This window comes from Saccostrea echinata, unplaced genomic scaffold, assembly GCF_033153115.1.
Source record: "Saccostrea echinata isolate AGI-Se365-2 ecotype Australia unplaced genomic scaffold, CSIRO_AGI_Sech_v1 ptg000009l, whole genome shotgun sequence".
Lineage (NCBI taxonomy): Eukaryota > Metazoa > Mollusca > Bivalvia > Ostreida > Ostreidae > Saccostrea > Saccostrea echinata.
The window spans coordinates 29621978-29910335 of NW_026889758.1; the positions used below are offsets into that span (position 1 = coordinate 29621978).

At 33.9% G+C, this 288358-nt stretch overlaps 6 protein-coding genes and 1 long non-coding RNA gene across 10 annotated transcripts; 4 read left to right on the top strand and 3 right to left on the bottom strand.

The window, feature by feature from the left end:
- Positions 1 to 8185: 8185 nt before the first annotated feature.
- Positions 8186 to 161949, top strand: LOC133182190 (adhesion G-protein coupled receptor V1-like). Its single transcript, XM_061316935.1, has 104 exons — positions 8186 to 8341; positions 8574 to 8822; positions 8900 to 9001; positions 9105 to 9224; positions 9356 to 9478; positions 9582 to 10358; positions 10563 to 10671; positions 10761 to 10904; positions 11087 to 11235; positions 11709 to 11847; positions 12003 to 12217; positions 13410 to 13598; positions 13723 to 13873; positions 15139 to 15371; positions 16113 to 16284; positions 16792 to 17052; positions 17278 to 17407; positions 17717 to 17940; positions 18221 to 18441; positions 18646 to 18802; positions 18901 to 19115; positions 19270 to 19394; positions 19479 to 19607; positions 20314 to 20528; positions 20731 to 20963; positions 21125 to 21376; positions 21694 to 21831; positions 23302 to 23574; positions 23855 to 24058; positions 24232 to 24349; positions 24498 to 24785; positions 25035 to 25207; positions 25772 to 26030; positions 26242 to 26370; positions 26751 to 26869; positions 26951 to 27126; positions 27368 to 27527; positions 28191 to 28346; positions 28572 to 28947; positions 29361 to 29486; positions 30120 to 30305; positions 30672 to 30811; positions 32504 to 32603; positions 34313 to 34492; positions 34758 to 35015; positions 35351 to 35435; positions 36779 to 36923; positions 37397 to 37538; positions 47427 to 47671; positions 48604 to 48788; positions 50790 to 51147; positions 51232 to 51378; positions 51477 to 51757; positions 51965 to 52230; positions 52384 to 52615; positions 54330 to 54534; positions 55919 to 56077; positions 59300 to 59447; positions 59651 to 59822; positions 60196 to 60325; positions 60435 to 60611; positions 66693 to 66932; positions 69415 to 69540; positions 69746 to 69913; positions 70316 to 70708; positions 71862 to 72056; positions 72347 to 72582; positions 72865 to 73010; positions 73517 to 73759; positions 75442 to 75617; positions 75824 to 76099; positions 76521 to 76673; positions 80575 to 80798; positions 80991 to 81150; positions 81652 to 81814; positions 82724 to 82837; positions 82990 to 83171; positions 83653 to 83838; positions 92009 to 92170; positions 92330 to 92417; positions 96477 to 96626; positions 98099 to 98292; positions 100204 to 100344; positions 100529 to 100681; positions 103266 to 103412; positions 110143 to 110288; positions 110657 to 110861; positions 110986 to 111089; positions 112013 to 112132; positions 112548 to 112655; positions 117416 to 117583; positions 118891 to 118974; positions 119996 to 120059; positions 128229 to 128309; positions 137522 to 137625; positions 139954 to 140158; positions 141124 to 141231; positions 142841 to 142981; positions 144673 to 144754; positions 148210 to 148324; positions 151847 to 152004; positions 157744 to 157865; positions 160044 to 160241; positions 161418 to 161949. The coding sequence occupies exons 1-104, from the start codon at positions 8186 to 8188 to the stop codon at positions 161682 to 161684; spliced, it is 18822 nt and encodes a 6273-aa protein (XP_061172919.1). The 3' UTR covers positions 161685 to 161949.
- A 9807-nt stretch (positions 161950 to 171756) lies between these two features.
- Positions 171757 to 178440, bottom strand: LOC133182193 (probable gluconokinase). The gene is made up of 5 exons (XM_061316940.1): positions 178321 to 178440; positions 175861 to 175891; positions 173970 to 174056; positions 173592 to 173635; positions 171757 to 173467 (listed from the first exon to the last, which is right to left on the bottom strand). The coding sequence occupies exons 1-5, from the start codon at positions 178356 to 178358 to the stop codon at positions 173143 to 173145; spliced, it is 525 nt and encodes a 174-aa protein (XP_061172924.1). The 5' UTR covers positions 178359 to 178440; the 3' UTR covers positions 171757 to 173142.
- A 71-nt stretch (positions 178441 to 178511) lies between these two features.
- Positions 178512 to 219784, top strand: LOC133182191 (FERM domain-containing protein 5-like). 4 transcript variants are annotated; one of them, XM_061316936.1, is made up of 17 exons: positions 178512 to 178729; positions 195693 to 195794; positions 203408 to 203450; positions 204827 to 204905; positions 205123 to 205220; positions 207245 to 207365; positions 207635 to 207722; positions 208780 to 208868; positions 209050 to 209116; positions 209504 to 209530; positions 209962 to 209997; positions 213758 to 213846; positions 215148 to 215225; positions 215352 to 215420; positions 215627 to 215721; positions 216477 to 216515; positions 218117 to 219784. In XM_061316936.1, exons 1-17 carry the CDS (start codon positions 178631 to 178633, stop codon positions 218830 to 218832), a joined length of 1935 nt encoding a protein of 644 aa, XP_061172920.1. In that variant the 5' UTR covers positions 178512 to 178630; the 3' UTR covers positions 218833 to 219784. The 4 variants fall into 4 exon arrangements, with proteins under 4 accessions (XP_061172920.1, XP_061172922.1, XP_061172921.1 ...); XM_061316938.1 differs by lacking the exon at positions 216477 to 216515; XM_061316937.1 differs by lacking the exon at positions 209962 to 209997.
- An 11444-nt stretch (positions 219785 to 231228) lies between these two features.
- LOC133182633 (RYamide receptor-like) lies at positions 231229 to 232549 on the top strand. The gene is made up of 2 exons (XM_061317479.1): positions 231229 to 231423; positions 232253 to 232549. The coding sequence occupies exons 1-2, from the start codon at positions 231229 to 231231 to the stop codon at positions 232547 to 232549; spliced, it is 492 nt and encodes a 163-aa protein (XP_061173463.1).
- A 1286-nt stretch (positions 232550 to 233835) lies between these two features.
- On the bottom strand, positions 233836 to 237797 carry LOC133182634 (sodium/calcium exchanger regulatory protein 1-like). Its single transcript, XM_061317480.1, has 4 exons — positions 237728 to 237797; positions 237426 to 237604; positions 235796 to 235897; positions 233836 to 233886 (listed from the first exon to the last, which is right to left on the bottom strand). The coding sequence occupies exons 1-4, from the start codon at positions 237795 to 237797 to the stop codon at positions 233836 to 233838; spliced, it is 402 nt and encodes a 133-aa protein (XP_061173464.1).
- A 25891-nt stretch (positions 237798 to 263688) lies between these two features.
- Positions 263689 to 265110, top strand: LOC133182636 (RYamide receptor-like). The gene is made up of 2 exons (XM_061317483.1): positions 263689 to 264459; positions 264678 to 265110. Exons 1-2 carry the CDS (start codon positions 263689 to 263691, stop codon positions 265023 to 265025), a joined length of 1119 nt encoding a protein of 372 aa, XP_061173467.1. The 3' UTR covers positions 265026 to 265110.
- Positions 265111 to 281432: 16322 nt separating this feature from the next.
- Positions 281433 to 284932, bottom strand: LOC133183569 (uncharacterized). Its single transcript, XR_009720676.1, has 3 exons — positions 284880 to 284932; positions 282192 to 282285; positions 281433 to 281944 (listed from the first exon to the last, which is right to left on the bottom strand). It is a non-coding gene; the product is annotated as an uncharacterized LOC133183569 (long non-coding RNA).
- Between the last annotated feature and the right edge of the window lie 3426 nt (positions 284933 to 288358).

The window sequence follows — 288358 nt, forward strand, 5'->3', positions numbered from 1 at the left end:
CAACATAGATTTCTACACCATCTTAAGAACAATGTGGGGATATTAATGATCATTAAAAGGTAGGTCTTTTTAATGAAATTTACAACAACAAAAAAAAAATTAATAACAACTAATTGAAAGAGAAAAATTAATTTGGTAACTTTTTTTTTTTTTTTACAAATACATAATTACAACAGCACAAGTATTTCTTTTCAAAATCTCTTTTTACATTTCATTTTTTTTTTTATATTTTCTTTGTCAAAATGAATTACCTGTAAGTTCAGGATATTTTATACACTAGCAATTTTTGAATTTTGACACAACAGATTAAGAAAATTTATATTTTTGCATTATAAGCTCAGTGTGCAAAAATTAAGAAGAAAGGAAAAAGAAACAGGATTCTAAGATAATTGTCAGTTCCTCCTTTTTTTATGTAATACAGTGAAACCAGTCTAATTTCAACATACACTGTATACCGTATGTCAGAATAGACAGGGTGTTGGATAGCACAATATTAAAAACACAGAAAATAGAAAAGTGGGTGAAAATAAAGAACAGAATTCACAGTGAAACGGATGATTAGACAGTTTTTATACTATATTGTCTGTAATTGCAGAAGCGATTTTTTATGCCCCTGAAGATCTTGGGCATAACGTTTTTGTCTTGTCTACCTTTCTCTATATATTTGGCTTTAACTTTGGAACCAGAGTTGACAAGTCTGGCAAGAATATTCAATTATTAACACCCTTTGAAATGTACTCAGATCACAGACCCTGTGTCGGTTTGTCTTTACAGGATTTAAATTGACACTAACATTAGCCCACTAGCCCAGGACAAAAGAAAATTGAGGCCCGTCTACTAAAAAAGTCATTAAGCTTGCCCTGATAATGATAAATGATGAAAAAGTTTTTCTTAAAATCTTAATTCATGTTAATATTTTAAAATTATCTTAAAAGTGTATTTTTAGTACAATCACATGTATTTCTCAGTAACTAGCTCTCTTGACTATAAGTTATTTGTGTAAAATTTCTTAGATAAGAAAATGACTCCTATTTTCTTTTCTTTGTTTGTGACATGAACTTAATGACTTCTCAAAAACTGTGACAAAAATGTAAAAAAAAAAAAAAAAAAATGAGTTAAGTATCAATTACTGATAAAATGAGGTTGACCGAGATTAATTTCAGTCATTATAGGGTTGCCATACTCCATGAAAGCCTTTACTGCTGTATAGTACTGTAATATACTGTTATTACATAAATTGAGAAATTTTTATCAATTGGTATGAATGAAAATGGGAAATGTATACCAATGTTGTAGAGTGTTCTTTTTTTTTGTACTTAAATTTTTTTCTTAAACAAATATGTATATAATTATATCAAGAATACTACACAAGAATCACATACATGTAGCTAAAAGAGTTTGAAATGCATACACTTATTTCATAGAGGGACTTATCCATTTTTATCATGTGCATGGTTCAATAGCCAGGAAATCTGATGAATAATTAAATCAAAACAGCCAATAAACACAGTGACTCAGGTACTTCACACCCCAGCTTCCTCTGTGTGGTGTGGATATTGGATATTATATTGCATTGATTACTAATTTAATTAAACCTGTTTATTACATGTAAAACACCCATATTACATTTTGCTGCATGAATTGACAAGAGTATACAAATAATATTTTTTCATTCAAGAAAATTATTAATTGTAGTCTACGTATAATAATGAAATTTTAAAGATTTGGTATAGTACAGCCCCTAAAATGTTCAACATACTTCCCAACATATGAAAGCAAATAAGATGGTGAGCAAATGATGAATAAATGCAAACAAATGTGTGAAACTTCCTCACATCTGATATATATATTTAAATTTTTTTTTTTTTTTGGTATTATATATTTCAAATAAATCTATGAGTACCTGGACTTTCAAATATTTAATGAAAATGTGCTGAACAGTAAATATATAGGGAAGGGTTGAATGCAGAACAAAGAATGAGCCAAGTGAGTGGGGAACAGAAAACAGGGTGAATGACAGCAAATGATGAGTGTGAGAGGTCAAAGAATGCTCAGCAATAAAACAGATAATAGAACATTTCAGGGAATGCATAACTGAGTATTTCTTATTCTAAAATGTTTTTATCATTTTTTAATGTTTTATTAGCTCACCTAAGTCAAAGAAAAAAGTGAGCTTTCCTGATCAAATTTTGTCTGGCATCCATCTGTCTGTCTTTCTGTAAACTTTTAACATTTTTGACTTTTTCTCAAGAACCACTAGGCCATTTTCAACCAAACTTGCATCAAAGTATCTTTTGGGTAAAGGGATTCAAATTTGTTTAAATGAAGTGCCAAACTGTCTTCGTAGGGGAGATACCTAATTATGAATTATAAAGACATCTTTAAAAAAAAAAAACTGCTTGTCCAGATGTGAAAGCATTCTCAGGTACTTTCTTCAAAATACGAACCAAGTGGTAGGGTCGGCTATTTGCAAGGATTACCGGGTATAAAAACTCAAATTTGATTCAAAGGGTCACCATAATGAAAGGAACTGTCATGATCTGAACCATAAGGTGCATGAAAAATTCTTGTGAGGTTGCAATTTTGTATACATTCAGATTCTGTATGATTGATTATGACAACTTACCATGAGTAGAAGAGGGTAGGGAGGATAGATTCTAGAATGGTACAGAAAAATTGTGTCTCTTTGTGTAGGACTTTATAGTCTTTCATATGGTGTTTTCAATGTCTCGCCCTGTCACAGATGTCCTATCATTTCACAATAGATGTCTCTACCAACAAGGATCATTATTATGCTCATAGCACTCAAAACACCTACAGATCAATGTGTTTATTTAAGCTAATGATCACTTGAAGATTTGTAAAGAAGGGACTTAACTAAAAGCAGCACGTGTGTTTTTATGTCATTTTTTAAAACTGAAATATTAAAATTAAAAATTTTTATATGCTCAAAATGGTATTATTTTACATGTTACAAAATATTTATAAATAAGGATTGTATCTTATTTTGTTTTATTTTTGTTGTTTAGGTCTTAGAAGTCTAAAATAACCAAGATTTTTTTTTTTCTCAGCTGTCATTTGAATTTGTCTTCAAAGGATGACTGCACTTAACGCCTGTTTTTGGGTCTTTTTCGGTTACTTCTCTTGCTTTTATATCTAAACCTTATCTCACTTTTGTGTGTTTATGAAAGAATACTGTCAATTTGGAACCACATTTAAATCTTAAAATGATTTTAGACTGTGATATAATAAAATGATTCAATGTTTTTTGTCCTTACTGCTTTCCAAATATAGTGAATTTACACTTACCTGCCCTTGATTGAACATTAGATATGCATGAGAGGTGGAGCTAACATTGTAAGAATGGGTCTAAAATTAGACTTGATAAATAACAATGACATGTTTGAAAAAAAAGAACGTGATCACTCTTTCCAGTCTCCCTCTCCATTCTGTATGGCACAAATACACTTCTGACAAAGGTTTCAAAACGAAATTAACAATATGAGCACGTCAATGTAATTAAAGCAGATTTTATATCAATGCCAGATGACTTAACGTGTTCGAACACAGTGTCCTAGTTAACACAAAACATGCTACCTTTACAAGTCACGTGACGGAATTTAGTATTCACAAAGTTACCTGAAGTAAGAAATCACGTGGTGAATTATAATATTCAACATGTCACAATCCTTGGTTACAACACAGAGAGCGAATGTAAGAAGAAGCAGTTTTTTCTCTTTTTAATCATGAGCGCATGTTTGTCTATTAATCTCCTTTTAACACATTATTATTTATGCAAATATACAACTACTGTTAAACGTAGAACAATAGACAAACATGCGCTGACTATGTATAAAGTCAGTAAAAAAGTGGGCGTCCTCATTATCAAACGGAGATTCAAGAAATTGTGATGACCCCTGCCTTTGAAAACAGATTTGAACTTCGTAAATACACACTTTTATTAAACGTAATTACATAAAGTTGTAGATTGGATGTTGACCATTCTTGCAATGAAAAGAAAAATGCTTGTTTTGAAAGTTTACTTTGTCGCAAATTCCGCATGTCCTTAAGTGCAGTCATCCTTTGAAAAAAAAATAACTTCTTAAGGACTAAATCATTTTGAATCAGTTCATATAACCAACAAAGTGTCTACATGCTATGGATTAATAGGGTTGTCCCCAAGACATGAGGGCCAAGGAATTTCCCCGCCTATAACCCCCCCCCCCCCCCCCCCCCCGCTTACTCTGGTATTCCTCCTCATCCCCCTGTTAAGGGAGGAACCCCAGATGCCCTTCTACTTTTTTAATGTCTCCTGTTATTTTAATTCTTAGGGACAACCCTGGGTTAAATTAAGCATTGGTTCAAAATCTAAATTAGTTATTTAATCCTGTAAAACTCAGCTATTTATTTTCACAAGTCTTAATTTACCTGCATAACAAAAGGAGCAAAACATTTACTTAATTTATATCACCTTGGGTCTTTTCTGGTATTTTGGGTGTGACGTCATAAGACATTTTATTAAATTATTTGTAAAACTTACAAGTTTTGTCATACATGTATTTTCAACGCCTGTTAATGAACAGTGTGTAGAAGAAGGTGAGCTGTTGATTAAGGTACTCCACCCCTAATAGCCTCAGATTCAATAAAATTGAATACATAACAGATATGTATTGGTCATTTACTTTGTATATTTGGACAAAATTAGCATTTATTATTATCAGTATGTTAGAGCATAATGTGTCCTAATTATGACCTTGACCTGTATTGAAGTGTTATCTCCCTTTGTTTTAAATCAATAAATTTCAATTATTAAAAAAATTATCCGGTAAAAAAAAGTTTTTAATTGTCATTCTATTCCTAATGATTTAAGAGCCATTCTCTGTAACGACTTGAACTTTTATATAGGAGCTGTGGCACGCATAGTCTCAGAATTTCTCCAAACTCTCTATGATAAAAGTCTTTGATACTGTAAACTCAAATCAGGCAGAAAATGGTTGCTACGTGACATGGTTACCATGGCAACATGTCCTAAAGTTTGAAAAATGGCAGTTAACGTTTGCAGCAAAGCAAACAAGTGGCAATGATTGTTTCTGAAAGTTGAAGGCCTGATGTCTTAAATGCGTGATAAACATGTTTGGTAAATCAACTATTACATTCGTTACAATGGAAACAAAGTATTCAAAAGTAATAATTTTGCCCATTTAATTTTATAAAATCATACACTTAAGAATAAAAAAAATTATAGGTTGAAATGCAAGCAAATAATAGACAAAAGATCCTCGCAACATATACCAAGGAAGAAATATGATATTTCTCATAGGATGGCAATGGTTGCCATGGTTTTAATACCAAGAAGGAATTTTAAATTTACTCTCTTAGTGTTTAAATCTTATCCTGTCTTTTTAAAAAGCATATTTTTGTATAACTAATGATGAATTTTTAAAGACGTTCATGTGACCCTAATTTTCACATTTCAAAAAATTCAAATTCAATTCTTTAAATAGTGCATTGCTATGGAAATAAGCCAAAAAAATATGCATAAAAATCTTAAAGATATTCTGTTTCCTTGGATACGTACCCTTGTATGTAGATTCCCAAAATTTTTATGATTGATAATTATGAACAACTAACCTGACTTTCAATTTTGACTGTCACCCAATCTCTAACTGGATGCAAAAAGCTGGCACATAGGGTTTAATATTGATATAAAATTAACAAAATCGAACATTTTCCCTTCTTGGTTACCATAGCAACAGTGTTGTATTTTTCAACAAATGTTATCAATATATGATATTCAACTTAAGTTCTTCCAGATAAGTACTATTCAAGGTGAGTCAAATAATGTGTTTCTTGAATAAAAAGTAAGTAAATTCCTATGGCAGCAAAAAAAATATCACTTTAAACAACTGGTACATTGTTTCCATGGTTACACTGAAAAGTAACAATTAATCCCAATTTTTCTTATGTTGTCAGTGTTGCAAGGTCCTTAGGATGTATATGTGCCAGTCATGAATTTTATTGTTTTTCAACCATGAAAGTTATTTTAAGAATAATATTGCCAATACCTAATTACTTAAGGTCAAATATTTTTATTGTTTTTTCTTAGGTTTTTGATTGAGTTTGATCATTTAAAACCTATCATTAGTGAATATTGAGCGTTTTTCTGCATTTTTCAGCATCTAAAATGTATTCCAAATGTACCCATGGTTACCACTTACTTAGAGATAAATTCTAAATAGTTTCTTTATAGCATAAGTGGCAACTAGGCGTCAGGTTTTTGTGAGAATGGTTTGTTTGTTTTTCTTAGTCCTTATTAAGGCTTAATAAAGATTCAAAGTACCTGAAAATCTCAATTTTTTCAACTTTTCTGGCTGTTACCATAGCAACCAAGACCCATAGCAACGAAATTTTATTTGATATATGTTTCTGGTGTCAAGTTGTAATAATGAGCAAAGTTTCATCAAAATCGGTGACCATGCGTGGCAAAGAAGTTTAAGTGGTTACAGAGAATCGCTATTAATACATCTTTCCACCGCAGTATTTATTGATTTCCTAGAATTAGAAATTTTATTTTTAAAAATTTGCTTGCATGTTCCCAAGAACCTCAGTGAAATCTTTGTTGATTTTAAATTGGTGATAAGGTAATTACTTTTTTTGAAAATTTCTCCTGTTAATCCTTTTCTATTCTAAAATGCTTTCATTTAATAGAGTATTTTATAAGTGATGGATATTTAAGTATAGAGAATTAGCCCATTATTAGGTGTTATTAGGGTTGGAATACTTTAATTTAAAATAAAGATTTAGATCAAGTCCGAAGTTTTACATACAAGAGTACAGGATGGTACAGGAATGATTTCTCTAATGGACATTATCAAAATAATTTGCAACCATTTCAATGCAGTGTATATGCAAATAGTTTAAGTCATAGCCCTTTGGAGCACAATATGGGTATAAAATTTTACACTCAAATATGTGGATGTACAACCGAAGCTACAGTTTGAAATGTTGATATTAATTAAGCCATGATCATTATAATGAAAATTCTATTTTTGAAATAATGGACCTTTTATAGATGTTTAATTGTGTAGACTGTGTAGATTTTCTCTAAAAATTGAAAACATATTAATAACAGATGTCTTTAATACCTTTAAAATTTGGAAATCTTGACTCTCCTATATTAACATCTAAATCATAGACTCTCTGAGGAATTCAGCATTTCTAGCAACTGATGGTGTATTTTGGCACTTTTCATTCTTCGGATTCTATCTACTCTAAACTCCACAACCCCAATTTTTTTTCTTTTGTGTATGAAGGACCATTACTCCTTATATTTTGAACTATTTTAAAATCTGTCTACCTAAGGGCTGGTACACATGGTAAGGCTTGCTTTATAAGTCTAAAACCTTTGCAGGACGTACGGCTCTCGTGTCCACACATTAAGGCAAGACTTACAAGATAATATACAACATTTCCATAAATCCCACGTGTTTCCAGCCATAAATAAAGCATTTGGTCATTAAAATAGAAGAATAGATTACTAGGCTTTGTAATAATTATACCAACAAGTACATTCACACTTCACTTCTTGAAAAAAGAGGAAGAGGTTGAACAGAAGCATTTGTGGATATTTTCATTGACTTATTCGAGAATACTTTGTGTTCACTTCAATATACCCATGTGTATGGTATGATAAAAATTAGAATGACATTTGGGCGAATGATTTTCATTGGTTGAGAAGAAAATTTCAGCTAAGTCTTGTATTAAGAAATAGAGCAGTGCTCTATTTGTAAGTCAGACTTATAAGGCTCGAAAAACCGTGTATTAAGGGTGTACGAATATACACGGTAAGGCAAGAACTTTTAAAAGTTCTATGACTTATAAATTTTAAAAAGCAAGCTTTATCGTGTGCACCGGCCCTAAGATTGAGCTTTTAATACAGATAGTTCATTGCCACTCTATTTTCAAATCTACATGAAAATCCTACTTTGAAGGCACATGCTGTTTGACATCAGAACAAGAATCTAATAGAAGTTGGGAAATTTAGTTCATCAGTGCACATGCATGCATTGCAGGAAAGCAGATTTTGAAAAATATTTTATTTTATTTTGACAACATGCAAGATGAATATGTTGAACTTGATATGTACATCCAAATATTTTCAACCCAAGCAGTTTTGAATTTACAGATGAATTGGGTGTTTTTGTTGTGGAGTTTACTGCCCCTGGCAGTGGGACAGTTGTTTGTAAGCTTACTTGACACAGCAGTGATGGTGAATGAAGGAGACCAATTTGAATTGAGGGTTCAAAAGTCAGGGCCGATAACTCAAGTCATCATAGTGGCAGTAAGTGTATTGGTTTACATTAGTTATAAACTCAAAGGAGTACAAGTCATGTATTTTACTTTCCTAAAGTATTGAAGTTAAAAATTTTTCCATTTATTTCCAGCCTCATTATGTCCTAGTCAGGGTAGATTGCATGGAATGTAGAAATATCTCCATCTAATCTTAAGTATCTTCTTGGAACTGTTCAAGGAAAACAATTCTTTATAGCTGCACACTTTATTTTCAAACACAGGTGTCCTGTCCAAATGACACTAGCAACGATTTTGTTGGCAGCAGCCAGGTTGGTTCCTTTTACCCAGGTGGTCCTGACATTATATCTGTGACATTTACTGTCAATGATGACAGTGACCCAGAAACTGAGGAAACGTTCATATTTGAGCTCACTGTCATTAGTGTGGGGATCACTGTAGGCACCCAGAGAGTAGCGGCTGTAACCATAGCAGCCAATGATGATGCCTATGGAGTGTTCAGTTTTCTAGATGTAAGTTTTAGAGCTTCTGAAGTAGCAGCACTGACTCGCACTTAATTTTCCTAATAATTTCATTGATCTATTTTTAGACTTCACCTGTACTGGTGACTGAGGATACCATAACTTCAGTAGTTAGTCTTCGTGTGGGCAGAGAAAAAGGCACATTTGGTCAAGTCACTGTCACCTATCTGGTAACTAAACTATCAGTTTCTTATTTTCCCTTCTTTTGTAGTACATGTACATGTATTGCAACATAGTTTTCTTGTTTTCAACTCTGAACATTTTGGATTACAGGTGAACAGTTCAGACTCAGCAGCTGTTCCAGGAGTAGACATTACTCCCCGGACTGGAGTTATACTGTTCCAGGGAGGGGATACACAAACTTATCTCCAGCTTCAGATTCGAGCTGACAGTGTTAGTCTTAAGGAAAAACAAAACAAAAAATTTACATACCTGCATCATAAAGTTTCTTTAAACATTTCATTTAAAATTCTGATGTTTGGTGTAAATATTAAAAGGATATGAAATCTTCTATTTATATACAGATTCCTGAGAATAATGAAGAATTTCGAGTAACAATGACAAGTGCAACACAAGGAGCACGAGTGACAGACACAGAATTGATACTTATCATACAGGCTAATGATGCTCCAATTAGATTTCAGCAGGTAAAATAAACTATAAATCAGTTTTCAGAAAATAATGCTGTAATTTCATTATTTTTCACTAGATAGAGCCATGCAAATTCAAACTAAAAGTCTTTGATTTCAGAGTGAGTACAGATTTGACGAGGGTCCTGGAGATAAGTCTGTTTCAATCCAGGTGCTCCGTGGAATTGATGAGGATGGTCAGTCCAGGATTGGATCTGTCAACAACATTGCCTCTGTTGACTATTTCCTTGTATCAGACACAGCTACGTCTGGATTAGACTTCCGTGGAACTAATGGACAGGTTGTTTTCTTTGCTGGAGAAACAACTGGAAATATCCTGTTAGAAATTCTGGATGATGGTGATCCAGAAATGGAAGAATCATTTGGAATTGTGTTATCTGGACCCAAAGGTGATGCCATAACCACTTATCCCACCAAGATAAACATCCGAATCAATGCAAATGATAATCCAAATGGAGTCCTTAGTTTTGTGTCTACCAATGGGGTCTCTCTCCCAAAAGTGAAAGTAAGTGAAGACATGGGAACTGTGGCAGTATTTCCTATACAGAGGAAGGCTGGGACATTTGGAACAGTTTCAGTCACATGGCAAATCTTCAGAAATGACAGTACACTTGGGGACGTAAAGAGTGACATAACTTTGACTTCAGGAATGATTGTGTTCCAGGCAGGTCAAACAGAGCAGAAGCTGAATATTTCTGTGGTAAATGACAACATTCCTGAGCCCACGGAGCGTTACATCATTAGACTGATGGTGGGGACAGAAACTGGAGGGGCAAGGGTGGAGGGGATCATGGAGGGAGTGCTACTGGTGGAGGACAGTGACAATTATTATGGCTCTGTGTATCTGGGTCCTGATTCAGAGCACAGAATTGTGGTGGTAAGCTAGTTAGCTCAATTAAAACTTGAAGAATGTTGTAATTGAGAAACAAATGGTTTCACAATGAGCTTATTTTCCTTTTCTTATTCACTAAACATTAAATTACTACCAATATATTCCACCTGATGTTTAACTTGTAATTAGTATGTACAATATATTTGCTTTATATATAAGATTACAATGACACTGTCTTGTACTTCTTAGTCCTCTAATCCTCGATATCTACAAGTGAATGTACAGAGGTCCAACAACAACCAAGGGGACTTAACTGTGAACTTGACTGTCTCTTACACAGGAAGTGGAAGTGTTAGCGGTCAGTACTTTGATGTCTGTTAAGGTTTGAGAAATCTAATGATTTAAATGATACATGCATTATATTGAGTCCATATCTCTTTGTGACAGATGTTTTAGAGACAACATCGAAGCAAGCAGACTTGTTTTCTGGACAGAGCAGTCTAATGGTGAAGTTTTATCTACTCTCCTCAGCATTCTTACATGTGGGAGATACTTTCACAGTGATTTTAACTGGATTCAAGTTAAAAACAGGTTGGTATACAAATAGATATGGTTTATCATCTTATATTGTAACTTTATGGCCATTGGGTCAAAGTAGGAAATATAGTATTTACAAGAAAGCTCTTCATTCCGAGGTCAGGGTTTGAAAGTACTGAGGATTTATATTGTATGTTCAAACATTTAAAATACTTTTTCTTAAACTTTACTCAAAGATCCAGATTTTGGAGCCTATAATTCTCCCACTCTTGGAAGTAAAGTCAGTGCTAGTGTACCAGTAACTCTGACTGTAGCCAATGGAGAGATAGGATTCCAAAGTATTCAGCCAATCACAGTTAATGAGCCAGCCATCACTCCATACACTGTGAGATCATTTTAAGTTTTATAAACCTTTGTGTTTTCTTAAATAACTTTTCAAATTCTGTTCATCAAGAAAATGTGAGAGATAAGTTTTTTGTCCCTATCTAATATGTGATTAGTTAATGAGAGTTACTTCCCCTAATTGAACTTTCTTGTTGTGGAAAGAATTATGATTGTTTTAGATCTTGTTTTATCTGTTTGATATTTATTAAAAGTCTACTTTTCTGATACAAAGATAATTTAATACTTAATTAGTAATAGCATTTCTACGACCTGCCAGTTGCCACAAGTTGTCTTGAAAATGATTGGCAGAAAGAATTACTGTAGGTCCTGCTAATGCAAACTTCTTATTGACTTGAACTTAATCTTCATATCCTGGTAGTCTACAAATTTAGATAAGAATTAAGTGAATGTATGTAATTTAGTATTTACAGTACATGTATTACAGTACTAATAAACTTACATTGTTGGTGTAAGGTGGCACTTAAGCTGACAAGGGAGGGAACCAGTGGTAGGGCTTACATTGATTGGTCCCTCAAAGGTTCAGGGGTCAATGCTGCTATGGTAACCACATCTGACACTGGGATTACTTCTGGAACAGCTATCATGGAAGCTGGTACAATTTTTTTCTTTATTATTGAATAGTAACTGAATTGTCTGATTTTAATATTAGTAAGATAGATAATTGTTATAGCTAATCAGTAATTTCACATTTGAAGAGAACTATAAGAAACTCTCAGAATGTATGACTATGTATATATTGATTTGTAGGAAGCTCTGCCACTTTATTGCTTATAACCATCATGCCAGACAATATACCAGAGTTAGAAGAAGAGATTACTGTAACCTTGACATCTGTCTCACCGTCAGACACTCAAAGGTTAAAGGTCGGCTCTACCCAGACAACAATAATCATTCTGGAGAATGATAACCCAGGAGGTATCTTTCAGTTTTCATCAACAATGAAGACATCATACCTTGTTCAGGTAAGTGCCAGAATCATTTTCTTTGTTTCTCACCCTACTGGTTATGCAGTGATTAGTCAACCATATGCTTTGGTCAAGTGCCTGTCTTCCAAATTTTTTTTCTATGCTATTCTTTGTAGTTTTTGTTTGATTTTTTATAAACAAGTGGACAACATCAAGATCTTTTCAAAGTACTATTCCTATCATAGACTCTGTCTGATTTCAGTAAAACTGAGTACAGAAGCAGAATAAATTTAGATACCTATTTTTGATTTCAATGATCACTGTTGCTATGGTTATTCAAATAGAATTATCTATTAGATTCTTTCAAATATGACTTCTGTACTTGAATTTTTTAGTTGGGATTTTGAATGGCGTTGCTTCGGTTGCTAAAAAGAATAATCTATTACATAATATGAATCCTCTGATATATTTCATCTGATTTCAGGAAAACCTATGACAAGTTTTGGCTTCTCTGAGATAAATGATTTCTTTTTTATTACAGAGTGGCATTGCCATCATTACTAAACATATAAAAAAGAAATTTTTCAAAGTGGCTATTTCTCTTACAGTTTTTGTCTAATTTTAAAAAACTTTGATAAGTGTTGAGGATATCAAGATACTTGTTTCATCTTGCAATTATGATTGCAATGAAAATGTTGTAATGATAAATAGAAATGGTGCAAATGTAAACTTCTTCTAAATATGTTTTTCACTGCTTTTAATTTTGATTTCAATTAACAGTGTTTTGTCAATCACATTAAATATCAGTTCACCACATTTGTCACAGTACCTGAAAAAATTGCAATATGTTGTCCATCTCGACCTACATGTATCTGTTTTTGATGAATAGCATTTTTTCTTTTCATTGTCAATGCAAATTTCAGAAGTGAAGCAATATAAGCTCCCATGCATCAAGTCTAAACCAGTAGAGCTACAGTCTTATCAGAGATCTCTGTTTTGATTATAATTATATTATAACTTGATGTCAATTGTTCAAACTCCAGGAAATTTTCTTAAATGAAGGAAGAATGAGGAAATCAAGAAATCTTTATAATGTCTTGTGTATACATGTAGATTAAGATGAAAATATTTCTTGATATTGATCCTTAGCCTAATGCTCACAAATAATAGATTTTGAAATATGCGAATAATACATGTATACATTTAATCCAAAGTCTCTTTTGAATATTGAATGAGAATTTTTTTTTAGGAGGGGCTGTCAGCCATTGAGGTGGTGGTAGAAAGGTCAGGAGGAAACTTAATCACACAGTATGTCCAGTATCAGGTCCTACCAGGGGGAAATTCCGAGTTCTATGGTGCCACAAATGTCCTCAAGTTTGATTCTGGAGTTCAATATAGAAATTCTACATTGTTAGCAATAGCTGATGGTGTCCCTGAGGTGAGAAAAAAAAGAAGAAAGAAATCATTTGAAAATGCATTGATTGATATACATCTATAAATGTAAATACATGTACTATGTAAATATGCTAACTCTGCAACTAAAAAGCACTATTTCTTTGCAGCTAAATGAGAAATTCACCTTGACCTTATTACCTTATGGAAACTCTTCTGGAATCATTGGAAATTTTTCTTCCATAGAAATTGAGGTTGAAGAGAATGATGATCCATATGGTCTTATAAAATTCCAGCTTAATCCAGCTATTTATTACCTAAGTAAGAAATTAGGGCTGGGTTGATAAAATGGATTTTTTCTTTATAGTTAGTTAATATATATAAAATACATGGTTACTATCTTAAGATGTAAGTGATATTTGGGCGAGGGTAAGAAAACATAATAGAGGGCAAGGCTTGTCGAGCCCTCTCTAACGATTTTGTCCTAGCCCAAATATTGTTTCAAGACAGTTATCATGTATTTTGTGTATCCTGCAACTTTTCAACAAATCTAGGCACATTTATGATGCCATGCTTTTAAAGAGGTCAGAATGCACAAGGCTATGTTAGGGCATTGATTGAAAATAGCTTTGGTTTACTGGGTTACCCTTATTCACATTGGTTGCAGGATAAAAAGATATATTCACATTTGCCAGTGTGTTGTCATTGGTCACTAGGCCAGTCAAATTTAGATTATCACACCATAAGCACCAAAAATAGACACTTATTTAATAAAAATTCAAATTTCAGTTATTTTTGAAAAAGTGTTTTACTTTATTTCATTGTTCTGTATTTTTTGTGGTTTTGTAAGTTATGTTCCAAAAATGAAATTGGTGATGAATATCATTACTTATTTAATTGTAATGTGATCCATTTATTTTGAAATCAAGATTATCACTAACATCGAAGTATTACTATTTACATCCAAATGTGTATTAGTTTGATCAACTTTTTAATACAAAAAATACAGTTAAATTGATAAAACTGTGTAAATTTATAAAAATTGTCTATGAGAGAGTTGGCTCTCCTGGTTAGGTCATTGTTAGCTTTTTGACTTTTTACTTTTTTCCGTTTCACAAATGCACATATGTTTAACTATATTTGTAATCTGTCTCTACACTTTACTTAGTGTCAGTTTATGAGAATAAATTCATTGTCATTGGTTGGAGGCATTATTTTGAGTGTCCACATCAAGTTGAGTAATTAAGGAAATTCCCATTATCATTAAAGAGAATTTAATTTTTACCTTAATCCCGTCTTCAAAAATTTTGTTTAAATAAACTTTTCAATAAAAAGAATGTAGTGAAATTCAAGAAATTATGTCTTATAAAACATTGAGATATTTTTTAAGCATGGTATTGAGATTAAAATGCATGTATTAAGATACATTTTGATACAGAAGACAATGATATCAAAGTAACCTTGTGTCATTCTATAGGGAATGCATTTAGTAAATTGCTGCAAATTTTGATTTGTTCATTATAAATGTTTCTTGTATTATAAAGTAAAGTTGTCTATATTCAATACACATTTATTTTTTTCTTTAGATGAATCCAGTAATGGAGAGGTAGTATCTCTGATTATCCCAGTGGAACGTTCCAAGGGTAGGTTTGGTAGCATCATTGTTAAGTGGGACATGACCCCTGGCACTGGTGAGGACCTTACTCCGGTGTCTGGAACGATTACATTTGGATCTCAGCAGGACAAAGGCTTCATCCATCTGGAGTCTGTAGCTGACATTGTAAGTCAGGACCTACAAGTACAAACCATCAATGACAATGTAAGTCTAAATGTGACATACCTGTGTGTTGTCTTGGATACAGTCATGTGATGTATGCCTTGGCCAATTGTAACTTTTCTTGCTTCTTTGCTTTTTTTACTGACACGAGGTTGGTCAAAATTACAGAATTCTTGTGATGGGTACATGTATTGTAAAAATATGACTTGGGTATGAAAAAAAAAAAAAAAAAAAAAAAAAAAAAACTGAAAAGTTACAAGCTTATATTGTTTTCTCCCTGTATAGAGAATGCTTACAATTGCTTGACACTGTTTTGAAATTAATACACCTCAGTCCCATTTTTATACAACATACAAAAGTGTGTCACATGTCAGACAATGCACCTCACTTTATCATGAACTTGCACTTGTTCAGACACTTTTCCTCTGCACACATTTTATGTTGCTATTTTTAATTCTTTTAATTCTTAGCTTTTTTATAGATTATAAATCTGTAACAACTAAATTTATTGTTTTGATTTGCCATATTGGTTTTATTTCTTTGAATTGTATAGTCCTGCAGCCATTCTGCAGTTTAAAAGTAAGTAATTTGAATAGCTTACTATTGCTTTCTACTATAGTTTTTGCAGCTTTATTTTCGATTTGATTTTCTTTCATTTGTAGCTTATCTAGATACATTTATATTTTCTTCATTAAACCTACATAGTATCTGATAATTATTCCTTTGGTTTTAGCAGGTCTGTGTTTACAGAGTTTATTTTAATTAGAATGATGACATTTTCAGATCCCAGAGCCAGATGAGAACTTCACTATTTCCCTCAGTATTTACAGTGGTAAGGCCAGAGTAGGCTCCCCTGACCAGGCCCTGGTGGTGATTAAAGAGAACGACCACCGCCTGTATTTCCGAGGTAGAGTGCGGCGTGCCGCTGTGTTGTCAGGAACACGATTTCTGTTTGGTACATTCATTTTGATAGTAAGCTAAAGGAGCATTATTTATGGCTTGGGACTGCATTCCTACCGCACTGCAAGTTTTTTGGTTTGCATTTTATGAAATGTATTCTCATTACCTTTGATTACTCGGACTTTGGATTACAATTGATACTTCTGTGTTTTAGTGGTGCTGCAATAAGATGCATTTATAGATGCACTATAATAAAACCTTTTTTCAGAAAATCTATTACCGGTATATATGAATTTTTGTTTTCTATATCCAGTATCTTGCTTTAACCTTCAGTCAAATATACCAATGCCTATATTTATGTATGCCATTGAAATATTAATGTACGTATATATGAATGTTAATTTATAGGATATTAATAAGAATTTGGCTAATAATTAATATGAAATGTCAATCTAGGATAATTTCTGAGGCAAGCGTACATACCTTAATTTATTTGCTTGTTTGGAATTTGCTCTTTAATATACTGTAAATACACATAGAATTTATGTGTTCTTTGATTTAGAAGGTAAAATGTACACCAAAGAACCAGGAATTGTTAAGCTGAAAATAAAGCGAGAGGGACCAGGAACAGAGCGAGCTGCAATCAGATATCAAACAGTGGATAGCTCAGCAACTGCAAGCTCGGGAGATTACATCCAAATCACAGCTCATGAGCTAGTGTTTGAAGTTGGGGAAATGGAGAGGGAGATTTCAGTGGAGGTTCTAAATGATGATATACCAGAGGGCAATGAAACATTCTATGTTCAGATATTTGATATTCAAGGTATGATAGCACTGTCAAGGAGAAACAGGTACACTGTAATACTTTGGGATCAATTTCTTTAGTAAAGTCTTACAAAACAAATAAAGTGAGTGGTTTTATTATTTCCTCATATATACATGTATAATATCACTTTCATTTGGTATTTGTTTTTCTAAAGTCATTTAAATCAAATATTAAAGTTGTTGAAGTAGCTGTAACATTTAGATTTACCAATTATTTTTTCAGGGGACCTGGTGCTTGGTGAATCTCCCAATGCCTCCATTACAATCTTGGCCAATGACAATGCTTACGGTGTGTTCAGGTTCAACCCTCCTCTACAGAGGTCAACAGAAGAAGGCAGTGATGTCCAGCTCAAGTATGATGTACCACTTCTTATTAGATACAGTAAAAACTGTCTAATCCAACACCTATACAATCTGTTTCACTGTTAATTCTGATCTTTATTTTCATTCCTAATATACTATTTTCTGTTCTTTATACTGTGCAATCCAACATCTGGTGCTTGTTGGTTTAGGCAGGTTTGACTGTATTAGCCATCTTACTTCTTATCATTTCTTAAAGATTGTGTGTCAAGCAAAAACTTTTCTAAGCAGTTATTTCTTAGTGTGTTTTCAAAACCACACTGGATTATTTTATGACATGTAATGATTTTTTGTTTCCAAAGTATACTAAGAAGTGCAGGACTTTTCGGAGTTGTGGACATAGGCTGGGAAATTCGAGAAGCTCTGACAAACAGGCTTATGTATGATGGAGGGGAGTTCATTAAGGCAAATGGAACAGTGAGATTTAAACAGAATGAAGTGAACCAATTCCTTGTAGTCACTCCGAGAATAGACTACACACCTGAGGAAAACAAGGACTTTAAGGTCTTACTAACTTACACAACAAGTGAGTTGAATTTCTTTTAATCTAAACTTGCAGTATTTTTTTTTTTTACATTATTAGTCATGGAATGAAATTGACATACATTCATATTCTAGAAATATATATCTTTATACATATGTTGTGTGTAAAGAATTTTTTGTGCTACACATAAAACTTAACTGTCTTCTTAAACTCAAAGCTATGGCAGTATAGGTACAATGTATATGTAGATATTCTCATTGTCTTCATGTCAGGATGTAATGAAATAACACATTCGATAAAGTACTCACTATTTTCCTTGCAGTAATTGATGGAATTCCTGATTCCAGTCTAGCCTCTATTGCTAACACTAGCAATGAGGTCAGACTGACGGTAGTAGCCAGTGATGATCCTTACGGGAAGTTTGCCTTTACTACGGAGACAAAGTCACTCACTGTAGCGGAGGATTTTTATCCTGGTCAGGAATCCAGCACAAAAGCCACATTTACTGTGGAAAGAAGACAGGGAATATTTGGCAATGTTGAGGTAAATTGTTTAATTTGGAGGATGAAAGCAGCAAATGAATGTGCTGTCTTTGAGAACAAAGTCTTGCACATTTGCAACTGAAAACAATTGCTCAATACATGTAGTTTGTGAGACATACCGGTATATAAAAAAAAATTCTGCGGATAAAACTTCCGTTAAGCTGGTAGGGATTTTCTTGTAGTAATAATGTGTGTTTTATAACAGGTTCTGTGGGAGGTGTATAGTAGTAACACTGGGAGTAATCTCCCTTTAGTGTATGACTTAATACTGGTTGCTAACATTCCCAGCAAAGTAGACAAACAGCCATCCAAAAGACGTCCCAAAACAGGAACTGATGTGATTCATCTAACAGGGACAGAAGGTAAAGCTTTTCTTAACTGACACAAACTTAAATCTAAAATACATGCCCATTTAAATGTTTTAGTTAACAGTAATTTTGGTGTCACAACTTCTTTGTAGATAATTATTTGACAGTCCTTCCCCAGTATCAACCCAAGCCTTCAGAACTTGAGTCTGGGTTTTCTATTAGTGCCTGGGTTCAGCCAGTTACCACTGGAAGTTACTACATTGTGGCCAAAACCACAAATGATGGCATCAGGCTTTTCTATACACTCAAGCTGGTAGCAGGTGTAGAAAACATCCTGATATTTGGATATTCTCAGCTTGGAGAAAGTGTAAGTTGTTCTACTCAAACTTATACTCTGTATATCGAGTTCAAACATACTGCATGTTGACTTGTAATCTAAGACATATTTGACACATTCTGTTATTTTTGATGTAGATACCCTTTAAGTCCTTTTTTTTTATTTCATGCACTATATACTGTAGACAAACAAGGAAATCTCAATCACAACTAATCAGAAGTTAATGGATAGAAACTGGCACCATATCCTGGTGACAATAGCTTCAGGAGATGTCAGATTTTATCTGGATGGACATCTGCTTGGATTAAAGTAAGCCACAACATTAAAAAGTCAGTGCAATGGTAAAAACATTCTGCGATTTAGTGATTATGTCATGATCTGGTTTCTCTTTAGATCTATTGGATCTCAGCCACTGATTGATACAGATGGAGTTTTGTTGGTGGGGGCCAAAGCACCAAATACAGAACGGTTCATAGGTTATCTCCAGGATGTCAGAATATATACTGCAGCACTTCAGGACAGGTTATACTAATTACTGTAGAATCATCATAACTCATTGTGGCAATTTTTTTTATAAATTGCTCTTAATTTTTAATGCAATGCATATAAAATATTATAAAATTCATATTAATTATAGAATATACAAAAAAAAAAATGAGAAAAGGTGATTAACTACATGTACTATATGATAGTAGTCATTTTTACTTTTATCCTTGAAATTATGACTAGTAAATAATTTTTGGTTAGATTTTAAGCATCATAATCCAATTTGTAATTGCAGTTTTGGGGTATGCTGTCTTTTTACCCCAGACATTGAAATGTTTCATTTAAATAGGATTTATTTAATGTAATTACTCAATATTTTAATAAATCTATTAGTTATTGTTGATTTTATCTATTTATAAAGTTTCATTAATTTATGGCATTGGGTTCCGTACAAACTTCTTGTCTGTGGAATTTTGGGACAACCCTCGTACAGAGCTTTTGGCACAAGAAAAGATCATGCAAAATAAAATTTCTCTTTCAAAAATATTAGCACAATCTTTTCATTATATTAAAGAAAATATGTATATTTGGTCCATCTTTTGGATTTCACATGTTTTGTATGAATTATTATTCATGCACTTATATCTGAGTTTTGAATTTTGAACAGACTTATACATGTAATATGCAGCTCAATTTCAATATAATCTGCTGAAAGGATATTCAGTTGTATTTCTATCTGCAGTCAGAGAAATGAGATATACCAAACACCGGCCCAGTTTGATGTGACACCAATATCAGGATATCTGATATATTTGGAGGGTAACAGGGAGAAGAATTTGACCTTGACCTCATTACAGGACCAGGAAGAGGAGAATGATGAGGTTTTCACTGTTCGTCTGCTTGGAGCAAAAAATGGAGGAACAATATCACAGAAGGATAATATAGCAACGCTAACAAGTGGGTCAAAATCACAGTGATAATAATTAATATGGAGACACTTATTGCACTATCAATGTTAATAACTTTTAAATAAAATTATAACATTTTTATAGAAGCATTGATTTTTTTTTTAAGAAAATTGATTTTTTGATTACTAATACAATGTATTTCAGAAAAAAGTAATTCAGACAGAAAAAAAGTTGACTTTTATTTTTTTCAGTTTTAAAAAGTGACAATGCCAATGGTGTGTTTAGTTTCCATGGTGACTGTGCTCCGACTCACTCCACACAGGAGAACGAAGTAGTGACCTGTACTGTCATACGTAACCGTGGTGATGATGGAGCTGTCAATGTCACCTGGTCTGTTTTCCAGAGTGGGACAGCCATTGAAGCTACCGCTGACTTCATCAACAGCTCTGGTATTGTAAGCTTTGAAGCTGGAGAAAGAACTAAGGTAACAGATTTTGTCATGATCAGCTGGTAAGAGAAGCAAAATTGACATTGTTACGTTGGATTTCTTATTATAAAAAAAATCTGCTGTTCTGAAAGTTATCTAGCTATAATGGTACATGTGTATTACCATAAAAAGGAATGTTTTCATTGTTTTTGTTATAGGTGTTCACTGTAACTGTAAATGATGATGATATCCCAGAAGTTCAGGAGACCTTTGACATTAAGTTGACCTCTGCCCTCACAGGGTCTTCAGGATCCACTAATACCAGTGGAGCAAGTATTGACCTGTCGGCCTCAACATTTCGTTTCACCATTTTAAAAAGTGATCATTCCAATGGTTTGCTTCAATTCACCAACTCTTCCATGCCTCCCCAGGGGACTGGGATAATTCCGCCTGCTACAGAGAAACCTGTTGTAAGAGATTTCAAATATTCTACATGTTAAGCATGCATTTAGATGTTGTAATTCATCCCTCTATACTAATGTAATAATAATGAACAATGTGCATTCTTTTCCCCAAAAATGAAACTGTTCATTTAAAGTTATGAAACATTCTGAATTTCATGTCATTTTTTGCATTTACTGGTTCATGTTAATCATGTATGTAAGTTATAATGTGCACCTTATATAAGAAAAGTTCTTTTAAATCAAGTGAAAGCGCAATGCTTGGCTACATGCCAAAAATTAATCCCTGAAATTTTCTATTACATCCACTTTTCTTCCCTGACTAGGTTTACTTCCCTGAAGAGTCAGGACTCATCACTGTTATAGTGGAGAGAGCCCAGGGGACTAAAGGTCAGGTGGAGGTGGAATGGAGGACATCTGACCTCACCGCCAAAAGTAGCGGCAAAACACCTATAGACTACCAAGTAAGGGTGTTAAAAATAAATTTAATTTTAATAATGTGACAGGATTTCTTAATAAGTATATATTTAACTACCCTACTGTTTGTCTATCCCTGTGCACAAAACTATCCCTCATCTCCTATCTACATATTCTAATATAATACATTTGTGGTATCTCTCCATTATATAAACATGCAGAGAGCAAATATCTTCATACCTGTATGAAGTTTATTGAAGGTCATAGGTCATTACGTGACCTAATCACACAGCGCAGTAATATCTACATAAAAAGACTTACTCCACTTAGCAATGTAGCATGTTTTTCATGCATAAAAATGTACAAAATAAGCAAGTAAAATAATAATCATTTTATTTACAAAGTAAACGAGTATTTAATACAGTTCTTGATCGATTTTATATAAAGAATAGAAAAATACGTGTTATAAGTTTCATGTCTGAGCTGCGTATCTCAATGTTTACCCTTATTTTTCTCACAGACCTCTGAATGCTATAATTTTTATTTTCATCAAACTTTACTCACAATAAATTTGAAAATCTGATGAAAAATATCAATGTAATGCAATCATGCCACAAACAGCTGACAAACACTGCACTTTGGAAGTTCGGTAGGCACACCTCCATCATCGAGATCGTTGTGACGTTGTCTTTTAAACAATGTAAGCTGTCGCCAATGTCTCCATATCAACATCATAAATTAATGAATATGCCTTACTGAAATCATAGATTTTATGTTTTTGATCAAATTTTGTAATTGATTTCAAGTTATCTGGTCCGGACAAGTGTCTCCATCCATCCCTTTCCGACCGAAATTCCTCCAACTTTTTATTATCAAACATCGGACGTGTTTCTTGTGTTTTTTTTTAGCATCGAAGATGGGTTCTCATGAATACAGAAATTCCCAGACACCAATATGCTCACTATAATTGATCACAAGTATCCTTTCACAGAATATCCCCTTCAAAACAGAATCATTTGCAAGACGAATTTGAAGCGTAACCGCTTTTCAAGCCAATTTACACCTAGCGTAATTTGTCAAAATCTACAACGTACAGTTAGTACAATATTTATATTCGATTACATTCAATTGTCCGTCTCAAATGTATATATAAGTAATAAATAACAAGTTTAAAAACTTCAATGGGAATTGAAGTGGGTCGGTACGTGATCAAATCTTCTGAGAAGGCCTTCGGCCTTCACAGGATTTGATCACGTGACCGACCCACTTCAATTCCCATTGAAGTTTTTAAACTTGTTATTTATTTCTTAATTAACAATTACCAAAAAGTATTCAAATTTTGTAAGCTGCTAGAATTATTGACATTGTTTCTTCTTACTGCTGGTGGAAAGGCAATTATTCAGTCTATATCTTATTTTTTTATTTTTTTTTGGAAAGTATGAAACAGATAAAATATAGAATTGAAAACAACTCATGTTGCAGAGGCGTTGTAAAATGATTATTATTTTTTTGTACAGGGTAATGCTGGAAGGCTATCCTTCATTGATGGAGAGCGTTACAAGACTATCAACATTGTCATTGTGGACAACAGCATTCCAGAGGACCAGAAAACCTTTAGAATTGACCTGTTTAATCCACAAGGTGGTGCTGATGTAGGTGTAGGAAGTTCAGTCACAGTGGTGATCACTCATTCAGATGGAGCATATGGAGTGTTTGAGTTTGATGAAGACTCACTGAATGTTCAGGCCTTGGAGAGAGGGGACTCTGGATATACCTCCACTGGGTTCAAGGTTAAATTTTAGCATGTTTTTTTTGTATAAAACTTAATCCTTACTCCTGCTCTAAACCGAGCTCATCCAACCCAAAGAAGAGATGCAGGATATGAACCATAAATTTATTATGAGATAAGGACAATTTCTGTTTTTGATTTAAATAAAAACTTCTTGTGACTAAATTTCATTTAAGACATTATCATCAGTAGATTCTGTGGTGTAAGATCCTGCACACATTTCATCATTGTTGTGCATACTACAAGTACTTTGAATTGACTTATTTTCCCCTTTTAATTAGGTTATACGTAAGCAGGGAAGAATTGGTAATGTGTCTGTCAAATGGCTGCTGACAGGGAACCCTGGGAATGATGTGGTACAGACAGAGGGTACAGTCACCTTTGACAGAGGGGTGGAGGAGGCAGTTTTGTATGTGAATGTGAAGGGGGATCCTGTACCAGAGCTTGACAAAACCTATCAACTTGTTCTCACTGATGCTGCACCAGTAAGTGGACATAAATTCTGTCTATAGCACAGCTACAAAATAGCCACTATAACACAGTTTAAAATGAACTTTCTTGCATTTTTATGATCTAGTCAGTAAATTTGTAATGATTGGTCATGCATTACATGCTTTGATATCAGTTGATATCTTGTAACTTTTTGTGTGATGATCAGGGTAGCACAGGATTGAGATCTACCAGTAACTTTACCATTCTGGCCAATGACAATCCTTATGGAGTCTTTCAGATAAGTGAAAACTTCAGGCCTCTACAGGTGGATGAACAATACAAGAGTAAGTTACATTAGTTATCTTAACTGAGAAATGATGATAGAAAAGATCTTCAGAGAAGCCTCTGGTACAAATACATTATGCCAACTTTGAATTTAAGATATCATAAATTGGTATAAGTAAATTATTAGAATTGCTTACATTTTTTTAGACGTATCTATCACCATCAGTAGAAAGTATGGAACATACGGTGAGGTGGAGGTTTTTTACAGAACCCTCCTCCCTAATGAGACAAATCTCCCCTACCTCCCCTCTGTCTTGGCGAGGGCTGACCGAAGTGATTTCCGTCATGTAGAGGGCAGCCTCATCTTCACTCAGGGTCAGAGTTCAGCCTCTTTCAATGTTCTTGTGATGGATGACAACCTTCCTGAGACTGATGAGTCTGTGTTTGTCACATTGTCCAGGGTTCAACTTCTTAAACAAGCTCAGAGTCGAACATGTTAGTACATTTATTATAATGTTGAGTGTTATAATCCAATAATTTTTTAGGTGACAGAACTATTTTTAGGTTGATATGTATGACTTATACATGGAAAAAAACATTGCAAGTTTTATTTGCGTGCATGTACATGCATGTATTAAAAAACTGTATTTTCTGATCACTCTTGTCTACTGAAAATTAAATGTACTTGATGTGAAGACATTTTCTTAGTGTATTGTTATAATAATGGCTAAATCTGTGTTATAGTAACAGACTCGCCGACACTGGGGACAGCAGCCTGGGTCTTTGGACAGATTATCATCAGGAGTAATGATAATGCACACGGCACCCTGATCCTCAGTCCCCTCTCTGTCTCTGTACCAGAGAATGCCACAGATGTGGGAGTGTCAGTACAAAGGCAGGGTGGGGCTTTTGGGGAGGTAAGAAATGTAAAACATAAAGTTAGGGTAATGTTATTTTTGCTGTAATCATTCAATCAAATGAGAAGTATGAAGGCAGATGTGACAAGCACTGATGAATATAAACTTAAGTCACTGACTGTACTATAAATGTAGAAATTTATGTGTGGAAGTGATTTACACTAAGCATGCAAAAAAGATTTATAGTGCAAAACTGCATACCAGTGCATTTAAAATATCTTACTCTGACAGCATAAACACTGCATTGTACAAATATACTGGTATCATAATAATAAAACATCTGGTTTTTGCTGCTAAATACTCTACCATCGCAGTACATATTGTTAGAGAAAGACTTTGTTGGTACTGTACATTTTAAGATTTAGCATATTTCATTGTATTGAGTTGAATTATTAATACATTGTACTACACTATCTTTGAACATGCAGTTTCAACTATTAAGTGCAATGCAAAAATTTTCATTCAGTGCTTAATGTAAATGTTGTTCTTGATTGTTATACAGGTATTTGTAATGAAATATCCTCTCTGTAATATGCTGCAGCATATAGAGTTTCATTTCTACAGGTATCTGTAAAATTTCGTGTTGCAAACAACACAGCTCTCCAGGGCTTGGACTTTGAAGTTCTGACGGACACTGTCCTACTTCCTGAGGGTGTTGTCTCTAGGCCCCTCCCCATCAGATTGATTGATGACCTGATTCCTGAGCAGCAGGAGGTGTTTTATGTCGAGCTGGAGAACCAGATCACAGGAGGGGCTGTACTGGGATCCGCCTCTTATGCTGTGGTGACAATATTACCTTCAGATGACCCAAATGGACTCTTTGGTTTGTACATATTTAAACATCTGATTCTGCTTTTGAAGCCCTTTCTTCAAGTTTCATTGATCTGATGAAATTAAGTGACAAACAGAGTTAGTGAAACAATTTATATGTATACTTTTTCATTGATAACACTTAGTTGAGGTTTTGATACATGTATTTCACCAGATCTGTAATATAAAGGGTGTATGACCTTTTGATCTCCTTAACTTTTCAGAGTTTGAAGTGAGTGGATTGAGTGTAGAAGAGCCAGAGAATGGCTCTCCTGTCACAGTCACAGTCAATGTGGTTAGAAAGGGAGGCACCATGAATGTGGTCACTGTCCTCTGGTCAGCTTCACTTAATAGTAAGTAGGTCATGGTCACTTTGATCAGAAAATGAGGCACCATGAATGTTTTCACTGTCCTCTGGTCAGTCTTTCTTAATAGTAAGTAGGTCATGGTCACTGTTTGTGATCAGAAAATGAGGCACCATGAATGTGGTCACTGTCTTCTGGTCAGTCTCTTTTAATAGTAAGTAGGTAATTGATACTGTTATAGGGTAAAAAAGGAGGAACCATCAGTGTGAATCCTGTCCTCTGGACAACTTATGTGTAGAACTTGCAAGTATTATATGGTCATGAAAAGAAAGGGAAGAACCATGAATGTGACTTAACCCACAACTACATCTCTGGCAAGTGCACATTTAAAATTACTTATTAGACTTGTTAAACTTGTAATTTTGTAGATGTGTCTCCCTCAGAAGACATTAACCCGACCAGCGGTGCCCTCTACTTTGTAAGTAATGAGGCACAGAGACAGATCCCCATCACTATCCTCCCAGATGATATCCCAGAGGGCAAGGAGGTACGACTAATGGTCATCATCCTGTAGATAAGTTAAAAACTTAATCATAGGTTGAAATTAAAATTATACTTGCTATTGTAGGATATTGTGTTGACATTGGTATCAGCTAACAATGGGAGCATAGGACCCAACAGGAATTTTATTCTTTCCATACAACCTAATGATAATCCTCACGGGACAGTACAGTTCTCCACTAACAGTTACAATGTAACAGAACAAAATACAAATAGTGTACAATATCTGTCACTCTCTAGAAGGTGAGCATTTAAAGTATAACTATATTTATTTTTCATCAAAAACTGATGGAAAAGAACTGTGAGTGTTGTGCAGCTGACTTGTACCTTAAATACCGCTGTGTCTGTAATTCAGAGGCCAAAGTGTGGCTTAATAAGAGTTGTCCATAAAAATGACAAAACTAGCTCTGCATGAACAATCATGTTTTACAGTAGATATGGATACACAGTATTTAACTGTACATTTGTAATGGTTTTTTTTCAGTGGTGGTGTGTATGGACAGTTGCGAGTATTCTATAGTACTCTCCAGTTATTAATAGATTCTGACACTGACCCACTGACCTACTTTGATCCACCAATCAATGGCTCAAGAAGAACTACTGGTCAGATCTTTGACACTGGTGCCACCACCAATCCTCTTAAAGTAAACAATAAATCTTGTAATGACAACAAATTCTGAAAAATAAGTTAAATATTTATATCATAAAAAAGCAAATAAGTGTTTTCTTATGTTAAATTTGACACATTCAAAAATGAATTTATTATGTCTCAGTTTAGTGGGACTTTTGAATATATTACATTTATAACTGTCTTTTTCATTTTAAATACATGTATATAAATGTACTTTTGAAAATATCTGAATTTATGCTACTTAACTGTAGTATTTAATGCTGGTACATGTACAGGGTGTTTCAGAAAACATGCAACCATTTACTTTCCTTACTTTATTTATATGCAAACAGAAACATACAAAAGTTTTATACCAAATTATTCCATAAAGGCATAAGTTTTCATTGATAACCAAAATACCCAGTTAAACTAATTATGACATCACTGAAAAACATGCAATTTCAATCTTCAATATGGAATTTACTAAGGAACAATTAGCAGAAGTTGTGAAACTGTTTCGTCAAAGTATGTCATCATGCAGTTCTTGTACAAGTACCAGGGTTAAATACAATACACTGTATGCTGTGATAAAATTGGGAAAATATGTAGCATATTAAACAAACTTTGGATCCTTAATGCTATTTGTATTTAGTCAACTGCCTCATTATAATACAAGATTTTACACATTAATTTTTAGATATGTGCAGAAAACTGCTTGAAGATGTCCTCGTGTGTTGCGTTTGAGTTTTCCTCCATTGATAACATCTCTCTGTGTATGTGGTTCACCACCACTACCACTCAAACCATCTCCACCATGAACGGCTACCAGTACTACTCTAAAAATATTGTCAAGGTTGAGAAGAAACAACACATTTTTATAATATGCAATAAATTTCTTAGAGAAAAATGTTCACATGAAATCATGAAGGTGATAATCTAGGACATGTTTAAACACTTGTTTACAATAGTTGCTCTTTCTGCAACCATTAAATTATTTTCATGTAAACATTGCAGTTACACAAATTTCATAGTAAAAAAAAAAATTCCTGGTAGCTCAGAACTTCAGTATTATTTTTAGGTGCAGGAATTACAGAATAAAGCGGCTACTGCTGCTCAAGATTTCAGTGTGGTAAGCAATGGATATATAATGATCAATGATGGAGCCACCTCAGGACAACTTCCTGTCAGTATTTTAGCAGATGACATTCCAGAGCTAGATGAAGTATTCCTCGTTAAGCTAACTCAGATAGAGGTGGCCAGCTCGGGGGCATCTGTGAAGTACCCCCCTCAACTGGGGCAGACCAATCAGGCAAGAGTAACCATTAATAAGAACGACAATGCCTATGGAAAGTTCCGCTTGGTTAGTCAGAGTCCGCAGGCGTCAGATGGAGGAACTGCTGTTGGTGTGGAGGAGAAACCACAACTGGCTGTAGACTTGATTGTGGAAAGACTAGGTAACTTATCTAATTTGAATTATTTTGAGAGAGTTGATTGTAAAAATACTAGATAACTGTTTAAATTTTAATTATTTTGTGCACAACCAAATGTGAGATGTGAGCTGGAAAAATGAAATTTTTTCATGTACTTTTAGAATACCCTAAAACAACTTTTTTGCAGAGAACCTTTGCAATTTTGATAAGTTGATAAAGTTAGTTTACCAAAACATGCATTTAAAATTTTTAGATATACACTGTAAATATTTAAAAAAAAAAAAATCATATTCCTTTAAGTTTGCATGTGCAAATCTTAGTTTTTAACTTACATGTATTTGATAAATTTTTGAAAGCCTTGTGGCTAAACATTTTTCTAGCATTTAACTGAGTGTCATTTTCATTAAGTATTCAGTTTGAATCACTAATTTTAAAAGGTGGAAATCTTGGACATGTTAGTGTGGAGTGGTTTGTGAACACAAACCTGAGTACAGCAGAGTACAACAAGGATTTTTTAGCTGATGGGGCCACCTTAAAATTTACACCAGGACAGACACAAAGTCGTAAGTCATGAAAGCATACTTACTTGTTAAAATGTAAATGTATCTCCACTATCATGTTATTTATTTGAAATGAGTTATTAATAAATGTGACAAAGAGCTAGGTTCACTATGCACACAAAATGGCCCTGTCAATACTTTGTACTGTTTACTCATCAACCATGTGTTGTCTTGGATCCATTTTAATGCATTGTTACAAACATGTAGGATACACTTCAATTTAAAAACCTCTCTAAAGTCTCTTCAGGGAGTTCATGTATTGGAGAGCATGGAGGGTTGTAAATTGCAATTTTCTTTCCTAGTAAAAAGACTTCATTGATTTGAGTACATTAAAGTAATAGCAATATTAGCACATGTAACATGTAGAAAAATTATTTATAAACAATGATATATCTTCTCCTCCCCCCCCCCCCCCCCCCCCCCAAACACACACACATATATACGGATTTGCCTGCGTAGCCTAAATGTTTTTTTCCATAATTTTGCAAGCATAGATAATAAAGGTCTAACTTTGCTATACCAGTATTTTCTTAAGATCAGCCTTATGTATTATATAGATATGTTAGAGTTATCTTTCTTTTACTAGGACGGGACTGACACTATCCTTGATCAATTTTATCACTTTATATTTCACAGTAATCACTGTTACTGTATTGGATGATAACTTACCTGAGGAGAATAAAACTGTGATTGTGCAGCTCCGCAATCCACAAGGTGGCGCCGAGATAGAGGTTGGCTCAGGGGTCACAGTGACCATCATGGAGAATGATAATGTGGCAGGGGTGTTGGGCTTTGAGAGAACATCATTCCTGGCAGAAGAAGGTACTTTGGGTGTATTTACAGTGTAAACACACAAGGGGGGGGGGGGGGGGCATGTTGTGTTGACACATATTAAGATTAAAAATATCTTTTTGTGTGTTCCTAGTTCCAAGAAATAAGAATCTTTAAAAATTTCTTCTTTATATTTATATGAATTAAGGATCTTTAAAGCATCTATATGTAGTTTCATATCTTCCTAAAAAAAATTTCTTGTGAAAACTATATTTCACTCTTTAAAAAAAAAACATATGTTTTTTTAAAGAAAACATTCATGAATTCTAATGAATCACTGATTAGCGGTATGATATTAGTTTTCTTCTTGACTAAAACTGTTAACATATTTCTTACTTGTAACTTGCATATTTACAGGAGAAAAAGTGATGATTCAAGTCCTGCGTACAAAGTCAACACGGGGCTCAGTATCTGTGGATTGGGAGATAGTGGGCCTGAGGGGTATTCTGCCCCAGGAGGGCTTCACTAACTATAATGGCACACTCATGTTCCGGCCGGTAATATGATATTTCTTTACATATAATTTGGTACTTTCATTATAATTTATATAGACTGTTACCAACAATATAATATACTAGGCATTTATGACTACTCAACAGTTTTATAAAGGTAGAAGGAGGCAGAATTCTAACTTTACATCTAATTTAATTTAATTGGCAATTTTATTTGGATTAAAAGTAGGATATGTCAACAAATAATCTATGAATTGATTAAGTGTAAATACTATTGACTGTTGATTTCCTAAATTTTTTTTGATTCTTTGACAGAATTATAAATAACCAAGCAATATTACCGGTATTGAAAGTAATAAATAACCAAGCAATATTATTGAAAGTAATAAAAACAATTGCCTTGAATGTAGTTTTGCAATAAGATGATTGAAATATTTGTACAATGAATGACATATGTACACTGGAAAGTAAAAAAATGCATGTCTTGCCAATTTTACCAATACATGTGTACTGATATTTGTATAAGTCACCAGTAAATATACATGTACACGTGTATATGCTTGTGAACACCAAAGATGAGCAATACAGTATAAACTAGGAAGTAAACATGTTATGAAACATTATTAAATTAAAACCAAATATTGTTTGGCAAATATTCAAATGAATAAAAGGCAAACAAACAAGATAATTAATATAATCTTGTGTATGTAAGAAGATTTTTATGCCCCCTTCGAAGAAGGGAGGGCATATTGCTTTGCTGCTGTCTGTCGGTTGGTCGGTCTGTCATTCCACCAACAGCTTCACTTCATTTTCTTTGCAGAGGTTGCACATACTGAAATGAAATTTGATATACAGATTTATCATAAGAATATCTAGGTCAATTTCTGTTTTGGGTACAATTGAGCAATTTTTGACAGATTTATGCCCCTTGGACTTAAAAAAAAATTCCAATTATTTGCAGTTTCCGTTCATTTGCACATACTGAAATGAAATTTGGTATACAGATTTATCATAAAGAATATCTAGGTCAGGCTCTGTTTTGGCCCGGTATGAGCAAACAAACCCTATTAAAGTATGTCTCCAAGGGGAAGGGGGGGGGGGCATAAGTGTTTCACAAACATCTCTTGTTGCTGTATATTTTTTGCACAAATAAAAACAAAATAATTTTGATAGACAACAAAAAAAGATATCCAGCATATACTTATTAACTCACCTTGACAAGGCAGAAATGAGTTTATGCTGTACCCCCTGCATAGGCTTCCTGATGAAGTGTTAGGAACAAGTCTATTCCCAAGTAACTATAAGCCCTCCCTAAGCTAAACTAGTTGTGTGGATGATGCATCTATTGATGCACATTACTAGGCATGCTTCAGTTGCTGGATTTGACCTACATTTTGTGGATGAGTGACCAGGTTAAAGTTTTAGGAGCAAGTCCATTTTAAAGTAACTATAATTCCTTCCCAGTCCAAACTTTCAATGAGTTGCATCTGGGGTTGTTCTTTACTAGAACATTCATTTGATACGAGACTTTGCCTACTTTATAGATAACACTTGTTGAGGTGAGCTTCATAATCTATGATAACCTATGTAATAATTTTAAAATTGATATATTTTGTTATTAATCTCATATATACAAAACTGCATTTATTAAATCTTGTATGGATTTATTTATTTCCTCACTAGAACCTCTGGTACAGTACTGCAATGTTGTACATTTAATGTGAATTTTTATTACAGACAGAAGTTTCAAAGATAATATCACTAGATGTCAAATCTGATGAGAAACCTGAAGTGAATGAGGAATACCAGATAAACTTGGTCAACATAATTACATATGGTATGGATTGCTGAGTTTTTAGGTCACCTGAGTCACTCAGGTGATCTATTGCTATCCGTTTTTGTCTGTGGTTGTTAGTTGTTTATTGTTTGTCGTGAGTTAACATTTGAACATTTGCTGAAACACTGTTGTTTTGTTTATAGTCTGCAAGGTGACAGTGATAAATGGGTGCAAGTAGAACTACTTCATGAGTTATCAATGAATAGATTATTTATGTCATAGATCCTGATATTCCTATTTCTTTTCTTTTGGGCAACAAAGCTTCATGTGTCAGTTTATTTTGTTTTATTTTATACTTCTATATATCCATTTCAATGTTGTATTATACTCAGGTGACCGTTAAGGCCCTTGGGCCTCTTGTTTTCTCCTAGTTCTTCTATATGCATGAAAGGTATTGCCTTCTGCTTACCATTGGATTTCTAATTCAGGACCTAGGTTCTTTGATTTTATATAGATCATGCACTACAACTTTACAAATAATAACCTTTGTATTCTTGCTTTGCTCATTTGAAATATATGTAAATTTTAAACTACAGATGAACTTTATCTTGAGCACAAATATCTCAAATACCAAGGATATGTTGAAGTGATTTGGCAGTCCCAACCACCTTTTCTTATATTTATTTAACCTTGTTATCTCAAATCCTCAGATATCTTGGAATTTTATTTTGGTCCTGTTGAGCTTGACATATCTGGGTTTGACTGTACTTATTAGCTCACCTGAACTGAAAGCTCAAGTGAACTTTTCTGATCAGCCATTGTCTTTGACCATTCGTCTAGCTGTCCATCCGTCTGTAAACTTTTCACATTTTCAACTTCTCAAGACTTGATGGGCCAATTTAACCAAAGTTGGTACAAAGCATCCATGGTTAAGGGAAATTTAAATTGTTAAAATGAAGGGCCAAGCCCCCCTCCAAGAAGAGATAATCAAGAAAAGACAAAAATAGGGTGGGGTCATAAAAAAAACCTTCTTCCTAAGAACCACTGGCCAGAAAAGTTGAAACTTAAGTGGAATCTTCCTGAGGTAGTGTAGATACTAAATTATTCAAATCATGGCACCGGGGGGTAGTGTGGGGCCACGATAGGTAATCAAAGTTTTACATTGAAATATCTTTAAAAATCATCTTCTCAAGAACCACTGGGCCAGAAAAGATGACACTTATGTGGAAACTTTCTTAGGTAGTGTAAATTCTAATTTTTCAAACCATGGTCCCCGGGGGTAGGGTTGGGCCACAATAGGGAAACAAAGTTTAATATTGAAATATATAGGACATGGAATTTATCCAATCGAACAAGTGCCAAGTAGTATTCACTTGTTCGTAATTTTTTTCACCAGTACTGGACAAGCTGAAAAGCCTTAATATCCAGCCCTGCCAGGGATAGGATGAAGCTACAATAGATGGTCAAAGTTTTACATACTTATTAGGAATTTATAGGAAATTTTTTTAAAAACTTTCTTCCCTGAAGAACAGCAAAGCCATGATTATCATATTTATTATTATATTGAAGCATCCTCTTGTAGTATAGATTCAATTTTATTCAAATCATGCCCCCTGTGTATAGGATGGGGCCACAAAAGGTGAATCAACATTTTACATAGGAATGCATGTATAATGGAAAATTTAAATCTGATGATGAACAACAGGGCCAAAGTGACACAGGTGAGTGTTGTGGCCCATGGGCCTCTCACTTTATTTTCTTTTTTAAAGGAATTGGTCCATCTGGGGCAGCTATTGTTAACCCCCTCTTACAGACCGCCAGTATCACTATAAAAGGAAGTAATGATCCTCACGGGGTCATTCAGTTCTCCCAGAATTCCCTCAGTATCAGGACAGAGGAGATAAATGGCAAAGTAGATCTCCAGGTGGATAGAAAGTTTGGAGCTATAGGTAAGATATTTATTTGTGTTTGTGAATTCTGCCTACAAAAGAACTCACATAATTTTTCTAATGCATTATTGTACAATTTCTTGCTACCGGTAAGTGATTTCCTTCATTGCAAAACTGCATTTCTCTAGATTTCAAGAGGGCACATGCACTCAAATCATAGCATAAAGTAAGGGAAATAATGCATGTATTAAAATAAAGATTGTAGAAAAATCCACAACATTTATATGTATTATGGACATTTATTACCATTAAGGATTTTTTATAGGTACTGTCCGTGTGTCTTATTCGATTTCACAAGGGTCTGTGACTCCATTGTCTGAGGAGCTCTCTGCTGCCACGCCCACTGAAGACTTCACTGCAGTACAGGGATATGTTGACATACCAGATCAAAACGTTTCAGTGACCATCAGTGCACAAATTGTGGATGATGCACAGCCAGAGGTGGATGAGGTCTTCATAGTGTCGCTTACAGGGGTGACCTTAATGAATTCTACAGACACCAGTAGTATGCCACCAAGACTAGGTATAGGCTTTTTGTAGTCTTTACCTCGACATTAGTAAAGCATGGGAAGTTTGTAATGATTGTTTCTAATGTAGACTTGAAATTATATATGCTTTTTTGTTTTATTTAGTGTGGATTATTATTTTTTTGGCATCTTACACATGGTAGTTCAATTTTCAATTTAAAGTTTAATGAAGATAAATATAATAGCACCTATCACTTAAGAATGCTGAACATAATTATTATTATTATATAATCTATTTATAAGTGGTGAATAATAAACCATATTCATCACCAAAAGAGTCCATACTTGTATATTGTTTAATACTTGTAACGGTAACCATTCTCTAATTCAGGAAATAAAGGAACAGTTTCTCAAATAATTATCAATGCCAATGATGGAACAAAAGGAGTTGTCAAATTCGGCTCTGACTCCAACAAGTAAGTCTAAATTCATGCTGTCAAATTATGCTAGAGAACTTACAGTAAATCTATCTAGATACAGAATTAAAATTGTAAAAACTGCAAAAGCTCTAACCCTGCTCATAACTTTTGAATGCTAAATACTGAGGCTTATATATTCCTTGTGACAAGACTTTTCTTTGGATACCAACATTTTTGACCTCTTGACCTTGGAGTTTAATATACTTTAAAAAAAAAAAAAACTTTAACCACACTTTAACCTTGGACATAATTTCATAATTTTTGAACAGTTGTGCTAGGGTTTTCATATTTCATATTGTGCATTCCAAGTGACAAGACCTTTCTTTGGGTACTAACATTTTTGACCTCTTGACCTTGATCTTGAAGTTTTTGCCTGCTTTTAAAAGACTTTAACCTTGCCCATAACTTTTGAACTGTGTTTTCTTTGTAACAACACCCTGTGACAACACCCTTATTAAGGTACCAACATTTTTAGCTCACCTCAACACGGGTGGGGGGTGGGGGCTTATGTGATACCCCGGCATTGGCTTCTCAGGTTAAAGTTTTTGGAGCAGTTTTATTTTTATAAGTACTTCTATGCCCTATTTAATCAGATATGCATGGAGGATGCTTCTAGTGTGTTTCATTGTACCAATCAAGGTTTCAGCTGCTGCAATATCAGCTAAGGAATGACCAGGTTAATGTTTTTGGAGCAGGTTAAAGATTTTGGAGCAGGTCTCATTTTGAAGTAACTATAAGCCCGATGTTGACCAAACTTGCATTAATGATACATCTAAGGATGTGCACTACTGGACTTGCTTCGGATGCTGGATCTGACCTAAATTTCCAGATTAGTGATTAGGGTAAAGTTTTTGGAGCAGGTCCATTACCAAGAAACTATAAGGCCTATCTGAACCAAACTTGCATGGACGATTAATCACAGGATGAACACTCTCTTATTTGCTTCAGATGCTGGATTTGACTTACATTTTCTGGATGAGTTACTAGTTTAAAGTTTTCAGGTAAGCCCATTCCCAATTAACTACAAGCCCTGTCAGACCAAAACTGCATAAATGTTGCCTCTAGGGATGCTCACTTCTAGATTATTGTTTAGTGTGGGACTTGCTTTACTTAAAGACAACATTCGTTGAGGTGAGCTCTGTAATCTCTGATTACCTATGTTTTACCTCTTGACCTTGGAGTTTGATCTACATTTGAAAAACTTTAACCTTGGTCATAAGCTGCCACACACGGGAAACAGTGTTTCACAAGCACATCTTATTTTTTTTACTTAGTATGATATTACTGGAATAGGGTGAAGGCTGAATTAATAAAAAGTTATGGATTATCTTGGATTTCAGTGTGAATGTTGATGAAATCAGGAAGAATATCAGTCTATCTGTGATTAGGACACAAGGTACATTTGGGAATGTGTCTGTGTTCTACTATGCTCGAAGCATTGTGGAGGGGACCACTCAAGGTCTGGACTATACTATAACCCCACAGGTATAGAGAAAGTTACTTTTATATGGTACAGATGCAATATATGCAGCATGTATATAGCTAAGTTACAATTACTGATAAATGAGAATTTTTTTTTTTTTGTCATTTTTGTACACAGTATAATTCATTATCACATACACATTGTTTGTAAAATCTTGGAATGTAAACAACTTGCTTTTTCCCAAACTGTTCAGCAGAAATCTTTGGTGATGTGTGTCTGTTTCTATTTTTTGAACTTTTTTCTGCACACTTTTAGTTTATTTAAACACTATACACATTTACATTCTTATTTGTTCACACGACATTTTATTTTAGTTGGTGATGGATTAGATTTTCAAGGTAAATTACATTTACATATATTTTATTTTTTCCTCGGATTAAAGAGAGTACTTAACTGTTCAATGAAATAAAAGATTCATTCTGAATTGATATGAACTTTATGAAATAATAGTTCATTAATTTAAATGTTTTGATAGGAAATCTTCTTTGCAAAGGGAGAAAATCAGAAATACATTATGTTGGAGATTCTGAATGATGATATTCCAGAGCCAGATGAAACATTTCAGGTGATACTATCTCAGCCAAGAGAAGGAGTTGAAATTGGAGAACCATCTAGAGGTACAATGGACATTGTTAGCTTCATGTAGTCCTCTTCACACCTAATGGTTTCCCAGATAAAAAAGTTTATTGTATTGACCTGATAACCTATGATTCACCTTGACCTGATTACCTATGATTCACCTTGACCTGATTATCTATGATTCAACTTGACCTGATTACCTATGATTCACCTTTTTCCTTCTCTCCAAGTCCACGTGTCATCTTCATGTACCTTTCTTTGTGTTTTTCACAAGCCTAACCAATGGTAGTTAAATTGATACCTGATAATGAAAATGCAGATTCTTTGAATTACCTTAATTGTTGTTAGGTAAGTAAAATACCAATACCCAGGAGGCAATTACCTTAAATTAAGCTAATATTATCAACCATAATTCCTGGAGTACTAAATTCTATGAAAGAATGTACCGGTACATATATAGTTTTATAGTCAAAACTATCCTAGCAACCACTAAAAATAAGTGACCTCCCTCATCACAGCCATTTTGAATTCCCCCGTTTGGTTTTCTGTATATACTTAGACACATAAATGACCACTCAGTCTGTCACCAAAAAAATTTCTTGATATATAGAAGAAATCTTTATGGTATGATAGATAGATAGATAGATAGATTTGGTATCAAGTCCTTATACATAAACATGAACATGCACATAATTATAAATGAATAACGGTGCTCAGGAAATTTTTGCCCATTTTATTTTCACCTCTGTTGCAAGTGTGCAGATTTAACGTAGAACCTACGTCGTATGACGTCATACTGAGAAAATGAATTTAGACTGTCTTTTTGGTGCTAGATCCATTATGACGTCATAATTAAATGTTACTTTTTCCCGTACTTTCTTCAAGACTGTCTCATGTAATGAAGTTACACAACTGTGATAATGTGAATGACATGCAACTATTTTGAAGGAAATCAAAAATCCTAAGAAATCTAAATAGTACAATATCTTGATGAAAAGTGTCTGAGTCAAAGATCTGTAAAAAATTGTGTGTAAATTTTGTAATGTCTATGACATGAAATGACATGCATTCCCTTTCATAATTATTTGTTAATTATTCATAATGGTTGGTGTATAATAATAATGTTTCCCTAAAATATTATCTTTTTAAATAAAAAAATACATTTTTTGATAAATATTCACATTGTAAATCTGAACGTAACCCCAAAACAGTAATTTAATAATTAAATCCTGACGTGCAAAAAGGTCAACAAAAGAAGTATGGATAAATAGAGTGTTCTCATTTGTTTGCGGGGAAAGGTATATATTTTAATTACTTTTTGTAGTTATTTGGGTATGTTCTTCATCATATTAAAGATTGAAAACATTCTGACAAAGACTTTTGAAAAATATTTACAAATTTAGGTGGTAAATTGACTCAAAAAATATTGAGCACATTTGCCTATATTCGTTGAAATGTGGACTAAATCTTTTACGTCAATTAAATAAAAAAGAATTCATTCTTGAATAATATTGCTTAATATGGTTCAGTTAATAAAGTATTTAAACGATGATGTTTGAAGAAGTATTTTAGTGATTTATTATATTCTCTTTATGACCAGTACCCCTAAAAATGGCTGAAAATATGTAGTCGCAGTGTAAAATTATCATTCCAAGTTGCACAGACTGCACTACATTTAATAACAAGGAAACATACCATATATTTTTAACTGATTGATAAGCGAGAGCTAATTTATCATTTTGAAAAGTTTGAAAATCTTGTGACAAAGACTTTTCCGACATAGGTTCTACCTTAAAATGTGTTGCATTCAAGGAAGATCTAGAATTCACATTGACAAATCAAGATTTCTGTCTTTGGTTAATAAGGAGTTAACTTCCTTATTCAGTGACTTCAGATGACCTCTGACCCTGATTCTAGTGAACAGTTTAACTTTTGCCTATTTGGTATGATTTGACTTTTTGGCTAGTCAAATTGTTATTGGTTCATCCGAGAATGAATTCAAAACCTTAACATATGTCGGACTTATATAAAAATTGTTCAAAAGTTTGGTGAAGTCTAACAAAATCTGTAGAAGGAGCAGCATTTTTAGAAATTATCCTATTTTAAAATGCTATTTCTTTTTGAATGAAACAAGTTTAATACAAATACAAGTTTGCAATTCTTTATATCTTATTTTAAAGTTAATGCATAGTATGTTGATTGCTACTAAAAATACAATATCCCAATCTGTGTTTATTTAAAAAAATATTTAGTAATCATTTTAGCTTGCTATTTTGTCACAACATGTCTGTTTGGAATGAAAAGTTAAATTGATTTCACTAACAATTCATAATAATTATTCAGGAGTGAACTTTAATTAAGCACACTGCACCAGTCTAAACCAATAGTGCTACAGTCTCATTAGATTCTTTTGGCCATGGTTTATACAATATGTAATTAAAATACTTCTTTTAATATCATAGAAATAACTGTGTCTCACCTTCAACCTGACAAACTACTGACCTTTTTCAACATACACATAATTAAAAAAAATGTGTCTACATGATTTGTTACTTAACATGATTTTTTATTGAATATCACAAGATGTTCATTGTTTTTTTTTTTTCCCATTAGTGCTAAATGTTAGAAAACATGTAGGGAGGATTTCATTGGTTAGCTTTGACCCTGAACTACAGTTTTCCTTCCTTTTGACATTACATGTATTACAAATTAAAGTATATCAACTGGATTAGTGTATGAAGTAAATTTTATAAAGGTTTGTCAGCTGTAGATGGTTGTGACCTATCACAGTAACTACTCTTGGAACATTTATATGATGAATTATATTATTTTATATTATCCAATAAACCCCATGGTGGTTTGCTTGTATCCAGTAAGTTAACTGTAAGTATCTAATAAGATCCGTCTTACTAAACAGCTTAACAGAGATATGAAGAGAACTAGTATTGCACATGCCTAGTACCGGTATATATCTTAAATGTAGCAATGCATATAAATAAGACCAAACAAAATTAATGTTTGTTTTTGTCAATATAAAACAGTGGCTCTATCATTAATGGATTCCTTTTATTAAAAATGCCAGTAAAATCATAAACAAAGGCACTGCAAAGCAGAGCATCCCCTAGCAAAGAGCATATCTATAAATCATCAGCATTCGACATTGATCCTGATGCAAATCATGTCACTTCCATTTCACACAAGGAAAAACTAACACACAAACACACACACACACGTTACTTTATCCCCTCCAACTCCGTTGCGAGGGGATAACAAGTCTTCATTGGCCAAACATACTGGACAGTATGATAACTGCATACAAATTTTAGTTTACCTGTAGCTGTCCAGTATATTAACAATGGGAGTGTTTGACCTTGGAAAAATGTTTTAAGTAATAAGCCTCAAACTGGCCATTTTGTCATATATGTAGACTGGAAGTAAACAAACATTGGCAGTATACTATAAAATGGTGTCATTTGCCGATTAGATGAATGAACATTAAATAACTTTAATCTATTGCTTGAAAAAAGTACATGGACTGGATAAAATGAAATTCAAGGGACATTAAAAATATTTCATTATACCCATCATTTTGTTACCGTAATTTCTCTTTCCATCAAGAAAAACAGTCATGTTTATCACCAGTCAGTGTTATTGGTTAAAACAGGCAGTTAGAGTCAGAAGCAAATAAGAACAGAATTAATAATCACAGAAGTTGGTGAATAAGGATTTTAAATGTTTAATCAGCATTAAAGATATTCCATGTTTCATATTCTGATTCAGATGTTTTTTTAGTTCAGTTTTTAACCACTCAAGAAACTCGGAAGATGCTCTAGAATTGATAATTCAGATTTTCTGCCCATGTCCCAACTTTTGCACTAATATTAAATCAAAGACAGGGATGTTTTTTTTTTCTGGATTTGACAATTTACCTTTGTAGAGCCCTCAGTGTCTTTGAATTTTTCTGACCTATGCTTTTTCCGATTGGAAGTAAAATATTCTGTTCATAAAAAGCCCTATTTAATTTGTGATATACTCAGAATACATTCCAAATTCACATACATTTTCACTTTTATATTTTATCCCCGTTTAACAATTTGGATAATTTCTCTTTTGTATACAAAAGAAACAGATGTACTTTTATTAGTAATCATTACTGCCATAGCTCAGGATGAACACAGTACAATTATAAGTAAGAACAGCTTCACACTAAACAACTCATTAAATTTAATCAGTGTAATTGAAATTGTGTAGCTACTTACTTTGGTTGGACAAGTGCAGTCAGCAATAACAAAAAACTAGCAGTTTTAATTCAGAAATATGAATTAAATAAATCAGGACCTAAACTTTTTTTGTTATATGCAGCATTTTGTTGTAATCAGTTTTATGTATTTGGAGACCACTCTAAATGTATTATTAAAGGACAAACAGATTCCATAACTAGTCTTGAGTTAGTCGTCAGATTTTCTTCAGCCTTTTTGTCCTTGATTGAATAAAAAATTGTCAAACAGCACTTGACTGTGGTTATGGTCTGTGATGTACATTAATGACACTTGACTGTGGTTTTGATCTGTGATGTACTTTAATGACACTTGACTGTGGTTATGATCTGTGATGTACTTAAATGACACTTGACTGTGGTTAGGGTCTGTGATGTACTTTAATGACACTTGACTGTGGTTTTGATCTGTGATGTACTTTAATGACACTTGACTGTGGTTATGATCTGTGATGTACTGAAATGACACTTGACTGTGGTTAGGGCTCTGTGATGTACTTTAATGACACTTGACTATGGTTTTGATCTGTGATGTGCTGAAATGACACTTGACTGTGGTTAGGGTCTGTGATGTACTGAAATGACACTTGACTGTGGTTAGGGTCTGTGATGTACTTTAATGACACTTGACTATGGTTTTGATCTGTGATGTACTTTAATGACACTTGACTGAAGTTATGATCTGTGATGTACTTGAATGACACTTGACTGTGTTTATGGTTTGTGATGTACATTAATGACACTTGACTGTGGTTATCATCTGTGATGTACTTTAATGATACTTGACTGTGGTTATGATCTGTGATGTACTTTAATGACACTTGACTGTGGTTATGATCTGTGATGTACTGAAATGACACTTGACTGTGGTTAGGGCTCTGTGATGTACTTTAATGACACTTGACTGTGGTTTTGATCTGTAATGTACTTTAATGACACTTGACTGTGGTTAATTATGATCTGTGATGTACTTTAATGACACTTGTCTGTGGTTAGGGTCTGTGATGTACTTTAATGACACTTGACTGTGGTTAGGGTCTGTGATGTACTATAATGACACTTGACTGTGGTTAGGGTCTGTGATGTACTTTAATGACACTTGACTGTGGTTATGGTCTGTAATGTACTTTAATGACACTTGACTGTGGTTATGGTCTGTAATGTACTTTAATGACACTTGACTGTGGTTATGATCTGTAATGTACTTTAATGACACTTGACTGTGGTTATGATCTGTAATGTACTTTAATGACACTTGACTGTGGTTAGGGTCTGTGATGAACTTTAATGACACTTGACTGTGGTTATGGTCTGTGATGTACTTTAATGATACTTGACTGTGGTTTTGATCTGTGATGTACTTTAATGACACTTGACTGTGGTTATTATCTGTGTTGTACTGAAATGACACTTGACTGTGGTTAGGGCTCTGTGATGTACTTTAATGACACTTGACTGTGGTTAGTTATGATCTGTGATGTACTTTAATGACACTTGTCTGTGGTTAGGGTCTGTGATGTACTTTAATGACACTTGGCTGTGGTTAGGGTCTGTGATGTACTTTAATGACACTTGATTGTGGTTATCATCTGTGATGTACTTTAATGACACTTGACTGTGGTTATGATCTGTAATGTACTTTAATGACACTTGACTGTGGTTGTGATCTGTGATGTACTTTAATGACACTTGACTGTGGTTATGATCTGTAATGTACTTTAATGACACTTGACTGTGGTTAGGGTCTGTGATGAACTTTAATGACACTTGACTGTGGTTATGATCTGTGATGTACTTTAATGATACTTGACTGTGGTTTTGATCTGTGATGTACTTTAATGACACTTGACTGTGGTTATGATCTGTGTTGTACTGAAATGACACTTGACTGTGGTTAGGGCTCTGTGATGTACTTTAATGACACTTGACTGTGGTTTTGATCTGTAATGTACTTTAATGACACTTGACTGTGGTTAGTTATGATCTGTGATGTACTTTAATGACACTTGTCTGTGGTTAGGGTCTGTGATGTACTTTAATGACACTTGACTGTGGTTAGGGTCTGTGATGTACTTTAATGACACTTGACTGTGGTTATGATCTGTGATGTACTTTAATGACACTTGTCTGTGGTTAGGGTCTGTAATGTACTTTAATGACACTTGACTGTGGTTAGGGTCTGTGATGTACTTTAATGACACTTGACTGTGGTTAGGGTCTGTGATGTACTTTAATGACACTTGACTGTGGTTAGGGTCTGTGATGTACTTGAATGACACTTGACTGTGGTTATGGTCTGTAATGTACTTTAATGACACTTGACTGTGGTTATGATCTGTAATGTACTTTCATGACACTTGACTGTGGTTGTGATCTGTAATGTACTTTAATGACACTTGACTGTGGTTATGATCTTTAATGTACTTTAATGACACTTGACTGTGGTTATGGTCTGTGATGTACTTTAATGACACTTGACTGTGGTTATCATCTGTGATGTACTTTAATGACACTTGACTGTGGTTATGACCTGTAATGTACTTTAATGACACTCGACTATGGTTATGATCTGTAATGTACTTTAACGACACTTGACTGTGGTTAGTTATGATCTGTGATGTACTTTAATGACACTTGTCTGTGGTTAGGGTCTGTGATGTACTTTAATGACACTTGACTGTGGTTAGGGTCTGTGATGTACTTGAATGACACTTGACTGTGTTTATGGTTTGTGATGTACTTTAATGACACTTGACTATGGTTATGATCTGTAATGTACTTCAATGACACTTGACTGTGGTTAGTTATGATCTGTGATGTACTTTAATGACACTTGTCTGTGGTTAGGGTCTGTGATGTACTTTAATGACACTTGACTGTGGTTAGGGTCTGTGATGTACTTTAATGACACTTGACTGTGGTTAGGGTCTGTGATGTACTTTAATGACACTTGACTGTGGTTAGGGTCTATGATGTACTTTAATGACACTTGAATGTGGTTAGGGTCTGTGATGTACTTTAATGACACTTGACTGTGGTTATGGTCTGTAATGTACTTTAATGACACTTGACTGTGGTTATGATCTGTGATGTACTTTAATGACACTTGACTGTGGTTATGATCTGTGATGTACTTGAATGACACTTGACTGTGTTTATGGTTTGTGATGTACTTTAATGACACTTGACTGTGGTTATGATCTGTGATGTACTTTACATTTCCTGATGGAATTTAAAGAAATGATAATTACTCATATAACCTTTGGATGTATTGAAAACAATATTTCATCTTTTTTGAATTTAAAAAAAATCTAAGCTCTTTTTATTAAGTAAGAAAAATATATTAATGCTTGTTTGTCTTTTAAGTTACATAGAATCCCTCAAAACTTTCAGAGTTTAAGCATGTGACTTTGTAATTTCTATTTGTTAATATAGGGGTATTATAGGAAAAAAACTATGTTTTGTTTATCTTTGTTGATGAGATTTTCTGTTATAAACACTATTGAAAGTGCAGTTTTCCAGGAATTCATGTTTCTAAATTACAGGGTTTGAAGATTATACTTAATATGAACATTTATCATAATGATATTTGTGTTAAGGGCTTTCTTGTGAATAGTTTTGAATAATAATTCCTTGCTAAATATCCAAAATCTGTAGGGCTAAAATGGCAACTTTACTTAAAGTCCTTGTCCCTGCAGCAGTGATTGAGCAGCAGTAGGAGGTTGAGGGGTAAAAAAAACATGAATAAAAGTTGTTGAATTTGTTTGTAAGGTGGCTAAAGTAGCTGTAATCAGTCATTCTACAAAAACATGACCAATTAAGAATTTTTTATGTCGCTTGCAAATTTACCGTTGTAATATCTTAATTATAAATTTAAAGGTCGATTTCAACTCTAAGACTTAAAATACACACATGGTTTTGTAAATATTCACCGATATATATGCAGTTAAAGTTTTGATATGAACATAATGTAATGTTGAAAAACGTATTCCACTGCAAATCTTAATGTCGCTTCATTAATATACAAATTTCAAGATGAAATTTTCAGCCGTAAAATCGTTCCGAATAGAGTGCAATGAATGTTAAAAAATGTCTTTTATCCTATATAAAAAGAAATCAAACCACTTCTCGCAAAAATGCATAGATCTCCTTTCATGCGAATTTATATGCATGTCGCTTAAAATCGATTAACTTCCGTAACGATTTTGTTTTAAATTTCACGCATAGAAAGCAGATTTCAAAAAGAACTGAAACTTATCTGAAAGTGACCACGGAACCTTATATCATCGATTCTAGTTGCGAGTCAGCTATTTTACACGATGAATTACACAACATAACACAATGAATTACACAAAAACAGTTGTCTCTCTTAAAAATTTAACTTCCGTAACGGTAATTCAGGAAAGTTTTTGCTATTAAGGTATAAAATTTTTGATTACTTTGGGAGCGAAATGCTTCATACTTTTGTTTAATATCCTAAAACAAACTTTGATTTTAACTTTTGAAGAGAATTTTAACTTTTATTGCTTGGAATTAACTTCCGTAACGATTAACTTCCGTAACGATATTTTCACCGAAAATTTAATTTAAATTCGGATTCATGCGAGACTTCATGAATCATACTTTAGCGTTCTTTACTGAACATCAGAAACGAAAAATTGGTCAAATTCAGCTTTATTTAAAAAATAATAAGGCTTGATCAAGCATTAACTTCCGTAACGTTACCTTAAAATCAATAGTATCTTGAAATTGTTGTAAAAAGTTAACGATACCAGATTTGTGGACAATTCTTTGTTTTCAAGTTCACTGATAGGTCCTTTACAGAATTATGATGTTCATTTTGCTATTTGAAACAATCATTTTTTTCATGTTTTTTACTCTGAATTGGTCCATTTATCGTAGAATGACTGTAATATGGCCACAGGTCATATGTCATTTGTTTTATACTATAATTTAAGACAACAATAATCTTTAAAAAAAAATCCTGTCTCATGAGTGAAATAAATTCTATATCCATGCAACTACAAAACATTGAATTGTCTGTTTATTACATTTTCTTTGATTTTCCCTTTGCCTCTGTCTTTTCTCAACACAGTGTCATAGGCTAGTGTGACATCATAGTTGAGCGGTTGAGACATCATAGCTTAATTAGTAGTTGTGAAATTGAAAACATAGTGTGACATGGATTTTAGCAACATATTTGGGAAGGAATTGACAGTTTTTGTCTCTATCAAGACAGTTTAGTTACTATCTCTATCTTATGATAGCTAGGCCAGAAATTATTTTTACTTACTTTGATATCCTTTCACACTGTGAAAGAATATCATTTTGGTATCCTTTCACACTGTGAGAGAATATCACTTACATTCAATAAATAAATCACAGTATTTCACTGTTGAAAATGTAATAAAAATTGTTGCAAGTCAAACTGCCAAACCTTCTCAAGATGTCCATTGAGATGGTAATAATACCAGCAATCCTCAAATAAGCAGAGAAGCCTGTAGGCCACTGGCTTCACACAGAGCTAAATTTTGTTCTCTATCACTTCAAAATGAACAAGTGTCAAACCATATGTTTTTTTTTTTTTACACAAGCACATGAAAGTTTTTCTGATGATTTTTTTTTAATTTTGAAATTTGTTTACTTTCAGCAAATGTTACAATTTTGGCAAATGATGAATTTAGTGGAACAGTGACATTTAAATCCCATGAAATAGTCAGAATTGAGGAATCTCCTGGGGAGAATATGACCTTGAATGTTGCCCGTCTTGAGGTTATGAGGGGGCCAGGCATCTATGGGTCAGTCAATGTTCCCTTTAGGGTGATCCCTGAAAGAGCAGACAACTCCGCAGACATCACTCCCACAGAAGGTGTCATAACATTTCAGGACAGACAGGTAGAAGGCAAATTTGTTGAAAGTGTAAACATTTAATATATATTTTCTTTATTATAAGTTTTCTTAAAACAGTTTGAAAGTTCATACTCTCAGGAACTGCCACCACTGAGCAGGAATACAACTGTTCCTGCATCATCACACACTTATGACGTCTTAGTGATACCCAAACTCAGACAAACAACAAAGAGCTCTCAATAAGTGGATTACTTAGAAACCAATTGCAACTTTTTGGGCCTTTCCAACAAGTGGAAAAACAACCTTGAATGGGTCATGAAGGCATCTATCCCCCCCCCCCCTTTCATTAAATTTGAAATAAACATAGGGAGATCTCTTATCTGTAGAGTATGGAACTTAACTTTATTGTCATGTGAAGATATTACCTAAACTTTACTATGGAAGAGACTTTCAGCTTCGTCTATCCAATATTTTAATTAAAAGGAAGTGACTCTTTTTTGTATAAATTTTTAACATCTGATGATGTAAATACATTCAAGGTGTTTTTCTGAGCTTGCCGAAAAGATCTGAGAAGATTGCTTAGAAACAACATTCCAAAATATTCCAGGCTAATTTGAGAAAAAAAAATAATCAAAGATTTTTAATTTGTTTGTACAGACTTTCCTTGAATATTAAATATTAAAAGTTCATAGAGATATAAAAATACATATCATAATACTGTCTGTGAGGTGCTAATGTGCACTTTTTGAAATATGTCTTTGCAAGAGGTCTATAATGTTTATTCCTTCATGAACTTTTAAAAAATAAAAGACATTTCCTATTAAGTAAAAGACATTTCCTAAATATCTTGAGGAATCCTTGAATCAACATAATTTTCATAATCTTTTTTTGAAATGTAATTGAGTATTTAGTATCTGTATACTTTTATCATTTTTAAAATGTGTGAAAGAAGGAAAGCATTTGACAATTTTATACAGGGTACGGTGTTTTTGGAACTGACTGCACTTGATGATGATTTACCAGAACATGATGAGATTTTTACAGTACATCTGTTAGCTCCTGATAATTCTGCTAAGCTTGGAGTGCAGATACAGAAAACTGTCATCATTACAGCCAATGATTCTCCTAGTGGACTCTTGCAGATCAATGTTAGACATACAATGTAAGTTAAACATACCCTATGAAAAATTGTTCACGTTGCTTCTGCATCAGCCAAGTAACCAGTCAAAAAAAAAACCCACTTTTTTTAAGCAGAATGAGCTAGATGTTGCATATGTCAAAATCTGAAAAATACCATAAAAGAAGTTATTGTTTTATAAAAATTATGTCATAAAGATAAAGGGAGCTTACTGTTGCAACTTGCAACATTTATCAGTTTGTCTCTCTTTAAGTTATCTTTGTTTTATGTCATTTGTAGATATTATTGATACAATTATTGTTGTTTTTCAGACAATATGATATGATTTAGCTACCGGCGGAGTACGATATTCACCTTGCCCTTCAGACTCAGTGAATATTGTACTACAAGGGTTGCTAAACCATTGTATTGACTGAAAAATAGCAATAATAGATTTATTATTACACAATTAAGTGATACAAACTTGTTAAGCAAACTTTGCCATCTTTCTTCATTGTTTACATTTGTTAAAGTCCTAGCCAAACACAACGAGAGGAGCGGGATTAAAATAAACATAACCTGTTCTATTTATTTGAAATTTCTTGATTATATATTTTTAGTCCGATGTAGAAAATTAAATGATATGTTCACCTGCAACTCGGATGCAGGTGAAATAACTTTTTATTACTAACTGTATCAATTTAGAAGTTTGGTCAAATGCAGAGAAAAAGTAAATGTTATATTCATGTGCAGATGAACATAACTTTTCATAACTATACTGTAAAAATACTAATTGTAGCAGTAATATTTTAGCGCCCTTTCAATCTGCTGATTAAAAATACGATACTCTGCTAATATTTGATTAAAACAAGTACACGTAGAAGCTTTATTGGCTCCAAATGCGCTGTTTGGAAGTTCTCTATTTTTTGGCCCCATGTAGAAAAAATATTGTTATGGAAGGTCTTGTGCAGGTTAGGGCTGCAGGGACAATAAAACTTTTTCATTGATATCAGCTGTCACAATATTTGAGCCACTATATGATATGTATCGCAATATTTATATCCCCACTCTGAAGGAGAGGGGGGTATACTGTTTTATCCTTGTTTGTCTGTCTGTGTGTCTGTGGGTCCGTGTGTCTGTGTGTCTGTCTGTAACAAATTTTTGTCGCAGTTTTCTCAGCAACTACTCATTGCAGATGCTTGAAATTTTAGCACACTCTTTGCGTAGGCATTCCATATGGTAGGATTCATTTTTGTACAAATCTGATGTCAACTTCCTGTTTATCCGTGCGTCTGTCCGTAACAAATTTTCATCGCAGTTTTCATAGCAACTACTCATTGCTTTTTTTTTTTGGAAATTTTAGCACACTCTTTGTCTAGGCATGCCATATGGTGGGATTTATTTTTGTACAAATATGATGTCAACTGCCTGTTTTTCCGTGCGTCTGTCCATTCCAAATTTCTCAGCAACTACTCTTTGCAGGTGCTTGAAACTTTAGCACACTGTTTGTCTAGGCATGCCATATGGTGGAATTTGTGAGAGTGTATATTCACATCAGAGCGGGGGTATTACTAATGAGCATTGGTTCACAGACTTCTTGTTTCAGTTGGTTGTAATAGGGATTGATATCACCAAAAAATTTGTATTACAATAAATCACAATTTTGAGAAAAAAAATTTTTATGGAACAATAGCATTCTTGTATTTAAAGAGACATTATATCTTATATATCTGACTATGAATAATTACAGAGTTACCTCCACTTACTTTTGATCTTTATTTTTTGTCTCCAAACAATCCTTTGAAATATTATGTAAATTAAGTTGTCATAAAGTGTCATTTTCAGAATTACTTTCTGTTTATTTGCCTACTTTTCCACAAATTTAAACTTCTGAACTACATGTTTTTGACTGAGGTAGAAAATCCGTATTTAGTTGAGGTAAAGGACAAAGCTTTGGATCATTTCTAGGTTGTAGTTTGAAGTAAGAATTTGATGCCACATGAGGCCTTGTGTTTAATTCTTCATGTTATATTCTGGTATCTGTAGGAATAACACAATATCAGTGGAGGAGAACATTGGACAGATATTTTTTGATGTCACAAGATCCCAGGGGTCTGATGGTATGGTGACTGTAGATCTGGCCACCCAGCCTGACACCGCGGTCATCAACACTGACCCAAAACATGTGACTCTGTCCCCATTGGAGACAATGATTACATCACAGGTCACAGGGTGGCATAGTTTCTATAGCAATGACACATTATACCTAGTGATGCTGACATCTTACCAAGCTGGAGAACTGACTTCTGGGATTGGAAGTGCAGGAAATGACTCCTTATTCAGTGTAGATCGCTTCCTGTACTCAACCTTGTTTAGATGGCAGGGACAAATGGTCCCCGTGCAAGTAAGCTCATTTTTGGATGACTTTTCCCATTATTTACCTGTTATATTTTGGAAACTAATAGAATTAATTTTATTTCATTAACAGACAATAGAAACAGATGTTGCTATGGCTGCCACAACATTTTCCATTGGGCTATCCACCTTTCTTGTGATTTGTAACTTTGGCAATGTCAGAAGATATGAAACAAAATCAAGACTGTATAGAGTCAACCATGACTCTTCTTTACTTGTGGTAAATTACATAATAGAAGTCTGATAATTCCAGTAATGTTTTCTTGATATAATTCTATTAGTGTGTCATCTTATTATAATAAAAGTTTTTTATGACAGCTGCAAGAATTTCTGACAAAGGGAGCGTCAGATGTAGAGTATTTTAACAGTGGATCTGACCATTTTCTTGTTCTGACTAACTCTCGTGACAACAATGGTGAGACACTGATGAATGTTGATGTCTACAAATGGGACAACACAACCAGACTGTTTACACCATCCCCATGGCAACGTCTGGAGAACCAGGGAGCATCAGCTGTTGCTGTGCTAAAAATAGAGGGCGTGGTCTATATGGCTATTGCTAATAACTACAACTCCAAACTGAAATCTTACACAATACAGTATGAGTTCTTAGAGATCATTATAAAGTAAAAGAAAAAAACAAGATAATGAAATTAAATAATTACCAAAAATAAAGCTCGGAATATTTTTTTAAAGATAGATCTGTTATCCTAATCTTACCATAATTGGGGACAAAAATCACTTTGTAGTACATATTTTCTTTTGCTCATCAAAAGTCTGACCAAACTTTGTTTTCTTTTTCACAGTTCAGTTGTGTATAAGTTTGGAAACAATCAGAAATTCTCAGAGCACCAAAGGATTGAGACACATGGAGCAACAGATGCTAACTTTTTACAGATTCATTCACTGACTCTGCTGGTGTTTGCTAGTAACCGTGGTGATATTGTCAGTAGCCCACAGACATCTAATGTGTATCGCTGGGACTCAACAGCACAGACTTTCTTCAGACACACAGACATACAAACAAGCAGAGTCAATAAAATATCTCCTTTCTTTGGCACAGATCAAACAGGTTAGAGTTGTGGATGCTAAAATAGATTTAAAGAGTTTCTCATCCCACATCTGAATGTTGAATTTCTGCTCAGATCAGATGCTATAAGGCCAGCAAACAGCAGTGAAAACAGTTATCCTTGACTATTGCTAATCATGTATATGTGTATTTTAGGATATCTGGCTGTTGCTAACACAATTGGAAATTCTGCCATCTATGCTTGGGACATTCAGAATCAGAGATTTGACTCTGTGTGGAGTGGTCCTCCAGCCACACAGCTGTACCCTGTTATTGTTACTCAGTCAGCAGGGTCCTTCGTGTTGATGCCTATGGTAGATGTAGATCCCAAGGCCAATTGTACAATATTCCACCTTATCAAAGTCACCAACAGCGATTTCTCACCAAGGCAAGTGTAATGTTTTAGAGAAGTCAATTATCATTCAAGTATCAAATGTACTATTTCTTACACAAGATATGTTAGTACATAGATTGGTTATGATCCTTGGCACTGTCATTGAAATGGTCCATTATCATTATACCCCCCTGCTTGAAAGGTGGGGGTACATAGTGATGGGGGTGTTTGTCCTTTTTGTTACACTTGGGTTTACCTATCTCTTACCCACAACTCCTTTACCAATGAATAAAATTTAATGAGACATTCACAGAATCTTTGTTATATAGTGCAATTGTGCAACTCTTATTTTGATTTTTGATTGGACACATTTCTGAAGTTTCCAATAGCAAAACATGGACACTTCCATTCTCTCAATAAAATTTTGTCTGGGTCATAGCTTAGTGATGGAGAATCATTAGAGGCTCATAATTGTTGATGAGCTAAGGGTGTGTCATGATCTTTACCCAGGTCATTCTGGCAAATTAAAGGTCACTTGTACAAAAAAGTGTTAAATTCATGACAAGTCTATCATTTTTTTAGTGGAAAAACATTGTATGTCAATTTTCACTAAATGATTACTTATGACCAGTGGATGTGTCATTTTTTTTAAACCAAGGTCTTTTTGGCAAGTTCAAGGTCACATTTACTAAATTTGAATGGGCAGTGTAAAATGCAGTTTGGGGTATTATTTTGTGAGTTCACTCACAGTACCTCTAGTTATATGAAAACTGATTAAATTCTTCATGGGTTTAAAGCTTAGTAACTGAGAAATATTAGTTCATTGTGAAATTTGAAGGTGAGTAAAACATGGAATTTGTTTAAATAACATAATGTGGCTTATATCTTATGAAGTGTAAGGAAATATTCCTGAAACTCACATGAGACCCATGAGCCTCTTGTTCCTGAAAGAAAACTTTCAAACAAAATAACTTATCAAATCCTCTAAATTTCTCATTGAAGGATTAAAAGATATCTGAGAAAAAAGTTTTTCTTTTTAAAATAAATTTTTCTCCTTCTTATTTACCAGACATGTCTTTAACTGTTTAAATCTGCTTGACATTGATAAAAGGAGTTTACTGTAAAGTTTGAAAACATGAAAGTGATTTCTATATCTGACAATAGAGTATATTGAGCTTTGCTGATGTCATTAAGGATGGGAAGAAAATTAAAATAATTGTGTGAATGTACCAAGTAGTAACCTTCTAATCAGAAGTTTTGATTTGACGCACTGTCTGTATATTCAACCAAAGTAAATTAACAGTGTTTTACCCCCACTGTGTTCTTGTTAGCTTACATGAGTCTTTTGGGGGCATGTGTTTCTATTCATTTTTGTCTATAATCCTGCATAGTTCGGGATAAGTAGACTTTTACATATATAGCCTTTTCTCTGATACTATTGGAACATTTCTTTCTAAAACTACCGTCTTAGGGGCAGAGGAGTAAGCATTTTGAATTGTAAAATCCCTGATCTATATGGCCTTTGGGATAGGATGAAAACCTTAGATTTGAAGCAAGTTTTGAAAATAATTTTTTTTCCTGTCTGCACATTTAGCATATTGTTTGCCTAACTAAATATGCAATGAAAACTGTACAAAAATTATGGTTATTTTTAACTGAGGTAAATACATGTGGTTGTAGTTCAATGAAGCAAAATGTTTCAGATGATTGTCATGTAATATATTTAAAGATATTTTAAATGTAATAGCACGCATGTTCTGTATTTCAGATTAATAACCTTGACCTTTGAACCAGGTCAAAGATTGATAAGCACCAGTGTGGAAATTCTTGAGGATTATCTGCCAGAAAATACCGAGACATTCTTTGTCACTCTCACCAACCCAACTGGAGGTGCCACCATAGGACCAAAAAATAAGATCACAGTCAATATACTCTCCAATGACAATGCTCACGGAATTATAGAATTTGCAGAGGTAATTTTAGTACCTTTTTTCTCTGTAGATAGAATATTGAAACATCAAAAATCAATCCTAAACTACATGACCAATGACCAAAGGCATTTTTCCTACTTGTATCTATGTAGATTATAAATTCTACAACGTCCATTCCATACTATGATGACACAAATCAGTTATGCATGGAGTAATTTAAAGGAATATTTTACATTACACTCATATGATCACTGTATCATGAGGTGATAAAACCAATCCCTAATATTGCAATACAGTAAATATGATTTCTGCATCATAATGTGATAAAACCATCTCTTATCTGCAACTCCTCCTATAGCACTGAATAAAATTTAATGAGAATTTGACAGAATATTTATCATAAGTGCCACTGTGTACCTCTTATTTTATGGTCTGATTGGATGAATATTTGGGATTTCTCATAGCAAAAAAATGGACTGCCATCATATGGAGTGGGGGTATCATTTTGTGAGCTCAGTGCTCACAGTACATCTAGTTTTGTTATATAATATATTTCTATTGTTCCTTGACAGGATTTATAATACTCAGGTGACCATTAAAGCCATTGGACCTCTTGTTTGCTCTTCTGAGCTGAAGGCCTCAGGATATAACAATTTAAAATTAGCTCATCACTATTGATAGTATCTTTTAAGCTATTAAGCTATTAAGAGATTAAGTATGATCAATCCTTGTCAGTTGATGCATCTTGGGTCCATGGGATATCGTAATCCAAAAGTAGATCACATTGAACTATTTTTTAAAGATTTTAGCAGCTATTTATTTTCAAGTTGTTTGAGGTGCATATCGTAGACACTGTGAACCCCAGGATAATCAAACCTTAAATTAAACATTAATTAAACAAAAAAATTAAACATCCTAGGGCCTTTGAAGTGTTTTACTAAAAAGGTACTTCACAGTGACCTACATGTACTTTCTTGATTTTATGGTCATTCGTTTTCAAAACATTTAAGCTAGGTGTTTCAAATACAAACAGTTAAGAATCATCAAACCTTTTCAGTTGATGCATCTTGGGGCCTTGAAGTATGTCATCTTATAAGCAGATTACAATACTGTGACTTACTTTATGAATTTTACAACTTGTCATTTTAAAATCTTTATATATTTTGAACACTATATCATTACTATATTAATATATTCTAGAAAAAAATACAGAATTTTATAGACCTCGCTACAAGTTGGATATAGAGTTTTGGACCATTTAACTCTCAAATATCTGACTTATAGTCAAGTATATAAGTAATAATATTTGACTTGCCAGTCAGATTTCTGTGACTTTCCAAAATATTACTTGGTAATTTGTATGCACTGAAATCACTTTTATGCTACTTACGACTATAAAAAAATCCATATTGCATTTATTTTGTAGGATTCAAGGGAGTTAACTGTAGAAGAACTAGACCATAAGGACAGTGTTATACAGCTGAATGTAGTCAGACAGCAAGGCTTCTTTGGGCGGGTAGTGGTCTCATGGTCAGCATCAGGTGACCAGAGTGGACTCAGTGATATCACACCACTCTCTGGTCAGGTTAGTCTGGAGTTAGATATATTTCATCATGATATTAGTGTAACTCTTATTCCTGATTGTCATATATACTATATTTACTGTAAATGAGAAAAAGATTTTCTTTGTAGTCAGAGGTTGCTGATGAAAATTCAGCCATCTTCATTTGCTGTCCAATGTTCGAGATTTGACTTTTCTGTAAACCAGTGTCATAGCCAGTCACTGAACTCAGCACAAAATTGTTTTCTTCCTGTTGTCCCCTTCAAAATTACTATGGTATATGTATTTAATGTAGCCACCATCAAAATTACTTCGGTGTATGTATTTAATGTAGCCACCATCAAAATTACTATGGTATATGTATTTAATGTAGCCACCATCAAAATTACTATCATGGTAGATGTATTTAATGTAGCCACCATCAAAATTACTATGGTATATGTATTTAATGTAGCCACCATCCACATATCTGTTTATTATTCAGTTTACTTGGAAGTACCATCAAATATTATTAGGCTTTGATGTAAATTATAAACAGAGACCGAGGTAATGATTATTTTTTAAAATCTACTATATGTTTTATGATCAATTAAATTTATAAATCAGGTCTTAACATCTGATGATTGCAGGTCCAGTAGAAGGACCCTATCTCAATTGAAAATTGACTTTCCCCAAAAAAATTTCGGTAAAAATTCCCAAATGACAAGCAGATTGAATTTTTCAGTGCTTTTATTACCAATCTTAAATTTTAAGATTATATAAAGATGTGCATAAAGAAATATCTACAACCTAATGGACTTCAAAACATAATATGTCATCAATATTTTAAGATTTTGCCACTTTTTTCCAATTCAAAATTTCCAGTTGAAAGGGTGGAGGGTCCTGTCAGTTAATCCCTGTTAAAGATTTTGTTTACTTCACTCTCAGAGTTATAATGTCATTTGCTGTGTTTGGTTCTTATCTTTGTCCAACCAGTTTCTTTGATAGATCTTGTTATGATGTTGACATTAAAAAATTTAGCAGTTGATTACCACTGATTTCTCAGCATTTCTTCCTTATATAACTATATTTTTTCATGTCAATAAATCATTGTTCACTACCAGCATACCATCATACATTTAACATCCCTTTGTTGATCCCATTCATTTTAAGTATTAGGACCCGGCCAGCATTAATATATGAATGCCATATACATGTATTATCTCTGTGTACATCTGTCTATCAACACCTTTATGTGATGCGATAGTTTGTGAACTTATAAATCAACAGACTACTTACTACTTAGTGCAGGATGTTTAGAGATGTTTGGGTTTTGGCCACTGGCTAAAATACCGCTGACTCAGCATACAACAACAGATGTTGATCCAAAGTTTTTGGTATCACTTGAAAAATTTAAGATCAAAGGCTGTGATATCATATGTACAGTTTACCAGTAGATGTAAAAGTGTCATAAAAACATCACCTAGAAATGTGTGGTCATCTTTGTAGAGTTCAAGATCAAATGACAAGATACAACTGGTCATACAACCTTTTATGAAACGGGCCCCAGATAGGGGTGGGGGTGTCATGATTTGAACAAACTTGAATCTACACTATATTTTTTATGTAAATCTTTACCCCCCTTGTGACCCCACCCTACCGCTGGGGGTCATGATTTGAACAAACTTGAATCTACACTACCTGAGGATGCCTCCATATCAATATGACTAATCATGGCTTTGCTGTTCTTGAGAAGAAGATTTTTAAAGATTTTTTTCCTATATTTTTTATGTAAATCTTTGACCCCCCCCCCCTTGTGACCCCACCCTACCGCTGGGGGTCATGATTTGAACAAACTTGAATCTACACTACCTGAGGATGCTTCCATATCAATATGACTAATCATGGCTCCCCACCCAACCTCCAGGGGTCATGGTTTCAACACAGTTGAATTCACACTATGTAAAGAATGTTTCATATAAGTTTCAACTTTTTTGGCCCAGAGGTTTTTGAGAAGAAATTTTAAAAACATGCCACCAAATTTTCACTATTTCTTAATTATCTCCTCTTGAATGAGGATGTGGCCCTTCATTTGAACAAACATGAATTCCCTTCACCCAAGCTTTGTGGCAAGTTTGGTTGAAATTGACCCAGGAAGTGGAAAATGTGAAAAGTTTACAGACAAACAGACAGACAATAGATAAAATATGATCAGAAAATCTCACTTTTTGAGCTAAAAATACATCATCATGACATGTAAATTTGTAATGAGTTATGGCTGATGTCAAGACAATATGGCCTTGTCCTTTTGTTCAAGTAAAAACAAAATTCAGTAGAAATTTTGTTTTTGAATATTTTTACTTATGTAGTAAATTTGAATTGTGTCATGATTATATATAAACAAACAATTTTGCCATGTCCTTTGACTGAAAGACTTCAAAATCTGTCTTTTTCCAATTGTTGTTTATATAGAGAAAATGTACTTTATATATATAAACAACAATCTGAAAAAATGTACATTTAAATTACTGTTATTTTCACACATATATATTGTGTGAGACATTAGTCTGCCCTGTATTTAAAGGGAAAATTATTATGTCATTTTTATGAAATAACTTGACAAATAACTGATGTTATCTGAAAATGGAACATGGAATATACTTAAAAAAATTATCAAAGTACAAAAAAAGTATGACCAAGTAACTGGTTAATTAATATATTCATTGGGCAAGCCACACTGATATTTTCACCATTTCAACTCACTGAATTATGAATAAATGTAATCACTCTCTATAGATATCCTGAATGTATGACATTGTATGCTGTGGTCATATGATTTTCTGACTTCTAGTAAGCTCAGCATGTGCTGCTTTGTGCCACTCTTAAAGCAATGCATGGGCCAAGGGAAAATTTGGATGGTCTGCACATTGAATTTTTTCCACAAAAAAAAAAAATGGACCCTTAGTTCCCCGTAAATTGAATATGCATGGTTGCCAAAATCACATTCTTAGTATAACCATACAAAGTTCACAAATAAAAATATCATTTTGTTTCAATGGAAATTGCATAAGAGTGGATAAAAACTCTATATTCATTTTTTTTTTTTAAAATATGGCATGTTTTGTACACTGCTATGGAAATGCAACTGATGTGGCATCACAGTTTAGACAGTGTGCATTTGCTTTAAAAAATAACTGCATTGACCCCAAATGTTGCACCTTCAAACAAATTAGTGTTTAAATTTTTATCAATACATGGGTCTTTCAGGTGGAGTTTGCAAATGGACAATCAGTGGCCACTATATCCTTGACAATACTAAATGATAACTTGGCGGAACTTCCAGAGGTCACCTTCATCAGGTTAATAAAGGTCACCGAGTCTGGGTCAACACTGGATGGCAAAGGGGCACAACTTGGTAATGCACTCTGCAGATCATCATTTACTGGTTATAAGATAAATGGTATTTTCAACAAAAAAATTCGGAAAAAGATTATGCTAAAGTAACCATAAATATGTGCACTGTAATTTTTTACAGTCTTTGAAACTATGTGAACATATTTTTTCTGTGAAAATGCACAGTACATGTATTTCTTCCATGTTTAATCTACTTTTGCTTAGGATCAAACAATGTGGCTAAAGTGATAGTTCAGGCCAATGACTCACCATACGGAGTGGTGCTATGGGAGAAACAAAGCCTGACTGTGGAAGAACCAGAGGGATCCGACCAATCACAGACTCTGTACATCATTAGAGAGCAGGGCATGATGGGAGATCTTCAAGTCCTCTATCAGTAATGATATTTAAACATCATTATAATAATAAAAGTCTATTTTAAAAAAAATCTTCATTTTTGACAAATTGGTTCATTCAGCAATGTACTGTAGAAATCATTTGAATTCATGGGGGCAAGCAAACTTTTATGTTTCATGCATTCCTCCTTTTTACAGTAGATTCATGGATCAATATGTTTACAAAAGAAACATTCTTGGGGATGTAAATTTGTGGGTAAGGGTGACCCAGGAAATCCAGAAACATTGATCCCCCATGAACAATAATGATTCCAAAGTATATTTAAAACAGTTTGATCTTTTTAAATAAGCCATTTTAAAGTGTCTTTGGTAAAACAAAAGAATGAAAATAGATGTAATCTGTTTTGTTTGTAGAACAGCTCCAGACTTTGGGGTGTCTGTGGACAATCAAGCTATCTCTGGTCTGGACTTTGTCAGCCAGAAAGCCATAGCAGTACTACAAGAGAATGTCACAAAGGTGGCGGTCACTGTTGTTATCAAACAGGTTAGAAATATTTAACCAAACATCAGTACTGGAAATTCCTGGTTAGAACTGTTTACTGTTTACACATCTGTACAAGTTTGTTTATTTGATGTATGTTCTTTTTTATAAGGATGATTTTCCTGAAGCAGAGGAGTCTTTCCTGTTAAACATAACAGAGGTGAAGGTCATGGGGATAATTCCCCCTCCTGGTGCAGAGCCTAGTGTCAAAGTTCCAGGAAACATTCTCAGAGTCAGCATCACTGAAAATGATGGCATCAGAGGAATTGTGCAGTTTAATGTGACCACGGTAGTCTTTTTAGGAAACTTGACAATTTATGAGGTTTTTTAATGATTTTAAAATTTAAAGTTTAAGATCAAGTAAGATTCAAGTAAGGACTAATTCCAACTGGAGTTAGAACGTCTATATATGGTGAAAGCGTGTTTTTGCCCCGATGAAAGCCAAATTTTAAAAATCTATAGAAGTATTATGTTTTGTGTATGAAAAATCTGAATTAACAAAAAAATATTGTAGTATGGAAGTAGATAATTGGAAGTTCTTGTTTCTGTGACATCACAAACTATTTGGATTTTCCATTATTTTTAAAAAAGAGGAAAAAACGGACAAAATTTGTTGAATCAAAGTTTGATTTTGGGGGGCAGGTATTGGTATTGGTCATTACCGAATATAGTCCTTAGAATGTGAATCAATTAGTCAAGAGTTTTATAATATTTCCTTCAAAGATATTATAGATTATTTAGTTAAAGGTTAGTCAGTGCATGCTGCAATCTTTTGTAATGCTTTGGCTAAGATTACTAATTTTTAGGGATGTCAACGAGTACCCGGTTAACCGGGTACTCGATCGAACGTCCGAGTATCGAATACTAAAAATGGTACTCGGTTACTCGAAAGTGTATTTTTTTCTTATTTCAAAGTACATGTTTTTGTCAAAAATTATCAAAAAAAAAAGCTTAAAACTGCATACGGTTATTTGCGTGTCGTCATCTACGTGCACCTGTAAAAAAACCGTTATCGCCTGTGGCTGTGTATATATAGTAATTAGTGACCATTCACCTGGTACACAGCTGTTCTCACCTATTGTGGTCCTTAATTTTTAGATGGCTTCAATGATCGCTTTCAGTGAACATCGATTTGATTAAGTATGGTCTATTATCTTCAAATCATTTTTAAATTATTTAGTTAATATATGGCAGCGAAATCGGACATGCATAGAAACGCCTCTACCCACTTCGAAAGTAAAGAAATATTTAGAAATAATTAAAGATTAAAAAAAAAACCTTGAAAGTCAGTTTGTGTAGTAAGTTTAGACGGGGGAAACAACCAACTTAGATTAGCAAACCAACAACGTCCGTTCTTTCCCTTTCGCTAGTCTAATCATCACAAACCTGCATAACAGATTGTCCTCCTTTTGTGTTGCTGAAATAGATCCTAAACAAGAACTGTAAACCATTTGTAATTTTTGATGTATAAATTGTGTCTTTTGTGTTAATTTGATAAATAAATTTAGTACCAAAAAATCTATTCCATTAGACTTAATGTTTACATACATTTATAAACGTGATAAAAACAGCTTTGGGGTTTAACATACATGTAGCTTAACGTGGCTCAAGAAAATTACATTTTTACATGTACCGAGTACCCGGGTACTCGATCGGAAAAACGTTCGAGTAACCGATTATCAAAAATTGACCAATTTGACATCCCTACTAATTTTGATCCTTTAAAAAAATTATTTTTCAAAGCAAAAAAGAATACACCTAGTACATTTATAAAGCTTTAGTAATGCTGATGTAATTTTTTGTCTTCTATCATTTGTTAAATTTATGCTACTTTCAAAATATGAAAAAATTTCACAGCACAGCTGCAAGAGCTGAAAATGTTTTTGAGTGACGTTAACGTTAGCAAAAGCGATAATTTACCTTAATCATTGGACTTGTTTGGTTATCATAATAAAATTAACAAGCTTTCTAAGAGTATTGCATTAGCAATACTAGTCCCCTACCGGCAAATGTAATCTGGTTCCCATTGAAAATTGAAAATGCCACAACTCTGTCAAAAATCAGTGAAGTGAAATGAAATGTAAACTTGATCTATAACTCATCAAGGTTAAGTCACATACCAAAAATCAGCTCAATATCTGCAAGCATTTAGAAAAAAATTGCAGAAAACCCTGAAATATTGAAAAGGTCGTAATTCCTTCAGAAATCATTGAAGCGGAACGAAACGCAAACTTGATCTGTAACTCATCAAGATACACTAACATACCAAAAATCAGCTCTATTTGCAAGCGTTTAGAAAAAAAGTGTGGAAAACCAAGTGGGACAGACCGACAGAGGGACAGACAGACAGACTGACGGACAGACTCAGAGGAAACCTCTAGTCCGTTCCGGTTTCACCGGTAGGGGACTAATAAGTTTCCTTCAAAAAGGTCTGATGAGGAGCTCAGATAGGATTGCTATTGGGATCATTGAGTCAAAGGACATGGCCTCGGTCTCTCTCTCTCTCTCTCTCTATGCATGTTTATATAAAGGGTGCTAAGAAAGTTTGTTCCACAATGAAATATTTCTGAAACATTTCAAAGTAGAAGAGATTTTATTTCCCAGTGTGATAAAATCACTAGAATATGCTTCCAATTTATAGCAATTAATTTTTGGCAGAAAATTAAAGAATTCTTGTTTTCTTGTGAAAATATATACATCTTCAAAATCACAAATGACAGGTTTGCATTTTGGTGAAGCTGTTGGATTGGTTACTTTTGTTTCTTTACAGCTTATCACTGATTAGTGAAAATAAAGCAATCAGTATTACATTTCAAAAGAATAGGTTTGCCAATGGAATTCTTTATTGATAAGATAAATTAATCAAAGGCTTTATGGTCTGTGGCTTAAGACATCTTCACTGATATGCTGTATCTGATTTTTCTGTACAGAAGATACACCATCTGTATTGATATCTGCCTTCAAACCCAAACCCAAAACCATCTCAGTAACAGGAGTGGACTCTCTGAACATGAAATATCACAGACTTTAAGGAGGAATGCCACACTAAAATTTTATTTCATAGATATTTAAGTCATCCTTTTTAAACAATGGTTTCAGCATAGAAAGACCATCATTAGCTCTTAATTATTTTATATGAATTTTTTTGTATTTTTTCAGAGAAAATGAAAAAAATGTTTTATTTGCAAATAAGGTGCTTTACGGTTTAAAACTTGCTGTAAATAAATACATAATATGAATGTCTAATAAAATATGTAAAGGAAGGCTGGATAGACTTTTTAATTTTTTTAATAAAAAAATATTTATGAAAATAAAACACATTATTTGTGAATATTTTTTAAACCTATGGTTAAAAACTCCACAAAACTAGTCATTTTCATTAGTCATTGTCATTTTTGTCAATCATATTTTAAAAAGAAATTGAAATGAAATTGCGAAATTTGAGGAAAAATGATTTTTTTTAAGTATTTGGACCAATCCCGATCAAAATTTAACTGATCCCGATCATAATAAACACAAAATGAATAAAATAATAAATTGTTGCCTCCTTCTTGTATTTACAATTAAAAATCTATTTGATTATCAAGTTCAAACATTTTTAAACCCCTATTACACCTTATCAAACTAGTATTCTTGGGAAATGTTACTTATTTCCAATAATTATACAATTCTGGTTGGGATCAGTTTAATTTCGATCGGGATTGGCCAAAATTTAAAAAAAAATAATTTCTCTAAAATTTGACAATTTCATTTCAATTTCTTTTTAAAATATTATTAACTAATATGTTCTCCCTATTTGTGACTGGTTTTGTGAAAATATCAACCACAGTTTTAAAAAATATTTACAAATAATGTGTTTTATTTTCGTAAATAATTTTTTTGTAAAAACTTTAAATGTCTATATGGCTTTTCTTTACATATTTTATTATATATTCATATGATGCAATCATTTACAGCAAATTTTTAACTCTAAAACATCTTATTTGAAAATAAATCATTTTTTTCATTTTCTTTGAAAAAATACAAAAAAAACTATATAAAATATTTCAGAGCTAATATCGGTCTTTCAATGCTGAAACCATAATTTAATAGGGATGTCTTAAAGATCTATGAAATAAAATTTTGGTGTGGCATTCCTCCTTAAATATCATGCATTTCTTTTAGGTGTTTCTAATCACATTATGTAAGATTTTGAGCTATCCTTCATTCTTCTATCATTTTCGTTCAATGGGCATCTTCCTGGCTGCTGATTAGTTGAAAATAAACAACATGTACATGACAAGGAGTCATTAGGTATTATGCAGGAGATTTGACAAACCACTGTACACTGAAATTCCAGTAGGTAGAGCTAATAACTACTCTTCTCCACCTAGGCTTTTTATAATCCCTTACCAAGAAATCTAAATACAGGTTTTCAACTCTGTAAAGTGCCAAATATAGACAGGACATGCTCCTACCAAAAAAAAGAAGTACATTTAATCGTTGATGTTAACCTGTAATTTCAGCATGCAGGGACCTATATAGTAATAGTATATGTCCCTGATGTCTGGGACTGTATACCTGGTAGATGTGAAGTTTCTTTTTGAATAAATAGTACACAAATTAAATTCAATTTATAACTATATGTATTTTGTGTATCTGTGCTTCTTTGATTTAACTTTGCCCATCAACCAGTCAGCTTTGAAGAGGTTGGCCAATAATGGAGGGCATTGTTTAATGCTGATCAGAATGAAGGGTGAAAGAATCAGGTTACTGGAATGAGTCTTATCTGTTTTTGAGAAAATGTGGATTGAAATTTCTTAACACCCTTTATATAAATGTATGTATATCTGATTTCCTTGCAGTATCTTTAGAAGGACTGCAGGGGTTTGCACAAGATGAAATTACACCATTCAGTCGACAGAATGGTAACTGAATGCCCACTGAAAGGACACTGAATGCCCACTGAAAGGACACTGAAAGGTCACTGAAAGGAGCCTGTCACTGACTTTTCCGTGAACTTTCAGTCAACTGAATGGCAGATAACATTTCAGTGGCCTTTCAGTTGTATCTTTTTATTGAATAATCTGCTTATTTTTTATTTATTATACTTTTTCCTTTTATAACAATATTAAGTTTATCTATTTTCGAATTAAAAAAATGAATAAATGTGATTCTAAAAAATAATGCATGACAAATCCTGGGGTTGAACCTGGTTCCTCTTACTTGATAAGCTATAACCTTATCCATTATGCCACTGCAACTTACGATCCTTAATGCTGATTAATTTTGATATATGTGTTGACATCAAATTCACCTGTTATCGAGGACTTGACGATGTGTATATTCTATGTTAATTGCCCAGATTTTGGGGGCAGACTAATTATAACATGCCTCTTATTTCGATATTGACAATTTTTGGCAATGGGCTCCTGTTTTTAGGTCACCCAAGTCACTCGGGTGACCTATTGCTATCTGATTTTGTCCGTCATCGTCCATCAGTCATAAACTTTTGAACATTTTCAGCTTCTTCTCTTGAACCGCTAAACCAATTTCAACCAATTTTGGCATATATCATCAGTTGGTAAAGGGGTACAAAAATTGTAAATTTCATGGTCCCTGCCCTCCTGGGGCCTGAGGGGTAAGGCTAAAACCATCAAAATTAGTGTTATCTTTAAAAATCTTCTTTACTCCTGGACATCAAGCAGTGAAACTGTTGGCATGATTGTAATAAGCATTGAGCCCTCTACCAAAATTTTGAAATTCATGGCCTCAGGGTCAGGGGTTCTGGAGTTAGGGTGGGGCTCTAATGATTATGTAATGAAAATGCATAAATACTTTATAAGTCTTCTTCTCTCCTCCTGTATATTAAGAAGGTAAACTAGGTGCATGGATATGATGAGCAAGGGTGCCTCTTCCAAAATTTGAAATTCATGGCCTCGGGGTCAGGGGTTCTGGAGTTAGGGCAGGGCTCTAATGGTTATATAGTGACTGCATGTAACTGCATTACACGGACAAAAAAATGATGCAGAAAATGTAATTAGAGGTAAAAAATAGTTTCTTGTTTAAAAGCAATACCACCAATATCCTTGGTTTTTTCACATTTGATTGATTGTTTCTTCATTTAACAACTACATGTAGATTGAATAAGCTTGTGAAAAATATTCAATCCGAGGGAAAATAAATGTATATAAAATGCTAAAATATTATGTAATGGGTCAATGAAATTTTCACATTTTAAGTGCATCCAGATCCCTGTTGAATCCAAATCAAAAATGCCTTTGTCCTTTGAAAATGTTGCACAAGTTTTTAAAGATTAATGATCAGTATTTCAATTTCAGACAAGATTTGTAAACTAAGTATTAGCTAAATATTTTGGATTTTCATTTAGAACATTGAGGGCAGGATTGATACATATGAAGAATATGGACAAAACACCACTGTAAAGCTGAGGGTCAGTCGCAGTGTTGGTTTTCTTGGAGATGTGACCTTGACTTGGCAGGCAGAGCCAAGGGAGGCAAGCATCCTTGATTTTTGGCCTTCCAGTGGTACAGTTAATTTGAAGAACGAGGAGGCACATACTGATATCATTATGTACATTTTGGATGACACAATAAATGAACCCATGGAGGTGAGTAAGAAGAGACAATATGATAAGTATCAACTATTAATTATTTATTTTTTATGATATTTTGTAAGAAACATCCTACCACCTCCTTTTAACTTTTTAGCCTACCTGAGCTGAAAGCTCAAGTGAGCTTTTCTGATCACCCATTGTCTGGCATCCCTCTGTCAGTCTGTTTGTCTTTCTTTCTGATCATTTGATAGTATGTCTGTCTGTCTGATTTTAACCAAAGTTGGCACACAGCATTGTTGGGTAATGGAGATGCTAAATTGTTCAAGTGAATGGCCAAGCCCCCTTCCAAGGGGAGATAATCAAGAAAATACAAAAATAAGGTGATCATTATTTGTTCAAATAAATGACCAAGGCCCTATCCAAGGGGAGATAATCAAGAAATGCAAAAATAGCATGGGTTCATTTAAAAAATCAAGAAACCACTGAGTCAGACAAAACTAAACTTATGTGAATGCATCCTGAGGTAATGTAGATTTTAAATTGATCAAATCATAGCCCTGAGGGTAGGGTGGGGCCACAACAGGAGATCAAATTTTTACATTGAAATATATAGGAAAATTTTTTAAAATCTTTTTCTCATGAACCACTGGACCAAAAAGATGTAACCAATGTGAAAGCATCCTGAGGTTGTTTACATTCTAAATTGTTCAAATCATGGACCTCACAGTAGGATTTAGCCTCAATCAGTTTTACATTGAAATATATAGAAAAAAATCTTTCAAAATCTTCTTATGATCCACCCAACCAGAATAGACGAAACTTAGGTGAAAGCTTCCTGACATAACGTAGATTCTATATTGTATAAATCTTAGCATCCAGGGGTAGGATGGAGCCAAAATAGGGGATCAAAGTTTCTACATTGGAATAAATAGGAAAAAAGTTTATAGAATTTCAAAAGTTGAAACTATTTTGAAAGCTTTCTATTGAATAATTATAATATTGATTCTAAATTGTTCAAGTCATGGCCCTCAGGATATGACGGAGCCACAATAGGGGAAGTTCTACATTCATTTGGAGTGTATAAGTAGACATTTTTAGCTCACCTCAACGAAGTTGGGGGAGATTATGTAATATCCTTGGCATCAGCATCCCAGGTTAAAGTTTTTAGAGCAGATTTCTTTTCAAGTACTTCTATGCCCTATATTAATCAGATATGCATGGAAGGTGCTTCTAGTATGTTTCATTGTACCAATCAAGGTTTCAGATGCTGCAATTTCAGCTAAAGAATGACCAGGTTAATGTTTTTGGAGCAGGTTAAAGTTTTTGGAGCAGATTAAAGTTTTTGGAGCAGGTCTCATTTACAAGTAACTATAAGTCCTATATTGACCAAACTTGCATTGATGATAGATCTAAGAAACTACTGGACTTGCTTCAAATGCTGGATCTGACCTACATTTTCCAGATGAGTGACCAGGTTAAAGTTTTTGGAGCAGGTTCATTCTAAAGTAACTATTTGTCCTAGCTGGACCAAACTTGCATGGATGATACATCTAAGGATGCAAACTACCAGGGTTGCTTTGGATGCTGAATTTGACCTACATTTTCCAGATGAGCAACCAGGTTAAAGTTTTTGGAGCAGTTTCTTTCTTCTTAAGTGACTATAAGTTCTATACTAACTTTGCACTGAGGATACATTTATTGATAAACACTACTAGAGTTACTTTGGATGCAGGATTTTACAGACATTTCACAGAAAGCAAACAGGTTAAAGCTTTTGGAGCAGGTCTGTGACCAAGAAACTATAAGGCCTACCTGAACCAAACTTTCATGGATGATGCATCAAGGGATGCACACTATCAGAGTTGCTTCAAATGCCAGATTTGATCTACATTTTCCCAAAAGAGTGACCAGAATAAAGTTTTTGGAGTAGGTCCATTACCCAGAAACTATAAGGCCTGTCTGAACCAAACTTGCATGGATGATGCATCAAGGGATGAACATCTCAAACTTGCTTGAGTTGCTGGATTTGACTTACATTTTCTGAATGAATGAATAGTTTAGAGTTTTTAGATAAGTCCATTCCCAAGTAACTGCAAGCCCTATTAGACCAAAATTGCATTAGTGTTGCATCTAGGGATGCACACTACTAAATTATTAGTTTAGTGTAGGACTTTGCCTTACTTTAAGACAACATTCATCGAGGTGAGCTCTGTAATCTCTGATCATCTATTTTTAAAAATTTTCTCATCTGGATAAAATTTTACATAATGCACATATACAGAAAAAGATTTTTCTTTTCCAGAACTGCAAGGCCATGTTAATTATTGATATTGAAGAATCCTCATGCTGTTTGGAATCAGAACCCCTTAGAATTAAGGTGTTGCCATAATATGAGACCATTATTTTTCAGGGGGATATAAAAATCTCTTAAAAATCTTCTGGAAAACAGCAGGGCCCATGGGCCTCTGATTAAAAAATATGACTAGTATTGTTATTTTCTATTGATGTTAACTTATTAATCACTATTTTGTTGTAGACTTTTGATGTGAAGCTGTTAAGCATCAGCAGTGGTTTATCACAATTAGGAACCATGACTGTAGTAAGGATAGCCATTTTAAAAAATGATTCCCCAACTGGACTGTTCCGATTTTCACAGTCTGAGGTAATATGAGCCAGGATTGCATAGAAATTAGACTTGCACATTTTCATAGTATATTTTTAGATTTAAACATTTAACACAGAAAATATAAATACTCTTTGAAAGTTCTTTGAAAGTACATGTACTGGTAAAACATGTATTACACAACTGTATATCACTATCATATTAAAATGTGAGAAAACTGGAGAATTTCAAATTCTGCTTACAGGTAAGAGTGAGGGAGTCATTAAGTCCCTCTGATCCTGGAGGAGAGGCCACGCTTACTGTAGAGCGAATACAGGGAAGTGATGGTGTTGTCAATGTACAATGGAGGCTCAATGCTGAAGCCTTTAATGACTTTCAGGAACCAAGAGCTGGCACATTACAGTTTGCTCAGGTAAATGTTTTATGCCCCCATCATGTATTTGACAAGGACATACAGTGATTGTCATGTTTTCTTCCATCCTTCTGTCATTCCATCTGTCTGTCTGTTCACTTCAGACAAAAAAAAACAAAGTACATTCCTTTTCTTGTTGCAATGTAAGGGTACCATTTATGTCTTTTTGCAATATTTCTAGTTGATACTTGTACTTCTTGGATATCTTCATTAGTTTTAATACATATTGCTCACTTTGTTAAGCTTAGATATATTTTTGATCATCATGTAACAATTGCAAATTGAATCAGTAGAGAAGTATTTAATTATTCAAATGATACTGTGTCCATATTCTTGTAATGATGTAAACAATATCTTGATAGAGATTTAATTGGAATACCTTTTAAATCTGTTTGTTTGTAGGGAGAAAAGACAAAGACTATAACATTAAGAACCAAACAGGACTCTACCCTGGAAGGGGAGGAAAGATTCCGTGTGTCTTTGATCTCAGCTGACAACAGTGCTGACATATCCCCCACACTGGGGGATAGTACCATCATAGTAGAGGCAGACCCAGGGGCCAGGGGCACCATCAGTATCCTCCCAGAATACAGAACTGTTTACATTGGGGAGCCTGGTGAATCCAGTCCATCTTATGATGGTCAGGTCAAGGTCATGATCACCCGTGGCCTTGGTATCTATGGTAGTGTCAGTGTTACTTGGTCTTTAATCCCCAGAGCCACCACAGCTTTCCATCAAGTAGAGGGAATTGTTAACATGGCTGACCTCCAACAAACCACCTTTATCACACTACAGGTTTGGTTATAAAGTCAAGTCAATGTAATTTCAGACCTCCCTACTCTATCAGTTTACTTTTACATAATTTTTAACCCCTGAATATGATCTACAATTCTAAGGAATTAAAGCATTTTTACCATTTTTGGTTCTTAAATTATTAATTATAACACTTGACTAGTCAGATACTTTCAATTGTGAATATACAGTGTACATGTATATTGATAAACAGTTCACACATTTTTATCAAAATGACGAGATGCCCAAATATACACACAAAGACATCAAGATTAAGAATCACATACATAGAAGTTACAAAAATATTTTGGACTTCTACTTGTATAAAGTACGATCATGTTGAAGTTGATATTAAACTAAACATGCCTTGTAAATATAGGCATATGCCATATTAGTTTTCCTTTCTACGATATCAGCACTGGGATATACCCTTCACATTCGTCACACCTGACTGCTTTCTTGTCATAGATACCAGCGTGGAATGGACAGCAGGTGTTCATGTTGGTTATCTTACATTACCTTTGTTTACATTTAATTACAATTTATGTGTATTTGTGTTTGTTTATACTGCACTGACCTGTACAACTGATGTAAGTTTCTTTGGTAACTTTCTCTTCTGTCGTGAAAGAAGCACACAGTTACTCTTCTACCAAGAATTTTACAATAGCTAAGTAGAACTGATTACACTGACCAAGTGAACGGCTTATATAGGGGCCATACAGCTAATGGAAATTGCAGCTGAGTAATATGGCAGGCAAACATAGTTCTCTGCTTTTCAGAATCATGTTCAGCTTTAAGACAGATCTTCTGTGCTTACCTGATTAAATTTGTTTGATGTTTATTTACTTAAATTGTCTACGTTGAATTTACAAAATGTTATGCAAAAGATGTTGAATCTTCTGGACAAATTGATAGAAAACTATGGAATACATTAGTTTTGGGTAGGCAGGTCTGTAATTTACATATACATATGTACAATGTTTTGCGTTATTTCAACAAATCATCTCTTGTTCTGTGCAAGAAGTTATAGATTATAGATTTTTTAGGGATGATGGAAATCAACTCATAAAAAAAATGTGATGCACACAATCTGAATTCAGAAAATTTGATGAAATACACTATTTGTAAACATTATATCGCTGTATTTTCTTTGTAGGCTATAGATGACACCGTTCCTGAGAAGAGGACCACCTACACTCTCCACTTGACGTCTGCTACAGGGGGAGCCACTGTATCTCCTGATCCGTCTGCCATCATGGCCAGTGTTGTCTTTGTTGCCAGTGACTATCCACATGGAAGATTCCAGTTTACACTCCCCCAGCTTACTGCCATCACAGAGGATATAAGCCAGGTAGAATGGATTTCCTGATTCAGAATGATTATGTATCCTAATGATACATCTTATACTAATATTAAATGGTATTGTACACTAAAAAGAAATGGGAATATTTAGAGAAAAGAATTTGGCAAAGGACATACATTTATGCACAAAAGACCTTTAAAATCAGGTGTGAATTCTTGCATGTAATTACATTTATTCAAACCTTTTCCATATTGTGTATGAAATCCCTTGGTTTTGCACAAGGCATATGACTGATTTTAAGTTCATTTGTGAAAGATGAATTATTTATAATTTTTCAGGTGACCATCTCTGTAATTAGGACAGAGGGAACTGACAACCAGGTGTTGGTCAGTTATACCACCACCCAGGGATCTGCCCAGAGCTACACTGATTTTTATCCAGCAACCAACACCTTGACCTTCCAGCAGGGCCAGAGTATACAGACCATTGATATACGGATTATACAGGATGACCTTCCAGAGGGGCCTGAGGAATTCTTTGTGAATCTGACGTCTGCTAGACTGGTGAATCCTGGGTAGGGAGAAAAAGTTGCTTTCATGTGTTTGCATTTCTACATATATTATTTTCAATTTCTGCTTGCCTAATCAGCATGTTCTGTGCTTTTTTTAATCGGTAATGTATGTTTGTTTTTAAATTCTTCAGTGTAGTGGCCAGCTCATTTTGTTTCAGGTTATGGTGATAAAAGCATAAGTTATACTGTGATTAAGGTGAAAGTCCATCTTGCTTTTTTTGTAAACAGATAAACATTTGTAAAAATTTAATGATTAAAGTTGTTTTATTTTTGGCAATTTTATAGCAGAAACAACTATACTGAGGTAAATGGTCTCCAGCGTGACATGAAGCCTGGTCTAGGATTGGTGGATGTGAAAACCATCCTGATAGATAAGAACGACAATGCTGAGGGTACAGTACAGTTTGATGTCAAAGGAGGCAACCTCAGGGGTGAGCAGTTACCAGTACTAAGAATAATGGATTACAATTGCTCTATAGTTTTACTTTGAAGAATGTGCTAGTCAGGCAGGCTTGATCTCTGATGGCCAGATAGATGTGTAGAGTACAGGAGACCTAGGTTCAAATCCTGATACATATATTGTCTGTTGCATTTTCTCTGTTCCTGTTACAAGTGAACTGTAATGTTACCAGAGTATTCATTCTTATTTCTATTAATTTATTATACTCCAAAAAAAAAATGTTTTTCATGAAATGTGCACTTTTCAACAAAAGCTTACCTAAAAGGTAATTTTGACATTAGTTTCCAAGTTAGTATTACTTATATTTTTACATTTCATTTTTTGATAATAATATGGAATGGTTGAAAATATATATATTCTACTGAAGAAAAACTTTTCATAGCAGAATCCTTGAAAACCTGAATAGAATTCAGCAGCATATGGCTACATTGTATGCATGTCTTGAACTAAATCTTCATGTCTTTGTCCTGATTTCAGTATCTGAGGAGTCTGGTGTAGCTCAGATTCGACTTAAAAGAGAAGGAGGGAACTATGGAGACATAGAAATAACTTACTCTGTACACAACATCACAGCACAACAGGAAGTGGACTATGTTGTCAGTGGTAACAAGGTCACCATGTCAAATGGCAGTAGAAACACCACCATTGATATCACCATAAGAGATGATTCAGACATGGAGTTTGAGGAGACATTTGAAGTTCAACTGCTGTCTGTGTCAGGTATCAGTTCTAATCAGCTTCAGATGTTTGTTTTTATTATTTTTTGTCTGCTAAAAAGAATATAAAGGGGAAAAAATGTTTAATTCATGATCTCAGTTCCCCCGGGGGCCTAAGTGTTTGGGCCAAAATCAGCAAAATTCAGTCAAGCTTTAAAAATCTCCTGTACTCAAGGACAACTTCGAGGAAAACTGTTTGCTATGAGTGGAGTATAATGAGATATAAGTCCTCTTCCCTAAGTGTGAAGTTCATGTCCCCTGGATCCAGGGTTTAGGCTTCAGGATAGGTCTAAGTTGGTCATACATTGAAAATACAGTACACCTTTGGAAGCTTCCTTTAATCATGGACATCTAGTAGATAAACTTTCTGCAGATTGTAATGAAAAATTACCCTGTACATGTACTAGAACTGTTAAATTCATGTTCCCAGGGTACAGCATCAAGGTGCAGATAAATTGATCATACACTGAGAGTGGAAAATTTTCCTTTGAAAATTTTCTTTTCTTTAGTGGACATGTAGCAGGCAAACTGTTTCCATGATTAGCTTAAGGTGCTAGCCCTTTACTATAGTTTAAATTTCTTGGCATCAGTGTCCAGGGTTCAGGTCCCAGGGTGGGGTCAGTTGTTCAAAACTGTTCAAAAAAGTTGTTGAAAATAACATGCATCTTTGAAAATCTTCTTTGCTTATGGGCACCAGACAAACAATAGCATAATTATGATAAGCAGCTAACCTACTAGAATTGTGAAACAAGTGCTCTTAGACAAAGATTCAGGCTTCATGATGGTTTTAGTTTTCATACTTTGAAAATACATTGCACCTTGGCAAATCTTATTCTTTACTCGTGGATATCAATTAGGAAACTTTATGAATGATTTTAATAGGCAATAAGCCCTCTGCTAGAATTCTGAAATTCATTTTCCCTGGTCCCAGGATTCAGACCCTAGCATGGTATTAAGTTGATCATACATTGAAAATACAATATACCTTTGAAAATCCTTTTATTCATGGACACCAACCTGTCAATCTATTTGCATGATTTGATGGGCAACTATAATCCCTCTGCCAGAATTGATCTATGTTACTTGGGTTCAAGCATCAAGTTGGTTATAAATGTATATTGAAAATTGTACAATGCACCTTTGGAAATTGTATTATTCGTGGACATTAATGAGCAAACCATAAAGCATGTTGGCATGAAGCTATTATCCTTTACCAGGTTGTAAAATTGTTGTCCCATGAATTGGGCCCCTGGGTGGTGCTAAATGGAAACCTTTATTTATTTCTGGATATTTGAAAGTGAACTGTATGCATGATGGCAGTCAGCTATGGGTTCTTAACTAAATTGTTAAATTTGTTTCCCAGGGCTCAGCCCCCCCCCCCCCCCCCCCCATATGGGCCTATAAATTTGATCATTTGCTGGTATTTAAACAGGTTACACAGCATGTCCATATATGCAACTGCATTGCTTTATAAGGCTGGAACAACACATCAGATAAAAATCTTATTCTATCAAGGAACATGGAAGACCTTTATTTTTCACACACCCCTATTAATGAAATTTTCATCTTGTTCATTAATAAAAATTGATTTCAATAAATGGTCATATTATTGATTATGAGGTATGTCTTCTTGAGAATTCTCAAGCAAATTCTTAGGCAGATATTTTGTTTCTGATTTACAAACAGGGGGAGCCAGGCTAGGAAACCCAAACAAAACATTGGTAACCATTCTCAAGTCAGATTTTCCTAATGGAAACTTTGGATTCAAGAGTCCCCTGAAGTTTAGATTTCCCAATCCAGAGAGGTTGATTCAGCAGACTGTAACCATAGAGAGAAAAGGAGGACTAGAGGGCCAACAAACTGTGAGTATAACCTACATTTAATAGTGGATGTTTTTTAATATCTTAACCTATTTCCTTGGTAATAATGGTGAAGTGAAATTTATTTTTAACAAATTAAAGCATTATAAACAATATGAAATTTGAATTTATTTTTATCAATAGATACATGTATTTAGCTTCTGAAATGGAAAGCAAAATGTATTGCTTTATGAATCTTACCAATCTAGGTTTACTGGAGAATTATGGGTCCAAACAACCCTCTGCAAGTCCTAGAAGCAACCAATGACATCAGTATGGTGTCTGAAAATCATGAGGTCACCTCAGGGTCACTAGTATGGAGTAGTGGAGAAAATGCAGCAAAGTCCTTTGTTTTGGATCTGAAGCCATTCTCCTCCTGGGAGGTGGAAAAAACTTTTGTTGTGGAGATATACAGTGTACAAGGAAGTCCCCCAGGAACAGGAAATGGAGAAATCAGCACCTCTGCTGGAAAAATAACTATTATAGTATGTCCTATGTTTTCTATTCTTAGTAATGATAGTAATAATGGAGTCTGTCCTTCTACATCTGTCTTTCCCTCAACACTTTAATGTATAACTTTAGTACTTTTCAACATACAGACTTCATATTTACTACATAGGTGGAGGATGGTTAGAGGATGACACATACATTTTTGGGGTCATTTGGTCAAAGATCTAGGTCATAAGTAAAAGATAGTTACAATTACCATTAGGCTTCATGTAATCTGATGATTTCTATACTTTTTTTTGTAAAATCTTCATACTTGCTAAATAAGTGGAGTTGTTAGAGAAAAACACCTATAATTTTTAGGGTAATTTGGTTAGAGGTCAAGGTCAAAGTTTGATATTATTGATAAGACTATTATTAGGCAATAATCTATTATAGTACATTGCATTTGTATCATAGATAGATAAATTTGGACATCCTAATGGAATAGTGAGGTTTGAGGGACAGGCTCAGTCTGTCAGGACAGTGGAGGAACCAGAAGGGATTGCTCCTTTAGAACTCATGTTCCCCATCAGTAGGAGGTTTGGTACTGGGACCACAGGGAGTATTCAGGTAATACTTTAGGTAGTACAATGTAATAAACACAAAGTACTTAGGTAGTACAATTTAATAAACACAAAGTACTTAGGTAGTAAACAGGTTACACATGATGAGGTGTTATTTTGGTTTTTATTGCCATTTAGCAATATCACCAATCTGAGAACTCACTAAGTGATATCAACTACATGTATTCTAATTGATGATATCACCTATTCAATATAGAAAGGTGATATTCAAAATAAACTTGCAATGTTTAAAATTAATTATATTGAATATTCAAAATATTAATATTCATCATGAATAGATGAAATCACTTATTAACCCCCACTTGAAAAGGGAGAGGGTATATAGTGATGGGGGTATCTGTCCTTCCATACATTCATAACACTTGAGGTACCCATCTCTTACCTGCAACCACTCAATTAGATTTAATGAGACTTCTAAAACTCTTTATTATATAAAGCCATTGTCACGTCCTATTTAATTTTTTGAACAGATAGATATTTGGGGTTTCTCATAGCAAAATGTGGACACTGCCATTCTTTCTGTAACATTGGGGATACCCATCTCTTATTCATAATTCCTCCTATCTATACCACTGAATAAAATTTAATGAGAATTTTACAATTTTTTTTATAATTAGTGTCATTGTGCACTTCTTATTTTACATTTTGAACACAGATAAGAAAAAAACATGAACACTGTCAATTTTTCGATAATGCTGCATCTCTTATCTGCAACTCCTCCTATACCACTGAATAAAATTCAATCAGACTTTCACAGAATCTTTATTACATAGTACCATTGTGCACAGTGTATTTTCTGTTTTGTTCAGACAGATGTATGGGTTTCCCATAGCCAAAAATGGTCTTTGCCATAAACTCATATGGGACAGGGGGAGGGGTTATAATATTATGAGCTCAGTGCTCACAGAACTTCTAGCTTGAATTGGTGATATAACCAATTCAAATAAGTGATTTCATGTTTTCATATTGAGAAAGTGATATTCTAGTTCAATTTAGTGAAATCACATTGAATTGGTGATATTATTCTTTGAATTGGTGATATTATAATCAATTGATGGTTAACAGGTAATGTCACCTGTTCTAATTTGTGATATAATTTATTCATGTTTTACATCTCAAAATAATGAAGTATCCAGTTGTAATGAAATTGTAATTTCAACCCTCCTTTGAAATTTTGCTCTGGTTCTTTGTTTTAATATCACCTACTATTAACATGATTGACAATTGATGATTGATGATTTTGGTAGAAACTAGACAGTCTACTAGAATTTAAGATTGCTCTGGGGCCTGAGGGGTGGGGCTAAACCATCAAAATTGATGCAATCTTTAAAAATCTTCTTTACTCCTGGGCATCAGCAGTTGAACTGTTGCCATGGTTGTAATAAGCATTGAGCCCTCTACCAAAATTGTGAAACTCATGGCCCCAGGGTCTGGGGTTCTGAAGTTAGGACTGGGCTCTATTGATCATATAGTGAAAATACATAAATTCTTTAAAAACCTTTTTCTCTCCCCATGTATATTCAGCAGATAAACTAAGTGCATGGTTATGATGAGCAATAGTGCCTCTTCCAAAATTCTGAAATTTGTGGCCCCAGGGTCAGGGCTTCGAGGGGGGGGGCTTTATTGATTATACATGTATAGTGAAAATGCATTATTTCTTTAAAAATCTTCATTGCTCCGAGTCATTAAGCAAACAAACTAAGTATATAGTTGTGATGAGCAATGGTGCATCTTCCTAAATTGCAAATTTCATCGCCCCTGGGGAGGGTGTTCTGGTGTTAGGGCGAGGCTCTAATGATTATATAGTGAAAATGCATTAATTCTTTGAAAATCTTTATCTCTGTTCCTGGGTATTAAGGTTAAAAACTAAGTGCATGGTTGTGATGAGCAAGGAATGATTGAATTTCACGTCCCCTGGGTCAGGGGTTCTTGAGTTGGGAGGGGGGGCTCTATGGATTATGTAGTGAAAATGCATTACCTCTTTGAAAATCTTCTTCTTTGCTCCTGGGAAATTAAAAAAAATAAGTGCATGGTTATGATAAGCAAGGGTGTCTCTTCCAAAATTGTGAATTTTATAGCCCCCAGGGTCAGGGGTTCTGGTGTTGGGGCAGTGCTCTATGGATTATATAGTGAAAATGCATTAATTTTTTGAAAATCTGCTTTTTGGGTATTAAGCAGATTAAATAAGTGCATGACTATAATGAGCAAGGGTGCTTCCAAAATTGTGCCAAGCAGGCCCCTGGAAAAGGGGTACTGGAGTTAGGGCAGGCTCTATAGATCAGATTGTGAAATACATAAATTCTTAAAATATCTTCTCTATCCCTTGGTATTTAGCAGACAAACCAGTTGCATGTTAATGATGAGCAAGGATGCCTCTTCCAAATTATGAAATTCATAGCCCCTGGGTTGGGGTTTTTTGTGTTAGATTTGGGTTCTGTTGAATACAGTGGCTTCCATTTTATCGGATAGCGGTTTAACGAATATTTCGGCTATTTCAATATAATATCAGAGCACAAAACCTTATTAATAATTTTACCTGATATTCTGATGAGAAAATATTGGACTTTCGTTTTATCCGATACAAAAATTTGGACTATCATGGTGTTTTTTGATAATCAGCACCTTGTTCACACCTCCAACTTCGTATGTAAAGCCTTTGTTTACACAGTTTGACACCAATTACCTTGACTGGCTTGAGTACGACAATGAAGGGGATTAGTTACGGCTGGACGCACACAGGCACCTTACCTGTGTCAATAGCGGGCATAGTAAATAGATATGTTTTGATTACAGTTGTGGTGATCAGCTTGGGTTCAATGATGCACTTGTTAATTATGACATTTATTTGTAATTTTTTTTTCAGCGTGAAATTTTAATTATTGAACTGATGAGCTTGTGTATGACAATTTGCTTGGATAATGAAATAAGCCTATTCAATCGTTTAACTTGGTCAATTGGCTTAATATTTATTCACTTTTCAGTGCAAAATTTATGGTAAAAATCACAAATGGCCCATTCTATAAAAATACGTCTCAAAATTCATACCATCTTTCTCCACATGGCTCTCAAAATCTCTCTTCAGCAGACAAGAACGAGACTGGTAAACTCACACACAGTATAAAATACGTAACCGTATTAAAGAAACAAATAAAAACGAAACAATTATATATATTTAATATTTTTGTTTATTTTTAATTTACAATCTATCCAGCGAAAAATAGTTTACGGTTATTAGTCAAGCATTTAGTCTACTTCCGTTTCAAAAATGGCGACCACCGAAGAAGGAATGTAAACATGTGCTGAAGAAAGATGGCAATAACTATCAAAGAATATATTCTATACGTCAATTTATTTGAAAAAAAAATTCATATTAAATTCATAAGTAAGTGAAATAAATTATTTTTAGTAAAGTCATTAAGTAAACATGTCAAAAGAAAAACGAAAGTGCAAGCTTGAAATTTGCTACGATGTATTATCAATATATGTAGCTCTATACATCTATCTTTGGACTCGGTATGGAGCAATCGGCTATTCTAATTTTCGGCTATTCGGATAAAACTAGGCTGACAACTTGACTATTTGATAAAACGGGAACCACTGTATATAGTGAAAATGTATTATTTCTTTGAAAATTAGGGTTAACAGGTAATATAGAAGTATTGGGCATAACCATAGAAATATTGAGCATTGTCAGTAGCAGTATCAGTAGTATAGAGGTAATGCACAAGACGTAGACTTACAAAAATCACCTAAGTGTGAAGATTTTCTCATATTTTGGAACAGAAAATTTGGAATATTGGATTGAATGGAAGTGTAATAATCTCTAATATAACCATTCATCTGAGCAATGACACAGAAAGTTAAAGCATGTTTTCATGTTTTTGTAGATTAAATGGACAATAGAAGGTAGTTATGATGAGAAAGCTCCAGATTTTCAGCCACAGAATGGTACACTGCTAATGGCAGATGGACAGAGGGATTCATCAATTGTTATCCAAGTGCTACCTGATACAATCCCAGAACTAACAGAAACTTTCTCATTGGCCCTCCAGTCGACAGTGGGTGGGGCTGAAATTGATACACAGTTCAATTCATCTTTATTCAAGATTTTGTAAGTTTTTTTTATATGCATGACTGTATAACATTGTGTATTTCATTTTTTAATGATTTTCTGAATGTCTGTTAAATGATGCCCAAAGCTGTGAAAGGATTATATAATCTTGAAATTAAAATTAAATTTTGTTTTAATTCATTCTCTGAAAATGTATCATTGAGTTATTTCCAGTTCTATGTGTGTCCATAGGTACAATGACTATCCCCATGGATTGTTTGGAGTCCAGCAGTCCTTGCAGTCTCTGTATGTAAACCCTGTAGACCTGAACCGTTTTGTCAAGCTAAATATTACCAGATACTATGGGACTTTTGGTGCAGTCATAGTCACCTTTATCATTAAATATGATCAGGTACATATGTTTGTTACCTCTATAAAGACATACTGTAAATGTATTATATTTAGCATGTTTGATATATGGTACTAGAAATTGATATTTCAGCAAGTTAGTTTAGATTTGATTTAGCCCATTCTGACTGTGCTAGATTAAATATATAAATTTTGCGATATTCTTGATTAGCGGGGGCTTCTTTCCACCAAAGGCACTGAATAGAATACACAGGAAATTGTAATACATTAACAGTAATTGAGAGTTTGATTCAGTAGATATAAGTTTCAGGTGAATCACTTCTCTTCAGATGAGTGGATTATCTTCTGAGGCAATGACTTTCAATTTGTCTTTCATGACTGAGTTTTAAACTTTCAAGTTAGTGACTCCCAGAATTGACTAAATGATTGACTTAATAATAATGAATCAGATGGTAAAACAATCACTTCCAACAAGTGATTATGATAGCTTCCCTTTTTGCAAAATAAAAGCAGCTTTCATAAATGTAAATTGAACTTTGTTTAGCCACTGACAGGAGTCATACTTAGCAGGAGTTCAGGAACGGTGGAATTTACAGAAGGGACATCCATGATGACACAGGACGTCCTGATAGGTGGAGATGGCTTTCTGGAAATGGATACAACCTTCACAATCACCTTGACCCAAGTCCAGTTTCTGGGAGCTGGGGGTATTTATTAGTAATTCATTAACACACATTTTATTATACCTGAAAGGAAATGCATGTCTTTACTTCAGATTATCTTTTTTTTCTTTTTTTTTTTGAATGACATTTACATCATTATGATATTCTATTTATATTAAAGTAAGTCATTGAGGGGGTGAGTAAGATGGCCTCCCTGAGATAAGATCTATTTCCTGAAGCTTACTTATTCTTTGTTTTATTATACCAATATAAAAGATAAACTTGGATTGAGTTCCATAGGCAACCTCACTGATAAGCTGTTGATAGGTGATGTTTATAGTTGTGCACTGCCAGCTAAGGTGAGGACTTATTCCATTTAGCTCTGCCCACAACATCTCTGACCTGCCAATATCAAAAGTCAATCATAGGCCATGGGGATATGGCATTCCTTTAGGGAACAAAAATATGAATTCAAATAAATATTAGGGATTTAAGTAAATATTATTAATAAATAACTTTTGTATAGTGAAAATTAGTAGAGGAATAATAAGAATAACTGTCAATAATAACCATATTCATGATAAGCACTTTTATGTGTACTCTTGGCCACAGGACCATGAAGCAGTTTTAGACCAAGTCTATTAGAGAAAACACATAAAATTTGAAGTGTTCTTAAAAATTGTTTCCCTTTCATGTTGTTATTTTTTAAATTGCAGTTTATAATAAATATCCATCTCATGAGCATCTAAAATTTTAACTTAAGTGCAAGACTACTTCTTGATCCTGTCACTTGGTTTTTGTCCAAATTAAAGTAGACCTTATATACTCACACTATGTCACTAATGAATAAGAAAACCAGAACCATCTTTTAAAAGAAGTTCTTAAAGATTTAGCCAATTAAGTACCAAGTATAGAACTACCTTTTCACTGACTGACCATGCTTTTAACTTATAGTGACCGACCCTCCCAATTTCAAAGCTGGAGAAACAGAAACAAAGGTTAAGGTCCCTGCATTGGCCGCTAATAGTGAGGTGGGCTTCACAGACAATCTGGGCAGTATTGATGAAGGTAGATTTGTTATTTTATTAGAAATCAGATTTGTTATTTTATTAGAAATCATATGGTCAGAAATTGATTTTCTTTTTTCTCTTAAAGTGTGATTGAGATATTAAGCTAGTCCTAAATGCAAATCAAATTTGTGAATTTTTTTTCTTTGATAGAGTCAGGTACAGCCACTTTGATTCTTACTCGTAGAGGTCTTTATGGAACTATTCATGTTCCATGGAGAAGTGGTTTTCCCTCTGGTGGCAAACCTGAATTCTTCACTGAGGGGCAGATAACTCCACCTTCTGGATCTCTGACAATGCCGCATGGAATACAGACCAAAAATTTCACCATCTCTGTAAGCAGACTCGATGTTCAAGAATCTTTTTGAATGAGAATGGTTCATTTGGGTTTGTAGTTTAATAATTGGGCAATGGCAAGCTAACAAAGGTTAGCAGGATGTTGGATATGGCTCTTTCTAATGACTGTGACTTTGATTAACAATTGACATGGTAATTGATGATATGTATGGTTAGGGAAACAAAGACAGATAAACAATGTAGTTATCTGTATTTAAGTAATATAAACCTGAGAATTGAGGGAGCTTTCTTGAGTGAAGTTAGTTGAATACTGGACTGCTTATTTAAGTATGCATATTGGGCTTTTTATGCATTTAGAATACGATGTTTCTTTAAGAACTCATGGTTAATGGCAAGTCACTCTATATAAAAAGTGCACATCATGTCGATAAAAATGATATTTTGTATGGCAGTATTTCATATTTCAACATATATACTGTGTGGATATATCATGGAAACCCAATTTATCTTTTTAAAAAGGTTGTTGCAGTACTAAATAGAACAGAGTTGTTTGCCCTTCATTTGACAAATGCCCCCTCTACAACAGCCAGAGGAGGAGCTAGACTGTCCACCGGTAGCAATGTGATCAAACTGGAGCCTCATGGAGTTATCCGTTTTGCTCCCAACTCCACACACCCTCAGAGTGTCTCTGAAATGGAGAAGACAGTAAGACCTGCTGTAGTAATGATATGATTCAGTACATTGGAATAAGTGTTAATTATACCCCCACTTGAAAAGTGGGGATTATAAAGTGATGGGGGGGGGTGTACATCTGTCTATTACTCTTGGGGTAGCCATCCCTTATCCGCAACTCCTCTTACACCACTGAATCCAATTTAAAGGTGCTTAGACACAGATTTGAAGTAAATATTTACTTAAATTTTCTGTATAATTTCATGACTTATATGTTGCTATAGCATTTCATACAAAAATTTGATAAAAATCGTATTTTATCTGGAAGTTATTGAAACTTCGAATTTCTGGATGCGTTTGATAGACAGATCCTTGCACTTTCACAAATTTTAACTTTATCCTTATTACAGTGTACTTTAGAAAAGTAGCAATTTTGTTGTTTATTAATGAAAAATATTAAAACTATGATGCAGAAATTTCAGAGTAGAAATGTAGAAAGCAAAATCCTCTCACCAGTATTGTCAGTCCGTGCTCAGTGGTGTTTGCAGAGTTTAACAATTGAACACACCTGGTGAAACCTAAACATTAACAACAACAGAGCTCGTGCCCAGTTTACAAAAACAGTTTACGTTTCAGGGGTGTATTCAATTTGTTAAACTCTATACACAACTACACAACACTGAGCACAGGCTGACAATACTTAAGTGAGTGGGTTTTACTTTTGCACATTTTTACTTTGAATTTTCTGGATTATAGATGTAATATTATTCATTAATACAAAACAAAATTGCAAAGAGCAAGAGCCACGAACCATCAAAAATGGCCCTGTGTCAAAAATTAACGGGTTTTTGTCAATTGATAGTGAACACCTTTAGCTTTGCTTTGCCGTTTTTCTTTTTTCGATATCGATTATATTTTTTGAAAAAGAGAGTTTGAAGTATGGTGGTGTTTTAAAAGAAAAATGCTAGTAGAACGTCATTTTCTGTAACGTAACGTCGTAGGGCGGAAAAACTTCCTTGATCGATTTTGCATGTATGAATATGTGACTTTGAATTAAAACTAGTATCAATAATATAATAAACATCATAATTAATTTAAGATGATTAAAAGCATTTGGAACTTGATTTTACCTGCCGTCTTTATGGTAACCTCGTGTTTAACTGATTGAATTATATAGATACATGAAGTAAAAACTAGAGGTACTGTGAGCACTGAGCTCACAAAATGATACCCCGCCTATCATATATTTATAATGGCAAAGTCCATGTTTTGCTATGGGAGACCCGAAATATGTGTCTGATCAAAAGTGAAATAGGAGGTGCACAATGGCACAATGTAAAAAGATTCTGTGAAAGTATCATTAAATCTTTAATTTATTCAGGCGTATAAGAGGAGTTGCGGATAAGAGATGGGTACCCTAAATATTATTTAAAGAATGGCAGTGTCTATGTTTTGCTATTGGAAACCTGAAATATGTGTTCGATCAAAAAGTGAAATAGGAGGTGCACAATGGCACTATCTAACAAAGATTCTGCGAAAGTATCATTAAATTTTATTGAGTGGTATAGGAGGAGTTGCGGATAAGAGATGTGTACCCCAAAGCGTAATGGACGGACGCACAGACGGACGGAAAGGACACCCCCATCACTATATACCCCAACTTTTCAAGCGGGAGTATAATAATCTGTGTGACTGTCTTGGAATATTTTCATTCTACCTGGTCCCTATGATAATATTAAAAAAAGGAACACTCTATTTATATCCCTTCAACACATTTTTGAGCGATGCTTCGCTCCTAGTGAAGTATTGTGTATAGATCATCATAAACAATATACGACATGCTTCAAATGCCGATAGTCTGACCAACTAAGTTTTCCGGATTTTTCCCTACAGGCCAGCAGATATTAAGCTGATCTTTGGCATGTGCGTCCAGGCACGTAGTATCGTTTTTCAAAGTTGGGAAGGGGGCAGTCGGGAAAAAAATAATTGACAACATACCTGAAATGATCTTGAAACGAATGTTTCTGAACTGAAGAGCTAATTCTATAACTATATGTAGGTAAAAGTTTAATTGCAAAAAGTTTTGTTTAAATTGAAAGAGACTTTCAATGCAAAATTCTTAGATCCTGATATTGCGAGTATTTTAACGTATAAAAGATCTGAATTATTTGGACAAGAGGAAGAAGGAAAAAGTTGGAAGGACTTGTTTCTAATCCATTTATTCATTTGTAACAATAATTTGAACGTTGTTTTCGATACAGAAACAGGGTCAATTTTACATTAATTGGAAAGGGATTTCGCAATTTATCAGAATGGTTTAATTAGTAAACAGAACTCATCAAAACATTCTAGCCCTAAATGTAAGTTTCTTTGGAGTAATATGGAAAACAGTAGAGTACACTTCAAAAAAATAAATTTGTTAAAAAATTACTCGTCACTGTCCATTATTATATATTTAACAGTATTTGCTGGAACCCCCACCCCCCATTTTTTTGCAAAATATTCGAATTTTTTCCTCCAAATACCTTAATATCTGCAGGGATTTTGTAAAGGTAGAGTCTGTGAAAATTCTATGATTATTTTCCATGTAAATGTATCAAAAGATTAAGCATGAGGAATTTTTCGTTATTATCACACGTAACCATTGTGTAAAATCCACACTTTCGTTATTATCACACGTAACCATTGTGTAAAATCCACACTTTCGATTTCATTTGCACATTATGGTTTTTATGGTTTATAAAAAGAGTAGAGCTACACTGATATTGCTGATATGTGGGTCACTATCATGATTGAAATACATGTACAGGTGTTCTTTTATCCTTGTTTTATTGTCTCACAATCAGCGCAAGATTGATTTTAATCAACAAAAGCTTGCTTAAAAATATTTTACTCGGAGAAGCAATAAGAGTTGTCCGTACATATTTTTTTTTCAATTTTCTTTATGATTTTTTTTTTCGTGAAAAGAGGCGCTGCCAAACCAGTCCCCACCCCCCTTCTCATTGAGGAAAAAATAAGAGGAGTAGGAAAGTCTTTAACAATTTTCAATTTCTAGATTGATTTCTATTGATTAACAATAAAGAAAGTTAAATTCAAGACAACCTAAGAGAATAAAATAAAAATAACTACATTAGATGAAAATTTTGTTGCCATTAGTTTGTAACCCCCCCCCCCCCCCTCATTTTTTTCAATCTCAACTGGAAGTCTTGGATCTACCATTCTACATATCATGTTACTAATAGTTTATACTGAGGGAGGAGGTACAAGTGTACTAACCAGAATAAGCTGACAATAGATTTAAAAAAAGAGTAAAACTTATTATCCAAAAAAAAAAAAAATCTACCTCGTTGGGTTTAAAAAAATCTAGCTATAAACAACTTACGGCCATACGTTTTAAAGAACATATTCCCGTTTATTGATTTGTTTTTTAAAACACATTCTAAGATCTCTCTCGATCTCTCTCTCTCCATGTGTTTTCACATCGCTGAATTCTTAGATAAAACCGTATACTAATAAAGTTGCAATGAAGAGATGATGACGGATTAAAACTTTGGGTAAATTATATGTAGTGTACTTATCTATTTAATTTATGTTTTGTCTAAATAGACCTATAATCACTACCCTTTCACTGACTGACGATCTGAAGCATAACTATACTAATAATTAAATTGTGTTAGTTACAATGAAATATTTGGAGCACAGTACAAAAAATGCATAAACATTTTATACTGATGTCTAAGACATACGACATGCATTTAATGCAATTTTACTCACTGGGGGTACATGTATATTTGAATTATGTTTCACAAAGGATGACAAGATCGGGTATATGTTTTATGTACATATGCATCAAAAGCCTCACTTCGATTTTAATAAATACAGACATATTAAAAATATACCGAAATATTCTTTTGTTTTTGATCACGGGCGCGGGATCGTCATGTGCAAGTGTTTTGACGAAACCCGATATCGGTGCTCACATAACTGTATACTATAACTATACATTATTTTGTATCAGCATGTATAAGCCATCGATATAACTGACTTTTGTAAATCCATTGAGATGATTCTTCTGCATGTACATAAAAAAGGTGCGGAAATTAGATGATTATCTTAATGCGTATTTTTTTCAATCCTTTTTTTCAATTTTTTTTTTTAATTTTCACTTTGGACAGCAACCCATATCATTATTATTTCGCTTGTTTTAAAAAGGTATAGCGTGATATCTTTGCTACACTCTCTATTAATTTGTTTACAATTTAAGTCATGCCTGATAACACTACTAACAACAGTATTTTGAATTATTTCAGGGAGGGGAGGGGGGAGGGGTAGTAAAGAAAGATACCGTGGCGGGAATTTCTGATAACTTATAATTTTATGGTATCATCCAGTTGGGTTTACATGTAATTAAATCATATACATGTAAATACATGTAGGGGCACTATCTAGAGCGTTAAAAGCTTTTCAGCAACATCCCAAATAATTTACAGCCTTTATGACGTCACAACTGACGTATTACTAGTAACGTCATACATAATGACCTAGTCATAGTAAAAACCACAAAGTTTTTCCAGACATTTATTTCAGAAAATGTATGTAGTTGACTATTTTTCACATTTAGCATTTTAAATGAACAATTTACTGATTTTCTAGCATATTTTGTGAATTTATATTTTTTTATTATTACATGAATTGAATGTAAACGATTGATCTACAAATTAAGGATTATTTGATCCATCAAAATTTAAATATAAAATCAAATTTCATATTGGCCACAGCCACGAACAACAACGATATTAAACTTAAAAATTTATATCGGTAATATCTATATCTATGGGAAGTATAAAAGTTGTTCTTGACTGTGGCCACATCTAACTTTGGGAAAATCTGTCGAAAAAACGGCATTTTTTAACGTTTTTATGAAACCGTCGCATTTTCCAACCGTCGCACGTGTTTAATGGCGCATTATATAACGATATAAGTTATGTATGGAAAAGAAGGATGTTGTCCTCTAATATTTAACGTATAGTACTCTTCTTGAACCGAAACTTTATTTTTGTGAAAAACACAGGGCCAAATATGATGGTTCGTGGCTTTAGCTCTTTTCTTATGTATTAAGGATAAAGTTAAAAATTGTGAAAGTGCAAGGATGTGTTAATCAAACGCCTCCCGAAATTCGTAGTTTCAATAATTTCCAGATTAAATAAGTTTTTAGGTCACCTGAGTCACTCAGGTGACCTATTGCTATCTGTTTTTGTCCGTCGGCGTGCGTCGTGCGATGTGCGTTAACATTTGAACATTTTTAGCTTCTTCTCTGAAACCGCTCAACCAATTTCAACCAAATTTGGCATATAGCATCTATGGGTGAAGGGGAACAAAAATTTTGAATTTCATGATCCCTGCCCCCCTGGGGCCTGAGGGGTGGGGCTAAAACCACCAAAATTAATGCAATCTTTAAAAATCTTCTTCTTTACTCCTGGACATGAAGCAGTCAAACTGTTGGTATGATTGTAATAAGCATTGACCCCTCTACCAAAATTGTGAAATTCATGGCCCCAGGGTCAGGGGTTCTGGTGCTAGGGAGGGGTTATATAGATTATATAGTGAAAATGCATTATTTCTTTGAAAATCTTCTTCTCTGCTCCTGGGTATTAAATAGACTAACTAAGTATATAGTTATGATGAGTAAGAGTGCCTCTTCCAAAATTGTGAATTTCATGGCCCCAGGGTCAGGGGTTCTGGTGTTAGAGCGGGGCTCTATTGATTATGTAGTGAAAATGCATTAATTCTTTGAAAATCTTCTTCTCTGCTCCTGGGTATTAAATACAGTAACTAAGTACATAGTTATGATGAGCAAGAGTGCCTCTTTCAAAATTGTGAATTTCATGGCCCCAGGGTCAGGGGTTCTGGTGTAAGGGCGGGGTTCTATTGATTATATAGTGAAAATGCATTAATTCTTTGAAAACTTTCTTCTCTGCTCCTGGGTATCAACTACAGTAACTAAGTACATAGTTATGATAAGCAAAAGTGCCTCTTCCAAAATTGTGAATTTCATGGCCCCAGGGTCAGGGGTTCTGGTGTTAGGGCGGGGCTCTATTGATTATATAGTGAAAATGCATTAATTCATTGAAAGTCTTCTTCTCTGCTCCTGGGTATTAAATAAAGTAACTAAGTACATAGTTATGATGAGCAAGAGTGCCTCTTCAAAAATTGTGAATTTCATGGCCCCAGGGTCAGGGGTTCTGGTGTTAGGGCGGGGCTCTATTGATTATATAGTGAAAATGCATTAATTCTTTGAAAATCTTCTTCTCTGCTCCTGGGTATCAAATAAAGTAACTAAGTACATAGTTATGATGAGCAAGAGTGCCTCTTTCAAAATTATGAATTTCATGGCCCCATGGCAGGGGTTCTGGTGTTAGGGCGGGGCTCTATTGATTATATAGTAAAAATGCTTTAATTCTTTGAAAATCTACTTCTCTGCTCCTGGGTATTATTGAAACAAATTAAATACATAGTTTTGATAAGCAAGGATGCCTCTTCCAAAATTGTGAAATTCGTGGCTCCTGGATCAGGGGTTCTGGTGTTAGAGCGGGGCTCTATTGATTTAATGTGAAAATGTTTTAATTTTTTAAAAATCTTTTTCTCTGCCCCTGGGTATTAATCAAACAAACTAAGTACATTGTTATGATAAGCAATGATGCCTCTTTCAAAATTGTGAAATTCATGGCCCCGGGGACAGGAGTTCTGGTGCTAGGACGGGGCTATATAGATCCTGTAATGAAGGTGAATTATTTCTTTGAAAATCTTCTCTGCCCCTGGGTATTGTTTAAACAAACTAAGTACATTGTTATGATAGGCAAGGATGCCTCCTCCAAAATTGTGAATTTTATGACCCCAGAATTAAGGGTTCTGGTGGGGGGGGGGGGGGGGGGGCTTCTATTGATTATAAAGTGAAAAACAAAATTTATTTGAAAATATTCCTTTCTGCTTCTGGTTAAAAAAGCAATGAAGCTAAGTGTATAGTTATGATGAGCAAGAGTGCTTCTTCCAGAGTAGTGAATTTCGTGACCCCTGGGTCAGATGTGCTGGTGTGAGGGTGGGGCTCTTGATAATATAGTAAAAATGCATTAATTCTATTAAATAATCCTGTTTGCTCCTTGGTGTTAAGCAGATAAACAAAGTGATTAGTTATGATGAGCAAACTTATGGTCCCAGGGTCAGAAGCTCTGGTGTTGGGGGGGGGGGGGGGCTCTATTGATAATATAGTGAATCTGTAGTAAAAATGCATTATTTCTTTAAAAATCTTCTCCGCACCTGGGCATATCAGAGGCAAAAAGAGTAAAAGTTTTAATAAGGAAGATTATTTTTACCAGATTTTTGAACATCTGGAACATTTGGTCAAGTGTTCTGGTCCTGGCCAGGGCTCTATTATTTTGTATTCTACTGAGAGGAGTTATTCCCCTTTGCCATTTTTTTTTTTTTTGATAATTTATCACTGTAAATAATGTACTTGAAAGGTAAATAGAATAAGATAATTATGCAAGAACTTTTATTGTATAATACAAAAAGTACTTTCATAGTTTTAATGATCAGATAGACTTGTAAGTAGTAGATAAATAAAAATGAGACAAAAATAACTTGTCTTATTAAATGTTCATCAAGGACCTAGAGAGGCCAATGTAAGAAATTTCAACAAAGGATTAAAATAGTACAGAAGCATTGATAATTTGTTAATATACTGTATGGTGATAGTGATAAATGGGGATCAGATTTATAGAACATAATTTATAAACTGTTAATGAATATTAAGACCAATTATTTTGTTGATCATGATCACCCTATTTTTCTTGCTTTTTGGCAACAAAGTTTCACCTTTCAGTTCATTTTATACTCTATGCATCCTTTAAATTGTTGTATCATACTCAGGTGACTGTTAAGGCCCTTGGGCCTCTTGTTAATTTTATATTCGTGTGAAATTCTATAGCAACATTTAAGTTGTGATATTATACAGAAAATTTGAGAAAATATAAACTTCAAATCTGTGTCTATGCACCTTTAATGAAACTCTTACAGAAATCTTTATTACACAGTGGCATTGTGCATCTCTATCTTAAACTTTTTTCATCATATACTCATTTGAGAAACTCAAAAAAAGCTGGTCCCAAAACTTTGATATTTGTACCATCAGTTAATATTGTTTTAGATTAGTTTAATGGTCCAAAGACTCTATGGTTCAGAAGGAAAAATAGAGATTACATACAGGTCAGTGGGGGTCAGTGCACAGAGAGGCATAGATTTTGTCACCACGGAAACCAATGCCATTGTGTTGGACCCAGGAGTGACTTCAGGCCTAATTACAATACAGGTATTTTGTACAAAAAAAATTAGTGTTTAGTTATAATTTTATTGTTTGTATTCCATAAAATATTAAAGGACAGGTGTTAAATTAAAGATTTGTTTTGTTCCTTTGAGAGATATGAACTGTATGGAAAAGTTTTGATTTCTTAACTTGACTTCATTGCAGGTTCGTCAAGACAATATACCAGAGGAAGAGGAGATGTTCACAGTCAACCTGACACACGTAGAAAAGTACCCTACAGAAATAGTCCCAAGTAAGTATCAACTAAGAAAAGTGTGTAATTCTCACACACATAGAGAAAGATTCTACAAACATGCAGTCTCAAGTAGATATTAACTGTAAAAAAAAGTGTGTAGAGATAGCCCACAGTAAAACCTGTAATTCTCACTCATGTAGAGAAGTATTCTACAAACAGTCTCAAGTAATTATAAACTGTAAAAAAAGTGTGTAGATATAGTCAACAGTAAAACCTGTAATTCTAATCCACATGGAGAAGAATTCTACAAACAGTCTCAAATAGATATTAACTTTAAAAAAGTGTGTAGAGATAGCCCACAGTAAAACCTGTAATTCTCACCCATGTAGAGAAGAATTCTACAAACAGTCTCAAGTAATTATAAACTGTAAAAAAGTGTGTAGAGATAGCCAACAATAAAACTCACGTCACAATGTAGAGAAGTACCCTTAGGTTTTGGAAATATCCCCAAATAAACTGTAAACAGTGTATGGAGGTAGCCAATGATAAAGTCTGTAAACCTCACTCTACAGATACAGTCCCAAATAAGTGTAAACTGTAAACATTGAAGAATAGAAATATCAAACTCTACAGATATAGTCCCAAATAAGTGTAAACTGTAAACACTGATGATCAGAGATATCAAACTCTACAGATATAGTCCCAAATAAGTGTAAACTGTAAACATTGATGAACAGAGATATCAAACTCTACAGATATAGTCCCAAATAAGTGTAAACTGTAAACATTGAAGAACAGAAATATCAAACTCTACAGATATAGTCCCAAATAAGTGTACACTGTAAACATTGAAGAATAGAAGTATCAAACTCAACAGATATAGTCCCAAATAAGTGTAAACTGTAAACATTGATGAACAGAGATATCAAACTCTACAGATATAGTCCCAAATAAGTGTAAACTGTAAACATTGATGAACAGAGATATCAAACTCTACAGATAGAGTCCCAAATAAGTGTAAACTGTAAACATTGATGAACAGAGATATCAAACTCTACAGATAGAGTCCTAAATAAGTGTAAACTGTAAACATTGATGAACAGAGATATCAAACTCTACAGATAGAGTCCCAAATAAGTGTAATCTGTAAACATTGATGAACAGAGATATCAAACTCTACAGATAAAGTCCCAAATAAGTGTAAACTGTAAACATTGAAGAACAGAAATATCAAACTCTACAGATATAGTCCCAAATAAGTGTAAACTGTAAACATTGATGAACTGAAATATCAAACTCTACAGATATAGTCCCAAATAAGTGTAAACTATTGATGAACAGAAATATCAAACTCTACAGATATAGTCCCAAATAAGTATAAACTATTGATGAACAGAAATATCAAACTCTACAGATATAGTCCCAAATAAGTGTAAACTATTGATGAACAGAGATATCAAACAGGAAATGTCTCAAAGAGAGTATACATTGTAAATTGAGCTGAATCAGATATGGATAGATAAGGTTGTAATCCAAGAACAGTATTTCTCTCTAAATGAGGAACATTTTATTCAAATTTGTTGAATTACACATAGTTATGCATATTTAGACTGAGGTGTGACTGATCATGCAGAAAGAGATTCTGTATTTTAACTACACCAAGCCTTCATTTGAATCAGAAATAGTTGCGGTTGTGACTAAGGTTACCCTCACTTCGAATGTCCATTAAGGACATTGGCAAGGTTCCTGGGTATTGTACAGAATTTTTCAAGAACTCTTGAGTAGGTTTAATTGTTCTTAACAGTCTATATTCTGGATTGTTTAATCTACCAAGCCAACCTTCTTTTTTAGATTTTGTCAAATTAGTGTTTTTGCAATTCTCAGTGCATTTCCTATGTAAAATGTTGATAAAAGATACCAACGAAATTTTCACCATAATATTTCTCCAAAACCCACTTATTTCGTATAGTTTTTGTATTATATACATTATTATATCTTCATTTCCAATGACTATATTTTGGTTTAAAATTTATATATAGAAACAAGACAAGGATATACCGGCACCGATCTTTATTTTTGAGTTACTTCCCTTAAAAGATATACATGTAATTACATATTATTCATAATATTCAAGAGGCTTTGAGAGTCAGACTGGTTGATTGTTTCTGTCATGTAATTGACTGAATTGATTGAAACACATTGTCATAAAAATATTGGCATGGATTTATTTTAATTTCTATTCGTAGTTTCTAAATGCTGCTTCCTTCATACAACCTTAGAACTGATCTCAGTCTGTCTACCTTTCAGCATATGTCACATCTTTCCCCTTCCCAGCATACTGAGCATAACTATGGTAAATGACAACCTGTTGGCTCTTTGTCCCCTGAATACAACAAAGCCATTACTACTTTTCTTTATTGCTGTATAGATAATTCTACCCGTTGAAGGAAGTTTAACTCTATAACATACGCTTTATTGGTTTTAACCACCTGGAGAATTCTACATGGGAGATCACTCTCAATCACTATTTCATAAGTGAAAAAACCCATGTATTAAACCTTTTTTCTCTGGGAAACCCTGACTTGCCAATATCCTTAAGAGATTTTTTTACTAACAAGCTTCCTGGAGTATTTTGAAGTGGTCTTGTTATAAATGACACCTCTGCAGCTCACATTGTTTTTATACCACTTAATCCGATAATTACACTTGTTAACATCCATTAGTGGATATATTTTTATTAAAAGCATGTATACCATATTTCCAAGCAGAAACATTAAAACTGAAAAGAATAAATCAAATGCGTGGGTATTTATTAGTAGATTAGAAATAAGTGACAACATTAAGAATAACATTGTTCAAGTTTTTGTACTTTAGCTTCATGATAAATAACACTAAAAATTTTTTAGCTCATCTGAGCCAAAGTGCAGTTGAGCTTTTCAGATTTCTGATGAAAATTGTCCGTTGTCTGTTGTCATTATTGTTGTTGTTGACATTGTCATCTTAAACTTTTGACATTTTCATTTTCTTCTCCAGAACCACTGAGCCAAACTTTGCACAGAGTATCCTTGGGTAAAGGGGATTCAAGTTTGTTCAGATAAAGGGCCACACCTTCCAAGAGGAGATAATAAGAAATAGTGAAAATAGGGTGGGGTCATTTAGAAACCTTCTCAAGAAGCACTGTGTCAGAAAAGTTGAAACTTATATGATAGCTTCCTGTCATAGTGTAGATTCTGTAGATTCAAGTTTATACAAATCATGAACCCAGCCCCCCCCCCCCCCCCCCCCTACTGATTTGCTCAACTCAGTTCATTCAGTTTGTTTTGTTCTTATTAGTCCCCTACCGGAGGGGACTGTAGGTTTCCTCTGAGTCTCTCCGTCTGTCTGTCTGTCCCTCTGTCTGTCTGTCAGTCTGTCCCACTTAGTTTTCCGCACTTTTTTCTAAATGCTTGCAGATATTGAGCTGATTTTTGGTATGTGAATGTATCTTGATGAGTTACAGATCAAGTTTGCATTTTGTTCCGCTTCATTGATTTTTATGGAATTTAGACCTTTTCAATTTTTCAGGGTTTTCCGCAATTTTTTCCTAAACGCTTGCAAGTATTGAGCTGATTTTTAGTATGTGACATTGCATTTCATTCTGCTTCATTGATTTTTAATGGAATTATGGCATTTTCAATTTTTAACGGAACCAGATTACACTTGCCGGTAGGGGACTAGTATTGCTAATGCAATACTCTAAGAATGCTTGTTTAAACATGTTTTGCATATTTCTTCACATATTTCACAGAAATATTTGAAAGCAAATTTCAATTTATTTGTGTTATTTATCCTTTAAATAGTGCTGGAATTAAACTTGTAATTTATTAAAAATGAACAGCATTGTAAAAAATCTTCACATCATTACATTTTGTATAAAATAACTGATTTTATCACCCAAATAAACCTTTTTCGGGATCAGAGCAAAATAAAGATGTATTTTGCTCCCAAATAATTTAATTAAAATTTTGATTTTTTTAAATGTCATTTTCTCTGTTTTATGGAAATTCTTACAACCGGTAAATGTAAATTTGTTTTTTGTGTGACTGTTCTGTCTGACATTAAGGCAACTTTTTCCAGAAATATCCCCGAGGTTAAGTTTTGTGGCCTCAAGTTCTGTTGTCAGAATTAAGGAAAGCAATGATGCATATGGAGTGTTGAATCTGGAGCCATCATTAGTTGTGATTGATGAAGAAAACCGACGGGTCAACTTCACCATACAGAGAACAGGCAAGTAAAAGTTTCATTTTGTTGTGAACTTGTGAAGGAGTATTCATTGTCACTGTGGTGATGTAAAATGATGTAAATTATTTTTCATATTAGAGTATATGATATCTGTAGCTCACCTGAGCCAGAGACTCATTTGGTCTTTTCTGTTCAAGCTTGACCCTTATTTGTTGTTTCTTTGTCTATTGTTAATTTTTTACAGTTTTGGCTTCTCCATAGCCACTTTACCTATTTCAATCACACTTATCATAAATCAGCCATCAGTAAATGTTACTGAAGTTTTTTTTGAAGAAATGCCTTTTAATGTGTCTTTCTTTAGAACATGCCATTCATATTTCCCGCAGTAACAGAAAAATTGATATCTTATACAGAACTAAGTAAACTTCATATAAACAGGAAGTGGGAAAATTAAAGCATGATGTAAACACATGCATCGATCATTTACTGTATAACATGTAAGTAAGTTATGAACTTTAAACACATACATTAATACAGACTGTTGCTATCATGTACACTTCTTTCACTTCATTAATACTTTCAAAAGTACAGAGATATATAAATAAAAGGGGACCTTCTTTTGAATTTTATGACTATATTCAAATATTTCAGATACTAATTGGCATATATTCATCAAACTTTATCAGTTGATGCATCTTGGGTCTTCGGAGTATGTCAACTGAAAAGTAGTTTACCATGACCTACTTTTGAAATTTTATAAGAACAACTTTTCCAGCATAAGCCATACCAAAATATTTAATATTTTGAGTTATAAAGCCTTTGTCTGGAAACCAAAGCCCCTAATTTTGAATCAAAGGGGAATAACTCGGAAGTTGAAGGGGATTTCTGAAATGTATTACAAAATTTTGGAACAGTTTTGTAACGTCTATAATCTCTGAAAATTTGAGCAAAATCCATTGAGAAATAAGCAAGATATGAGGCCTCAATGTTAGTGTCTATAAAATAGAAGGGAAAAAAAATCTTAACCAACAGAATCAGTAGAAGGTCTTCTGTTGGAACGGAAGACCTTAATTTTAGGTTTCAAACTAGTGTGATTTGCAGGTAATTTACATTAACAAGTATTTGTAATCTGTAGCTATGTGTGAAGTAAATATATTAAGTGTAAATTTCTTAAGTACATTTGTAAGAAATAGAAATGCTGCCATACAAAAGTGGGTGATCTGATCCCTTTTTTTTTAGTGGAATTGAGGAGTAGTTAAGAGTTTTTAAAGAACATTGAAATGATTGACCTAATTGATATCAGTATGCTTTATTCTTTTAGATTTGAAAAGGGGTACTATTTTAGCTTTAAAAAGATCTGAAAGGAATACTTTAAAGAGAGGGGAACTTCTCATTGTGACTTGTATATGTGTATAAATGTAATGGTTTTAAATATTTTCATCTCTAATGCACCTGTGTAAACCTTGCTTGAAATTCCTTATGCCTTATCATTCTTCAACTTTCTTGTTTGTGTTTAGGTGGCTTATATGGGACAATCAGCGTACTTGTAAGGACAGTAGGAGGGGGAGAACCCTGGACATCCCAGATTGTCCCTGAACCAAATCCCACCTCTAATGATACCATTACCCAGATCCTGGGGGCCAGGGATGGAATAAATGCTGCTACTGCAGTCAGAGATTATGAGATTTTGGACACTAGGGTTGAGTTTAAGGTAAATCTGTGTGTGTAACTGGTCAGGTCAGAAACTAAACTCCAGTACACTGAGTTTTAAGGTTAAGATTGCAATACAGCATCAATTTTCTATATGTATATACTCTTACTAAAAATGCACTGCTTTGAGAAATTGGCACATGTTTTACAAAATTCAGAAGTTTTCTTTTTCAGATCTTCAGTAATTCTATATATATATATTCATTCCAAAATCAACTACATCCAGCCACACAAAAACTGACGGGGGAGGGATACTGAAAGCACATCATATATGTAAATGCTAGGCTAATTTCAGTATTTAGCATATATTCACAAGGTTATACAAATCCTAGGTTACTTAGTGTAATTCCTCAGATGCTACATGTACATCTGACTTGCATTATATGCCTCACGGACTCAAGATTAATGTTTAGTCTGTATTTAGTTTATCAAAAATTGCTTTCGTATGATTCATGCTTCAGATGTTATCTACACAACATTTTATCTTTGAAAGACTCCTAATTGGTAAGCACTTAAGGTCTTGTCCTGATTTGGAATTGATCAGTATACACTGCTCCGAACACATTTGATACATATAAGTAAAAGATGAAGTTAATTTACCACTACCTAGATTTTTACTCACCTCTACAAAGTCAAGATGAGTTTATGCTAAACTTTATAGAGTATTTGAAAAGCTTATTTAGATAATGTATAGAGTAAAATAATGAATTTGAAATCAAATATATAAGTTTAAATAAATATTGATTTGAAAATACTAAGTATGTGATGGTACGTATATACCTTGGAATAAATTTTGTACCAGTCTGAAAATTACAAAACTAAGACATTGACACACACACACACTCACAAACAGACACACAAATATTTTAATGAGTACTCGACTATAGTTTGACTAAAGCATCCAACTATCTGACTAAGGTGTCTGAGTAAAATTGACATCCCCAGTATGAAAGTTAAAAGAACAATGATAAAATTAAAGATGTGCATGTTCATATGAATGACAAATTACAGTTGAACTTCGGTATCTTGATCACTGATATCTCTAATACCATGGGTATGTGGAAGTGATTTGAATGTCCCAACCACTTATTCTTTAAGTATTTTACCCTCAATATCTTGAATCATTGGATATCACAAAGTTTTTTCTTGGTCCCATTAAGTTGGAGATAACAAGGTTTGACTGTATCATTGCATGGGAATAAGACTGACTGATTAGTAAATTTATGTATGAAAGGATAAAATTTAAAGATGTGCATGTAATGATTGACAAAATATTAGAGGTTTCGGAAACCTACGTGTACTTGTACGAGTAGGTGGGAGAATATGTGCATTACGTCATCACTTTTGCTAATAATGAAATTCTACACGCATCTACATAGGTGTAGATCACCGATTACCCATAAGAGCAAACTTAATTGTTCCGTATATTTTATTATTTGCTGTTTATTTCAATCAAAGTTTGTGTTCTTCTAAAACCCAAAGATTTAGTGCAAGTACTGATACAAGGACTTTCATGTTTTTATGGTAAAAATATTTTATTAAGCATTAAATAATTAAAAGTAATTTTGACTTTCAAAACATTATTTTACGAATTCAGGGTATAAGTAATCTTTTCAAAATTTATTTTTATAAATATTTGCATATAATAAATGAAATCAGTGATGAACATTATAAATTTAAGAGGATAATCTTACCCCCCCCCCCCCCCCCCCCTGAAATTATCCGAAGATAAAGGCTTTTGTATTTAAAGCATTTACAAGTACACGTACAAGTTATTTTGCTTAACGAGAAAAGTGACATAAAAGCAGACTTGTATTTCTAACTTGTACTATACACGTACATGAACACGTACACGTTGGTATGCGAAACCTCTCTATTATTGGTAATAAGACTGGTGACTTTTAATGAGCAGCAGGATGAGAGAGTGAAGTCTGTCTCAGTTGAGATATTGTCAGACACACTACCTGAGCCAGATGAGACAGTCATTGTGTATCTTGCTCAACCAACAGGAGATGCCAGGATAGCCAAAGGGGCTCCAGACGGGGGCAAAAAAGTATGTCCTATTTTAATTTCAAAGCATGAAGAAAGAGTCTATTACTATCATCTTATCTTTTTTTTTTTTTTGCAAAATGAATATATAACCAGTGCATTTGGTTTGACAAATAATGACTTTATTGTTATCATTTGCGTTTTTACAGGTACTAAATAAATTTCAAGTCAAATTGTACTATTTGCAGGGATTTTCTGTCATTACTATAAAACAAAATGACTTGTCCAATGGCATCATAGGATTTGCACAGAGTTCAAAAGTCATCACAGTAAATGAGGATACTTCACCAGCATTTTCTCTGACACTGTTCAGAAGTGATGCCAAGTATGGAGATGTTGTGGTGAGCTATCAATATCAGTCCCTTATTTAAGTCTGAGACTAAATCCATACAAGTAGGAGTGTTCAGAGACTTCAAGCTCTGTCAAAAATGTTTATATTTAATGTGACAATGAAGATTATTCATGAAATCTTAGAAATTATCACCCTTGTAATGAATTTCTCACTTTGCTATTCGTGAATACCTAATTTAAACCACAACTCCCACACATTTCTTCCAAGGAATCGTGAATCTACCCTTGATTGTGAGTTAATCCAGAAAATAGCTTCTTAACAATTACACCACCTTTGGTATTATTATTTTTTTTTTTAGATAAATAAAATTCTAGTTATCATGTTTTGGAATCCACATGTATTGCTAATTAACAAAGAAACAAACAACAATGGCAAAGCAAGGCACTTTAGATGAAATTTCAATTGGAGGAAACCATTTCATATTTCACCATTTTTATACTTTTCTGTCAAACAAGGAATATATCTCAAACTTTGTTGTTAAAATTTTAGAGTATTTTGGGTTTCATGTATTTAAAAGAAATTGATAAGAAATATGAATCAAATGGTATAATTTGCATCCCCTTCTTGTTTCTCTTCTAAACTTTTCATAAACTTTGTGATTTTTTTTTAGTTTTGTTAGGGTCCCACACGGTCTATTCATCTGTATCACTTGTCCAGAAATTCATTCTCTCCCCAAGGCCCTATCTAGCTCAAACCTTACCCAAAGAGTGTCCATTAGCAGATGATGTGCACTGACCTTGAACTTATTTTCTAAATTGAAGGTCAAGTTAAAAATAAAAACATGTGTAAAATCCATGTCCAGAAAATATTTTCTTTCCCCTTTTCCCAATCTGGCTCAAACTTCCCTCAAGAGTGCCCACAAATAAAGGATGTGCAGTGACCTTGAACCAGTTTTCTACATCAAAGGTCAAGGTGTGAAAAAAACATCCCATGAGCCAACTTTAAAATAATGTTTGTTTGCTTTTTCCCGACTTAAGATGAAAAAAATGGGTAGAGAGGTAGATGGGAAATATTTTTATCCAGAAAATTTCAATATCAATGCTGATTTTTCAAAATCTATTTTCTGGAATTATTAAAAAAGATAATTGTTTCCTGGAGGTTAAAAAAAGTTTTGAGTCAGGCTTAACAATTTTTTTTAAAGATGACCTTGTATGGAGCAAATTCTCTCTCCTTATGGCTCTTTCTGGTTCATTCTTCACCCACATAGTGCCCATGGGTTAAGGGTGTGTAGCAAACTTGGACCAAGTTTCTAGGTTAGAGGTAAAGGTCATGACAGTTTTCTGTATTAAATCCTTGTCATGAACATATCAACTCTCCCACTTACCCCATCTGGCTCATACCATACCCAAAAAGTGCCCATAGATAAAGGTGAAAGTAAAAGATAAAGGTCAAACTCCAAAAAGAGTCCTGTTTAAGTACTTTTCATCCTAACATCTTTTACCAACTGAGGGGTGTTTGAGATGGTCACCATATAAGTGATCTTTGATATTTAGCTTACCAGAGTGCAAGGCTCAAATTTGTCTGTTGCTGTCATCGTAAACTTTTTAAAATGTCATCTTATTCTCCAGAACCACTGGGCCAATATCAACCAAACTTGGCACAGAGTATCCATGGGTGAAGGAAATTCAAGTTTATTCAAATGAAGGGCCACACCCTCTTCAAAGGGGGAGATAATTAAGAAATATTGAAGATTGATGGTATAATTCTTCTTCTCAAGAACCTTTGGGCAAAAAAGATTAAACATGTTTGAAAGCTTTCTGACATAGTGCAGATTAAAGTTTGTTCAAATCTTGACCCCCAGGGGTAGAATGGGGTTACAATGGGCGATCAAAGGTTAACATGGGAGTATATAGAAAAAAAAAAAACTTCTTCTCAAGAACAACAAAGCCATGATCATTCATATTTATATGTCATTGAAAGCATCCTCAGGAAGTGTAGATTCAAGATTGTTCAAATCATGACACCCGCAGATAGGCCACAATGAGTGATCAAAGTTTTACATAGGAATGTATAGGAAAAACTTTTCTCTTCTCAAGAAGGACAAAGCCATATTTAGTCATATTTGTAAGGAAGCATTATCAGGAAGTTTAGATTCAAGTTTTCAAGATTCAAATCATGACTGCAGGGGATGGGATGGGGCCACACTGAGCAATGAAAGTTTTACATAAGAAAACAAAGGAAAAAATCTTTCAAAATCTTCTTCTCAAGAAGAGGAAAGCCATGATTAATCATATTTATTTGGAAGCATCTTCAGTTAATGTAGATTCATGTTTGTTCAAATCATGATTTCACAGGGTTAGAGTTGGGCCACGATATGTGATCTAAGTTTTACATAGGAAAATATAGGGAAATAAATCTGCTGATGAAAAACAGAAGGGCCATAGTAACTCAGATGAGCATTGTGGCCCATGAGCCTCTTGTTTGTTTTTCTCTCTCCCCATTGAATTCTGCATACAATATACAGAAGTTAATTTTCATGAATCCATCTGGTTAGTTGCACATTATAGAAAGCTATACTTTATGGTTTTAAATTGAACATGAATTTCAGATTTGATTTATCCTAATGATAACAGGTCTCCTGGAAGACAAAGCTGTCTGTTAGCAGTACTGAAGCACAGGATGCTGTCCTGGGGAGTCAATTACAACTGACTGCAGGGACTACAATCTGCCCTGCCTTGGAGGATACCTGTCAGCTCAACATTACCCTCCTAAATGATGAGGTAATGTCAGAACAATACAACATGGCCAACAGCAAATCAGATTTTTAAAATCGAAAGGTTATTATATATATATATTAACTGCTTCATTATTTATTTCTAAAATCTGAAAAAGTACAAGCCTCTGCATACTCCGTCATCATACTAAATTTACTCATTATTGGCAACTGAACTGGACAGATATAAACTAGAAATGCACACTATTTTTCAATACAGTATTTATAAACACACAGTGATAGAGATAGGTATTATTGAAATGCACAAATCAGTGTGCAAAAATATCAACGTTTCACAACAGACTTTGTTGATGATATAGCTTTCTCTTTCAGTTACGCCATGATCATGCCATGACTTCATTGTTTATTATTAGGGTGTCATTCTCAGTTTACTGCATACTTTTCCTCTGACAAAACCATCTCTAAAGCATTTATAAGACTCTCTAACAGGTGGTATCAGGCAAAATCGTCAGTGCACAAACTATATAAACCTGAAGTAAAAGTATTTTTTCTCGATATACGTCACAAGTCACGGGGTGTGGAGGACATTTAAACATTTTTTTAAATTTTAATTGGACTACTGCAGGTGAATTTTTGGAAAACAAAAATTTGACATTTCAGGAGTATTTTTTATAATAATTATTTCAGGAGTATTTTTATTCATGATATAGAACTGTATGATGCTAATTGTTTTGAAATTATCTGGAAGAGTTGATAATTAGTAAACAATAGAAAAATTAAAAACAAATTATCACTTGCTCCCAGATTGGTTATTGAATCCAACACCAAATATAGATTAACACTAGATATAGACACTTCTTAAACACCAAAAACTAAATAGACACTTGATATAAATGCCCCCTAAACTCCAAAATTAGACACTTAATCTAGATAAAAGCAATCCTTAAACACAAAAATAGATTAGACAATAGGATGATATAAACATCCCTTTAACACCAAAAAATAGACACTAGATATAGACACTCCTTAAACACTAAAAATAAGTCTAGATATAAACACTCCTTAAACACTAAAATAGATTAGACCATAGCATGATATAGACATCCCTTAAACACCAAAAAATAGACACTAGATATAGACAATCCTTAAACACTAAAAATAAGTAGACACTAGATGAACATGTAGACATTCACTGAACGCCAAAAAAAAGATAGATTCAGACACTCCCTAGCCACAAAAAAATAAATAAATACAGACACTCCCTAAACACCAAAAAATACATAGATACTAGATACAGACACCCCCCTAAACACTAAAAAACAGGTAGACACTCGATACAGACATCCCTTAAACACTAAAAAATAGAAACATATACTAGATATAGACACTCCCTAAATACCTAAAAAAAAAAGATAGACACTAGATACAGATATCCCTGAAACACTGAAAAATAGATACTAGATATAGACACTCCCTAAACACCAAAAAACAGATAGACACTAGATACAGACACTTCCTAAAATCATGAAAAAAAGACACTAGATAAAGAACATTAGAAAATAGATACAGTCAAACCTCATTATCTTAAACTCCATAGGACTGAGAAGAAACCTCGAGATATCCAAGAATTCAAGATATCAAGGGTAAAATACTACAGGAATATGTGGTTGGGACTTCCAAATCATTTTGACATTTATTAGATATTCAAGATTCGAAGTTCAACTGTCCTAGACATAGACACTTCTAAAACATAAAAAAAAAAAATAGATAAACACTAGAAAAAAACACTCTTGATCTTGCTGTACTAGTTAACAGATCATGTATGACATCACTGACATGTTAGATGCACAATTTTGGGAAATAGAGGAGTGGATCACTCATTATGACACACGAAGTAAAGCATGTCTGTTTTTAGGTCACCTGAGTCACTCAGGTGACCTATTGCGTCCATCGGCGTTCGTCGTGCGTTAACATTTGAACACTTTTAGCTTTTTCTCTGAAACCGCTCAACCAATTTCAACCAAATTTGGCGTACAGCATCTATGGGTGAAGGGGAACAAAAATTGTAAATTTCATGGTCCCTGCCCCCCTGGGGCCTGAGAGGTGGGGCTAAAACCACCAAAAATGATGCAATCTTTAAAATCTTCTTCTTTACTCCTGGACACCAAGCAGTCAAACTGTTGGCATCATTGTAATAAGCATTGAGCCCTCTACCAAAATTGTGAAATTCATGGCCCCAGGGTCAGGGGTTCTGGCCCCAGGGTGGGGCTATATAGATCATATAGTGAAAGTGCATTATTTCTTTGAAAATCTTCTTCTCTGCTCCTGGGTATTAAATAAGGTAACTAAGTACATAGTTATGAAGAGCAAGAGTGCCTCTTCCAAAATTGTGAAATTCATGGCCCCAGGGTCAGGGGTTCTGGTGTTAGGGCGGGGCTCTATAGTGAAAATGCATTTATTCTTTGAAAATCTTCTTCTCTGCTCCTGGGTATTAAATAAAGTAACTTAGTACATAGTTATGATGAGCAAGAGTGCCTCTTCCAAAATTGTGAAATTCATGGCCCTGGGGTTAGGGGTTCTGGTGTAAGGGCGGGGCTCTATTGATTATATAGGGAAAATGCATTAATTCTTTGAAAATCTTCTTCTCTGCTCCTGGGTATTAAATAAAGTAACTAAGTACATAGTTATGATGAGCAAGAGTGCCTCTTAGAAAATTGAGAAATTCATGTCCCCAGGGTCAGGGATTCTGGTGTTAGGGCGGGGCTCTATTGATTATATAGTGAAAATGCATTAATTCTTTGAAAATCTTCTTCTCTGCTCCTGGGTATCATTTAAACAAACTAAGTGCATGGTTATGATGCATAAGGATGCCTCTTCAAAAATTGTGAATTTCATGGCCCCAGGGTCAGGGGTTCTGGTGTTAGGGTAGGGCTCTATTGATTATATTGTGAAAATGCATTGATTCTTTGAAAATCTTCTTCTCTGCTACTGGAGATTATTTAAACAAACTAAGTGCATGGTTATGATGCGTAAGGATGCCTTTTTAAAAATTATGAATTTCATGGCCCCAGGGTCAGGGGTTCTGGTGTTAGGGTGGGGCTCTATTGATTATATAGTGAAAATGCATTGATTCTATGAAAATCTTCTTGGTACTGGAGATTATTTAAACAAACTAAGTGCATGATTATGATAGGCAAGGATGCGTCTTCCAAAATTTTTAAATATATGGCCTCAGTTTTTGGGGTTCTTGAGGAGGGGGGGGGGGGGGAGGGGGGGCTCTATTGATTATATAGTGAAAATGCATTAATTCTATTAATTAATCATTAATTAATCCTGTCTGCTCCTTAGTGTTGAGCTGATAAATAAATTGCTTAGCTATGATGAAAATGGGAGTTCGAACAGAATTTTTAAATCTTGTGGTCCTAGGGTCAGGGGTTCTGGCATAACGAGGAAGGGGGGGGGGGGCTTTTGATAATATAGTGGAAAAGTGTTCATTCTTTGAAGTCCATAGTTATGATGATGAGGGTAACTCTTCCAAATTTGTAAATTTCTTGACCTTTGGTCTTGGGTTCTGGTGTTAGGGTAAGGCTTTGTTGAATCTGTAGTGAAAATGCATTGTACCTGTGAAATTCTTCTCTGCTTCTGGGCATATTGGAAGCAAACTGAGTGAAAGTTTAAATGATATAAGTAAGCGTATTTCTACCAGATTTTTGAACATCTGGACCATTTGTCTAAGCATTCTGGTCCTGGGCAGGGCTCTATTAATTTGTATTCTACTGAGAGAAGTTATTCCCCTTTTCCATTCACCTTTGATAATTAATCACTGTAAATAATGTAATTGAAAGGTTAATAGAATAAGATAATTATGCAAGAATGTTTATCGTATAATTCAAAAAGTACTTTCTTAGTTTTAATAATTAGGCAGACCTGTAAGTAATAGATAAATAAAAATGAGACAAAAATAACTTATCTTATTAAAAGTTCTTCAAAGACCATAAGAGAGGTCAATGCTAGAGGTCTTAATATGGGTTTAAAAATAGTACAGAAGCACTAATAGTTTGTTAATAGTCTGCATGGTGATAGTGTTAAGTGGGGGACAGATTAGAACTTCAGTTATGAGTTGATACTGAATACTAGACTAATTATTTTGTTGATCCTGATCTTCCTACTTCTCTTGCTTTAGGGCAACAAAGCTTCATCTATCAGTGTATTTAACTTCTAAATTGTTGTATTATACTCAGGTGACCGTTAAGGCCCTTGGGCCTCTTGTTTTTATACTTCCCTCTTTATTGTGTGGTGAATCTTGAAAAAAATATGATTATCACTTCACTTCTAAGCTGTGTTAGCTGAAAATTAAATTGTCAGATAGATAAAAGAGATCAGTCCTTTTTTTTATTTCATCCTATGTTAGTACATCCAGATTAACCTATAGTTGAACTCAAGAAGTTCTTGAGGGCTTATTTGCAAATCTAACACAGATCTGCACAGACTTGGGTACATTACATTGCAGCTACATTTCAAAATAGTAATTACCACTACAAACTCTTTACAGCTACAAAATATTTTACATTTGAAAATCTCTTCTCTGCTCCTGGGTATTAAGCTTGCAATTTAAGTGCATGAATTTGATGAGCAAGGGTGCCTTTTCCAAAATTTAGAAATTCATGGCCCTTGGGTTAGGTTATACATGGTTATGATAAGCAAGGGTGTCTCTTGCAAAAATATAATCTCCATGAGTGCTAGACTGTTTCATTTATCAGAAATATTTTTCTAGATTTTGGGGCAACATATCTTCATCTATAAGTTTGTTTTGTTTTGCATTTTATACTTCTAAGGATTCTTTACAGTGTTGTATAATACTTAGGTGACCTTTAAGGCCCTTGGGTCTCTTGTTTATACAATTAAGTGATGTAGAAACATTTTACATCTTTTAAATGTATCACTTAAGGTAATGTTGTAATAAATGAACATTTAAGAAATAAACAATGTTATTTTGTGAACTTGGGGTTATGAATAGCAATTGCTCACTGGTATATTCTATGATACACTAGCGCATCATGGAAAATATGCCAGCAGAGTTATTACTATTCATAATGTCATGTTCACTGAATAACATTGTTTATTACATATATGTGCATTCCATAATGTTGTCAAAAGTGCAGAGGGAAGCTTGACTGTGGCTGCTTGTCTTAAATGAAAACGATTGATGAAATAAATTGATTAGCAGATTAACCTGATTTATTTTACTAAATTCCAAATGAATCACATGAAATATTAATGATATTTTCTAAATACCCCTCTTGTGTATCTGTTTACATGCCTTCTTGACCAATTTCTTGTTTTCCTCAACTTTTGTGAAAGCATTGGGACACTCAATCTCATTAGGCTGTCCATCTGTCTGTATGTCTAATAAGGCTGTCACGGTTCCAAAATTTTTCGGGTCGGGTAAATTTTCGGCTCGGTTTCGGGTTTTTCGGGTCGGGTATTTACATCTATTTTAAACCTTAATTTCATGAATTTAACTTGAAAAATCTTTATTTGTTACATTAAATTTACATTGGAAACAAGTCTTAACCATGCGAACGTCTAGACATCGGTGACTTGGCCTACTATTAGCCACAACCTGACCATTCCTGCTCGTTTTGATAATTATCTAATACTTCCGTGACAAGTGTTTTGTCATGGAATGAAGTAGATTTCAGTTGTGATGTTTATTTATCACTGTTATCGTCATCATTCCTTTGATTTCGACGCCATTTTTTGTATTGAACAGACTCTAATATATAAACCACACCCGAACCGAAATCCGGAAAAATGGAACCGGAACCAAACTGAACAATTTGGACCGGGGTTCTCGGTTATTTCGGGTACTCGTGACAGCCCTAATGTCTAGATTTTAACCTTGGTCATAACTTTTGAATGATAGAAGATAGGGGCTTTCATATTTTACATGTGCATTGCCTTTGTCAAGACCTTTCAGAATGTACAATTATTTTATACCTCATTTCTTTTTTTTTTTTTTGTTTTTTTTTGAGATTTTTAATATTTTTAGCTCCCCTCAATGAAGTTGGTGGAGCTTATGTAATACCCTTGACAATGGTGTTAGCATTACAGGTTAAAGTTTTTGAAGCCAATTTCTTTTCAAGTACTTCTATGCCCTATAAGGATTAGAGGTGTATGGATGATGCTTCTAGAGTTCTTCATTGTACCAGTCAGGTTTTAGGTGCTGCATTTTCAGCTAAGAATGATCAGGTTAATTTTTTGGGTGGAGGTATCATTTAGTTACTATAAATCACATATTGACCAAACTTGCAGGGATGATACATCTAAGAATGCACACTATCAGACTTACTTTGGATGCTATATTTGATTTACTTTTTTTCTGGATGAGTGACCAGGTTAAAGTTTTTTGAGCAGGTTCATTCTAAAGTAACTACAAGCCCTATGTTTATCAAACTTGCATGGATGATACATCTAAGGATGTACACTACCAAAATTGCTTTGGATGCTGGATTTGACCTATATTTTCTGGATGAGCAACCAGGTTTAAGTTTTTTTGGAGCAGGTCTGTTACCAAGAAACTATAAGGCCTACCTAACCAAACTTGCATGGATGACAAACACTACCAGAGTTGCTTCAGATGCTGTTTATTATTAGAAATGACTCCTCTAGGGGTATTTGTGTGAAACAAACACATTGTGTTTTTAAACATCTGTTTACCCTAAAGTACAAGTGAAATAAACAATAACCTACCATCTGCTTGTTGAATTTTACAGAAACCAGAGGAAGCTGATGAATTTATTGTGATATTGACAGACGTGAGAAATGATGCTCGACTTGATGAACAGAATGTTGTAGCAAGGGTATTGGTAGAAGCAAGTGACCATGTCAGAGGACTTATCCAGTTCAGCAAAGAATCACAGTAAAATTACTGCATCATTTATCTTAAAAAATATTTGTAAAGTAACACTGTCATATGCTATTTTAATTTGCTTAAAGATTTTGAAAAATCATTTAAATTTTTTTCCTTTTGAAAGATATGAATTCTTCATTAATACCTTCATTACTATGATCTCAAAAAGTAGCCTGTGACAGTTCAGCTCAGTAACACTTATAGCTATAAAACTATTATGATCTCAAACCAGTAAAGCCATCTCAACATAGACTTTTGGTTGAAATGGAAATCTCTCTGTAATGTTTTTTTTTCTGTGTAAGTAACCCTAACATGAATAGATTTTATACATGCCTATATACCTCCTAACTCCAGGATTGTCTTTCTGTTTCATAAAGAATTATGGTGATTGGCAAAAGTGAAAGAAATGTTCGTCTAAAAGTGGAACGGTTAAAGGGGCGTGGTTATCGTGTGCAGGTTGGTTATCAGACTTTGCAGATGACCAATCAGGAATCCCTTTATGGGATCAGGATTAGCCCTGCCCTTGAGAATGAGGATTACCAGAGCAATGTAGGGACCCTTGTGTTTGAAGAGAACAGACAGGTGACATATCAAAACCAACATTACAATCATGCAATCCATGATTAAAAAACAAAAGATATTTCATTAAATTTGAATGAAAAAGTGTTAATCACTGTACATAATGTATTTTTTTTTGTTACTGTAGGAGCTGCAGTATATTGACATCAGTATGACCCCTGTTACTGCCTCCAGTAATCCCCTTCCTAAACAATTCTTTGTCCAGCTTAAAACCCCCACAGGAGGAGCTAGGTAAGTTATTTAGCAATCAAGTCCTCCTTCCCTCCCCATTTGGCCAACAAAATGCCGACTTTTTTGTGGTAACTGTTTGTTTTTGTATAGATCTATGTGATAAATTGTATCAGAACCACACTTTGTCATTCTTGGAAGGATTGTTCCTGATTTTAATGACTGAAATAACTCAAGATTTTTTTAATAGATTAGAATAAGGCAATGAGATATTGGAATTATTCTATGGCTTATAATTTTGAACTCTTGATCTGAATAAATTCAACTTTAGAATGTTGTTGCCTTTATGATTTAAAGTAGGACAGTTAGTACTGTGGTTATTATAGATAACTGAAAACCGTATTTTAAATGGTAGAAAATGAAGTTTGCAGCAATCAAATTTGATGAAATTGCCTTGATTTTCCTTTGCTGATGCTTGCTCTGCTCTAACACATCTATGTCACTGTTTGACAATTCTTTGCTCTGCTCTAATACATCTATGTCACTGTTTGACAATTCTGTGTGATATAAATATAAGAAAGTCAACACCTACTGCAAGTCCAAATTATAAATAAATTTGACTTTCCAAGAAGTTCATATCTCAAAGGTCAAGGACAATGGGCATGAGGTGTTGAAATTATGATACCATCTTTTCAGTGCAGTAACTTTCTTCAAGGTCATGTCATATAATGATAGCCAGGGATTTGGATGGAGGTCTTTTTTGACAAAAAAAAAAAACAATCATTTTTCTGTTTGTGTAATTACTCCAAGTTAATTCTTATTTTATTGAATAAAAAATTGGTCACTGGTTTATAATATAACAAATTTCAAAATGTTTAAAAAAAAAAAATAGACATAGTCTAAAGAATAGAGTAGAAAATCTTGAAAACTATGCAATAGTGATGTAATTTGAACAGGATAACATAGGGAACATTCATGTATTGCAGTCTTCATCCAGAAACATCGTATAATAGAGCAATCATTAGGATAGTGGAGGACTCGACCAAGTCCATATGGGAAACTGTGATGGACAGTGGATCTCTAAACAATGACACCAACCTACTTAGGTAAGCTGCGTTATATACAGTGAAGCCTCGTTGTTTTGGATGTCAATAATCCAAACACTTTACTCTTTGAATGAAATTTGTTGGGAACAGAGTTAACTTTTATATCTACTAATTATAAAAGGTCCGTTTCAGTAATCTGGATTAATCATTAGTCCAGATGATTTGCTTGGGAACATAAGCATCCTGATTAACGAGGCTTGACTGTACATAATACAAACACGCATTTACTGCTTCATTTAAATCAATTCACAAACTTTTTAAAGGTTTAGAGATTTTCCCTTTTAATGAAATAACACACCATTTAGGAGACAGGACTAATTCTTATAAACTCTAATGACCTTTTGTTTTGGAAGAACCATTTTCACTTGCAGTCGTTTATTGATATAATTGTTAGGTTCAGAATGTTTTGTTACAGAGTTCTGAGTAAATTGGATGAGATAGCTAAGAAACCAGTTGACCAGACAGAGATTATTCTGGTGGAGAACACTCTAAGGAATATGATAGAGGAGGGGCTGAGGAGAAGGTGGGTCACTGACAAGCAAAACTAAGAGGCATTACAGTATGGCATAAAACTAGCAATACTGTACTGCTCAGAAGTATTCCTTGTCTCATGGTGGAAGACAACAAATGTGAGATTATAATAAGTCTTTGTATCACTGTGTCCTGAACATAATTCCCCCATGACCATCTTTGATTTAACTAAATATAAAATATCAAAAGATATAAATCACTCATATGAAGGCAGACATATTGAGTTTTTCTAGTTCATTTTCAACACAAGGTACAGTGGATTCCATTTTATCGGATAGCGGCAATAACTATCAAAGAATATATTTTATACATCAATTTATTTGAAAAATGTTATCATATTAAATTCATAAGTAAAAGAAATAATTTATTTTAGGAAATTCACTAAGTAAACTAATCAAATGAAAACGAAAGTGCAAATTTGAAATTTGCTACGATGTATTATCAATACATGTAGCTCTATACATCTATCTTTGGACTCGGTATGGAGCAATCGGCTATTCTAATGATCGGCTATTCTGATAAAATTAGTTGTCACTATTGAATAAAACGGGAGCCACTGTACTGCCATATTTCTCTAGGAAAAATGGTCAGACAATGAAGTATTTGTGAACAGAAATCACTTGTTCATGTTCATTGAGAATTTGCATGAAACTAATGTTTTCAGTTACTTTATCTTTGTTGAATTTAATGTTAAAAATACTTTAATCAATTTCAAATTGTGTCATTTACTGTAAATTTTCATTTATTCCATTTAATATCAAAGGGCAGATTACTCTAAATGCATAAAATGATCATTGAATTAGAACTACTCAGTGAGTAGTCTTAAGACCTACCTTAATTTTCATAAGTATTATCAATTTCAAATATATAGATGATTTTATGTTAAATTTTCAGCAGTTGCTGAAATATTTATTGCTGAGAAAATTCAATCCTACGTATGCATATAATGAAGAAAGTTAAAAATGTGCACATGCACTGATAGACTTAAGTGTATTTGAACTGAACTTGAACGTTAGTCATTCATTAGGCTTTATCAACACATCTAATTAAGTATTTAGCATTTAATAAATGTGAATCAAAATTACTTATCACAATTCTAACGTGAAAATTAAGTCACAAATCAGTACTAAATTTGCATATGATTTGAAGCACACACTTAATCCTGATTTCACAAAATTGAAAATAAAAATTACCACATCTTTTAGATTTTTTGGTCTGGAGCATGCCAAGTGTAATTAAAAAAATCGACTGACTACACAATTTAACAATCACTAATAGACATGAATTTCAGAATTTGATTGTAACTGACTAGCTGATTTTAGGAGGGGGGGGGGGCATACGTTTACAGACAAAAAAACGATATGGAGGATTGTTCTTTAAATTTTTTCTTATGTTTTACGCATATAAAATTAAACATATGTAATTGATAAAATGCAATGTTTAAGTTGTAAACCCTTTCGAAATTGGTGAAAAAATGAGCATTTTTGTCGTTCTTTGTCTGTAAATGTATGCCCCCCCCCATACATGTGATATGTACAGGCTGTACGCAAAATGTACAGTTTTTTGAGCCCATTCATCATGTACCGGCGGGACACCAAAATTCACGGAATATGAAAATTTGTACAGTATTTTGAATTTCTCGCTAAATGCCGCCATTTTCCTCTCATTCTCGCTCGCGAGACACTGGAAAACGTCACCTGTGTTTGACACTTGACCTTCTGATAATTGTGTAGTGTACAATCGCGTGTGAAGGTGTGAACTGCCAATTGGGATAATTATCTTGCTATAAATCCGTATCAAATACCCCTTTAGGTAGCTTTATTTTTTAAGGGGTACTTAATTACTGTTAATGTTTCGTATACGTAACTTGATTGAAAAAAATTAAGCCAACTTCTAAAGTTGATATACATGACTTTAGTCTTAATATACGTGAATCTGACCCAGATCTTCGTAGGTATAAAATATACGATGTTTATTACAATGATTACGATGGAATTTCAGAAGAATTTAAGCGATATTTTATACCATTTTTTGTACCGTTTTTTGATAGGCAGTGTACAGTTTTTTCACCCAAATTCCAGTTTTTTTTATGGCTCCTGTACAGTTTTGTGGTCTTTGACTTATCACATGTATGCCCCCCCCCCCCCCCTCCCCCTGTGAAAACAAAAAGCTTTAGTATGAATTTGTGCAATAATCCATATTACCTATAGTGAAAAACACAAGTTTAACCAAAATTATAGAGTTATCTCTCTTTGTTTTCCCAAATGAGTAATGATTTATGAAAATTCATATAAATATCTATATAAATATGAAAAATCATTTAAGTATGTTAACTTTTTAAAATTGACTTGGAGGAAGGCGGGAGAACAATACTATTGTTCGCAGTTCTTTGATTTACATTTATTGAACAGCAGTTTAAATGAAATGTGCCTGTGTTTTCTTGTATTGTGCATTCATTATGGTGCATTGACCATTATTTCATCATCTAACAATGTCCATACTATTAGAGATTTAGATTGTACATGCATTTTAGCACTTTTACATGATTAGCAGTTCTGTAGAAGAAATGTGCTCAATTGAACATTGAATTAATTCTTGTAATTTTTGCAAGCTTGTCATTGGTTGTTTTATTACCATATGCAGCAGGAATATCCTGGTATTTCCTGAATATATTGAGATGAGGAGTCTGGAAAGTACATGTGTTTGGCCTGGAAAGTACTACATATTGAACAAATTACTAACAAATTCATAATTTTTAATGACAATGTGATCTGACAAAGATAATTTAATTTATTAAAGGAATTACCGGGGGTATTCTTCATTATTAGCTGAAAGCTCAAGTGAGGTTTTCAGACCACATTTTGTGCAGTGTCCATCTGTCTGTATGACAACTTTCCACATTGTTTTTACTTCTCAAGAACCATTTGACCAATTTTAATTAAATCTTTTGGTGAAGGGGATTCAAGTTTGAGATAAAAGGCCATGTCTTCTTGAAAGGGAGGATAATCAATAAAAGGCAAATAGAGTAGATGTTTTAAAAAGAATGTTCAGTCTCAGAAACACTTTGACTGAAAAATAAATCTTGCCATTTATACTCGCCTATAAGTTGGTTCGCCTGTAAGTTGGTTGATTTTTTCAGGTTATCTTTTAGATATTTGCCATTGACCCACATATAAGTCGGTATGACTCTTAGCCAGAATCAGTTGACAATTTCAAATCAATTAATGCTCTAATTTTTTAACCTGTTTTTCAAATAATATTTTGAGAAATGACGCCATTATTAATTTTTTTTTTCTCAACAAATCAATTTCATGTTAATACTGATGTATTTACCTGTGTTCAAAAATATTTTGGGATATATCGATAGTTATAACCTTTTATTTTTCAACAAACCAAACAGCTACCATTTTGATTATTTCATCCATACCTTTTGTTTTTAAAAGACTTACATGTATATACCTTGTCTTCTAGATAGATATTTTGAACACTGATCTCAATTACATTATTTTGTTTCTTACCTTCTTTTTCTACCTTCTTTCTTTGTAACTCTCCCAATTAAAGTGTAAGGGTTGGCCAAGAAAAATGCAAACATTTTCATTATTTTTTGTTTCACTAATATTATAAAGTTAAAAACTGGCATGCATTAAAATCAACATTTTTTGAATAATTAACAGAAATTTCATTAAAATATCTCTATAAATAAAATTTATCTCTTTGGTAAATGAATCATTCAAAATAGCTGCCTGTACAACACCGACGATGTCAAAGGGTGGCTCGTGGAGTTTTTGAATTTGTGCATCTTTAAGAATTCATTCGAAGCATAAATTCAATACTGCATTTTTTTTGTTTTAGTTACTGACTTATCCATTTCACATATACTACAGTTAAAAATAAATCAAGGAATAAATTCTTTTAATAGACAATTTCCCAACCCCAGTTATAAACTTGACTGCTCGAATACTTAATGTTGGTCTCCACATTTGACGCCCAGCTCTAGCCTTTTCAGTTTGTCGTCATTTTTGTTGTTTGTCTACCAAAGGCTTCTTCTATCGGATAACCAGTGCATTCATCTGTGAACCTCTTTTACTATGTATAAACCGTGATCAATACATGTATTTGTGTCGTTCCCTTGTTCCCAGCTTTTTTTCCGTATGAACAGGAGTCAAACCTCCCTCCACACAACATCAAGTGTTAATTTGATTTGGTGTGCCCCATTATTGCTCGATGTCACCATTTTTGGGCAATATCAAATTAATAATGTTTGTGCATGTAATGTCATATTTTTGTTATTTTTGATGTCAGAGTATTAATTTTTTACACACGGGTACTCTAGATCATAAAGTTTCTAAGGATATAATTTTATAAAAATAAACGTACTGAGCCACTATCGAAAATAAAAACATTTATATTTAGTATAACAGCATATCAATATATAACATTCCGATGATTTTTATGAATTTTATAATTACGAGGTGCTCAATGTCCTAGCCATATCTGTTGTTATTGATTTATAAATGCTACACTTGATCTTTTATTGGTAATTATCATGAATAAATTTTCATATGTATTGTCTTTTTTTTTCTTACCTATTTGACCATAGATTTAACAGATCTTGAACTTCAAAAGAGACATCAGGTTTTGCATGAAGTTTAAATACAAGCTGCACATGTCAGCTAAGTCATTATCATAATTAATAACTTATACTGATGGCAATGTATTGCCTCAATATGATATATCAATATTGTTCTCTAGGTTGACATCTCAAGTTTTGAACCAGTTGTTAAATGTGTTATGTAGCCTAATGAACCCGAACAAGGGTGATGCTACAAGGGGGCGCCACTCTCTAGCTGATCTAATGGAAAACTTAGCCTATGCTTCACTGACTGAAGCCCAGTGTCCAAGTCCTACACCACCAGAAATGTAAGTACTATGAAAGTGAAGCTCAACGCTGTTATAGTTATCATTTTTAACTCACCTGAGCTGAGAGCTCAAGTGAGCTTTTCTGATCACCCATTGTCTGTTGTCCATCCGTCCATCTGTAAATTTTTCACATTTTCAACTTCTTCTCAAGAACCACTGGGCCAGTTTTTAACCAAATTTGGTACAAAGCATCCTTGGGTGAAGGGGAGTTTTAAATTGTTAAAATAAAGGGCCAAGCTCCCTTCCAAGGGGAGGTAATCAAGAAAAGACAAAAATAGGGTGGGGTCATTAAAAATCTTCTTCTCAAGAACCACTGGGCCAGAAAAGCTGAAACTTATATGGCAGCAACCTAGGGTAGTGTAGATTCTAAATTGTTCAAATCATGGAACCCCCCCCCCTCCCAGGGTAGGGCGGGGCCACAATAGGGAATCCAAGTTTTACATTGAAATATATAGGAAAAATCTTCTTCTCAACAACCACTGGGCCAGAAAAGCTGAAAGTTATGTGGAAGCATCCTGAAGTGGTGAAGATTTTAAATGGTTCAAATCATGTCCCCCAGGGGTAGGGTGAGACCACAATAGGGAATCCAAATTTTACATTGAAATATATAGGAAAAATCTTCTCAAGACCACAAGACCAGAAAAGCTGAAACTTATGTGGAAGCATCTTGGGGGTAGTGTAGATTCTAAATTGTTCAAAACATGACCCCCAGGGGTAGGGAGGGGGCACAATAGGGAATCCAAGTTTTACATTAAAATATGTAGAAAATATCTTTGAAAATCTTCTTCTCAAGAACCACTGGGCCAGAAAAGCTGAAACTTACGTGGAAGCATCCTAGGGTAGTGTAGATTCTAAATTCTTCAAATCATGACCCCTGAGGGTAGGACGGGGCCACATTAGGGAATCTAAGAATACATTAAAATATATAGGAAAATTCTTTAAAAATCTTCTTCCCAACAACCACTGGTCCAGAAAAGCTGAAACTTAAGTGGAAGCATCCTGGGGTAGTGTAGATTCTATATTATTCTTATCATGACTCCTGGGGGGTAGGGCGAGGCCACAATGGGTATTACAAGGGGGAAATCAGGTGAAGAACAGCAGGGCCAAAGTTACTCAGGTGAGCGTTGTGGCCCATGGTCCTCTTGTTTATTGAATTTTTAGGTGTAATAAGTAAAAAATATCAAATACTAGTATTTCTTAGTTTTAAAGGGTTTGTATTTGATTGAAATTTTTTGAATGATATTGCATGAAAAATTCTCATTTGTGATATTGAAGATACTAATTTGAATTCATTATCTCTTTCACAGAAGCAGCCTTCAGTGTATTTATGCAAAAATGTCTGCAGCCAGATGGCCACTGCAGCAAATTTTGAACTACAAATATTCTGCACAGTAAGAATTGTTTGTATGGTTTTTGTTCATCATCTTTCCTGTGCCAAACTTTCAATTTTAAGCTCAACTGAGCCGTACATCCTAATGTGATAAAAAAGGGGGAGATCAGACTTCAAAACCTGTAGCATTGTGCACAGTGGTTTATTACACCATGATTTCTTAGAAACGTTATAACGGTTCACAGTAGTTCAGTCGGTAGAGCGCTCGCTCCGTGATCGGGAGGTTGTGAGTTCGAATCTCGGCTGCGACTGACCCGCTCGCTCAGTGATTGGGAGGTCGTGAGTTCGAATGTCATCCATGACTGACCTAAGTCGATAATAAATGGGTAGCAACTGTTCCTTCACCATGCGCTCGGCACTTTGAAGTGAAAGTTGCAAGTCCTTCGGATGAGACCTTAAAAACTGAGGCCCGTGTCACGGTAGGCGTTGGCACGATAAAGATCCCTCACTGCTCAATGGCCCTGAGTGCCGAGTAAAGGTCAAAATTTGAAGCCCTTCACTGGTATATGGTGACATCTCTATATGAGTGAAAAATTCTCGAATGGGACGTAAAACAACATACAATCAATCAATAGAAACATTTTGTAGTATGGCCTCTAATGACTACTGCAATAATTAATATCAATTGGCCAAAATTTATCACAACCAATGTAATCACATGTGTGCCTGGACATTTCAAATGCATGCTTGAAATCTGTCTTCACAACTGGACAAAAAAAGCATTTCTATTCTTCCAATCAAATCACTCAACATCTTAAAAACCAATGAGATTAAAAATATGTGTATGGTTTCTAAAATGGCTACCACAATAAACCAAAAATGGATTTTGTAGAAAAGTGGTAGATGGGAGATTGGGTAGAAAAGCGGTAGGCCTGTTTTAGCATCAGATTCTAATACTTTATTCAAGAATTTGTACGTGCATGATAATTAATAAGACAAGATTTCTTCTATAACTCAAAAATATATATTGCTATTCTTTATGCAAGTATATCCCTTGTTTAATAACTTTGTGATCCTTTCAGGAGACAAGACACTTTCATTGTTCCTTCATCTATTCCCAACCCTCCTACCCCTGTAGGCAGTGATGTAAGTATTGAACTTCTTTAGCCAGTGACGTATTAAGCTTTTGCAGGCAGTAATGTAAGTATTCCAATCCTCCTAAAGCTGTAGGTGGTGATATAACTATTAAGCTCCTGTTGCCAATGATGTATGTATTACATTTCTCCTACTCCTGTTGGCATGTTGAAAGTATTCAGCTCCTGTAGCCAATGATGTAAGTATTACATTTCTCCTACTCCTGTAGGCAGTGATGTAAGTATTACATTTCTCCTACTCCTGTAGGCAGTGATGTAAGTATTACATTTCTCCTACTCCTGTAGCCAATGATGTAAGTACTACATTTCTCCTACTCCTGTTGGCAGTGATGTAAGTATTACATTTCTCCTACTCCTGTAGGCAGTGATGTAAGTATTACATTTCTCCTACTCCTGTAGGCAGTGATGTAAGTATTACATTTCTCCTACTCCTGTAGGCAGTGATGTAAGTATTAAACTTCTTTAGCCAGTGATGTATTAAGCTTTTGCAGGCAGTTATATAAGTATTCCAATCCTCCTATAGCTGTAGGTAGTGATATAACTATTAAACTCCTGTAGCCAATGATGTAAGTATTACATTTCTGTACACCTGTTGGCAGTGAAGTAGATATTATATTCCTCCTATTCCTATAGGCAGTAGTGTAAGTATTACATACCTTCTTCTGTAAGCAGTGATTTAAGTATTACATTCCTTCTACTACTGTATATAATGATGTAAGTATTACACCTCAACAAATTTGGGGGAGCTTATGTAATACCCTCGGCCTTGGCGTCCCAGGTTAAAGTTTTTGGTGCAGTTTTCCTTTCAGGTACTTCTGTGCCCTATATTAATCAGAGATGCATGAGGGATGCTTCTAATATATTTCGTTGTACCAGTCAAGGTTTCAGATGATGCAATTTCAGCTAAAGAATGACCAGGTTAAAGTTTTTGGAGCAGGTTAAAGTTTTTGGAGCAGGTCTCATTTCCAAGTAACTAAATTTGCATGGATGATACATCTAAGGATGCACACTACTGGACTTGCTTCGGATGCAGGATCGAACCTACATTTTCCGGATCTCATTTCCAAATTACTATAAGTCATATGTTGACCAAACTTGCATGGATGATACATCTTAGAATGCACACTACTGGACTACTGGACACTATCTGACCTACATTTTCCAGATGAGTAACCAGGTTAAAGTTCTTAGAGCAGGTCTCATTTCCAAGTAACTTTAAGCCCTATGTTGATCAAATTTGCACTTTTGATACATCTGAAGATGCACACTACCAGGCTTGCTTTGGATGCTGTATCTGACCAACATTTACCGGAAGAGTGACCAGGTTAAAGTAAACTATAAGGGCTATCTGAACCGAACTTGCAAGGATGATGCATCACAGGATGAACACTCTCAAATTTGCTTCAGATGCCAGATATGACTTACATTTTCTGGATGAATGACTAGTTTAGAATTTTTAGGTAAGTCCATTCCCAAGTAATTGCAAGCCCTATTGGACCAAAATTGCATAAATATTACATCTAGGGATGCACACTACTAGATTATTAGTTTGGGACTTTGCCTTACTTAAAGTCAACATTCGTTGAGGTGAGCTCTGTAATCTCTGATTACCTATTTTTTTTAAATCTGAGATATTTTATAGGTTTCACAGTGACAATAGATTTTTTGAGAATTGGCAAATTTACAGCTTGAAACCTTGGAAGGGAGGAAGGGGGTGGGATGGGAGCTGGCCAGGGCCTATCTACCTCATGTGGATAGTGATATAAGTATTACATTTCTCCTACTCCTGTAGGCAGTAGTAAAAGTATTAAGCTCCTGTTGCCAATGATGTAAGTATACATTTCTCCTTCTTTGTAAGCATCAGTCAAACAAACAGTGAACATCTCCAGACAGTCAGTGTTTTGTATTTGCCTATATCAGTTAGTAATGCCCTTTAATACATATGCATATGCACTGCAATACAATGTTCATAAACTGTTGACAAGTTAGAATTATATAATTGTGATATCAACATTGTTCCTGGTTAGATCACTGACATTTATTAACATAAGACATTATAAGATAATGGCACATCCACCTTATGTATTACACTTGTTGGTGGGAATCGATGAAAAATGACCAACAAAACAAATTTGTACAGTAAAACAATTACATTTGATGTTTATCATTGTAAATATGACCAGTTAGCTATCCTAGAAAGACAATATTCTCCTTGACAAGGGGCGGTTTTCTTGAATAATTTATTTTTAAGGTAACTTAATGTTTGTTTTGATCTCACTTTTAGTCTGTCCCACGGTACCAAGGACCTCACTATCAAAATGTATAAATACCTTGGTCTTCAAATTAGGTTCGATCGATGGATAATTTTTTTTCCAAACTTCCTCCATTTATCCGAACCCTCGAGTTCAACCAGTGTATTGACACGGCGGCAAATTCAAAGTCTACGGGGATTTAACATTACCAAAATGTCCACCACTTCGGAAGGGGATCCATCATTATTCGTGATTTTCCGTACATCACCGTCAGTGACATAATGACATAACTCACGTTCGGGAATGCTCTCTGCTTACCGATGTACGGAACGCAATACAGCCCGAGACTTTCCAAGTGCCCAATAAACGCAGATTTTTCAACGAAAAAATTGCAAAACAGCGTCTTCGACGAATCCAAGAACAAGTGTTTAACACTACTAAGAAAAGAGGTAAGATTCAACTCATATCTTCTTCAGAAGTCATAACTGACAGAAGTAATCAGTAATGGAGAGAACAATCGAGGCTACAATTATAACGAAATTCAACCAAGTGACATCACTGCTTTACCAACACAGCATGATAGATCTATCTGTAAGCGAGTATGTTCTAATAATTTAGATTTGTAATTATAATTACAACTTTACCTTTGCCTCGCAAATAAATCCAACACACTAGACAGTTTGCTGTAGTTTGTTATAAACACGGTTAAAAAGTTTGTTAAACATCACTTGTAACACGAATTCACTTACTGGCTTTGGTACATTTTTAACTCTTAAGCAGTGCACATACAAATCCACGTTTATACATTTTGAATCACTGTGCAAAACAAGATCTACATGTTGTCTGCATCAAACTACGTCATCAATGGATTTTGACCTTGCCCTTGGAAAACTTCCTGTGTCAGCATTAGGTAAATGCAGGCCCTGGGATTTCAAACAATTATGATGTATTTTTAATAATTTTTTCATATATGTAGCAGTTCTAATGCCAAACATAAAATATAAAGATAGTAATCACACAACCCCAAGAACATGAATGGAATATATATTTTTTTTATATTTATTATGTTTATTTGTATACTTTATTTTTCTTTATATAAAAACTTTTGTTTAATGTGAAAAAATTCTACATTTGCAAGAAACATGAGAGAAATATAAATCAAAGCCTTCTGATTATTTTTTTTAAATAATAATAACAATGAGAAGTAAAATAAAAACAATAGATAAAACTAGATTAAGCATTATTTCTTTTATTTTGAAACATTAATTTAATTATTAGGAAAGAGAACATGAAGACATATCAGACAGACAAGAGCATGCAAACATGAACATTGTATTAAATTAATTCAACCTTAGGTAGCTGCAGAAACGTGTATGTAGCTTACTAATACATTTTTTTGGGGAATTTGTCTACAGTTATCTGTGAAATCATTTTTAAATTATGGGATCAGGCCCTTGGGAAGCAATGTAAGTGTGTGTGTGTTTGGGGGGGACCAAACATTTTCAGTTTAAGCTTGACAAGCCAAAAAAAAAAAAAAGAGGTCATCATACGTGTTTATATTAATAATATTAATTAGTCAAACTTTATTGTCAAACCTCATTATCCTACGATGGGACTGATAAAAACTTCCGAGATATCCAAGTATTCAAGATATCAAGAGTAAAATACTTCAAGAATATCAAAGTACCCTTAGTTGTTGGGACTTCCAAATCACTTTGACATATCCATGGATATTTGAGATATATCAGTGTTCAAGACACCAAGTATCATAATTTACAACTTCAGCTTTGCAAATCAAATTCATACTGTGAAAATTGTTATAAAACTTGAATAAAAAGTTGTAAAAATATCAAATCTCAAATTACTTAAATCTTAAATTAGTGAAATAACAGGGTAAAACCACTCAACATAACTATGTTAATTGTAATTTTGTTTGAACTGTTTTCAGCATTTTAAGTTAATTTGAAAAATATTCCAAGAGGTAAATGAATTGTCTATCCTATATTTATTAAGATTATCTTATAGATATTCATGAGACTGAAGAAGAAATGCTCAGTGCTGCTGGTATCCATGGTTTGAATGTCAATTGGTACAAAAGAAGTCATGACTCGTATTGGACGTAATAAACATGAAGCCGAGGAGAGAAACAAAATCTATGAATGGATTAGAAAGTGAGTATTTTTCTTTCCATTATATCACTAACACTTCAATTTGTGTCTGGCTCATCAAGTGATCACTACTGGGCAAACTACCTGGTAATCTTTGGTTTAGACTAGTCTTTGGGCCTGAAAAAGATGACAATAATACACATATTAACATACCAAACGTCATGAAGATTCTCTGTAAAGTGAAATTAAGGAATAATGAAAATTCAGATGATTTCATTTGTATATGTATCATGATATCATGAATTCTTTCTGTACATATGAAAAATACATGATGATTTTTTAATTTCAGATACAGGGGCCAAGTATACACTTCAGACAGAAAAAAGACATTTTCTTTTATATTCATATACATGTTTATATACTTACTGCCCAGACCATCCAGAAGAACACTTTATTCTGAAAATTTGAGTGGATTGTCCTCAACATGCATGTGTGCCTTCTCATCTTGATGTCTTCTCCTCACAACAATGTATTCCAATTAATTAATACCTTCAAAATATTTTTTTATAGTTAATAAAGACATAACAATGTAAATGTTGCTTCTTTATTACAATTCATTAATCAATAATTAGTCCTTCAAATGGTGTTGAATAACATGAATAAACTGGAAAAGGGACACAAACCAGATCAGTGATGTGCCCATTTACAATTTAAATGATCTCTGCTTTTTGACCTTTATTATGTTAGTGTTTTGACCTTGACCTTTTATTTATTGTGCTAGAATACTGTTCATACTTAAGAACCCTCTATACATTGCACACTAAAGAGTTCCAATTCCATGGTATTTTTTGCAGTTAAAGTGATCTGCCCTTAGATCTAAAATGAAATAAATTGAAATCCAAATTTGTTATTCAATTTGTAATCTATTAAAAATTCTAAACATTTCATTTGGTCTAGTTGAATTAATTGAACGCCTTATTTGCATGAATTTTTGCCATTCAAGTAAGCAACGGTGTTTTCAGTTCACCAACAATTCATTGTCTTTGAATATTTTTTCTGGGGATAAATGGCAGGTACCCTATGTTGAAAATTAAATACTATGATAATTAGATAAACTCCATATTTATATCTTTATATGATATAATTTTCTCAGAGCCTTAAAAACATTTTTCATTGGTGTATAGAGGGTCCTTAAATTACATGATCAGATGTATTAATTTTGCTTATGTATGGATTTTTTGCTTGATTTTCTTTTTGTGGTGTTTGAACAAAATGGGTCTACTATGGGGGATGTAAATAATAAAACTAATAACTTTAAAGAAACATCTACATGTAAAAGAAATTATGAAAGATGATTTTTTTTTTAAAGATACTTAGTGTTTTAGTAAATAGAAGTCTCAAGGGTTGTATGTCGGGTAAACTTAGAACATATTTCGACAATAAAAAATGTCTTGAAATAAAAAACTTATTTTTTGAAAAGTTTAAAACTAGAAAATTATTATACAGTAAATTGAACATAATCACAGAATCGAAAGTGAATTATATACATGTATAAAACTGTAAACACAGAAAGACAAAAAATCACACGAGAGAATTTGTATAATGTGAGACATGAATTGTGTTAAAGATTCATTCACTGACTGATTGTCCTTTATTTAAAAGTTACAGAATATTTTCAGGATATTAGACATTAATAATAATAACAATGTTTATCAAGTAGTGGAAAAAAATTCTTTGGATTATGTCAAATAAAGATAGATAAATAAATGCATTGTTTATTTAGGTGGGAAATTTTTTTACTCAACATTTTTAAAATGAGAAACACTGCATTAAGTGCATTTAATGTGTAATCTTAAGCACCCCCCCTCCCCAACAAAATATTAAAAAATGTAGAACAGTAGCTGTAAATCAGATACCGGTAATGTGAATCTCCGATATATGTAATTAATGCTACAAATTTAGCATTATCATGTCTGTAATGCAATATAATGCAAATAATCCTTATATGGTATTTACCATATGCACTTGTGCCTAGAAGTGAAATATAACATCTTTTGATTTTCATGCAATTTTATCAATGCAAGTATTTTAGTGGATAAATTATGTTGATTTTTAATCTTGGGCAAAGTATGCAGTAGATAAGTTAACTCTTAAAATATAGTAAAATCTGGACTGCATCGATCAACATGTAACATTTATTTATATATTTTACACCTACTACCTAGCAATATCCCATAGCACTGTTCGATAAAATACAGAATACCCTTAATTATAACTCGATCTGTCCTGTAAAATTAAAACTAAAAAGTTCAGAAAAAAATCTTGAGTGTCAAAAATATTTGTTATATATAAAAAACTGTAAAGTGATTCGTCAAGGTGCTGACACTTCACAAAAATGTAAAATTTTGCTTTTTATGGATCAGCCAAATGCATGAAGTGTTCAAAAAGAAAGTAGATCAACCTACATGATCATGCATTTAAATGAATAAATAAAAAACTACTAGCTTGTAATTAAAAAAAGTCATTGCCATTATAATTAAAAGGTGTATTTCTACACTTTCTTTTTTTTCTTCTTATAGTTTTATGATTTGAAATAAGTTGATAAAAATGTCAGTTTTCGTTTTTGTTTTTTTTTTCTTTGACATGTAACATGTTATGGGGCAATTAAGGAAGCTCTAAACACTGAAAAAAAATGTTTTTTGGACTTTGAGAAAATATTATGACATAAAGGAGTACATAATGAATTTTTCTAGTTCATTTTCAACATAGGGTACCTGTCATATTTCTCCACAAAAAATAATTCAAGACCATGAAGTATTTGTGAACAGGAATCACTGTTCTTTACTTACATTGGGAATGTACATGCAAACAATGTTTTTAATTACTTTATTTTGGTATATTACAATGTAAAGAATACTATAATCTATTCTAAATTGTGTCATTAACTGTAGAGGTTCATTTATTCCATTTTACATCAAAGGGCAGATCACTCTAACTGCATAAAACTACCATGGAATTTGAACTCTTTACTGAGCGGTGTTTAGAGCTTCCTTAAGCGAACATTCTGACTTATTCTTAGCATTTGAAACAGTTCTTTCTTGGGTGTATATATGGTATAAAATAAAAAAAAAGGACGACAACTTACCATCTTGCTACATTTTCAACAAGTGAAGCTGTAAATAACACTAACACAGTCTTGCACCAGACCATGTCAACATCCATTTCTAGAGGAAATGCGTGACCTCAATATCCACAACTTGTACTGCATTGAATTCGAATTATTTTCTCTCATTTTATGAGAAAACTCGTCAAAATATATTTGAATGCAAAAACATACTTATATTATTTACCAAATCACATTGAATTACTTTCGTTGGATTTTTAGGATTTTTTGTAATTTTAATTTGGAAAGAACGACTACTCCCTCAATAAACTGGTTTCCTGCCTCGTAATCTCGACGCTAATGGACGAGTTTACCATGTTATTTCCCCATAGACTTTGAATTTGCAGCCGTGTCAATACACTGGTTGAACTTGAGGGTTCGGATAAATGGAGGAAGTTTGGAAAAAAAATGATCTATCGATCGAACCTAATTTGAAGACCAAGGTATTTATACATTTTGAGATATGAGGCGAAAAGTTAGGTCCTTGGTACTGTGGGACAGACTATAGAAGTTGTTAATACAGGCTTTGAATTTTGATTTTAGTGTAGCTGCACTGAACAAGGTTAAGATTTAATGAAATGAGCATTAATTGTCAATTTTTACAATATGTGATAAAAACCTATATTTTGTTATTTCAGTGCCTAGATATGCATGTCATTGAGTATAACAGTGAACAATGGTTTATGAAATCTGATGAAAGGGAGCTGCTATCCAACAAGGTATTAGATAGTGTTGTGTATTTCCTTTAATTTAAAGATAAGAAGAGGAATGTAATATTTAGTATGTATGTTTGACTTTTGATCTTGGAAGAATAGCCAATGTTACATAATATAGGTACATTCCACATATTTTGCATTCTGGCTGGAACCTTAAAATTATAATATTGGTTCTGGCATTGGATTCAATGTATCAGATACATGTACAAGGGTTGTTTAGAAAGTTTGCAGACTTCCGTCATAACTTTTTTACTTAATGTCATATCCAAATTTGGTCATTAAAATATCTTCTCAAGACCAGTGGGCCAGGAAAGGTGAAACTTATGTGGAAGCTTCCTGTGGTAGTGTAGATTCTAAATTGTTCAAATCATGGCCCCCTGGGGTAAGGTGGGGACACAATAAGGAATCAAAGTTTTACATTATAATATACAGGTAACTCTTGATAGCTCAAACTTTGAGCTCTCAAAGTTGTTGATCACTGGAAGTGAGTCTCGAGGATCCAGTCCCAGTTTTTTGCCCTAAATAACTAAGCAAATTTTCTCTTGATCTCTTGAACTCTCAATTTCTTGAAACCCTTGATCCCTCCAAGACAAAGTGCAGTCCCACTGTGCATAATCTATTGTAATTTATTACATTTTCAACAGTGAAATACTGTGATTTATTTATTGAATAAAAGTGATATTCTCTCACAATGTGAAAGGATACCGAAGTGATATTCTTTCACAATGCGAAAGGATATCAAAGTAAGAAAAAAAAATTCTGGCCTGTCTTAAGATAAAGATAGTACCGTAACTAAATTGTCTTGATAGAGACTAAAACTGCCAATTTCTTCCCAAATATGTTGCTAAAATCCATGTTACAATGTTTTCAGTCTCACAATTGCTAAGCTATGATGTCTCAATTAACCGCTCAACTATGACACTGCCTAAATATGACACTGCATGTGTTAAGAAAAGACAGACTGATGCAAAGGGAAATGCAAAAAAATGTAATAAAGAGAAAATTCAATGTTTTGTAATTAAATATGGAATTTATTTCACTCGTGAGAGAGGATTTTGTTTATATTTTCACTTGTGCTTCGCTCTCGTGAAAATGTAAAAAAAAAAATTGTGTCCCACTCGTGAAATAAATTCCATACTCAACTAAAAAACATTGAATATCCTCTATTTACCCTTGATACCTAGAAGTGGCTATGTGTACAGAAGCGTTATATACATAAATTAAAACCTTTTGGCCTCAGGCTTTAGACGAGGGACCTGAGGAAAGGGATGTATATTCAGGTGACACTGCAAGGTGATAATTGATTAAATACAAAATTAATGTAATTGATAATTGATCATATTGTTGCCTAACTGTTTCATTAATACATTGTATCAACTGTCTTAAAATAATTTTGAGACGCAGTGAAAATAAAAATTAGATTACAAGACGAGGCACTAATTTTGAGTCAGTGTTAAAGTTTAATGGAGAATAAAATGCAAAAACTATGCATAACAGCATCAATGTCAGTATGTCAACTATAGCAGAACAAATACTTACAGAACTGTGTTCGATGTTTTATATGAACAGGTACAAACTAGATGCTGTCATGAGACAGTAATACCCGCACTAAGGTGTTTGCCTCTAAATGCACACTCCTTCATATTGGGCTTACCAAGGAAAAAGTCCAAATAATTCTATAATTTACACAGTACATGTATTCGTCAAATCGAGCATAAAATGCTCAGGTGACTATGTGACCCATGAACCTCTTATACGCATTTCATATACTTAATTCATTACCAGTCTGAAATAACAGAATTTAATTAATGATGTAAATTAGGTTTTGATAAAAAAGGGGGGGGGGTATAAATTTTTGGCCCATAGTGGAACTTTTTAAATTTATTTTCTCAACAACAAATAATATTATTTTAGTACAAAGTGTTTTTGATGAATTTATCAAAATGTTCAAACTTTTTTTAGTATTTGATTAGGTAAAAACTCCTTGAAAAGCCATACCCAATCAATTTTGTCACCCCCCCCCCCCCCCCCCCAACCAAACACACACAAAATTTGCCTGTTTTTGGAAATAGGCCTAGATGGCAAAGTTATGTTAAAACATCGTTTGTTATGATAATTTAAAATTTGTTCTTGTACTGTACCTGTATGTGAACACCTTTTTGAAAATTTCTACATCACATTGGGCTTGCGTCACCCTACCTGTACTAGTACTAGTTTTACCATTATCATCTTTAGATTGCACATGGTGCAGTGTTACATGTATATCAGTGGAAATTAATTCTTTCTGTGTTTTAATTGGATTATATTTCATGAAGTTGACAGGACCTATGACAGTCGTTAAGTACAAGTTTAAGTATAGATTGGGGTAAAATAAACCAAAATGCAAATGGTTAGGTTAAAGTTTAAAAAGGATCAAAGATCATCGGCAATCTCTTATGCAGAGTTGTCGTTCGTTTCTCTCTCAGACACTGAATGTATGAGCCGATGGTAGAGTTTTTGGATCATCGGATGGCACAATCGACGAATTTCACATTCTGAAGAGTTATCTCCCGTTGTCGACATTACATTCAGTTACAGGCACAGATCCAGGAATTTTTTCCGGGGGAGGGGGGGGGGGGGTTGTCCACACCTCAGTAAAAAAAAAATCCAGCCCAGAATTCCCTGAGGAGCCAAAAAAAAAAAAAACAAACAAACAAACAAACAAAATAAAAACAATGATGGTGGGGTCCATGTTTTTAAAGGGGGAGGGCATCTGTCATTTTTTAGTTGCTTCTGTAAATCAGTATATAGTCCTATTTAAATAACTCTGCAAATTCCAAGGGGGGGGGGGGGGTCCAATTTCCCTAGCCACACCCTCTCCCTGAAATGACAAATGATCATGTGACTCCTAAATAGTAGAAAACTTTTCCATTTGACTATACATAATTTTGTTTCTTGTGTTATTATGTTATGTACATTTAATGGTTTCAGGTTATGAACCCCTGGAGGTCATCCCCACTCTCTTAATGAACTGGAAATGTTCATAATATGACTACATCAAATTAAATAAAAGTGCATCAATGATAAGATTACTTGACATTTCATTCATGAATTTGGGTCAACCCATGTACCCTCCTAGAATTAGGAATGAAAATCATTAAAAGAGATGGACCATTAAACTATTTGTATATATTCACATTTTTTTTTTTATGTCAAACCAAAGTATTAGACTAGTTTGCATACATGAACAAACGGGGGTCTGGGAAGGGGAAGGGGCAAGGGGAAGGAGTTATCTCTTTACGTCTTAATTGTTGAAAACTCCTAAAATGAATGTTAACCTCAAATCCGACTTGTACGTCTTCATTATTTTTAAGTGGTGTTGTCTCTGTATGAGTGAAAAATTCCCAAGAGGGACATTTAACAACAAACAAACATTAATGACTTAAAAAACACAATATACATGTACATATTTATTAGTCAACGGATATACTTCTGATCATATCTCTAGTTCTCCCTTGAATCAGAAATGATGATATAAATATTTTAAGAATGATTAAGAGTTGAAAATTAAGGTTGTGCATTTTAAAATTCACTAAGCTCTGTGGTTGAATTAGCTATACCAGTTTAGCTTATTTTGCTACTCAAAGCACCTTGATTAACTATTTTTAATCATACTGTTTTCTGAAATGTGAAGTTTTTTCAACATGGATACAAGTCATACCTTTTCAGCTTCTGAAAACAATGCATGAAAAAAACTGCTTTTCAAATACTGTAACTCTTTCCAAGTACTTGTGATCATCAGTTTTTAGCTCACTTGAGTTTTTCTGGTTTTCTGATCACATTTTGTTTGTCATCCATCTCTCCACCTGTAAACTTTTCACATTTTTGTCTTCTTCACTAGAACCGCTGGGCCAATTTCAACCAACCCTGCCACAAAGCATCTTCGGGTAAAGGGGATTCAAGTTTGTTCAAGTGTAGGGTCACACCCTCTTTCAAGGGGGGATAATCAAGAATTAGTGAAAATTTGGTGGTATCATTTTAAAAAAGTCTTATCAAGAACCACTGACTGGGCCCAAAAAGTTGAAACTTTCTTTACGTAGACTTAGTGTAGCTTCAAATATGTTCAAATTATGACCCACTGGGGTAGGGTGGGGCCACATATGGGGATCCAATGATTTACATATAGAAAAATGCAGGGGATTTTTTCCATCATAAATCTTCTTCTCATGAACAGCAAGGGCATTATTGTCATCCGTTTTCGCAAAAGGAACCTAGGGGACATTAAATCTCATTTGTCTGTCAGTCTGTCCGTTTGTCAGTCTGTCCGTCTGTCACAATAAATTTAACCTTGGTCATAACTTCTGAATAATAAGAGATAGGGCTTTCATATTTCACATGTACATTACCTACAAGAACTTTCTAAACATACCATGATTTTTGAACCCATGACCTTGACCTTGAAGTTTGATCTACTTTTTAAAAAATTTAACATTATTTTAAATTGATCATTTTGAAAGAGAAAAGATAGGGCATTGAATTCATATTATACATGTATATTACCTGTGACAAGACCTTTCTAAATGTATCATGACTTTTGACTCTGTGACTTTGACCTTGAAGTTTAACCTACTTTTCAAAAATGTTATATTTTCTTATAACTTTTGATTGAGAAGAGATAGTACTTTTATATTTGACATGTACATTACCTGTAACAAGATGTTTCCGAGCATGATATGATTTTTTTACCCCTTGACCTTGATGTTTTTTACCTAATTTTTAAAAATTTTAACTTTGGTGATTACTTTTGAATGACATATGATAGGGCATGCATATTTGAAACAATATGTCATAAATAATGGCATCCCATCCACTAGGACACGGAAAGCAGGGGACCACAATTCTTTGAATTTGCTTGTTAGTCATTTTGATATGGAAACATCCTCATACAGTGTAGATTCAAGTTTTTTATGCTCTGCCATGAATATGGCCGAGGCATATAGTGTTTGTCATGTCCGACTTCAATAAAACATCATATGCTGATACATACTGATGTAAGCTTTTCAACTGCATCAACCTTTTTGACCTTGACTTTTCATACAAATTTTCATGTTGCATTAATAATATACATTCGGTGAGGCATTTATATCCTATGGACATATTTCAAGTTTTCAAATCATGACCTCCGAGTATAGGGTCAGGCCACAATAAGGGATCAAAGTTTTATAGAGGAATAAAAGGGAAAAAAATCTTCAAAATTCTTCTTTTTAAGAACAACAAAAGCATGATTATTATAGAAACATTCCAAAGAAGTGTAGATTCAAGTTTGTACAAATCATGACCCCATGGGTTAGGGAGGGGCCATTTTTTTCCTGCCCCTATTTGCTATCCACATGGAAATGCAAATTTTAAAACCATTTTACACATCCACAGGACAAAATCAATCATCTTCCAAATGATCATGATTTAAGGCTAGTGCATAAAATATAAGGGAAGTTCTGGGAACCAGGATGTTTAAACATGTTAAATATTTTTTTTAAAAAAATTTGACCCCCATTTGACCCCCAGGGGGAAAATAAGAATTCCGAAACCTTACTGCACATCTATAGGACACCACCAACCATCTCCCAAAAGATGATTTGGCTGCTGTGTAAAATGTAAGAGGAGTTCAGGGAACCAGGGGCTTTTTGCATAAAAAACGTCATTTTTCGACCCCCATTTGACCCCCAGGGTGAAAATGAAAATTCCGAAACTTTACTGCACATCTACATGACACCACCAACCATCTCCCAAAAGATGATTAGGCTACTGTGTAAAATGTAAGAGGAGTTCAGGGAACCAGGGGCTTTTTGCATAAAAAACGTCATTTTTCGACCCCCATTTGACCCCCAGGGTGAAAATGAAAATTCCGAAACTTTACTGCACATCTACATGGCACCACCAAACATCTCCCAAAAGATGATTAGGCTACTGTGTAAAATGTAAGAGGAGTTTGAGAAAGAAGAGTGTGACAGACGGACGGACGGACATGAGTAACAACAATATACCCGAACTTTCTTTAGAAAGTGCGGGTATAACAATTTTTGCTACAATACTATAAAATGTCGTTTCATCTAACAACTGCTTAACATGATGTTTGTCTTACATAGAATAAATAAATAGAATGATAATATACACTTTATGATTTATTCAGTTTTTTTTAAAAATCAGATCTTTATTTTAACCTGAAAAATACAAAGAAGCATCATTGTTAAAGCATGTTTGCAAGATTAACACTGGAAATGAATGAAAATCGTTACGGTAACTTATGGTTAGACTACTGTAGAAGTACGTTTTTCCATGTGGTAATAATTTAAACTATGTATGCAGTCACAAATTTTCCACATAATTTGTCCCAGCGTACTTAAAGTACAATTATAGCATATAGTGGCAATCTAAAAAAATCAGCATTATTTTCTATCGGTGGATTAAACAGGAATTGTGATTCTGCAGAATTATAACCCCATTGAAAAAAAGTACAATTACAGTAATTCTAAAGCCTTTCAACCAACCCAGAAAATTCCAGACTCTTGAAAACTTGACCTCATGATCTCTAGAAGTTTTTCCTCGCTCCTGCAGACTTTGAAATACCTGTATTGGAAAATCTTAAAAAATCAAATCTCAAGACCCATTGTGCCAGAAAAGCTAAAACATAAGTGGAAACTGTTCGAGGTTGTGTAGATTCTAAATTGTTCAAATCATGTCCCCTGGGGTAGGGTGGGGCCACAATAGGGGATCAAGTTTTACATTGAAATATATAAGAAAAATCTTCTTTTAAAAACCACTCAACCAGAAAAGATGGAACTCAGGTGAAAGGTTTCTGAGGCAGTGTAGATTCAAAATTATTCAGATCATGGTCTCTGCAAGGGGGGAGGGAGGGAGGCTACAATAGGAATTATATAGGAGAAAATCTTTAAATCTCCTCAAGAACAGCAAAGCCATGATGAATCAAATTCATGTGTAAGCATCCTTTGATAGTATAGATTAATTTTTGTTCAAATCACAGCCCCTGTGTATAGGGTGGGGCCACAAAAGGTGATCAAAATATTACATAGAAATACATGTATATTGGGAAAAAATCTGATGCAGAACAGCAGTGCGAAAGTGACTCAGGTTAGCTTTGTAGCCCATGGGCCTCTTGTTTGTCAATTATGCTCCGTGGTAACAAAACATGTTGATCATAAAATTAAGTAATATGATTTCTCTTTAATCTCATGGAATGAATCAACAAAATAATTATTTTTACACATGATAATGTGCTCATTTTGAATTTCTTAAAAATAGTATAACAAAGATTGAAATTGTCCTCAAACTTTCCGAATCAGATTGACATTGAATCAGAATATTGATTATGTCAAATATGTGCGTGTTTCAGTATTGTTATTTCACTGAGTTTTAAAAAATGATATACATGTATTACTTTGTCTCAAAACAATTAAATTGCCATGTTTTATTGAATACATGTATGAAGAAATTAATTATGATTAACAACAACCAGACTGTTTGTTATGTATTAATTTTAAAGACCCCCACCAACAGCAATATTATCATTTGTTAGTATTTTCAATATTTCATATTTTTCCCTTTTTATATACTTTTTGTGTTGCCTGCAGAGCAGAACAACACTTAAACCCTATTCACATTTCCCAAAAAAGACAAATGGCTGACTATTTTGAGGCTAAAATTGGATTCTTCCGGCGACAGTTTGCAACTGTTCAGCCATTGTCTGGCCCGATTTTGGCCTCTTTTTTCATTGGCCGACCAATTTTGTGTCTGTCAGGCCCAGTTATAATTTTTTCTGCATTGGTGGCCAATTTTTTTAATTGAAGCAGTTGTTGAATAGTCCGTCGACCAACCCTCGATCATCATGTGACCATCTGAAGACAGTTTGGTAAGTCAGTTGTCAGTCGGTCGACATTTAGGTATTGGGTTTTCGTAAATGTCGGCTGATGATTAAATTCAATGTGTGGCTCAGCGCTCGATGATCAGGGGACAATTGACCAACTTCTAAATATTTAAACTTTTGAAGTCATCAGTGTTCCTAGGAATTAATTTGACTGTTCCATGTCGCCCGATACTAGCTTTGGCCGATCGTGTTTTTCAGATGACAATACAAGAAAAATTTTGTCGCCCAACCATCGGCTTAAATTTGACCTAGGTATTAGGGATCATTTTACCTAGTATCTGTCTGTCCATCTGTCACACCTTATATCTTGAGAACTGTAAGAGATATGGATTTGATATTTTGCACATTAATTCACTATGACATTTGTAAATTACCATGGTTACCAACCTTTTCAAAATAGTTTATTGTGTCGATATACAGTATATTTTTGACATTTAAGAGGTAAGTCTATGCTAGTGATGCAGTGATCAAATATGTTAAGGTATCATTATTACACTTTAATTCAAATTGATTTGTTATTTTAGCAATTTGATATTTAAAAGAGGAGGGGGGGCTGTTAAGTACACATACATTGTAAATGGGAAATCTATATTATGCAGTTTTATAGATGTATATCTGTAGATGTATAACTCCTGCTCTAATGATGTTAGTCTTAATAAATATATACACCCCCCCCCCCCCCCAAAAAAAATGTAACAAAGGTTACTTCAGTTTTGAAGGATAATAGGACACTAAGAACTAATATTATGGCCAGAACCAAACTTACATGGGTTAGAGCCTTTATTATAGCCCACAACCAGTATCAATGGTATATTCAGTATTTTGACCGGAAATTACCCAGAACCAAAAAAATGTGACACCATCAAAATCCATGCTTCATGTCTGTTACTGTTACATTATCAAGTAAAGCATTAAATTGGAAAAGCTGACCTTGAGGAAAGCTGAATTTCTGCTGTTATTTACACTACTTCATTACATTAACTGTTTTGTATGTATGAAAAAATGTCCAGGTAGATAATGGAGCAGAGTGAGTGACATTGAAGTAGATTTCTTTAATTTCCATTATTTGTACTTAATTAAAGTTAGAATTTACTACAGTAACTGCAGGATTTGATTATCCATGTATCAACTTCTGTGGCCATGATGTTTCATAAAAATGTTTATGTTTTTATTGTTAATGTCCATACTCACTCAAAATATAAATTTACACTTATTGATTTTCATAAAGACAATATTTGTAGATTTTACATTATTGAATTTCGATCCATTTGTTTACTTTTTAATGGTCTTATAGGTAATTGCTTTTGGAATAAAGGGCAAGTCTTCTACCTACAGCGAGATCCCAGCTCGTTTCCTCATCCACACTCCTGATCGCAGAATAGCTGCCAGAACAGCACAGTAAGAGTCTTGTAATTATTGCACTATTAATATCAAAGTGAAAACCAATGTTTCCATTGAGATTGTGGTGTTAAAAGAGAGGTTTAGAAAAACGAATGTGTACTTGTAGCAGGTGATTCCTTCAGAAATCTCTGCATTACGTCCTCTCTTTTGCTAATGATGAAATTCTTCACATTTCAACATAGTACATGTAGATTGCTGAGTACTCATAAGTTCAAACTTCTAGGGTAAATTTTTTTTACCTGCTATTTACTTGGATCAAAGTGTGTGTTTTTCTAAAACCTGAAAATTTAGTGCAAATACTGATGTAATTAAGGAACTAAATTTTTTTTTCATTGAAAAATATTATTAAGTATTAAATACACTAGTTTTAACTTCAACATGATTTGACAAATCAGTATTATTAAAACAAGAACCATCGGGGATAGGATGGGGCCACAATTGGTGATCAAAGTTTTCCATAGGAATACACAGGAAAAATCTTCTCAAGAATGGCCAAACCATGATAAGTCATATTTACATGGAAGAATCCTCAGTTAGTGTAGATTTAGGTTTATTCAATTCATGAGCCCATGAGGGAAGGGGGGTCACAATGGGTGGTCTAATATATAGCAAAAAATCTTTTGAAAATCTTCTTCTCAAGAACGGCAAATACGCGATTACTCATATTGAAATGAAAGAATCTTCAGGTAGTTAAGATTTAAGTTTGCTAAAATTAGGACCCCAAGGGATAGGGTGGGCCACAATATGTGATCAAAATTTTACATGGAAATGTATAAGGAAAAAATAAATCTGCAGATGAAGAACAGAAGGGCCATAGTAACTCAGGTGAACATAGTGGCCCTTTGGCCTCTTGATAATTCAATAATTATTTTATAGAATTATAGTTATTGTATGTGTACTTAAAAAAGCGGACTTCATATTTTAGCAGCTTTGGCATGGACAACAATGTGCTAATTCATGAATACCATTGACAAAATCATTTATAAATACGACACATGGCACAGATGTGTGTAGTGCTAATTCATGATTACACCAACCACTCAATTCCCAGTGATTGGGCTAAATTTTGAATATGTCAATTTATGTACATGTACAGTATGTTAAGGTTGCAGATGTGCAGTAATATTTTGAATGCTACATATAATTGATCTTCATTTTCTGGATGAATGATCAGGTTAAAATCTTTTGACAGGTTTATTCCCGATGAAAATAAGAATGCATTCTATCAATCATGATTTAGATTTTGCATTTATGTGACCTGTATTTTCCTATATCTGCACAAGTTGCTGACAAAGCTTGCTTGACAAAGTTGCTGCAGTTAGGATGCATGCAACCAGTAATTCTTTAGATGCTGTATGTGACTTGTACTTTCTGGATGAGTGCATGGTTGAGTAGATATTTTAGGAGAAGTCTGGCAGAGATGCCCTGTTTGATGGAGCTTTTTATTTTTATTTTCTGAGTTTTTCTGTATTTGTTCTTATGCTACACCCCAGGTTTAAGTTTGTAGAACAAGTCCAATTCCATAGTAATATTAAGCCTAGCCTGGCCAAGATTTGCATTATGATGCATCTACTATATGTGGCCATCTTAAGGTTTTTTTAGAAGGTCCATTTCCATGTATTTAAATACTTACAAGTCGGTCCGCTTATAAGTTGGTTGTATTGTTAAAAATTATGTTGGAGGAATTTGCCACTGACCCTCTCAAAAGTCAGTGCAACTTTATGAAAGAATCGGATGATCAATGCTGTAATGTTTTAACCTGCGTTTCAGCTAATATTTTTGGAAATATTCTCAATATTTTTCTCAATCTTTTATTCTCAACAAATCAAACAGGTACCATTTTGTTTATTCTTAAAGCATTATATCCCTTGCCCATACATTTTGCCGTCCAGAAAAAATAGCAGTGTTTCAAGGATTTGCCGATAAGTCGGACATTTTTTGGTCTAAGATTTAGACCAAATATAACTCCCAAATATCTAACTTATAAGAGAGTATATATGGTAACTATCTTGACCAAATCTTGCATGGATGATGCATCTAGAAAGTCAACTAGACTTTGCCTTGGATCATAATCCAAACATGAATCTGAGCCACTGTGGATCAAGTGGATCAAAAGGAGAAAAAAATTACCTCAGCTTAGGGCCAAAGAGTGCAGTGCAGGTACTTGTATTATTATTGTCATTTCTGACAATAATTTAGTTTTCCTAAAGTTTTCTTATCAGCAATTCATTGAATGTTGTTTGTTACAATGACAGAGTTAGGTAGGTGTAACCTGTTAATTAGATATACATGTAGTAGATTCATGAATTCCATTGTTTTTGTCAGATGTGTGTACTTTGATACTTCTGTGAAGGAGTGGGTGAGTCCACGAGGGGTATGTTCAGTCAACAATAATCTGGAGGATGGACAAGATGACTTTGTGGACTGTTCCTGTAAACATCTGACTCACTATGCAGTCAAAGCTAGTGCCATAGACCCTGGGTTAGCAGGGTATCCAACAGCCTTCTATGTAGTCACCTTCATCTGCATGGTCAGTAATCAAAAGGACTCAAAACACAAGATCTATCAATATGTACTCAACATTTACTAATAAAGTAAACATATTTACTAATAATTACTAATGTAGTTACTAAAAATGTAAAAAGTAGAGAATAGACCCTTAGGGAAGCTTTTGTCTTATATATATTAAACTGTCTGACCTTTACCTTCCTCACTATCTTTACCACACTCTTCCTCATGTACATTTAGCTTGGTTTCAAAAATTTTAATCAAACTTCATGAAAGATACATATTGGTTAATGGAATTCAAATAATTTTCTGGCCCATGACCTTGATCTCACTTTTCCTCAGGTTGCATTTCAGTTTTTGAGACACTGTTCAAAATACTTCGACCACATTTCAAATAATGATACAGATTGGTGAGAGCAATTTGGGTCGTAATTTTCTGATTAATGACCTTCCCATGACCTTTAACTTTATTTTCATATATTTTTGTCAGTCTTCATGTAAAGATACATATGTGTGTGAAAGTAATTCATCTACATCAGAATTTTCTGACTTTGACCTTCCACATGACATTGAGCTTCCATGTGACCTTGAACTTCACTTTCAAATATAGTAAATAAAGTATTCAAGATATTTTTATAAAACTTCATATGCTGAAAGTTATTGATAAGAGCTATTCAACTGCATCAACATTTTTTACCTTCATCTTTCCTTTGACTTTGACCTCTTTTATCAAAAATTTGTGTTTAGCCCAGTTCTATACAAGGTATTTTTATGAAACTTCATATGCTGATACATATTGATAAGAGCTTTTCAACTTCAATCATCAAACTTTTTTAACCTTGACCTTTCCTGTTACCTACACCTCACTAATAAAAAAAAAATTTAGCTTGTTCTGAATGAATATTTGAATACACAGTTACTCCGAACAAACAAACAAACTGTTTGAAATATTGAGACAATAAATACATTTAAGCATTTTTTAAACAGCTTGCCATGCTTCTTGCCATCATAGTCCATCATGTCTTTTCTACCATCTATGCCATGTTCTCAGCCAGTCTACTCATGCACATGTTGTTTGCCTGCTTTGCCACTCAGGTAAGTTTTTTGTTCCACCTTATAAAATGAATTATATACCAATGCCTAACAATACTAGAAAATGCCTTCTTCAATTGTCAACTCTGTTGCTATGAAATCACGTATTATCATGGGGTTTAATTTTCGATGTTTTGGTGGTACAAAGAATCCAAGGAATTGATGTTCTTCATGAAATATAAAATTTCAAAAGTATAACAACTCAACACCTTGTCAACCACAGTATGAAATCCCCATGTACAGACTCTTTTCCCTCAAACTATGAAAATTTAACCTCACAAAAATATGTGATTTTACAGTAACTATAATCTTTTATCACCTTTCACGGCTCAGTGGTAGACCATTGTGGTTCATTAAGATATTATCATTGATTTAGTTCTAGAAAATCAAAACAACAAACTGTTTATAATACTCATTAGCAAGTGCTTTGGAAGAGTCTGTCAGAGCCTATACTAATTTACTATTAAGTTACAACCTATGACCTTACTGAACAAGGTTTGATCTGTAGGTATGGTATGAGACTCAAATTTTGAATTTTTGAAGGGGTAATGACAGGAATTTGATAAGAATAAAATTCTTACAAATAATTTGAATTAATAATATGAAAGTATTTAGCATGGTAACAAACTCAAATTTCAAAAAACTGACACAAAGTTATTATTTTTTAATTGCTGTAAGCCAACTATTATTCGCATCATCTTTTATTCACGATTCATCTGTCTGAAATCAATCTGCGACAATTAATTTTCGCAACTGAGGAAACATTTTCTATAAATACAAAGCAAAATAAATGGTTCTCGTCAATTAATATTCCCGAGTTAAAGTAGATCGTGAAACTCGCGAATATTTCTCGCACACGAATTAAAGTTGGTTTACAGTATATTGACTTTATTTGCAAAACAAGGCATGAGCCATATTTCTATTGACATTTATTACCAATTATTATATGACTCAATTATCATTAACCTAAGTTGACCGTTCACGGTAGCTCAGTCGGTAGAGCGCTCGCTCCGTGATCGGGAGGTTGTGAGTTCGAATCTCGGCCGCGACAGACCTAAGTCGATAAAAAAATGGGTAGCAACTGTTCCTTCACCATGCGCTCGGCACTTTGAAGTGAAAGTTGCGGGTCCTTCGCATGAGACCTTAAAAACCGAGGCCCCGTATCATGGCAGGCGTTGGCACGATAAAGATCCCTCGCTGCTCAATGGCCCTGAGTGCCGGGTAAAGGTCAAAATTTGAAGCCCTTCACCGGTATATGGTGACGTCTCTATATGAGTGAAAAATTCTCAAATGGGACGTAAAACAACATACAATCAATCAATCAATAACCTAAGGTGAAATGAATGTTTTGACACAGTTTTTGGTGTTCTTAGTTACCCCCCAAAACAGTTTCTTTTCTGCTGACATCCAAATTGTGTTTATTTTCACTGCAGTGCTACATTGTTTACACTGGATGTAAAGAAACATTGCGTTTAATTACAATAACAGTTTTGGGAACCATTTTATGCAAATAGAATTGCGTCCTAGTATGAAAAAAATATTTATTTCTGTAGCCGAAGGTAAATTTCAAATGATTAAAAGCCATACTTATGACCTGTATATTGTATTTTAGCTGTGTTACATTGTCGCAGCCTTCACCAGTCCCACTGAGATCCTGGTCAGCACTCTGGATCAGGATAATTACAGATGTATTGTGATGGGCCTCTTCCTACATTACTTTTTCCTTGCTCAGTTTACATGGATTTTTTCACAGGTATCACAGACTGAATAGTTAAAATGTATTAATTCTTTGAAAGTCTTCTTTTCTGCAAATAAACTATGTGCATAGTTATGATGAGCAAGGATGCCTCTTTCAAAATTGTGAATTTCATGGCCCTTTGGTCAGGTAGTCTGATGTTGAAAATGTATTTAAGCTCTGATAACTTCTTTGCTGCTGGGTATTTAGTAGATAAATTAAGTGCCTGCTTTGATGAGCAGGATGCCTCTTCCTAAACTGCAAAATTTGTAGACCCAGGGTCAGGAGTTCAAGGGGTTAGGGGGGACTTTTAATTATAAAGTGAATATGCATAAATGCTTTGAAAATCTTCTTCTCTGTTCCTGGATATTAAGCAGCAAACTAAATGCACAGTTATTATAAGCAAGGGTGCCTCTTCTAAAATTATGAATTTCATGGTCCCTGGGTCAGGGGTTCTGGTGTTGGGTGGGGGTCCATTTATTATATATAGAAAATGCATTAATTCTTTGAAAATCTTCTTGTTTGCTCCTGTATATTAGGCAAAAAACTAAATGCATAGTTAAGATGAGCAAGGGTGCTTCTTCCAAAATTATGAATTTCAATTCCCTGGGTCAGAGGTTTCGAGTGTTGGGGTAGGGCTCTCTTGATATATATATATATATATATATTATAGTGAAAATGCATTTATTATTTAGATGTCTTCTTTTCTGCTCTTGTTATTTAGATGTCTTCTTCTCTGCTCCTGGGTATTATGCAAACAAATTAAATGCAGAGTATGTTGAGCAATTAGTGCCTCTTCCAAAATTGTGAATTTCCTGGCACCTGAGTCAGAGGTTCTGGTATTAGGGTGGGGCTCTATTAATTTTAATGTGATAATGCATGGGTTTTATAGTGATAATTGTGCATTAATTCTTTGAAAGTCTTCTTTTTCTGCTCCTGGGTATTTAACAAATAAACCAAGTGCATGTTTATGATGAGCAAGAGGGCTTCTCCCAGGATCAGGGGTTCAGTGGGGGGGGGGGGGGGGGAGGGGGGGGCTCTTGATTATATAGTGAATATTCATTATTTCTTTAAAAGTCCTCTGCTCTACTCCTGAGTATAAAGTAAACTAAGTGTATAGTTATGATTAGCATGGGTGCCTCTTCCAAAATTATGAATTTCATATCCCCTGGGTCAGGGGTTTTGGTGTTACGGCAGGATTCTGTTGAATATGAAGTGAAAATTATCTCTTTTGAAAATCTTCTGCTCTGTCCCTAGATATTTAGCAAACACACTAAGAGCTTGGTTATGAAGGGTGCCTCTTGGTCTTTGAAGGAAATGTCCAAAGGGTGCCTCTTCCAAAATTGTGAATTTTACAGCTCCTTCGTCAGGAGCTCTGGTGTAAAGGTGGGGCTCTATTGATTATATAGTGAAAATACATTAATTCTTTAAAAATCTTTATCTATGTGCATAGTTTTGAGAAGCAAGTGTTATGAATTTCATGGGGGCAACTAAGATTTGCTAATGACTACTAGACTAATTGTTTTGTTGATCCCTGATCATCCTATTTTGCTTGTGTCTGGGCAACATAGCTTCATCTATCAGTTCATTTTGTTTTACTTCTGTGGATCCTTTACAGTGTTTTTTATACTCAGGTGACTGTTAAGGCCCTTGGGCCTCCTGTTAAGCTTTACACATAGGATGTACATATATGAGTTTTTCTATTTCAGACTCTTAATTTCTGGAAAATCCTTGTGATGAATGATGAACATACAGATAGAAAATATGTTCTTTTCTTTATGTTGGGCTGGGGTGAGTTTGTTGAGACATTACTTTTAATCTGTTTTAAAGGTCATAAGAGACAATTACCTGAACATATTGAGTTACATACGGGAATAAGTTCATATGAGCTGGTAAAATAAGACTGAAATTGTTTTTTGGATTTTTTACCCAAGATAGCTACAGCACAGTCGATCAAAATTACTCAGTCGTGAAAATTCACTTTGACTAACGTTGCTTATCTCCCTTAGTATATGACGTCAGTAAGGCCCAATCGCTGTTCAAAGCTATGCAATGTTTACAAACTATCATGTCATTTTGCAGCTTAATTTTAAAGAATATTATAATCATGGCTAAAACCTAGTATAAATATACGATCTTCAAACAAGCAAGTATTTCTTTTTTAAAAATTCCATTGCATATTTGCCAGATGTTTGCATGTTTTATCAATCAAAATGTGATCATTTTCATCGTTTGACACTTCGATCTATTGAGAGAAAAATAAAGCAATCGGAAGAGAGAAAGAAGGGAGAGTGAGAATGAATTCATTTTTCATAACCAGGGCAGTTGTTTTTATGAAATCATTTATTTACAACTGGTTACCTAGTTTTACTTTCACACAGAGTCCAACACTGTCAGTATGACACTTTTCTTGACAAACGATACGTACCTGCTGCGTTAAGTATCACGTGACTTTAAAAAAAAAAAACAAGAAAAAAATTTCTTGTGTTACTGTTTTATATAATTTAATCAATTCTTATCATTTGACACTGTCTTAATATTCACTTAATCATGTGCAACATCACCACCAATACCCGATCTCTGGCACCCCCTCCCATCCCCCTTGTTATTTCTTATTTCTTTCTTTTTGTAATTGAAAGTTCTTGAAATAATCGTGTCGTTTTTAAACACACTGCAGATGGGTTAAAAACAACTCTGGCAAGAACTATACGTAAACTTGCATATATGGGAGTTAATACAAACGACGTTTAAAAAAAGCAGCTCTAACATGTGGAAATATTTCTATGAAGAATAAGGATTCTACCAAATGTAGATATTGAATGAATTAGAAATCGACATTTTTTTTAATTTAGTAAAATTTAATACATAAAATATGAAAAAGGTAGGTATCTTTCCAGTCAATTTGTTAAAATATTTATCAAAGATCAGTACTTATCGTCGTATACAAACTTGTTTATTTCTCCAGTGTATTATATTTATGTTTTTTTCTGTAAAGGATATAATTTCAAAAGTTTTATCGTCTGTTAAGGACATACGCAACGTACCTTACCTGCTGATAATTTTTCAAGATATTCTTAATTTAAGATTATAGTGCCATCAGATGTTCTTAGACAAAAAATCAGCATGCATTACCAGGTGTTTTGAAAAGATATCAATTGATGAAAATTCTTGTATACTTCAAAGAAAAATATACAAAAATTACTAAACATATATTCTAGGTGTTTTGTTTATCCAAACTTGTTTTAGAAAAAGTGTACAACAGCATATATAGACATTAAAATGTAGTAAACAGTTCCTGTAAGTATTGGAACTCTTCAACTCCAGGGAAAAAGACAATAAAGTTCAAACTACATTGCGTATGTCCTTAAAAAGAACATTAATATTAAAATTGTAATCTCGCAAATGATGGATGGATTTGCAAACTGATCACGGACTGTACTGTTTACTACTACATACCTATTATTTCAAAATTCGATATTGTAGAGTCAAGCCATGTTTGCACAAAGTATCGGCATCATAATGTTCAATCTCATTTGCTCTGGGCTCAACATTTCTTCTTTATATATATATTTTTTATAGAAGAATAAGATCATGTCATAAACCCAGGGATTCTATTGCTATATCGTTTTTACAGCAGTATGTGTGTTTCGGATCGGGGAAAACGAAACTTCAAAGACGCTGACATTTTCAGTGGTTCACAGTTATCATGGACTTCAATACCACCGGCCCTGTGTTTATTTTGGGGATTCACATTAGGGATATTCCCCATATAAGTGTCATATTCTTTCTTTAACAGAATATTATAGGCTTAATCAAAATTTTTATTCATATCAGAAAAGGTCACTTTTAATAAATTATTCTATTTGCATTATGCGATTTTTCTTGGAATAAAAAACGACTTATTAACTTTTTTTTAATGATGATGGAATCCTTTTGGAATGTCTTATATGTGTATTAAACAGGGAAATATTTTTTTTGTTTCTAAAGGTTTGATGCAGAGTAAGTAATCGAAGTTGTAGCTTAATTCAAGCGTAATTTTATATAGGATATCCATCAGGATCATCCTCCGATAAAAAGCCCCCGTTTTGAGTTGCCATGCCTTATTAACGACTCGTTCAAACTGAATTGACTGAACTACAAAATCAGATAACTCACCTGAAAACATAGACACATTTATATTTACAAAAATAGCTTAAATTAACTAGATAAAAATATGGTAGAAATACATTAGTCTAATGCTCTGTTTACGTCAGTGGGCTCTTGTGACGTCATAAAACCACAAAATCAAGAACAATAAGCGGGTAAGAAAAGTAACAAGTGGAAAAGTTTTCACCTTTATTTTTCAGTAGAACAAAGGCCAAAAAATATTACTACTCGGAATTTAACATTCTTTCATATATAGCTTTAGGTTTAAAAATTGAAATCCTAATGTTAAGAATCGTTTCTTATGACCTTTAATCTGAGCACTGATTCAAGTTTAACTTTAATAAGATTAGATTAAGCGAAAGTGTGAAGGTATATTTCAGAATTGGATTGATTTTGTTGTAAGCAATATGCGAAGGATATGCAATTTTTCTCTGTTTGTGCAAGAACAAGTTTCATTATTGGCTCTTGAGCTCTCTAAAATTCTGTAAGATTAAATAATGATTTAATTTTAGTTGATGAAGTATTAAATATAATTTGGACACATAGTAACCTCAAATCAATTTTTTAGAATGATGTAATTTTCTAGCTAGTGTATGTATTTTGATGTTCTGAAATGCATAAATATTCACATTTGCTTAAAATTTCAACCCAAATACCCGATATTTCTCACTGTTTTAAATATTTCGAATACAGCACAACCTTCAATGCAATCATCAAAAATACAGAATGAGCTCCTGGCAGTTGAACTTTTCAAACATTTAAAAAAAAAAGTATTATCATTTATTAGAGTAATTACATTTTCTTAAAAAATTCATGAATACCTTATTCTTTAATAGCAGAAAATATGCATTTAACATTAGTTCAAAATTACTGTAAAGAATACTATATGAGAACTTTTTTTCATGTGTTACATATACTTCCTTCATAAACCTTTTACCTATATATATTTAGGCTTCAAAATAAAAAAATCAAATTTAGTACATATGTATTCTAGAGACTGTGACACGTTATGCAGTCAGTCCTCTCCTTTAGCAAAGAACCCTTCCGTTCAGTGGAATTAAATAAAAAAAAATGAAGGTGCTATTACTGATGTATTGCAGGCCTCCCTTTGGCAATTGTGGCAGTATTTTATGTGGTAACATTCATTGTTTACAAATACCAGTATGGAATGCCTGTGGATTTCATCTATGGAGATGTCAATAACAATGGCCAGATGTAAGTACCTATATTACGTATTGTAAGTACCTGTATCACATATTGTAAGTACCTGTAGCACATATTGTATGTACCTGTAGCACATATTGTAAGTACCTGTAGCACATATTGTATGTACCTGTAGCACATATTGTAAGTACCTATATTACATATTGTAACTACCTGTACCACATATTGCATGTACCTGTATCACGTATTGTAAGTACCTGTATCACATATTGTAAGTACCTGTACAACATATTGTATGTACCTGTATCACATATTGTAAGTACCTGTACAAACTTATTGTATGTACCTGTATCACATATTGTAAGTACCTGTACAACATATTGTATGTACCTGTATCACATATTGTAAGTACTTGTATCAAAAATTATAAGTACCTTTATTACATATTGTAAGCTCCTGTATCACATATTGTAAGTATCTGTATCACATATTGTAAGTACATGTATTACATATTGTAAGTACCCATATTACAAATGTAAGTACCTGTATTACATATTGCAAGTACCTGTATTACATATTGTAAGTACCTATATTACATATTGCAAGTACCTGTGTCACATATTGTAAATACCTCTATTACATATTGTAAGTCCCTGTATCTATGGTTTTAAGTAAAAATACAACAGTTACTCTTAAAATGTAACCCCAAAATTATATGGATATTCTTTTAAGTGCATTGTGATGTCTGTGAAATTTTTAGGTTCAGCTTGTAATAGGTGTAATATTATGAGCCTCAGAATATTTTTTGGCCCCACTCTACAGGTGCTCTATAGTATTCAATTTGTCCATCCATCCATCAGTCTGTCCAATATTATACTTATCTTGGAAATATTTTCTCTTCCCTAGGCTCAGTCTGGCTCAAATTTCACCTTTAGAGTGCCTGTGGGTAAAGGGTGTGCAGTGATCTTGAAACAATTTTCTGAATCAAATGTCAAGGTCAGAAAATATCTCTGTGTAAAGTTCTTGTCACGAACATATTTTCCCTCTCCTTAACCCTGTCTGGCTCATACTTTACCCATAGAGAGTTTGAAAATAAAGGGTGTAAAATCCTTTTCAAATGCACTTGGCCCTATCTGTTTCATACTTTATTCATAGAGTGCCTGTGGGTAAAGTGTATACACTGACTTTGAACCATGTTTCTAGGTTCAAGATAAAGGTCATCTCAAATCTAAGTGTAAAATCCTTATCATGAGCATATTTTCCCTCCTGTTAGCCCCATCTGGCACATACTTCACCCAAAGAGTAACCTGAAACTAAGTTTCCAAGTCAGCTAGAGGTTAATTCAAAGCAGACGAGTGTGTAAAAATTTCATAATTCAAGAGCAAAGCAGACCTTTGTATAAATTCCTTGTCTGGAGTATTATTTTCTGCCTTTGGACCAGTGTGGCTCACCTTTCACACACAAGTTTACTTTTGTAATGGGTATACAATGTAAACCAATGATAGGTCCAGGATTTTTTAGTCAACTTCTTGTAGGTGGTATATATTCTCTCCCCTTAGTCCAATTTCATCCTCATCACACCCATACTGTGTCTGAGAAAAAGATAACATATGTATGTGTGTATTTGCAAGAACATTGATTTTATTTTACTGCCTCTGTTACAAATAATTTTTTTTTCTAAAGGTTTATTTGGATTTCAGATACACACTTGTACATATAATTCTGGTGGTTATTAAATCAATAAAATGCTGAATTAAATCAATAATTAAAAAGTCTTATTTTTTCTTTTTACTTATTTCAGTCATTCTACAAAAACATGACCAATTAAGAATTTTTTATGTCGCTTACAAATGTACCGTTGTAATATCTTAATTATAAATTTAAAGGTCGATTTCAACTCTAAGACTTAAAATACACACATGGTTTTGTAAATATTGACCGATATATATGCAGTTAAAGTTTTGATATGAACATAATGTAATGTTGAAAAACGTATTCCACTGCAAATCTTAATGTCGCTTCATTTATATACAAATTTCAAGATGAAATTTTCAGCTGTAAAATCGTTCCGAATGGAGTGCAATGAATGTTAAAAAATGTCTTTTATCATATATAAAAAGAAATCAAACCACTTCTCGCAAAGAAATGCATAGAACTCCTTTCATGCGAATTTATAAGCATGTCGCTTAAAATCGATTAACTTCCTTAACGATTCTGTTTTAAATTTCACGCATAGAATGCAGATTTCAAAAAGAACTGAAACTTATCTGAAAGTGACCACGGAACCTTATATCATCGATTCTAGTTGCGAGTCAACTATTTTACACGATTACATTTTCGACATAACAAAATGAATTAGACAAATACAGTTGTCTCTCTTAAAAATTTAACTTCCGTAACGGTTATTCAGGAAAGTTTTTGCATTTAAGATATAAAATTTTTGATTATTTTGGGAGCGAAATGCTTCATACTTTTGTTTAATATCCTAAAACAAACTTTGATTATAACTATTGAAGAGAATTTTAACTTTTATTGCTGGGAATTAACTTCCGTAACGATTAACTTCTGCAACGATATTTTTCCCGAAAATTTAAATTAAATTCGGATTCATGCGAGACTTCATGAATCATACTTTAGCGTTCTTTACTGAACATCAGAAACGAAAAATTGGTCAAATTCTGCTTTATTCAAAAAATAACAAGGCTTGATCAAGCATTAACTTCCGTAACATTACCTTAAAATCAATGGTATCTTGAAATTGTTGTAAAAAGTTAACGATTCCAGATTTGTGGACAATTCTTTGTTTTCAAGTTCACTGATAGGTCCTTTAGAGAATTATGATGTTCATTTTGCTATTTGAAACAATTATTTTTTTTTCATGTTTTTTACTCTGAATTGGTCCATTTATCATAGAATGACTGATTTACCAAAAAAAGGGGTGAGGATAACAACACTAATTTAAGAAAAAACTTTTATGAGTACAAAATGGTCCTTTCCATAATCATTCATTTACCAGTCCCTTTCATCCTAATGTCCTCTGTTAACACTGATCAAGGTAGACTAGTGGTAGGGAACTCATGATTGGGAGGTCCCAGGTTCGATTCTTGTTCCTAGCACCAAATCCAAGACATTAAACAAAGGTAGTGACTGTTCCTTCGCCAAGCTCCCAGCCCTAGAAGTGAAAGTGACAATTCTTAGAGATGAGACCTTGAAAACCAAGGTCCTGTGTCACGGTAGGCATTACCACAATAAAGGTCCCTCACTGCATCATGCATGGGTCAAAGTTTGTGGCTTTTTACCTAGGGCAGTTGATAGCTTCATATAAATGAAAAATCCTCATTTGGGATGTTAGACAATATACAATTAGTCAATCAACTAACAGTGGGGCCATTTAAGTTGGTCACCATCTCAGTGATATCTAGTTTATTTTCAAAGGGTTAAATATTTTGTGGTAAAAATTTTAACTTTCAAAACATTGTGCAAAATATTGAAACTATGTTCAATGTTTTGCAGTATTCAGTTATTGATGTTTTATCCATGACAGAGAAATAATTGAAACACATTGTTTTACAGGTGCTTCCTGACAAATTCCTATGCTGCTCTGGGAGGAGTTATTGCCCCTGTATTGCTTATTCTGCTGTTTGTTGCTGTGGTATTTGTCAAGGCCTTCCAAGTGACCCCTCAATGGCAGGCTTATGATGACATATACAGAGGAAGATATAACATCAATGGTAACACAAATATTTAAGGGTCAGATTATGTACAACTACCTTTTCATTGGTGTATTACTGTACAATGTATTGCAAATATTTTTAAATGAATAGGTTTTAGTTCTTACAGATGTAGAACCACGCAATAAAGTGAAATATTGATACTCGAAGTTAGGGTTAAATTAGTGAAACAAGGGTGGGGTCATTATTCCCTCACAACAAAGCTGTGAAATAATAACTCACATATATGTGCCTGTGTCAGCCTCAGAGTTAATGTTTCCATAACAATGTAGAGGATCTAAAGGTCAAAGGTCACTCCAATACTGTCAAGATAATAAGAGTTCAATTAGACCATTTAGTTCACTGGGTTTTTCATCAGGAAAAAATGGCTATTGAAATGGTAAAAATGGCAGACAGGCAGATGCTAAAAGGGTACATTATGGAACTAGGAATTTCATTTTTAGCTCACCTCAACGAAGTTGGGGGAGCTTATGTAATACCCTCGGCGTCGGTGTCGGTGTCCCAGGTTAAGGTTTTTGGTGCAGTTTTCTTTTCAAGTACTTCTATGGCCTATATTAGTCAGAGATGCATGGAGGATGCTTTTAGTGTGTTTCATTGTACCAGTCAAGGTTTCAGATGCTGCAATTTCAGCTAAAGAATGACCAGGTTAATGTTTTTGGAGCAGGTTAAAGTTTTTGGAGCAGGTCTCATTTCCAAGTAACTATAAGCCCTATATTGACCAAACTTGCATGGATGATACATCTAAGGATGCACACTACTGGACTTGCTTCGGATGCTGGATCTGACCTACATTTTATGGATGAGTGACTAGGTTAAGGTTTTTGGAGTAGATCTCATTTTCAAGTAACTATAAGCCCTATATTGACCAAACTTGCATGGATGATACATCTAAGGATGCAAACTACTGGACTTGCTTCGGATGCTGGATCTGACCTACATTTTCTGGATGAGTGACCAGGTTAAGGTTTTTGGAGTAGATCTCATTTCCAAGTAACTAAAAGCCCTATATTGACCAAACTTGCATGGATGATACATCTAAGGATTCACACTACTGGACTTGCTTCGGATGCTGGGTCTGACCTACATTTTCCGGATGAGTGACCAGATTAAAGTTTTTGGAGCAGATCTCATTTCCAAGTAACTACAAGGCCTATCTGAACCAAACTTGCATGGATGATGCATCAATCTCAAAACTTGCTTCGGATGCTGGATTTGACTTACATTTTCTGAATGAGTGACTAGTTTTAAGTTTTCAGATAAGTCTATTCCCAAGTAACTGCAAGCCCTATCAGACCAAAATTGCATAAATGTTGCATCTAGGGATGCACACTCTTAGATTATTAGTTTAGTGTGGGACTTTGCCTTACTTAAAGACAACATTCGTTGAGGTGAGCTCTGTAATCTCTGATTACCTATGTTTGATTATTTCTGAGGAAAATACCAGTTGTTGAACTTTATGATTTTTAAGCAAAATATGTTCATAGGGCACATTGATATTGTCGGGTTGTCACCTCCTACAGTTTTCAGAATGGAAAGTTTTTATTATTGATGTGAGAATTATCAGTACTTTCACGCAAAAGAAAACTGTGTTTACTTTTATAGACAGCTTTCCCTTTGTTGATAATAGAAAAATACTAGCTGTTGAACTTAATCATTTTTATGCAAAATATTGTTTATCCTTTGTCCAGATAACTCCTCCTACAGTTTTCAAGATGGGAAATTTTATTTTGCAGATTTAAAATTTTGTATATTTCAGAGATATGCATGGTTCTTGGAATTTTATTTTTGATCATTTAAGGGGAAAATACCAGTTGTTGAGCTTAGTCATTCTTATGCAAAATATATTCATAAGGTACATTGATGTTGTTGGGAATCACCTCCTACAGTTTTCAGAATAGAAAGTTTTTATGATTGATGTGACAAATAGCAGTACTGTTTACACAAAAGAAAACCCTGGTTAGCTGTCACATTGACAGCTTTGCCCTTGTTTCAAATGCACCAAGGAGATGAAAAGTGATTAGAAAAATAGGCTTTTCATTTGAAGGTCAAAAAGTCAAAGGTCAAGATCAAAGTTACTTTTTAGCTCACCTGAGCCGAAGGCTCAAGTGAGCTTTTCTGATTGAAATTTGTCCGTTGTCAGTCGTCGTTGTCGTCATCGTCATAAACTTTTCAAGTTTTCATCTTCTTCTCAAGAACCACTGGGCCAATTTCAACCAAACTTGCCACAAAGTATCCTTGGGTAAAGGGGATTCAAGTTTGTTCAAATGAAGGGTTACGCCTTCTTCCAAGGGGAGATAATTATGAATTCATGAAAAATTAATGGCATCATTTAAAAATCTTCTTCTCAAAAACCACTGTGCTTGAAAATATGAAACTTATATGGAAGCATCCTCAGGTAGTTTAGATTCAAATTTATTCAAATCATGACCCCCGGGGGTAGGGTGGGGCCACAATGGGGGATCAAAGTTTTACATAGGAATACATAGGAAAAATCCTTAAAAATCTTCTTCTCAAGAACAGCAAAGCCATGATGGGTCATATTTATATGGAAGCATCCTCAGGTAGTGCAGATTCAAGTTTGTTCCAGTCATGACACCCGGGGGTAGGGTGTGGCCACAATGGGTGATCAAAGTTTTACATAAGCAAACATAGGAAAAATCTTTAAAAATCTTCTTCTCATGAACAGCAAAGCCATGATGGGTCATATTTATATGAAGCATCCTCAAGTAGTGTAGATTCAAGTTTGTTCAAATCATGACCCCCAATGAAGGGTGGGGCCACAGTGACCGATCAAAGTTTTACATAGGAATATATAGGAAAAATCTCTTAAAAATCTTCTTCTTAAGAACAGCAAACCCATGATGGGTCATATTTATATGGAAGCATCCTCAGGTAGTGTAGATTCAAGTTTGTTCCAGTCATGACCCCCGGGGGTAGGGTGGGGCCACAATGGGTGATCAAAGTTTTACATAATCAAACATAGGAAAAATCTTTAAAAATCTTCTTCTCAAGAAAAGCAAAGCCATGATGGGTCATATTTATATGGAAGCATCCTCAAGTAGTGTAGATTCAAGTTTGTTCAAATTATGACCCCCGATGAAGGGTGGGGCCACAGTGAGCGATCAAAGTTTTACATAGGAATATATAGGGAACATCTTTAAAATCTTCTTCTCAAGAAAAGCAAAGCCATGATTAGTCATATTTAAATAGGTAATGTAGATTCAAATTTGTACAAATCATGATCCCCTGGAGAATAGAGGGGCCATAACAGGGGATCATACAAAGGAATACAAAGGATATATCAATCAAAATTTTCTTCTTAAGAACAACAAAGCCATTATTTGTCATATTAATTCAAAAGCATCCCTATGAAGTTTAAGTTAGTTCAAATAACCCCACCCCCCTCAACCAGTTTTATATTTAAACTTTTCAAGACTGAACCAATTTCTGCTTTTTCCTAGCCAGAGTGCTCAGGTGAGCGATGTGGCCCCTGGGCCTCTTGTTAGTCTTTTATCAGTGTTATAGAAAAGATCTGTCAAGGTCAAAAATTGTGATAGGTTCAAGCTAATGTGTGGAGTTTTCACTTGACTTTCCAGTCTCATACTTTCTACAGAAATGCATGTTGCCTAATGAAAGAAGTCATTGTTTCCAGTGCCAAAAAGATCAAAGACTTAGAGCACTGATAGAATTCATTTTGTAGGAAACAGGCCTAACAAAAGTTGATTATAGTTAACTACAGGAAATACTTTTGATACTTAAATTAATTATGAAACTTTACTCTAAACTAGAACTTTTTATTTTTGAGATTTAAGGGCCTTAATATCTTTAATAAGATAGCAATGATGTAAATTTTAGAAATATGTGAATATTCAAGTACCATAATATTTACTGGTAATATAAAAAAAAAATGTGCATGTAAGACTTGGAGAAAATGAAATATAACAATTTCAAAATCATAGTAAAAATACTTTAATTTACTTAAATAAAAACTTTGATTTACTATAGTAAACTAAAGTTTACTATTATATTTTTTGTTGTTGTTAGGAAATGTTCTGTGGATGAAATTGTGTTGTGAGGGGATATCCTGCTTTGTGGTGCACTTGCTTAAAAATCTCAAAAACATTTAAAGGAGATCCAAAAATTTTCAAAATGTATTTAAAAAAAAAATGTTAAAAAAATGTCTTCTCTGCACAACAAAGTTACATATTGTCAATTTTTTAGCATATAATATAGTTTCATACAAAGCAAGGCTCTCAGGGCAGAAATGAGGCCACAAAGGCATTCAATGTATATGTGTTTTACATAGAGCTATATGTGTTTTACGTAGGGCTTTAAGTGTTTTATGTAAAGCTGTATGTATTTTACATAGAGATATACATGTATGTGTTTACATAGAGCTATAGGTCTTTTACATAGAGATATTTTAGGAATGACTCTAATTCTTGGCCAAATTATTCGAGTATAACCTGGTTTGGGTCAGTTTACGATTTATAATCCGCTTTGCGGATTATAAAGCGTAAACTGACCCAAACCAGGTTGTACTCGGATAACTTGGCCAAGAATTAGAGTCATTCCTTATAATTTAATTTTAAAATCATTAAATAACTATGGGTGTAAAATTTCGTTGCTTTTTATTAGTTCAAATTTGCCGCTCAATAATACAACCATAGTAACGGAAGTGATGGGAAGCGAGGGGGCGGGAGGTAAAAACTGATACATAGGCCTAGCAGCTTTGTTGTTTGTTTACATGTGGTAAGATCGAATTATTGTTTGAAGTTAAAGGTACATTTAATAAATGTGGAATTTTCCATGAATTCTGAGGACTGGAAATGAGAGGATTGTATGGATACAGATGATTCAGCTGGTTGTCGGGGGGGGGGGGGGGGGGGGGTCCCCATACCAAACCAGTTTATACAGAAATAATTTGTGTTCCTTTTTGGATATTAACCAATCAGAGGCTGGAATACAAACAAAATTAAATTATATAAATGTGTTTTGCATAGAGCTATATGTAATTTATATAGAGATATATGTGTTTTACATAAAGATATATAACTGTGTTTTACATAGAGATATATAACTGTGATTTACATAGAGATATATAACTGTGTTTTACATATAGAGATATATAACTGTGTTTTACATAGAGATATATAACTGTGTTTTACATACATAGAGATATATAACTTTGTTTTACATAGAGATATGCAACTGTGTTTTACATATAGAAATATATGACTGTGTGTTACATAGAGCTATTTGGAAAAAAAAACTTTCCAAAACCTTCTTTTTCTTCTTTAGCTAAATTAACCTGTGAATCCTTTGACATCAAGATTTCAAAATTTGAAAATGGAAAAAAGACATTTAGGAGGGATGTATGCTGCCAGAAGTTTTTACCTTGACCAATTCTTTAAAGATCATCCTAATATTTTCAAGAACCTTTGACTTTAACACTTCAAATTAGGAACATGAAATATGACACTAAGAAGGGGTACATCCCATCAAAAGTTTTGACCTTGACCCAATTAAGATCAAGTTTTAAAAAATGCTTTGGCCATAACTTTAGAACAGTTTGATTTTGGGGCTTCAAACTTGTACAACATAGAACAATGAGAATTAAATGAGATGCACTGTATCAAAATTTATGACATTGACCCTTTTCCTCAATGAAGGTAAAAAAAAAAAAAGATGAACAATGATAATTCTTTTAGATTTATGTTTTGTATTTTTTTTCTGCAGAGATTCGTACACTGCTGTGTTTCTGGTTTGTGATCACCATCACCTGGCTTTGGGGTGGACTCCATATGGCCTATGGTCAGCTCTGGATGCTGGTTATGTTTTGCATATTCAATATTGTTCAGGTAGAATATAACAATATATTTAGATTATTCTTTTTTTATCAAAGCTTAAACTCCAAAATATGACCTTGACCCGACCTTGACCTTACTATTCCTTCTTTTGCAGTTAGCTTAGCTTCAAAGTAACTATTCAAGATCTTTTTATCAAAACTGATACACTGATGCATATTGGTAGAAGCTATTGAATTTCATAATTTTCTACCTTGAACTTCTTCTTTATCTTGATCCCACATGGTCATTTTGCATTTACTGTATGTGTACTTAAAAAAGCAGGCTTCATATTTTAGTAGCATTGGCACGAACAACGATGCACTAATTCATGAATACCCCTAAGAAGTCATTTATTAATACAATACATGGCACGGACATGTGTAGCGCTAATTCATGATTATGCCAACAGCTCCATACCCATTGATTGCAATAAATTTTGAATATGCCAATTAATGTACATGTATAGTATCTTAGTTATAAAGAAATGGTTCAAAATATTTACATCAAACTTTATACAAAGATTCAAAATGTTAAGAGATATTCAAATGTGTCATATTTTTTACCTTTACTTTCCTTTGACCTTGACCTTACCATTCCTCATTTTACATTAGTAGATTCAAAGATACTGTTTAAGATTCATTGATAAATCTCTGTTAAAGCATTTTTGAGTCACTCAGGCAACCATTAGGGCACATAGGCCTCTTGTGTAAAAACAACATCTGATATTTTAGATTTCAGGGAGTTTATAACCCTCTATTTATGGAGGGATAATGTCAAACAGCAATGCTGGTATTATGACATTCAAGCTCTACCACATTCTTTTATTCCTTCCCCAATACTAGTAGATCAAGTCCTCTCAAAAACCCTTGATCTCAAGAAGTATGTTTTCAATTCCAATCTTTATTGACTTAATTAAAAATATGTAATGTTGACTTCATCTATGTTTGTCAGTCCTAATTAGTCATTTAGGATTCCCTACCTACAGGTACTGAGGGTGTTAAATGGTTGTAATGACATTTCATTAATTGAATGTTTGTACACAAGCTGATAACTAGAAGGAATTAAATATTGATTTGATTAGAATCTTTCTAATATTATTTAAAGGGTAACTGCATTGAATTTCTATTTTTTGATATATTAAATATGTTCAATGAAACCTGATGACACATTGGTGTAACATGTCACAGTCATTAACTATTTGAGAAAAAAAAATGTAGATAAATATGAATAATTTTAATTTTTTAGGTCACACATATGACTTTCTGTTAAAGTTTGCCTTGTGTCATACAGCAGGAGTAAATATTCAACAACTTATCAGTCTTATCTCTATAAAGGATTACTTACCCCTATTACATTTCTGGAATTAAAATGAAAGCAAGTTATCAATTAGACCATAGGAGTTGACCTTGACCTTAAAAATTTAGCTAACCTCTGATGTGTTTGATGTATATATATATATATATATATATATATATATATATATATATATATATATATATATATATATATATATATACTTTCATAAATATAGTCAGATCTTTAATTTTCATGTATAATTAGACTAGGATGCAATATTTTGAATACCAATTAGTTTTAAGTTGTCTTGGACCTTTATATTTAAATTCATTTGGTGAATTATTATAAGGAATGACTCTAAGGGGATGCTTTTATCTAAGTTGTTTTTTTTTTTTGAATGAACAAGTAATTTAAGACTGCTCATAAACAAACAATCAACATTTCATTTTATTGCATTGTAAATACACCTTTATATAAAACCAAATCTGATATAGTTTAAAATCTTTATTTGCCTTTTGAGAACTACTCAGCTATACACATCATCAACGCTTATCAGTTATGTACAAATAATGCATACACAGTGAACATTTGCATAAGATAAAATGTTTAAACATATGAGTGGCCGATGGCCTTGAGCATGTTGTGGCCGATGGCCTTGTGTGATTGGCCTCACAATATTATCCCCATGCAGAGATTTCTTATTTGCTAATTTCTTGATTAACAAACTGAAAACTGTTAATTGTACATGAAGAACTAGGTGTTTTATTATATAATGTTTTAGCTGTTTACATAAGTAAAAAGATTATAATTTGCTTAAAAGAGTAAATAGATATAAGCAAATTAACACTTCTTTCTTATTACCTATCTTACATAATGATACTGTTTACCTGACAGGCATTGTTGGTGATTGTTTTGTACACCATACTAAGGAACCCCTGTGTACAAGAGTGCCTTGGACCTCAGAAACGAGCCTACTCTATGTCTACAGAAAATCTACAACAGAACGGTAGTCTACCAGCAGACTTCCATCACCACACCTTTACGACAGAGATTGGCAGCCTTAAAGGCTCAACTGCCTCTGTAGTTAATGAGGTATGTACAACTAAGAAAGCATCTTCTAAAAAGCATCCAACAGTGATTAATACAGTACTTGTATGTACAACAAATAGCAACCCTAAAGGCTTTACTGACTCTAGTTGATGAGCTGTAATCAGCTAAGATAGCAACCTTAAAGGCTTCACTGAGTTAATGAGCTGTAATCAACTAAGATAGCAACCCCAAAAGGCTTTACTGGCCTCGAGTTAATGAGCTGTAATCAGCTAAGGTAGAACCTTGAAGGCTTCACTGAGTTAGTGAGCTGTAATCAGCTAAGATAGCAACCCTAAAGGCTTTATTGGCCTCTACATAATGAGCTGTAATCAGCTAAGATAGCAACCTTAAAGGCTTTACTGGCCTCTACATAATGAGCTGTAATCAGCTAAGATAGCAACCTTAAAGGCTTTACTGGCCTCTACATAATGAGCTGTAATCAGCTAAGATAGCAACCTTAAAGGCTTTACTGGCCTCTACACAATGAGCTGTAATCAGCTAAGATAGCAACACTAAAGGCTGCTAGCAACCTTAAAGGCTCTACTGGCCTCTGTAGTTGATGAGATATAGGGCTGCATGTGTATCATGAGGGGGGAAAAGTATCCCCCCATGTGAAAGAAAAAATACTTTTAACAGGTATTGTGAATTGTTATTCCACAAATTCATACTATAGCTATTGTTGTTTCACTGGGGGAAATATGTTTACAGACAAATCACAGCAAAAATGGTCATTTTAATACCAATTTCAAATGAGATTACATATTAAAAAGAATATTTCATCAATCTTTTACATTGAATGAAGGATCATTCATCCATTTCCATGCCTATTTTAAAATCTGGTGATGTTTTAAGGCCTGATTTAAATGGATAAAATTTTCTACTACCTTATGGAAAGAGTTGTAAATATAAGCAATCAACTTTTCAACACTGGATTTAAAATAAATAATCAATAAATAATGAACTCTTCTTTGCATTTAAAAAGGTTTTCATAACTAAAATGCCGTTTATATCAAATTAAATTGAGTGTAAAATGTAGGCAGGAATCAGGAGTTAGTGTGCTTAGTTCTTTACGAGTTCCATTTTCATTGAAAAGCAGCTGTCTGTGATGTCAAAAAAGCCTGGACTTTAATAAAATTAGAAGTTATTTAGAACCTTGCATTTCTTTGATTTTTTTTTCAGGAGTGGGAGAGAGATTCTACATTACCATCTAAATCTACCACAATGAAAGTAAAAAGAACACTTCCCTCTAGCGGCAATATCTATGTGACACCCCCAGTGCTGGTCCGTGATGGTGTTGATGATTTTCAGGACCTCCTACATGCATTAAAAACACAGGAGAGTTCAAGTGATGCAGACAGTTTGGGGTCAGATAAGATCTCGGAAATCTCGAGCAAAGTTGATCGATATGAAATGAGGAGGATATCAATAGCAGATACTCATTTGTGACAAGAGACATTTACATAATAATCAAAACATGAATATATTAATGTCTATTTTGCAATGCATGTACATCAAGAAAACATTGATCCCAGTGATTTTTAAAATACATGTATAGTTGTGCGGCTAGATGTTGTAAATTGTATCAAGTTTTAAATGTACAATTTGCATTTAGTTATACTACTTTGTGAATTTTTAACATGAAACTTTGATCTCACTTATGTACATAAACCATTTTTACATAAAATTTTAGTTTTCAATTAACACTGAATGCATGCTCTCATTGAACATATAAATCTTTTATATTTGCAAAGTTTTATAGCATTAAAAATTGAAAAGATACATTTCAGTCATTTTCTGAGCAATACCAGTATATATTTATAAGCTCACCTGAGCTGAAAGCCCAAGTGAGCTTTTCTGATCATATCTGTCTGCCTAAAATTTTTTAACATATGGACTTCTCAAGAACCACTGGACCAATATCAACGAAACTTGCCACAAAGCATCCTTGGGTGAAGGAATTTAAGTCCATGCAAATGAAGAGCCTCGTTTTCTCTTTCAAGAGGAGATGGTTAAGAATTAGTGAAAAAAAATTGGTGACATCTTTTAAAAATCTTCTCAAGGACTACCAGGCCAGAATAGATTAAAGATATATGAAAGCCTCTTGACAAAGTGTAGATTCAAGTTGTTTTTTTTTTTTCAACACATGGCCCTCGAAGAAAGAGTGGGTCCACAATAGGCGATAAAAATTTTTATATGGTTATGTATAGGAATTTTTTTTTAAAATCTGATGAAAACAGCAGGGCCATCATATTGATGTAAAATCATCCCCACGTAATGTAGATTCAAGTTAGTTCAAAGCAGGTCCCAAAGGGGAAGGGTGGGACCACCACAGGGGAACAGCAGAACTATGTTTAGTCATATTCATATGGAAGCAATCACAGATAATGTAGAATCAAGTTTGTTCTAATCATGGCCCCTGAAGTGGGGTGGGGCCACAATAGGTGATCTGAATTTTACAAGGAAATAACTTTTGAAAATCTGAAGAAGAAGAACAGCAGGACCAAGGTTACTGTGGTGGGCATTGTGGCCCATGGGCCTTTTGTTCTAATTCTGTTTAAAAAGATCTTTCTCTTAGAGTACAGTCAAATCTTGTTATCGAGAATTTGATAGGATCAAGAATTCGAGACATTGAGGATTAATTACTTAAAGAATAAATGGTTGGGACTTCCAATTTACTTTGACATATCCATGGTACATGTATTTAAGATATCAGTGTTCGAGATACCAAAGTTCAGCTGTATTTACTGTTATCAATTTTCTTTAGAAGTTTGTACTAAATGTGGATCATGCACTTTGAAAATACCAGGTATACTCTGAACTTTGCTTAACTTTTTAGGTCACCTGAGTCACTCAGGTGACCTATTGCTATCTGTTTTCGTCCGTCGTCGTGCATTGTGTGTTAACATTTGAACATTTTCAGCTTCTTCTCTGAAACTGCTGAACCAATTTCAGCCAATTTTAGCATATGGCATCTATGTGTGAAGGGGAACAAAATTTGTGAATTTCATGGTCCCTGCCCCCCTGGGCCTGAGGGGTGGGGCTAAAACCACCAAAATTAATGCAATCTTTAAAAATCTTCTTCTTTACTCCTGGACATCAAGCAGTCAAACTGTTGGCATGATTGTAATAAGCATTGAGCCCTCTACCAAAATGTGAAATTCATGGCCTCAGGGTCAGGGGTTCTGGTGCTAGGGCGGGGCTATATAGATCATATAGTGAAAGTGCATTATTTCTTTGAAAATCTTCTTCTCTACTCCTGGGTATTATTTAAACAAATTAAATACATAGTTATGATAAGCAAGAGTGACTCTACCAAAATTATGAAATTCATAGCCCCAGGGTCAGGGGTTCTGGTGCTAGGGTGGGGCTATATAGATCATATAGTGAAAGTGCATTATTTTTTTGAAAATCTTCTTCTCTACTCCTGGGTATTATTGAAACAAATTATTATAAATATATAGTTATGATAAACAAGATTGATTCTACCAAAATTGTGAAATTCATAGCCCCAGGGTCAGGGGTTCTGGTGCTAGGGCGGGGCTATATAGATCATATAGTGAAAGTGCATTATTTCTTTGAAAATCTTCTTCTCTACTCCTGGGTATTATTTAAACAAATTAAATACATAGTTATGATAAGCAAGGATGCCTCTTCCAAAATTGTGAATTTCATGGCCTTAGGGTCAGGGGTTCTGGTGAAAAGGAGGGGGGCTCTATTGATTATATAGTGAGAAGGCAAAATTTCTTTGAAAATATTCTTTTCTGCTTCTGGTTAAAAAGCAAAGAAGCTAAATGTATAGTTATGATGAGCAAGAGTGCTTCTTCCAGAGTAGTGAATTGCATGACCACCGGGTCAGATGTGCTGGTGTAAAGGTGGGGCTCTTGATAATATAGTGAAAATGCATTAATTCTATTAAATAATCCTGTCTGCTCCTTAGTGTTAAGCATATAAACGAAGTGATTACTTATGATGAGCAAACTTCTGGTCCCAGGGTGAGAGGCTCTGGCGTTTCTCGATGGGGGGGGGGGGGGGGGGGAGGGGGGAGAGGCTCTATTGGTAGTATAGTGAATCTGTGGTAAAAATGCATTATTTCTTTAAAAATCTTCTCTGCACCTGGGCATATCAGAGACAAAAAGAGTAAAAGGTTTAATAAGGAAAGGTATTTTTACCAGATTTTTTAACATCTGGACCGTTTGATCAAGTTTTCTGGTCCTGGCTAGGGCTCTATTAATTTGTAATCTACTGAGAGAAGTTATTCCCCTTTGCCATTTACTATTGATAATTAATCACAGTTACTGTAAATAATGTACTTGAAAGGTTAATAGAATAAGAGAATTATGCAAGAATTTTTACTGTATAATACAAAAAGTACTTTCAAAGTTTTAATGATCAGGTAGACTTCTAAGTAATAGAAATAAAAATGAGACAAAAATAACTTGTCTACTAAATGTTCATCATAGACCAAGAGAGTCCAATGTAAGAGATTTCAACAAGGAATTAAGATAGTACAGAAGCACTGATAGTTTGTTAATATACTGTATGGTGATAGTGATAAATGGGGAACAGATTAGAACCTACCGTAATTTTGGGGGTATAGGTCGATGGGGTATATAGGTCGAAAGGCTCATTTTCAGCCGTAATTTTTAAAAAATCCTTAGATAGGACGAATCCGGAAGATAGGACGAAGCTTTGTTTATCGATTTTCTAGAGATTCTTACGTATATACTACGTATCAGAACATGTAAACCTCTTTAATTTAACCCGTGATATTAACGTATTGAGAAAATAAACTGGTATTTTTATGAGTACAGCATTTAAATAGTGCTTTATACAAACATAGTTAAAATTTCCTTGAATTGTGATATAACGTATTTTCTCCAACTTGCCTATTCAATGCCGTCGTAGTTTGACTCTGTCCTTAAACACATAAATACGGTAGTGTACAACAGCTATTATTAGGGAAATACCCGAAATCAACCAATAACCATTTCCATTTTAGAACATCTTGGACACATTCTTTTATTCCGACGTTATTTACCGGGGTACAATATTAACTTCGATGACCGCCATTTTTATATTTCTTGTCCAGGGATTTGCTAAAACACGCAAATGACTATTGCCAGCACATTAACAGTGAGCAATTGAAATTAGTTATATTAACATGCTATAATTTTGCTTGAGATATTGCTGAAAAAATAAATTTAATTGAGAGTACATTCGCAATTTAACAGTCATTATGAATTTCACAGTTTTGTTTGTTCAATGATGTATAGCACTAATACCCCTGTAACGGCACGTGGATCTTTTAATCATGCCCCGCAGGTGTTTTAACCAACACAGGTGTTAACACCTTTGTGTAACAGTGTATATCCCTTTATCTGTCAGACAATTAAAATTCTATTAGAAGCCAATCTTTGTATAATTCAGTGTACCCCTTGGGATATAAAACAAAATAGTTATGACTAGCGGTATATTTGGTAAATAATTTTAGGAATTTACTGAATGCTAAACTAATTATTTTGTTGATCCTGATCACCCTTTTATTCTTGCTTTTGAGCAACAAAGCTTCAACTTTAAGTTCATTTTATACTCTATGGATCCTCTAAATTGTTGTATTATACTCAGGTGACTGTTAAGGCTCTCGGGCCTCTTGTTTTTTCCAAGAATAGTTCAATAAAAAACCATATTTAAAAAAGTAGGAAGGAAGTTGCCACTTCATTAGTATGTCATTATTACTGACAATGACCCAGTAATATTACAGTCTTCTTTATGTTAAATGTATCATGACAAGGTACTTAAAGTTCAAAGATCAATTAGTTAATTTCTATGATATGTGCAGCATATCCTTCTCATCTTGTTAAAAGTGAAATGACAGTAGGAAGGAAGAACTTTCATATAATTTAATAACAGTTATGCCATGAAATGCTCCTAATATCATTAACTCACTTTAAATACATATTAAATCAATAAATTTCTTTGAATGACATGGGAAAAAATGAAGAGATTGTATTTGACTGCCGTCATGAGAAAAGGGCCCATATCTTTTGACGTCACAATGTAAACACCGAAGTAATTTTTGTCGAGTGCATTTTGTGAACAAGAAATAAAATTGGATTTCCAGGTGTTACAAGAAAAACATTAAATCATATGAAATTTGATGTGGATTATTTTAATAAATAATATAATTACACACTAGTGCATGCATTTATTAATTATTCTGTTTAAGTATATAACTTGATATCACATAATTAAGCTAAACGCGATATTGAACCCATTGTTAATTACGATGATTTATAGCGATGTTTTTTATCTGATGCATGACTAAAGATACTGAATATTTGTTGTTTGAGCAATTTGGAATTGTTTAAATTTGACTAATATTCAGTAGACTAAGTCTTATTAGTCCCCTACCAGTGAAACCGGAGGGGACTATAGGTTTCCACTGAGTCTGTCCGTCTGTCCCTCTGTGTGTCTGTCAGTCTGTCCCACTTGGTTTTCCGCACTTTTTTCCTAAACGCTTGCAGATATTGAGCAGATTTTTGGTATGTAAGTGTATCTTGATGAGTTACAGATCAAGTTTGCATTTCGTTCCGCTTCATTGATTTTTGACGGAATTACGGCCTTTTCAATTTTTAAGGGTTTTCCGCAATTTTCTTCTAAACGCTTTCAGATATTGAGCTGATTTTTGGTATGTGACTTTACCTTGATAAGTTATAGATCAAGTTTGCGTTTTGTCCTGCTTCATTGATTTTTGACGGAATTATGGTATTTTCAATTCTTAACGGGAACCAGATTACACTTACCGGTAGGGGACTAGTATTGCTAATGCAATACTCTCAGAATGCTTATTAGTCCCCAACCGGTGAAACTGGAGGGGACTATAGGTTTCCTCTGAGTCTGTCCATCCGTCTGTCTGTCTAGCTGTCTGTCCGTCCGTCTGTCTGTCTGTCTGTCAGTCTGTCCCACTTGGTTTTCCGCACTTTTTTCCTAAACGCTTGCAGATATTGAGCTGATTTTTGGTAGGTGAGTGTATCTTGATGAGTTACAGATCAAGTTTGCATTTCGTTCCGCTTTATTGATTTTAGACAGAATTACGGCCTTTTCAATTTTTAAGGGTTTTCCGCAATTTTCTTCTAAACGCTTTCAGATATTGAGCTGATTTTTGGTATGTGACTTTACCTTGATAAGTTATAGATCAAGTTTGCGTTTTGTCCCCCTTCATTGATTTTTGACGGAATTATGGTATTTTCAATTCTTAACGGGAACCAGATTACACTTGACGGTAGGGGACTAGTATTGCTAATGCAATACTTTCAGAATGCTTGTTAATAAATGGTATTCTAGATATATTTTTTTTTCAGAGAGAGAGAGGGAGAGAAATCAATGCACATATACACTTCTTTATTAGTCCCCTACCGGTGAAACTGGAGGGGACTAAAGGTTTCCTCTGAGTCTGCCTGTCTGTCTGTCTGGCCATCTAGCTGTCTGTCTGTCCCTCTTTCTGTCTGTCAGTCTGTCCCACTTGGTTTTCTGCACTTTTTTCCTAAACGCTTCCAGATATTAAACTGATTTTTGGTATGTGAGTGTATCTTGATGAGTTACAGATCAAGTTTGCACATCATTCCGCTTCAATGATTTTTGACGGAATTATGACCTTTTCAATTTTTCAGGGTTTTTCGCAATTTTTTTCTAAACACTTGCAGATATTAAGCTGATTTTTGGTATGTGACTTTACTTTGATGAGTTATAGATCAAGTTTGCATTTCGTTCCACTTCATTGATTTTTGACAGAATTATGGCAATTTCCATTTTTAACGGGAACCAGATTACACTTGACGGTAGGGGACTAGTATTGCTAATGCAATACTCTCAGAATGCTTGTTCTAAAAAAATACCTTCATGTAAAATGTATTTACCCGTTTTAATACATAGTTAATCATATCCATATACACAGTTAGACCAGCTCAGGGTGAAGCGTCGATATCCAAATGTGTGTTTGAGGGGGAGGGGGGCAGAGATCATTGAAAAGGAAAAAAAAATCTGCGAATAAAAAAGCATTGGTAAAAATTCATTCTAAAAAGAGAACCTTTAATTTCTTTTTTTATGGGGGGGGGGGGGGGGTATGGATACTGGTATCATGGGAAATTCGGACATCCTACATACCCCTATATAGATAATTTGCTAAATTAACAGCAAGAGAAGGTGCAAAGAGGAAAATGGAAGAGGGGGGTGCCACGGAAATTTTGCATGAAATTAATTATGGTAAAAAAAATTTTGAAATGATCAAATAAATATATAAAAAAGTAGTCTCTGATAAAATCTATGTATCAATTTTCTTAAATTGTTGCGATAAAAGCTGACTTGAAATTGAATTGCAATATGTTTAGGAAATAAATACAGCTATAAATGTGGACTTTTTCCAAAAGCATTATGATCAATGTTGAAGAAAATAACAATTACATCGACGGTGATATAAGGATTAAAATATTTATGAAACAGAAGAAACAACAGATTAAACAATAGATTAGGCTGTAAAGGAATTTAGATTCTTCTGATAAATGTTGATATGGCGACATCTTTCGAGAATAAATCACTGGTAGAGGAATAAGTACTAGTAACAAGTAGTTATGGGTGTCATATTCAAATGTTAAGAAAATGTTCAAAAACATCAACCACACCAGTCGTAAGACAACAAAGAAATCTAAATTTTGATAAAGATGAAAGAAAAATTACACTGGTGATGCCTGAAAAAGGTTCATGCAAAACTTTGAAAACCATAAAATATGTTAGAAAAAACATTTTCTTTTGGGTGACTGTTGAATTCATGTACATCTGTAAGTAATAAATTAGTCATGTTTCATGTTGAAATCTTGGACGTCGAGTCTCAGCTCTGATACCTCGATATCCCCGATATCTCAACATTTGTTGAAAGTTCCGTTGCTATCGGATTACTGAAGGAAAAGGAATAAACAAGCACATACATCTTTCTGATTTTAAAGGAAAAAAAGGGTTCTATTTCAGTCGTGTGGTAACACGCAAAAATAAGAGTCATGTTCTTTAATTTCGAGATTCTGACAAATTTTTAATTTTTGAAACAATAACTAGGAAAAAATAATTTGTCTATTTTATATCTTTAGCTTTTAAGACAAAAGCAGATACTAAGTCACCTATGAAGTCAAGTTAGAGTGGTAGAGTTACATACTTTCAATGGGATATTGCTTAACCGAATCGCCTCATATACAAAAAGGTATATAAACATGTGTGTTGGACGTAATATTCAATTATTGTTTAAGAATATATTTTTATGTACATTTCATTGAATCAAAATATGAAAAAGATGTGTTTGTGAAACACTGATGCCCCCGTATGGCAGCTTATGGTGAAGGTTAAAGCTTCTCAAATGCAAGTCAAAATCCAGGCCAAAAGATAAAAAAAAATGTTAAATTTGAAAGCCCTACCTGCAAGTGTTCAAAAGTCATGGCAAAGGTTAAAGTTTTTTAAAAGTAAGTAAAACAGCAAGGTCAAGGTCAAAGTTGCTGGTATCCAAAGGAAGGTCTTGTCACAAGGATTACATATGTGAAGTATGAAAGCCCTAGCACCAACCATTCAAAAGTTATGGCCAAGGTTCAAGTTTTTTTCAAAAGTAGGTCAAACTCGTATGTCAAGATCAGAGGGTCAAAGTGGTTGGTATCCAAAGGAAGGTCTTGTCACAAGGATTACATATGTGAAGTATGAAAGCCCTAGCACCAACCATTTAAAAATTATGGCCAAGGTTAAAGTTTTTCAAAAGTAGGTCAAACTCCTATGTCAAGGTCAAAGGGTCAAAGTGGTTGGTATTCAAAGGAAGGTGATGTCACAAGGATTACATATGTGAAGTATGAAAGCCCTAGCATCAACCATTCAAAAGTTATGGCCAAGGTTTTTCAAAAGTAGGTCAAACTCCTAGGTCAAGGTCAAAAGGTCAAAGTGGTTGGTATTCAAAGGAAGGTCTTGTCACAAGGAATACACATGTGAAGTTTGAAACCCCAAGCACCAACTGTTCAAAAGTTATGGCCAAGGTTAAAGTTTTTCAAAAGTAGGTCAAACTCCTAGGTCAAGGTCAAAAGGTCAAAGTTGTTGGTATCCAAAGGAGGGCCTTGTCACAAAGAATACACATGTGAAGTTTGAAACCCCAAGCACCAACTGTTCAGAAGTTATGGCCAAGGTTGAAGTCTCATAAAATTTTGCAAAAGTGGGTCAAACTCCAAGGTCAAGGTCAAATACGATGGTACCCAAAGAAAGGTCTTGTCACAAGGAATACACATGTGAAATATGAAAGTCATAGCTCCAACCAATCAAAAGTTATGGGAAAGGTTAAAGTTGACAACAGACAGACAGTCAAACAGAAAAACAGACAGACAGGACAAAAACAATATACCCCCGGGATCTTTCGATCCAGGGGCATAAAAAGTATGCAACTCCCCTTATGAATAATTACATAATAGTTGCTTGGAAGAAAAAAAAATCAACTTTATATGTGTTAAAACAATTAAGGTTATTTTAACAAGTGGCCCAAGGGCCTTAACTGTCACCTGAGTATAACAATTTAGAGGATCCATAAACCGATAAATGAAGCTTTGTTGCAAAAAAGCAAGAAAAATAGTTCGATTAAGATCAACAAAATAATTGTTCTAGTATCTATCTCTTTGTCCCCCATTTATCACTGTTACCATGCAGACTTTTAACAAAATGTCTATAACCTCTCACATTGACCTCACTTGGCCTTTGAAGAACATTTAAAAAGACAAGTTATTTTTGTTTCATTTTTATTCATGTATTATTTAAGTCTACCTGATCATTTAGACTAAGAAAGTACTTTTTGTATTATACAATAAATGTTCTTGCATAATTCTCTTATTCTATTAATCTTTCAAATACATTATCTACAGTGATTAATTATGAAAGGTGAATGGCAAAGGGGAATAACTTCACTCAGTAAAATACAAATTAATAGAGCCCTGGCCAGGACCAGAACACTTGACTAAATGGTCCTGATGTTCAAAATTCTGGTAAAAATACCCTTGGTTATTAAAACTTTATACTCTGTTTGCCTCCAATATGCCCAGGAGCAGAGAAGATCTTAAAAGAAATAATGCATTTTCACTATTTTAACACAGCCCTACCCTAATACCAGAACCCATGACTCAGGGTCATGAAATTTACAAATTTGGAAGAGGTACCCTCATCATCATAACTATGCAGTTACATGTAGTTGAAGATTTTCAAAGAATTCACCCATTTTCACTATATTATCAATAGAGCCCCCTCCCCCCCTCCCCGCCCCCCCCCCCCCCCCAGACACAACAGAACCTCTGGGACCACAAGTTTTAAAATTTTGTAAAGCATCCTTGCTTATCATAACTATACACTTGTTTCTTTGCTTTATAACCAGTAGCAGAAAAAATATTTTGAAAGAAAGAATGAATTTTCACTATATAATCAATAGAGCCCCCCCCCCCCTTTCACCAGAACCCCTGACCCTGGGGACATGAATTTCACAATTTTGGAAAAGGCAGCCATGCTCATCATAACTATGTGCTTATTTAGTTTATTTAATACCCAGGAGCACAGAAGAAGATTTTCAAAGATTTGATGCATTTTCACTATATAATCAATAGAGCCCCACCCTAACACCAGAACCCCTGACCCAGGGGCCATGAAATTCACAATTTTGGCAGAGGCAGCCATGCTCATCATAACTATGTACTTAGTTAGTTTATTTAATACCCAGGAGCAGAGAAGAAGATTTTCAAAGAAATAATGCATTTTCACTATATAATCAATAGGGCCCCACCCTAACACCTGAACCCCTTACCCAGGGGCCATGAAATTCATAATTTTGGCAGAGGCAGCCATGCTCATTATAACTATGTACTTATTTAGTTTATTTAATACCCATGCGCACAGAAGATGATTTTCAAAGATTTAATGCATTTTAACTATATAATCACTAGAGCCCCACCCTAACACCAGAACCCCTGACCCAGGGGCCATGAAATTCACAATTTTGGACGAGGCAGTCTTGCTTGACATAACTATGTACTTAGTTGGTTTATCTAATACCCAGGAGCGAGAAGAAGATTTTCAAAGAAATAATGCACTTTTACTATATGATCTATATAGCCCCACCCTAGCACCAGAACCCCTGACCCTGGGGCTATGAATTTCACAATTTTGGTAGAGGGCTCAATGCTTATTACAATCATGCCAACAGTTTGACTGCTTGATGTCCAGGAGTAAAGAAGAAGATTTTTGAAGATTGCATTAATTTTGGTGGTTTTAGCCCCACCCCTCAGGCCCCAGGGGGGCAGGGACCATGAAATTCACAATTTTTGTCCCCCTTCACCCATAGATGCTATATGCCAAAATTGGTTGAAATTGGTTGAGTAGTTTCAGAGAAGGAGCTGAAAATGTTTAAATGTTAACGCACGACGGACGACGACGGACAAAAAAGGATAGCAATAGGTCACCTGAGTGACTCAGGTGACCTAAAAATGTAGTTTTTAAAGAATGCTTGGAAACTGAATTTGAAGCATGCGACGTCATTACGTTTTCAGTGCATAACATCAACGTTGTTTTAAAGCGGCCTTACTAAACTGCTCATAATATACTGAAAAAGTTAGATATTTTTAAAAATTGTGTATATTTGCATTCAGAAAGAGTCAGGCTATCAAAATTTACCAAAAAGTCAATTTGTGAAATTTTGACCTTAAGGGCCCTTTTCTCATGACGGCAGTCATTTAATTTATACTTTACTAGTTTACTGTAATATGAATCAAAATTGATTCTATTAAATACAATGATGCCTACAAACAGAAATTTACTGATCATCCTGTAGAATCCACAGTATGAGTGATGTACCATATCAATTCATGAAATTTGTGTTTGTTTTCTCAATAATTTGATCCACAACTTCAGCTGGAGATACTTTAATGTCCACTTGAACACATTTTTCCTCTGTAGTTGGAATTTCTAGAGTAGCTAACTGAGAGTCTAGTAAAGAGGAAGGCATGAAATGACCGATGCGACTGTTTAGTCTGTCCTGAATCACCGCCCTGTCACCATGTAAAAGGACAAACAAAATGTCAGAAATCTCATCTTCAGATGAAGAACCATTTACCAAGATATCTCTATATACTTTCTTCAGCGCTGAGCAGGTGACAACACCAGATTTCCCCTCTTTTGAGAGTCTGAAAAATACATGCATATATACACATAAATCTTGAGACTGCATTAATTGTAACATATAAGGTAGGGTTATTGAAGTTCGAATCTGTGTATCAAATTATTATAATAGGTTTTTATCTTGCTTACCCCTTCATGTACTTGTGTATTGCTAATAACCATGGGAGTCTGTCCTATCAAAAATAAAAGGATCGACTTGCACTTAAAATTAAAAAAAATCATGAGCAGCAGCTACAACATGCTGTAGATTCCTCATTTTTGTGAGTACTTAATATAGCAAAATGGCTCTTTGACGTCAAATTGCGAGAACAATAATTCACAAGTAGACCGTTGATCATTAGGGATTTTATATGGATTTCAATACTATAAAAATAAAAGCAAGTAAATTTATTTCGTGAGTGGTGCTTCTTGCAAAATTATGCAATAATTAATTACTCACATATATTTAGGAATCTACAGTACATGAAATAAAACAATATATAAACTACTGTGTTTCAACTTGCTCACCTGATCAGTCAGAGGAATTCCATGAGACATTTTCTCTTTATTTTCTTTGGAATGAAACTCGTCAGCATCTCTAAATGGCAGTCCAAGCTGTAAGGAATATATTAACATGAATGTTAAAAAATGTAGCAGATTCCCTCTTCCTTTTTCCCATGTAAATATAAGGCTAATTAAAAGATACACATGAGGTTTCTCTACTACATTGTATAAAGAAAAGGTTGACGCTTACTTTCTTATTATTGAAAGGAGCATCTACCAGTCTATTTGTTTTGTTAGATCTAGAATGCATGTGCACATTGGGACATTAGACATTATTTTTTTCATTGTTACGTCTGGAATAATTCCTTATTAATAACATATACATATAATTTATGATAACAAGATTTAAACAATTTGCTTAATGCTAAGTCTAACTGATTGCTAATTAATTACATTTCAATTTGTTTTTCATTTCTCATCAGATATTTATTAATAAATTAATTCATGATCTTATAAAACTTTGTTACATGAACTGTTCCCCAACAGTGGCGTGAGTGAAATATAAAAACACAAGGTACTGAGTTTCCTGATTAAGTGCCTAAATAATTGATAGTGAAGTTTAAGAAGAAGAAAGTTTTTGTCCCCCACTTTCACTGAAAGTGGGGGATATTAATTTGGGTCTGTCTGTCCGTCCGTCCGTCCATCTGTATTTCTGTCTGTCTGTAATGCTTTCGTTTCCGCGTGATATCTCGAGAACCCTTTGAGCTTTCACAATGAAATTTTGCATAGCAACTCCCTATGGCCTAAAGAAGAACCCTATTGATTTTGAGTTCAAAAGGTCAAAGGTCAAGGTCATAAATTCTTAAATTCTGTCTGTTTTAACACTTTTGTTTCTACGCGATATCTCAAGAATCCTTTGAGCTTTTGCAACGAAATTTTACGTAACAACTCTCTGTGGCCTAAGGAAGACCTCTATTGATTTTGAGGTCAAAAGGTCAGAGTTCAAGGTCATAAATTTATACATTCCATCTGTATGTAACACTTTTGTTTCCGGGCGATATCTCAAGAAGCTTTTGAGCTTTTGCAATGAAATTTTATACCATAACTCCCTAGGGCCTCTCTCACCCCTCTCAAAGTGTCCCACCCCGTTTTTTAATTATTATTTACAATTGTATTGTATTAAAAGTCACATGGCACTATTTTTAGCACAGGGACTTGTGGAGAGTTATTACGTATAATACAGGTTGTTGGCAGACATTATATTCTTATTACATCTATTAGAACTGTTTAGTAAAGGCTAAATTAGACACCATGTATTGATTAAAATTTTGACAATATCAAATGTCAATATAAACATTATATGTGAGTTAATGTTTGCATTAATTTTGCTCTATATGCAAGTGCCTCTGTGGTCTAGTGGTATGTTACTCACTTAACAACCAAGAGGCCCGGGTTCAAATCCCCAGACGAATCTCTTTTTTTTTCTTAATTTTTTTTTTTTGGATTTACTAAATGATACTATTCAACATGTGAAATGAAAAAGTTATGATGTCTGGTGTGTACAAACTCATAAAATCATTATTACAGTGAGATAAATATTCTGTATATTAAAAATAATCTTCTATACACATACTAAAGAATAAGCAATGAAATCTTTATATCCATATTGGCATTTTTTTTAATTTGCTTCAATATACATGTATACTTTTAATAATTCTACAAATACAGGGGGCAGTGTGACCCCCCACCCCACCCCCTCCCGAACTGTGCATGCTCTTCTTTTTTCCCTAAGCAGGGGACACAAATTCTCTGAATTAGCTTGTTGTTTTAAATACAGTTTTGAAGACACATGCAATATCTCTTTTTTTTGCACTTCACAAAGACGTACCCCTCCCTCCCTCTCTCTCCTACTGACCTTCTCTGCTAGAGCTGTTCCCACAGTTGTTCTGCAAGAGAACGTAACTGACAATTAAAATGTAGACAATATTTTTTTCAGTAAGTATATTTATAGATAATCCTATCAAAGATAATATTAAACATCTATGAATAAAGTAGGATCGACATAAATATGAACGATGTTAATTATTATTATGAACAGTTTGTAAATACAAATAATCATAATGATTCTGCATGAATTCTTCTCTTTAACAATTTAAATCAGCTTAACGTGGCTGATCATAACTGCATAACTGACCCAATGAACAACGATGAAAAATGGAGCCAGTATGATAGCTTCATCCAAAACTTGATCAGCATTGCAAAAGAGGTGCAAAAAGGAAATACATGTACACAAATGTCATCATTTTTTACTTTCATTGAGGCTTCCCCCACTATATATAGCTAAATATACAGATCAGAACATAAATAACATTACTTACATGCATGTTTCTGATTTTAAAAAAAATTGAAGGACACCTCTGTTGATATAAATAAAGTGGTAGATGAAGAATGGGAAAAAATGCATGTTTATGCAGATTTTCTTTTCAATTGGGGTGAGGCTGGGGTCCATATATTGTATACTTGCAAATTAGTACATATAGGCCGGTGTCTATAACTAATCACTAGATATGAATAAATCTGTCAATAAGCACAGCTATATATGGATCATATTATATAACAAACTAGAAATATGTTCATAGGATATGAATGCCCCACCCAAGATTCATTAGTATAAATGCATCGTGAAAGAAAATGTACCTTGCTCCTTTGTTCAAGATTATATGATAAATGGGGAATAATGTATGATAAATGGGGAATAGTGAGGACAATTTCACGTGGGGAAGGTTATAAGGTCAGAAATTAAATTACCAATTTGTACAAGTGTATGAAGTTTGATGAAAATATCTTGAATACCTGGTATGTTCTTTGAAGCAGAGTTTTAAACACAATAAATAGTAAAGTCAAAGGTCTCGGGAAGGTCAATGTAAAAAAGATTAGGACACAGTCAATAATGTTTTCACCAATATGTATCATTGCATATGTTTAGATAAAAATATCTTTTTAAATACTTTCTTTGAAACTGAGCTAAATGCAAAGTAAAGAAAAGTGAGGTCAAGTTCACAGTTGAATAGTTCTCACCAATATGTATCAATGTAATATATGTTTAGATAAAAATATTCTGAATAGTTTCTTTGAAGATGAGCTAAATACAAAATAAAACAGGAAGGTCAAGGTCATAGAAAAGGTCAGAGTCAAAAAAATTTGATGCAGTTGAATTTGTTCTTACCACAATGTATCAGCATATAAAGTTGGATAAAAACATCATGAATATAGTTTCTTTGAAACTGATCCAGATGCAAAGTGTTTCATGGAAGATGAACATAACAAACACCATATGCTCCGGCCATATTTATGGTGGAGCATAACATTTGTTTCACAGAGTGGACCACAAGGTAGTGCTTACGTACAGTGTACCAAATCATGTATGCACTTGTAGATGTACCAACCAAAACATACCTACACCTACTCAGCACCTCTACCAGGGGTTGAAATTTAATGATGAAAATCCCTGGACTTGTCCAGGGGCTACTGTTCTGAGTAAAAAATTACTAGCCCAAACCTCAAACTAACTAAGCCCAACAATTTTTATGCAAAATGAAAACATAACAAGTTTATATAAGTTTCAAACACTTTGGTGATAGGAACAAATTAAACTAGAGTAAGTGCTCAGTCAAAAGAAACCAATCTACATGGAAAAGAGAAAGTAAACTGACAAGAATTTTTTTTCCAATTTATGCTAGTCCAATGGACTATTGTTACATTTAATTTAGCTAGCCCGAGTCTTAAAATGACTAGCCCCGGGCATCGGGCTACTGTATATTTCAACCCCTGCTCTACATGTACCTGTGGGCACCCTCTCCAACTTGTGCCAATCTGAAAAAAAGACATATGGTATCAGACTGTGGAATGAGTTACCATAAGTACCTTCCACTGCCAAATCATTCAAGATCAACCTTCAAGGCAGGACTTGTAAGCATCCACTAGAACCCTCATTTTGTTTTTATCCGATCATTTTTTTCACCTGCACCTATGTTTGCAAAGCACAGACACTGTATGTTATGCACAAAGTGCAACAATGCTAGAGAGAGGGCCTTGCATGACCATGAGAATTTATATACATGAGACAGATGTATATAGTGAAATTTGTTATTTTTGGTCTGAATTTGAATAAATAAAAAAAGTAATTAAAGCTAACAACCCCTGCATATGAACAATATTTAGAAAAAAGAATAACCTCTGGTATATGTGATTGCTAGATCGGATATACATGTATTTTAGATGTTTTTGTTCTATTGTTTATATTGTCTTTTCGATGTTATTTCCTGCGTATGTTAAATTGCAGCTATCTATATAAATATGGAACTCCGTTGCATACTTGCCACAGCCACATACACCCACAACAACATATATCATTCTTGCTCTAAATGAAAATTCTCTTTAGAAACATCTAAAGGCGTCGCACATGTCCCATTTTGTCATCTGTGAGTTGTCAGCTGTTCTGCAAGTGTCCTACTTTCGGAATAACTCTAATTTTTTCATAATGTTTAAGTTCCGAAGAATTAAAACGTCCCTGACCTTTGGTCATGTGACTAAGCCGGTCTTCCATTTTGTATCGATGTGTGAAAATTTATGAATCTTGGGTACCATTGAGGAAATTCGATACACTTCAGGTCTCATCCATCAAGATGTTTCGCAAAAAGAGTGTAAAGGGTGATGTTCATACAGAGTACCAATGCTCAATTCGATTTCTGGACGACTCGGAACCCCTCAGTCTAAGTTTTAAGGTATAAATTTATGCATGTGTGCTGTCATTAAAAAATGCTTTAGTCAGCTGAGGTATAGGCCCTATAAGAAGTTTGAAACATTAGCATGCTTTATAAATAAAAATATACTGATATATTTTTTTTCAGACTGTTAAACTTGATTGTAGACTATTGATTTGATTGTAACCCCTAGATGGTTTACATTATTATGTACACGCAGTGAAGTGTGGGGTATAAACAATGTTACGCATGGATAGCTTTAGCCAGCAAGTAGACTAACTTGTATCAAATCATTTCAGAATGACATGCTGTGTATGATGTGTCATAGGCTTTCTTCAAAGTTGGTCACAATTGATATTATTATATGTAATTACTGTCTACTGCTTCATAAAAAAGGCTTACATAATTAGTTGAGTTAATGAGTTACTGTAGGAGAAATATGCAGCAGATTAGACCTGAACTCAGGTGCGGGCCATCTAATTACAAATCAAGACCCCCCCCCCCCCCCCACTTTTGGTGCTTGGTGCTTCTCACAGCCATGTAGATGTTTCAATAACCGAATTTCACATTCTAAGATTTATGGTCCAGTGGTCATTCCATCTCCTTAATGCAGTTATTTCTGTATCCATGCATCAGGTAATGTACATGCTTTGCAGATGCTCTGTAATGAGAGAAAGTACTGATGTAGAAGATCACTGAAGACCATCAAATTCTAAGAACAGATGTGCAACCACTTTCATCATTAATTAATTGATAATTATAATAGTGTTACCTGCATGTTGTACTTTCTTTCTTTATGAAAATCTTTGTAAAGTACCTTTGCTGTTAACAAAAATGAAGCTTAAACAAATAATGTATGTTGAAAGTCTTAGCAGGGACTTTGTTGTCAATCAGAGAGAAGTTTCTTGTTTTGTTACTCAAAGTCTACTCAACAGACAGTACATATCCCTTGCATTTTTATTTCAATAGGGGAGCACATACTAAATGTGTAAACTGACTTCAATCTTCCTGATCTGATTAGAACTTGACGTTTTGTAAAAAATGTAGTGAATCCTCTTTTTGCCATAGTAAACACCCAGGCTGGATTACGTTTCATTTCTAGCGAGAGGACTACGGTACATTTTAGACCGGTACAAGGATTTTAGTATTGGTATTCTTAATTAATGTACATGCAAAAATCAGATAATAGCATAATGGTAAAAACTAAGGAAAACATAGTCTCAAATATAAACTTTGTAGGTGGGAGATTCTTTCACATGTACTTTCAACACATCATCTAATAAAACCATGCCATTACTGTTAAACTTAGGCCAAATAAAAAAATATGTGTGGTTCCGGTTACCCGACCTTCCCTATTTTATACCCCCGACCCTAAACTTTTTTTTGGCAATTTTCATATTTTTTCCGGAATTTTCCCCCATTTCCATCAATGGCTCCGGTTTAAGTTTTAGTTTCAGCAATGACGGCCTCCTTGCAAAACATAGTGCTAGTATTTAATAGTGTTAAATCTAAAGCAAGCTAGCATGTAGGTGTCCCCTACCAATATTGACTAGTATATTATCACACCACATCTAAATGCCATTTGAAAAGCAGTGATAGGTATTATTTGGAAAAATTAAGAAAATCATTTTGTTTAAAAAAAAAAAAAAAAAAAAAAAAAATTCCCTACCTACCTACCCTAATTTTTTTGGAAGTGTAACCGGAACCACACATATTTTTTTTGTTTGGCCTTAATGGAATAGGCTCACACACCTGAAAAGAGGAGTTAAATAGAGCATACATGTATTTAGTTTTGATATACATTTACAATGAAATTCAAAACTTTAAATTGCTAGTGATATTGTGGATTGTAAGATGAGAGCATGTATACCAAACATTCAATATCTATATCTATATTTTTAATCTTAATTTGGGTGTTTTCATTGTTGGTAAAAATGGTTTAGCATCCACATCAGAGTGAAATACTTTATTAATTATGTTGTTGCTGAGAGTTAATTAGGACCACTCCCAATATTTAAGTAAGATAAACATTTCTGGCAGAATGCTTACTTGCATGTGTATTACATGTAGATGTAATGTACAAAAATTTATCAATCTTTAAAATAAGTGGTTAATTAGGTTTTATGAAAAAACTGTGTTTGTCAGACTATGCATAAAATTTCCCATTTTCTTTGCATTTAACGGTTACAGTAATGAATATTTTGTGAAGCTAGAACTAGTTTTTTTAATGTTAATAACCATGAAACAGCTTGAAAATAAACACGTTTTTCAGAGAAAAGATTAGAAGATAATTTTGTTGTTGATATACCTTTGAAAGATGTGATTATTTGTTGCAGATGAAATTGGGGGAATTTTTAAGTGTGCATGGAAACAAAGTTGTAAGCAGACCATACTTGCAATGATGTCATAATATAATGGACAAGCTAGCAAGAAAATTGTCATTTTTAGCTCTACTGATCAGAGACCAGAAGAGCTTAATATGCAATAGTAAGGTGTCTGTCATCCATCCGTCTAGCTGTCCGTCTGGACTGTAAACAATTTTTCAAAATGCTACTCCTCCTACAGTTTTTTGTTCTGATTTCAGTATCACTTGGCACAGAAGTAGACTGCACTAAGGTGTATGATTCTCTTTATCGATTTTTGATTTTGATGATCGATGTTGCCATGGTTACTAAAATTAGAAATTTTATGAAATACTTTTAAAAAACTACTTCTCCTACAGTTTAATTTGGTCTGATTTCAATATAACTTGGCACACAAGTAGGCTACACTGAATACATAATTTTGTATATCGGTTTTTGATTTCCATGAATGGTGTTGAAATGGTTATGAAAAAATAGAAAATTCTCTAAATGACTAATTTGAAAAAAACTTTCAAAATGCTCCTCCTCCTACAGTTTTGGTCTGATTTCAATATAACTTGGCACAAGTGAAAACCAGGTAGGACAGACAGATGAGGGGGAAATCTGTAAAATCCATTTCCCATCCATGAAAAAAAACCCTCTTTCTTGGTGGTGGTGGTGGGGTCCACATTTTGTAGGGGAGGTCCAAAGTCATTTTTTATTTGCTTTAGTGTACACTTTCAATAACTCTGCAAATTTGAGAGGGGGTCCGGACCCCCTCTAGATCCGTGCATGTATGTGATACTATTTTTAATTAAATCCACTACTGCATTTGTGCCTTTGCAAATAATGAATGATTTTGCACTAAAGGATAACTGCACTTAACTCCAGTTTTTGGGTCTTTTTCGGTTGCTTCTGTTGCTTTTATATCTAAACCTTATTTCACTTTTGTATGTTTATGAAAACAATTTGGAACCAAATTTAAATCTTAAAATGATTTTAGATTGTAATACAATAAAATGATTCAATGTTTTTTGTCCTTACTGCTTTCCAAATATAGTGAATTTACACTTACCTGCCCTTGATTGAAAATTATATATGCATGAGAGGTGGAGCTAACATTGTAAGAATGGGTCTAAAATTAGACATGATAAATAACAATGACATGTTCGGAAAAAAGATCACTCTTTCCAATCTCCCTCTCCATTCTGTGTGGCACAAATATACTTCTGACAAAGGTTTCAAAACGAAATTAACAAAATGAGCATGTCAATGTAATTAAAGCAGATTTTATATCAATTCCAGATGACTTAACATGTTTGAACACAATGTCCTAGTTAACACAAAACATGCTACCTTACAAGTCACGTGACAGATTTAGTATTCACAAAGTTACCTGAGGTAAGAAATCACATGTTGAATTATAATATTCAACATGTCACAATCCTTGGTTACAACACAAAGAGCAAATGTAAGAAGAAGCAGTTTTTTCTCTTTTTAACCATGAGCGCATGTTTGTCTATTAATCTCCTTTTGACACATTATTATTTATGCAAATATACAACTACTGTTAAATGTAGAACAATAGACAAACATGCACTGACTATGTATAAAGTCAGTAAAAAAGTGGGCGTCCTCATTATCAAACGTAGATTCAAGAAATTGTGATGACCCCTGTCTTTGAAAACAGATTCGAACTTCGTAAATAACATAATTACATAAAGTTGTAGATTGGATGTTGACCATTCTTGCAATGAAAAGAAAAAGACCTGTTTTGAAAGTTTATTTTGTCGCAAAGGATGACTGCACTTAAGGAAATGCGGAATTTGCGACAAAATAAACTTTCAAAACAAGCATTTTTCTTTTCATTGCAAGAATGGTCAACATCCAATCTACAACTTTATGTAATTACGTTTAATAAAAGTGTGTATTTACGAAGTTCGAAGCTGTTTTCAAAGGCAGGGATCATCACAATTTCTTGAATCTCCGTTCGATAATGAGGACGCCCACTTATTTACTGACTTTATACATAGTCAGCGCATGTTTGTCTATTTTTCTACGTTTAACAGTAGTTGTATATTTGCATAAATAATAATGTGTCAAAAGGAGATTAATAGACAAACATGCGCTCATGGTTAAAAAGAGAAAAAACTGCTTCTTCTTACATTTGCTCTCTGTGTTGTAACCAAGGATTGTGACATGTTGAATATTATAATTCACCACGTGATTTCTTACCTCAGGTAACTTTGTGAATACTAAATTCCGTCACGTGACTTGTAAGGAAGCATGTGATGTGCTAACTAGGACATTGTGTTCGAACACGTTAAGTCATCTGGCATTGATATAAATTTGCTTTAATTACATTGATGTGCTCATATTGTTAATTTCGTTTTGAAACCTTTGTCAGAAGTGTATTTGTGCTATACAGAATGGAGAGGGAGATTGGAAAGAGTGATCACGTTCGCTTTTCAAAACATGTCATTGTTATTTATGTAGTCTAATTTTAGAGCCATTCTTACAATATTAGCTCCACCTCTCATGCATATCTAATGTTCAATCAAGGGCAGGTAAGTGTAAATTCACTATATTTGGAAAGCAGTAAGGACAAAGAACATTGAATCATTTTATTGTATCACAGTCTAAAATCATTTTAAGATTTAAATGTGGTTCCAAATTGACAGTATTCTTTCATAAACATACAAAAGTGAGATAAGGTTTAGATATAAAAGCAACAGAAGCAACCGAAAAGGACCCAAAAACAGGCGTTAAGTGCAGTCATCCTTTCACATGTCCTTAAGTGCAGCCATTCTTTAGTTGAAACACCAAATCGTGTTAAATTAAAAGTCTGCAGGTTTCTTCATAAAAATCTACAAAGGTGTCTCTGAAACACTGATGTAACATGTAACAGATAAAGTAGAGAAACGAAAGCAGAATTTAACAGTTTCAAATATTACAGCAGTGTTTAATTTTGTAAGATTTTGTAATTTGTAGTTTCAAGGAAAAAATCACCACAATATAACAAAAAAAATATTAACATAAAACGTCTTAAAAATGCAGGGTGGCTACACCAAAGTTCGATTTGTTTTTACTTCGATGGACAGTCCAAACCATAAAAATACATTTATTTTGGATTTTTATTTATTTAAAATGTATTTACCAAACATATATCAATAAATCAACTACGTGTACGTATCTCAAATTGCATCAGCCATTTTCAAAATTACTTAAAAGTAAGCATTGCTTGGTCATAGCTGAACTTGTGTATATTCACATGAGAGTGTAAATTCACATCAGGGGCTCGTTTCTCAAAAAGTCGTAGATTTGGGCCTAAGTTAGTCCGACTAAGTAAGTTACGCCAAAATTTAGACGGGCCTAAATCGCGTTTCAGAAAGCGGCGTAAGACTAGGCCTAAGACTAAGACCTCTCCGCTAAGTACTAAGCATGCGCAGATTGTATTTTATTTGGTTTAGAGACTACAATTACATGTGGCGGATCAAATTGATATCAAACTTAAACCTAAATACAGAAGTAAGGCACGGAAAGCATATAGCACGCGTGCATGTTTTCTCTCTTCACCATCTTTCAAACAGATATATTACGCAAATTACCTACATTATCTGTATTTTCAAGGTCAAAGCATTAAAATAAAAAAAAACAACAACTATTTTTGTATGCTCAGATAAAATTTAAAAAACTATATAGGTACAAATTACATTAGAAAAAACATAAACGTGTATGTTCTCGATTGCGATATTTCGATATACAATCGTACATTAAAACCCAAACTATGTACATAGCATACGTCCTTTGAAAATAAGCCATATTTTCTTTTCACATATTTTACATTAAAATAAATACACATATGGTAGTGGCAAAGGCATGGAACAGGTTCGTAGCAACGGTGGAGGACTCCCCCCCCCCCCCCCCCCCCCCAAAAAAAAAGAAAAATCTGACAAACCAAGAAAACCCTCAACTAACAAAAAGGGGGAGGGGGTTGCGGGGGAGGAACTTCCCAAATTAATGTGACCAAAAAAACTTCATTAACTGTCCATGTCAAAAACCTAATCAACTGTCAAAGTCATGTAATTTGCCAAGTCAAAAAGCTAATCAAGCTAATTCATATTTGTTAAATTTTCCACAGGTCCGTAAATGCTGGTGGGGGGGGGGGGGGGACAACATCTGAAGGAAAATTTAATATAGCAAAATACTGCACTCAGAAAAAGTGGAGGGCCAGGGGCGCCTGGCCCCACCGCGTTCTACGGACCTGTGGAAAATTTAACAATTATGAAATCATATATTTTTAAAATATTGAAACGATTTTTGAAAATTTACCAGTTATTGTATTGAATTTATAATTCCATAACAGAATGATCAATTCTAACTGAATTAGATTTCTTGGCATTCAAGCTGATACATTTAATATAATACATGTATTACACTTTGGACATACAGTATAACATTGATATCGATATGATAATTTACACAGTCCATGTAAAAATACGCATATCCAACATTTCCATTAGTAAACGCATTCTCAATAAAGGTTTGCAAAAGCTTACTTAGTTTTTAATGAATTTCTTGCAATCCATATTACAGGCAAGCAATCTAATATTTTTAAAAATTTCTGAAATATTTTCATTTAATATATGTCCAGTCGGGATCAGATTTATTTAGATTGGGAAAGGCATAAATTTAAACATCACCATCTTTTTCTTTTAAATCTAGTAATTCCGTTTCAATCTCTATTAAGAATATGATCATATAATATTTCTTGTATAGATGCAGAATGTTTCTTGAAGATTTTATCTAGATTTAAAGACATTAAGAAGTCATGATTTTCATATTCATAAATACGTATTTTTAGATAAGCAAAATTTCTTCTTGATATGTCTTATGAGTACAGTGTATAATGCATTAAATGACAGCAAATTTGAAACTCTGTTTCTCATTTACAATAAAAAACATTTTTAACACGTTATTGACCACTTTCTTTTCAAATGCATGTAATATAAAATGTATATCTGTTCATGAATCGATCAAAAGACACTCTCAAACAAAATTCGTCTGAGAAAAGATTGTAAATTAATTAAAAACAAGCACCTTTTTTTCAAAAAAAAAAAAAAAAAATGATAGACCCATCTGCACATCTTATACGCCATGACTTGTACAGTTACTCCTTTGAAATAGGAAATAACAGTATTACGGGAAAAAAATAATTAATCAATGGAATATTTTACAAATTCATATTTTTCTGTTCTATAAATTTTATATTTAATTAAAGGGGAAATGAAGGTAAAATGTACATTAACTTAATTGATGGCATAATTAATGAATATTTCTTATTATCGAAAATGTATATTGTCTGAGGAATTTTTTTTTTCAAAAACATTATCCATTTCAAAAATAAAAAAAATTATCATGGACCCAGTGTGTGGGGAAGATGGGGAAGGAGGTAGGTAATTGAGTAACCAAAATATTCAGCAAACTTTGACAGTACAAAAAATATTGAAAGTGTAGGTCAGCCTAAATAGCAACTTAATTTTTAACAGAAAATACCATTACTGGAAAAAGCGAGAGAGTTGCAGCCCCCTGTTTCACAATTCAAAATTCTTGCTTACAAATTTCTAGCTCATCAAACCTTTTTACGGAAAAAAGTCTGCATCCTCGCTGGATTTTTACAGCCTTTCTATTTACCTACATAATAATTGTATATTTTACGATTTTTCGCATATCAGATATGTGCATGAATAGGTATTATATCGTACACATACAAAATAATTATTCTTTTTATCTCTTTATGATCAAAACACTTGCCACTTTTTTCAAGTTTTATGCAGACTAAGAACTTCAGGGCTCGACATTAACTTTTTTCTCTACTTGTCCATTCGGACAATAGGAGTGAAACGGTTCACCGCGGTATCGATGCACCGCGGTATTTTTTCTCGGTTTGATACACGGTGCAAAATCTCTAATTTTCGGTTCGGTTCATTTTTCGGTCGGGATCGTTATTCAGTCGGGTTTGGCATAAGGTATAACATGTTACTCAGTATAAATAAGTATAGAAAACGTAAATTTTTGATTACTGATAGCTTGTAAGATAATTTTTGACAGTCAAATAATTTTAATCAATTTCTTCTAGTCAATTTGCAAAAAAAATTCGTAAAATAGGTGACTAGATTTAGAAAAAGAAAGCATAAAACAACGTTGAATTTGTTTCCTTCTATCAAAATGTATCGTATCGAAAATAACCGAACCGAGACAAAATTATGCAATACGTATCGAACCGTGAAGGAGGTGTACCGTTTCACCCCTATCAGACAATTGACCAAGACATTTACTTGTCCGAACTTCAACTTCACTTGTCCGAAAATTTTTCAATAAAGATCTAATACTGTCAACTTGAAAAGTGAAAACTAAAATAAAGTCCATTACACATGACATGTGCTTGATTTATTTGTGATGTTATTGATAAATACAACAAACACATAAAACGAAATTTTATCTGACAACAAGAAGTGAACCTTTCAACATCAAACAGAATCCAAACTTTGTTAAGTTCGTAAGTTCCATGCCTTTTCAGTAGTATGCAATTAGTGAACTTTGATCTCGATCGAATGTGAATCGAAGTCCGGTTTTTATGTACAGCTTCCGTCTTGAAACTACCGATTAACTTTCAACAGTCGTTCTTTTTATTATTTAGAGACTCCTTTACATTAAAATGCACTTGTCCAATCGGACAAGTGCTCAGCAATATTCACTTGTCCGTAATTTTTTTTTCACTGGTACCGGACATGTGGACAAGCGTTAATGTCGAGCCCTGAACTTACGCCAACTCATGAGCAGGCGTAGATTTAAGCTTAAATTTAGTCTCGACTAAGTCTGCGCCTTTTTGTGAAACGCTACTTAGTCCGATTTTGGGGTTTAGTCACTGACTTAGTCCGGACTAAGCTTACGCCTGGTCGTAGGCCTTTTCGAGAAACGAGCCCCAGAGCTGGAGTATTAATAGTGAGCATTGGCTCACAGACTTCTTGGTTGACTGAATTTGAATAGAAATGATAAAAAACAGTAAATGCCTTGAAGTAAAGAAATTGTATTTTTTGGTGTTCAAATATGCCTCTTTGTGCCATTTTCTGTATAACTCTATGCAAGTTTTTGCATGACTTTTTCACAAAATCTTAGAAATTTCTCCATTGAATTATTCTGGATAACATTATTCCAAAGATCTATACGAACATAAATATATTAGACTTTCTGCTGATTTCTGAAAAAAAAGTGTGTATTTCCTATCCTTAAATGGAGCCCAGGTTCAGAATAGCCCACATAGACTGAATGCTTTCTTTGGGCAATCAATAAATGATCATGTAATGCATTGAAGCAATATATCACTTTTTTAATGAAGATCAGGATTCCGTGTGGCTTGTTGTGTTTTTTCCTTTCTAAATTATATGCCTAGTTGTATCACTATGGTCAGCACCAAACCTGTTAATGGACAGTGAAGGATAAATAATAACTGTGTAATCTTCTCTTTAAATATAACTAAATATAATTAAAACTTTTAAGAAGAAAAAAACCCCTAATATATACATGTATTCCAGAATGTGGTCGAGAAGCTTCATCAGATTCCAGTATACATGCAGCTCATTATTATATTACAGTATATACTTTTGCATGTCTTGTGGACAATTTTATTAAATGAAAACTAATGTTTCTTCAATATAAGAATTTTGTAAATGTCAATCAAACAGGAAAAATAATTCTGATGTTTCTGTTTTTTATTCAGAACAATACAGTAACATGATTATTTGAAAGAATATAGAAATAAATAGTTATAAAAGTACAAGTTAGATAATAAAAATAAGAAATGTTAGAGACTTTGAATGTTCTGGGGGGGTATTCCATTATATGATTAGTTTTTACAGACTGACAGAATCTCAGAGTGCTTTGTCTACATTTTGTGTAGTAAGGGTGCGCTATATAAAAAGCTGACTATTGATATATCCTACCCTCGCCACTTTGATCAGTGCTTCCAAAGTCATAAATAGGATGATAGTTGTAAGAAATACAATGATTCTGAATGCAACACTTAGACATTTTGGGCTGTGTTTATTGTTCAGAGTAGATTGCAGGGAAAATCAGAAAGCTTTTATATCTGAGAGAGAATAGGAAGTCACACCTCTGGGATTAATTTATCAGTTACATATTGAGTGAATCCAGTGGATTCATTAACTTATGAGTTAGACACATACTCACAACTTCAGTGGTCCTGAGTCATCTCGTTGCCTGTGTTGACTCAGGGCCCCTGACATTGTGAGGATGGAGGAAGAGATTGCAGTTATATCTATACATGGCTTTCAAAAATATTATAGAAACATGCAGTACTTTTACAAAAATAGGAGATACATTGTGTAAGCAATTTTAATTAAATATGTAATCAAATTTTTTCTCCATCAATATTTTGTCCAGTACAATCATAATTTCAGTCGGGTAAAAGTAACGGGTACTGTCAGATTTTGAAAGGCCTGTGTATATTCTATAGATTCAATAAATTGGAAGAAACCCACTAATTAAAAGCAAAAAGTAAAAAAAATCATTTAAGTTTTCCATTATAGCAGATATGTATAATTAAGGTAATGTCCTATGTATAATTAAACACCCAATTTTACGTTAACGCCCCCAAAATCTACCTGATTCAAGATCAATAATATACCGCCTGTCAATCATAGAAAAAACAGTAGCTACTGATTTGATTGACAGACCAGCTACCTGTGCTACCTGATAATCTGAATTTGCAGGTTTTGAAAATGATCGCCTGGTCACGCGTCAAACACTTTCATGTACCGCAAGAAAAGTCGCTTTGTATATACACTGAGGGTTAAAAAAAATCAAGTCGCTGTTATATTGCATGGTTGGTCATTTTATTGAAATAATTAAGAGTAGAGAATTAAACCTTGACTTCATGATATTTTTTTTTTCAATATCCTCTGCTGTTTGGTACTTTTTAAAAGCAATATGATGACTCCATGTCCAAAATAAATGTAACTCTTCTTGAAGAAAAACTAGTGGCTCGATCTTTTTCAATTACTGCCTGGGACTTGGATCCGGAGAGGAACGAAGTTCCCGTAGCAGCTAAGACCAAAAATTCTTCTGAGCCCCTTCTTCAACCTTTGCCGAGATTTTAGTAATCATCGTAACGCCCCTGTCGACCCTGCATTTGGGTGCACAGAAACTCAATGTGAAGCCCGCCAATAAAAATTATGACAAAATAAAATGTATAAGAAAAATATTTAGCATTAAGGTCATGAATTACGAAAGATTCCTTTATCACATGCTTTATCTTTGCATATATATGAATACGAATAGTGATCGATCTTGATTAAAATCTTACAAACAATACAAATCTGTGAACAGGGACCTTCAGAAATGCTGAATATTTTGGACAACATTGTTGGCACCGGGAGAAAAAATAAGTACATTTCGATTGTGGTAAAAATCCACACGCCGGATAAATTTGATAAATGGGATTTTTTTTATTTCAATATTCATACTTATTTAATAAATTTTATATTAAAGTATTTTTTTTTTGCTCTAAATTAGACACAAAACGCGTAATGTTGACCCTGATTACCAAAGACAGACTTCCTGTGTAATGCAACGTGTATAGGGATTTTTGACATCTTGAGTATTGGGGCTCTCCAGGTAAATAACACCAGTACTATCAAGACCACTCCCCCTCCTCAGGTAACCGTACGGTAAAAAATTGGGTCTTTAAGGTAATGTCAAAGTAAGTACCTCCCCATTCTTTAGAAGTAATTGAGCCGAGGTTCCAAAGGGGCCAAGTCCTATTACTTTTAAGGAATGGAAAATCCCATTACTTTTAAGGAATGGAGAGTTAAAAGGATATTGACCTACTGAAAATCCACTATTTAAAATTCTGATAATTTTTGTTTATATTGATATGATGTAGATTTTTTTCTATTAAAAATGTACATTTAAATAATTGAAAATCATAGGTTCTTATAGGAAAACTAAGTGTTCTAAAGTTTTTAAATACCCTTTCTACATCGGCCTCATTAGCTTAGTATGGAGCATATAGGACTTTAATGTAGACAGTACCAAGTTCATTTCCCAGCATTGTCAGATTTTTAATTAAAATGATAGAATTATATAGTGATATTTGAACATTATGTGAGCTAAAGTAAAAATTACATGTGTTTTTGTGGATTACTGTTAAATATTTATATACAAATGATAACATAAAGCCTCATTAAGTTTACTGGGGTAGAATATTGAATTATTGATACATCAGTTCCTTTCCTGAAAATGTTATGTTTTGAATATTTATGAGTATGAGGTATGTCTGTCCCCCTGAATAGGGTGTTACGGCATTGATTCCCACAGAAATCACCACTTCTGACTTTAAAGATTATATTCTCTGATGAAGGTAGCCAATTGAGGTCAGTGTATTGTCTAGAGAAATTGATATATGACCCTGATCATAATAATAAATGGATAATTTGATGGCCATATTGAGAATTGGGTGTTAGTATAAGTATAATTTGTACATCAATATTTCCCATAGAATTCATTTGGAAATGGAAAACTGGCTTGGATGTTTGTACTAACTAATTGGTAATATAACCCAATATATTTCAATACCCTGACATGCAAGAGGGTATGTCAAACAGACAACGTAGTACCATTAAGTATTCAACATCAGTGCCTCCATGCTGAAAGCTTAGTTCCAGACTTTGGTTCAATGGTATTTGTAATTTCCATAATTGATTCAATCGAACAAGGAAAGGAACAACTAAAACATGGAAATAAGAAAATCTGATTGATGATTGCAGTTGATAGGATACTGTACTTTGAGATTCATTGAGTGGGAATTAAACAAGTCATTTGTTTGGCAGGCTAGAGAGAACTAATTTGACTGAGAGCACTAGCAGGTCAGTGTACAAGACAGATATTGCAGATAAATTGGATTTTTGAGGGCTTTTTCTTTTCATGGACAAAATCGAATCTGTATCTTAGATAGGTGGCTCTATTATATATTGGATGGTTCTTCATCATCGTGAACCATTAATGCGAAGTCTCTATGGATACCCATTTTGAAATAGAATGTAGATTTACCTGACTGTTCTCTCTGTGATTGCTTTTGATTGCATGTCTCTGAATGATACTCAGGAAGTGGGAATTGATTAGTTCAGGACAGAATGAAGAAGAAAGCGTCTTGCACCGACCTTGATGGTTTAGAAGTCAGTGAAAACTTTAAATGTAAGGTAAATTCTTACCATTACATTAAACTCTTTAATTCAGGTAAAGTTATATTATGATGGACTAATCAAACATATTTATTAATGAATGTTTGCTTCTATATGTTGTCATAAGGTGTCTAATGTTCCAAGTTTCAGTATATTCATGTTTTTACCAGGTTTCTGTGTTGTACTGTTTGTATTTTTTTTTCATGCATGTACGTGCTCAAAGGTTTCAATTGATATTTCTGATGGTCACACCATGTTCAAATGATGTAAACCAATTCATACAATAAATATTCTGCTCTATAAGAAAGTTTCTGGTATATTTGTACTAATATTTGATTGAAATGATTCATCAATGCTGTTTTAACTTACCGGTAAATGGTACCTTTCCCCCATTGAAAAAATATGTCAAAATTCCCCTTTTATTTTGCAGCAAAATTTCCGGATTAAACATTTTTTTTTTTACATGTTTTTATTCATGTAAGTTTTAGAAACTACCTCAGAATGCAGATTTTTGCCACATTTATTACAAAATTTCCATGGTGACAAGTCTCTAAATTTCCATATGATAGTATATTCACACCAGACCTCCAGCACTAATGCCCGACAATCTTCTCATTTTTCCCCTTAGTGTAGTCAAATAAAAGAGGTAGATAAATCCCTGAATTGCTAGGAAAAGGAAGAAAAAGGGAATTAGTCTTAAAAGTAATACTTGCTCTTGAAAAAAAATGATTGAACACATCATTTGTAGTATAAGTCTCCCAAATCCTAACTATAAGATTCAGTGAAAGTTTTTATAAGAAGGGAAAATGTTGTTTTGAAAGATTTCTCATGAGTTTGTTTTTTGCTCTACTGGTCAGAGACCAGAAGAGCTTATGCGAAAGTAAGGTGTCTGTTGTCCTTCCGTCTGTCTGTCTGTTAGTCGGACTGTAAATAATTTTTCATAATTCAAAATACTACTCCTCCTAAAGTTTTGGTCTGATTTCTATATAACATGGCACACAAGTAGACTACACTAAGATACATAATTCTGTATATCGGTTTTTGATTTCAATGAATGGTGTTGCCATGGTTACTAAAAATAGAAATTTCTGTGAAATACTTTCAAAATGCTACTCCTCCTACGGTTTTGGTCTGATTTCAATATAACTTGGTACACAAGTAGACTACACTAATTAAGATACATGACGTATAATATCAGTTTTTGATTTCAATGAACAGTGTTGCAATGGTTACGAAAAATAGAAACTTCTGTGAAATACTTTCAAAAGGCTACTCCTCCTACATTTTTGGCTTGATTGAAAGATATAATTTGGCACACTAGTAGACTACACTAAGATACAAAATTTGTTTATCAGTTTTTTGATTTCAATGATCTGTGTTGCCATTGTTTCTAAAAATAGAGATATCTGTGAAATACTTTCAAAATGCTACTCTTCCTACAGTTTTGGTTTGATTTCAGTATATAATTTGGCATACAAGTATACTACACTGAGATACATAATTTGTTTATAGTTTTTGATTTCAGTGAACTGTTGCTATTGTTACCAAAAATAGAAATTTCTGTGAAATAATTTCAAAACGTTACTCTTCCTACAGTTTTGGTTTGTTTTTAAGTTTATAATTTGGCACACAAGTAGACTTCAGTAAGATATGTAATTTTACATATTGGTTTTGATTTAAATTATCATTTTTTAAGTCATTATTTACCGTGTCATTATTTTGAGAAGTTGAAAGCATTTGCATAATTTTTGACAGTTTCCCGAGCAATTTTACATATTGGTTTTGATTTAAATTATCATTTTTTAAGTCATTATTTACTGTGTCATTATTTTGAGAAGTTCAAAGCATTTGCATAATTTTTGACAGTTTCCCGAGCAAGTGGGAGTGAAATAGTGGTAAGCACACTTGACAAAAAATGGCGACTTTTGATGATGTAATGTGCACCTGAGAGCATTCAACTGTTTTAGGACATATGCCTCTAAAGACTTTTAAAAGATAAAAGAACATGAAAAGAATCAGAATATTACTTATCTTTGACATAAAAATTGGATAGACAATCTTTTAATTGGAAATTTGACTTTGAGTTCCATGATAGACCAATACATATGAATAAATATAGCTATACTGGCAGTAATGAAAGATGATATTAACATAGACCATGGAAAAACTGTTCCGAGATTGTCTATTTAGTTGAATATGGTAAGAGGACCTAGATAACATACTAGTACAAAACATCAGATGGTCTCGTGTGTGTGTGTGAGATTGATCCTTTGCCTGCTAAGGATTGAAATTTCTCTATTAGTCTAGACTGATCAAACTTGTTTTTAGCAGATTATCAAAACAGATGAAATATGACATTGCAGTAGACATTTTAACATTATTGTCTGTGTGCCACAAGGCAAGACCACATACATGTATAACATAAATTACCATATTCTGTTTATTTGAGCATATATCTTTATATATAGAGAATATAGAGACTAATCTTTTCTGAATATAACTGTACAATGATAATTAATAAACCAATGAGCATTGAATTTTTTTTTTTAGAATGCAGTATTGGTTACTTTTTGCTCAAGGCAACTTGTTTGCAATTTTACTGGACAATTCTCGTATAATGATGAAGTCTGTCATGTTCAAGATGGCTTACTTTAAGAAATGTATAATTTTGCAATAACCCCCCACCCCTTCCCTCCCAAAAGATTAACTTGTAAAAAATAATTTCATCCTGATTTATACAGCTTAAAATTATGTAAAGTTATTAAAGTAGTAAGCAACAAAATATGGCAGTTAAGCTAATGCTTCAAAATGCTGAGTGCTGAGATTTGTCAAGATGGCTTCATAAATCATTTATTATGGCAACATACATTTTCAGAGGCAAGGTTAGATGATAGATATCAATTGATCTGCATATTAAGATAAAATATTGATTAATTGATGAAAGCAGCCAACTTCAGATCTCTATTCTACTGTACAGGTCCTATGTCAACATTTCTGCATCTTGTGGGCGAGATTTATATTTGGTTCAGGATTTTGTTCCCAGTACATTAATAAAATTTTGCACTTTGCTTTGTTTTTTCATTCTTTGATTTATGTTGGTTGGCTATTTAGAAGATTACAGAAAACAGTATGTTGATCAGTTTTCCAGTAGAATTAAGTCTTTTTATTTTTCTTATTTTGAAAAAAGTAGAGAAGTCTTAAAAATGTGCATTTATTTAAAGAAATATTTTTCATATGAGGTAATAAGAATTGTGTAGATTTTGATGACACTTTTTGGGGTTTTAGGTGGATTTTTCTCAAAAGTCAACTGTTTCGCATTTATACGTGTCCATTAATTTGTGACCTATGCTTACTGATTGACCTAACTTTTCTGTTTTTCAGAAGGACACCCATGGACAAGAACTATTTGATCAAGTGTGTAATAAACTCAACTTGGTGGAAAAGGATTACTTTGGCCTGAGATATGTAGAAGACAAACAAAGGGTATAATTAATACTTATCAAAAATTTTTTTAAAAAAAGAAGATACTTTCTGCATTACATTAGGAATGTAAACATATTCTGATCAGGTGTTTAAAATGATTACCTCATCAACAGTGATCAAAAGGAGGGGCTGATTTTGCTTGTAGCTCAACGTGATAAAATTTATGTTTCTTAGTACACGTATTAAGAGTTTGATTCTAAATAAGACTAGTAGGAAATTCAAGAAAATGGAATTCAATGGCAGCATGCTAAGTGTTAATTTGTCCCCATGACTTTTTAGCTCCCTTGAGCCGAATCGAAGGCTTAAGTGAGCTTTTTGGATAAAAATTTGTTAGACTCCACTGTCTGTTGTCTTTGTCATTGTTCTGTTCATTGTCATAAACATTTTAGCTTACCCGAGCCAAGGCTCCTTGGGTAAAGAGGATTCAAGTTTTTCAAATGAATGGCCACACCTTCTTCCAAGGGGAAATAATTGAGAAAATAGTGAAAATTGGGTGGGGTCATTTAAAAATCTTTTTCTTAAAAGTCACTGGGCCAGAAAAGATGAAACATAAGTGATAATTTTCTGAGGTAGTGTAGATTTAAATTTGTTCAAATCATGACTCCCGGGATAGGGTGAGACCCCTATATTCCTACATAGGGATACATAGGAAAAATCTTAAAATTCCTCTCCTCAAGAACAGCAAAGGTATGATTTCTTGATTTTTATATGGAAACATCCTCAGGTAGTGTATATTCAGGTTTGTTCAAATCTACCCCCTAGGGGTAGGGTAAGGCCACAACAGGGGGTCAAAGTTATATATAAGAATATAGAGGAAATATATATTCTCTTCTCAAGAACAGTATAGCCATGATTAGTCACATGATAACAGAAGCATCCTCAGGTAATGTAGATTCAAGTTTGTTCAATTCATGCTCCCTGGGGTAGGGTGGGACCACAAAAGAAGATGAAACATTTGCTTGGAAATGTGTAGAAAAAAATTATTATAAATCTTCTAAGACCTCAATAAGTCAAAGAAATATGGAAGCCTTCAATTATTATAGATCCAAGTTTGTTCACCCCCCCCCCCCTTTGAGGTAGGTAGGGATCACATATAAATTTAAACTTTTCAATAATGATCAAGTGAGTGATGTGGTCCAAGGGCCTCTTGTTTAATAGGGGATGAATACTTGATATGGAATGAAATAAAATTAGATATAGAGAATTTGGATTCAAAGAATAACAATGATTTAGAATATAGATTAAGAACAAAGTTATCCATTATGATAGGGAAAATGCTGGTTTTAGAATTGGTAATATATAATTTAAAGACTAAGCACTTTGAAAAGTTTTAATCCTTGAAGGTGCCAGTACCTATATTCAAAACTTAGTTTATGTTGTGGGCAATAAAAAGAAGCTGAAATAGGAAAGTAAATGAAAGGCTTATTACAACAATTTTTATGGACACTTGACATAAATCATCTTTTGTGACACCTTAAGGTTTTCTTTGTTGGCCTGTATATGTTTTATTGTTAACCACTGGACGATTATAGTGGTCTATTCATGAAACATGGGTCATTTTGATGTCCTATAATTGTCAGTCCATGTAATTGCTGAAAGGACATTGTCAATAGTTTTTCAATCTCCACTCCCTAGCTGTGTCTTCTTTTGTCAGATTTGAATCTTGCGTTTAATCTGGAATGAATTATAATTAGGAAATACCACCCATGAAATGGGCATAGGATGGAAAATAAAAACGCTTAGACTATTTGTTGAATTACCAGATTTGTAGAGATACGTAAATGCATATACAGTGAAACTTGTCTAATCCGGACACCACTGGTTCCACAGAAATTGGCTGGATTAGACAACAATCTGGATTAGACAACATTAAAATCAACTGAAATTACATGTACTAAAAAGGACTGAAAGTTAACATTGTATTAGACAAGATTTCGAAATGCACAACATACGGATAAGACAAGTTTTATTGTATTTGTCAATTTTTATGGGTATTCTTTTACATTGAAAACAATATCTGATGTAGGTCTACCGTAAATTTAAGAAATTTTAGGTGACATCATTCTCCTATTATAGTGATCTTATTATTATTTGTACCTTTGACAGAAAATATAAGAGCAGATGTGATTATCAGTGTAAATGACTGTACATTGTATTTATAATAGAAAATTTTTATCCCAATTTTATTTTCACCCCTTTCCCGATGATGGCAATCATCATCATGGGCAAATTCAACACAGTTATTTATCTTTAACACAACTTTAAAACGGTAAAATTGTTTGTTGATAAGTCGAAAATAACAAAGGGTAAGACCCTGTACAGAGGAGCACTATTAATCCAGACATGGATGATCCAGATAATTAAGATTTTATGGACAATTTTTGAGGGGGAAACTGATTTTTGATGTTGACGAAATAAGTTCTGAATATTTAAATGACAAAACCACATGACTTAAGGATATCCGATCCTCAGCCAGGAAGGATAACTCTTAAAATTATTATTTTATTTAAAAAGTCTCAAAATGAAGCTTGAAATTGAGATCTTTTTGTGCAACAATTTTCATTTTATGCATCTTAATATGATTCAAGGTTCTTTTAGGTCTTACAAACGTCATGTAAAAAGTTGACATTTGTACCCCATAAAAGAAAGAAATGAATTCATTTTTAGAGAAATCGAATTTCCTTTAGTCTAGCATTAGATACCACTGCTTATTAGCATGAAATGAAATCAGATGTGATATGTGATGTCTAGCAATGATAGCACAAGCTTTTTACACTATGTATTATATAACAATTGAAGTTAAAAGAAGAACTAAACTACTGTTTAAGCATAAAAAAGATGCAATTTTCTCCAAATGCCTGGATACCTATATTTTTCTATCCTAAATTATATTTGTTGATCAATTTTAGATTAGAAAATGCATAGCTGGTGTTTTTATTCGCATTTCCTGAAAATATATTTGAGATTTGATAATTTTCCCTATATAATATGATTAACTATATAATGATTTTGAAGAAATTCCACGGGTAAATTCACATTACTATGTGAAATCAGAGACATTTTTTGTGCATTTTCAATTACTTAAAAGCTGATTTTCAGAACCTGAGGATCGGACTACCTTAAAAAGCTTAACACTTGTCTAATAAATAGGAATGTATGTGTGAGAAAATATGTGAAGTTACCATTTGACATATTGTATTATGTTCTGGATTTGCTCTTCTATATAAATACATGAACACTGCATTTTGATCTTTTATATCCCAGTTTACAGTAAATCTCTTCTTTTTATGCTCAGAGTGAGTAATTCACAACATGATTATAAACCACCATGATTTTGTTCGACCTCCATCATGTGATTTGTTACATTCGCTGAGCATTCTCAAGCTACACATTTTCTTAATTTTTGCATGACCTAACAAGAAAAACTTTTATAATTTTATATAATTATGAATATTCTTGAAAAGAAACCTAGTCTGGGAATATAATTTGATGAAAGTTACAACTTTTTATCAAGAATTATTTTTTCACAAAAAAAACAAAATATATTTATATATATACCCCCTGCATGAAAAGGGGGGGGGCATATAATAATGGGGATGTCCATCCTTTCGTACGTCCTTCCATATGTCTGTAACACTGGGGTACCCATCCCTTATCTGCAACTCCTCCTATACTGCTGATCATAATTTTATGTGACTCTCACAGCATGTTTATTACATAGTGCCATTTTATGTTTTGATCTGATACATAATTGGTATTTCCCATGACAAAACCTGGACACTGCCATTCTTTCTGTAACATTTGGGGTACTCATCTCTTATTTGAAACTTGTCCTATGCCACTAAATAAAATTTAATGAAACTTTCACAGAAATTTTATTACATAGTACCCTTGTGCACCTCCTGTTTTACATTTTGATTGAACAGATATTGGAGTTTCCCATAGAGATCATGTACACTGCCATTTTTTCTATAATATTGGATGTACTCACCTCTTGTCTGTAAGTCCTAGCTCCTAAACTACTAAATAAAATTTAATGAGACTTTCACAGAATCTGTGTTACATAGTGCCATTGTGCATCTCCTGTTTTACCTTTCGATTGCACAGATATTTGGGGTTTCTCATAACACAGCATTCATTGGACTATGCCATTTTAGTCGTGGGAGCAAGGGGTATCATTTTTTTAGCTTGGTGCTCACAGTATACCTCTACATTTTTACCATAAAAATTGCACCAACTCACTATAAACTACTGTGAAATCACTAATTTTTGTGGGGGTTTAATTTTGTTGTGGTATGAAGAGACCCACGAATCCTTAGTTGCCAATTCACCCAATTTTGTTGGGTTACACCCAACTTTTCAACCCTTTACTCGATTATTTTCTATGACATGGCAGGTCATGTTTTTCACCAGTTACAACCCAAGCAATGCCGTGTACTAGTAAATTATCAGTGCAGGTGTAAATAATTATCATTCTGGGAGTTGTTTTGACAAATGGAAGTTTGAAGTCGTTATAAAATAGCTTCCAATAGAATGATATTGTTATCAGGGCCAGCAGAAGCAAATTAAACCAAGAAAAAGAAAAACGATATTTATTTATTAATCAAAGAATCTTGGAAAACAACTTTCATTCGATAAAATAAAGTGATAGAAGATAGTGTGGGGCTAACTGTACATTTAATATATATTGCGATTGTTAATTAGGTTAGGAGACGAAAAATAACTTCAAAACCAAGATTGGAATTCATTCAAATTAATCACAAACTTCCCATGTGCATCAAATCAGCAATGCAGATTCTGAAAAGGCTTTCTTTATTTGAAAAAAAAATGCACACCTAATTCATGTCAATACTGAATAATGAAACCTTCAATGCCCTTTTAACATGTAATTTTAATCAATGAAGTAATTAATATATATATTCAATTTTTGCCATTGTTAGTTAAAACCTCTTTAAATAAAATAATTTTCAATATACAAATTGAAATGTGTGTGTGTATGTGAATGAATATATATATATATATAATTTAATCAAGATAATTACACCCTGAATGTCGTTACACATTTTGACCAGAATTTTTACTCTCCAAATCTGGTCTTGACCAGATTTTACAGTATGTGGCCATGAATTTATGATTATACTTCAAAATGTAATTTTTCTTATATGATACTACACAACAATTCTTCATTCAAGAAATCAAATCCCCACGAACCCATATTTTTTCCTCAAACAAGAAGGAAATTACCTCACAAAAATATGTGATTTTATAGTATTTTGTGAGATGACTGGAAAGCTAAAAAAAAAGCTTTTGACTAGAAAATAAAAAGAGAAGCAAGCATATTTTGTACTTATACAAGAAATTTTGAAGTGTCAATTTACACACAAAACTTAAAATTCTAAATCTTCAAGTTCACCATTTTCATAAGGAGTACAAGCTACCAGTTTTTGGCTCACCTGAGCTGAAAGCTAAAGTGAGCTTTTCTGATCATCCATTGTCCAGCGTTCATCTGTTTAGCAAATTTAACAATTGTCATTGTTGGTATGGCTAGCTGTCCAGATTTTTTGTTCTAGTTTGTGGATAGAAGGATCCTGAGGCAAAATTAGCAAAGCATCCTTGGATAAAGGGGATTCTAAATTGTTCAAATGAAGGGCCAAGCCCTCTTCCAAGGGGAGATAATCAGGAAAAGACAAAAAATAGGTATGGGTTTTCAAAAAATCTTCTCAAGAACCACTGGTCAAGAAAATATTGACTGATTGATTGTTTGTGGTTTCACATCTTATTCATTAGACAAGAATTTTCACTCATATTGAGATGTCACCGTAGGCCAGTGAAAGGCTTCAAATTTAGAACTATATTAGGTACTAGGGCTATTGAGCAGTGAGGGTTCTTTATTGTATTGACGCCTACCGTGCCATGGGACTTCAGTTTTTAAGGTCTCATCCAAAAGACCCGTGGCTTTCACTTTTAGTGCTGGCCACTTGGCAAAGAAACAGTCACTACCACTGTTTATGTCTTATGTTTGACAAGAATCAAACCCTGCCCCCCCAATCATGAAGTGAATGCCCTACAACTAAGCCACCAAGACTGGTGGGTCAGAAAAGAAGAATCTTGTGTGGCAGCTTCCTGAGAAAGTATAGATTCTAATTTTTTTCAAATCATGAACCCAGGGTTGGGTGGGGCCACAATAAGTGATCAGAGTTTAAAATATTAATATATGGAAAAAAATCTTTAAAAATCATCCTCTGAAGACCAGCACAGGCATGATTAGTTGTATTGATAAGAAAGCATTCTCAGGTAGTGTAGATCATGTTTGTTCAAATTATGATGCCCTGGGTGGTGGGACCACAATAGGTGATCCAAGTTTTGCATAGGAATATGTAGGAAAAAAATCTGCTGATGAAGAACAGCAGGATCATAGTGACTCAGGTGAGCATTATGGCCCATGGGCCTCTTGTTTGAAGATAACTTAAGCCTTGTGCTGACCAAACTTGCATGGATATTTTGGTTTAAATGCTGAATTCCCAAAAAACTAATTAAAATTAGGGATGGCTATCACCAAAAATTTCGTATTACAATGTCATGATTCTCCCCCAATATATCATTATAAATTCATGAAATTTTTACATGCAATTTTTACTATGATTTTAAATGAATTTCAATTATTTTTCTTTCAAATATGCTGTAAAAACATAACTTCATTTTTATTTATATAAGAATAAATCATGTTTGGATGCTAGGGTGTCAGTGTTTTACTGTTTTACATTTTTTACACTTTAGTTTAAAAGTTATTTAGTCTTCATATGAAAATACATTTTAAGCAATAAAAAATCACAATATACCGGTATACCGATAAAATCTCACATCCCTACTCAAAATACTACCCAGACAAAACTTACATAAATGCATCTAGGGATGCACACTACAAGAATATTTGTTAACTATGCTACTTTGCCTTCCTTAAAGATAATATTTTTTGAGGTGGACTTTCTAATTATTTATAACCTCATATAATGTTTAAAATTAGGGGAGGTGGGGGATAGTTTATTTTACAACAACCAGAGTTATTTTCACCATTTTTGATATTATCAAATTTATTCAATAGTTGAATTACAGCATTTCATCTTAAAAAATTATAACTGAATGGTCGTTGCATATACAAGTACATGTAATTTGCTCAGACAAGATTAGTTTGTAGCCAAATTCATCACCTGAAAGTTGCAGTCGATATGTTGAAATGTTGGCTGATCAGTATTTTTACATCATAGCTAATGCCCATGAGAGCTAGGCTCATGTATTGTTTTCATTTAGACAGGTGATGATAAGTTGATGAAGTAAATATTTGATTTTTTTAGCTAACAGAAATGAATTCATGGCCCAAGGGATCATTTCACATTAATCCTGATGATGCTATGGGGTTTTTTCCAGCTTTTGATGTTTAATTAATGGAGAAAACAATTTTAATTCATTTAATGAAAGCTGTTTCATTAAGAGCTAGAATTTAAAATGTTTAAAAGGAACACTGCATCATTAAAAACAAGCAACTTTTTAAAAATATGTATTTACAAATAACTTCATAACAGCTATTTATACTGTAATCTTTTTTACTTTTTCAGCATTGGTTGGATCCTTTGAAATCTGTATATAAACAGCTGAAAGGTAAGGCTGGTGTGTTGTAGTTGAGTCATATGCTGCAGCTGTTACCAACATTTTCTTTCATCCTTTTCTATATAAATTTGTGTATATATTTAGGGGATTGTCCTTATTTGACTTTAGAAAAGTACATTGGTTTTTAGTTGTTTGGGGTTTTTTTTTTATATAATTTCTATGTAAACTAATGACAGGTGATTTTTATAACAGTTGTACAGTCTGCATAATTTTAAAGCCCAACCCAGAAGTCTGATTTTTTTTAATGTGCATCATGGTACTTTGACAGCACTACCAGATAAAACATCATGAATGCCAAAAATAATTAATTTCCATGGAAATGGAATCACCAGATCTCCTAGCCTTTCAGGAGTGATATTATGAAGGACATCCTGGGATAAGAAGGAAGGAGCTCTGACATTTACATAAAAGCAGGATACTTTATGTCCAATCTCTCTCTTTGGAAAAATAAATTATACAAACCAGTTCAAGGAAAATGTAGAAATATGATTCATTTCCTTAAAATAGAATTTGAGATGTCTAGAACAGACTGATAATTGTATAGTATTTTCCATGAGTTGTTTTCTCTAAGTAATCAAGTTCTTTGTCTGTATGAAAAAAGCACATGAATTACCAGTCTCTTCTTTCTGATGTTAATAAATGAAGTATGCTTTAAAGAGATTCTTTATGAGGGCTAATAACATGTAAGACAAGCTGGTATCAGTGTAGTTATTAGATTTTAAACACAATTAGTCTGTATGGATTTTATGTGGATGTACCTTATAAGTTCCACGTTCATTGAATTCTGAAGAGTATACTTGTACCTGTCATTGTTCGATGCTAATTAAATTGGTACTGGAAAATTTCTGAAATTTTTTCTTTAGAAGCATCTCATTAGTCCTTCAAGATTAAATTTTCTTAGAGCATTGGAGTCCTTTTTTCATGTTTTGACTGTTGATGAAAGGAAGATATCCTGTTGTTTTGAGCACATGAGTTGGCATACCTATCAATTTTACCAAAATTTCCAGTAAAAAAAAAATACTATAGTAATGAGGATTAAATGAGGGGGAAAAAAACGGTCGCTACGGAAGTGTAAAGAAACATATAGTGCCAATGGGAGAAATAGGAATTAAAGGTAGAAAAATTCACACTTGCATACTTCCCTTAGATTAAACAAAGGGAAAATTTCTACACATCAAAGAAGACCACCAAAAAAATGTTTTCCTCGAATAATTTTGTGGGGGAAAAAAGCCGATGAAAACCCTATAAAATGCCGCAATTGTCACAACAAAAGGGATTTTATTTTTGGATATGTAGAAACCAAATTTGCTGTCATACCCCCATTAAACTGAGCTTGATTGTTGACTTGATTGTTGACTTTGTTACAGGTGTAAATCCATGTGTTTTGTGTTTTCGAGTGAAGTTTTATCCTTCGGATCCTTCCAAGCTGCACGAAGAAATAACAAGGTATACCATGATTGCCAAAAGACAGAAGTTACTATGGAACAAAAAATAGTTTTAAAAAAAAATAAAATGGGGTGAAAATTTTACGGCATACAGTAATTGTATTGCTATAAGTGTGTTTCACTGAGATCTGTATTTGGATATGATTTTAAAGAATTAAGTACCAAGAATCAGCTTGACCATATAGGGATTTACATTCATTTTGATTTCTCTTCTCTAGATATTACTTGTTCCTACAACTGAGACGTGACCTTCATCATGGCCGCCTGCTTTGTTCACAGGCTGATGCTCTTGTTCTGGCAGCCTATATTATCCAATGTAAGTCAGATCTAGGTCAAAGTTTTAATAACATTATAAACAAGAGGCCCAGGGGCCACATCGCTCACCTGAGCACTATGGCTAGGAAAAAACAGAAATCAGTTCAGTCTTAAAAGGTTGAAAAGTTTGAATAAAAAAGTGGTTCGGGGGGAGGGGGGGTGTCATAAATTGAACAAATTTGAATCTACAATATCTGAGGATGCTTCCATTTGAATATGACCAATCATGGCTTTGCTGCTCTTGAGTAGAAGATTTTTAAAGATTTAACCTATGTATTCCTATATGAAACTTTGATCTCCCATTGTGGCCCCACCCGACCCCCGGGGGTCATGATTTGAACAAACTTGAATCTACACTACCTGAGGATGCTTCCATGTAAATATGACCAATCATGGCTTTGGTGTTCTTGAGAAGAAGATTTTTAAAGATTTTCCTATATATTCCTATGTAAAACTTTGATCGCCCATTGTGGCCCCACCCGACCCCCGGGGGTCATGATTTGAACAAACTTGAGTCTACACTATCTGAGGATGCTACCATATAAATATGACCAATCATGGCTTTGCTGTTCTTGAGAAGAAGATTTTTTAAAGATTTTTCCTATATATTCCTATGTAAAACTTTGATCGCCCATTGTGGCCCCACCCGACCCCCCGGGGTCATGATTTGAACAAACTTTAATCTACACTATCTGAGGATGCTACCATATAAATATGACCAATCATGGCTTTGCTGTTCTTGAGAAGAAGATTTTTAAAGATTTTTCCTATATATTCCTATGTAAAACTTTGATCGCCCCCAGGGGTCATGATTTGAACAAACTTGAATCTACACTACCTGAGGATGCTTCCACATAAGTTTCATATTTTCAAGCACAGTGGTTCTTGAGAAGAAGATTTTTTAATGATGCCATTAATTTTTCACGAATTCTTAATTATCTCCCCTTGGAAAAAGGCGTAGCCCTTCATTTGAATAAACTTGAATCCCCTTTACCCAAGGATACTTTGTGGCAAGTTTGGTTGAAATTGGCCCAGTAGTTCTGGAGAAGAAGATGAAAATGTGAAAAGTTTACAACAACGACGACGCCAACGACAACGATGACGACGACAGACAACAGACAAATTTTGATCAGAAAAGCTCACTTGAGCCTTTGGCTCAGGTGAGCTAAAAACAATAATGTAGAAACAGAAGAGAAAGTTAAGTGTGTCTGATGTGACTGGTAAGTGGTTTTCTCTGGTTTTTCTGGGGACTGGTCCTGAAGTTGAAGAATATATTAATTTGTTCATATGGTCATGAGTCCATTGACAGATATTCTGGGTTTGTTTCTTTATAACTTTTCTCATGATAATCCTACAATTTTCGAAGTTGGTATGTTGTTTTAGTGTGTTAGATCTTATATAGCCTACTGTAAACCAGTTTTTATTTGTGTGTGAGAAATATCTGTGAGTTTCATGACCTTAGCTACATTAACTCACAAATATTAATCACAGTGAACCATTTATTTCGGTTTTATTGAAGAGAATGTTTCCTTGGTTGTGAAAATTAATTGTCGCGGATTGATTTCAAACTGACAAATTGCGAATAAAAGATGACACGAATATTAGTTGGTTTACAGTATTATGACACAAATTTGTATATCAGCTAGGGGAGCTAGGCTAGATTATGAAGAATTGAGTTGAGAGATTTCTAGCTATTACAAATTCAGTTGAAAAAGAGAAACTCATAAGGACTTTTTGAAGAAAAAAAAAAAGACTACAATATATATATATATATATGAATGTGATGGATCAGCATTTATAGTTTCATGTATTCATTTTTCAGGATAAAAAATTACTTGTGTCAACAATATAATCAGCATCAAATAAAATGTTTTAATTTTTGTATATCAATTTGTTTATTCTCCTTGGACGTGTAGTGATTTAAAAGATTTTTAAGAGAAAAAATGGATCAAATTTAAATCTTGGCAAAAAAAAATTCATGCTTTCAAAATTGAAGCCTTATTAATCGAATTTTGTGTTTGATAGCTGAGGTGGGGGATTATGACCCAGAGGATCACCCCCCAGGCTATGTGTCAGAGTTCAAGATGCTTCCAAAGCAGAATGCCAAAATGGAGGAAGAAATCATGGAAATTCACAAGACCCTAGCGTAAGCACTACAAAACATTACAGTAAATATCTGGCAAAAGAAAAATATTAGACAAATCTTTATTTATAGATTAGAATATAAAACAACTCCCTGTTTATAAATAAATTGAAATAAAATATGATTTAAAGTAAGTAAATGTTATATAGTTACAAACATTTCATTAGTTTCACTCTGAGAGGCAGCTTATGAAGATACAAATCTGACTTTGTAGCTGGGATCAAGTAGAGAGACCCATAAGTCTCTATATAAGTCACGGTATTCTTTTATAGAGGACAGGTACCAGCAGAAGCTGAGGCCAATTTCCTGAAGAAAGCTGCCACCCTGGACACGTATGGGGTGGACCCACATCAGGTGAAGGTAAGAAATGTCACCAATTTTACCCTATCTCAGTAAGCTAGCAATTTTACACTATCTCAGTAAGCTAGCTTAGAAAAAGAAAAAGATTAAAAGCGATTAAAAGGTTTTTATTTTGTTTCTAAATTTCTTGCATATTAAACACAATTATATTCTTATAATATATTTTTATTATTATTATTTTACCATTTAATTGGCTTGAAAAACAGTCATAATAGGTTCTTAAATTTCTTGAAAATTCAACACTATTACAGAATCTGTATAATGTATATATTCTTATTACATATTATCATTTTACCATTTAAATTAGCTTGAAAAACAGTCATAATTAGGTGATAAAACTTGTTCTTTACATTTTGACAGGTTATGCTTTCATTTGGACAGAATTTTTCCTTCATTTGGGTGGAGAAAATAATTTCATTTGGGCAGAATACTCTTTTATCAAAAGGGTGAAAAAGTGGTGATTACCTGTGAAAAACTATAGAAAACAGCTGATCATGAGAATAAATAGATCAATTAGACTTTGATGTTAAATAAATCAACTCTACGTATATTTAAGGAATGAAGCTTATTTTAACCTATGTTATACGATATAACATAACTTGGGGCAGTTTACGCTTTATAAACCGCAAAGGGGAGATAATCAAGAAAAGGCAAAATTAGGTTGGGATCATCAAAATAGTGTTCTCAAGAACCACCGGGCTAGAAAAGGTGAAACTTATGTGGAAGCTTACTGTGGTAGTGTAAATTCTAAATTATTCATATCATTACCCCCCAGGGATAAGGTGGGGCCACAATAGAGTATTAAATTTTTACATTGAAATACATAGGAAAATCTTTAAAAATCTTCTCAAGAACTACTGGACTAGAAAAGATGCTTTCTTGTGCAAAAAGATACAAAAGTTAAACCCAAAATAAGAGCTTTGCTTGACCAGAATTAACACCTATGATGTCAGAGCAATGGCGTGTAGAATTGCCAAAATGTAGAAAAATGTTGTGACAAGGTGATCCTGTTTCATGTACTGCATGACTTATCCAGTGATAAACCATTGTGTTTTAGGATCAGAAGGGTGTTTCTCTTTATCTTGGTGTCACACATCAAGGCATTATGACTTTTCATGGAAGTCGCCGAACACAGCTGTACAAATGGTAAGAAATAGTGCGCTTCAAATTTTTTATTACAACCTATGTTCATTTTTTCCAAGTAAAGATATCTGTTTATCTAAAAAAATTCCATTAATGTATACAGGAAATTTTACAAATGACTTGAAAATTACCGGTAGTTGTTAATTTATAAGGAAACTTTTTCAAAAAGATTATAAATTTTCAGGAGCCAAATTAAGAAGATGCCTACCTATGAAGGAAAGACATTCATCTTACATGTCAGTGTTGCTGAGGTGGGTACTGAATTAGAGAACTAGGCAAATGATTCTCTTAATAATGGCAGAGTTAAAATTTAAAGCCAAGGGAACTTGAGATAAATATGTATTAATAATTACTTAATATTCCAATTACCATGCATTTCATCACTATTTCAGGATACTGTATACAGGGTTATTTTTGCCCTGTGTTATTCACACTTGCAAACAAATTTGCCCTATTTTAAATTTGCCCAGTCATAATTCTGTTTAAGATATTATTCTGTTTTCTTTTTTTAATTCGCCCCGTTTTAAATTTGCCCATCTGTGAGTAGGGCGAAAGGGGTGAAAATAAAACAGGGGCAAAAATTTCCCTGTGTACAATATATCACAGGATAGTTTTTATTTTTTTTTTTTGCATTGTAGGATGAAGATCAAGCAAATAACAAAAAGGTAAGTTACTGAGTCAAACACACAAAAAAATCCCTAATCATAGATAAAGATACCTCTTTGCTGACATCATTAGTTTTTAGTTCATTTAGGGATTGTACAATATTTGTACTAACTCAGCTGACACACAAAAAGCTCTGTAATTAAAAAAAAAATGAATGTAAGTCTAGTATCAGTACAATTAATATTTAGAAGAGATTTGGGGATGACAATATTTTACCATTTTTAGGCAAAAGTTATGAAAAAAAGACAGTTGCAAGGCAGCTTGTTAGGGTATTGTTTATTATACCAGAAGTGGACCATATTCGTTCCCACTACATATTTACTCAAGTCACAATTCATTCTTCTCCTCTGTACAGTTTGTTTTATCTAATGTTATAAAAACAAAATTAATTGTATTTATTTCCAGAAATGATGAATTTGTTATATTTTAGCGTAACCTCTCATTTATATGTACTGGACCCATTGAAGTAATAACTTTGATTCACTTTTAAATGGAATAAACAGAAACATGTATTTTTTATGGTGCTTGTGGTTATTTTGTATAAATATGGAGTGGTTCAAAAATATTATACTTCATCTACCATTATTTATTTTGTATAAAATCTGCTCTAAGTAACTGGTTATGGCATTCCTGTACAGGTCAAAAGTACAAGAAAATTTAGCTCTATTATTCTTTAGTACCAAGTAGTATCTAGACATGCACAATGCTGTATTATGCATTATAGCTGGGATCAGGGAAGTGCATGGCATTAGTGTATATTTATACAAGTGGGATGTTTTACTTTCATAAGTTTTGTTGATTAATTATTACTTTAAAAAAAATAAAAAAATATATATAGTATAGAAAAGATTTCAATATACAGTTGAACTTCGGTATCTCAAATGATTTAAATATTGTTAACATAAAAACAAACTGATATTTAGAAATTGCTGTCAAACCATGTTATCTAGAAATCAAGGGGACTAAAAAAAACTTCAAGATATCAAGGGTAAAATACATAAAGAATCAGTGGTTGGGATCTCCAAATGGCTTTGACATATCCATGGTATTCAAGATATCAGTGTTCGAAAATTATCAAATAAGAGATGACTCTTGACTCGTATTTTAAAATATATAGCTTCCTCATTAACTTGGTATATGTATATATAAGGATGATGTTAACCAGAATTCATAAACTCTTTTTGTACGCAATGTATTGATAAATACATATTACATAATATATTGGTAACATTAACCAGAACTGTTAAGTGTATAAGTGGAATTATTATACCCCTTGCAACAAGTTGCGGGGGGCATAATGTTTTTGACCCATCTGTCAGTCAGTCAGTCCTGTTTTTTTGTCAGTGCAACTCTTCTTAAACCGCTGCACAGAATTTCGTTAAACTTTGCAGATATTTAGGACACAGTGTATAGATGTGCATATTGCCAGGAAATTCTGATTCCATTATTTTTCTGGTAATTTCGTCACTTTTCAACTTAGATTTTTTGCCATATCTTGAATTTAGAGATGAACAGTTTGTCAGCTCAAATCCTCTTAAACCACTGCACAGAATTTCGTCAATCTTTGCAGATATTTAGGACACAGTGTGTAGATGTACATATTGTCAGGAAATTCTGATTCCATTATTTTTGCCCTTAGAGTTTTGGCTATTATTGAAGAAACTTTCCAACTAGGTAATAAGGAAATCCACTAGAATCAGCTTTTGTAATGAAATCTTATGTGAAATATTTTATGACCTTAAAAGACCCTTATTGATTTTTAGATCAAAATACCGGTATTAATGATTCAACACACACATACATAAAATCTTGGATAGAAGTACTGGTACACAAAAAGTTCTCAACTCCCCTCAAATCAGTGCTTTGCCTTAAATAATTTCATAAGTACAGTATATAAACAAATTAATTTATATGACGTCATACTACGGCATAATTTTGTTTCCATCAATTATTTAAATATGTAAATTGTCATACGTTGGACATGGACTTACACACATTAAGAAATCAAAATCACTGAGGAATTTAAATAACAGTTTGTCAGCATAACTCCTGCACTGAATTTCCTGAACTTTATATGTATTTCAGACATTATCAAGTAATGTGCAGATTTGTATATTACCAAGAAATTTTGATTCCATTATTTATCTGGAAACCTCAGCCCAATTAAATTTGTTACATATAAAGATTTGAATGACCTTATATGCAAGAAGTTTTGATGTGATGATCTTTTGCAAGTAATGCCCCTTTTTGAATTATACTGTGTATTTAAAGAGCACCTCACCATTCATTATGTGTTGCATTGTCAAGTTTTGGGGGAGTGTGGGGTATGTGAGCTTGCTCACTTTTTCTTTCATTTGCGAGATGCAAATACAGCAATAAATCTCTTTAAAAAAATGGTATTTAAATTTTAGTGAGAAGTAATTTTAGCGATTTTGTGATGGATAGAATGATTACAGTAATTACCTTCAATGTGGGAATGAATTGTTAGTGATAGTCAATTTTAGCAATCTCAGCATCCTCGCTAAAAATACCAAAATTGAATCCCTGCTTAAATTTCTGCTTAAACGGTATATTGGTCTAAAATGGTCTTGCAGCATGTGAGACATATGGAATTGTACCAATACTTTTGTTGATATAAACTTCAAAATTGTGTCCATACCCCTTTAACTGTGGATGAATAGGTATATATATGTACAATGTAAAGGAGATGTTAACATAAGGCCATTGCACTCCCAAAGGTAAAATATGGGTTAACTCAGATCACATTGACACAGAGATTATTTATCTTACGACCATAATGTAGGTAACCTTATATATTTTAAAATGGACTGTGACATCATAGAAGTTAATGCACAATAAGAATAAAGTGTGAAAATGGCATCAAACTCATTACTACTACATTTCTTCGAAATTTCGAGTGATCATTACCTCTACATTTTATCTATAAAACAAATGGCGATTACAACTTATTACAGCTACATATTTGAATCTGCCAGCAATGGCACAGAATATGAATTCTATTCAGGCCGGAAGGAGAATAACAACATGAGTCGGAAAAAAGAACTGAAAGTGAAATATGAAAATGGTGAGATTTCCAGACGGCAGTATAGATCAAGCAAATGGCTCTTCAAAGCTCTACCAATTTTGTGAAGACTGAGTTTTATCCATGAACAGTTTTCTGTTTTAAAACTTTCTAAAATTTTTATTAAAGTAAAAAAAAAAAAACAAAATTTTTAAAAAGTCAGAAAAAACATCCTGCTTAAAGTCCTACATTCACCTCCCAAAGGTGAGCAGGATAAACTGGTCTTACACATATATATGTTGAACTTTAAATCAATCTGTACATGCAAAAGCCACTGGTTAACAAAAGAGGCAATGTAGCGGTAATGTATACTTTTAAATGTAGCGGACGTAATATAACCTTTTTTGTAGCGGTAATGAGTATGTAGTGGTAATGAAAATTTTGAAAATGTAGCGATAATGATATGCACCCCAAAATAATATGGGTCATGTAAATCCAGATTAAGATGATCCTAAATAACCCAGTGTGACAGGCCCCTAGATATCATAAACATCTCCTTTCTGGATACATCCGTGGCATATCTGACATCAGATAATTTACACATTTAAATGACTGTGAAATGTTCAGATTGACAAAAGGGTAGTTTAGACGTCAGTTAGGTTCAGTATGTAGTAACAACTTTGTTATTGTTGGGTGTAACTTGTATAAAAACAGCAAATTTAATTTCAAAGAGTACTTCCAGTTGTTTCAGTAAGCTTTGGTTATTAAAAAAATATATATATATTTTACTGTTTATTCTTTAACTGCTATTGAAAAGCTTGTACTTGTTTTAAATTTTATAACTATTATTAGGCCATCTTTAAAAAATTTTGTTTGCCCTCTCCCAACTGACAGGCTAAAAATGGCCCGACTCAAACTTTTTTTAACCTCCAGGAAAAGATAATTTTTTTCCTTTTCATTCCTGAATTTTTTCATTCTGTCAACAAGTATGTTGAAATTTTCTGGAAGAAAATTTTTTCTACCTACCAACCCAATATATTTACCCTGAGTTGGGAGAGGGCAAACAAACATTTTTCTTTAAGATGGCCTTATGATTTTTGTTGTTGTTGTTTTTTTTCTGTTCATGTACAAAAAAGATTGAGAATTTTAAATTCCAAGATAACATTCAGTAGGTTATTTTTCCATCTCTGCATTTAATTGATAGAAGCAGAAGCCAATAGGATACAAATGTGACACCCTTGCTGCTTGCAAATATCTCTGGAAGTGTGCCGTTGAACAGCAATTGTTTTTCACGTAAGTTTAAAACTTCTTTAGTCTAAAGTGTATATTGTACCAATATGAAAGTTCTCCCAATTTTTTAGCTCTACTGGTCAGAGATCAGAAAAGCTTATGTGATAGTTAAATGTCTGTCATCAGTCCATCTGTCTGTCTTTCTGTCTGCCTAGCTATCTGTCCATCAATTCATCTGTTCATCCATCCATCTATAAACTTTTCACATTTTCAACTTCTTCTCAAGAACCACTTGGCCAATTTTAACCAAAGTTGGTACAAAGCATTTTTGGGTGAAGGGGAGTTTAAATTGTTAAAATGAAGGGCCAAGCCTCCTAACAAGGGAGATAATAAGAAAAGAGAAAAATAGGGTGGGGTCATTAAAAAATCATCTTCTCCACAACCACTGGGTCAGAAAAGTTGAAACTTACCTGGAAGTTTCCTGAGGTAGTGTAGATTCTAAATTGTTCAGATCATGGCCCCTGGTGGTATACAGATATAACAAATTACAGATATAGTGAAGTAACTTTTTCTCAGGTCCCCAGAACTTTGCTATAACGGAGTTTTACTGTATCAATCATGATTTCTCTTGAAATACGGCTTGTTTAGAGGATTTTAGGACTACTTAGTAAATGAAATGGTTTTCTTATAGAAAAAATTAATGCTGAGAATGTGATAGATTTTTTCTGTAAATGGTGAATTGTAAAGATGATACTAGTAATTTTTTAATTAAACTTTACAGTAATATAGTGCCCTGTTCACACGGAGAGTTTAATTCGAATTAAATGTAAGTTACTGCGAATTAAATTTGATCCGCGTTCACACAGAGAAATTAATGCGAATTAGTTTAATTCGAATTAATTTACTACACATTGAATTACTTCACATTAGCTCCGTGTGAACGCTAAGCAAAGCTAATTCGAATTAAATTTTGATGCATGCATAAGGGAAGAATTAAGTCACAAGCCACATGTCGATGGTCAAATATAGGTACTTGTGCTATTTCTGAGTGGAAAACAAAGGAAAATTATGTTAATCACTAAAATGTGTACAGACACTCTGACATTATGTCAAATGTATATCTGGCACAATATGACGTGATTTGTAAATGACATCATAATAGACTCACTGAATAGCCTTGTTGTGGAAATAAAATTATAATTCGCATTAGTTTACTTCGCATTAGCTGTCGTGTGAACGCAATTTAATTTGCATTAGTTTAATTGGCATCATTTTACTTTGCATTAATTTACTGCGAATTAAACTCTCCATGTGAACAGGGCATAAGAAAAAACATCTGCAATTCTTTCAAACATACATTACAGGTTGCAGAATTCGGCCCATCCACCCAAGCTACGATCAGGACACAGCCTGTTTTCCAGAGGCTCAAAGTTTAGATTTAGGTTTATTATTAATGATTCTTTATTTTCTACATCAGTGATAATCTTGGCTTTAAAGCAACACATACAAAATGCTATTGGACCATATCGGTACAAATTGAAATTGATTTTTTTCCTCCCTTTTTTCAGTGGAAGATGTCAGAATGAAGCTTTTGCTGCCAGCGAGGAGATCAAGAGAAATGAACCTAATTTCAACAGGTCAGTTTGAACAAACGTATAGTGTTGAAAACGAGGAGTGAATAAAGTTTAATGTGCTTCAACAAAATTATAGACTTTTGATTGACATTTGGAACTTTTTGAATTTAAAAAAGTAAAGAAAAAAAGGGAGTTCGTATTTTCAGCTCTTCTAAATAGGTTTGTCTGCATTCTTTACCAAGTGACAGTGTTGATGTTTTAATTTTTAGAACCTCCTCCTTGCCAAACTATGGTAGAAAACCAGAGAGCAAGAATTCTCCAAACAAACACAAATCTATGACACTTGAGATTCCCATTAAGGAGGGTAAGTAGCCAGTGGGTAGAAGTTGCAGGACATTATTCTAGAATTCCTCTTACTGTTTGTAATTATGTCCTCTTGTCTTAATGTCTCCTTTGTTGTCTTTTTTAATAATTGTAAATCTCCATTATTCCTGATTGATTTTTTTTTTTTTGGTGCTATACATGTTAATTTTTCCCTTTCATTATTTGTAACCAAATTGTTGTACATAGTAATCATTGCTTGTTGCATGATAAGCATAAATGAGTTCTGGTAAAATGCTAGGATTATTTTTTTTAATACCAAGTTGCCTTCAAATGGTTGTTATATAAATAAAATGTTCAGAATGTCACATACTGGTCTGAGCTCACACAGTATTATTGCATGTAGACAGTAAGGAATGAACAGAGTTAAATTTTGTTAAAGAACAATAAAAACAAAGCATATTATAAGTTAATACCAAAGGTTATTTTTAATAAATTCTGCATTTAGTAAATGTCATGATTTAAATTTGATAGATACAGTATAATTATAATCTATGTCTAGTATTCATTTAAACGTTTCTCTCAGACTGCAAAAAAAGTCAGTTTGATCGCAAAGATATCAGTGACTTTCAAAATCAACCCTTTGCAGGCATAATGAAACTTTCCCTTCACTGGCTTAGCTTCTTTGCATTTGTTTAATATGTCATGTTATATTTTTCTTTTATGCATATAGCAAATAAAACAAGTAAGTAATGCAGTGTTGTGAGTAGGTTTACCATGTTTGCATGTTATTTGTAGATAAAAGAAAATACAGGGTTAACAAGGGGTTACGCAGGGGTAAGTGCTCAGCCCAATATTATTCTCTGAGTATTTGTAAGATTACTAGAGATGATACTGCATGTTCGAGATATTATGCATTAAAGCAGAAAGATGGTTTCCCCTAAACCTAGAATTGATGAAATCACTTAAAATATACATGTTTTTACAAATAATTGTTTTCACAAATGAATTTTTAGTCAAAAGCATTATATTTTTATTAAAACTATTGACCTTTCTTCCCACTTTAATGATTTCATTATCTTCTAGACATTTTGTTTCATACATGCACGAAGATTTTGAAAAACTCAAAATTACTGTAAAAAATTTGTTAAAACAAGCTTTAATGTATCATGATTTACAGTCTCTCCTTGAGCACACTCTGTTAATTGATTAAATTATCCTCAAATGTCTTTGGTCTCTAATTAAAATATAATTTGAAACTGATGTCATTTACAGTTACTCAGAGATGAGAAAGACATGGGAAAAAAATTTTTCTTGACTTAGCAAAATTTTGTACATTACAAATAGATACATAATACCTATATTAATTATGGTATGTACTCGCATGTAAGTCAGATTTTTTCAGTGTCAAATATTGATTCAAAACTCTTAGGCCAACATAAATGAGTACCCCAGTACATGTATTAGAAATATCAGTATTTTTCTGGATGACAAAATGTAGCATTTCCTTAAACTGCTTACAAATTTTAATTATTCCATTTTTGTTTAAAATCTATATTCTTTATTGTGTGTTTTACATAACTATTAAAGATCAAATATGGATGTTATACCCAAAATACATGTTGAAACATTCTTAAATACAATACAGGGTTGTCCCGAAGAATCGAAATAGCAGAGGACTTTAAAAAAGTAGAAGGGGGTATAGGGTTCCTCCCTACAGGGGTTCGTGGAGAATAACCAGGGATTACATCAGGGAAATTCCCCGGTCCCCGGGTCTTAGGGACAACTCTGCAATAGAATATTGATCTGAAATTAGCAACTCATTCTGTTAAAAAAAAAATAGTGCCGAGTTTATTTGGGTCAATATCTAATTCTTCCAAAATAATATGAACAAATATGACTGTCTTGTAAGCAAACTGACTTATATATGAGAGTATATACATTATCTGTCCCCTGTTTATTAATTGGTTCAGAAGATCAGTGTTCTTGTTCAAAATTTTTTATACTCCATTGCAGTAATAAACAAGTAATTTTGAAACCCAGTTATTTACAAATAACATGACTATGTACAGTCTCCTGCATTCACATCTATTCTACAAGTAGAGAAGGATTTTTTACTTTTTGCACAGCTTTGCTTTTAGTTTTGGAAGCAAGAATGCTTGCCAAAGGAAGGCACTGTTTGTTTTAGTGATAATACTTATCCTATCAAATGAACAGAAAATTCATAATGATATTTCGTCAATGTTTGCTTTGCATGATTTTAAAAATGTGAAATTTGTTCAAACTTTCTTCATATTTGCTTCTCCTTCTTAAGTTTTGCAGACATTGCTTTATTCTTAGATGTGAGATAGATTTATCTGCTTCTGGGAAAGTTTTGAATTCTGATTTACATTGATATTTAATTTCACTTATGCTTTTTATGTTTCATTTTGATTTAGAGTCTGCAGTAGATGTACCAAGCAAAGAACCAAGTATAATGGCAGATATCGTACAACAAGCCCCTGTCACAGCACCTGTAGCTACACCAGAGGACTCCATTGTGTCTGAAGTGGTAGAACCAGAGAAAATTACTGCCACAGAAACAGAACCACTTAAACAAAATGGCAGTCTGCCAGCTATAGTTCTCAACTCAGAGAGTGAGGAGATGCCCCCATACGAACCTAACCATACAGTGATTGAGGAACAATCACCAGTCAAGGAGGGTAAAGGTCATCAGGAGATTTCAGACAGTGATGAGGAGGAAGAGGTTAAAAAACCAAGCTTGGAGGAACAGCTTAAGGATTTGGAAGAGGAGATTGAGAGGAAGAGTAGCTTCTCTGGTTCTTATCAACCAGAGGCTGATGTACAAGAAGAAGTAATCCTCACCACAGTGCCCAAATCCAGCAATAACGTCCAGTCTTCACCGCACAAACAGAATCATTTGGGTACCTCCACAAAGAGCACCGCAGTGGAGCCAACCAGCACCGGCAGTGGCTGCTGTCGTATGTTCCTCTTCACTTTCTTTTTTGTGTTTCTCACCCTAACAGTCACAGCCATTGCTCTGTTGAGTTCTAACTTAGATCATCCATTGCTAACTCAACTCAGACAACACCTGCAGTTTGTCAATCCAGTGAGAGATTATGTCATGGACAGAATTAATTCATTCTTTTCCTAGGTCATAGGACTTTTTCTGGAGGTTTTCTCTAAACCATGCATTGCTCACCACTGAGGAAGCTAGTGTGGTTAATTATTCTACTTTTGGGTAGTGGGATTTTGTCTGTAAGACAAGAGATTACATATCTATATTTATGGCATATATGTGTAGGTACATAAACTGCAAATAAAATGGAGGAAATATTAGTCTGTAAGAGAAGCATTTCATGTATTTTTATGTTAAAACATTTGCTCCACTACATTTTATTATACTTTTTTTGCATTTTATGTTCATTTTTACAATCATGTATGTTGAATCTTTTAAGTAAAAAAAAGTGGATTATGAAATTTGAAAGGAAAAAAACAAGTGAAAATGACACTTCAGTGAAGTGAACTTAGAAGTTGTATTGCTATTTTGTAGAAAGGGTTAAGTGTGGCAGCTAAACCTTATGATTGAAATATCTTGTGTGTTACATTCATATCTTTTAATTTTTTTCCTAATGTTTTGTTAACTCTTTGTTATGTACATTAGAATCTATAGCTTTAATCAATTTCTCACTTTCAGCTTTTAATTCTAACTTTCAGTTTTTTAATTATCACAGACTTTAAGCTTTTTTATTCTCACTTCCAGTTTTTCAATGGTGTATCTCAAAGTCTCAGTTTTTCATCAGGTCTCAATGAGCTTGCCAACACTTTCTATCTTTTGAACTAAATCACCAGTTTTCAAAGTTTCCCAATTGTTTGTGATTTAATATTATTTTACATGAGTGGAAAAAATATTTATAGGTGCCAATTAAGAAATTTTAAATGTGGTAATAAACCATCAGCCCACTTGAGTTGTAGAAATGAATGTCATTGTTTATATATACATGTATATATGTTTTAAAAAAAGGTTGTCTTGATAAGCAAATATGGTCTTTCTTAATTTTTCTAAATCTTCAGCATTTCATTAATATTATTTCTTAAATAGATCGGGGGGGGGGGGGGGGGGGGGGGGGGGGTAATGCTTTTATATGCATTTTTTTACTGTCTGAATTCTTAATTATTTTTTTATTAAACCCATGTCTCTCTCTAGGAGTAAGAAAAAGACAAATACCTGTATCCTTTAAAATTTTTGCAAATTGTAATTTTGCAGTAAAATTATTTACTTCAAATGTCTATATATAAATTGCTTCTCTTTTCATATGATTAATCGACAGTTATGTTGTTTGTGTTTTATAAAATATTTTAAACCATTACTGTATGTAACTTGTACATTTTAAAGTAATATATTATAACTTTTAAAACTTTATATTTCATTGTATTGTTTTTGCGAGCTGGACCAATTTTTTTTTTTTTTTTATTGTGATTCATATTTCATTTGTTTTTCACTTGTACATATTTTTACTAGTCTCATAAAGGTGCATTAGTTAAAAAGAAGGATAATTTGAAAATTTTTGTTATAAAAAGTGTGATTGTAGTATTTACTAGATTTCTTAATACATGTACAGGTGTTCATAGTTTATATCAGCAGGTGTCACCTTGAATCTTTGGGTAAGAAAATGAAGTTACAAAAATTTAACCAGTTCAGAGGAAAATGCAGCATATCAACATCAAAATCTAAACATTTACACTTCAAACACTTCATTTTTTTTTTTTATGAAAACCTTGTAAAGAAAAAAAATCGGTATATTCTCCAATAAGTTGATAATTAGGCACATGACTTTTCAGGGCCCTTGGCAATGAATTATACTGTTAGCTCAATATCTGGAAGGAGACAGTTTTAAATCAGAGTCTAAGTAAAGAATGCCAATCTTTTGTACACTTGAGAATAGTATTGAAATTTTGTGTTTTTTAACTTGTTCATTTTTCATGCATGTGTGATAAATTTATCATTGTATGTCAGTTTTGTGCAATATGTGCAGTTAACCATATTTCACTACAAGCAGTGATGTGGTACATGTAAATTTTGGCCATTTAGATTTCTATTTTTAATAGAAATAAATTTCAATTAAAAAATTATTACACTCTTCAACAGTACTGTAAATCGCTAATACCTGGTAGTATGCTTAAGACAATAGTTTTCATTTGTATTTATTTGTGGGACCAAACAGAAAATGAAATTAAAAAAAGATATGTTCTGTTTATCTTGAAAACAGAATGAGTGAGTAAATTATCATGTAATTTCAACCAACCCTTCATTTTTTTTCATGTTGATAAAGTGGAGAAATTCGTTAACTAGTGTAGCCTTGTTTTACATTATTTTGCTCTTTTTCCATATGTGTTCAATGGAATGTGTTTCTTTGCTTTCTGCAGTACATAACATCAGCTGGGTTTTCTAGTTTTTCGCCTTTGTAAGGATTTTCGCTTGCTGTTAGTATTTCTCAGCTTTTCATGTACTTTAATTGTTTGTTAACTGTATATTTAGAAGAGTTTCCAGGAAAAGTCAGTATTTCTGTCTCTCACTCTGAAAGCAAAGAAGGTTCAAAATATTTGATTTGATTTGATTTAGAAAAATCTTATTAAAAAAAAATGTTGAAAGTATGTTTAATAGGTGGGTTAAAAAAAGGCAATAATTTACAAGAGATATCAATCATTGCATGTTGAATTAATGTGAGGAATCATCTTTTTAAAGTCAATTATCTCTGTAGTGTTAGAAAACAGAAATACAATGCTAAAGTGCAAATAAAGAAAGGCCAGTCTGAGAACAAATGCTATAGATATGCACTTCAGTAAAAATGGCAACTGTTATGAAGTTAAAACGTTTATCTCTTTGACCTAGTACATGTATATTGCAGAAAGCACAGAAGGAAAGCTAGTTTGGCATACATTTCTTGTTTTTCTGTAAAACCAGGGCATTGAATGGACCAATTTTTATGTGACAATAGTAAAATGCTTACTAAAATGGAAAGCATAATATGAATGTGAGGATCTTAACATTTTTATTACTTCATATTTTGTCTTGAACAAATCTATTAAACATAACATAAGACAATGCATGATTTTCAGTATTGGTTGTGGACCAGATATACAATAATGATACTGACTGTGTTGTTTTTAAGGATTCACAGCTTAAGGACTTAATAAACTGCATGTTGATGGGGTTTTTTTGTACAGTGATATTCAGTTGAACATTTGGTACTCGTTACTTGAAAGACATTTTTTTTACTGTCGAATGCTTTTAAAGGGATACCAGTATATTCATTTTTTATGACTCTTAAGCTTTATTTGTCTTAAAGTCCTTAGTATATTAATGTATCTATAATTATTGTTATATACATAATTATATGTGAAATTATGTGTAAGCTTTCTAAAATTTACATTGTACTTGTGGCTAAAACTATATTTATAACATAAACAGAATTTACATTGACCTATATAAACATGTTTACCACATTTTTTGCACTGTAAAATTACTGGATAGTGTTCAAAAAGGATGATATTTTATCAACTCTGACTGCGTGTTGTTTAGAAATGGTACTGTCACTTGTTTATACAAATGTCTGTGATTTTTCACTCCAATGTAAGATTATTTTGTTGCAGTAAGTTTGGTCTGAAATCTGCCATGATATGGAATTGGTAATTCTGACCATTTAATTAGTTGTATTGTTTTATTTTTTGTTTGCATAAATTTGAATAAAATGCATAATTAATTATGTTTGGTGGTTTTCCTCTTATGTGAAGGAAGTTCAGAATTGGTGAATCTTGTGACTCTTGAAGAAAATGCAATGATGCAGATGCAGTAAATCTCCATTATGTTGACAAATTCAAAGAGGAGCAAAATTAGAACAACAGTGTACGGTATAAGAACAAATAGAACCATTTATATATTATTTTACAATAATGTGACAAAGTATGATGTGAATTCTTGGCCAAGAAATACCTTGATTTACCGTACCTGGTGATGAGCAATTGCTTACTTTAGAATGAATTAACTTTTTTATTCCTGGTGCTGTTTGGGTAAAATATGTACAGAACATTCTTTAATGGATTTTACAAAGAACAAGAAATGTTTGAGAAATATATATGCCCCCCGCCCACCCCTCTTGTGACAATATTAAAATGGGAACAACTTTAATAGAATGTAATCATAATGAAAGCAGTTGGTCTACTATAAGTACAGGGACAAACATTATACTAAGCTTGATCTCTATCACACTTCAATATCGGGTAGAAGGGGTAAATGATTCATAGAGGGACTACCAGTGTACCAAATTTGATGTCTGTAAAGCAATGGGTTTTTAAGATATCTTCCAATGCCCAGATTGACCTTTGATGTTGTGACCTTTGAAGCAATAGGGGTTTATCTTATTTCGAAGGGGAACCAGTGTATTAAGTTTGATGTCTGTCAAGCAACAGGTTCTCAAGATATTGAGCGGTCAGTGTACCAAGTTTCATATCTGTCAAGCAAAGTGTTCTCAAGACACTGAACGGTCAATATATTTTAGGAATGACTCTAATTCTTGGCCAAACTCGAGTATAACCTGGTTTGGGTCAGTTTACGCTTTATAATCCACGAAGCGGATTATAAAACAGCGTAAACTGACCCAAACCAGGTTATACTCGAATAATTTGGCCAAGAATTAGTCATTCATTATAATTTAATTTCAAAATCATTAAATAACTATGGGTGTAAAATTTCGTTGCTTTTTGCCGCTCAATAATACAACCGTAGTAACGGAAGTGATGGGAAGCAAGGGGAGGTAAAAACTGATACACAGGCCTAGCAGCCTTGTTGTTTGTTTACATGTGGTAAGATCGAATTACTGTTTGAAGTTAAAGGAACATTTATTAAATCTGGAATTTTCCATGAATCCCAAGGACTGGAAATGAGAGGATTGTATGGATACAGATGATTCAGCTGGTTGTCGGGGGGGGGGGGGGTCCCCATACCAAACCAGGTTACACAGAAATAATTTGTGTTCCTTTTTGGATATTAACCAATCAGAAGCTAGAATACAAACAAAATTAAATTATTCCTGTGTCCAGTTTGATCTTTGATCTTGTGACCTAAAAAAGCAGGCCATCATCTACTTCTATTTTTAAAAGTGAACTAATGTACCAAGTTTGATGTCTGTCAGGTATAAAAAGGTTCTTAACGTATTGAGAGGACAACATATTACGATTGTAGTTTGACCATTGATTTTGTGACATCAAAATCTACAGTGTTCATCTACTCCTCATTATCAACCAATGTACTAAATCTGATACCTGACAATAAACGGTTCTTACATTGAGCGGTCAATATATTACTATGTCCAGATTGACTCTTGACCTTTGATCTTAAGAATTCAACATCTATAGCGCTTATCTACACCTCAGTGTCAACCAATGTACCAAGTTTGATGTTTGTCAAGCAAAGGATTCTTAAAATATTGAATGAACAATATCTTCGTACGTCTATTGTAGTTTGACCATGACCTTTGACATTGTGACCTCAAAATCTACAGTAATCACCTACTCCTCGGGGGGGGGGGGGGGGCATTGTTAATTGATGTCTGTCAAACAAAGGGGTTCAGCAGACACTGAGTGGTCAGTATATTCCTACGTCAAATTTAACTTTTGACTCTTAAAATCACCAGGGGTTGTTTACTTCTTAAAGGGAAACAATGTACAAAGTTTGACATCTGCCAAGCAAATGGTTCTCACGATATTGAAGGAACTATGGCATGTCAAATGTTGCAATATTCGATCTTTTCCATTTGTATTGTATAATTTTCTATTTGTATTGTATAATTTTCCATTTGTATTGTAAAAGTTTCCATTTGTATTCTATAATTTTTCATTTGTATTCTATAATTTTTCATTTGTATTCTATAATTTTTCATTTGCATTGTAAAATTTTTATTTGTATTCTATATTTTTCATTTGTATTCAATAATTCTTCATTTGTATTGTATAATTTTTTATTTGTATTGTATAATTTTTTATTTGTATTGTATAATTTTTATTTGTATTGTATAATTTTCCCTTTGTATTCTTTAATTTTTCATTTGTATTGTATTATTTTTATTTGTATTGTATAATTTTCCATTTGTATTGTATAATTTTCCATTTGTATTGTATAATTTCTCATTTATATTGTAAAATTATAGAATACAAATGGAAATTTATAGAATACAAATGGAAAATTATACAATACAAATGGAAAATTATACAATACAAATGGAAAATTATAGAATAAAAATAAAAATTATACAATACAAATGAAAAATTATACAACATAAATGAAAAATTATTGAATACAAATGGAAAATTATACAATACAAAGGGAAAATTATACAATACAAATGGAAAATTATAGAATACAAATAAAAATTATACAATACAAATGAAAAATTATAGAATACAAATAAAAATTATACAATACAAATGAAAAATTATACAACATAAATGAAAAATTATTGAATACAAATGGAAAATTATACAATGCAAATAAAAATTATACAATACAAATGAAAAAAAAATATACAATACAAATGAAATAATATAGAATACAAATAAAAAATTTACAATACAAATGAAAAATTATAGAATACAAATGGAAAATTATAGAATACAAATGGAAAATTATAGAATATAAATGGAAAGTTATACAATGCAAATGGAAAAGATCGAATATTGCAACGTTTGACATGCCATAAGCAACATAATATCAGAATTATAAAATCTTAAAGATAAATTCAGGAAACGCGAATAACGCTAGCTATGTTTTTCTAATTGTAAACTGCTCAATAAATGTATTTTAGGATAAAAATAAGATGTGGGTTATACGGGGGCATAAAAAACTCTTACCAATCCAGGCATTCGGAGAAATTGCATGTTTTGTTACACGGTATTTTACTTTTACTTTAATATAAAACCGGGTAAAATTGCAAGACATCACATATCACTTCTGATTTCATGTCATGCTAATAAGCATTGGTATCTAAGGCTAGATTAAAGAGCATTCGATTTCTTCAAAAAATGTTGTTGTTTTTTTTTTTTTTTTTTTTTTTTTTTTTTTTTTTTGCACTTTTATGGTGTAAAAATGTCAACTTTTTACAAGACTGTTTCTAAAAATTCATAGAACCTCAATTCACGTTGAGATGCATAAAATGAACATTTTTGCATGAAAAAGACTTCAATTTCAAGTTTCATCCTGACGTTGTTTAACTAAATAATATTTTTAAAAGCTGGCTTGCACGAAACTCTCTTCTGCTACCTGTGCAAGCTGCAACATGCATGTTCAATCGTTCTTGAACGTTTAAAAAATGATCAGATTTAAATGTATGTAAATGTTTGTTAGATGATTACATGACTAATCTAAACTAATATGTACTCTCTCTCTCTTGTTTTATCAAATTCATGTTCTATAATAGTTGTACGAGGAAAGTGTATACATTGTGGTTATCACGCCAATAAAGCTTACAAAGTACATGTATTCAGAAGAGACTTAACAGGGAAGTAGAAGCTGTTGACACACTAAATGTACATACTGGTTTTAAAACGTATATATAGAAGTGTAAGACATAATTTCGCACATTTAGTAGCAAATGCTGCAAGTTTGATGCAAATCAAGTGAACTTTATACATAGCTCCTTCGAATCTAAACATTCTGAGGCAAAGTAGAATTTTTAACAATATGTGTCCTCTTCCCCTCAATGTGTATTGTGGGTGACTACTAAATGTACAGAAAGAGGGTGTACAAGGCGAGGACAATTCCCCGCTCTGAAACAATATTTTTCTCGATTTTCAAAGTTCATGGAAAAGTTATATTTGTCTAAAACAAGAAGAACTGTGAGTACTGAGCTCACAAAATGATACCCCCTGCCTCATATGTCTAGAATGGCAAAGTCCATGTTTTCTATGGGAGCCCCCAAACATGTTCCCGATTAAAATATAAAATAGGAGGTGCACAATGCCACTATGTTACAAGGATTCTGTGAAAGAATTATTAAATTTTATTCAGTCCCATAAGAGGTGTTGCGGATAAGAGATGGTTACCCCTCAATATTATAGAAAGAATGGTGTCTCTGTTTTGCTATTGGAAACCCGAAATGTGTGTCCGTATAAAAAATGGGTAGCAACTGTTCCTTCGCCATGCGCTCGCCACTTTGAAGTGAAAGTTGCGGGTCCTTCGGATGAGACATTAAAAACCGAGGCCCCGTGTCACGGCAGGCGTTGGCACGATGAAGATCCCTCACTGCTCAATGGCCCTGAGTGCCGAGTAAAGGTCAAAATTTGAAGCCCTTCACCGGTATATGGTGACGTCTCTATATGAGTGGAAAATTGTCGAATGAGACGTTAAACAACATACAATCAATCAATCAATCATCTTTATATAGTTGCCAGTTAACTATATTTAGCGGAAAATGGGATTATTTGAGTGATAAAAAAATATTTTTGAATATGAAGAGGTCAAGTCTCGATTCCAAATTAATGTTTAAATGACGGAAAAGTATATGTAAAATTTATTTAATGTTTCCAAAAATGGAATCGTTTATTTAAATCACATTGACACACAATTGGTTAACGCGTTTAGTCTTACGCCTGACAATGAGCTTTGGAGAGAGTTCGAATCATGTATGAAGATTTTTTTTCTGTTGACATCCCTTAAAAAATATGTGAAAATAATTTACCAATAAGCTATTCAATAAAATACAGGAAGCAAATCTGAAAAAGATGATATTGACAAAACAATTTTTGAAAAATGTATCTTTTCATGAACATTAAAACTGAAATGTCTTTCTTCAGAGCAGGGGATTGCCCTCGACTAGTACGCCTCCATTCTTGACATTAACACTATATGTCCGATCTGTTAATTTCACTTTACAAATCTGTGCTTTATAGTTTAGTCTTACAATGTTTGTTTTTGAGAGTTTTTAGTCGATAAATACTAGTGCATTGAGATTTTTAACAAATGAGACGCTCTTGGCTACACCATTCATCGCAATTAAAAAACTATATATAGAATTATGGATCTAGGAAATGTGTACCCAACTTCTATCTCACTCAGACCAAAACTGTTGGAGGAGTAGCTTCTGAAAATAAAATATATGGCGATAACGAACAGTATTAAAGCTCAAAAGTTCATTCAAACAATACAAATCAGGAGCAGACAAACATGGACCTCTAAAACATCAGAGGTGGGATCAGGTGTCATGGAGGAGTGAGCATCCCCTGCCAACCGGTCACAACCGCCACGTGCTCCTTGTCATGATTAGGAAATAACAGAAAAAATCCGATGACAATTCAGTGTGTAAATAATGGCTTAACAATTAGACTAAGTACGAAAACCGTCAGTCAACATTTGACTTAACGATAGATTGTATTTGCTGACAAGGTCATTGTATCGACCACAGAACGTACGAAATGATGACTTTAAACGAGACTGTTGATATTCTTGTTTCATCAACTTGTTTGTCAGTAATTTACCTCGTTTTAGAAATTGTTCGTACGTAGATCACGCTCTTGCGTATCGAATCAACTGAGAGATAAACACCCCATATGCAAGTGATGTGGGTATATTGCTGCATAAATAAGGGAAGTTGACGATTGAAAAGTCAAAGTCATCACTTTGTTGTTAGATTACCATTAACGTTGTTTTCTAGTAAAATATCCAAAATGAAACAGATGTGTCACACTCTGTGGTATCTTTCATTTCAAGCTTGCTGAAAAGATTACAGTAATGTACGTTTTCAGGGTCGAGGTCTAGTGAAATATGGAGATAACGAATAGTAATCAAGCTTAAAAGTCCATCAAAACAATACAAATCGGGAGCAGAGCAAACATGTACCTCTAAAAACATCAGGGGCGGGATCAGGTGCCATGGAGGATATATTACCCCTCCCCATGGAGGGGTAAGCACCCCTGATGACCGGTCACAACGTGGTGTTGTTTCTAACCATGCCAAGAACAGCAATTGGTTGAAAACAAAATCTGATAGACAACATTATCAGGAATACAAGACTAGTGTAACAAGTTTAACTGAAATCAAGTGGAGACTGCAAAAGAAACAGCATTTGGGAAAATCTTCAGAAAAAAGTTTTATAGTCATCCAAGCACGGATCAGAGAGGGGGCGGGGGTGTTCGGACCCCCTCCTTGAATTTGCAGAGTTATTAAAAGTATATACTGAAGCAAATAAAAAATAGACTTTGGACACCCACATCCCCTAGAAAACGTGTACCCCACCACCTCACCACGAAATATGTTTGTTTTTTTTACGTTTAGAAATGGCACAATCCCAATGCATTAGCTTATCTGGTCTCAGACTGTTCTCTTTTAAGAGGTGGACTGGCATGATTTACATCTGATGGTTTTGGTCTCTCCACTTAGGCCCCGGGGAGTGAGGATGGGACAACAGAATTCACAAGGTTTTTCTGTTTTAACCACCATATGCTATTTACCACAGTACCACGAACTATATAATTTGGCTTCATGTTTTACACAGATTTAAAGTCGATTTATGAGTGGCACTATACTTTAAATGTTAAAGGACAACACACGTCTTTTCCAAAAGTAAATCATTTGGAACATGATGGATGGTTCGAATATGTAACGGTTTCTGAAAAATTACTTTAAAAATTGCCATATTGCAACATTTCTTTTTGGAAAAAAAAGTATCATAGGTATAAAACAAAATAAGACAAAACAAAAACAAACAACAAAAACAAAACAAAAATAGACAAATAGAGGGAAAAGTTGGAATGAAAGAAAACGGTTTTGAAAAAGTAAAAATAAACAGTTTTGTATAGCTGTCCTTCCTGATATACTTTATTTTAACAAAGAAAATATACATCATGACTATCTACGGCAACGTATGCAGCTCTTTGGTAAAATTGGTTCGGTGGTTCAAACGTTTATACGTTTTAACAGACAAAAATAGATAATATTCCTAATTTACAAACATGTAAATCAAATTATCCGTAAAATTTATATTTACCTACAAGTAACTCTTTATGGCTCGAACATCTACTCCCGATGCCCCTCCCCAAATGTTCAAGAGGATATTGGCGAAATTTTCCATTCTCCTTTCCGGAAATTTAAATAACACTGAACAATAACCCCCCCCCCCCCCCAACAAAGGACTGTATAATTTTTGCCTTTTGCGAAATACAGATTCATAAAGGTTATTTATCCTGCATTCAATCATCATTGTACTTTTGCTTACAAAAACTAAATAGTCTTAAAATCAAAATACCATTGTAATTAAAGAACACATGATCATTGATGTACTCGAAGATAATACACAGAGACAAGGAAATTATAGATGGTGATAGTGCAAACTGTCGTCCAATTATATAATAGATAATTGAATATGTTTTTCATGGTCTAAATATATTAATCGAATTTTCACGCTTTTTAAAAGAACATTATGTAATTTTGTAAGTGTTGGTTATAACTTATAAAAGAAATGGAATCTGAATATGCAACTGTGCTGATCATGAAATTTAAGGACGGTGATTAGGGGGAAAGTGGGATTATAGATCAGAATCTCGTTTAATTTTCGAGCGGAAAATATTTTCTGATTTCTCTCATTCATTATCTACTACTGAAGGATATATAATACGTACCCTTGTTTATGTTTTATTGACAAAATTATTCTGGCAATTTATACTATAAGTAGATCGAGATATTCTTTTTTTTTTAATTTCATTTTCATTTTTTTTTTTTTTTTTTTTTTTTTTTTTTTTTTTTTTTGCAGTGTTTTACTACTGGGCGTGGTTAGGCTTAACCAAACATGTAGTATGTATTTTCTTACATTTTTCATCCATTTCTATTGGCTGTTGGATAAAGATCAATAAGCACTAATAATAAGATAAAAAGGAGCTGGGTATAAGAACTTTAAACCATGTCAACCAAATCATTAAAAGCAACATGACACAGATAGAAGAATATTCATGGATATTAGATTTTAATTTTACATATGACCATTTCAATATATCATACATGGTTATCAGTGACTCGTATAGACACACATCCAATGGAAGGCAAGTGGTGCAATGGATTCTCCTTGGCTTATACATGCTCACAACGGCTATTGCAGTTCCTGGAAATTCCGCCATGATTTGGCATTATAGACCAAAGAAGAATTGGAGAAATAAAAATATTTTCATCAGCAGTCTCGCAATTAACGACCTAGGACTTGTAATCATTTCTATTCCGTTTAAAGTTATAGGCGAGCATCTCTACCAATCTTGGCCTTATTTTGATTTTTTATGTCCAGTTGCAACCTATCTTCATCTAATGATAGTTATCCACCGTTCCCAATCTCTGATGCTGCTTACTGTATTCAGACATTACGTAATATTTCGATCACCCCAAAAAGTCACACTTACTTTCCAAGGGAAAGTTGCGTATTTGCTATCATTGCTTTTTTCTTTCTTGGTTGCATTGCCCGTTGCAATATATTCTAAAGTGCAATACTTTGATATAGCATTTCACATGCGATCGCGAATGTGTGTGGAAATTTGGGACTCCAGTAAAAAAAGACTCTACTACACCATTGCAATAATGATAATTCAGTACATTATACCACTTCTTATATTATGTTTCTCCAATTTTTATATTGGATTTCTTGTCTGGATCCGCAAACCACCAGGAGAAAACCATCCTACAAGAATCAAAGAGATGGACCTAGAAAAAAGACGGGTAATGCATTTTACTTCAGTACTTTTCTTACCAATGAATTCTCTGACGACAAAAAAAATAAGAAGAAGAAATTCACACATTTCGTATTCTTTGTAGGATACTATGCAAATTCAGAGAATTGTAGTCCCCTAGCTGCTTTCGGGGTGTTACTGCAACCTTTTGTTCTGTTCATCGTGCTATAAATGTGCTAATTACGACCAAGATGAAATTTTTGAAGGTCTAGGTCTTGAAGTAAAAAACCATAGTATATACGGAATGGTCTTGTCACAGGTATTGCACATGTGAAAAAATAGGAAGGCCATGTATATTCTGGTGCAAAGGATACGAGCAAATTTTAAGTTTTTGAAAAGTGTGTAAAACTTCAAGGTCAAGGATGTCAAAAATCATTGTACATTCGGAAAACATTTCGGTTAACTCACAAATAATGCACATGTAAAAATATGAAAGCTATTCTAATCCGGGACAAGAGCTACATCTTATGTTTCAATATTGGAATGTCGTCAAACTTCAAATAAGTCAAGATCACGAGGACAAAAATATTTAAGTACACTCGTAAAAGTCATGTGAAATATAAGAATGCCTTTCTTTTCTCATTCAAAAGTCATTACCAAAGTTTAAATTTTTGAAAGTATATCAGACTTCAAGGTAAAGAGGTCAAAAATCATTGTGCATTTTGAAAGGTCATATCACAGGTAATGCACAATTGAAATGTTAAAGCCTTATCTTCTCTCATTCAAAATGGGATTTAATATCCCTGCGCTTTCGCGGGGGACAAAAATCGTATAGTATTGGAAAACAATTTTAAGTGCAGCGTTTTCTCATTTTTCAGACGGTGAAGGTGTTAATTTGTGTCGCTGTATCTTACGCCCTTTCCTGGCTTCCTCTCCATGTTATTACTGTTGTGGGTAGCAACAACCAACAGCTGATGAGCCAGGAGTACCTACAAGTCTACTGGATGTTCTCTCATTGGTTTGCCTTCACTAACTGTGCCGTCCACCCAATCAATTATTTTGTGATGGATAGGGACTTTAGAAAGAAAACAAAGAAACTGTTCCGATCGCCATGCTGTTTGTATCTAAAAACTACTTCACAGTTTCAGGTGCGTCAAGTCGACTCGAGTTGTTGACAGTTCATGATATATGGAAACAAGGATATATTGGAAACAAGAACTTGATTTAAGAAAGATAAAAACTGATTTTTAAAATTAATAAAGCCGCATATAGTAGAAGATAGTTCTATACATGTAGAACAGGAAGTGTCAGTTTGTTGTATTCTAATGACTATTCAATAGACACCTGTTTTTGTTTCCATTTCACCTTTCCTAAAAATTCCATTCCAATTTTTTTTTCAAATAAAATACTGTAAAATTACTAGTTTTCATAGTGGTTTAATTTTTATTGGTCTCATTGAATAAAAAAAATCGCGAATTCATGACCCAAGGAACGTAAATATTAAAATAGACTATCCTGTTTATGTCTGAACCACGAATTCAAATTCTCATCAACCATTATTTTTCGTCAGATCGCGAAAATTTGACCTTATGAAAATACGTGATTTCACCCTAAATGTAAAGCGAAAGTGGAACTAGTATAAAACATCAATTGCTTAATATTTGGTGTAGCAACAATTGCATCTTTGTTTGATTGCCCATGATAAGGAAACTATTTTTCCCCATACTTAATTTTGCACCAGGAGCCTTGACTCTTTAGTTTTTCAGGCTTCGATCGCTTTAGCCCCACTTGAAACTGAACCCTGGGGCTCGTGTGACAAAAATTAGGATTATCGTCTTTACAAGACTGTAAAATTTTTGAAATTGTTAGACCTATGCAAAAACAGTTAATTTGCTGGACTTTTTATTGGTAATAAATATTGGAAGGGGATTTTCAGAAAGGTTATGTGTTCTCAATATATGGTAAACTAAGTCTCACCCTGGGACCAAAACATCTGGGCATGATTTTTTAATTAAAAAATTGGTAGAGAGCTAAGTGCTTATAATAAAATGCTTGCTTGCTACAAGCCCATGAGTAGAAACGATTTTCAACATATGCTCAATTAAGCCCAATCCCGAGGCCCGAATGTTGGTTGTTTGTTATAATCATGAACACACTTTGCCTGGTAATTGCCCATGAGTAAGATTTAATAACAGTGTATCCATTCAATTTGTTTCCTTTATTTACACTTTCCCTTCGGGTACGACTGTACTTTTCCTTAAATTATATTTTTTAAAAATATGGGCTAATAAGAAATATCGTAGAATTTGTGGACGTTTTAAAACGTTTTATGACGAGATAAATATTTGTAAATGATTATCGTGGGTAACCAAGCAAGTGTCTGTGAAACAGAATGATGATTCTTGGATTTAAGCTTTAACTTGGAATTTCGTGGGTTTGCAACGGAGCTTTGTAGATGACATCATACTCTTGTATAACGAATAATGGCCTTCTTTCCTTTTCCAGTAATGGTCTGAAAATGACAAAAAAAATATATCAAGATTTTTTTCCGAAACCCAACGTCATTTAATATAATTTTATAAGAAAAAAAAATAAAATGTTAAAAGACATTGATTAATTCTCTATTAACACTCCAAATGTACGACATATGACGGTCACAAGTAGGGGGCATGTAAGCAAAACGTGTTTATTTGATATCCGATTTTGTCTTTTTCTGCAAACTCTTCACAGTATTAACCTCTTCAAAAGCACTGGGTGAATCTTCATTCAAGTTTTACCATGCGTTTTCTTGAGCAAGGAGGATTCAAGTTTCCTCAACGTTTCATTTGGGGGGTGGGGGGTGGGGGTGGGGTGGGGTGGGGGTAGGGGTTAAGATACTCGGTATCTAATGGAAAAGGTTGCAAGATGTCAGATGTGACAATCTTATAGTAGAAGATTCTTATAGTAGAAGATTCTTTATATAGAGATTAAAGTTATTTAAATAAATACTCCTGGGCCATGATGCCAGACAAACTTTATGAAAAGATTTTTTATATAGTGATCAAAATTTAAGCGCTTAGTGCAGAATTTAACTTTTTAAGGCATGCCAAGTGCTTCAGATATGACTGAATTAATCAAGGTCCCGTGTCGCAGTAGTTGCTGGCACGAAAAAGATCCTTTACTGTTCAACGACCATGAGTGCAGTGGCAGGTTAGAATCTGTATTCAGCCTTTCACTGGCCATTTGCGACGTCCGAACATTAAGGTTTTGTCAAAGGTCAACATGTCCAAAAATTTATTTTTACAACAGCTCCAATACTACGTGTTTTATAAAGGTAAAACTTTTACGGTTTGTAAATATATCATTGACTAACAGATAGAAAGTATCACTTGATAGATAACAAATACTTAAAAAAATAATTATCGAGAAAAATTCTTTTTAAAAAAAGCATATATTTTTTAAAAAATACACCTAATTCATTCCGTACTTTTAGTGAAAGTCATCATTGCAGAAACAATATATGTTTATCGATGAAGGGCAAGTTGGACTTCGATAGCCTCTGGAAAGTTGTTTTCCCTATTTATTTTGTCCAAATGTTAAGATTTGAAACCGAACCTACATTGTCTTGTCTTTATACCTGTCATGCTTTCAATAACAGCCTTTCAGAGACCATTCATGTCCAACTTGCCCTTCATTTATAAACATATATTATTTCTGCAATGATGGTTTTCACTAAAAGTACAGAATTAAGCAGGTGCATTTTTTTTTTAGATATGTAAATTTTTTGAATTTTTTTTTTTCTCAAAAAATATTTTTTTTAAATATTTGTTTTCAAGTGATACTTTCTATCTGTTAATCAATGATACATGTATATTTATAAACTGTAAAAGTTTTAACTTTATACCTCACATGAAATTTAGAGGGACCGGGTTTGAATCGTCTGGTCCGCTGCATTTCCTCCTCTCCTGTTACAGGATTTCTTCACGAGTCTGCCAATAATGTTGTCAACAATGTGACTGGGTAGTGAATGTTCAGTATTAGCCAATACAACAATATCACAAAAGATCATGATCACATGTATCTCTTTCAGAATATTACTGACATTCAATGCTTGTCTTTCTAGAAAGTCAATGCGTCCGTTTGTTTTTCCACGTAGGCGAAAAAAGGGTTGATGAGGTTTTATCCGCTGAATTGCCATTCGTTGACCAATCTTAATACCAATTCTTACCCAAAGGTCCATAATTTGAACAATCTTGAATCCACACAACTCGGAAAAAAACAATGGTTTTTTAATCGAAATTATGCACGTTGCAAGGTAATGTAATCCTCGGTGAAATTTAACATCTTTCTGTTTTCGGTGTCAGTCATGAAAATTTTTAGGTAAAAGTTTTTTGATCAATCCAATTGAATTAAAGGTAAGATAATCTACATATAATTCTTACCGAGACAAGTTCTTTGCCATTGACAACACGGGAAATTAACGCTTCGTGATCACCGTATTGTTGCACTTCTTCCAGTGCATTTCCATTCATTCTGTATGTTACCTACAAAATAGTTTCTATTAATTTTCCATTTGTAATTAAATGAATATAGATTATCTAGTTTAATTGTCTCTGAAGTTGTACTGTTTACAGCCACTATATGACCTCTGAATTAGATACTGGATTATATATTTCAGTGAAACCTGTCTAATCCGACATGTTATGGGAGAAAAAAAATTGTGCCGAATAGATAGGGTGTCGGATAGCAGTGTAAAGAACTTGGAAAATAGTAAAATGGGAATGAAAATAAAGGTCGGAACCACAGTGAAACGAATTGTACAGGTGTTGGATTAGACAGTTTTCACTGTAATTGAAAAAATGTTATCAGTCTTTCATTCAAATATGGTGACAATACTGACATACTAAAACATAGAGGTATCGTAACTTTATTAGTGATGAAAACTACAGTCAAACCTCCTTATCTCGAACTCTGGGACCTCGAGATATCAGTGGTAAAATACTTACAGAATAAGTGTTTGGGACTTCTTAATTACTTCGACATATCCATGGTATTCGAGATATCAGTGTTCGAGATACGAAGTTCAACTGTATTCAATGAAAAGCATTTTTTCAATGGACTTTTGAGCTTTATTACTGTTTGTTATCTCCATATTTCAAGTATATTAAGATCATAGCAATGCAAGTTTGTTTGAAGTATAAACAGACTTGGGCGACAGTAATTTCTTTTTTTACAGTGCTCAAATATTGATACGTTATAAACCTTGACCACAAGACACGTGATGCAACCTAAACCTGAGTTTATCTGATAATTATAATCCAATTAATATCAGCTTTGTTTTTTATATCAAGAATTACTCATTAAAAGTGCTTCTTTTACTATTGTTATAAATTGGCTTGAGACGAGATCGTCAGCTAGATACTGGACTTTGTACTGTCAACGCCGACTCCAGATTGTATCTAGAGGATCGGCAATAATAATCAGTAAATTAAGTACCGACTTTTGTATTTTTGCCGTCATACAAGTACGTTTTTCGCGCCTCATGTATCTCTGTCGGTGTCAGTTAGTTCTAAATAACCCCCCCCCCCAAAAAAAAGTAGATAAATAAAAATTTTAAAAAAAAACAGAAAATACCATTGAAAATTTTCTGAAATGCGTAACCAACATTTTTGAAAGAGAAAAATATCTAAAAAAAAAAAAAATTCTGCTGTTTTCGCAAATTAGGCAGCTGCGAAACATCACACATATGAATATATATATATTTTATACAAGTACAGAAATGATGATCCTAAAAGTGAAACACTAAGTTTTAAGAATACAAAATTTCCTGGCATAATTTTTCGTGCTTAGACAGAAATATTACGAAGAAAGTGATTTCAAGAAGTCAATTAACTAGATTGTTTTCAAATCGGCGTCTGTATCAAGCCAATAGTGCTAAATATTGAAATAAAAAGGAAGTCTGCATTGCTTATTTTAAGCACAATGATATCAAAAATGAGCATTCACATGCTTAGGTGCAAAAAAATCAATAGGCGAGACTCTCTCTCTCTCTCCCCCCCCCCCAAAAAATACCATGATTTTTTTGCCATCCATGGATGAACTTGGGAAAGTTACGCCAAGTTTGAAGCGGACCTCCGTGGAGAGATGGCCTATTGTTGTCTTTATGAAATACTCGCCGTCAATTATATTAATATCCTGAATTGGCTGGATTATACCCTCCTTTGCCTTTGATCGCATTTCGTCGTCCACTCCTGCACGTGTTGTATAAATTTATGTTGAATTTGCACACAATTTGCATAAAATATTAATTTTTACTAGAATAAAAAAGAGCAACTTTCGACACTTCGATATTTACCATAATGTTTTATACAAACCAAATGCCTGAAAGATTTCGTCTAGATTCTCCTCAGCAACAACTTTCCACTTCCCAATAAACTCCGACATTGATATTAATAATGGAGATTTTAGTACGTGCCCCAACTACTATGCTCGGCAATTATATTATCTACTTTTATTAAAGGTAGTCGAAAATATTATCATTCGTTTTATCGTCGTTTTGGAGTCCAGGGTAACGTTCTTGGTCTTTTTTGTCCAGGGCAGCTGCTCCATACAACGATAATGAAACTTTAAGATAATCGAGATTACAACTCAATGTAGCATTTTCATATTGTGATTTCATCTAGACCGGTAAATTCGCTAAGGGAGTGTGAATTGTATAATTATATGCACACGAATGCTCCCGCTGATATGCAAGTTTTAAATATGTGAAAGTCCAAGAGTGTGAAAAAAATGGATGGAAATAATAAAAATCATTATACTGCTGCTTTTGTCTCCAGGAATCAACTAACTATCTGTCTATAGCAAATAAACTTAAGCTGAGTGTTGATCACTTACGCGAGAAAAATAATAATAAAAAAGCCCAAAACCTGTGAATAATTCGAAATTTTGATAGTCTAATGCCCGTATTTACACCTGTGTTTAAATCAGGTTTACCACTAAGATCAGCTTACATTTTTATGCCCCCGTAATCGAAGATTCGGAGGCATATAGTTTTTGCTCTGTCCGTCCGTCTGTTTGTTTGTCCGCAAAAACTTTAACCTTGCCCATAACTTATGATTGATTGGAGCTATGGCTTTCATATTTCACACGTGTATTCCTTGTTACAAGACCTCTCTTTGTGTACCATAAAATTTGACCTTTTGACCTCGACCTTGGAGTTTGACCCACTTTTGCTTAATTTTTTCAGACTTTAACCTTGGCCATAACTTTTGAATAGTTGGTGCTAGGGCTTTCAAACTTTACATGTGTACACCTTTTGACAAGACCTTCCTTTGGATTTTAAAACTTTGACCCGTTGACCTTGACCTTTCAGTTTGACATACTTTTGCAAAACTTTAACCTTGGCCATAACTTTTGTACGGTTAGTGCTAGGGCTTTCATACTTCACATATGTAATCCTTGTGACAAGACCTTCCTTCTGATACCTACAACTTTGATTCTTTGACCTTGACTTTGGAGTTTGACCTACTTTTGAAAAACTTTAACCTTGGCCATAACTTTTGAACGATTAGTGTTAGGGCTTTATACTTCACATATGTAATCCTTGTGACAAGTCCTTAGTTTGAATACCAACAACTTTGACTCTTTGACCTTGGAGTTTGACCAGCTTCTGAAAAACTTTTACCTTGGCCATTACTTTTGAATAATTGTTGCAAGGGCTTTCATACTTCACATATCTATCCTTGTGATAATACCTTCCTTTGGATACCAACTTTGACCCTTTGACCTTGGAATTTGACCAACTTCTGAAAGATTTTAACCTTGATCATAACATTTGAGAAAGTTTAACCTTTGTTATAAGATGCCATACGGGGGCATCAGTGTTTCACAAACACATCTTGTTAAAATCTGTTTCACACCTGTTTCTCAGAAGTGAGCTTAGCTCACAAATTAAGCTAAGACTAAACCTGGTCTAGGATAGGTTTAAATGTCGATTTAATGTTCTTCTAACACTGGAGGACTGGAAAGATTAGATGAAAAAGTTGGATCTTATTGGGGAAAGATCAAGGACGACCAAAAATGATCTGCGATAGATTAGATCTTTTTATACGATGATCTTGCACTTCTCTAAAAATGCTGTTCTACTTATTATGGACATGCTGAAGTATGTTACATCATTGTAATACTTAGGTTGAAATTAAAATGTGATTTGCATTATTGTCTCAGATTCAGTGCAGTTTAGGTAAAACCAGTTTTATTTTCTGTGTGAAACAGAGGTGAGGATTACGTGAGATCAGCCCAAGTGGGATTTCAACTCAATTTACCTGACTCTGGCTTACTAATTAAACCTAGCTTACCCAAGACATAGGTGTGAATACGGGCATATGGGTCACAACTTCTGTAAAATTGGGTCAATCAATACGAAACTCATATTTGTTCTATAAGACGTTAATACAAATAGTAAAACAGATTCATAGATCATTATCTATAAGCACAGCAAAATGAAACTAAAAAAATTATAATAAAACAAGGTCCAGAAAACAGTGAAATATTAAAAATTTTTGAAGTCTAAGGGCAAAAAAACAGCATAGAGATTGAATTTGATCATTCTGTTAGTTGTTAATTTCAAGAAACCATCGCTCAACCACATTGCATAGAAACAGGTGATGCATTACCAGTTCGTCAGCGGGTTTATAGAAAATCGGCCCAAACAAATGCAGATTAAAATGAAAAACCAGTGAATAACAGGGAATGTAAGACTCATATATAATTGAAGAATCTGACACCATGTGACAGAGCCCTGTTATAATGGTCAAACTCAATGCAGTCACAAAGCAGTTTACCTTCCCCCTGCCTAAGCTAGAGGATGTGTTTGACACCATTGGTACCCCGCATGCCAAATTCTTCTTAACTTTTGACCTTGCTTCAGGATTTTGGCAAATACCCATGTATAATGAGACAAACATATATCGGCATTTGTTGCTCCTACAGGTATGTATCAATGGAAAAGAATGCCATTTGCAACCTGCCAGCTTCCAAGCACTGATGACCCATGTTCTACGTGCAATTAATTGGAGAACATGCTTTGTGTATGTGGATGACATCCTGGTCTTTTCCAACTCTTTCACGGATAATTTGAATCTACAGTCGGAATCCAAAGTGAATTTTCCCGAGAACTAGAGCTACCAAATGCCAAACTTTTATGCAGGCATCCTCTTGAAAACTAAATTCATGTTTGTCCAAACTACAGCCCCTGGGGTGGTGCAAAAAATGTTTTACAGAGAAATGTTAAGGACTTTTAAAAAATAATATTCAGAAAATCTCCAGTCTTACAAATTGTTAGATTCATGAGTAAGCCTCGATAAGCAATTTTTATTGTCTAAAGCTTATTATTAAGGGCCAATAAGGGGGCGGTTTCTGCCACAGCAGCGTCTCTTCTCGTTCGATCCATCAATGGCCCTTCATATTCTGAAGTAGGTCACAAAGAGGGTCCAGACTTTAGATGCTTTGGAAAATTTGTTGAAAGGAATACTTTTCAAGTGTTTAAGGACTTATATTAAATGACAGCATTTAGTGCAGAGGATACGACTGTATAAACCAAGGTCCCCTGCCAGTAGATCATAGTGCTGGTACGAAAAAGATCCTTCAATGATCAAAGACCATGAGTGCAGTGGCCGGTCTGAATATGCAGCCTTTCACTAGCTGGCAATTTGTGAGAGGTTACGTTGGTAAGAGGTTACACGATTTAACACAGAATAAATGTATACTAAACAAATTTTCAATTCATATATATTTCATATTTTTAAAGGTTTTATTTCCTATCAAGGTAAGTAAAAACACTCTCAAATCTCATTATGACAACCACGGAATTTACGAAAAGTTGACTGTTGAAATCCCTTTAAATCAACTCATCTATCAGTAGCCTCAGAGCATGCTCTAGAGTATCGAATAAGTTGGCAGACATAACAATAATGCAGGTGATAGCGGATTATAACTAAATAAATATTGATTGATTGTAATGTTGTTTTACGTCCCATTCGAGAATTTTTCATTCATATAGAGACGTCACCATATCCCGGTGAAGGACTTCAAATTTTGACCTTTACTCGGTACTCAGGGCCATTGAGCAGTGAAGGATCTTTATCGTGCCAACGCCTGCCGTGACACGGGGCCTCGGTTTTTAAGGTCTCATCCGAAGGACCCGCAACTTTCACTTCAAAGTGCCGAGCGCATGGCGAAGGAACAGTTGCTACCCATTTTTTTTAATCGACTTAGGTCAGTCGCGGCCGAGATTCGAACTCACGACCTCCCTAATACGAAGCGAGCGCTCTACCGACTGAGCTACCGTGAACGGTGACTAAATAAATAGGGAAAGTTGAAGATGGAAATCTAAGTCATCTCGTTTGTCATACAGATTAGTTGTTAGTTGGCTCTTATCGTCTATAGTCAGTAAAATACCTCCCAATGAGAATGGAAGCCTACAAATTAGCAAGTATATATTATGAAACTGTTTTCCATTGGGTTTTTTTAATTATCAACAAGACAAACGCATCGTGCTCTTGCACCACTCACGCCAATGTGAAGACAGTTTTTCACGAATCCAAATAGACATCCTGGGTCCTCTCACCAAATCAACAGAACGCCATAAATACATACATCTGGTTGTACATTCCTTCAGCAAATGACCAGAGGCTTTGTCATATTGAACATAGGATTCAACAGAATAGCCGAAGTACTTATTAATAACAAAAACACAAATCATTCTGTAGTAATTTTATTTATGATCACTACTTCAAACCTTAAATGAATTATATTAATTGATATTACACTTAAATATCTACATACACATATTTACAATAAAATACTGGCTATAACACATTCCCCCAGCTCAAATATGACGTCCCGTTTTTTTGGGGAGTTTTTAAAATGTCCAGGATAACCTTAGCAGCATCTGCTTGTAAATTTTGAAAAAAAAAATGTCCTACCATAAAATCAAACAGCAAGAACAACGGCTGAAGCGCTTTACAACAATTTTATTGTACAATACGGACTGTCAGAAAGAATTCACTAAGACCAGGGAGCTAACTTCGAGTCCAAAATAATTAAGGAACTTTGCGAACAAACAGGAACCAAGAAATCCCGCACTAAAGCATATCACCCACAAGGTAATGGGATGTGCGAGCGATTCAACCGCACCTTATTAGGCATGCTAGGAGCCCTGGAAACTGAACAAAAGAAAAACTGGAAAAAGTATACAGCCCCTTTTGTGTATCATTATAACAGTACAAAGCATGATTCGACAGGATATTCCCCTTACATGCTGATGTTCGGCAGAGATCCAAGATTACCTGTCGATATAACACTGGATTAAGGAAACAGGCCAAAGTAACAGATTACATCAACAACCTCAGAGAAAGGCTGGAATATGCACATCAAAAGGCAGCTGAAATATCCAAGAAATCACAAGAGAAGCAGAAAGAAGAATATGACATCAAAGCCAAAGGAGCCACTTTACATAAAGGAGACAAAAGTTTTAGTGACGACCAATGCCTATGATGGTAAGCATAAGCTTGCGGACAAATGGGAGCAGGAAGTGTATATAATAAAAGAACAACCGTATCCAGACATACCAGTATTTACTGTACAGAAAGAACATGGAGGTGGCAGGAAAAGAACGATACATCGGAATTTATTACTCCCAGTTGAATATGTTACAGAGAATAGGAACATACAGGATAAACCCAGACCAAGCAAAACCAAACCAGTCATACAAAGTGGTAGACCAATTGGAACAGATACTCAGAAGGAGGAATCCTCGGGCGAGAGAAATCGTAATGGTTCCAGAAATCGTAATGGTTCATCCAGATGTTGATGATTGCAGCATTCCAGAGATGGCTGCAGAAACATCACAACAGGAAGAATGTAGAGGATATGGCTGAGGATGCTGAGTCTGAAGGGGCCCCATCCCAGGCAACAGTTGTTGATGGGACAGACTCAGAGAGTACAGAGAGTCAGGTAAGTGATGGTAATGAAGATGAGACAAGGAGGATGTACCTGAAAGTAATTCATCACCGTCATTGTCACCACCAGAGATAAGAAGGTCTACTATGCAAAAGAAACCACCAGCATGGATGCGTTCGGATGAGTTTGAACTCACTCAGACTATGAATGCTTCTCTGCAGGACAAGGACTGGTATCAGAAGATACAGTGCGTAACTTCCCTATCCAAGACAGCTTTTTCAAAATTTACAAGCAGATGCTGCTGAGGTTATCCTGGACATTTAAAAAAATTCCAACGACAAATGACGGGATGTTATTTTTGAGCTGGGGGAGTGTGTTATAACCAGTATTTTATTGTAAATATGTGTTTGTAAATATTTAAGCGCAATATCAATTAATATAATTCATTTCAGGTTTGAACTAGTGATCATAAATAAAATTACTATGATAGAATGATCTGTGTTTTTGTTATTAATAAGTGTTATAAGAATTACATTTATTTAGAGAATATGCTATTTATATCTACAGACGACTTGGGACTGTATGCCCTTAGTATTTAAATTTCATTGCACCGCAGGTAGTTCGATTAGGTTACCTGGTTTGGCGGGTTTCACTTCCCGGTGGCACAAGTTGGTGCTACACACATAGTTGTCAGGGCAGGGTCAGTTTTAGAGTTGGTTTACTTATTTATTAAAATCTACTTGGATCAAAGGATATTGCCCTAATGGCTGTATATTATTAGAAGTACACAAGTATATGGTAAAATTACCTTTACACCCCATGTGAGGGTTTTCATGTACCATTTAATTAATAAAGACAAAAGGACTCAATTCATCTATACCGGATACCCGGTTACATTATGATTCATAAACAGAAGATTATGTTTCTAAAGTCTGTCCCACGACCGGAACGTCTCACTTTTTGGAAGATATCTCAAAATGAATAAATACCTTGGCCTTTAACCTAGGTCCGATCGGTAGATTGATTTTTTCCCCAAACTTCCTGCATTTATACGAACCCTCGTGGTCATCAAGTGTATACACAACGTGGCAAATTCAAAGTCTACGAGGATTTAACATTTCCAAAAAAGAAGTGCAACATGTTTATGACCAGAAATTCTTCGATCAGGATTGAGCTTACGATTAACGTTACCTGATAAACCAAACAGATAATTTAGACCCATTTCTGGGAAATTTAAATCCTACCTGGAGTCTTGTATAGCTCTTACGTTATCTTGAAATCACCCTTTTAACCATTTCCGAGGTCCCGTGTCGCAGCAGGTGTTGGGACGAAAGAGATCCCTCACTGCTCCATGGCCCTAGGTGCCGAGTATAGGTATAAATTTGAAGCAACCGGCAAGTGGTGACGTCTTCATATGAGTGAAAAATTCTCGAGAGGGACGTTAAACAACAAACAAAAACGATCTTACTTGAATGTAATCTGTACATATCATGGCTTCCTAGCTCGAACAAATACGCCGGTGATGATGCGTGTAAACCGTCATATCCGTAGTAACGTCATACACAAGAACGTCATATATAAACAGCAGTCTGCTGCACCAGCTTCTATTTCTTGTTCTGAGAGAAAGACGACCTGATCTTGGCTGAAGAATCTCGTTGGGTAATTGTCAATTCTAAACTTTTCATAAATAAGCTGAGCTGACGCCTGACCCTAAACTGGGATGATTTATAAAAGGGATCACTTCAAATACTTTTTATATTTATTGTATTAAGTTTAAGAAAGTTATGGGAGAGTTACACAGATAATTTGATGCTCTCACTAGCAAGCGATTTTAAGTATAAATCATTTATCATCGTTGCTAATTATAGAAGATACTCCCTGCTACATTAATACGGTTGGGAGAATTAGGAGAAGATTTTATTTAATAATGAATGAAATTATTGTATTTTTATAAACGGTGAAACGTGACACATCATACATAAACGTACTAACATAACTGTATATTATGCACAACCTTTACCCTACCTTATCTCCTTTTTATTTGACTCTGGACAAAAAAAAAAACTCTGAACCGAAAAAAGTACACTGGACCGAAAAAGAACTTTGGACAGATCCGCTAGCATATTTGTGATCATTTGCGTCTTCCTCGCCTCGCGTGTGCATCAGATACTTCAACTACCATATCCAAAGAATAACTTTGGGGTCATCTTTGGAAAGATCAACAATCTATACCTTGGCCAGGAACATTTGTTGCTTACATTTTGAATTCCTCTGCCAAAGAAGATTCATCAATTCCACCATACATCATACGTATGGCTAGTGTGAATTCCACCAAGCATCTATACTAGTATACGAACTCATTCAAACGGCAGAACTTCCTAAATCCCAAAAATATATATGGGATCATCCAGAAGACCACTGAGGATATTTCTTCAGTACATACATGTATTGCCACCTCATACATCGTCTTTCATGACCTTCACCTTCAGGCACTAATTTCACGGTCATTAACAGTCATACCTACCGTTACATTGACGTAACAACCATTTTATTCAACATTCTCAAGTATTTTTTACTTTATTTTGTCACATCACGACTTTTTTTTTTAAAACACTGCAAGTTACTTGGGCATGTCTTATTTTTTGTGAAGTATGTGGGTGCAATTTGTTGTCCCAACGTTTAGTCACCAATTTAACGCACTTTTAGCAGATGTTAAATGCGGCATTACTCCGTCTAGAACACATTGGAATAAAGCTACCATAGGTCCGAAAAAGAGGCAATAATTCAACATATGGACAGGACTTTAAGGTTTTTAATCGGTCACTTATGCGACGGACATTCAGTAGTAATTCAGGAAGAGCGTGCTAAAGCATATTTACTTCAAACAATTTTATGGCTTTGGATTTAGAATGATAAAAATAACGTAAGGTCTTTTGTCAGTTTTCTAGAGCACAAGGCAAAATGGTCAACTCTTTCGCATCTGAATAATTATTGAAGTTTTACCATGCTTCGAGTTTGGCAATCCAAATCAATGGAGATTCAATTCCATTGAATTTAGGGAGAGCGAGTCCTGCTGCCATGGTAGTTGGTTCCTGAGGAGTATTATGAAGTTCTGCTAATGTTGTGAAATCAATTGGTGTCACCCTTCCTTGTAAAATATGTGCTTTTCTTATTTAATTAAACCGTATTTTTTCGTAAAGCCCTATTATCGAGCCTTCTCTTTGATGTTAAAAATGACTCCTTTTACCTCAACACTTTCCTGGAACAATCGGTGGCAAGAATAATTTTGTCTGACTATCTTCAGTAATAAACAGCTTAATTTTAAGTCTGTCTCCTGTGCTGTTTTTATTTTCAGGTTTAAAGAATTAAGTTGTCACCATACCCCCAATCACACGGTGTAAAGTTGGTGAAGAATCCAGGTAGGATCTGCGACCTCTTTCTGAGCGAGTTTTCCCATATCTTTTTATACCAGGACGTACAACATCAACATGGTCCGACATGCAGTTTCTTCCAAAGTGGCGGTTTGATTTTAACGCCACTTAACAATAGATTTAACATTCGGCAATACTCCTACTGGAACGCCTTGGAGAAACGCTGCCATATGTGTGGAAAAGGAGACTTTAGCAGAGTGTGGAGAATGTTCATACCGTGCTGTAAAGAAGAAAGAGACACCTAACGGCTGATGGATAACAAAAGCATAAAAGGTTGTTTCGGTTACTTCTGTTTGCAAGCATAAGAGATTCAAAATTTAAAGAATGTGTACATTTAAAATCTGTTTATATATCACTGGGTTATTTAGTTATAAATTAAAATCTTGAATCTGTAAAATAGGACAGGAGACGTCAGTAGAATTTTACGTGTTTATTTCTTGAAGCCCGAGGAAAAAATAATCGGACAATACAAGATAGCGTCCCCTGTCCGGAACTTAGTTAATCTTGTCAAGATAGTTACATTGAAAAGGTGTAAAAACAATGGGCTCAAAAGTGCCACCAAAAAGCGAGATTTGCCCAAGGGTTTATCTAAAATTACGATGAAAAAGAGCAAATGGCATAAGTGCGAAATTAGGCTTGTTAAATGAATTGACAGAGTAAATCGGCTTCTTTTGGTTTGTGTGACACTAATTGATTTCTATAGAATTCAAAGAAAAATTGTCAAAAGGAATGTAAGATATACTTATCACAATATAATTCCAAAATCTGTAAACAACCAAGGAATGGAAGAAAAAAGGGGGTAAAAGGACATTGTAACTTTAAAATAAATGAATTTATGGAAGATAAGGTTTTTGTGAAATAAAAATGTTTCTGAAACTAATAGAATTTAAATGTTGAAATGTTTCTAAAAATAGAAAAATCTGGAAGGTGAACCTATGATGTATACATTAGAAGCTTAGTCCATGGTAAAGTTTGTTTGTTGTTAAACGTCCCTCTCGAGAAATTTTCACTCATATGGAGACGCCACCACCTGCCGGTGGAGATTTGCAATTATTTTTACCTATTCTTCGCACTTAAAGCTGAACACGTCTCGTAAATAGACATACGCCATTTTCGATACTACTAGCTATGATATCAGCACCGAGATATACCCTTCGCATTCGTTACACCCGACTACTTTATTGTCAGGGGTATCGGCGTGGAATGGCGACACGTGCTCGTGCTGGTTATCTTACATTACATTTGCTTACATTTTATTGCAGTTACGTGTATTTGTGTTTGTTTGTATACTGCACTGACCTGTGCATCTGTTGCAAGTTTCTTTGGTATCTTACTCTCCTGCATTAGAAGTACACAGTTATATTTTGACCGTGTACGGTAGCTCAGTCGGTAGATCGCTCTCTTCGTGATCGGGAGGTCGTGAGTTCGAATCTCGGCCGCGACTGACCTAAGTCGATAAAAAATGGGTAGCAACTGTTTCTTCGCCATGCGCTCGGCACTTTGAAGTGAAAGTTGCGGATCCTTCAGATGAGACCTTAAAAACCGAGGCCCCGTGTCACGGCAGGCGTTGGCACGATAAAGATCCCTCACTGCTCAATGGCCCTGAGTACCGAGTAAAGGTCAAAATTTGAAGCCCTTCACCGGTATATGGTGACGTCCCTATATGAGTGAAAAATTCTCGAATGGGACGTAAAACAACATACAATCAACAGTTATATTTTGTCGCTACCTAGTGCTGTACACCATACGTCCGTCTACACCGGTGGCGATTGATTACACTGAACGGTGAGCGGCTTTATATAGGGGCCCTCAGATATAGCGAGAAACCAATCGAACATGGCGGACATATTTCTTTAACGAATCGTGTTCAGCTTTAAGGGCATTGAGCAGTGAGGGATCTTTTTCGTGCCAGCACCTACTGCGACACGGGACCTAGGTTTATACAGTCTCATCCGAAGGACCGGTCGCCATGTCCCACAGTGGGATTCGAACCTACGACGTAAGGATCAACACCTTACTCCGCGACTTTAACGCAGACGCTCTAACCACTGCGCCCGCGGGCGACCCGTGGTAAAGATCTCATGTATTCTAAAGCACTAATGAAAAAGGACATTGAGCCTCTGGAATAGAAATTAGAGAATCAGTCAAAGGCAAATTAAAGATGAAAACAAACAACAGATAAAACTGCATACACCATACTTAAATCATGCCGTGTCGGATCTTAAGAAAATTCTCTGGACTTGTTTCTCATTGCAAATTACGTAAGAAAATTATGAAATGGAACAAATTGTTCTGAAATTAATAAACAGAACTGTGTGTGTAAAAGAGATGTTGAAGACAGTAAATTTGTCCGAAAGGAATTCCTGTTTTAAACTGCCAATCCACTAAAACCTCAAGCGCCGCTTGGCTAGGGCTTGTTAAAGTACTTTTCAGATAATTACTATCAGGTATACTGTATTTACTAGCTATCCAGTTGGTCAGATAACCGAGGCCTCTTGTGGTTTTGTGTTTCGTACACATAACGGAATTTATCAAAACCTATGTTCTACTCATGAAATGATTACTAGAAACTTGTCGAACACACCTCTTATCTTAAATATTTTACTGTTGATTATTTATGTGAACCAAACGTTTGAGACGTGACAGTAGAAATACTGGTATGAACTTAAAATGATAGAGGAGAAATTTTGCACATTTGTAAAAAGCTGCTTTGTGCAATGCTTACAATTGACCATATTTGTATATAGAGCAGTTCAAGTTAATTAAATGTTATTTTTAGTCGACAAATATTTAAAAATTAACAGATAAAGAGGAAATAAGATATCTCTTTAACCGACTTTAACAATTTAAAACAGAAAGTTTAGTAAAAATATACACAGTTCATAAAAAATAAACATAAACTAAACCTAAAGAACATTTTTTTTTTAAAGTATACATGTAAAGCTTTGGATGAAATAAGAAGATAACGAACAGTAATCAAGCTCAAAATTCTATTGAAACAATACAAATTGGGAGCAGTGCAAACCTGGACCTCTAAAACCATCAGAGGTGGGAACAGGTGCCATGGAGGAGTAAACATTCCCTTTCAACCAGTCACACATGGTGTGTTTTCATGTGTGAAAACAGTGTGTTTTCATAATCATAATCGGACAAACAAAGAAATCTAAGAAAATTCAGTGTGTGAAAAAATTGACTATAAATTCAAAAAAAAAATCATAAAAAAATCAACATTCCACAACATTAACTACCTAGTAGTTTTGGATCTGTGAATTTCTGCAGCATTAACATACCTAAATTTAGGAATTCTCTCTAATTTTAACAAGATTTGTGTTGTTTCTGTGTTTTAGACCCATTGACAATGACTCTTGAAATTGCATTTTAATTACGGAAAACCATTTCCTCCAAAACCAAACCTCCTGTAAAGATACAGAACCAAGAATTAATGTTTCGGTATCTGCCAACCGTTTAATTGAATCCATGTGAGACGTTTGACCTTCTTTATATGATTCAGTGGCATCACGTGTTTCGCTTGAATTTTCACATATGTACTTTTGCTATTAAACGTCAACACTAGAAGCATTAGGGCCTGTGTGGGCGGGCGGTGGCTACTGGAATACTCTATTCTTGAAAGTAAAACTGAATTTTAGTGTGCAATATACGAGAAGCAAAAACGCAAGCAAATTAATCAGGATGGATCTGCTGTTGAGCAGATTTTTCGCATATATCTACTTGTGCCGTTATTGCCTTTTGCTCAATTTAAAAAAAACCCTAGAATCACATTGAGGCAGGCATGGGGATCAATTACACAAGATTGTAATTAATTAAATTACGAATACTTGCCCAAAGTCTTCAATTAAAATTACCATTACAACTACAAGGATTTTGAAATGTAATTAATTGAATTACAATTACTATGCAAATGTAATTAAATTTTATATCCAAGAGCCTAATTCTGTTTTCATCCGATTTAAATAAATTAAACTAATGTAATACTGACTTCAGAATACTTAACTTTACAACTATCATTTACCCATGGTTTGTTATCTTCTGACCTTAAGACTTTCATATAAATCTCCCCCTTCTATAACTTTACAATATTGAGGTAAAATTATGTCACAAACAGTATGGCTAAAATTTTCAACACAATTGTTTACATTTTCTAAACTATCAAAATTATTTCGTAAAAGTAATGCACCAGCATTTCTCTAAACACTCAGCGGATATCTGTAGTATTTTCAGTGTCTTCTATCCACCTTATAGCCGTCACGGTAGCTCAGTCGATAGAGCGCTTGCTTCCGTGATCGGAAGGTCGTGAGTTCGAATCACTGCCGCGACTGACCTAAGTCGATAAAAAATAGGTAGCAACTGTTCCTTCGCCAAGCGCTTGACACGTTGAAGTGAAAGTTGCAGGTCCTTCGAATGAGACCCCGTGTCACGGCAGGCATTGGCACGATAAAGATCCCTCACTGATCAATGGCCCTGAGTGCCGAGTGAAGGTCTAAATTTGAAACCTTTCATCGGTATGTGGTGACGTCTCAAATTCTCGAATGGGACGTAAAACAACATAAAATCAATCAATCTATCCACCTTACAGTTTTACTAGCCGTTCTACCTGAGTGAATTTGTATACAAGTACTTTCATTCCTGCACCTATTTTCCATAGTGAAGCTAATGGGGTGAATGATCGGAAAAGATATTGAAATTGCCACTACTGAAATCTATGAAATATGAAGCCTAGATGCATCAGTTAATATAATTAATCTATTGTACTTACACCATTTGACCCATAGAATGTAATACTCCCATTTTTATCATTTTCATATCTACCATTAACATTACGTAATCCCGTGCTTTTACATAAATCAATGTTTTTAAACGAAATTATTGACAAATATACCTGCATTATGTCTACATGTTAAAACTGCACCACTTTCATAGCCTGCAAATGATTGAAGGTTATTAGATGCATTATTTTCTAGCTTGTCATGTAAGATATAGTCATATAAATTACCACTCCTTGCATTAAAATCACCCACAACATATATATATCCTTTACTAGGGAAACAATAAAATTCTTCTCGATATTCAAAAATGTCGACCATCTCTTTTTGATAATTCTACTTTCAGGTGGGATATAACAGGCAGCTAAATAGATAGGTTTATCTTCATAGTGATATTTATTACATAACTCACCCAAACATTAGTATTATGGAAACGTTCTACAATATTAATCTTAAACGAGAATGTGGATCTAGAAAATATAACAAAATCTCCATCTCTTCCACAAATTCTAGGAAAAGTATGACAATCATAATTATCTAACTGAATAACATGATCAGTCGTAATCCAACATTCTAGTAATACTATAACATCATAATATTTATAAATTGACTGTCCGTCAATTTTTTGACGAAGTCTCTTATTCACATTCCATATGCATGTAATGACACTACTCCCAGACCTGTCCAATCACATATTGAATTTCTGCTGGATTTGTCGTAGGTGTGTTCACATTATGTGTCTGTGTCTTATCCGTTTTCATAGATTTCCGGTTGAACTCACCAATACACCTATCAGTATCTTTTAACTTCTACTCAAAAACATCCACACGATTAGAGAAAAACTGTAATGACTTTTGGAAATCAACTGATCGTTTTTTTCAGAATCATCAAAATACCTTCTCAAGTTGGATACTGGAAGTTCTAAGATATCAAATCTCTCAATCATATGAAGTTTTGATAATTTGTTTAAAATCTTGTTTATCTCAGTTATTTGTACTGACATATCCATGTTCATGCATGCACTTGCAGCTGAGTCTTTATTTATCGGCGTAGATATACGAGTCATTATCAAAATCCACCAAAAGTTTGGTCACACACCAATAAAAGATCATAGGAAGTAAAAATAATAGAAATTTGTACATTACTTTTTAAAAACATTATTCTGTAGTAGACAGAATATTTATATTGTTGCTGTATGATATATTTAAAGAGAAATTGCATTTAGAAATGCCTATACAAGCATATTTTGCAACGTCCTACACTCCTTAGTGTTGAATTCACAAGTGTTTTATAACCATATTCAGTTCATTTTGATCTCATTTTTTTGTTGTTGTATGCATTAAACTATTCTAAACATATGCCACACAAACACTAAATAATTTTTAAATATGCTTGTTTTAAAAATATCAAAGCTTAAATGCGTGTCCCACGAGTTTTTGTCTCTCCTGTTATGCTAATAAAAAAAAACAGAAAATAGAAATATTTAGAATGAACCTTTCGAGGTTTCATACTTATTCAAATTTAATGGGTTTGAAGAAAATGTCCAAAATGTAAGTATGAATTACTCAGTAGAAAAAAATTAGGTCCTTACTGTTACACTGAAAATAAACTTAAACATTGGAACTAAGAAAATGTAACTTTTCTTACAAAATAACATTAAAAATTTGTTTCAAAGCTACATCAGCATTGTATGGTAAGCAATAAGGGAAATAAATAACCATATATAAAGTAACTGTCTATCCTGTTACTGTCCATCCTGCTACGTGTAAATTTGTATCAGTAAAGACAATTTTTGTAACGGGAAAGACTAACATTACAATAAAATGAGGATTTGGGTCCTATCTTATTAATCTAGCAATTATTTTAAATATTTTTTTAAATAAAGAAGTATTTTAAATGAACACACTCTGAATAAGGTTTTGTTGTATCAAATATGAATGTTAAGACATAAAAAAGTGATTTTGTAACAGGAAAGACATAATATTGTAACAGTACAGACAACTTTTCTTAAAAACAGAAAAATGTGGACTTTTATTGATTTTTCAGTTTTTTATTATTTTGATATAAATGTGTGATATACATTCCATTGTTTTTCTTTCCAAATATAAGTTTGTAACAGTAAAGACAGGGATTGTTACAGAATGGACAATTGATGAGATTTTTTTTTAATTTTAAGCACATACATGTCATTTAAATAATCTATGAAGAAAAAAGTCTTTTTAAAAAAAATTTTTTAAGCCTTTAAAATATCAATTTTATATATTGATTATATACATATATTGATATATATTTAATTCAGTGTAACAGGAAGGACACAATAAATTATGTTTCTAAGACAGTATATTTTTCAATCCCTAAAGAAAAAAGTTTTACTGTTTAATCAAACAAAACAATTAAACTTTGCCAAAAAAATATTTTCATTATTTAAAAAAGTAATATCCTAAGTTCAGTATTTAGGAAAACAGTTGAAAAATGCACGTTTTCTTCTAATTTAAAGATAGATAAAAATAGGGATGTCTAATGCAGAAAGACAAAAAAAATATAGGTTAAAGAGAGATGCCTCTCCAAGACGAAGGCAGGAATACCTTCTAAAAGAGAAAGGTATAGAAAAGATATTGAGAGGAAAGTAAAGAAACGTGTGAAAGATATGACAGAGAGAGAGAAGAGAAGTGCGCGTTAAAGATGGAGACAATACAAGCAGCAAGTCAGAGCGAAGCAAAAGAATGTTTCCCAAAGTAAAAGCCCATCATCTACATACTCAAGGACATGTTCTTCACACCAAAAGCTATCAAGCACAAAAAAGAAAAAAACGAGAAGAAACAAAATGTTATCGTGAAAACAAATTATTAAAAGAAAAGATAAAAATGTTCGAAAAGAAACAAGGATATATATATCTAGACAATGCCTTTCTCTCAAGGGACTGTGAGCAAGATAGTCAAAAGTATTTGCCAAAAATATAAGCACAGTATTTAGACATGTATGTGCCAGGAATGCTTCTTGATGAAAGAACAACTGAATTTATTTTCAAAATGGAGACACTGAAGATCCTTCTTACAGGGGAATCTGACAGATTCATGCTCTTTCTTCGGTTTTGAACATACCAGTATTCTCTATTTACCCAAAACTTGGAAATCCAAATGTACGATTGGATTTGAACAGAGTTGTCTTGCCGAGAAATTACTCATGCAGTGAAATCAACCCTGTGTACATTTTTTGGACCTCTACAAGATCTGATATGAGCTCCTACAATTGGATACCAAATCACTTCGTGGCAGTGGTACCCAATGATGATTTGCAAAACGATGTTAAGGAACACACAGGATCTCAACAGAAAGTAAATACAGATCATGTTAAGGAAGGCATTAAAAATGGAAAAAAATGTTGAGACAAACAGCGAATGCAGTATGCCTGAAGAGCCAGTGCTAGAACAGAAGACAGAAGAACACCAAGTTGACCAAAATGGCTGTATGAAAGGTGAAAACGAGTTTGTGATAAAAGATCAAGAAGTAAAGGAGCAAAACGAAAATAGCCAAAATGCAGATGATCAGAAAAAAGAGGCAAAGATACATGAAGAAAAAAGAGTACAAAAGTGTAGAATTCAACAGATTGAAAGAAGAAAACATATTGAGAGACAAGAATCAGAGTAATACAGATCAGACAAAAAAAACAATCCATCTTAATAGCTTCATGTACAGAGAATAGTGTGAAACAAGAGAACGACATAAACAATTTGGAAACATATTTAGGGAAGTATGTAGTTGTATCATATGATGAGAGTCTGTATCCAGGCTTTGTTAAAGACATTGGATACGATGATATACGGGATGTGTCATGCGTGCATCGGATAGGAAGGAAAGAAAACAACTGCTTCTTTTGGCCAAGAAAGGTCATAGATGAATGCTGATATACTCTGGATAATGTATTGGCCATCTTCCCGGAGGCCCCCCCCCCCAAAAAAAATGGAAGGAAGAAACTCACATTACAAAATCGAGGATTATGTATATTTGTCTGTTTGTATGTATGTTGTTTAACGTCCCTCTCGAGAATTTTTCACTCATATGAAGACGCCACAACTTGCCGGTGGAGAGCTGCAAATTTTGTCCTATACTCGGCACTTACGGCCATTGAGCAGTGAGGGATCTTTTTCGTGCCAGCACCTACTGCGACACGGGACCTCGGTTTATACGGTCTCATCCAAAGACCGGTCTCCACGTCCCACAGTGGGATTCGAACCCGCGACGTAAGGATCAACTCCTTACTCCGCGACTCTAGAGCAGACGCTCTAACCACTGCACCACGCGGGCGAGGATTATGCATGGGAAAAAAATTAAAGTCACAGAAAAAAAAAGTGACTAGGTCGTGGCATGGCTTCTCTCGAAGAATACATCAGGTTCCGGGGCCAAAAATCTTAAACGACCTCATTTTTTATCTCAGTCTCACTTTTCCACTATAATTCCTTTTTTAAAAGTGAGACTGAGATCAAAAGTGAGCTCGTCCAAGTTTTATAGCCCCGGAGCCACATAATCTTTGAGAAGTTGTTGTATTCAATTGTATTGTTGTATTCAATATTTTTCTTTCGAATGGAAGTTTAATCTTTTTTTTTTTACTTTTCAAATTGTCCTTCCTGTAACTTTTTTCATTGTAAAAGCTAATATTTGCTTAGGGAAACACTTTTTAAAATGTAAAACCTCTTCAGTTTTTTTTTATTGTACATGTAATTCAGTAATAATTCTAGTTAAATCTAATTTAAATGCATTTTTTTAAATTGCTATTTACAAGATTGTGTAATGTGACAAGTCTCTCCTGTTACAGTCGTACAAATGTATTATTTTTGTTCTCTATTTGTCCATGTCTTAAACTTGTAATTAAGGTATTGGCATTACTTGCGGACAACAGTGTTAAATTTCAGAATTTTTTTAATTCAGTGCTTAACAAGATAAAGAATTTGACTTGAGTACACAAAAATTTCTCTCCTGTTGCATGTTCTGTTCTCTCCTGTTATACGTTTTAGCTGAAAGGTAAAAAAAAAACTTTCACTGTCATATTTTTATGGACTTGTTTTAGATTCATCTATATTTTGGCAGTATATTAACAGATTTCAAACTGTGAAATTGATGCAATATTTACTTTTCGATCATCTCTAAACCAGAATTAGGATTTTGTAACAGGAGAGACATGTCTGATGCAAAATACTGTCTTTCCTGTAACGGGCCTGTCTTTCCTGTTACATGCACTATAATTCTAAAAATATGTTGTTTATATATGATTGTTTAATGATTGGATCTACATGTATATATAAATTGTCAGTTGTAATCACACATGTGCATTCTGTTTTTCATACTAACTTTTATGACTATAAAATGACGAAAATATTGAACAAAATGTTCAGTTTTGAAAATTATCTCTAAAATCAAAATTGTAAAACGTGTGTTGCTTCTGTTTAATTGAAAAAATATTACTGGTTCTTTATCTGTCATGCGTTCACCATTTAGTTTGATCAAATTTTTAATTAATTTTGTACCTCTTCATAGTGAAAATTGTATTTTTTTTATCTTTAACAGGAAGGACAAAAGTTTAGAAAAACCAGTTCTTTTACTTCTTACTGAAATCAAATAATTTCTAGGTGGGAGTTTAGTGTTTTTGTGTTCTTCAGATCTGTGTTTATTGTTACAATTAATAAAAATTACTTTTCAACACAAGAAAATTGTTGATTTTTCTTAGAATTTATTTCTGCGGTTTTTGATAATGACTCGTATAGGTGAAGCTTGGTTCCTTATAGAACTGTAGAAAAAAAAGATAAATAATACATTCATACTTTCCAATAGAGAAATGCTTGAAAAATTATTAATTTTTTTTCAATGTAATAAAAAACAATGTTATTATTAGTATTAATGTTTTATTTTGCCTTAGTTTCATTCATCAAAAATATATAATGAGCAATTACCGGTAAATTTTCACTCTAATTGTTTAAACAAATTGTGAACACCTCTTGGACCCATCAGTTACTAGTTTTGGTGACTTGGCACCTTCTCTGAAACACCTAGCGAGGGGTATTTGTCCATTTTGGAAGTTCTAGTCTGCTCTTCTTACCCATGCTTTTTCTCCATTTTGTATTTTAACTATCGCACAGACATACAAACTTCAGACACTAAAGAAATACACAAAATATCCGAAAAACACGTATTTTCCAGGAGTGACATAAAGCGTGGCCGACATCAACTAGTATACATATATATTAGTATGCAAGTTTGCAGCAAACAAAATTATTCGCAGAAAGAAACTTTTCTTGTTCGCAGATAATTGCCGCTAGCTGCGGCCTTGCGGCAAACAATGCAGCAATTGTTGCAGTTGCAGGAACATTGCAAGAAACATACACGCCAATCTGTTGTTCGCAGCAAGTTCGCAGGAAACATTTAACAAATTGAATGTTTGCAGGAAGTTTGCAAGAACAGTAAAAAAATCAAATCAGCCAATAAAATGCAGATTGTACTGAGGTCAACACAGAATTCGCCATTTTGAAATGTTTGAATTGAAGTTGTAGATGTTTCAGTATTTTGTTAGGAATATATACCATTCTGAATAATCACAAAAACATAATTCTGGATGTAGGTGTACTTTGGCATACACAACATCTAATTGGTAAGATCTGATTTTGTTTTATTTATATGAAACAATTATCGCTTTAATGCATGTTCAAGTAACTGGTGTAGGCTTAATCTAATTATGAATTTCAGTCTTTATTTTAATATCACATTTGTATGTTTCATTAATGTATTTAAGGTTCCAAATCAATTACAATAAATGTCTGTATGCTTTCACATAAATAGGTAACTATACTTTTTTTTTATTTTAAAAGTCATGTGCAAAGGTCCTTTAATTTTGTGTATATGTCAGGAATACACATTTTATAATATATTTTAAATTATGAAGATTATGGGAACATTGTCTAATGTCTAGGAGCATAAAGATAGACTATCAACACTTCAGAAACTTGCATCAGTGAAACACGTGGTGGATTTTCTCTATTATTAAGGTCAGGACAAAGGCTTTCTACGAACTTGCTGCTTATACACAGGAATGTGCAAAAGCAGTGACTGAACTGTTTGCTGCAAGTTTGCAGCAGTGTTTGCCGTAGGTATGCAGCAATGTTTGCCAAAAGTGTGCAGCAATGTTAGCAGCAAGGTTTCCATATTTGGAAAATCCAGTGTTTGCTGCAGAAATGCGGCAAACCTCATTTGCATGGTAAGCTTGCTGCAAACACAAAAGCTCTGTATAGGCTGTCATGGTTTCTTTAGCTTCATTGCAGCAATGTCTGCTGCAGACTTGCAGCAAATGTTAGCAGGAAGGCTATATATTTTGGTAAGGGTATATATATATATATATATATATATATATATATATATAGGGTTTTCCTTAAAGTTCGTGGACAAATACTATAATTTTCTTAATAAAATCCGCAACTGGCAAACGTGGACGTTAATATTTTAATTTAGACCATGATTAAGTAAATTTGTAAAAATCAAAACAATGCATGCTATTTCACGAACGTTTATATACACAAGAGTAAATACTTCGTGTATGCAAGCTGCATGGCCTAGTCTGCAAAACGCTAATTAATTTATGATACGTCAAAAATATGGATTTTGAATTTTTATCACGTTCATGGACACTCGCTACATTTTCATTATCATGCCACACTGCCAAGCGTGTGCAATAATCTTTATGAAGAGACAAAATTGATTTAATTTTAAAATTTAAATCAATACACGATAATTTACGAGCACCATCAAAATAAACACTTCATATACACAGCTGCACAGCCCAGTCCGACGTTGCGCTAGACTTATAACAACATCATGAGTAGTAATATCCTATTTTCATCAAATACCAGCGGTTTTCCACTTCTTGTAGTGTCTCCGAAATTGTACACACCGTTTGAAATTCGTATACCCCAATTCAATGAATTAAATACATTCCAATAATTTCAAGTTGTTTGAATACATATTTTTTTCAGCGTCGTTTCAGCCATATTAAAACATAATTGTATGATTGGACGCTGTTCCGTTCGGATGACCGACGTCGCTTTTTCTATCAATTTTTGAAACATATTTCTTGCAGTTTTTACTTAATGTTTTCACCGTCTGTATAGTGAGCGATACTAAAGATATCAGAAAATGACGACAGTTGCTTTATTTGTGAGACATTTAATGACCTGTTTCATTAAGAAAATTATTATTTTAATTAGAACACTTTATCTAAAAATTTATGGCATTTTAACCCTAGACCATGCGCACTATCTTCGACCTTAATTTTAAAGACCACGATTTTTACGAACGTATTTAGTTCAAACAGTAAAAACCATACTATTCTTTTTTCATAAATATTTTGGTATACAATAAGTATATCTAAAACAATTCATTTTGATAAAAACGTCATCGTCCACAAACTTTATAGACAACCCTCCTATATATAGTTACCATGAGCTAAATTACAAACGTTCATATAGCTACTCATCTGCATTTCCTTGGAACAAACTATCGCAAAATGTTCCTAACTGTAGTTAAGTGGATATTTTTAAATCTGGGTATTTAATTAATGAAATATATTAACAATACTTAAACTATTCATTTCTTCTCCAATTCATTTAGTGTGCCAAATCCTTGAATGTATTGTTATTAACAATTCTGTCATGTTATATGTTCTGTGGTTGTACTCTATATTTAGATACTTATTTTTAATATGCTAATATATGATTGCAAATACGTTTTAAACACGTATGAAACATTATGAAAATTAGCTGTATGCTTAGTATAACCATGGATAAATAAAGGTTATTATAAATGAAAGAAAGACAACTTTAAAACTCTCCTTTGATGATTTCAAATATGAAGTCACAGGCTATTCTAGTGTTATTTTTAAAATCATACGTTTATAAAAGAAGTTTAAATCTTTGATTCTGAGATAAACAAGTCAAAACACGGAAACATTCAGGCTGGGTACAAATTGGAATTTCGGTTTTGGCTTCATAATGCCCTAAAAAGTTCATGTTATCAAAAAGTTCCGAAAATTATTTAAATGCAAGTTGAATTTATGAATGTGATAAATCAGAAAAGAATACCGGTATGACATTAAGGAGGACCATTCTGGAAATATGACGTCATTGATTTGTTACATTTTCAAGTTTTTAACAAAAAAGTCCTCCTCAAAATAACTCATTAAAGGGATTATTTTTCTTAATAGTGTCCACAGCCGTCGCCTAGGAAGAGTACGCGTCCCCTGTCGACCGGTCACACCAGCCGTGAGCTCTTTTATTGATCAGGTATACGGAGTACTCCCGTCAAATTTAGTATAAAAGCAAAGACCTAACAGATAGTATCAAACATGTCAGACAATTTATGACCCCACGAGAGGTTGTATTCACAAACAAGGTCATATTAACGACAGTAGAATTTGTGAAAAGCTGAATTCAAACAGGATTGTTGAACTCCTTGTAACATCAACTTCTTTGTCAGTAGCATGCCTCGATTTAAAAATTAACCGTACTCACAGCATGCTCTTGTGTATCAGTTGGGATATATAAACACCATACGCAGGAATTTACTTCAAAAGTAAAGGAAGTTGACGATGGAAAAACCAAGTCATCCCGTTTGTCACACATTTAGTTATTAGTTGGTCATTATCGTCTATAGTCGCTAAAACATTCAATTATAAAACAGATGTGGCAGACATTGTAGTATGTTTAATTTTGAGTTCACTTAGGATGTATCGAGCCGACATGAATGAATTAATTTTTGTTCATTGATAAAACGTCGTTAATGTATCTTAATGTCGAGTTGAAGGCCACAGCAAGAGTTTTCTTCTTCTCATATAAAAGCTATTGAATAAAGTCTTCTTCATTGGAATATAGAAACAATTCAGCTAATAAAAGGGCACAATAAAGGCCCATCGAAATTCCAATAGATTGTCGGAAGACCTGGTCTCCAAAGACTACATAGATACTGTCAATGAGGAACTCGTACATCTTTTTTAATATCAAATTCAGAATACTTGCATGCAGAATGATTATTAGCAAAGGAATTTGGTTGATGAGCAATCAAAAGATATGAAAATTTGCGAGTTCTTTTTTTTTTTTATTGAGGAAGTAGTTGTCTATGATGTCAAAAAGCCTGCTCTTAAATGTTTCGTATCATGAGGAATGGTTGTATAAATTGAAGAAAAGTTCCGTCTTGAAGCTTTTGATGTTTGAAAAGTTTTGAGCTTTTAAATTTTCCAAAACTTTTTTTTAGAATACAGATTTCCTGAATAAGAAGTTGCACGTTACATCTGAAGATTCTACACAGCAGAAAATATTTTGGTGTGGAGTAAGGATAGAGGCTTGGTTGAACATTTACTGGACTCTGCAATATATCTTTGTGTAAGGATTTTTATTGAAATTTATTAAGCGTTTATTAGAAGCCTAAGATGTTTCAAAGTTAACGATCAACGCACGACGTCAGATAGAAATAGGTCCCCTGAGTGACTCGGTAGCAAATTTCCTTCGCCTTGAGCTTGGCACTTTGAAGTTGAAAGTTGAGAATATTTTAGATGAGACGTTAACCAAGGATCCGTGTCAAGACAGGCGTTGGCACGGTAACGTTGCCACTCTTGTTTCAAGTGACAAGTATGTTTTATTTTGCGAGTACTATAATTATCATACGTATTCATGCAGCTTGTCTCCAAGTAGTTCAAGAGTAAACAAGATATGGTGCACTATATAGTAAAAACTATCTGACCACCCGAGTCCATACTAGGGCCCGATCCTTGAACATGGGGTACATAAATATTATTTTTAATACAGAGGGCTAGCTGTTCATTATAATCATGCACATAATTTGCTTGCTACATGTAGATATCAATATGTAATGCAGATTTTCAACGATTAAATGTACTCTTTCAATATATATATATATATATATATACATATATATATACATACATATATATATATATATATATATATATATATATATATATATATATATATATATATCTCAAAGAAGTGAATTTTCAATAAATGACTAACATTGTCCCACCCTATTGCTTTAAACCTAGCAGCCATGAATTTCCAAATTTTGGTAGAGGATTAAGTTGTAGCATTGCAAGGAGTTTGGATACAAGATATTAACGAGTCCAAAATTAGGTAACAGTGTACTCTGGGCTGCGACACACCACAAGCCTCAAGATGCATTAAACGACAGGTTTTTTGGCATTTAGTCTTAAGATTCAGACAAAAGGAAGTTAATAGAGGGAAAGACAGGAAAATCCATCTCACAATACGAATAGTCAATAGAGGGAGTGTAAGAAGCAATGATGAAATACAATTAACACAGTATCATGACATAACCATAAATACGCTATGTACATGTAGCACATGATATGAAAATCATTTAATTATGTATTTTGGTCGCTCGCGTGGCGCAGTGGTTAGAGCGTTCGCTCTAGAGTCGCGGAGTAAGGAGTTGATCCTTACGTCGCGTGTTCGAATCCCACTGCGGGGCGTAGAGACCGGTCCTTCGGATGAGACCGTATAAACCGAGGTCCCGTGTCGCAGTAGGTGCTGGCACGAAAAAGATCCCTCACTGCTCAATGGCCCTGAGTGCCGAGTATAGGTCAAAATTTGTAGCTCTCCACCGTCTCCATATGAGTGAAAAATTCTCGAGAGGGACGTTAAACGATAAAACAAACAAACTTATGCATTTTGCTCTTTCACCTATTGGAAGACCTTTTGAATCCTTAGTTATTTTTGTTTTGCAAAATTATATTGAATTGAGCCGCACACACATAACAAACAATTTCCTTTTCCTTCCAAGAAATTGAACGAAAAAAGGGTAAGGAGGTGGTAGCTAGTTAATTTACATCAAATTCTTGTAAACAGTAGAATCAAATTACTAAATAAGGCTTGCTTACGGATTTTAAAGTAATGATTATGATCGCTTTTTTCTCCCACTTAATTTATTCAAATCAAGAAAAATATCACTGATATTCACATATTGTTTTCTCACCTTTTTCAAAACTTCGATTCTATTGGTTGTTAAGACACGAGGAAATGCTAATTCATTTCAAAGAGTGGGTTGGAGAAAAGTATTTCTATTCCATAACTTCAAGACAATAAACATATTGGAAATGGCACAGATCGAAGAATATACGTGGATTTTGGATTTTAATTTTACCTATGATTATTTCAATGCATCATATATGATAATAAGTGACTCGTCTAGAGACACGTCAAACGGAAGACTAGCGGTGCAATGGATTCTCCTTGGCTTATACATTCTTACAACGGCTATTGCAGTTCCCGGAAATTTAATCATGACTTGGCATTATAGACCGAAGAAGAACTGGAGAAATAAAAACATTTTCATCAGCAGTCTTGCGATTAGTGACCTAGGACTTGTAATCATTTCTATTCCCTTTAAAGTGATAGGTCAGCATCTTTACCAATCTTGGCCATATTTTGACCTGTTATGTCCTTTTTCAGCCTACCTCCATTTGGTGCTAGTTGTACACCGTTCCCAGTCTCTTATGTTGTTGACTGTCTATAGACATTACGTGATATTTCGATCTCCACAAAAAGTGTCTTTAGTTGTTCAAGGCAAAGTCACATATTTGCTCACCTTGCTATGTTCCTTCTTGGTAGCATTGCCCATTGCTATGTATTCAAGGGTGCAATATTTCAATGTAGGGTTTCAAACAAGAAAAATGTGTGTGGAAGAGTGGAACTCCAGCAAAGAACGACTTTACTACACCATTGCAATAATGGTCATGCAATATATAGTCCCACTTCTGATACTATGTTTCTCAAACTTTTATATTGGATTTCTTGTCTGGGCCCGAAAACCACCAGGGGAAAACCATCCTCAGAAAATCAAAGAAATGTACTTGGCAAAACGACGGGTATGTACTCACAAACTTGCTTTGATTAAAACTTTTTTTCTTTTTTGAATCAACATTAAAATATATGCAGTAATTGAAAAAGCTCTTTCAATTATGATTTAAGAAAATATACAAAGCCTATTGAAAATTAAACACTAGCAAAGTAAAATGTATTTTTTTTTCTCCTTTGTCTTGTATATGTGATTACTTCAAGTACAATTTCTTTTTTCTTTATTCAGACTGTCAAAGTTCTCATTTGCGTTGCTGTATCCTACGCAATCTCCTGGCTTCCTCTTCATGTAACCACAATCGTGGGCAGCAACAACAACCAGCTGATGAGTCAAGAGTACATGCAAGTCTTCTGGATGTTCTCTCATTGGTTCGCCTTCACCAACTGTGCCGTTCATCCTATAAATTATTTTGTGATGGATAAAGATTTTAGAAAAAAAACCAAGAACATGTTTGGAAAAATGTGCTGTTTGTGTCTTAAAACTCAGCTACAGTTGCATCACCGTAACAGAGATTCACTGCCATCTCATAACACTTTAAGGACCAGCATCAAAGGAGGATTGGTGACTAAAGTGTGAATAATAAAAAAAATGTACAAACAAATCATTTCATTTTTTTCAATATTTATACAAAAGGTTATGAAAAAGGTTTATCAGATCGTGCTGGCGAATCAGTTTTAGGTTTTTGAATTCTGCTACTTGTTTTCAATACAATAATCATAAACGTTCTGAATTATATATTTTTTCTGGCTTAGATAAACAATTTCATATGTGCTTTATGGATATGTCTTTTTCTTTAAATTCTGACTCGCATTTTGCTATCGGAGATGGCTAATCGTTATACTTCGAGTTTCCCTTCTTGTCACTGGAGTTTAAAATCTTCTACCCACTTATTCAAAATCAGCTTGGTGTCTATGGTTGGAATTTCCTTGGAATTTACAGTTACATGTAACTATTGTCTTCATATGTAAATATATATCAATTTTCATTGCTGAAAAACATCTTCACAAAAAATAATTTCCCTTTTTAGACACTTTGCAACTCGCCTTTGCACTGAAACAGAGTTTAACTTATTTTAAAAAATAATTATGAAATACTTGGCATACTTGTATAAAAGTGTTATACAACTTTCAACACTTGATGTCTGCGATGCAAGACAAAAACAAGAATATATGATTTAAAAAGGACTTTCCAACTACAATGCAAGATGAAGATAAACAAACTGATTTTATCAAAAACCAAATTTCGTAAGGTGTACACTACAGTTCGCAACTGTTATAGATATCTTGTGAAGTTAGAAAATAATTATTGTGGTTTCAGAATCAATACGACTGCTGATAACGCACATGCGCACTAAATAGCTTCACTTCAATTATAAGCATGAAATTTCACACGTACATATTAGGAGTTGTGGAAAGTTGGTTGAAGTGACGTAAGAGAAGAAGAGCAGCGGTCAAACAGTGTACTTACTTGAATAAATAAAGAAGATGGGCGAACAAGTGCCTATAGTTCCACAAACATGAAGATGAAAAATTAAATCTCATTTATAACTAAATTTTCTTTGATATTTCATCTAACATTAAAGTGTACTTTATGTAAAATCTCCACAATTTGCAAAAGTCTCACAAATATAGAAATTATTTGCCTATGAAATAGCATACACACACTAAAGACAAAGGGGCTTGCCTTCCGGATTGTTAAATGTAAAATAAATTAATAATAACAAAATGATTTTCCTAAATGTTGATGCGTTTGCCAGTCATCAACACGCGTTTAATCAACAGAAAACGGATACAGTTTCTTCGATTTGGAGCTCATCTCTAAAAATCGACCTGGGAATCAATGTATAGGGAAAACTCGGAAGGTAATCGAAAGCGAATGGTAATACCCAAGGACTTCCAGCTTCGCGGATAAAAATGTTTACAGACAAGAAAAGACAGTGAAAATGATAAATACTGGCTTAAGTTTGGTTTTCATAGGCTAAAGCGGCACGGGGAAGACTCATTTAATTAATGTATAACTAATTTGTTACATAATTTACAGGACACTTGCTATACAAGCGCGCTATATCTTATACCACGATTATAGCCCTTGCGTCGTTACTATGAAACCATTAGTCCGAAATATCTGACGTTTTCCAGGCTTTTTTCACGATTTTGATATTTTACGTGCCAGGAAAACCTTTTGATTATATAATGAAAATCATATAGTGAAAATGCATTAATTCATTGAAAATCTTCTTCTCTGCTCCTGGGTATTAAATAAACTAAGTATATAGTTATGATGAGTAAGAGTGCCTCTTCCAAAATTGTGAATTTCATGGCCCCTGGGTCAGGGGTTCTGGTGTTAGGGTGGGGCTTTATTGATCATATAGTGAAAATGCATTAATTCATTGAAAATCTTCTTCTCTGCTCCTGGGTATTAAATAAACTAAGTATATAGTAATGTATATAGTTATGATGAGTAAGAGTGCCTCTTCCAAAATTGTGAAATTCATGGTCCCAGGGGCAGGGTTTCTAGTGTTAGGGCGGGGCACTATTGATTATATAGTGAAAATGCATTAGTTCTTTGAAAATCTTCTTCTCTGCTCCCGCCTCTTCCCAAATTGTGAATTTCATGGCCCCTGGGTCAGGGGTTCTGGTGTTAGGGTGGGGCTCTATTGATCATATAGTGAAAATGCATTAATTCATTGAAAATTTTCTTCTCTGCTCCTGGGTATTAAATAAACTAACTAAGTACATAGTTAGGATGAGCAAGAATGCCTCTCTCCAAATTGTGAATTTTCATGGCCCCTGGGTCAGGGGTTCTGGTGTTAGGGTGGGGCTCTATTGATCATATAGTGAAAATGCATTAATTCATTGAAAATCTTCTTCTCTGCTCCTGGGTATTAAATAAACTAACTAAGTATTTAGTTATATAAAGTGAAATGTTTTAATTCTTTAAAAATCTTTTTCTCTGCACCTTGGTATTATTTAAACAAACTAAGTACATTGTTATGATAAGCAAGGATGCCTCTTCCAAAATTATGAAATTCATGGCCCCGGGGACAGGAATTCTGGTGCTAGGGCGGGGCTATAGAGATCCTATAGTGAAGGTGAATTATTTCTTTGAAAATCTTCTTCTCTGCCCCTGGGTATTGTTTAAACAGACTAAGTACATTGTTATGATACGCAAGGATGCCTCTTCCAAAATTGTGGATTTTATGACTCCAGGTTTAAGGATTCTGGTGGGGGGGGGGGGGGGGGTTCTATTGATTATAAAGTGAAAAAGCAAAATTTCTTTAAAAATATTCTTTTCTGCTTCTGGTTAAAAAAGCAAAGAAGCTTAGTGTATAGTTATGATGAGCAAGAGTGCTTCATTCAGAGTAGTTAATTTCATGACCCCTGGGTCAGATGTGAGGGTGGGGCTCTTGATAATATAGTGAAAATGCATTAATTCTATTAAATAATCCTGTTTGCTCCTTAGTGTCAAGCAGATAAACAAAGTGGTTAGTTATGATGAGCAAACTTATGGTTCCAGGGTCAGATGCTCTGGTGGGTTTTTTTTTTGGGGGGGGGGGGGGGGCTCTATTGATAATATAGTGAATCTGTAGTAAAAATGCATTATTTCTTTAAAAATCTTCTCCGCACCTGGGCATATGTGAGGTAAATAGAGTAAAAAATTTTCTAAGGAAGGGAATTTTTACCAGATTTTTGAACATCTGGACCATTTGGTCAAGTGTTCTAGTCCTGGCCAGGGCTCTATTAGTTTGTATTCTACTGAGAGGAGTTATTCCCCTTTGCCATTTACTTTTGATAATTTATCACTGTAAATAATGTACTTGAAAGGTAAATAGAATAAGAGAATTATGCAAAAACTTTTATTGTATAATACAAAAAGTACTTTCATTGTTTTGATGATCAGATAGACTTGTAAGTAGTAGATAAATAAAAATGAGACAAAAATAGCTTGTCTTATTAAATGTTCATCAAAGACCAAGAGAGGCCAATTTGAGAAATTTCAACAAGGGATTAAAATAGTACAGAAGCATTGATAATTTGTTAATATACTGTATGGTGATAGTGATAAATGGGGAACAGATTAGAACCTAATTTATGAACTGTTAATGAATATTAAGACCAATTATTTTGTTGATCGTGATCACCCTATTTTTTTTTCTTTTGGGCAACAAAGTTTCACCTTTCAGTTCATTTTATACTCTATGCTTCTTTAAATTATTGTATCATACTCAGGTGACCGTTAAGGCCCTTGGGCCTCTTATTCAAAATGCTACTCCTCCCACAGTTTTGGTCTGATTTCAATATAACTTGGTACACAAGTAGACAACAATAAGATACATAATTCATTTTTTATGCCCCCGTATCGAAGATTCGGGGGGATATAGTTTTTGCCCTGTCTGTCTGTCTGTCTGTCCGCAAAAACTTTAACATTGCCCATAACTTTTGATTGGTTGGAGCTATGGGTTTCATATTTCACATGTGTATTTCTTGTGACAAGACCTTTCTTTGGGTACCACCATATTTGACCTTGGAGTTTGACCTACTTTTGAAAAACATTAACATTGGCCATAAATTTTGAACGGTTGGTGCTAAGGCTTTCATACTTAGCATATGTAATCCCTGTGACAAGACCTTCCTTTGGATACCAACAACTTTGACCTTGACCTTGGAGTTTGACTTACTTTTGTTAAACTTTAACATTGGCCATAACTTTTGAACGGCTGGTGCTAGGGCCTTCATACTTCACATATGTAATCCTTGTGACAAGACCATCCTTTGGATTTCAACAACGTGGACCCTTTGACCTTGGAGTTTGTCCTACTTTTGAACAACTTTGACCTTGACCTCGGACTTTGACCTACTTTTTGAAAACTTTAACCTTGGACACAAATTTTGAAAAGTTGTTGCTAGGGCTTTCATATTTAACATGTTTTTTCCTTGTGACAAGACCTTCCATTTGATACCAACAATTGTAATCCATTGACCTTGAACTTGGAGTTTGACCTACTTTTGAAACACTTTAACCTTGGTCATAACTTCTGAACGATTGGTGCTTCAGCTTTCATATTTCACCTGTATATTTCTTGTGAGAAGGCCTTTCCTTAGGCACCATTAATTTTGACCTTGACCTTGATGTTTGAATTACTTTTGAAAAACTTTAACCTTTTCCATATCTATTCAATGGTTCCTGGCTAGGGCTTTCATATTTCACAGGTATATTCCTCGAGACCAGACCTTATTTTGGGTACCAACATATATTTGATTTGCATTTGAGAAAGTTTAACCTTTACTATAAGTTACCATACGGGGGCATCAGAGTTTCACAAACACATCTTGTTTTTGATTTCGATAAACGGTGTTCCCATGGTTACTAAAAATAGAAATTTTTGTGAAATTCTTTCAGATCAGTCGACAATAGTGAGTAACTAGTGAGTGTTGACGTATGCGGAGACCTACCAAAGTTTTTAAGTTCTGAGTAACAGGAAAGATAATTCTAAAAAGGGATTTCGATACCAAAGATTTCAAAAATAATTTTTCTACGTCAATAAATTTGATTTTAATTCAATTTTTAGTTGTAATTTATTTCATTAATGTTTCTTCTATTCTATCAGGAGTCTTCCCTAATTTTTTTTTCTTCTTGTATTTTAGAGAAAATGAGTTTTATTTATTTATATATATATATATATTTATATAATTTTTAATTAATTCTTTGAAAAATATGTTGACTGATAAAAGTAAGATTTTTGTTGTTGTTTTGTAAGCTTAATTATATATGCCAGGGAAAAAAAAGCATTTGTTGTGTTACTTATCAAAACTTGATGGGAAGAATATCTTAAAACTTATGAAATTAAAATTTTTAAAAGAGACATACGTATTTATAAATTATTTTTTCAATTTCTGGTCAGTTTTTAAAGGCTGATATGCTTGTTAATAGTAAAACATAAGCTGGGTGTGTGTGGAGGACCCTTAAGATATCGGTGTTTTTTGTCTGTTCGTTTGACCAAGAAAAGTGTAGACTATGTGCTGAAATTTTGTCAAAGAAACAAAGATTTTCTCAGGTGCTTTTCAAGTTTTTTGGTCAGCTGATAGGAGTCCCACAGAATCCAACTTTTCATTGTGTAGCAGTACAGAATAGTTTACGATCTGTAATTCACCATGACATTTGTGAAAAGAAAACATATACCGGTAAACATAGTCCAGGTAAATTTGTAGGACACATTACACGTACACCAACACCAAGGAAAAAGATAGTGTTAAAAATACCACTGGTCAAGACTACTTCATGTGAAATTCCCAAAGCCAAAAGAAGATTGAATATAACTGAGAAAATTCTTTCACCATTTAAAGCAAAGGTAAATTTATTAATGTGACAAACTGAGTCCAGCGGACAAGTATCAGTGGCGGATTTAAGGGGGGCGCACCCGGCGCGCGTCCCTCCTAAAATTGTCAAAGTTAGCTCAATTCATAGTTTCGTCGAGAAAATGAAAAAATGAATGAGTCGACAATCTAAAAACACACCTGTGAGTGAATGAGTAATACGTTACGATAGCTCATGTTTTAAAGCTTTTCCAGACAGGTTCTCTTTGCGCTCCTGACGCATCGTTACTATGAGATCGTCACTGCGAGCACATATAATGTTCTTATTATTTAGCATTTTGTATACTTCTCATTTTGGTATATTTTTTCAATATCCCTTCATGATGGCTTTTTGATTATTTTTTCAGAAAAATGTCTAACACACACGATGCCATAATGTTATTAACATGTATGAAGGTCAAACTTATACATACTGATTCAATATTTTTAATTTCCTGGGAATTTTTCGCTAACTAAACATTTGTTGGTAGTAATTAATATTCACTTTTTGTTTAAGTACTTGGAGTATATTTTTCCATTCTTTGACCATTTTCCATTTTTAAAAAAAATTAAATGTCAGCAAAGTGTCCGTGTGCAGCTAATTCAAATAAATCAATCAATAACAGAACTATTCTTATCAGAATTCTGCGAGAAATGCAGCAAAATCTGACCTTTATATCTTCAGCAGCTCCATTACTCAGGCTGTAATAGGCATTGAATGTCGCGAACAATCTGCTGACTCGAACTCAGCTAACAGCTTAATTGAGGCCAAGTCCCTTAAATTTTAAATTGCACAGTGACACACAAAATATCTTCTATCATAAAGACCAGTGTATGCATGGTGTTAATTATTGAAATGTGTATGTTATCTACATCAATCGTTTTTAAATATTTATCTACAACAAATGTAGATCAATTTCATTAAAAATTAAATTTTTTTAGCTCTTTTCTTTGATCCACTTGTTCATTTATGACGCATCCGTGTTCGCAAGAAACATTTCCTAAATTATATTGTCGATCTAATTTCCGATCATGAAGGAAAGGAAAATATTAGATTATTTTAAAACAAGAGATTCAGGAGATGGCAGAAAAAGGTTTGTTTTTACCCTTATATGTAAGAAATGATGTATGCCTGAGTTTTTATGTTGTTTTTTTTTTTAATTAAAACTTAAAACAAGGTACTGTACTATAGAGCATTGACCTACAAATGTCGATTTTACAAGTTTCATGAAACTTCTTTGAAAATCTTGTATGTTTAGAGATAGATTTTGGCATTGCAATTGCATGGTTACTCTTATAAAGGAACCTATTGTTATGATTTTAAACAAATTAAATTATTTCGAGTCCGAAGCTTTTACAATTTTCTCGCATATATATCAGACGCACATCCTTTATTCACACAGATTTTCATGCACACCATTTACGTATATTCGTTTACACAATAATTATGGTCAAATACTACATTGCAAAATCATAACCGATTCAATTTTTTGACTAAATAATTCAACAAGTTACGTTATTGATTAATTATTGTTTCCATTCATTACATTTATCAAGAAACAAAGTATTCCGGCGTACATTTGATGAACTGTTCATTTTCTCGACTTCCAGAAAGAGTCTGAAATCTATATTTACTTATCATTTCAGACTTTTATGCAAAGGTACAATACACCAGGTCCAACTTAAAGGAGGCGGGAAGCAGTGTGTTTGTATATCGTTTTTTTTTTCTTGCTGCTTTACGAATTTCACAGACTTCCTTGGAAATTGATAATCTTTTAAAAGCAGAAACACATCTGTTTCATAAAATTTCCCAGCAAAACGAATATTTAATGATTGCAGATCTTCAGCAGGAAATATAGATGGAATTGAACATTCATTATCAAACCTTAATCCAAAAGCGGGTTTGATCTCCTACACCAATGATAATCCCGAATCCCTTGCATTCACCCTGGAGTCAGCTATGAGATTAAGCTTTGAAGAGACAAATGTGTGTTTTCTCACGGTTGAGAAATTCTCCAGGAAGTACAGTTAGAATTCGAAAAGATGGTACTTTGTACACAGTTTTTGATTCTCATAGCAGGGACAATAATCGCAGATGTGTTCCAGATGGAAAAAAAACTTTTGTACTCCAGTTCTCTAACTTATCAGAGTTGATAATCTATGCGAGAGAAATGGCGGAGAGTTTGAGTCAAATTGATCAACAGTTTGAAATTACCCCAGTCAAGTTTGTCATTGAAGAAGCTAATAGTGAAAATTTAGAAGCTCGTCCTAGTAGCCAAAGTACAGATACGAAGATTTGCCTACAACAAATTTTGTAGATAAGCAAACAGAACATACTCAAGACGACTCTACCATTCAGACACAAGAAATACCTGTTGTCTTACAAACACAAGACGTCGCTGTTGAAGAAACAGAAAACTCTTCTGTTATGAGGACTCTGGAAGAACCTTTAAATGTATCTCTTGTACAGTCTTCTGATTCCCAAACTCTGCATTGCTTGTCATTTTTTTTCATCATCGATGTGGAAAGAAATTTATAACGGAAGCATACAGAAACTGGAAGGATGCGAAAGAGGATTTAAAGAACCATACAGTAACAGAATATCACTTGTCATCAATGGCTAGAATGAGAGCTTTCGTAGATACATACCAAGTTCCTTCAAAAATGAAAGAATAAAACAGAATCGGAAAATTCTTAATTCGATTAACAAAATCACTGATCTTTTGTGGTTGACGCGGAATCGTTTTACGTGGTCACAGAGATGACGACACAGAACAAGAGGCCCAAAGGGCCTTAGCGGTCACCTGAGTATAATACAACAATTTAGAGGATCCATAGAGTATAAAATGAACTGAAAGGTGAAGCTTTCTTGACCAAAAGCAAGTAAAATAGGGTGATCAGGATTAACAGTTCATAAATTTGGTTCTAATCTGTTCCCCATTTATCACTCTCACCAGACAGTATGTAAACAAACTATCAGTGCTTCTATACTCTTTTAATTCCTTGTTGAAATCTCTTACACTGGCCTCTCTTGGTCTTTGATGAACATTTAATAAGACAAGTTATTTTGTCTCATTTTTATTTATCTATTATTTACAAGTCTACCTGATCATTAAAACTATGAAAGTACTTTTTGTATTGTACAATAAAAATTCTTGCATAATTCTCTTATTCTATTAACCTTTCAAATACATTATTTACAGTGATTAATTATCACAAGTAAATGGCAAAGGGGAATAACTCCTCTCAGAAGAATACAAATTAATAGAGCCCTGGCCTGGACCAGGACACTTGACCAAATGGTCCTGATGTTCAAAAATCTGGTAAAAATACCCTTCCTTATTAAAACTTTTACTCTTTTTGCCTCTGATATGCCCAGGTGCATTTAAAGCATTAATGCATTTTCACTCTATAATAAATAGAGCCCCGCCCTAACATCAGAACCTCTGATCCAGGGATCATGAAATTCACAATTTTGGAAGAGGCATCCTTGCTTATCATAACAATGCATTTGTTTAAATAATACCCAGGAGTAGAGAAGATTTTCAAAGAAATAATGCACTTTCACTATATGATCTATATAGCCCCGCCCTAGCAACAGAACCCCTGATCCTGGGACTATGAATTTCACAATTTTGGTAGAGTCACTCTTGCTTATCATAACTATGTATTCAATTTGTTTAAATAATACCCAGGAATAGAGAAGAAGATTTTCAAAGAATTAATGAAGTTTCACTACATGATCTATATAGCCCCGCCCTAGCACCAGAACCCCTGACCCTTGGGCTATCAATTTCACAATTTTGGTAGAGTCACTCTTGCTTATCATAAGTATGTATTCAATTTGTTTCAATAATACCCAGGAGTAGAGAAGAATATTTTCAAAGAAATAATGCACTTTCACAATATGATCTATATAGCCCCGCCCTAGCACCAGAACCCCTGACCCTGGGGCCATGAATTTCACAATTTTGATAGAGTCATCCTTGCTTAACCCCTGACCCTGGGGCTATGAATTTAACAATTTTGGTAGAGTCACTTGCTTATCATATGATCTATATAGCCCCGCCCTAGCACCAGACCCCTGACCCTGGGGTCATGAATTTCACAATTTTGGTAGAGTCACTCTTGCTTATCATAGCTATGTATTCAATTTGTTTCAATAATACCCAGGAGTAGAGAAGAAGATTTTCAAAGAAATAATGCACTTTCACTATTTGAGCTAAAATAGCCCCGCCTTAGCACCAGACCCCTGACCCTGGGGTCATGAATTTCACAATTTTGGTGGAGTCACTCTTGCTTATCATAACTATGTATTCAATTTGTTTAAATAATATCCAGTAGAAGAGAAGAAGCTTATTACAATCATGCCAACAGTTTGACTGCTTGATGTCCAGGAGTAAAGAAGAAGATTTTTAAAGATTGCATTAATTTTGATGGTTTTGGCCCCACCCCTCAGGCCCCAGGGGAGCAGGGACCACGAATTTCACAATTTTTGTTCCCCTTCACCCATTAATGCTATATGCCAAAGTTGGTTGAAATTGGTTTGCTGGTTCCAGAGAAGAAACTGAAAATGTTCAAAAGTTTACGCACGACGACGGACGAAAAGAGATAGCGAAAGGTCACCTGAGTGACTCAGGTGACCTACAAATGCACTGATTACAACCATGGAAAATTCAAAGAACTTTTAAACTTTCGAATAGACTCTGGGGATCACATTTTAGCAGAACATTTTGCAAATTGTAAAAAAAAAATTCAAAATACACCTCTAAAACATGCCAGAATGAATTACTGGGGTGTATTAAGAGTTATATCCAGAATGAAATTGTAAAAGAAATAAATGAACAGTCATTTGGACCACACTATGGACTACAATATTAATGTGATGAGGTAACTGACATAAGTAACTGGGAACAACTGGGAATCGTCTTGCGTTATACACGTGACAATAAACCTGTGGAACAATTATTTTAATTTGTGCAATGTGAAGGCACAAGTGGGATAGAAATTTGTGACAATGTCATTAAATCACTTTCATCTGCTGGCATTGATGTGAAATGCTGCCGTTCGCAAACAATGGATTGGGCAACAAACATGTCCGGAAAATACAATGGTTTTGCTGCAAAATTCCAAGAAGTTTCTCCAAAGGCAACATATCACTACTGCAGTAACCACGATTTGAATCTAGTCCTCTGCAAGAGTTGTTAGGTGCGGGAAGTGCATGTGATGTTGGAATCACTGAAGCAACTTGGATTTTTTTTCATTACTCCCCGAAGAGGAGCAGGCGTCTCGAACAAGCTGTGACTACCGTGAATGAAGGAAGGCCATCAAAAGATGCCATTACAAAATCAAAAGAAAATATTTTGTGAAACTCGGTGGATGGAGAAAATAACAACACTGCAGGATTTTGAAAACCTATATGAAGCTTTACTTACTTGTTTAGATGCCACTGGGTTTTCTGAACGCGGATGGGATGGCAAAGCGGTTACAGAGGCATATGGACTTACGAAGCGCATAACAGATTGCACATTTATTGTCAGTTTCCAAACAGTATTACATCTTTTTGGATATTTGATGGGACTTAGTAAGAAACTACAAGGAAGTGAAATGGACGTTATTCAAGCTTTCAACATGGTTGAACTGGTAAAGGAAACCGTAAAATTTGCAAGAACCAATGAATCATATATACAAAGTCAGAAAAAATGGCAAGATTAGCTGACATTACAATAGAAATTCCTAGAAGATGTGGTAGACAAACTCACAGAAGCAACATCGAAGCAAAAGATGCCAAAGAATATTCTAAACGTAGTTTTTATACCGTTTTTGGATAATATTATTCAGCAAATGGACATGAGGTTTGGTACTCTTGCTAAAGCAGCTCATCGTGGGTTTTACCTACTACCAAACAATCTTAACAAAATCACAGAGGAAACAATCTCTTCTCTAGTTGATTTCCATAACACTGTTTTGCCATCCTCTTCTACGTTTTCTCAAGAACTGGAGCTCTGGAAGAGGTTATGGTCTAGCCAGGAAGACCGACAGACACCATAACTTCCACACTCTCAGACAGAAGAACGTGTTCAACTCTACCCCCAAATGTTACAAAATTTTACATTTTCTACAGCTAACAGCAGTTTCTTCAAGTGGAGTAGAACGCGGAAACTCAGCTTTAAAATATATCAAACGAACATCGTTCGAGTTCTATGGGAGAAGAAAGATTAAATGCACTTCCTCTTTACGTATGCCAGGACATCAACATTGACATCGAATCAGTCGTTGAAATGTATGCCAGGCAGCAACCACGAAGAATGCTTCTTATCAATCCTCTAGCAGGGAAATAACTATGCAGATTTTTTCAAATTATATTTTTATGTGATTTAAGCAATAAACAACAATTCAAGACCCCTGCCTCCTTTACTTTATTACTTGTTCTACCTAATAACTGCGCTAATAAAGTTATTTATATGTTGCTCAATTGAATCATTATTTAGTTGCTTACTTTGATAAGCAGATACCATATTAACTGGCTAAATATTAGAACCAAGCATTAGCGTCAGACTGTTAATGAAACATTAACATTAACAAGAGGCCCAAGGGCCTTAACGGTCACCTCAGTATAATACAATAATTTAAAGGATGCATAGAGTATAATATGAACTGAAAGGTGAAGCTTTGTTGCCCAAAAGAAAAAAAAATAGGGTGATCATGATCAACAAAATAATTGGTCTTAATATTCATTAACAGTTCATAAATTAGGTTCCAATCTGTTCCCCAATTATCACTATCACCATACAGTATATTAACAAATTATCAATGCTTCTCTACAATTTTAATCCCTTGTTGAAATCACTTACATTGGCCTCTCTTGGTCTTTGATGAACATTTAATAAGACAAGTTATTTTGCCTCATTTTTATTTATCTACTACTTACAAGTCTATCTGATCATTAAAACAATGAAAGTACTTTTTGCATAATTCTCTTATTCTATTTACCTTTCAAGTACATTATTTACAGTGATAAATTATCAAAAGTAAATTGCAAAGGGGAATAACTCCTCTCAGTAAAATACAAACTAATAGAGCCCTGGCCAGGACCAGAACACTTGAGCAAATGGTCCGGATGTTCAAAAATCTGGTAAAATTTCCCTTCCTTATGAAAATTTTTACTCTATTAACCTCAGATATGCCCAGGTGCGGAGAAGATTTTTAAAGAACTACAGATTCACTATATTATCAATAGAGCCCCCCCCCCCCCCCGAAACACCAGACCTTCTGACCCTGGGACCATAAGTTTGCTCATCATTATTAATCACTTTGTTTATCTGCTTAACACTAAGGAGCAAACAGGATTATTTAATAGAATTAATGCATTTTCACTATATTATCAAGAGCCCCACTCTCACACCAGCACATCTGACCCAGGGGTCATGAAATTCACTACTCTGAAAGAAGCACTCTTGCTCATCATAACCATACACTTAGCTTCTTTGCTTTTTTAACCAGAAGCAGAAAAGAATATTTTCAAAGAAATTTTGCTTTTTCACTTTATAATCAATAGAACCCCCCCCCCCCCCCCCACCAGAACCCTTAAACCTGGGGTCATAAAATTCAAAATTTTGGAAGAGGCATCCTTGCATATCATAACAATGTACTTAGTCTGTTTAAACAATACCCAGGGGCAGAGAAGATCTTCAAAGAAATAATTCACCTTGACTATAGGATCTATATAGCCCCGCCCTAGCACCAGAACTCCTGTCCCCAGGGCCATGAATTTCCCAATTTTGAAAGAGACATCCTTGCTTATCATAACAATGTACTTAGTTTGTTTAAATAATACCCAGGAGCAGAGAAAAAGATTTTTAAAGAATTAAAACATTTTCACTTTATAATCAACAGAGCCCCGCCCTAACACCAGAACCCTTGATCCAGGGGCCATGAATTTCACAATTTTGGAAGAGGCATCCTTGATGATCATAACTATGTATTTAATGTGTTTCAATAATACACAGGAGTAGAGAAGAAGATTTTCAAAGAATTAATGCATTTTCACTATACAATCAATAGAGCCCCGCCCTAACACCAGAAACCCTGACCCAGGGGCCATGAAATTCACAATTTTGGAAGAGGCACTCTTGCTCATCATAACTATGTACTTAGTTTGTTTATCTAATACCCAGGAGCAGAGGAGAGGATTTTCAATGAATTAATACATTTTCACTATATAATCAATAGAGCCCCGCCCTAACACCAGAACCCCTGACCCTGGGGCCATGAAATTCACAATTTTGAAAGGGGCACTCTTGCTCATCATAACTATGTACTTAGTTTCTGAATTTAATACCCAGGAGCAGAGAAGAAGATTTTCAAAGAATTTTAAAATGCATTTTCACTATATAATCAAAAGAGCCCCGCCCTAACACCAGAACCCCTGCCCCTGGGGCCATGAAATTCACAATTTTGAAAGGGGCACTCTTGCTCATCATAACTATGTACTTGGTTACTGAATTTAATACCCAGGAGCAGAGAAGAAGATTTTCAAAGAATTAATGCATTTTCACTATATAATCAATAGAGCCCCGCCATAACACCAGAATCCCAGACCCTGGGGCCATGAATTTCACAATTTTGGAAGAGGCACTCTTACTCATCATAACTATATACTTAGTTAGTTTATTTAATACCCAGGAGCAGAGAAGAAGATTTTCAAAGAAATAATGAACTTTCACTATATGATCTATATAGCTCCGCCCTAGCACCAGAACCCCTGACCCTGGGGCCATGAATTTCACAATTTTGGTAGAGGACTCAATGCTCATTACAATGATGCCAAAGGTTTGACTGCTTGATGTCCAGGAGTAAAGAAGAGGATTTTTAAAGATTGCATTAATTTTGGTGGTTTTAGCCCCACCCCTCAGGCCCCAGGGGGGCAGGGACCATGAAATTTACAATTTTTGTTTCCCTTTACCCATAGATGCTATATGCCAAATTTGGTTGAAATTGATTGAGCGGTTTCAGAGAAGAAGCTAAAAATGTTCAAATGTTAACGCACATCGCACGACGACGGACAAGAACGGATAGCAATAGGTCACCTGAGTGACTCAGGTGACCTAAAAAATCGTAATTCTGTCTTTTTATGGAAAAAATATGAAAAGAAAAATGTAAAAATATCTACACGGTAGACCTCGTTTTTACCCTACAAAATCTCTAGAATCCAGGAGGTTCCGGGGGCTTCACCCCCTTGGACCCCACCAGGGCTTCGCCCTGGACCCACTGGGGGACTCAAGGCGGCCCGCAGACCCCCTGCCTACTTTGTGTGCCCCCTATCTCCCCCAGACCCCCTGCTTACTTTGTGCGCCCTCTAACCTCAATTCCTGGATCCGCGCCTGAGTATGGTCGATGATCAGATCCATGCCTTAAAACACATCTTATTTGTGTCATTTAATTATGATATCCAAGATGTAATCTGCATTCATTTTGTAGATAGCCATAAACTTTTAGCTGTGATAAAAATTATTTTATCTTTCTTCTTTCTGTGAGAAAAATTTTGTTAATACATGTGATGTCAACATTATCTGAATTAAGTGCATGAATAATCAAGCAAGTGTTAAACATTTATGACTTATTATACTGCAAATCAATTCCAGGTTCAAGTTCGTTCAGCGACAGAAAAAGTAAGAAGCAGAATATTGAAGGAGAAGGGGTTAGATGAAGGATTGGTTGGGAATGTAAGAGGACAACAGCCCTCAGTGATAGCCAAGAAGTTATTTAGAATTCCACAAATGCGAGAGCATATGGTGAACCACATTTTGAAACTAATAAACATAAACATATAATAAGAATGTATAAACATGTGCAAGGAGAAAAACCCATCTAGCTAAGAAATACAGGAGCAGACTTCTCTAAATTATCAAAGAACATCATTTGAACTGCACCTCAAAGCCCAAACATTGACAATTTTTGAAATGTTGCATTAAAAGGGTTGACAATAAAATGGCTTTATGTGTTCTGAGTTCTCTGATTTTACGATATTTCCATGCTTCATCACGTCATTGGACGAAATATTAGACCAAAGGTGGAGCCAATGATGAGGTAACACACTTTTTTCCTATAGACTGGGCTTATCAGTGTTTAGTTGAATGTATCTATAGTCTGTCCCACCAAGCTATTGTCACCACTTTTTGCAACATATCTCAAAATATATAAATACCTTGGCCTTCAGCCTAGGTCCGACCGATAGATCATTTTTTTTCCAATTTTCCTCCATTTATCCGAACCCTCGAGTTCAACCGGTGTATTGACACGGCGGCAAATTCAAAGTCTACGGGGATTTAACATTGCCAAAATGGCCGTCACTTCGGAAGGGGATCCATCATTATTCGTGGATTTCCGTACTTTACCGTCATTTGACGTAATGACGTAACACACTTTCGGAAATTCTCTGCACTTACGGACGTCCGGAAAAGCATACCGCCCGAGACTTACCAAGCACCTAATACACGTGTATTTTAAAATTAGTGATAAAATACGGAGTTTTAAGCATACATTGCATATCAATTGACAGAAGAAGTTTAAAAGAGCTAAACACTGCGACCCATTTGAATTCATATACTCAAGGATTCGAATTGACAAGTTGAAAAAATAAGTATTTGTGGGAATATAAATTAGTGGATATGTTTGACCCACCTATCCTCCCCCAAGAACAATGATGATTCCACAGTAAATGCTGCCAATTACTTTTTTTTAAAATACCAAATAATTGAGTTATGTGTCTGAAACTGACAAAGTAAATACTTGTTGAAGTTATGCTAATTTACATCTTCTTCTGTGCAAAGTAAATTCACACTGTAATAATTAAGGGTATAACATACAAATTCAGAAGAAGAAATGAAAGTCAACTGCTCTGTGGTGATGTTGTTTATGGTTTGAAAGTCCCTTCAGCCTTGGTACAATAGAAAAGTCTTGACTCATATTCAACACAATGAAGCCAAGAATGAAGCTATGAATGAGTTGGAGAGTGGGTATCTTGTTTTTTTTTTTATTTACACTCTTAACAGTTCTGTTGAAAATGGTTTCTGCCTTATCCAATGTCCAGATCACTAAGTAGACTACCAGTTAATATTTGTTCCAGCCATCACTTTTGGTCTGAAATAGATAATAAAACACATCTTAAATGTTATTAAAATTCTTGAGAATGAAAATTTATGGTTAAGTAATTGAAGTGAAATTAAAGAATGAATTTCAATTGTACATGTACCAAGATACATGTAGTATAAATTATATACATATGGAAACTACAATTTTTATTTTCAGATTCCAGCCTGAAGTATGCAATTCAGACAGAGTAAAGACATTTTAATATTTTATATATACATGTACATGTATAACTTACTAGTCCAGAAGATTCCTGAGACTCTGTGATTCACCCAATTACATGAATGCCTTCGAGTCTGGTCATCATAACAATGTACTCCAATTTTTTTAACCTTCAAAAAAAAAAAAAATTATGTAAATAAATATAAAGGCATAATCAAGTATACTTTACTTCTTTATTACAATGTGCTCATACACTGTATACAATATGCATGATCTCAGTTTTCTGGCCTTTTATTTAGTACATGTATGCTAGAATACTGTACCTAACTTTAATTTTACAAATGAATGTTTTGCTAAATTTTTCTTTTGGACATAAAGAATGGATGCGTACAAGGCGAAGATAATCCCCCACTCTGAGAAAAGACATTTCTTAATTCTTAAGTTCATGATGTTATATTTCACAAAAATTGTATTGTCAATACATGTATCATCTTTTACACATTTGCTTCTTTTATTTAATTGAATAACTTATTGATTAGTATTTTTTATTTTCAATTATGAAGGTATGTGGAAAGAAAAAAAAAGAGCCGAAGGCTCAAGTGAGCTTTTCTGATCAAAGGGTGTCCGGCGTCTGCCATCTATAAACTTTTTCGACTTCTTCTCAAGAACTGCTGGGCCAATTTAAAACAAACCTGCAAATGTGACAAAGCATCCTTGGGTGAAGGGGATTTAAGTTTGTTCACAGAAAGTGCCATGCCTTCTTTCAAGGAGAGATAATGAAGAGTTCATGAAAATTTAGTGGCATCTTTAAAAATCTTCTCAAGAACCACTAGCTAGGCAAGAAAAGATGAAAATTATGTAAAAGCTTCATTACAAATTACATTACATGTACAATCAAGTTTATTCATATCATAACCCCGGGGGGGGCACAAGAGGGGGGTGAAGTTTTATGTAGGAATATATGGGAAATGTCTTTAAAAATCTTCTTCTCGAGAACAGCTTTGCCACTATTAGTCATATTAATTCAGAAGCAACCTTGGGTAATGTAGAATCAAGTTATCCTCAGGTAGTGTAGATTCAAGTTTGTTCAAATTAGGGGGGTGGGGACACAACAGAGGGTCAAAGTTTTGCATAGGAATATATAGGAATCATTTTGAAAAAAATCTTGTGTTCAAGAACAGCAAAGCCATGATTAGTCATGTTATTATAGAAGCATCCTCAGGTAGTGTAGATTCAAATTTGTTAAATTTTAGGATGGGTAGGGTGGGGCCACCAGGGTTCGAAATTCACTATATACAACTCGCAAAACACGAGTTAGAATTCCCAAATTGTGAGTTGAAAATTAGGTAACTCACAAAAACTTGCGAGTTGAATTTTTTTTTTTTGCATTGAAACTGTAGCAAAATTATATAATATGACAGAACACAATACTTTTGATTTAAATCAGTAATTTAAATAAAAGTCACACTGTAGTTGTATTTTGTGTATTGTATAGTAGTTACTTTTTCCTTAAGTTACATGTATTTAATTTATATAAAGTTAACTTTATACGAAAAATTGCGAGTAGTCTTATAAAATTGGGAGTTCACTTTGTTGGTACTCGCAATTATTTGCGAGTTGTAATTTTAGGGAGTTTCTAACCCTGGGCCACAATGAACGATGAGCGTTTTACATAGGAATACATGGGGGGGGGGGGGGTCTTTAAAATTCTTCTGTTAAAGAACAGCAAAGCCATGATTAGTAATATTGATATGGAAGCATCCTGAGGTAGTGAAAATTTAAGTTTGCCATTGACATTACTAACAACTTTTTTTTCCATAAATGTAACTCTTCCTTGAACTTTGAAAATTGTAATATATCTCACAGCAGGGGATTGTCCTGTATGCTCTCTTTCTTTATTGTTTGAACAAAATGGGTTAACTATGGGGTAGATGTAAGTCAATGAATTTCAAATTATGAACTTTAAAGAAATACAACCCCCCCCCCAAAAAAATAATAAAGATTTTTTTACAATACTGGTGAAAGAAAAAAAAAAGAAATCTCAAGGGTTGTATACCAGGGAAACTTGCAGCATTACCATATTATGAATTCGAACTTAACAAAAAATTGTTAGTGAAAACGAGGGGGGACTGAGGAACAACCAAGAAAAAATCACACTGCCTTTCACATGAAGGGATGAAATGTAACTGCAAAGTTAGTACTGGAAGTGTGAATATTTCAAAATGGGAGTATTTGGGGCATGCCCCCTCCCCTGGAAAGTTTAGGATTAACGTAATAATTTGCATTCTGAGAGCTAATCTAAGTTCATTTATTTTATAATAAAATGCAGCATGCTTACTTTATCCTCAACTTAATGTATATTTAATCGAAAATTTTCTGTAACTAAAAGGGGGAAATTTGACATTTTTATTCATCAGGTGAAAGGATTGTTTACAATGAATTCTGTGGACCAACAGAACTGTTGCGTTTTAGATATGTTCCCTGTGACTGAAAGAGAAAGTAGACCTATCATATAAAATATTAAAAATCTTAAGCTTCTTACAAAAAAAGTCATTACCATTATAGATCTACTGAAAGTTTTCGTTTTCCCCCACTAGGCCTACTGTGCAGATATGCATTGGGCGCTTTCGCCGAATAATGCTTGATTTTGACAAATCATTAGCACTTGAAAACACTTCTTTTGTGGGTGTACTTTCAGAAGTAAAAAAAAAAAAACAAAAAAAAAAAACAAAAAACAAAAAAAAACAACAAAAAACTAACTTACGTTTTCATCGAAGGAAGCTGTAAATTACACATCATGTCAACATCCCCTTTCTAGAGCAGTGCGTTATCCACAACTTGTACTGCATTGAATTCGAATTATTTTCTCTCAGTTTATGAGAAAACTCGTCAAATATATTTGAATGCAAAACAATACTTATATTTTTTTTACCAAAACACACTGAATTGCTTTCGTTGAATTTTTAGGATTTTTTGTAATTTTAATTTGGAAAGAACGACTACTCCCTCGATAAACTGGTTTCCTGCCCCGTGATCTTGACGCTAATGGACGAGTTTACCATGTTAAATCCCCGTAGACTTTGAATTTGCCGCCGTGTCAATACACCGGTTGAACTCGAGGGTTCGGATAAATGCAGGAAGTTTGGAAAAAAAATGATCTATCGATCGGACCTAGGCTGAAGGCCAAGGTATTTATATATTTTGAGATATGTTGCAAAAAGTGGTGACAGTAGCTTGGTGGGACAGACTATAAAATAGTTTACCATAATTTAATGTTTTGACATTTTTGTGTATAAAACTAAGAGGAAAATTGTTGATCCTTAAAAATGGAGTTTTTCTTATGAATACTTAAAACCATTACAATTTTGAATTTTAAATGATTTCTTAGCTAGATCTGGAAATACATATCTCGTTCAGATTTAATATTGGAGAATTTTCTTCATCTGTCATGAATTACCAGGTATAATATAGTATACCAGGTATGAATTACCAGGTATTTGTACCCAAGAAAATGACAGAAAATTTGAAGTTTATATTGTTTTACATTACAATGTAAAACGATGACACCAGAATAGAAGATGGACTTTCAAATTGTAATTTGTTTGATTAACTACTTCTAACAAAAAAAAAAGAATTTTGTTATATTTCTTTTAAGTTAACTGTTCGCTCATTTTTAGACGATAGATATTGTCACACTTGGGACTGTCATTGGTCCAGACTCTGTATCCAGACAGAGAAGATTGATCAAACAGAATGTTAAAGATCAAATTCAGCAATACCAATTGTTAGACATACTGAAGAAAACAAAACTCTGAAGGCTGAAACAGAACCACTATTGAAAATGTCCCAGGTTGTAAATGTGTCTAGCTCAGTAGAGTCAGCAAAGGCAAGTGAAGCAGGTATGTCAAAAGCTCTTAATTACTTCGTCATGTGCTCTAGTTACAAAATACATATCATGTAGGAGTGAACCTCACCTATAGTTTCAAATCGGTGTACCAGTAATGCAGGCTGTCCTAATACAAGTTTACATTGTAATGTCCCTCCTCATATCTGTGTTCCTTATCCTTCTGGTGACGTTACATTACCTTCTCTTCCACTGTTTGCAAGTTATGGTGTTTCAACAAGTCTAGCTGTTCAGGCCTCCTCTAAAATGACTCTGGAATATGCCTCAGCATATCTTCAAAAGAACAAGGGTAGTACAGAGAGTATTGTCCCTGCCTATGACATCATTAGGGACAATGTGGATCTTATGAAATCATCCCCCAATATAATATGTCACCCAAGAAGCAAAGAGAGAGTTTGCACTGGTTCTTGAATGCAGTGCAACGACGGATGGTTTCATCATTGCCGAATGACAAACCTATTTCTGATATTATGGCTGTACCCAATCATGCATTCATTCCTAGTATGAATGATTGTGATGCATTGGAGAGGAACATGGTTATTCATATTTTGAAGGTTACTACTAAAGACGTTAGCTGCCTCAAGCCATATGCAGGATGTGTACCAAAGCATTTAGACCATCCTCATATTGAAGAGACATCAAAGAAAACAAAATACTTCATAGTAGATCTTCTTGACAAAAGCGATATTAAATCTGAGGAAACGATCTCTATAATACAACATATACATGACAATTATATAGCTCATACTGAGGATGACCCAAAAACAGTTATTGAGAAGAGTTCGGAGGTGACGTCCTAGCCAACGAGCGATTAATATATTCTGCGCAAATGGCCATGATGAATAGCCACAGTGAGTTCTTTCGTCTAGCTGGTATTATTCACAGGCGTGAGAGACTGAATTTTCTATTTGTATCATGCATGATTTGCTGAAGAACTGTTCTGTTTTTTAAAGTTACTTTTCATCAAAGATATGTGATTTCTAACTTAGGTCTTGTATTCAATATTGCTAGACACATTTTTTATCACGCAAAGGTCCAGTCTTGTATTCCACCATAATTCTAAATGAAGACTACACCCTATATTTCCTATAAACGTATGTATGTACATCGACTATTGCTTCCAAACTTTTTAATTACAGGAAAACTTCAAGAAAACTTTACAGAGCCTGGATATTGAGCATCTGAAACATCATGTTTATGTTCTTCTCCTCCCTACAACTATAGTCCTGCTGGACACGGGACACGTTATTACTGTTGACGTAAATATAGTTAATAATGAGGACCTTAAATCACTTATTTTAAAAGGGCCAAAATTCTGGGAACTCCGAACTTTCAACTGGAATCATAATTTCATAATTATTATGAATTCTTTGGAAGATTACGCCGGGCGATGGGCCAGACAGGAAAAAGAAGACCTTGACACTTTGTCAGAATGGATTAAATGTATCAGATTGATTGTATGTTGTTTAACGTCCCATTAGAGAATTTTTCACTCATATAGAGACGTCACCATATACCGATGAAGGGCTTCAAATTTTGATCTTTATTCGGCACTCAGAGTCATTGAGCAGTGAGGGATCTTTATCGTGCCAACGCCTGCCGTGACACGGAGCGTCGGTTTTTAAGGTCTCATCCGAAGGACCCGCAACTTATACTTCAAAGTGCCGAGCGCATGGCAAAGGAACAGTTGCTACCTCCCGATCACGAAACGAACGCTCTACTGACTGAGCTACCGTGGACGGTCAAATGTATCAGATGTATGTTAAAATCTTGTATTAAGCGATTGAGGGGCAATGTAAAAACAATTTTTTTTTCTGTGTTCAATAATTCAGAAGTGAATAAAGAATAAGATACATTACACGTTCAATATGTACTGGTCCCAGCTGACAAAGCAGGTAACAACAATGTCTTTGTAAGGCTCATTATTTTCACTGTATTTTAGAAGAACTTGGATTTAATTCTACAAGTGGCAACTTATATCCATAGCTCCCTTTCTAAGGAGGAAATTACTCAAAATCATGTCAGTTTTGAATATTTTTTAATATTCCCAACAACCAAAATGATTTGAATTACCATATTTATATTGGATTCCAAAATTTCATAAAAATCCTTACAACAAATAAACAAACATAGCGCGTTCCAGTAAATGTTCTACCAAGCCTCTTTCTTTGCTCCTCACTAAAATATTAACAACAGTGAAGGAGAAACTTCAGGAGTACTGTGCAACAATATATTCGAGAAGTGGTGTAAATCAGATGTGGATACTTAAAAATTCCAAGGAACTTTTGGAAAATTTGAAATCACAAAATTTTACCAAAATAAAAACTCATGAGTTTTCA

What these genes read in the sequence shown, in the direction of transcription:
- LOC133182190 (XM_061316935.1), top strand. Translation starts at nt 8,186, where the DNA reads ATGAATTGGGTGTTTTTGTTGTGGAGTTTACTGCCCCTGGCAGTGGGA. An exon ending in AGGAACACGATTTCTGTTTG is followed by an intron (nt 16,285 to 16,791) that starts GTACATTCATTT and finishes TCTTTGATTTAG; the next exon opens with AAGGTAAAATGTACACCAAA. An exon ending in CAAAGGAGGCAACCTCAGGG is followed by an intron (nt 73,011 to 73,516) that starts GTGAGCAGTTAC and finishes TCCTGATTTCAG; the next exon opens with TATCTGAGGAGTCTGGTGTA.
- LOC133182633 (XM_061317479.1), top strand. Translation starts at nt 231,229, where the DNA reads ATGTGTGTGGAAATTTGGGACTCCAGTAAAAAAAGACTCTACTACACC. An exon ending in TGGACCTAGAAAAAAGACGG is followed by an intron (nt 231,424 to 232,252) that starts GTAATGCATTTT and finishes CTCATTTTTCAG; the next exon opens with ACGGTGAAGGTGTTAATTTG.
- LOC133182634 (XM_061317480.1), bottom strand. Translation starts at nt 237,797, where the DNA reads ATGTCGGAGTTTATTGGGAAGTGGAAAGTTGTTGCTGAGGAGAATCTA. An exon ending in TGGATGGCAAAAAAATCATG is followed by an intron (nt 235,898 to 237,425) that starts GTATTTTTTGGG and finishes ACTATTTTGTAG; the next exon opens with GTAACATACAGAATGAATGG. An exon ending in ATGGCAAAGAACTTGTCTCG is followed by an intron (nt 233,887 to 235,795) that starts GTAAGAATTATA and finishes TGTCATTTTCAG; the next exon opens with ACCATTACTGGAAAAGGAAA.
- LOC133182636 (XM_061317483.1), top strand. Translation starts at nt 263,689, where the DNA reads ATGGCACAGATCGAAGAATATACGTGGATTTTGGATTTTAATTTTACC. An exon ending in TGTACTTGGCAAAACGACGG is followed by an intron (nt 264,460 to 264,677) that starts GTATGTACTCAC and finishes TTCTTTATTCAG; the next exon opens with ACTGTCAAAGTTCTCATTTG.
- LOC133182193 (XM_061316940.1), bottom strand. Translation starts at nt 178,358, where the DNA reads ATGATATATGTTGTTGTGGGTGTATGTGGCTGTGGCAA. An exon ending in GGTGTATGTGGCTGTGGCAA is followed by an intron (nt 175,892 to 178,320) that starts GTATGCAACGGA and finishes GTTCTCTTGCAG; the next exon opens with AACAACTGTGGGAACAGCTC. An exon ending in ATACACAAGTACATGAAGGG is followed by an intron (nt 173,468 to 173,591) that starts GTAAGCAAGATA and finishes TGTATTTTTCAG; the next exon opens with ACTCTCAAAAGAGGGGAAAT.
- LOC133182191 (XM_061316936.1), top strand. Translation starts at nt 178,631, where the DNA reads ATGTTTCGCAAAAAGAGTGTAAAGGGTGATGTTCATACAGAGTACCAA. An exon ending in ATCAAGCAAATAACAAAAAG is followed by an intron (nt 209,531 to 209,961) that starts GTAAGTTACTGA and finishes GTTATATTTTAG; the next exon opens with CGTAACCTCTCATTTATATG. An exon ending in TATGTACTGGACCCATTGAA is followed by an intron (nt 209,998 to 213,757) that starts GTAATAACTTTG and finishes TTTAATTGATAG; the next exon opens with AAGCAGAAGCCAATAGGATA.